Raw genomic sequence first — 288,358 nt, 5'->3', positions numbered from 1 at the left:
TTGGGTACAGCCGGGACCAGCTGCTTCGAAAGCATCACCAAACCAGGGATTCAAGCTTCAGGAGGCTAATTTGCATATTCCAGGTGCCTTCTGGGAGAAGCGAAGTCTCCCTAAGCTAGAAGATCGTTGGGTACAGCCGGGACCAGCTGCTTCGAAAGCATCACCAAACCAGGGATTCAAGCTTCAGGAGGCTAATTTGCATATTCCAGGTGCCTTCTGGGAGAAGCGAAGTCTCCCTAAGCTAGAAGATCGTTGGGTACAGCCGGGACCAGCTGCTTCGAAAGCATCACCAAACCAGGGATTCAAGCTTCAGGAGGCTAATTTGCATATTCCAGGTGCCTTCTGGGAGAAGCGAAGTCTCCCTAAGCTAGAAGATCGTTGGGTACAGCCGGGACCAGCTGCTTCGAAAGCATCACCAAACCAGGGATTCAAGCTTCAGGAGGCTAATTTGCATATTCCAGGTGCCTTCTGGGAGAAGCGAAGTCTCCCTAAGCTAGAAGATCGTTGGGTACAGCCGGGACCAGCTGCTTCGAAAGCATCACCAAACCAGGGATTCAAGCTTCAGGAGGCTAATTTGCATATTCCAGGTGCCTTCTGGGAGAAGCGAAGTCTCCCTAAGCTAGAAGATCGTTGGGTACAGCCGGGACCAGCTGCTTCGAAAGCATCACCAAACCAGGGATTCAAGCTTCAGGAGGCTAATTTGCATATTCCAGGTGCCTTCTGGGAGAAGCGAAGTCTCCCTAAGCTAGAAGATCGTTGGGTACAGCCGGGACCAGCTGCTTCGAAAGCATCACCAAACCAGGGATTCAAGCTTCAGGAGGCTAATTTGCATATTCCAGGTGCCTTCTGGGAGAAGCGAAGTCTCCCTAAGCTAGAAGATCGTTGGGTACAGCCGGGACCAGCTGCTTCGAAAGCATCACCAAACCAGGGATTCAAGCTTCAGGAGGCTAATTTGCATATTCCAGGTGCCTTCTGGGAGAAGCGAAGTCTCCCTAAGTTAGAAGATCGTTGGGTACAGCCGGGACCAGCTGCTTCGAAAGCATCACCAAACCAGGGATTCAAGCTTCAGGAGGCTAATTTGCATATTCCAGGTGCCTTCTGGGAGAAGCGAAGTCTCCCTAAGCTAGAAGATCGTTGGGTACAGCCGGGACCAGCTGCTTCGAAAGCATCACCAAACCAGGGATTCAAGCTTCAGGAGGCTAATTTGCATATTCCAGGTGCCTTCTGGGAGAAGCGAAGTCTCCCTAAGCTAGAAGATCGTTGGGTACAGCCGGGACCAGCTGCTTCGAAAGCATCACCAAACCAGGGATTCAAGCTTCAGGAGGCTAATTTGCATATTCCAGGTGCCTTCTGGGAGAAGCGAAGTCTCCCTAAGCTAGAAGATCGTTGGGTACAGCCGGGACCAGCTGCTTCGAAAGCATCACCAAACCAGGGATTCAAGCTTCAGGAGGCTAATTTGCATATTCCAGGTGCCTTCTGGGAGAAGCGAAGTCTCCCTAAGCTAGAAGATCGTTGGGTACAGCCGGGACCAGCTGCTTCGAAAGCATCACCAAACCAGGGATTCAAGCTTCAGGAGGCTAATTTGCATATTCCAGGTGCCTTCTGGGAGAAGCGAAGTCTCCCTAAGCTAGAAGATCGTTGGGTACAGCCGGGACCAGCTGCTTCGAAAGCATCACCAAACCAGGGATTCAAGCTTCAGGAGGCTAATTTGCATATTCCAGGTGCCTTCTGGGAGAAGCGAAGTCTCCCTAAGCTAGAAGATCGTTGGGTACAGCCGGGACCAGCTGCTTCGAAAGCATCACCAAACCAGGGATTCAAGCTTCAGGAGGCTAATTTGCATATTCCAGGTGCCTTCTGGGAGAAGCGAAGTCTCCCTAAGCTAGAAGATCGTTGGGTACAGCCGGGACCAGCTGCTTCGAAAGCATCACCAAACAAACAAAATTTTTGCCTGTAGGACATTATTGCAAGAGAGCTTGGCTGAGTAGATTACACAAGAAGGAAAACACACAGCAAGTCAGCAGGATCTAGGAGCAACATGGCAGATGTGACAACCTACATGGTGAGCTGCAGCATGTGCTACATGTTCACAGATCGACCAGAAGAAGAATCCAATTTCACCTGTCAGAAGTGTAGACTAGTGGCCCTTTTAGAAGAAAAGGTGCGGGGTCTGGAAGAAAGAATAGCAACTTTGAAACTCATCAAAGAGAATGAAGACTTTCTAGACAGAACAGAAGCATCTCTACTGGTCACAGAAGGTGCAAAAAGTGTCAGAGAACCTCCAAAAGCAGATGAGTGGAAGCATGTGACCAAAAGAAGCAAGAAGACCATGGAGAAATCACCAACCACACAACTGAAGAACCGATATCAAATCTTTGTAGAGGATAAAGATGGCACACCTAAGAATGAAGCAATACCAGCAAGCAAAAAAGAAAAGGGCACACAGCAACAAGTGACAGCAAAAAGTACAGCCAAGAAGCAACGAAGAGTGGTGGTGGTGGGAGACTCACTACTGAGAGGCACAGAAGCAGCCATCTGCAGACCGGACATAACTGCAAGAGAAGTATGCTGCCTTCCAGGTGCGATGATCAAGGATGTGACCGATAGGATACCAAAGCTCTTCAGCTCCAAGGACGTCCACCCATTTCTTCTGATACATGTTGGCACCAATGACACGGCAAGGAAGGACCTACCGACAATCTGCAAGGACTTTGAAGAGTTGGGGAAGAAAGTAAAGGAACTGGATGCACAGGTAGTTTTTTCTTCTATCCTTCCAGTAGATGGGCATGGCACCAGGAGATGGAACAGGATCCTTGATGCAAACAACTGGCTAAGACGATGGTGCAGACAACAAGGATTTGGATTCCTGGACCACGGTGTGAATTACTGGTATGATGGACTCCTCGCCAGAGACGGACTACACCTCAACAAACCTGGGAAACACACATTCGCCAGAAGACTCGCTACACTCATCAGGAGGGCGTTAAACTAGAAGAAGAGGGGACGGGAAGAAAAACATTAGACTCGTACAAAGACGACCCAGGAAAACATACTCAGAAGGGAGGTAAGAACATTTCTAAAACAATCCACAGTGAGGAGATTGGAACAAAACAAAATCCTCTAAACTGCATGCTCGCAAACGCCAGAAGCCTGACAAACAAGATGGAAGAGCTAGAAGCAGAAATATCTACAGGTAACTTTGACATAGTGGGAATAACCGAGACATGGTTAGATGAAAGCTATGACTGGGCAGTTAACTTACAGGGTTACAGTCTGTTTAGAAAGGATCGTAAAAATCGGAGAGGAGGAGGGGTTTGTCTCTATGTAAAGTCTTGTCTAAAGTCCACTTTAAGGGAGGATATTAGCGAAGGGAATGAAGATGTCGAGTCCATATGGGTTGAAATTCATGGAGGGAAAAATGGTAACAAAATTCTCATTGGGGTCTGTTACAAACCCCCAAATATAACAGAAAGCATGGAAAGTCTACTTCTAAAGCAGATAGATGAAGCTGCAACCCATAATGAGGTCCTGGTTATGGGGGACTTTAACTACCCGGATATTAACTGGGAAACAGAAACCTGTGAAACCCATAAAGGCAACAGGTTTCTGCTAATAACCAAGAAAAATTATCTTTCACAATTGGTGCAGAATCCAACCAGAGGAGCAGCACTTTTAGACCTAATACTATCTAATAGACCTGACAGAATAACAAATCTGCAGGTGGTTGGGCATCTAGGAAATAGCGACCACAATATTGTACAGTTTCACCTGTCTTTCACTAGGGGGACTTGTCAGGGAGTCACAAAAACACTGAACTTTAGGAAGGCAAAGTTTGACCAGCTTAGAGATGCCCTTAATCTGGTAGACTGGGACAATATCCTCAGAAATGAGAATACAGATAATAAATGGGAAATGTTTAAGAACATCCTAAATAGGCAGTGTAAGCGGTTTATACCTTGTGGGAATAAAAGGACTAGAAATAGGAAAAACCCAATGTGGCTAAACAAAGAAGTAAGACAGGCAATTAACAGTAAAAAGAAAGCATTTGCACTACTAAAGCAGGATGGCACCATTGAAGCTCTAAAAAACTATAGGGAGAAAAATACTTTATCTAAAAAACTAATTAAAGCTGCCAAAAAGGAAACAGAGAAGCACATTGCTAAGGAGAGTAAAACTAATCCCAAACTGTTCTTCAACTATATCAATAGTAAAAGAATAAAAACTGAAAATGTAGGCCCCTTAAAAAATAGTGAGGAAAGAATGGTTGTAGATGACGAGGAAAAAGCTAACATATTAAACACCTTCTTCTCCACGGTATTCACGGTGGAAAATGAAATGCTAGGTGAAATCCCAAGAAACAATGAAAACCCTATATTAAGGGTCACCAATCTAACCCAAGAAGAGGTGCGAAACCGGCTAAATAAGATTAAAATAGATAAATCTCCGGGTCCGGATGGCATACACCCACGAGTACTAAGGGAACTAAGTAATGTAATAGATAAACCATTATTTCTTATTTTTAGGGACTCTATAGCGACAGGGTCTGTTCCGCAGGACTGGCGCATAGCAAATGTGGTGCCAATATTCAAAAAGGGCTCTAAAAGTGAACCTGGAAATTATAGGCCAGTAAGTCTAACCTCTATTGTTGGTAAAATATTTGAAGGGTTTCTGAGGGATGTTATTCTGGATTATCTCAATGAGAATAACTGTTTAACTCCATATCAGCATGGGTTTATGAGAAATCGCTCCTGTCAAACCAATCTAATCAATTTTTATGAAGAGGTAAGCTATAGGCTGGACCACGGTGAGTCATTGGACGTGGTATATCTCGATTTTTCCAAAGCGTTTGATACCGTGCCGCACAAGAGGTTGGTACACAAAATGAGAATGCTTGGTCTGGGGGAAAATGTGTGTAAATGGGTTAGTAACTGGCTTAGTGATAGAAAGCAGAGGGTGGTTATAAATGGTATAGTCTCTAACTGGGTCGCTGTGACCAGTGGGGTACCGCAGGGGTCAGTATTGGGACCTGTTCTCTTCAACATATTCATTAATGATCTGGTAGAAGGTTTACACAGTAAAATATCGATATTTGCAGATGATACAAAACTATGTAAAGCAGTTAATACAAGAGAAGATAGTATTCTGCTACAGATGGATCTGGATAAGTTGGAAACTTGGGCTGAAAGGTGGCAGATGAGGTTTAACAATGATAAATGTAAGGTTATACACATGGGAAGAAGGAATCAATATCACCATTACACACTGAACGGGAAACCACTGGGTAAATCTGACAGGGAGAAGGACTTGGGGATCCTAGTTAATGATAAACTTACCTGGAGCAGCCAGTGCCAGGCAGCAGCTGCCAAGGCAAACAGGATCATGGGGTGCATTAAAAGAGGTCTGGATACACATGATGAGAGCATTATACTGCCTCTGTACAAATCCCTAGTTAGACCGCACATGGAGTACTGTGTCCAGTTTTGGGCACCGGTGCTCAGGAAGGATATAATGGAACTAGAGAGAGTACAAAGGAGGGCAACAAAATTAATAAAGGGGATGGGAGAACTACAATACCCAGATAGATTAGCGAAATTAGGATTATTTAGTCTAGAAAAAAGACGACTGAGGGGCGATCTAATAACCATGTATAAGTATATAAGGGGACAATACAAATATCTCGCTGAGGATCTGTTTATACCAAGGAAGGTGACGGGCACAAGGGGGCATTCTTTGCGTCTGGAGGAGAGAAGGTTTTTCCACCAACATAGAAGAGGATTCTTTACTGTTAGGGCAGTGAGAATCTGGAATTGCTTGCCTGAGGAGGTGGTGATGGCGAACTCAGTCGAGGGGTTCAAGAGAGGCCTGGATGTCTTCCTGGAGCAGAACAATATTGTATCATACAATTATTAGGTTCTGTAAAAGGACGTAGATCTGGGGATTTATTATGACGGAATATAGGCTGAACTGGATGGACAAATGTCTTTTTTCGGCCTTACTAACTATGATATGGGGCAATATGAACGGTGCAGAGCATATAGGGCACAGATATGGGGCAATATGAACGGTGCAGAGCACTATATGGGGCACAGATATGGGGCAATATGAACGGTGCAGAGCACTATATGGCACAGCTATGGGGAAATAATGAACAGTGCAGAGCACTATATGGCACAGCTATGGGGAAATAATGATCTATTTTTATTTTTGAAATTCACCGGTAAATGCTGCATTTCCACCCTAGGCTTATACTCGAGTCAATAAGTTTTCCCAGTTTTTTGTGGCAAAATTAGGGGGGTCGGCTTATACTCGAGTATATACGGTAAGTCATGCATTTGAAATAAAGTGCCACAGTGCATATTAGTGCATATTACTTAAACAGAGTATCCATAAAATAAAAAAAATGTTAAATTATGTTACAGATAATTTTACCCTGGAATGCAATATATACGCACAGTGAGTTAGTGTATGTGTGTGAAGGCTACAGGCATCAAACTATATTGGGACGCAAAATTTAACCTCCCACATAGTCCTCCATACAGTATTATCGGCACCACATAGTCCTCCATACAGTATAACGGGCCCCATATAGCTCTCCTTACAGTATAATGGGCCCCATATAGTTCTCTATACAGTATTGTTAGGAGTCGAGTTTCCTCTGCTGCACAGGGGGAATCTCGATCTGTGTCTGCTGCGGTCTCCCATTCTGCATCGGCCGCAGTGGAGCCTGCTCGGCGGAGACGTCGGTCCCAACGTCTCACTGAGACTGATACTGTGCAAAGGGTTACTGCTGCCTCTCCAGGCTCTGCTATTGTACCCTGCACTGATCTGCGGCGAGCAGGCTTTTTTTTTACATTTACACTGGTAACCAGGGTAAACATCGGGTTACTAAGCGCGGCCCTGCGCTTAGTAACCCGATGTTTACCCTGGTTACTCGGGGACTTCGCATAGTTGGTCGCTGGAGAGCTGTCTGTGTGACAGCTCTCCAGCGACCACACAGCGACGCTGCAGCGATCGGCATCGTTGTCTAGATCGCTGCAGCGTCGCTAAATGTGACAGTACCTTAAGCTCCTAGAATGCTGGCACCTCCGGCGAGGAGTTTTGTGTGCATGCATGACCACTGACTGCTCTCATTTGGGTAGTTAGCCTGTGCCTCTGTGAAAGTCTAACAGGGCACAGAGCTTTGCTTTATTGGCTGCTCTGTGAAGCTAACAGAGCTGGTTCATATAGTGCCACCATTTACTTAGCAGCAGGTTCTTTCCTGCACGGTGGATCCCGGGTTGCGAATGCACCAATCCCATCTAATAAATATATTCGGTGCGTTCCGCCAACCCTAACACAGTATAATGGTCACCATATAGTGCTCCATACAATATAATGGGCCTCACATAGTGCTCCATACAGTATAACGCATCCCATATAGTGCTCAATTCAGTATAATGGACCCCATATATTGTTTCATTCCGTATAGTGAGCCTACCATAGTGCTCCATACAGTCTAATGGGCCTCATATGTTGCTCATTTCAATATAATGAACCCCTTATATTGCTCCATTCAGTAGAATGGGCCCCACATAGCGCTCCATACAGTATTAATGGTCCCATATAGTGCTGCATAAGTATAATTGGCCTTGGCCCTATATAGTCCTCCATACAATATATTATGGGCCATATGTAGTCCACCATACAGTATAATGGGCACTATATAGTGCTCCATACATAAAATATAAAATACCTCTCCCCTTTCCCTGCTGTTCCAATTTCTGCAGTCCCGGTCTCATGGGCTCCATAGCGGCCACCACTAGGGGAACGCCACTGGTTTATGGTTGTTTTGATGCTTAATGGTGAAATTCCTCTGCAGCTTTGTAGCAGAGGCCTGAAGCTTTTGTTGTAAAATTTACTAATATTTGAAACTATTACTAATTCCTTTCACCTTGTTTAAAGCCCCAGTTCCAGCTGCCAAAAATCAGCTCCACAGCATAATGCTGCCTCCACCATGCTTCACTGTGGGTATGTTGATCTTTTGGAGATGTGCAGCATTGGCATTGCGCCAAACATAACTTTAGGAACTATGGCAAAAAGTTCCAACCTTGATCTCATCAGACCATAACACATTTTCCCACATGCTTTTTCAAACTTGAAGTAAGTTTTATACCTACCCTACCCCAAAGGACAGACTTATGAAGAATATGAAAGATTGCTGTCATATATGGAACGCAACCAGTACTTGCCAGAAATTACTGCAGCTCCTTTCATGTTGCTGTAGGTCTCTGGGCAACCTCGCAGATCAATTTTCTTATTGCCTTTCATCAATTAAGGGATGTTCGGTTCTATGGATGTACTCACTAAAAACTCATGGCAGGAAAGATATTTTTTGCATTTTAACGGGGAGTCTCTAGACTTTTTATATCCATTGTACATTCACAGATTTCCCGAAGGTAAATAATTAGCCCCCTTTCACCTATCAATTAAAACGTCTTCATTCTGACTGGTTTCACAAATTAGAACCTATACACTCCTACACCAACAAAATAAATGTTGAAAATAATTGGTATTGCTCCCTATATTCATATATTATTAACTTGTCTCAAATAGAGTAGTGTATTGGAGACAAGAAAGGTTAGTGACGGAGCCAAATTTTTAAAATCTGACCAGTGTCACTTTATGTGGTAATAACTCTGCAACGCTTCAACAAATCCCAGTGATTTTGAGATTGTTTTTTCGTGACACATTATACTTTATGATAATGGTAAATTTAGGTCAATATGTTTTGTGTTTATTTATAAAAAATATAAAATATTTGAGAAAAATGTTAAAAAATTAGCAATTTTCAAACTTTGAATGATTATCCCTTTAATCCAGATGGCCATACCTCAGCAAACCATTAATAAATAACATTTCCCACATGTCTGCTTTACATCAGCACCATTTGTAAAATGTTATTTTATTTTGTTAGCATTATAGGAGAATTAAAAATGTAGCAGCAATTTTTCATTTTTTCAAGGAAATTTACAAAATTTATTTTTTTAGGGACTTATCCATGTTTGAAGTGACTTTAGGGGTCTTATATATTGGGAAACCCCCAAACGTGATACCATTTTAAAAACAGCACCTCCTGACATATTGAAAACTGCAGTCAGGTAGTTTATTAACTCTTCAGGTGCTTTACAGGAATTAATGCAAAGTGGCATGATAGGAATGAAAATATGCATTTTTACCACCTAAATGTCTCTATCTTCTGAACAAATTACTACAGCAATCGGACTCTAAGGCCGCGATTTGGTCATGAATTGCCATGGCAAACATCAGGACCACAAAATCAAGATCTGAGGGCACCAATTTGGTTAAATAGGAAGCCCCCACACTTTGTTAACCATTTATAATGATGTAGTCACTATTGACAGCAGCATCTAAGGGGTTAAACAGAGTTGGATGGTGCAAACACTGATCGTGGCTGATGCAGCAAGTTGTCAGTTATAGTGGACAGCCAACAGCTACTGGATTGTCACCTGTATGGGGATGCTATTCTCTTATATGTAAGGTCAGTTAAAAGACGTATTGGCTGTCATTAAGGGGTTAAAGCATCTGAAAAAGTAAGAGAGCGACTATGCAAGTTTGTGTTTCAAGTTTGACTTAAAATTCAGTATGGATGTATTTGTGAATCCTTTAAGAAACACCTCTGTTCATTGCTCGGTGCCTCATTAACTATCCTTTTAATTGTACTTTTTTTCTTTTCAGGTCACAGCAGAGTTTTACCCTACTTACTATAGTTACATGTTTTTATTCAATGGTTAACCACATTGTGTTAAAGGTATATAATCTGAAATATCAGAATAATCACAAAGGTTTACTAGAGTGATTATCTACAGGGGTGTTAGACACAGCTAATTAATCAGTGTTGAGCACCTAAAGGTACCTTCACACATAACGATATCGTTAACGATATCGTTGCTATTTGTGACGTAGCAACGATATCGTTAATGAAATCGTTATGTGTGACAGCGACCAACGATCAGGCCCCTGCTGGGAGATCGTTGGTCGCTGAATAAAGTCCAGAACTTTATTTCGTCGCTGGACTCCTGCTGACATCGCTGGATCGGCGTGTGTGACACCGATCCAGCGATGTCTTCACTGGTAACCAGGGTAAACATCGGGTAACTAAGCGCAGGGCCGCGCTTAGTAACCCGATGTTTACCCTGGTTACCATGCTAAAAGTAAAAAAAAACAAACACTACATACTTACCTACCGCTGTCTGTCCTCCAGCGCTGTGCTCTGCTCTCCTCCTGTACTGTCTGTGAGCCGGAAAGCAGAGCGGTGACGTCACCGCTCTGCTTTCCGGCTCCCAGACAGTACAGGAGGAGAGCAGAGAAGCAGAGCGCAGCGCTGGAGGACAGACGGCTGTAGGTAAGTATGTAGGTATGTAGTGTTTGTTTTTTTTTACTTTTAGCATGGTAACCAGGGTAAACATCGGGTTACTAAGCGCGGCCCTGCGCTTAGTTACCCGATGTTTACCCTGGTTACCGGCATCGTTGGTCGCTGGAGAGCGGTCTGTGTGACAGCTCTCCAGCGACCAAACAGTGACGCCGATCGTTGTCGGTATCGCTGCAGCGTCGCTTAATGTGAAGGGGCCTTAAGTAAGAGGCTTTAAATAGCAGCTGTTGAGCTCTACATCCCATTGCAAACAGAGCAGTAAGTTGCAGATTGTATTACAACAAAGGACAGGGAAGCATTCTTAAAAGATACTAAATAAAAGAAAGTGAATGAAATAACTTCTCACAGACAAATGGTGAAGCAGAGAAGTCGAGCAGTTTGAGGTCAAATGCCAAGAGGGTATGTCATAGATAGGGATGGGTGAACCCGAATGTTAAAGTTTGGGGTCTGTACAGAATACCGCATTCATGCACGGACCCCAAACATGGACTTCTCCTTAAGGTCTCTTATAGACGCCTCTCCGTTACTAACCTGTGGGCTTGATGTCAGCTGACATTACAAAGCTAACATCAACCCCACAAATATTGGGTATCGGGCAAAGTGCCAGACTTGCTGCATCTATTTTTAGGCTTGAGAGGTGGCCCTTTAAAGTCTGAGAATACCAGCTGTTTGGCAAAAAGTGGGCAGACCCCACCTCTTTTTTAAAAATTATTTATTAAATAATTAAAAAATACGGCGTGGGGACCCATCTATTTTTGATAACCAGTCAAGATAACCTTGACAGCTGAAAGTTTTGCCTGCGCTGGTTAGCAAAAATAACATGTCCCCTATAAAAAAACAAATGTAAACAACCATAGTCCTCAGCTATGCTACCAGAAGATGATCCATACTGTGCCACGCCATAATCCATCTATGCTCCACCTGGATTTCAAACTGAATGGTGGCATGATGCAACCATTCAGGCTGAAATCCAGGAGACAATGAGCTGCTGAGAGCGCAAAAGGTTACCGCCAGTCACAGGCATCGGCTGGTGAGAACTACTACTCCTGTTATGATCCGGTGACCTTGGAGCAGCATGAGAACATTCACTGGAGAAAGTGGTCACTATACTGACCGCAATCCTGAACTTAACACTGCAACTAGAAGTAGCCATGGAGTGTACTTAACAATCCTAGACACCTCGTCACAGCCGGAGGACTAAATAACCCTAAAGATGGAAATAGGAATACTATCTTGTCTCAGAGCAGATCCCCAATGGATAGACAGCCCCCACAAATATTGGCAGTGAGTCGGAGAGGAAAAAACATACACAGGCAGAAAAACAAGATTTAGCACAGGAGGCCACTCTAGCTAAATAGGACAGGATAGGACAGAGTTCTGTGCGGTCAGTATTAAAACCCTTCAAAAATATCCACAGCAGAATATACAAAAACTTCCTACATCTAACTAAAGATGTAGGAGCGTAAATCTGCAACTCCAGCGAATCCTACAATCAGAGCAGGAATACAATCAAAAACAAGCGCACAGCAGTGTGCCACAGACACAAAAAACCAAACACTTATCTTTGCTGAATTTGGCAGCTAAGCAGGAGAAGCCAGAAAGTGATCCAACACTTCACAAGGAACATTGACAACTGGCAAGGGCTAATTAATTCTGCACACCTAAATATCCCAGTCAGCATTGCAATCAGCAGATACACCTGGCCATGACTGCAACTCAGACAACTGAATTCCCACCTACAACCACTGGAGGGAGCCCAAGAGCAGAATTCACAACATACTCCTATCATCATAGGTCCGGTCTCCTTGATAGCAGTGAGAGCAGGCGTACAATGTTGAGAGTATTCAGGGGCGGATTATAAGAGGGTCAATATGGGCGGTAGCCTAGGGCCCAGTGGTGTGGGGGGGCCCTGGGCTACCGCACAGATTGACCCTCTGATAATCCACCCCTGAGTGTGGTGGTGAATGCCCGCTGCCATTTATGTGTCCCTGGACCCGGTGGGCAGAGAGAGGGGGCCCGCATCGGGCTCCGTCTCGTCTGCTCACCGGGCCCCTTCCGGCGCTGCGGCGGTTTCCTGTTGACGTGCGGCCACGCGACCGCACGATAATAGTTAACAACAATAGCCGCCAGCCAATTGGAGGCTGGCGGCTGATGTCGGCCACAGCGCACATTTCGCCGGCGTCTGACGTCATTGTCAGTCACCGGCGAGTGTGCGCTGCTGGAGGGACCTCGCCGCTGGAGCGCCAGGTCAGGTGAGGAGACTCGGTTTTTTTTTTTTTTTTTTGGTAAGCTAACGGTGGACACACTGGGGGCAATGCTGAAGGACACACTGGGGGCAATGCTGGAGGACACCCTGGGGCAATGCTAGAGACACTGGGGCAGATTGCTGGACACACTGGGGGCAATGCTGGAGGACACACTGGGGCAGATTGCTGGACACACTGGGGCAGATGATTGCTGGACACACTGGGGCAATGCTGGAGACACTGGGGCAATGCTGGAGACACTGAGGCAGATTGCTGGACACACTGATGGCAATGCTGGACATACTGGGGCAGATTGCTGAACACACTGGGGGCAGATGATTGCTTGAGACACTGGGGCAATGCTGGAGACACTGGGGCAATGCTGGAGACACTGGGGCAATGCTGGAGACACTGGGGCAGATTGCTGGGCACACTGACGGCAATGCTGGACATACTGGGGCAGATTGCTGGACACACTGGGGCAGATGATTGCTTGAGACACTGGGGCAATGCTGGAGACACTGGGGCAATGCTGGAGACACTGGAGCAATGCTGGAGACACTGGGGCAGATTGCTGGACACACTGACGGCAATGCTGGACATACTGGGGCAGATTGCTGGACACACTGAGGTAGATTGCTGGACACACTGGGGGTAATATGCTGGACACACTGAAGCAGATTGCTGGACACACTGGGGGTAATATGCTGGACACACTGTCTGGGGGCAATGCTGGACACACTGGGGCAATGCTGGAGACACTGGGGCAATGCTAGAGACACTGGGGCAGATTGCTGGACACACTGGGGCAGATGTTGTGTTAGGCAATTCAGTAACACAATGTACATAGCGATCAGAGCATATACAGTAATCTGACAATAACCCAAAATAATAGAACGAGCTCTGAGACGTGGAAACTCTGTAGACCGCAATTCCTGATCCTCTCCAAACACAACTAGAGGCAGCTGTGGATTGCGCCTAACGCTCCCTATGCAACTCGGCACAGCCTGAGAAACTAACTAGCCTGAAGATAGAAAAATAAGCCTACCTTGCCTCAGAGAAATACCCCAAAGTAAAAGGCAGCCCCCCACATATAATGACTGTGAGTAAGATGAAAAGACAAACGTAGGGATGAAATAGATTCAGCAAAGTGAGGCCCGATATTCTAGACAGAACGAGGATAGGAAAGATAACTTTGCGGTCTACACAAAACCCTAAAGAAAACCACGCAAAGGGGGCAAAAAGACCCTCCGTACCGAACTAACGGCACGGAGGTACACCCTTTGCGTCCCAGAGCTTCCAGCAAAACAAATAGACAAGCTGGACAGAAAAAATAGCAACAAATAGCAAAGAAACACTTAGCTATGCAGAGCAGCAGGCCACAGGCATGATCCAGAGAAACACAAGTACAACACTGGAACATTGACAGGAAGCATGGATCAAAGCATCAGGTGGAGTTAAGTAGAGAAGCAGCTAACGACCTCACCAGATCACCTGAGGGAGGAAACTCAGAAGCTGCAGTACCACTTTCCTCCACAAATGGAAGCTCCCAGAGAGAATCAGCCGAAGTACCACTTGTGACCACAGGAGTGAACTCTGCCACAGAATTCACAACAGTACCCCCCCCTTGAGGAGGGGTCACCGAACCCTCACCAGAGCCCCCAGGCCGACCAGGATGAGCCACATGAAAGGCACGAACAAGATCGGGAGCATGGACATCAGAGGCAAAAACCCAGGAATTATCTTCCTGATCATAACCCTTCCATTTAACCAGATACTGGAGTTTCCGTCTTGAAACACGAGAATCCAAAATCTTCTCCACAATATACTCCAATTCCCCCTCCACCAAAACCGGGGCAGGAGGCTCAACAGATGGGACCATAGGTGCCACGTATCTCCGCAACAATGACCTATGGAATACGTTATGTATGGAAAAAGAATCTGGAAGGGTCAGACGAAAAGACACAGGATTAAGAACCTCAGAAATCCTATACGGACCAATAAAACGAGGTTTAAACTTAGGAGAGGAAACCTTCATAGGAATATGACGAGAAGATAACCAAACCAGATCCCCAACACGAAGTCGGGGACCCACACGGCGTCTGCGATTAGCGAAAAGTTGAGCCTTCTCCTGGGACAAGGTCAAATTGTCCACTACCTGAGTCCAAATCTGCTGCAACCTGTCCACCACAGTATCCACACCAGGACAGTCCGAAGACTCAACCTGTCCTGAAGAGAAACGAGGATGGAACCCAGAATTGCAGAAAAACGTCGAAACCAAGGTAGTCGAGCTGGCCCGATTATTAAGGGCGAACTCAGCCAAAGGCAAAAAGGACACCCAGTCATCCTCATCAGCAGAAACAAAGCATCTCAGATATGTTTCCAAGGTCTGATTGGTTCGTTCGGTCTGGCCATTAGTCTGAGGATGGAAAGCCGAGAAAAAAGACAAGTCAATGCCCATCCTACCACAAAAGGCTCGCCAAAACCTCGAAACAAACTGGGAACCTCTGTCAGAAACAATATTCTCTGGAATGCCATGCAAACGAACCACATGCTGTAAGAACAATGGCACCAAATCAGAAGAGGAAGGTCATTTAGACAAGGGTACCAAATGGACCATCTTAGAGAAGCGATCACAGACCACCCAAATGACTGACATCTTTTGAGAAACGGGAAGGTCAGAAATAAAATCCATAGAGATATGTGTCCAAGGCCTCTTCGGGACCGGCAAGGGCAAAAGCAACCCACTGGCACGAGAACAGCAGGGCTTAGCCCGAGCACAAATCCCACAGGACTGCACAAAAGTGCGCACATCCCGCGACAGAGAGGGCCACCAAAAGAATCTAGCCACTAACTCTCTGGTACCAAAGATTCCAGGATGACCAGCCAACACCGAACAATGAAGTTCAGAGATAACTCTATTCGTCCACCTATCAGGGACAAACAGTTTCTCCGCTGGGCAACGATCAGGTTTATTAGCCTGAAATTTTTGCAGCACCCGCCGCAAATCAGGGGAGATGGCAGACACAATTACTCCTTCCTTGAGGATACCCGCCGGCTCAGATAAACCCGGAGAGTCGGGCACAAAACTCCTAGACAGAGCATCCGCCTTCACATTTTTAGAGCCCGGAAGGTACGAAATCACAAAGTCAAAACGGGCAAAAAACAACGACCAACGAGCTTGTCTAGGATTCAAGCGCTTGGCAGACTCGAGATAAGTCAAGTTCTTATGATCAGTCAATACCACCACGCGATGCTTAGCTCCTTCAAGCCAATGACGCCACTCCTCGAATGCCCACTTCATGGCCAGCAACTCTCGGTTGCCCACATCATAATTTCGCTCAGCAGGCGAAAACTTCCTGGAAAAGAAAGCGCATGGTTTCATCACTAAGCAACCAGAACCTCTCTGTGACAAAACAGCCCCTGCTCCAATCTCAGAAGCATCAACCTCGACCTGGAACGGAAGAGAAACATCTGGATGACACAACACAGGGGCAGAAGAAAAACGACGCTTCAACTCTTGAAAAGCTTCCACAGCAGCAGAAGACCAATTGACCAAATCAGCACCCTTCTTGGTCAAATCGGTCAATGGTTTGGCAACACTAGAAAAATTGCAGATGAAGCGACGATAAAAATTAGCAAAGCCCAGGAACTTTTGCAGACTTTTCAGAGATGTCGGCTGAGTCCAATCATGGATGGCTTGGACCTTAACCGGATCCATCTCGATAGTAGAAGGGGAAAAGATGAACCCCAAAAATGAAACCTTCTGCACACCGAAGAGACACTTTGATCTCTTCACAAACAAAGAATTAGCACGCAGGACCTGAAAAACCGTTCTGACCTGCTTCACATGAGACTCCCAATCATCCGAGAAGATCAAAATGTCATCCAAGTACACAATCAGGAATTTATCCAGGTACTCACGGAAGATGTCATGCATAAAGGATTGAAACACTGATGGAGCATTGGCAAGTCCGAACGGCATCACTAGATACTCAAAATGACCCTCGGGCGTATTAAATGCAGTTTTCCATTCATCGCCTTGCCTGATTCTCACCAGATTATACGCACCACGAAGATCTATCTTAGTGAACCAACTAGCCCCCTTAATCCGAGCAAACAAATCAGATAACAATGGCAAGGGGTACTGAAATTTAACAGTGATCTCATTAAGAAGGCGGTAATCTATACACGGTCTCAGCGAACCATCCTTCTTCGCTACAAAAAAGAACCCTGCTCCTAATGGCGACGATGAAGGGCGAATATGCCCCTTCTCCAGGGATTCCTTCACATAACTGCGCATAGCGGTGTGCTCAGGCACGGATAAATTAAGCAGTCGACCTTTTGGGAATTTACTACCAGGAATCAAATTGATAGCACAATCACAATCCCTATGCGGAGGCAGGGCATCGGACTTGGGCTCATCAAATACATCCCGGTAATCAGACAAGAACTCTGGAACCTCAGAAGGGGTGGATGACAAAATTGACAGAAATGGAACATCACCATGTACCCCCTGACAACCCCAGCTGGACACCAACATGGAATTCCAATCCAATACTGGATTATGGGCTTGTAGCCATGGCAACCCCAACACGACCACATCATGCAGATTATGCAAAACCAGAAAGCGAATAACCTCCTGATGTGCAGGAGCCATGCACATGGTCAGCTGGGTCCAGTATTGAGGCTTATTCTTGGCCAAAGGTGTAGCATCAATTCCTCTCAATGGAATAGGACACTGCAAGGGCTCCAATAAAAACCCACAACGTTTAGCATAATCCAAGTCCATCAAATTCAGGGCAGCGCCTGAATCCACAAACGCCATGACAGAATACGACGACAAGGAGCATATCAAGGTAACGGACAGAAGAAATTTTGACTGTACAGTACCAATGGCGGCAGACCTAGCGAACCGCTTAGTGCGCTTAGGACAATCAGAGATAGCATGAGTGGAATCACCACAGTAGAAACACAGCCCATTCAGACGTCTGTGTTCTTGCCGTTCAACTCTGGTCATAGTCCTATCGCACTGCATAGGCTCAGGTTTAATCTCAGGTAATACCGCCAAATGGTACACAGATTTACGCTCACGCAAGCGTCGACCGATCTGAATGGCCAAAGACATAGACTCACTCAAACCAGCGGGCATAGGAAATCCCACCATGACATCCTTAATGGCTTCAGAGAGACCCTTTCTGAAAATGGCTGCAAGTGCAGATTCATTCCATTGAGTGAGCACGGACCATTTTCTAAATTTCTGGCAATATAATGTGGCACCCCTAGGGGTATTTGCCACAAAAATAGTTACTGACACTAAACACAAATATTAAGATAGCAAAACTGCACTACCACCTCTGGCCAGAAGGGGGAGCTCCAGAGACTCCCCTTAATCCATTCTCTTCTGGGAGAAGAAATGGCAGTTGGGCTAAGGAGTTGAAAGTGAGAGGTCATACAGCTGAATTTCTAACAGCCCTATGACGGTTTCCAGGCCCAAATCACCGGCCTGAGGAGAAGAGGGACAGAGAAAAGGGACATTGTGAGAACCGGGTAGCATTAATCACTACCCAGAACAGGCGCAAAGACGGATACCGGATCCGTGGCTGTATTCATTACATATAATACAGCAACCGGAAAAACGTGAGGTGATATCAGCTTCACTAGGGTCGGACGCAGCAACAGACACAGAGTTCAGCGGTACTCCTGGAGGGGGTAAGCCGATAAAAGGACTCGGGTTGTCCGTCGAACCAGGACCCGGAGGGAACAGATTGGGCCGGCAGCCAGTTCACATACAGCAGCAGGGCCACACAGATATTGCGTACAATAAGAGGCGAAGACCCCGGCAGGGTCAAAGTAACTCAGAGTTCCCATACAGACTCCAGTGACAGGACTGGTTGTAAATCCTTTTTTTGTTAAAGTAAACTGGTTAAACGTTTCAGTGCCTCAGTCTTTCATTTGGACAATAGCCATCTATCCAGGATTGGGATCATCACCGCTGGGAGAACCTGCTGCTGATCAAGTAAGTGCCTGTTCCCTCACGATACCCTTTACACTGTGCATTGCCTGAGGCCACAGCACCGGGTCAAGCCACCCGTGACATCCCCCTCAAGAGACAGACCCCATTGGTCCGGTGCTGGGTACCCCGGTCTCTTGGGCGTCACAATAGCTCTATCTCATCCTGAGCCTGACAAAGAGCCAGCAAATTTTTTTCTGCCTGATCTACTGAATTAGGCTCATCGTACAGCAATCCAAGCGCCAGGAAAAACGCATCGATATCACTCAATGCAGGATCTCCAGACGCAAGAGAAAACGCCCAGTCCTGAGGGTCGCCACGCAAAAAAGAAATGACGATCCTAACCTGTTGCGCTGGGTCACCAGAGGAGCGAGGTTTCAAAGCCAGAAACAGTTTACAATTATTCTTGAAACTCAGAAATTTAGTTCTATCTCCAAAAAACAAATCTGGAATAGGAATTCTCGGTTCTAACAAAGAATTCTGAACCACAAAATTTTGAATATCTTGAACTCTTGCCGTGAGCTGATCTACACATGAAGACAGACCTTTAATGTCCATTGTAACACCTGTGTCCTGAACCACCCAAATGTCTAGGGGAAAAAAAAGGCAAATCACAGTGCAAAGGAAAAAAAATGGTCTCAGAACTTCTCTTTTCCCTCTATTGAGAATCATTAGTACTTTTGGCTTCCTGTACTGTTGTGTTAGGCAATTCAGTAACACAATGTACATAGCGATCAAAGCACATACAGTAATCTGACAATAACCCAAAATAATAGAACGAGCTCTGAGACGTGGAAACTCTGTAGACAGCAATTCCTGATCCTCTCCAAACACAACTAGAGGCAGCTGTGGATTGCGCCTAACGCTCCCTATGCAACTCGGCACAGCCTGAGAAACTAACTAGCCTGAAGATAGAAAAATAAGCCTACCTTGCCTCAGAGAAATACCCCAAAGGAAAAGCCAGCCTGTTGTGAATTCTGTGGCTGAATTCACTCCTGTGGTCACAAGTGGTACTGCAGCTTCTGAGCTTCCTCCCTCAGGTGTTCTGGTGAGCTCGTTAACTGCTTCATTACTTAACTCCGCCTGATGCTGCTATCCTTGCTCCTTGTCAATGTTTCAGTGTTGGATCTGAGCTTCTCCTGATTGTTCCTGTGACCTGCTGCTCTGTATAGCTAAGTGCTTTTTGCTTTTTTGTTGCTTTTTTCTGTCCAGCTTGTCTTTGTTTTGCTGGAAGCTCTGAGACGCAAAGGGTGTACCGCCGTGCCGTTAGTTCGGCACGGTGGGTTTTTTTTTGCCCCCTTTGCGTGGTTTTGCTTTAGGATTTTTTGTAGACTGCAAAGTTCGCTTTACTGTCCTCGCTCTGTCCTAGAATATCGGGCCCCACTTTGCTGAATCTATTTCATCCCTACGTTTTGTCTTTTCATCTTACTCACAGTCATTATATGTGGGGGGCTGCCTTTTCCTTTGGGGAATTTCTCTGGGGCAAGTCAGGCCTATTTTTCTATCTTCAGGCTAGCTAGTTTCTTAGGCTGTGCCGAGTTGCCTAGGTAGTTGTTAGGCGCAATCCACAGCCGCTTTTAGTTGTGTTTAGGATAGGATCAGGTGTGCAGTCTACAGAGTTTCCACGTCTCAGAGCTCGTTCTTGTATTTTTGGGTATTTGTCAGATCACTGTGTGCGCTCTGATCGCTAAGCACACTGTGTTTCTGGATTGCCTTCATAACACCTGTCATTAGCAAACATAACAGTACAAGGAGCCAAACTAATGATTCTCAATAGAGGGAAAGAAAAAGTTCTGACATCATTTTTTTTTTTTTTCTGCTCTGTGTTCATTTTTTTTTTTTCTCCCCTAGACATTTGGGTGATTCTGGACACAGGTGTGGACATGGATATTCAGGGTCTGTGCTCTTCAATGGATAATCTCGTTATAAATGTACAAAAAATTCAAGATACTATTGATCAGAAATCTATGTTAGAACCAAGAATTCCTATTCCTGATTTGTTTTTTGGAGATAGAACTAAGTTTCTAAGTTTCAAAAATAATTGTAAGCTATTTCTGGCCTTGAAACCTCATTCTTCTGGTAATCCTATTCAACAGGTTTTGATTATTATTTCTTTTTTGCGCGGCGACCCTCAAGACTAGGCATTTTCTCTTGCGCCAGGAGACCCTGCATTGAGTAGTGTCGATGCGTTTTTCCTGGCACTCGGATTGCTGTACGATGAGCCTAATTCAGTGGATCAGGCTGAGAAAAATTTGCTGGCTTTGTGCCAGGGTCAGGATGATATAGAAGTATATTGTCAGAAATTTAGGAAATGGTCAGTACTCACTCAGTGGAATGAATCTGCGCTGGCAGCTTTGTTCAGAAAGGGTCTCTCTGAGGCTCTTAAGGATGTCATGGTGGGATTTCCTATGCCTGCTGGTTTGAATGAGTCTTTGTCTTTGGCCATTCAGATCGGTCGACGCTTGCGCGAGCGTAAATCTGTGCACCATTTGGCGGTACTGCCTGAGGTTAAACCTGAGCCTATGCAGTGCGATAGGACTATGACTAGAGTTGAACGGCAGGAATACAGACGTCTGAATGGTCTGTGTTTCTACTGTGGTGATTCCACTCATGCTATTTCTGATTGTCCTAAGCGCACTAAGCGGTCCGCTAGGTCTGCCGTCATTGGTACTGTACAGTCCAAATTCCTTCTGTCCATTACCTTGATATGCTCTTTGTCGTCGTTTTCTGTCATGGCGTTTGTGGATTCGGGCGCTGCCCTGAATCTGATGGATTTGGATTATGCTAAACGTTGTGGGTTTTTCTTGGAGCCTTTGCGGTGTCCTATTCCATTGAGAGGAATTGATGCTACACCTTTGGCCAAGAATAAACCTCAATACTGGGCCCAGCTGACCATGTGCATGGCTCCTGCACATCAGGAAGTTATTCGCTTTCTGGTGTTGCATAATCTGCATGATGTGGTCGTGTTGGGGTTGCCATGGCTACAAACCCATAATCCAGTATTGGATTGGAATTCCATGTCGGTATCCAGCTGGGGTTGTCAGGGGGTACATGGTGATGTTCCATTTTTGTCGATTTCGTCATCCACCCCTTCTGAGGTCCCAGAGTTCTTGTCTGATTATCAGGATGTATTTGAAGAGCCCAAGTCCGATGCTCTACCTCCGCATAGGGATTGTGATTGTGCTATCAATTTGATTCCTGGTAGTAAATTCCCTAAAGGTCGATTATTTAATTTATCCGTGCCCGAACACGCCGCTATGCGCAGTTATGTGAAGGAATCCCTGGAGAAGGGACATATTCGCCCATCGTCATCACCACTGGGAGCAGGGTTCTTCTTTGTAGCCAAGAAGGATGGTTCGCTGAGACCGTGTATTGATTACCGCCTTCTTAATAAGATCACTGTTAAATTTCAGTATCCCTTGCCATTGTTATCTGACTTGTTTGCTCGGATTAAGGGGGCTAGTTGGTTCACTAAGATAGATCTTCGTGGTGCGTATAATCTGGTGAGAATCAGGCAAGGAGATGAATAGAAAACTGCATTCAATACGCCCGAGGGTCATTTTGAGTATCTAGTGATGCCGTTCGGACTTGCCAATGCTCCATCTGTGTTTCAGTCTTTTATGCATGACATCTTCCGTGAGTATCTGGATAAATTCCTGATTGTTTACTTGGATGACATTTTGATCTTCTCAGATGATTGGGAGTCTCATGTGAAGCAGGTCAGAATGGTTTTTCAGGTCCTGCGTGCTAACTCTTTGTTTGTGAAGGGATCAAAGTGTCTCTTCGGTGTGCAGAAAGTTTCATTTTTGGGGTTCATCTTTACCCCTTCTACTATCGAGATGGATCCAGTTAAGGTCAAAGCCATCCAGGATTGGATTCAGCCGACATCTCTGAAAAGTCTGCAAAAGTTCCTGGGCTTTGCTAATTTTTATCGTCGCTTCATCTGTAATTTTTCTAGCATTGCCAAACCATTGACCGATTTGACCAAGAAGGGTGCTGATTTGGTTAATTGGTCTTCTGCTGCTGTGGAAGCTTTTCAGGAGTTGAAGCGTCGTTTTTGTTCTGCCCCTGTGTTGTGTCAGCCAGATGTTTCTCTTCCGTTCCAGGTCGAGGTTGATGCTTCTGAGATTGGAGCAGGGGCGGTTTTGTCACAGAGAGGTTCTGATTGCTCAGTGATGAAACCATGTGCTTTCTTTTCCAGGAAGTTTTCGCCCGCTGAGCGTAATTATGATGTGGGCAATCGAGAGTTGCTGGCCATGAAGTGGGCATTCGAGGAGTGGCGTCATTGGCTTGAAGGAGCTAAGCATCGCGTGGTGGTATTGACTGATCATAAGAACTTGACTTATCTCGAGTCTGCCAAGCGCTTGAATCCTAGACAGGCCCGTTGGTCGTTATTTTTTGCCCGCTTCGACTTTGTGATTTCGTACCTTCCGGGCTCTAAAAATGTGAAGGCGGATGCTCTGTCTAGGAGTTTTGTGCCCGACTCTCCGGGTTTATCTGAGCCAGCGGGTATCCTCAAGGAAGGAGTCATTGTGTCTGCCATCTCCCCTGATTTGCGGCGGGTGCTGCAAAAATTTCAGGCGAATAAACCTGATCGTTGTCCAGCAGAGAAACTGTTCGTCCCTGATAGGTGGACTAATAAACTTATCTCTGAACTTCATTGTTCGGTGTTGGCTGGTCATCCTGGAATCTTTGGTACCAGAGAGTTAGTGGCTAGATCCTTCTGGTGGCCATCTCTGTCACGGGATGTACGTACTTTTGTGCAGTCCTGTGGGATTTGTGCTAGGGCTAAGCCCTGCTGTTCTCGTGCCAGTGGGTTGCTTTTGCCCTTGCCGGTCCCAAAAAGGCCTTGGACACATATTTCGATGGATTTCATTTCTGACCTTCCCGTTTCTCAAAAGATGTCAGTCATTTGGGTGGTCTGTGATCGCTTTTCTAAAATGGTCCATCTGGTGCCCTTGGCTAAATTGCCTTCCTCCTCTGATTTGGTACCTTTGTTCTTTCAGCATGTGGTTCGGTTGCATGGCATTCCTGAGAATATTGTTTCTGACAGAGGTTCCCAGTTTGTTTCAAGGTTTTGGCGAGCCTTTTGTGGTAGGATGGGCATTGACCTATCCTTTTCCTCGGCTTTCCATCCTCAGACTAATGGCCAGACCGAACGAACCAATCAGACCTTGGAAACATATCTGAGATGTTTTGTTTCTGCAGACCAGGATGATTGGGTGTCCTTTTTGCCGTTGGCTGAGTTCGCCCTTAATAATCGGGCCAGCTCGGCTACCTTGGTTTCTCCATTTTTTTGCAATTCTGGGTTCCATCCTCGTTTCTCTTCAGGACAGGTTGAGTCTTCGGACTGTCCTGGTGTGGATTCTGTGGTGGATAGGTTGCAGCAGATCTGGACTCAGGTAGTGGACAATTTGATCTTGTCCCAGGAGAAAGCTCAACTTTTCGCTAATCGCAGACGCCGTGTGGGTCCCCGACTTCGTGTTGGGGATCTGGTTTGGTTATCTTCTCGTCATATTCCTATGAAGGTTTCCTCTCCTAAATTTAAACCTCGTTTTATTGGTCCGTATAGGATTTCTGAGGTTCTCAATCCTGTGTCTTTTCGTTTGACCCTCCCAGACTCCTTTTCCATACATAATGTATTCCATAGGTCGTTGTTGCGGAGATACGTGGCACCTATGGTTCCATCTGTTGAGCCTCCTGCCCCGGTTTTGGTGGAGGAGGAATTGGAGTATATTGTGGAGAAGATTTTGGATTCTCGTGTTTCTAGACGGAAACTCCAGTATCTGGTTAAATGGAAGGGTTATGCTCAGGAAGATAATTCCTGGGTTTTTGCCTCTGATGTTCATGCTTCCGATCTTGTTCGTGCCTTTCATGCGGCTCATCCTGGTCGGCCTGGGGGCTCTGGTGAGGGTTCGGTGACCCCTCCTCAAGGGGGGGTACTGTTGTGAATTCTGTGGCTGAATTCACTCCTGTGGTCACAAGTGGTACTGCAGCTTCTGAGCTTCCTCCCTCAGGTGTTCTGGTGAGCTCGTTAACTGCTTCATTACTTAACTCTGCCTGATGCTGCTATCCTTGCTCCTTGTCAATGTTTCAGTGTTGGATCTGAGCTTCTCCTGATTGTTCCTGTGACCTGCTGCTCTGTATAGCTAAGTGCTTTTTGCTTTTTTGTTGCTTTTTTTCTGTCCAGCTTGTCTTTGTTTTGCTGGAAGCTCTGAGACGCAAAGGGTGTACCGCCGTGCCGTTAGTTCGGCACGGTGGGTTTTTTTTTGCCCCCTTTGCGTGGTTTTGCTTTAGGGTTTTTTGTAGATTGCAAAGTTCGCTTTACTGTCCTCGCTCTGTCCTAGAATATCGGGCCCCACTTTGCTGAATCTATTTCATCCCTACGTTTTGTCTTTTCATCTTACTCACAGTCATTATATGTGGGGGGCTGCCTTTTCCTTTGGGGAATTTCTCTGGGGCAAGTCAGGCCTATTTTTCTATCTTCAGGCTAGCTAGTTTCTTAGGCTGTGCCGAGTTGCCTAGGTAGTTGTTAGGCGCAATCCACAGCCGCTTTTAGTTGTGTTTAGGATAGGATCAGGTGTGCAGTCTACAGAGTTTCCACGTCTCAGAGCTCGTTCTTGTATTTTTGGGTATTTGTCAGATCACTGTGTGCGCTCTGATCACTAAGCACACTGTGTTTCTGGATTGCCTTCATAACACCTGTCATTAGCAAACATAACAGCAGCCCCCCACATATAATGACTGTGAGTAAGATGAAAAGACAAACGTAGGGATGAAATAGATTCAGCAAAGTGAGGCCCGATATTCTAGACAGAACGAGAATAGGAAAGATAACTTTGCGGTCTACACAAAACCCTAAAGAAAACCACGCAAAGGGGGCAAAAAGACCCTCCGTACCGAACTAACGGCACAGAGGTACACCCTTTGCGTCCCAGAGCTTCCAGCAAAACAAATAGACAAGCTGGACAGAAAAAATAGCAACAAATAGCAAAGAAACACTTAGCTATGCAGAGCAGCAGGCCACAGGAATGATCCAGAGAAACACAAGTACAACACTGGAACATTGACAGGAAGCATGGATCAAAGCATCAGGTGGAGTTAAGTAGAGAAGCAGCTAACGACCTCACCAGATCACCTGAGGGAGGAAACTCAGAAGCTGCAGTACCACTTTCCTCCACAAACGGAAGCTCCCAGAGAGAATCAGCCGAAGTACCACTTGTGACCACAGGAGTGAACTCTGCCACAGAATTCACAACAGGCAGATTGCTGGACACACTGTGGGCAATGCTGGACAATTGGACATACTGGGGCAGATTGCTGGACACACTGGTGGTAATATGCTGGACACACTGGGGCAGATTGCTGGACACACTGGTGGTAATATGCTGGACACACTGGGGCAGATTGCTGGACACACTGGGAGTAATATGCTGGACACACTGAGTTAGATTGCTGGACACACTGTCTGGGGGCAATGCTGGACACACTGGGGCAATGCTGGAGACACTGGGGCAATGCTAGAGACACTGGGGCAATGCTGGACACACTGGGGCAGATTGCTGGACACACTGTGGGCAATGCCGGACAATTGGACATACTGGGGCAGATTGCTGGACACACTGGTGGTAATATGCTGGACACACTGGGGCAGATTGCTGGACACACTGGTGGTAATATGCTGGACACACTGGGGCAGATTGCTGGACACACTGTCTGGGGGCAATGCTGGACACACTGGGGCAATATGCTTGACATACTGGGGAAGATTGCTGGACACACTGTCTGGGGTGTTGTGAATTCTGTGGCTGAATTCACTTCTGTGGTCACAAGTGGTATTGCAGTCTCTGGGCTTCCTCCCTCAGGTGTTTTGGTGAGCTCGTTGGCTGCCTTGCTATTTAGCTCCACCTGAGTCTGTCTTCCTTGCTCCTTGTCAATGTTCCAGTGTTGGATCTGAGCTACTGCATCTTTCCTTGGGCCTGCTGCTCTGCTAGATAAGTGTTTCTAGTTTGTTTTCTGTTTTTTCTGTCCAGCTTGCTATTAACTTTTGCTGGAAGCTCTGAGAAGCAAAGGGGTGCACCGCCGTGCTGTTAGTTCGGCATGGTGGGTCTTTTTGCCCCTTTGCGTGGTTTTCGTTTTAGGGTTTTTTGTAGACTGCATAGTTCTCTTTGCTATCCTCGCTCTGTCTAGAATATCGGGCCTCACTTTGCTGAATCTATTTCATTCCTACGTTTGTCTTTTCATCTTGCTAACAGTCATTATATGTGGGGGGCTGCCTATTCCTTTGGGGTATTTCTCTGAGGTAAGTCAGGCTTGTATTTCTATCTTCAGGCTAGTCAGCTCCTCAGGCAGTGCCGAGTTGCATAGGTAGTGATAGGCGCAATCCACTGCTGCTTATAGTTGTGTGAGGATAGATCAGGTACTGCAGTCTACAGAGATTCCACGTCTCAGAGCTCGTCCTATTGTTTTTGGTTATTGCCAGATCTCTGTATGTGCGCTGATTACTGCACGCTGTGTTGCCTGATTGCCATCCATAACAGTACAAGGAGCCACCCAATGATTCCCAATAGAGGGAAAAAAGAGATCCTGACATCATTTTTTTTTCTTAGCTCTGTCTTCAGTCTTTTTTTTCCCCTAGACATTAGAGTGCTTCAGGACACAGCTGTGGACATGGATATTCAGGCTCTGTGCTCCTCAATGGATAATCTCGTTGTAAATGTACAAAAGATTCAAGATACTATTGATCAGAAATCGATGCTAGAACCAAGAATTCCGATTCCTGATTTGTTTTTTGGTGACAGAACTAAGTTCCTGAGCTTCAGAAATAATTGTAAGCTATTTTTGGCCTTGAAACCTCATTCTTCTGGTAATCCTATTCAACAGGTTTTGATTATTATTTCTTTTTTGCGCGGCGACCCACAGGACTGGGCGTTTTCTCTTGCACCAGGAGATTCTGCATTGAGTAATGTTGATGCATTTTTCCAGGCGCTGGGATTGCTTTACGATGAGCCTAATTCAGTGGATCAGGCTGAGAAAAATCTGCTGGCTTTATGCCAGGGTCAGGATGATGTAGAAGTATATTGTCAGAAATTTAGGAAGTGGTCAGTACTCACTCTGTGGAATGAATCTGCACTAGCGGCTTTGTTCAGAAAGGGTCTCTCTGAAGCTCTTAAGGATGTAATGGTGGGATTTCCTATGCCTGCTGGTTTGAATGAGTCTATGTCCTTGGCCATTCAGATCGGTCGTCGCTTGCGCGAGCGTAAATCTGTGCACCATCTGGCGGTATTGTCTGAGAGTAAACCTGAGCCTATGCAGTGCGACAGGACTATGACTAAAGTAGAACGGCAAGAGCACAGACGTCTGAACAGACTGTGTTTCTATTGTGGTGATTCTACTCATGCTATTTCTAATTGTCCTAAACGCACTAGGCGGTTCGATAGCTCTGCCGTTATTGGTACTGTACAGTCAAAATTCCTTTTGTCCATTACCTTAATGTGCTCTTTGTCATCGTATTCTGTCATGGCGTTTGTGGATTCAGGCGCTGCCCTGAATCTGATGGATTTGGATTATGCTAAACGTTGTGGATTTTTCTTGGAGCCTTTGCGGTGTCCTATTCCGTTGAGAGGAATTGATGCTACACCTTTGGCCAAGAATAAACCTCAGTACTGGGCCCAGCTGACCATGTGCATGGCTCCTGCACATCAGGAAGTTATTCGCTTTCTGGTACTGCATAATTTGCATGATGTGGTCGTGTTGGGGTTGCCATGGCTACAAACCCATAATCCAGTATTGGATTGGAACTCTATGTCGGTGACCAGCTGGGGTTGTCAGGGAGTACATGGTGATGTTCCATTTTTGTCTATTTCGTCATCCATTCCTTCTGACATCCCAGAGTTCTTGTCGGACTTTCAGGATGTATTTGAAGAGTCCAAGTCTGATGCCCTACCTCCGCATAGGAATTGTGATTGTGCTATCGATTTGATTCCTGGTAGTAAATTCCCTAAGGGTCGTTTATTTAATTTGTCCGTACCTGAACACACCGCTATGCGCAGTTATGTGAAGGAGTCCCTGGAGAAGGGACATATTCGCCAATCGTCGTCACCATTGGGAGCAGGGTTCTTTTTTGTAGCCAAGAAGGATGGTTCGCTAAGACCGTGTATTGATTACCGCCTTCTTAATAAGATCACTGTTAAGTTTCAGTATCCCTTGCCATTGATTTCTGACTTGTTTGCTCGGATTAAGGGGGCTAGTTGGTTTACTAAGATTGATCTTCGTGGTGCGTATAATCTGGTGAGAATCAGGCAGGGAGATGAATGGAAAACGGCATTTAATACGCCCGAGGGTCATTTTGAGTATCTGGTGATGCCGTTCGGACTTGCCAATGCTCCATCTGTTTTTCAGTCTTTTATGCATGACATTTTCCGTGAGTATCTGGATAAATTCTTGATTGTTTACTTGGATGACATTTTGATCTTCTCAGATGATTGGGAGTCTCATGTGAAGCAAGTCAGAATGGTTTTCCAGGTACTGCGTGCTAATTCCTTGTTCGTGAAGGGATCAAAGTGTCTCTTCGGTGTGCAGAAAGTTTCATTTTTGGGGTTCATCTTTTCCCCTTCTACTATCGAGATGGATCCGGTTAAGGTTCAGGCCATCCAGGATTGGACCCAGCCGACATCTCTAAAAAGTCTGCAGAAATTCCTGGGCTTTGCTAATTTTTATCGTCGCTTCATCTGTAATTTTTCTAGCATTGCCAGACCATTGACCGATTTGACCAAGAAGGGTGCTGATTTGGTTAATTGGTCTTCTGCTGCCGTGGAAGCTTTTCAGGAGTTGAAGCGTCGTTTTTGCTGTGCCCCTGTGTTGTGTCAACCTGATGTTTCTCTTCCGTTCCAGGTCGAGGTTGATGCTTCTGAGATTGGTGCAGGGGCGGTTTTGTCACAGAGAGGTTCTGGTTGCTCAGTGTTGAAACCATGTGCTTTCTTTTCCAGGAAATTTTCTGCTGCTGAGCGTAATTATGATGTGGGCAACCGAGAGTTGCTGGCCATGAAGTGGGCATTCGAGGAGTGGCGTCATTGGCTTGAGGGTGCTAAGCATCGCGTGGTGGTTTTGACTGATCATAAGAACCTTACTTATCTTGAGTCTGCCAAGCGCTTGAATCCTAGACAGGCCCGTTGGTCGTTGTTTTTTGCTCGTTTTGATTTTGTGATTTCATACCTTCCGGGCTCTAAAAATGTGAAGGCGGATGCTCTGTCTAGGAGTTTTGTGCCCGACTCTCCGGGGTTATCTGAGCCGGCGAGTATCCTCAAGGAAGGAGTCATTGTGTCTGCCATCTCTCCTGATTTGCGGAGAGTGTTGCAGAAATTTCAGGCTAATAAACCTGATCGTTGTCCGGCCGAGAAACTGTTCGTCCCTGATAGGTGGACTAGTAAAGTTATCTCTGAACTTCATTGTTCGGTGCTGGCCGGTCATCCAGGAATCTTTGGTACCAGGGAGTTGGTTGCTAGATCCTTCTGGTGGCCGTCTCTGTCGCGGGATGTGCGTGCTTTTGTGCAGTCCTGTGGAATTTGTGCTAGGGCTAAGCCCTGCTGTTCACGTGCCAGTGGGTTGCTTTTGCCCTTGCCAGTCCCGAAGAGGCCTTGGACACATATTTCGATGGATTTCATTTCTGACCTTCCCGTTTCTCAAAAGATGTCGGTCATTTGGGTGGTCTGTGATCGCTTTTCTAAAATGGTCCATCTGGTGCCCTTGGTTAAATTGCCTTCCTCCTCTGATTTGGTGCCTTTGTTCTTCCAGCATGTGGTTCGTTTACATGGCATTCCTGAGAATATTGTTTCTGACAGAGGTTCCCAGTTTGTTTCGAGGTTCTGGCGAGCCTTTTGTGGTAGGATGAGCATTGACCTATCTTTCTCCTCGGCCTTCCATCCTCAGACTAATGGCCAGACCGAACGAACCAATCAGACCTTGGAAACATATCTGAGATGTTTTGTTTCCGCTGACCAGGATGATTGGGTGTCATTTTTGCCGTTGGCTGAGTTCGCCCTTAATAATCGGGCCAGCTCGGCTACCTTGGTCTTTCCATTTTTCTGCAATTCTGGGTTCCATCCTCGTTTCTCTTCAGGACAGGTTGAGTCTTCAGACTGTCCTGGTGTGGATTCTGTGGTGGACAGGTTGCAGCAGATCTGGACTCAGGTAGTGGACAATTTGACCTTGTCCCAGGAGAAGGCTCAGCTTTTCGCTAATCGCAGACGCCGTGTGGGACCCCGACTTCGTGTTGGGGATCTGGTTTGGTTATCTTCTCGTCATATTCCTATGAAGGTTTCCTCTCCTAAATTTAAACCTCGTTTTATTGGTCCGTATAGGATTTCTGAGATTCTCAATCCGGTGTCTTTTCGTTTGACCCTCCCAGACTCCTTTTCCATACATAATGTATTCCATAGGTCGTTGTTGAGGAGATACGTGGCACCTACAGTATGGTTCCATCTGTGGAGCCTCCTGCCCCTGTTTTGGTGGAGGGGGAATTGGAGTATATTGTGGAGAAGATTTTGGATTCTCGTGTCTCTAGACGGAAACTCCAGTATCTGGTCAAATGGAAGGGTTATGCTCAGGAAGATAATTCCTGGGTTTTTGCCTCTGATGTCCATGCCCCAGATCTTGTTCGTGCCTTTCATGTGGCTCATCCTGGTCGGCCTGGGGGTTCTGGTGAGGGTTCGGTGACCCCTCCTCAAGGGGGGGGTACTGTTGTGAATTGTGTGGCTGAATTCACTTCTGTGGTCACAAGTGGTATTGCAGTCTCTGGGCTTCCTCCCTCAGGTGTTTTGGTGAGCTCGTTGGCTGCCTTGCTATTTAGCTCCACCTGAGTCTGTCTTCCTTGCTCCTTGTCAATGTTCCAGTGTTGGATCTGAGCTACTGCATCTTTCCTTGGGCCTGCTGCTCTGCTAGATAAGTGTTTCTAGTTTGTTTTCTGTTTTTTCTGTCCAGCTTGCTATTAACTTTTGCTGGAAGCTCTGAGAAGCAAAGGGGTGCACCGCCGTGCTGTTAGTTCGGCACGGTGGGTCTTTTTGCCCCTTTGCGTGGTTTTCGTTTTAGGGTTTTTTGTAGACTGCATAGTTCTCTTTGCTATCCTCGCTCTGTCTAGAATATCGGGCCTCACTTTGCTGAATCTATTTCATTCCTACGTTTGTCTTTTCATCTTGCTAACAGTCATTATATGTGGGGGGCTGCCTATTCCTTTGGGGTATTTCTCTGAGGTAAGTCAGGCTTGTATTTCTATCTTCAGGCTAGTCAGCTCCTCAGGCCGTGCCGAGTTGCATAGGTAGTGATAGGCGCAATCCACTGCTGCTTATAGTTGTGTGAGGATAGATCAGGTACTGCAGTCTACAGAGATTCCACGTCTCAGAGCTCGTCCTATTGTTTTTGGTTATTGCCAGATCTCTGTATGTGCGCTGATTACTGCACGCTGTGTTGCCTGATTGCCAGCCATAACACTGGGGGCAATGCTGGACACACTGGGGCAATATGTTGGAGTTGGATACACTGGGGGCAATGCTGGACACACTGGGACAGATTGCTGGACACACTGGGGCAGATTGCTGGACACACTGGGGGCAGGACTGGAGGCATGGGAAGAATGTAGATGCGGGGTATGATTGGAGACACGGAGCAAAATGAAAGACATGGGTCAGGATTGTATCATGGGGCAGGATGGATACGATGGAGACAGATGGGGCAGGATGGGGAGATCATATGGGGTAGAAATGTAGAATGGATACTCATGAGTGCAGGATGCGAGAACATATGGCTGGAGCCAGGAATGAGATAAACGGGGCCAGGATGGGGAATATTATTACCATAGGGGCTAATTAAGGGATATTATTACTGCAGTGATGTATTTATTTTATTTTTTGAGGACACTGTTTTAAATCGGGGGGCGGTCCTGTTACTGTGCAGAGTGACACTATATCGCCTTTTTTTCTTAATGTGGTGTAATGTAGAAGTTGTGAAAAATTAAGTAATGTGTTCTGCAAACAGAGCTCGAGATAATTGTGTTATTTCCTGCAGAAACGAGTCCTGGCTGGAAGAAATGATGGCGGTCTGTGCTGGATGAAAAATGAAGGACTTCATCTAGGGACGTCACTGGTGAGTCAGTGTTACCTATATACTGACACTATACACTGTATACTATATACAGAGGTCCTGTGTACAATGTCACCAGTGATCTCTGTATTACCTCTACACAGACACTGCATACTAAGTACAGATCTCCTGTGAATACTGGCACTTATGGTAATAGTATTGTGTTTTTTTTTTTTTTTTATTACTGATGGGTATTGTAGTATTCAGTCACTATGTGGTGGTAATATGTGGTCTGGAAATGGTGTTGTGGTATTTATCCCTTGTATGTGCTATTTGGTCACCAAATGGTGGTAATATGTGGTCTTGACATAGTGCGGTGGTATTTGTTCTTTGCATGTGATATTATTTGATCACTGTGGTTGTAATTTGTGGTCTGGTCATGGTGCGGTGGTATTTGTTCCTTGTATGTGATATTATTGGTCAAAATATACCTAAATTGTATTGCTGATTTTAATAAATAGTTAATAGGTTACAGTAGAGTAGGGCCCGGCCATTTTTCTGGAATAATCTGGTTCGGGTATATCATGACCCCCGTCACATGACCGGGGGAGGGGGGGCCCACAATGTCTGAACAGCCCGGGGCCCTGGCTACCCTTAATCCATCCCTGAGAGTATTCATCAGCTGGTGCCTGTGCAATAAATAAATTAACAAAGTGCCAGAATTGGTGCATCTAATAGATGTGCCTTTTCTGGACAGCTGCTAGCTGCTATTTTTAGGCTGGGGTGCAATATCCATGGCCCCTTACTTGCCTGAGATTACAGCTGCCTGCTTTAGCAAGGCTAGTTGTCAAACATGGGGGGACCCGATGCTCTTTTTTTAAATTATTTATTTAAATAGTTAAATAAACAGCGTGGGGACCCCTCTATTCTTGATAACCCACCTTGCTAATGCTGACAGCTGGAGACTGGTATTCTCAGGCTGGTAAGGGGCCATTGATATTGGTCTCCCCAGCCTAAAAAAAGCAGGTTTGCCTGACTGGTTAGCAAAAATACAGGGGAACCCATTCCATTTTTTTAAATTATTTATTTACAGTACAGCTGCCGGCTGATGAATACTCCCATCAGTCGCTCCTGTTCTCACTGGTATTAGAGTCAACAGGCGTCGGCTGATGGGAGCAGTAGTCCCTTCAGCCAACACCAGTGACTGGAGGTAAACTTTATACCTCCGATCACAGCTGCGGGGTCACGCTGTCATTTCACAGCGTGAGAACAGAGGCCATCTGATTGGCAGTAATGATTTTGCAGCCAATCACAAACAGTGTTTTCCGTGCTGTCATGCATATGAACGTGTGACAAACACCCGATGTTCGGGGGGCCGAACTTCAAACAGTAACACAGACTTCCTGGTGAAATCCATGTTTGGTGTCTGTGCCCGAACAGTAGGTGTTCTGTACGGACGGTGAACTTTACTGTTTGGGTTCGCTCATCTCTACCAATGACCTGTTCTCAGGAACCTCCTCTCCTTGAAGATGTATTTCCTTGAACACCAGGTTAAAGATGTACCCAAAGAAGGTATCTTCAGTTTTCTGATGGACAGATGATGAGAACGTCAAGGCGGAGGCATCTTCCAAGTCTCTACTGTCCACCGACCAGGAGGAAGAACTTCAGTTTGTCTTTGTATTTTCCAAGGTGGTAGCTGGACTTGCCTGGCAGAGAAAGACTTCACCATTTAAGGTTCTTGGTGCTATGCCCACTTTGTCCTACTCTGAAGATGTCTTGTTGGTGAGAAGTATTCTAATCATGAACAAGGTGACAGAATTAACATTTTTTCTTGTGACTGGAGTGAACCTGGTCCTGAAGAGAATTCGTGGGAGTCTATGAAAAAAAGTCTGGCTTCACTTTTTCTACAGAGTACTCGCAGGCTTGAGAACGATGGGGCATAAGGGGGGTACTGTAATGCTAATGACGACACCCATTGATGGTTCCCCTTCATCCTTCATGCAGGACATTGACAAACTCCCCGCCTGGTCGCATGGTCACCTCCCCATCTCTCAGCATTTCTCCTTGCTGTCTGTGCACGCTGCACATATTTTCCAGCAGCGTGCCTTAAAGGGGCAGCAGACATGGTTTAAAAATAGCTTCGATGCATCTTATACAACCCCTGGCAAAAATTATAGAATCACCGGCCTTGGAGGATGTTCATTCAGTTGTTTAATTTTGTAGAGAAAAAGCAGATCACAGACATGGCACAAAACTAAAGTCATTTCAAATGGCAACTTTCTGGCTTTAAGGAACACTAAAAGAAATCATAAACAAAAAATGTGGTAGTCAGTAATGGTTACTTTTTTTTAACCAAGCAGAGGGGAAAAATTATGGAATCACTCAATTCTGAGGAAAAAATTATGGAATCATGGAAAACAAATAAACAAAAAAACACTCCAAAACATCACTAGTATTTTGTTGCACCACCTCTGGCTTTTAAAACAGCTTGCAGTCTCTGAGGAATGGACTTAATGAGTGTCAAACAGTACTCTTCATCAATCTGGCTCCAACTTTCCCTGATTGCTGTTGCCAGATCAGCTTTGCAGGTTGGAGCCTTGTCATGGACCCAGGGGTGGATTAAGGGTAGCCAGGGCCCCGGGCTGTTCAGACACTGTGGGCCCCCTGTTGTGAATTCTGTGGCTGAATTCACTCCTGTGGTCACAAGTGGTATTGCAGCCTCTGGGCTTCCTCCCTCAGGTGTTTTGGTGAGCTCGTTGGCTGCCTTGCTATTTAACTCCACCTGAGTCTGTCTTCCTTGCTCCTTGTCAATGTTCCAGTGTTGGATCTGAGCTACTGCATCTTTCCTGTGGCCTGCTGCTCTGCTAGATAAGTGTTACTTTGTTTTTGTTTCCGTTTTTTCTGTCCAGCTGTGCTATTCTCTTTTGCTGGAAGCTCTGAGACGCAAAGGGTGCACCGCCGTGCCGTTAGTTCGGCACGGTGGGTCTTTTTGCCCCCCTTTGCGTGGTTCTGCTTTAGGGTTTTTTGTAGACTGCATAGTTCTCTTTGCTATCCTCGCTCTGTCTAGAATATCGGGCCTCACTTTGCTGAATCTATTTCATTCCTACGTTTTGTCTTTTCATCTTGCTAACAGTCATTATATGTGGGGGGCTGCCTATTCCTTTGGGGTATTTCTCTGAGGCAAGTCAGGCTTGTATTTCTATCTTCAGGCTAGTCAGCTCCTCAGGCAGTGCCGAGTTGCATAGGTAGTGTTAGGCGCAATCCACTGCTGCTTTTAGTTGTGTGAGGATAGGTTCAGGTATTGCAGTCTGCAGAGATTCCACGTCTCAGAGCTTGTTCTATTGTTTTTGGGTTATTGCCATATCACTGTATGTGCGCTGATTACTGCACACTGTGTTGCCTGATAGCACAGCATAACAGTACAAGGAGCCATACCAATGATTCTCAATAGAGGGAAAAAAGAAGTCCTGACATCATTTTTTTTTTCCTCAGCTCTGTCTTCAGTTTTTTTTTTTTTTTTTTCCCCTAGACATTAGAGTGCTTCAGGACACAGCTGTGGACATGGATATTCAGGCTCTGTGCTCCTCAATGGATAATCTCGTTATAAATGTACAAAAGATTCAAGATACAATTGATCAGAAATCTATGCTAGAACCAAGAATTCCTATTCCTGATTTGTTTTTTGGTGACAGAACTAAGTTCCTGAGCTTCAAAAATAATTGTAAGCTATTTCTGGCCTTGAAACCTCATTGTTCTGGTAATCCTATTCAACAGGTTTTGATTATTATTTCTTTTTTGCGCGGCGACCCACAGGACTGGGCGTTTTCTCTTGCGCCAGGAGACCCTGCATTGAGTAATGTTGATGCGTTTTTCCAGGCGCTTGGATTGCTTTACGATGAGCCTAATTCAGTGGATCAGGCTGAGAAAAATTTGCTGGCTTTATGCCAGGGTCAGGATGATGTAGAAGTATATTGTCAGAAATTTAGGAAGTGGTCAGTACTCACTCTGTGGAATGAATCTGCACTGGCGGCTTGGTTCAGAAAGGGTCTCTCTGAAGCTCTTAAGGATGTCATGGTGGGATTTCCTATGCCTGCTGGTTTGAATGAGTCTATGTCCTTGGCCATTCAGATCGGTCGTCGCTTGCGCGAGCGTAAATCTGTGCACCATCTGGCGGTATTGTCTGAGAGTAAACCTGAGCCTATGCAGTGCGACAGGACTATGACTAAAGTTGAACGGCAAGAACACAGACGTCTGAACAGGCTGTGTTTCTACTGTGGTGATTCCACTCATGCTATTTCTAATTGTCCTAAGCGCACTAGGCGGTTCGATAGCTCTGCCGTCATTGGTACTGTACAGTCCAAATTCCTTCTGTCCATTACCTTGATATGCTCTTTGTCATCGTATTCTGTCATGGCGTTTGTGGATTCAGGCGCTGCCCTGAATCTGATGGATTTGGATTATGCTAAACGTTGTGGATTTTTCTTGGAGCCTTTGCGGTATCCTATTCCGTTGAGAGGAATTGATGCTACACCTTTGGCCAAGAATAAGCCTCAGTACTGGGCCCAGCTGACCATGTGCATGGCCCCTGCACATCAGGAAGTTATTCGCTTTCTGGTACTGCATAATCTGCATGATGTGGTCGTGTTGGGGTTGCCATGGCTACAAACCCATAATCCAGTATTAGATTGGAACTCTGTGTCGGTAACCAGCTGGGGTTGTCAGGGAGTACATGGTGATGTTCCATTTTTGTCTATTTCGTCATCCATTCCTTCTGACATCCCAGAGTTCTTGTCTGACTTTCAGGATGTATTTGAAGAGCCCAAGTCTGATGCCCTACCTCCGCATAGGAATTGTGATTGTGCTATCAATTTGATTCCTGGTAGTAAATTCCCTAAGGGTCGTTTATTTAATTTGTCCGTGCCTGAACACACCGCTATGCGCAGTTATGTGAAAGAATCCCTGGAGAAGGGACATATTCGCCCATCGTCATCACCATTGGGAGCAGGGTTCTTCTTTGTAGCCAAAAAGGATGGTTCGCTAAGACCGTGTATTGATTACCGCCTTCTTAATAAGATCACTGTTAAATTTCAGTATCCCTTGCCATTGATATCTGACTTGTTTGCTCGGATTAAGGGGGCTAGTTAGTTTACTAAGATTGATCTTCGTGGTGCGTATAATCTGGTGAGAATCAGGCAGGGAGATGAATGGAAAACGGCATTTAATACGCCCGAGGGTCATTTTGAGTATCTGGTGATGCCGTTCGGACTTGCCAATGCTCCATCTGTTTTTCAGTCTTTTATGCATGACATTTTCCGTGAGTATCTGGATAAATTCCTGATTGTTTACTTGGATGACATTTTGATCTTCTCTGATGATTGGGAGTCGCATGTGAAGCAAGTCAGAATGGTTTTCCAGGTACTGCGTGCTAATTCCTTGTTCGTGAAGGGATCAAAGTGTCTCTTCGGTGTGCAGAAAGTTTCATTTTTGGGATTCATCTTTTCCCCTTCTACTATCGAGATGGATCCGGTTAAGGTCCAGGCCATCCAGGATTGGACTCAGCCGACATCTCTGAAAAGTCTGCAGAAATTCCTGGGCTTTGCTAATTTTTATCGTCGCTTCATCTGTAATTTTTCTAGCATTGCCAGACCATTGACCGATTTGACCAAGAAGGGTGCTGATTTGGTTAATTGGTCTTCTGCTGCCGTGGAAGCTTTTCAGGAGTTGAAGCGTCGTTTTTGCTGTGCCCCTGTGTTGTGTCAACCAGATGTTTCTCTTCCATTCCAGGTCGAGGTTGATGCTTCTGAGATTGGAGCAGGGGCGGTTTTGTCACAGAGAGGTTCTGGTTGCTCAGTGTTGAAACCATGTGCTTTCTTTTCCAGGAAATTTTCTGCTGCTGAGCGTAATTATGATGTGGGCAACCGAGAGTTGCTGGCCATGAAGTGGGCATTCGAGGAGTGGCGTCATTGGCTTGAGGGACCTAAGCATCGCGTGGTGGTATTGACTGATCATAAGAATCTTACTTATCTCGAGTCTGCCAAGCGCTTGAATCCTAGACAGGCCCGTTGGTCGTTATTTTTTGCTCGTTTTGATTTTGTGATTTCGTACCTTCCGGGCTCTAAAAATGTGAAGGCGGATGCTCTGTCTAGGAGTTTTGTGCCCGACTCTCCGGGGTTATCTGAGCCGGCGAGTATCCTCAAGGAAGGAGTCATTGTGTCTGCCATCTCTCCTGATTTGCGGAGAGTGTTGCAGAAATTTCAGGCTAATAAACCTGATCGTTGTCCGGCCGAGAAACTGTTCGTCCCTGATAGGTGGACTAGTAAAGTTATCTCTGAACTTCATTGTTCGGTGCTGGCTGGTCATCCAGGAATCTTTGGTACCAGAGAGTTAGTGGCTAGATCCTTCTGGTGGCCATCTCTGTCACGGGATGTGCGTGCTTTTGTGCAGTCCTGTGGGATTTGTGCTAGGGCTAAGCCCTGCTGTTCACGTGCCAGTGGGTTGCTTTTGCCCTTGCCGGTCCCGAAGAGGCCTTGGACACATATTTCGATGGATTTCATTTCTGACCTTCCCGTTTCTCAAAAGATGTCGGTCATTTGGGTGGTCTGTGATCGCTTTTCTAAAATGGTCCATCTGGTGCCCTTGGTTAAATTGCCTTCCTCCTCTGATTTGGTGCCTTTGTTCTTCCAGCATGTGGTTCGTTTGCATGGCATTCCTGAGAATATTGTTTCTGACAGAGGTTCCCAGTTTGTCTCGAGGTTCTGGCGAGCCTTTTGTGGTAGGATGGGCATTGACCTATCTTTTTCCTCGGCCTTCCATCCTCAGACTAATGGCCAGACCGAACGAACCAATCAGACCTTGGAAACATATCTGAGATGTTTTGTTTCTGCTGACCAGGATGATTGGGTGTCATTTTTGCCGTTGGCTGAGTTCGCCCTTAATAATCGGGCCAGCTCGGCTACCTTGGTCTCTCCATTTTTCTGCAATTCTGGGTTCCATCCTCATTTCTCTTCAGGACAGGTTGAGTCTTCGGACTGTCCTGGTGTGGATTCTGTGGTGGACAGGTTGCAGCAGATCTGGACTCAGGTAGTGGACAATTTGACCTTGTCCCAGGAGAAGGCTCAGCTTTTCGCTAATCGTAGACGCCGTGTGGGTCCCCGAATTCGTGTTGGGGATCTGGTTTGGTTATCTTCTCGTCATATTCCTATGAAGGTTTCCTCTCCTAAATTTAAACCTCGTTTTATTGGTCCGTATAGGATTTCTGAGATTCTCAATCCGGTGTCTTTTCGTCTGACCCTCCCAGACTCCTTTTCCATACATAATGTATTCCATAGGTCGTTGTTGAGAAGATACGTGGCGCCTATGGTTCCATCTGTGGAGCCTCCTGCCCCTGTTTTGGTGGAGGGGGAATTGGAGTATATTGTGGAGAAAATTTTGGATTCTCGTGTCTCTAGACGGAAACTCCAGTATCTGGTCAAATGGAAGGGTTATGCTCAGGAGGATAATTCCTGGGTTTTTGCCTCTGATGTCCATGCCCCAGATCTTGTTCGTGCCTTTCATGTGGCTCATCCTGGTCGGCCTGGGGGTTCTGGTGAGGGTTCAGTGACCCCTCCTCAAGGGGGGGGTACTGTTGTGAATTCTGTGGCTGAATTCACTCCTGTGGTCACAAGTGGTATTGCAGCCTCTGGGCTTCCTCCCTCAGGTGTTTTGGTGAGCTCGTTGGCTGCCTTGCTATTTAACTCCACCTGAGTCTGTCTTCCTTGCTCCTTGTCAATGTTCCAGTGTTGGATCTGAGCTACTGCATCTTTCCTGTGGCCTGCTGCTCTGCTAGATAAGTGTTACTTTGTTTTTGTTTCCGTTTTTTCTGTCCAGCTGTGCTATTCTCTTTTGCTGGAAGCTCTGAGACGCAAAGGGTGCACCGCCGTGCCGTTAGTTCGGCACGGTGGGTCTTTTTGCCCCCCTTTGCGTGGTTCTGCTTTAGGCTTTTTTGTAGACTGCATAGTTCTCTTTGCTATCCTCGCTCTGTCTAGAATATCGGGCCTCACTTTGCTGAATCTATTTCATTCCTACGTTTTGTCTTTTCATCTTGCTAACAGTCATTATATGTGGGGGGCTGCCTATTCCTTTGGGGTATTTCTCTGAGGCAAGTCAGGCTTGTATTTCTATCTTCAGGCTAGTCAGCTCCTCAGGCAGTGCCGAGTTGCATAGGTAGTGTTAGGCGCAATCCACTGCTGCTTTTAGTTGTGTGAGGATAGGTTCAGGTATTGCAGTCTGCAGAGATTCCACGTCTCAGAGCTTGTTCTATTGTTTTTGGGTTATTGCCATATCACTGTATGTGCGCTGATTACTGCACACTGTGTTGCCTGATAGCACAGCATAACAGCCCCCCCTCGGTCATGTGACGGGGGTCATGTGATGGGGGTCATGTGACAGGGGTCATGTGACGGGGGTCATGATATACCCAAACCAGATTATTCCAGAAAAATGGCCGGGCCCTACTCTACTGTAACCTATTAAATATTTGTTAAAATCAGCAATACAATTTAGGTATATTTTGACCAATAATATCACATACAAGGAACAAATACCACCGCACCATGACCAGACCACAAATTACAACCACAGTGATCAAATAATATCACATACAAGGAACAAATACCACCGCACCATGTCAAGACCACATATTACCACCACTTGGTGACCAAATGGCGCATACAAGGGATAAATACCACAACACCATTTCCAGACCACATATTAACACCACATAGTGACTGAATACTACAATACCGATCAGTAATAAAAAACAAAAACACAATACTATTACCATAAGTACCAGTATTCACAGGAGATCTGTACTTAGTATGCAGTGTCTGTGTAGAGGTAATACAGAGATCACTGGTGGTATTATACACAGGAGCTCTGTATATAATGTATAGGTAATACAGTGATCACTGGTGACATTGTACACAGGACCTCTGTATATAGTATACAGTGTATAGTGTCAGTGTATAGGTAACACTGACTCACCAGTGACGTCTCTAGGTGAAGTCCTTCATCTTTCATCCAGCACAGACCGCCATCATTTCTTCCAGCCAGGATTCGTTTCTGCAGGAAATAACAGTTATCTCGAGCTCCGCTTGCAGAACACATTACTTATTTTTTCACAACTTCTACATTACACTAGGGTTGAGCGACCTTGACCTTTTTAGAGTCGAGTCGTGTTTCGCGAAACCCGACTATCTTAGAAGTCGAGTCGAGTGGAATCGGCCGATTATCGCGAAAAGTCGGGTATCGCCCGAAACACGAAACCCAATGCATGTCAATGGGGGAGCATAGTCGGCAGTGAGTGGAGGCCAGGAAAACACCTACACTGCCCATTTTAATGGCAAAAACATCCATTCTTTTTACTGAAGCTTGTCAATTGTAATTTAACTTATAATAATTGGAAGGCATTTGAAATTGGGGGTCATTTGGCTAAAGTTGTGGGGGGTAGGGCTGGTTCAAGTAATTAGTGGGCCCAGGAAATCTGGAACGCGTCACGGCAGTGGAGCAGGGAGAGGAAAGTATTTCAACTTTGCAAGTGCTGTGATCCTGAGCAAGCAGGGGGGGCCCACTCGTTGGCACTGGCACTGGCACAGGGCCCCTCAAAGTACAGCGGTGTGTTTGCACGGCGGGGGCGCCTCCCACCGGCAGCAACACTTTTGCATACTATGAGAGGCCCTGTGCCAGTGACGTCGCCAACTAGTATTCCTCGCCCCACCTGATGAAGGAACCTGCACTTTCATCTGCACCTTCCTCTTTGTCCCCGTGTAAGGTGGTATGGTATGCGGGAAGAGGAACCTGACTTTCAGCAGGGTCACAATCTTGCTGTGTAGCGTGCACGGGGAATTTAGCATTATGGGTCAATGTACCAGCAGACTCATCTATCACTGGCTGGGCAATGGGCAGGATGAGGAGGAAACACAGATATAGGCCCAAAGAATAAAGTGGGCTAAATGCAGTTCAAAATTGGTAACACAGGACTAACCAGGGGGCATTGCAGTGGAGGACAACTGGAATGAGAGGCTGACACAGAGAGTAGGCCCAAATCAGTAAGTAGTCGAAATGCAGTTCAAAATTGGCAACCGTAGTAAACAGGCGGCACAGCTTTGTTCAGTGGAGGAGAACAGCAAGGAGTGGCAGACACCGATAGTAGGCCCCAACCCAACTAGTAGGCCAAATGCAGTCTAACATTAACAACTACTTAACGAGAGCCTGAAAATGGAATTTCAGGACAGGAAACCAGGAGATCAGCAAGGAGTGGCAGACACCGATAGTAGGCCCCAACCCAACTAGTACGCCAAATGCAGTTGTTCCATTTAACCACAATTTAATGAGAGCCTGAACATAGAAGCTCAGGAAAGGCAACTTGGAGAACACCTTGTAGTGTAACACACCATTTCTCTACACCCCATACCCAATTTGTAGGCCTAATGCAGTGTAGTTTCCAACAACTACTAAACGAGAGCATTAAGATCGCAGCAATGGCGAGGAAACCTGGGGAACACCTTGGAGTGGAACACACCATCTCTCTACACCCCATACCCAATTTGTAGGCCTAATGCAGTGTAGTTTCCAACAACTACTAAACGAGAGTCGGAAGACCGAAGCAATGTGGATGAAACCTGGGGAACACCTTGGAGTGTAACACACCATCTCTCTACACCCCATACCCAATTTGTAGGCCTAATGCACTGTAGTTTCCAACAACTACTAAACGAGAGCAGGAAGATCGAAGCAATAGAGAGTAAACCTGGGGAACACCTTGGAGTGTAACACACCATCTCTCTACACCCCATACCCAATTTGTAGGCCTAATGCACTGTAGTTTCCAACAACTACTAAACGAGAGCATTAAGATCGCAGCAATGGAGAGGAAACCTGGGGAACACCTTGGAGTGGAACACACCATCTCTCTACACCCCATACCCAATTTGTAGGCCTAATGCACTGTAGTTTCCAACAACTACTAAACGAGAGTCGGAAGACCGAAGCAATGTGGATGAAACCTGGGGAACACCTTGGAGTGTAACACACCATCTCTCTACACCCCATACCCAATTTGTAGGCCTAATGCAGCGTAGTTTCCAACAACTACTAAACGAGAGCATTAAGATTGAAGCAATGGCGAGGAAACCTGGGGAACACCTTGGAGTGGAACACACCGTCTCTACACCCCATACCCAATTTGTAGGCCTAATGCACTGTAGTTTCCAACAACTACTAAACGAGAGCAGGAAGATCGAAGCAATGGAGAGGAAACCTGGGGAACACCTTGGAGTGTAACACACCGTCTCTCTACACCCCATACCCAATTTGTAGGCCTAATGCAGTGTAGTTTCCAACAACTACTAAACGAGAGCATTAAGATCGCAGCAATGGCGAGGAAACCTGGGGAACACCTTGGAGTGGAACACACCATCTCTCTACACCCCATACCCAATTTGTAGGCCTAATGCACTGTAGTTTCCAACAACTACTAAACGAGAGCAGGAAGATCGAAGCAATGGAGAGGAAACCTGGGGAACACCTTGGAGTGTAACACACCGTCTCTCTACACCCCATACCCAATTTGTAGGCCTAATGCAGTGTAGTTTCCAACAACTACTAAACGAGAGCAGGAAGATCGAAGCAATGGCGAGGAAACCTGGGGAACACCTTGGAGTGGAACACACCATCTCTCTACACCCCATACCCAATTTGTAGGCCTAATGCACTGTAGTTTCCAACAACTACTAAACGAGAGCAGGAAGATCGAAGCAATGGAGAGGAAACCTGGTGAACACCTTGGAGTGTAACACACCGTCTCTCTACACCCCATACCCAATTTGTAGGCCTAATGCAGTGTAGTTTTCAACAACTACTAAACGAGAGCATTAAGATCGCAGCAATGGCGAGGAAACCTGGGGAACACCTTGGAGTGGAACACACCATCTCTCTACACCCCATACCCAATTTGTAGGCCTAATGCACTGTAGTTTCCAACAACTACTAAACGAGAGCAGGAAGATCGAAGCAATGGAGAGGAAACCTGGGGAACACCTTGGAGTGTAACACACCGTCTCTCTACACCCCATACCCAATTTGTAGGCCTAATGCAGTGTAGTTTCCAACAACTACTAAACGAGAGCATTAAGATCGCAGCAATGGCGAGGAAACCTGGGGAACACCTTGGAGTGGAACACACCCAACTTGTAGGCCGAATGCAGTGTTGTTTTCAACAACTACTTAATAAGAGCCTGAAGATCAAAGCTCAGAAAAGGCAACCCGGGGAACACCTTGGAGCGGCAGACACTGGTAGTAGACTGTAAACCCCAAATTTTGGTCAATGGAGTTTATGAAATGTTCCAGGGGTACACAGGCAGCATTGGTGTGGTAAGCGGAGGACAATTTATATTTGGGACTGCAGACAGACTTTGTAGGCTGTCCCCTGTGGACCATGCATCCACAACATTAACCCAGTGCGCCGTAATGGACATCTAACCTTTCATGGACATGCCTACTGGTCCATGCACCTGTTGTCAGGTGCACCTTTCTACTATTAGATAGCCAGAGAGCATGGACAATGCAGATTTTTACATGATGCTGTAGTGCTGGGATGGCTTTTCTCGCAAAAGAAGTGACGACTGGGTAGCTCTTACCGTGGTACAGCGTAGTCCATCTGGGCTTTATAATTGTAAAATAGAGAATAAAAATTGGCTGTATGCACTTTAAAATAGGTTACAGGGGTACACGGGCGGCAGTGGTCTGGTCAGTGTAGTTGTAGTAGAAAGAAGGGACCGCAGACAGGCTTCGAAGGCCTAACATAACAAATTGGACAGGCTGTAGGCACTTTTACATTGGTTCCAGGGGTACACGGGCAGCAGTACAATGGTCAGTGGAGGCCAAGTGGAAGGAGGGACCGCAGACTGGCTTCGAAGGCCTAACATAAAAAAATAGGGCTGTTGGCAATTTAATATTGGTTCCAGGGGTACACGGGCAGCAGTGGTCTGGTCAGTGTAGTAGTAGTAGAAAGAAGGGACTGCAGACAGGCTTCGAAGGCCTAACATAACAAAATTGGGCTGTTGGCAATTTAAAATTGGTTCCAGGGGTACACGGGCAGCAGTACAATGGTCAGTGGAGGACTAGTGGAAGGAGGGACCGCAGACAGGCTTCGAAGGCCTAACATAACAAAAATAGGGGTGCAGGCAATTTAACATTGGTTCCAGGGGTACACGGGCAGCAGTGGTCTGGTCAGTGTAGTAGTAGTAGAAAGAAGGGACTGCAGACAGGCTTCGAAGGCCTAACATAACAAAATTGGGCTGTTGGCAATTTAAAATTGGTTCCAGGGGTACACGGGCAGCAGTACAATGGTCAGTGGAGGCCTAGTGGGAGGAGGGACCGCAGACAGGCTTCGAAGGCCTAACATAACAAAAATAGGGGTGCAGGCAATTTAATATTGGTTCCAGGGGTACACGGGCAGCAGTGGTCTGGTCAGTGTAGTAGCAGTAGAAAGAAGGGACTGCAGACAGGCTTCGAAGGCCTAACATAACAAAATTGGGCTGTTGGCAATTTAAAATTGGTTCCAGGGGTACACGGGCAGCAGTACAATGGTCAGTGGAGGCCTAGTGGAAGGAGGGACCGCAGACAGGCTTCGAAGGCCTAACGTAACAAAAATAGGGGTGCAGGCAATTTAACATTGGTTCCAGGGGTACACGGGCAGCAGTGGTCTGGTCAGTGTAGTAGTAGTAGTAGAAAGAAGGGACTGCAGACAGGCTTCGAAGGCCTAACATAACAAAATTGGGCAGTTGGCAATTTAAAATTGGTTCCAGGGGTACACGGGCAGCAGTACAATGGTCAGTGGAGGACTAGTGGAAGGAGGGACCGCAGACAGGCTTCGAAGGCCTAACATAACAAAAATAGGGGTGCAGGCAATTTAACATTGGTTCCAGGGGTACACGGGCAGCAGTGGTCTGGTCAGTGTAGTAGTAGTAGAAAGAAGGGACTGCAGACAGGCTTCGAAGGCCTAACATAACAAAATTGGGCTGTTGGCAATTTAAAATTGGTTCCAGGGGTACACGGGCAGCAGTACAATGGTCAGTAGAGGACTAGTGGAAGGAGGGACCGCAGACGGGCTTCGAAGGCCTAACATAACAAAAATAGGGGTGCAGGCAATTTAACATTGGTTCCAGGGGTACACGGGCAGCAGTGGTCTGGTCAGTGTAGTAGTAGTAGAAAGAAGGGACTGCAGACAGGCCTCGAAGGCCTAACATAACAAAATTGGGCTGTTGGCAATTTAAAATTGGTTCCAGGGGTACACGGGCAACAGTACAATGGTCAGTGGAGGCCTAGTGGAAGGAGGGACTGCAGACAGGCTTCGAAGGCCTAACATAACAAAAATGTCAATACAATGGTATTGTCAGTGCCAGGCATTGAAGGATGTCAGCGCATAGACTAAACATTGGTGGAGCTGTGAGAGATAATTTTGCAAGTGGTAGAGCACTGTTTGAGCTGGGGGGGGAACTGTCTTGTGGCCGGCGGTACAGGCCCAGGGCCCCTCATATTACAACGGTGTGTCTGACGTTGGGTGCGCACCACCACCGCCAGAGACACTTTATTGTACTATGAGGGACCCAGTGGCAGAGCCGTCGACCAAAAGCGGGCACACCCACCTCTTCAGAAAAAAAACAGCACTCTCACGGGTGCTGGCGCCAAGTGGCGATACCACGGCCCCGTGTGGGGAGTTTGGCCATTTAGGGAGGTGTAAACATGTCGTATGCTGGACAATCAGGTGCAGCAAATTACGATATTGGAAAAGTCATTCATAATAGTCCACAGGCAAGACCTTTTCATAGGAAAGCTAGGTGTCAGCCGGGCAAGGTGGGGCAAAAGATTTTGAAATCCAGTTGTGGTTCATTTTAATGAAGGTTAGATCATCTACATTTTGGGTAGCCAGACGAGTCCTTTTTTCTGTTAGTATTGAACCTGCAGCACTGAATACTCTTTCTGATAGGACACTAGCTGCCGGGCAAGCAAGCTCCTGCAATGCATATTCTGCCAATTCTGGCCAGGTGTCTAATTTGGATGCCCAGTAATCAAATGGGAATGACGGTTGAGGGAGAACGTCGATAAGGGATGAAAAATAGTTTGTAACCATACTGGACAAATGTTGTCTCCTGTCACTTTGAATTGATGCTGCAGTACCTGTCCTGTCTGCGGTCATAGCAAAATCACTCCACATCCTGGTCAGAAAACCCCTCTGGCCAACGCCACTTCTGATTTCTGCCCCTCTAACACCTCTGGTCTGCTGGCCCCTGCAGCTCGTGTGAGAACGATCACGGGCGCTGTGTGCAGGGAATGCCAGAAGCAAACGGTCAACAAGAGTTGATTGTTTGGTTGCTAATATTAGTTCCAAGTTCTCATGTGGCATTATATTTTGCAATTTGCCTTTATAGCGAGGATCAAGGAGGCAGGCCAACCAGTAATCGTCATCGTTCATCATTTTAGTAATGCGTGTGTCCCTTTTGAGGATACGTAAGGCATAATCCGCCATGTGGGCCAAAGTTCCAGTTCTCAAATCTGCGGTTGTGCTTGGTTGAGGGGCAGTTTCAGGCAAATCCACGTCACTTGTGTCCCTCAAAAAACCAGAACCCGGCCTTGCCGCGCCAACAATTTCCAGTGGCCCCGGAAAAGCTTCCTCATTAAAAATATAATCATCCCCATCATCCTCCTCGTCCTCCTCCTCCTCTTCGTCCTGTACACTGCCCTGGCCAGACAATGGCTGACTGTCATCAAGGCTTTCCTCTTCCTCAGATGCAGACGCCTGATCCTTTATGTGCGTCAAACTTTGCATCAGCAGACGCATTAGGGGGATGCTCATGCTTATTATGGCGTTGTCTGCACTAACCAGCCATGTGCATTCCTCAAAACACTGAAGGACTTGACACATGTCTTGAATCTTTGACCACTGCACACCTGACAACTCCATGTCTGCCATCCTACTGCCTGCCCGTGTATGTGTATCCTCCCACAAAAACATAACAGCCCGCCTCTGTTCGCACAGTCTCTGAAGCATGTGCAGTGTTGAGTTCCACCTTGTTGCAACGTCTATGATTAGGCGATGCTGGGGAAGGTTCAAAGAACGCTGATAGGTCTGCATACGGCTGGAGTGTATATGTGAGCAAAGTCCACGCACTTTGAGGAGCAGGTCGGATAACCCCGGATAACTTTTCAGGAAGCACTGCACCACCAGGTTTAAGGTGTGAGCCAGGCAAGGAATGTGTTTCAGTTGGGAAAGGGAGATGGCAGCCATGAAATTCCTTCCGTTATCACTTACTACCTTGCCTGCCTCAAGATCTACAGTGCCCAGCCACGACTGCGTTTCTTTCTGCAAGAACTCGGACAGAACTTCCGCGGTGTGTCTGTTGTTGCCCAAACACTTCATAGCCAATACAGCCTGCTGACGTTTGCCAGTAGCTGCCCCATAATGGGAGACCTGGTGTGCAACAGTGGCAGCTGCGGATGGAGTGGTTGTGCGACTGCGGTCTGTGGACGAGCTCTCGCTTCTGCAGGAGGACGAGGAGGAGGGGGTGCGAACGGCTACAGCCAACTGTTTCCTAGACCGTGGGCTAGGCAGAACTGTCCCAAAATTGCTATCCCCTGTGGACCCTGCATCCACAACATTCACCCAGTGTGCCGTGATGGACACGTAACGTCCCTGGCCATGCCTACTGGTCCATGCATCTGTTGTCAGGTGCACCTTTGTGCTCACAGATTGCCTGAGTGCATGGACGATGCGCTCTTTAACATGCTGGTGGAGGGCTGGGATGGCTTTTCTGGAAAAAAAGTGTCAACTGGGTAGCTCGTAGCGTGGTACAGCGTAGTCCATCAGGGCTTTGAAAGCTTTGCTTTCAACTAACCGGTAGGGCATCATCTCTAACGAGATTAGTCTAGCTATGTGGGCGTTCAAACCCTGTGTACGCGGATGCGAGGCTAAGTACTTCCTTTTTCTAACCATAGTCTCATGTAGGGTGAGCTGGACTGGAGAGCTGGAGATCGTGGAACTAGCGGGGGTGCCGGTGGACATGGCAGACTGAGAGACGGTGGGAGATGGTATTGTTGCCGCCGGTGCCCTAGATGCAGTGTTTCCTACTACGAAACTGGTGATTCCCTGACCCTGACTGCTTTGGCCTGGCAAAGAAACCTGCACAGATACTGCAGGTGGTGCGGAAAATGGTGGCCCTACACTGCCGGAAGGGATGTTGCGTTGATGACTAGCTTCATTGGCCGAGGGTGCTACAACCTTAAGGGACGTTTGGTAGTTAGTCCAAGCTTGCAAATGCATGGTGGTTAAATGTCTATGCATGCAACTTGTATTGAGACTTTTCAGATTCTGCCCTCTGCTTAAGGTAGTTGAACATTTTTGACAGATGACTTTGCGCTGATCAATTGGATGTTGTTTAAAAAAATGCCAGACTGCACTCTTTCTAGCATCGGATACCTTTTCAGGCATTGCAGACTGAGCTTTAACCGGATGGCCACGCTGTCCTCCAACAGGTTTTGGCTTTGCCACGCGTTTTGGGCAAGATACGGGCCCGGCAGATGGAACCTGTTGCGATGTTGATGCCTGCTGCGGCCCCTCCTCCTCCGCTTCAGAACTGCTGCCGCCTGCACCCTGTTCCCCCAATGGCTGCCAATCGGGGTCAAGAACTGGGTCATCTATTACCTCTTCTTGTAGCTCCTGTGCAACTTCGTCTGTGTCACCGTGTCGGTCGGTGGTATAGCGTTCGTGATGGGGCAACATAGTCTCATCAGGGTCTGATTCTTGATCATAACCCTGCGAGGGCAATGTTGTGGTCTGAGTCAAAGGACCAGCATAGTAGTCTGGCTGTGGCTGTGCATCAGTGCACTCCATGTCAGATTCAACTTGTAATGGGCACGGACTGTTAATTGCTTCACTTTCTAAGCCAGGGACGGTATGTGTAAAGAGCTCCATGGAGTAACCCGTTGTGTCGCCTGCTGCATTCTTCTCTGTTGTTGTTTTTGCTGAAGAGGACAAGGAAGCGACTTGTCCCTGACCGTGAACATCCACTAATGACGCGCTGCTTTTACATTTACCAGTTTCACGAGAGGAGGCAAAAGAGCTAGAGGCTGAGTCAGCAAGATAAGCCAAAACTTGCTCTTGCTGTTCCGGCTTTAAAAGCGGTTTTCCTACTCCCAGAAAAGGGAGCGTTCGAGGCCTTGTGTAGCCAGACGACGAACCTGGCTCCACAGCTCCAGACTTAGGTGCAATATTTTTTTTCCCACGACCACCTGATGCTCCACCACTACCACTACCCTCATTACCAGCTGACAATGAACGCCCCCGGCCACGACCTCTTCCACCAGACTTCCTCATTGTTTTAAAAACGTAACCAAACTAACGGTATTTGTTGCTGTCACACAACTTACACGGTGAGCTATAACTTCAGTATGATTTAGCTACCCCTTTACAGGTGGGTGAGACCACAACGAAAATCAGGCACAATGTTACACACTCTGTTTTTGGTGGCACCAAATGAGAGAGATGCCACACACGCAGGACTGTCACTGAAGCACAAATGTAAATATTAATCTCCCACTGTTTTTTTTTATTTTTTATTTTTTTTTTTCAGGGAGACTTTAGAAACAAAATAAAATAAAATGATTTTTTCAGGAAGAATTTAGAAACCAAATAAAATAAAATGATTTCTTCAGGGAGAATTTAGAAAACAAATAAAACAAAAAATAGGCTTTCTATGGCCCACTGAGTGAGAGATGACGCACACAGGAGTCAGGAGTGGCACACAAGCCCAGAGGCCAATATTTTTCTCCCAATGATTGATGTAGTGATTTTTTCAGGTAGATTTTGGAACCCAAATCAAGCAAAAAAAATAATAGGCTTTCTATGGCCCACAATTGGAGAGAGAGAGAGATGGCACACCCAGGAGTCAAGACTGGCACACAAGCAGAAAGGGCAATATTAATCTCCCACTGATTTTTTTTTTTTTTCAGGGAGACTTTAGAAAAAAAAAATAATAGAATAAAATGATTTTTTCAGGAAGAATTTAGAAACCAAATAAAATAAAATGATTTCTTCAGGGAGAATTTAGAAAACAAATAAAACAAAAAATAGGCTTTCTATGGCCCACTGAGTGAGAGATGACGCGCACAGGAGTCAGGAGTGGCACACAAGCCCAGAGGCCAATATTTTTCTCCCAATGATTGATGTAGTGATTTTTTCAGGTTGATTTTGGAACCCAAATCAAGCTAAAAAAATAATAGGCTTTCTATGGCCCACAATTGGAGAGAGAGAGAGAGATGGCACACCCAGGAGTCAAGACTGGCACACAAGCAGAAAGGGCAATATTAATCTCCCACTGATTTTTTTTTTTTTTCAGGGAGACTTTAGAAAAAAAAAATAATAGAATAAAATGATTTTTTCAGGAAGAATTTAGAAACCAAATAAAATAAAATGATTTTTTCAGGGAGAATTTAGAAAACAAATAAAACAAAAAATAGGCTTTCTATGGCCCACTGAGTGAGAGATGACGCACACAGGAGTCAGGAGTGGCACACAAGCCCAGAGGCCAATATTTATCTCCCACTGATTGATTTATTGATTTTTTCAGGTACAATTTAGAACCCAAATAAAGCAAAAAAAAAAATAGGCTTTCTATGGCCCACTGAGTGAGTGATGATGCACACAGGAGTCAGGAGTGGCACACAAGCCCTGAGGCCAATATTTTTCTCCCACTGATTGATGTAGTGATTTTTTCAGGTAGATTTTGGAACCCAAATCAAGCAAAAAAATAAATAGGCTTTTTATGGCCCACTGACTGAGAGATGGCACACACAGGAGTCAGGAGTGGCACACAAGCCCTGAGGCCAATATTTTTCTCCCACTGATTGATGTAGTGATTTTTTCAGGTAGATTTTAGAACCCAAATCAAGCAAAAAAATAAATAGGCTTTCTATGGCCCACTGAGTGAGAGATGGCACAGACAGGGATGGCACTCTAGCAGAAATGCCAAACTTAATCTCCCACAAAAAAAAGAAAAAAAAAAAGGAACTGTCCTTCAATTACTATCTCCCTGCAGTAATCTCAGCCAGGTATGGCAGGCAGCAATAAGGAGTGGACTGATGCACAAATTAAATAAAAAATGTGGACAAACAAACAAGATAGCTGTGCAGAAAGGAAGGAACAAGAGGATTTGTGCTTTGAAAAAAGCAGTTGGTTTGCACAGCGGCGTACACACAGCAATGCAGCTATCAGGGAGCCTTCTAGGGCAGCCCAATGAGCTACAGCGCTGAGAAAAAAAAAAAATGTAGCTTCCACTATCCCTGCACACCGAAGGTGGTGTTGGACAGTGCAAATCGCTACAGCACAAGCGGTTTGGTGGTTAATGGACCCTGCCTAACGCTATCCCTGCTTCTGACGAAGCGGCAGCAACCTCTCCCTAAGCTCAGATCAGCAGCAGTAAGATGGCGGTCGGCGGGAACGCCCCTTTATAGCCCCTGTGACGCCGCAGACAGCAAGCCAATCATTGCAATGCCCTTCTCTAAGATGGTGGGGACCAGGATCTATGTCATCACGCTGCCCACACTCTGCGTTTACCTTCATTGGCTGAGAAATGGCGCTTTTCGCGTCATTGAAACGCGACTTTGGCGCGAAAGTCGCGTACCGCATGGCCGACCCCGCACAGGGGTCGGATCGGGTTTCATGAAACCCGACTTTGCCAAAAGTCGGCGACTTTTTAAAATGAACGACCCATTTCGCTCAACCCTACATTACACCACATGAAGAAAAAAAGGCGATATAGTGTCACTCTGCACAGTAACAGGACCGCCCCCCCATTTAAAACCGTGTCCTCAAAAAATAAAATAAATACATCACTGCAGTAATAATATCCCTTAATTAGCCCCTATGGTAATAATATTCCCCGTCCTGGCCCCGTTTATCTCATTCCTGGCTCCAGCCATATGTTCTCGCATCCTGCACTCATGAGGATCCATTCTACATTTCTACCCCATATGATCTCCCCATCCTGCCCCATCTGTCTCCATCGTATCCATCCTGCCCCATGATCCAATCCTGCCCCATGCCTTTCATTTTGCCCCATGCCTCCAGTCCTGCCCCCAGTGTGTCCAGCAATCTGCCCCAGTGTGTCCAGCAATCTGCCCCAGTGTGTCCAGCATTGCCCCAGTGTGTCCGACTCCAGCATATTGCCCCAGTGTGTCCAGCATTGCCCCCAGACAGTGTGTCTAGCAATCTTCCCCAGTATGTCAAGCATATTGCCCCAGTGTGTCCAGCATTGCCCCCAGACAGTGTGTCCAGCAATCTGCCCCAGTGTGTCCAGCATTGCCCCCAGTGTGTCCAGCAATCTGCCCCAGTGTGTACAGCAAGTTACCACCAGTGTGTCCAGCAATCTGCCCGTGTGTCCAGCATATTACCACCAGTGTGTCCAGCAATCTGCCCCAGTATGTCCAGCAATTTGCCCCAGTATGTCCAATTGTCCAGCATTGCCCACAGTGTGTCCAGCAATCTGCCCCAGTGTGTCCAGCATTGCCCCAGTGTCTCTAGCATTGACCCAGTGTCTCGAGCATTGCCGCAGTGTGTCCAGCATTGCCCCCAGACAGTGTGTCCAGCAATCTACCTCAGTGTGTCCAGCATATTACCCCCAGTGTGTCCAGCAATCTGCCCCAGTGTGTCCAGCATATTACCACCAGTGTGTCCAGCAATCTGCCCCAGTGTGTCCAGCATATTACCACCAGTGTGTCCAGCAATCTGCCCCAGTATGTCCAGCAATCTGCCCCAGTATGTCCAGCATTGCCGTCAGTGTGTCCAGCAATCTGCCCCAGTGTCTCCAGCATTGCCCCAGTGTCTCCAGCATTGCCCCAGTGTCTCCAGCATTGTCCCAGTGTCTCAAGCAATCATCTGCCCCAGTGTGTCCAGCAATCTGCCCCAGTATGTCCAGCAATGCCGTCAGTGTGTCCAGCAATCTGCCCCAGTGTCTCCAGCATTGCCCCAGTGTCTCCAGCATTGCCCCAGTGTCTCCAGCATTGCCCCAGTGTCTCAAGCAATCATCTGCCCCCAGTGTGTCCAGCAATCTGCCCCAGTATGTCCAGCATTGCCGTCAGTGTGTCCAGCAATCTACCCCAGTGTCTCCAGCATTGCCCCAGTGTCTCCAGCATTGCCCCAGTGTGTCCAGCAATCATCTGCCCCAGTGTGTCCAGCAATCTGCCCCAGTGTGTCCTCCAGCATTGCCCCCAGTGTGTCCAGCAATCTGCCCCAGTGTCTCAAGCATTGCCCCAGTGTGTCCTCCAGCATTGCCCCCAGTATGTCCTCCAGCATTGCCCCCAGTGTGTCCACGGTTAGCTTACCAAAAAAAAAACAAGTTTCCTCACCTGACCTGGCACTCCAGCGGCGAGGTCCCTCCAGCAGCGCACACTCGCCGGCGACTGACAATGACGTCAGATGCCGGCGATGTGCGGCCGACATCAGCCGCCAGTCTCCAATTGGCTGGCAGCTGTTGTTGTTAACTACTGATGTGCGGGTGCGCGGCCGCACGTCAACAGGAAACCGCCGCAGCGCCGGAAGGGGCCCGGTGAGCAGACGAGACGGAGCCCGATGCGGGCCCCTTCTCTCTGCCCACCTGGTCCGGGGACACATAAATGGCAGCGGGCAGCGGGCATTCACCACCACATTCAGGGGCAGATTATCAGAGGGTCAATCTGTGCGGTAGCCCAGGGCCCCCCACACCACTGGGCCCTGGGCTACCGCCCATATTGACCCTCTTATAATCCGCCCCTGCATAGACCATTTTCTTCAACTTCCGCCAAAGATTTTCAATTGGATTGAGATCCGGACTATTTGTAGGCCATGACATTGACATTATGTGTCTTTTTTCAAGGAATGTTTTCAAAGTTCTTGCTCTATGACAGGATGCATTATCATCTTGAAAAATGATTTCTTCATCCCCAAACATCCTTTCAATTGATGGGATAAGAAAAGTGTCCAAAATATCAACATAAACTTGTGCATTTATTGAAGATGTAATGACAGTGCCTTTACCTGACATGCAGCCCCATATCATCAATGACTGTGGAAATTTACATGTTCTCTTCAGGCAGTGATCTTTATAAATCTCATTGGACCGGTACCAAACAAAAGTTCCAGCATCATCACCTTGCCCAATGCAGATTCGTGATTTATCACTGAATATGACTTTCATCCAGTCATCCACAGTCCACGATTGCTTTTCCTTAGCCCATTGTAACTTTGTTTTTTCATGTTTAAGTGTTAATGATGGTTTTCGTTTAGCTTTTCTGTATGTAAATCCCATTTCCTTTAGGCGATTTCTTACAGTTTGGTCACAGACATTGACTCCAGTTTCCACCCATTCATTCATTTGTTTTGTTGTGCATTTCCTGTTTTGGAGACATATTGCTTTAAGTTTCTGGTCTTCCTTGGTCTACCAGTATGTTTGCCTTTAACAACCTTCCCATGTTGTTTGTATTTGGTACAGATTTTAGACACAGGTGACTGTGAACAACCAACATCTTTTGCAACATTGCATGATGATGTACCCTTTTTTAAGAGTTTGATAATCCTCTCCTTTGTTTCAATTGACATCTCTCCTGTTGGAGCCATGATTCATGTCAGTCAACATGGTGCAACAGCTCTCCAAGGTATGATCACTCCTTTTTAGATGCAAACTAACGAGCAGATCTAATTTGATGCAGGTATTCATTTTGGGTATGAAAATTTACAGGGTGATTCTATAATTTTTTCCTCAGAATTGATTGATTCCATAATTTTTTCCTATGCTTGGTTAAAAGTAAAAGTTAAGCCATTACTGACTACCACATTTTTTGTTCTTGATTTCTTTTAGTATTTCTTAAAGCCAGAAAGTTGCCATTTGAAATAACTTTAGTTTTGTGCCATGTCTGTGATCTGTTTTTTTTCTGCAAAATTAAACAACTGAATGAATATCCTCCAAGGCCGGTGATTCCATAATTTTTGCCAGGGGTTGTACACTCCCTGACAGAAGTTATGTCGCTTATCCATGTTATGTAAATAAAAGCTTATAACTTGACGTCAAATTCATCCATTGGTTGTATAAATTATTCTTTTGAAAGATGAAACTCTCCAAAATCTTTTTTTAATTCTTTGCACTTGACGCTGAGACACATTAAAGGTGCCACCCACCTCTGCAATGGATCTGGTCTTCAGCCTCTTGATAATCCAGGCTTTGGTCACAGGGTGGATTTTTGACATCTTGTCAGAGCTTAAGTTGCAGTTCAAGTGAAGGTCTGGGGTGCTGGGTTTCTTTTTATACACACACACTAATTAACTGAACATTTACTGAGCACAGGCGAGGATGTAAACTAGGATTGGGTGCATTATATCATTAGGCGACAAAACTTTTGTCTTGCCAAAATCTGACCATTCTGTGTCCATTAACTGATCAATATTTCTGCATTGATGCCAATTTAATTTCTTAATCTAAACCACATTTCGGAGGGTTTCACCTTTCAAAAGAATAATTTATACAACCAATGGATGAATTTAATGTCAGGTTATAAGTGTTTATTTACATAACATGGATAAGTGACATAACTTCTGTCAGGGAGTGTAATAGGAAACTCCCCCAATAGGTAGGTGACTGAGCAATGTTTTCCCATTATTGTTTTTGCAACTAGTGAGTTGCCAGGTCCAGTGGCGCCGCTACCATGAGGCGAGTTGAGCTCTTTGGCTCAGGCAGCAGTGCCGTCCCTGAAGGGAGGGGGCGGTGTTGTGAATTCTGTGATCAAGCTCCCTCCTGTGGTCACGAGTGGTACTGCGGCTTCTGAGTTTCCTTCCTCAGGTGATGAGGTTAAGTCGTTAGGTGCTGCTCTATTTAACTCCACCTAGTGGAGGGGGTTCAAGAGAGGCCTGGATGTCTTCCTGGAGCAGAACAATATTGTATCATACAATTATTAGGTTCTGTAGAAGGACGTAGATCTGGGTATTTATTTATTATGATGGAATATAGGCTGAACTGGATGGACAAATGTCTTTTTTCGGCCTTACTAACTATGTTACTATGTTACTAGTGCTTTGATCCTGGCCTCCAGTCTTGCTTCCTCCTGGATCGTTCCTGTGGCCTGTCTGCTCAGCATAAGCTAAGTTCTGCTTGTGTTACTTTTGTTGCTATTTTTTCTGTCCAGCTTGCTTTATTGGTTTTTCTTGCTTGCTGGAAGCTCTGAGACGCAGAGGGAGCACCTCCGTACCGTTACTCGGTGCGGAGGGTCTTTTTGCCCCTCTGCGTGGTTGTTTGTAGGTTTTTGTGTTGACCGCAAAGCTATCTTTCCTATCCTCGGTCTATTCAGTAAGTCGGGCCTCACTTTGCTAAATCTATTTCATCTCTGTGTTTGTGTTTTCATCTTACTCACAGTCATTATATGTGGGGGGCTGCCTTTTCCTTTGGGGAATTTCTCTGAGGCAAGGTAGGCTTATTTTTCTGTCTTCAGGCCTAGCTAGTTTCTCAGGCTGTGCCGAGTTGCATAGGGAGCGTTAGGCACAATCCACGGCTACCTCTAGTGTGGTGTGATAGGATTAGGGATTGCGGTCAGCAGAGTTCCCACGTCTCAGAGCTCGTCCTATGTTTTTTGGTTATTGTCAGGTCACTTTGTGTGCTCTGAACTTCAAGGTCCATTGTGGTTCTGAATTACCTATTCATAACAGTACTGGAGGCCCAAAGTACTATGCTTCTCAATAGAGGGAAAAAAGAAGTTCTGAGACCATTTTTTTTTCTTTGCACTGTGTTTTGCCTTTTTTTTCCCCTAGACATTTGGGTGCTTCAGGACACAGGTGTGGTGATGGACATTAAAGGTCTGTCTTCATGTGTGGATCTTCTCACTGCAAGAGTACAAAATATTCAAGACTTTGTGGCTCAGAATTCTATGTTAGAACCAAGAATTCCTATTCCTGATTTGTTTTCTGGAGATAGAGCTAAATTTCTGAGTTTCAAAAATAATTGCAAACTGTTTCTGGCGTTGAAACCTCGCTCCTCTGGTGACCCAGTTCAACAAGTTAAGATCATTATTTCTTTATTACGTGGCGACCCTCAAGACTGGGCATTTTCCCTTGCACCAGGAGATCCTGCATTATGTAATATTGATGCGTTTTTTCTGGCGCTCGGATTACTGTACGATGAACCTAATTCAGTGGATCAGGCAGAGAAAAATTTGCTGGCTCTGTGTCAGGGTCAGGATGAGATAGAGATTTATTGTCAGAAGTTTAGAAAGTGGTCTGTGCTCACTCATTGGAATGAATGTGCTTTGGCAGCAATCTTCAGAAAGGGTCTCTCTGAAGCACTTAAGGATGTCATGGTGGGATTTCCTATGCCTGCTGGTCTGAATGAGTCTATCACTTTGGCCATTCAGATCGGTCGACACTTGCGTGAGCGTAAATCTGTGCACCATTTGGCGGTATTATCTGAGCATAAACCTGAGCCTATGCAGTGCGATAGGACTTTGACCAGAGCTGAAAGGCAGGAACACAGACGTCAGAATGGGCTGTGTTTCTACTGTGGTGATTCCACTCATGCTATCTCCGATTGTCCTAAGCGCACTAAGCGGTTTGCTAAGTCTGCCACCATTGGTACGGTACAGTCGAAATTTCTTTTGTCCATTACTTTGATCTGCTCTTTGTCTTCCTATTCTGTCATGGCATTTGTGGATTCAGGCGCTGCCCTGAATTTGATGGACTTGGAGTTTGCTAGGCGCTGTGGGTTTGTCTTGGAGCCCTTGCAGTGTCTTATTCCATTGAGAGGAATTGATGCTACGCCTTTGGCCAAGAATAAGCCTCAGTGTTGGACCCAGCTGACCATGTGCATGGCTCCTGCGCACCAGGAGGATATTCGCTTTCTGGTGTTGCAAAATCTGCATGATGTGGTCGTGTTGGGGTTGCCATGGCTACAAGTCCATAACCCAGTATTAGATTGGAAATCTATGTCTGTGTCCAGCTGGGGTTGTCAGGGGGTACATGGTGTTGTTCCATTTCTGTCTATCTCATCATCCACCCCTTCTGAGGTCCCAGAGTTCTTGTCTGATTACCGGGATGTATTCGATGAGTCCAAGTCCAATGCCCTACCTCCGCATAGGGATTGTGATTGTGCTATCGAGTTGATTCCTGGTAGTAAGTTTCCTATGGGTCGACTGTTTAATTTATCTGTACCTGAGCACGCCGCTATGCGGAGTTACGTAAAAGAATCCTTGGAGAAGGGTCATATTCGGCCGTCGTCATCGCCATTGGGAGCAGGGTTCTTTTTTGTGGCCAAGAAGGATGGTTCGCTGAGACCTTGTATTGATTACCGCCTTCTAAATAAAATCACGGTCAAATTTCAGTACCCCTTGCCGCTGCTATCTGATTTGTTTGCTCGGATTAAGGGGGCTAGTTGGTTCACCAAGATAGATCTTCGTGGTGCATATAATCTTGTGCGTATTAAACGGGGCGATGAATGGAAAACTGCATTTAATACGCCCGAGGGCCATTTTGAGTACCTAGTTATGCCATTCGGACTTGCCAATGCTCCATCAGTATTTCAGTCCTTTATGCATGACATCTTCCGAGAGTACCTGGATACATTCCTGATTGTATACTTGGATGATATTTTGGTCTTCTCGGATGATTGGGAGTCTCATGTGAAGCAGGTCAGAATGGTGTTCCAGGTCCTGCGTGCTAATTCTTTGTTTGTGAAGGGATCAAAGTGTCTCTTTGGTGTTCAGAAGGTTTCATTTTTGGGGTTCATTTTTTCCCCTTCTACCATCGAGTTGGACCCTGTTAAGGTCCAGGCCATTTATGATTGGACTCAGCCGACATCTCTGAAGAGTCTGCAAAAGTTCCTTGGCTTTGCTAATTTTTATCGTCGCTTCATCTGTAATTTTTCTAGTATTACTAAACCATTGACCGATCTTTTTTCTTTCTCTCTCTGTTCTTTCTTTCTCTGTGTTCTTTATTTACCTCTCTTTTTTTTCTCTTTCCTTTCTTTTTTCTTTCTTTCTTTCTTTCTTTCTTTCTTTCTTTCTTTCTTTCTTTCTGTTTTCTTTCTTTCTTTCTTTCTCTCAGTTCTTTCTTTCCCCTCTTTCTTTCTCTCTCTGTTCTTCCCCTTTCTTTCTCTCTCTTTGTTATTTCTTTGTTTACCCTCTTTCTTTCACTCTCTGTTCTTTCTTTCTTTACCCTCTTTCATTCTCTCTCCTTTCTTTCCCCTCTTTCTTTCTCTCTCTGTTCTTTCTTTCATTCCCCTTTCTTTCTCTTTCTCTCTGTTCTTTCTTTCCTTTCTTTCTCTCTCTGTTCTTTCTTTCCCTTCTTTCTTTTTCTCTCTCTTTCTTTCTCTCTGTTCTTTCTTTCCCCTCCTTCTTTCTCTCTCTGTTCTTTCTCTCTCCTTTCTTTCTCTCTCTGTTCTTTCTTTCCTTTCTTTCTCTCTCTGTTCTTTCTCTCCCTCCTTTCTTTCTTTCTTTCTTTCTTTCTTTCTTTCTTTCTTTCTTTCTTTCTCTCTGTTCTTCCTTTCCCTATAACCAACGAACAGAAAAAGGGGGCGGGGGTGTTCAAAAGGTACTACTGGCCTCTCAGATCCTCAATATTAATCTGACCTGATAGCAAAATGACTATATTTGCCCATATGATGAATAGTATATACATGATCTCATTTATATGGTACAAATAAGTGGTGCTTATAAGAAAAGGATGTTATACCCATACATGTTATTGTGACTTACTTGGGCAAGTGGAGGACATATCCTATGGATAACTATAGTCATTTTGCTATCAGGTCAGATTAATATTGAGGATCTGAGAGGTCAGTAGTACCTTTTTAAAGGGCGTCTGTAACCCCAAAAATCGTATATGAGCTGCGGCCACCGGCTTCAGGGGCTTATCTATGGCATTCTGTAACGCATTCTGTAATGCTGTAGATAAGCCCCCGATGTAACCTGAAAGATGAGAAATAAAGGTTATATTATACTCACCCAGGGGCGGTCCCTGTCCGTTACGGGTTAGATGGGCGTCGCGGTCCGCTCCAGCTCCAGCTGTTTGCGGGAAGTCAGAAGTAACACAAACACGCTATCAGGCCACGTTCACATGTTGAGTATGTTACCTCAGTATTTGTAAGCCAAAACCAGGAGAGTAACAATCAGGAAAAGTATAAAGAAACACGTCACCACTAGGGTTGAGCGACTTTTACTTTTTTAGGGTCGAGTCGGGTTTCGCGAAACCCGACTATCTCAAAAGTCGAGTCGAGTGAAATCAGCCGATTATGGCGAAAAGTCGGGGATCGACTGAAACACGAAACCCAATGCAAAGTCAATGGGAAATCTATCTTTTTGTTTTCTTTATCTCTCTCTCTCTCATACGAAACGCGACTTTGGCGCGAAGATCGCCGACTGCATGGCCGATCCCACACTAGGATCGGGTCGGGTTTCATGAAACCCGACTTTGCCAAAAGTCGGCGACTTTTGAATTTGTCCGATCCGTTTCGCTCAAGCCTAGTCATCTCTTCTGGATCTCTCTCCCACTCCCGATTTGGCTTGCAAATACTGAGGTAAAATTCTGACCAAATACTGAACGTGTGAATGTGGCTTTAGGCTGGTTTCACACATCCTGATAATTCCGGTACCGGAAAAAACGGTACTGGAGATATTCGTGTCTGTATGTGTGTAATACGTGTGGCAACCGTGTGCCGCATCTGTAAGACACGGACGCCTGCCGGGGAAGAAGCGCTACAGTAAGTACTGTTCCCCGGCCAAGGGCGCACTTAAAATGAAGCAAGTTGATCACTTCACCTCAGGCGGCATTTAGACCCTGAAGAAGTGTAAAGATCGATGTTTCAAATATATTCCTATTTAAAAGTGTATGTATTTTCCATGTGCGTCAGGTTAGGCTAGGCTGAAACCACATCCAGTAGTACCTGAAACCTGAAGCCGCTCCGGCATTACCTGAATCCTGAAGCTGCACCGGTGGTATTCGAATCCATAACTGCTCCATAAGAACTAGGACCTGCATCTGTGTCAGTCCTGGTTAGACTTCCACAGCCTGTTCTGTCGGAGCCTGTTCCAAGCTCTGAATCCAGCCCTGTCTGTGCCTCCATGTCAGTATCCTTTCTGCCCAAGGATCCAGAACTTGTGCAATCTGAACAGAGTCTATATTCTGTCTTGCCAATTTAGGCCACATTCACATGTTCAGTATTTAATCTGTACTCTACATCAGTATTTGTAAGCCAAAACCAGGAGTGGGTGAAAAATGCAGAAGTAGTGCATGTGCTTTTATTATAGTTTTCCTCTGATTGTTCCACTCCTAGTTTTGGCTTACAAATATTGATGTAATATAGTGACCAAATACTGAATTTGTGAACATGGCCTTACTCTGAGCCCAGTCCAGGTTCGCATACCTGACCCTTGGGGTCAGCAGCTGCAGTACCGTGGACAGCCTAGAAGTGGTACCTGTCAGCCACCTTCAGCTCAAATCTGACTCCACCATCAGAAGCTCCAGTGAACACCAGGTAGCCACTTAGCTATGCCCCTCTTAGATAAGCCTCTCCTTGTGGCAAAGTGGGTCCACAAAACACGTGCGCCGCCTGTGTGCGTGACAATAGGGTACATTATAATTGGGGAGGAGGTGGAACTTGTATGTATTTATAGGATTTAATTTAGAACGCTACAAGAGCCCATACATTGGACCAACAGGTGGGGGGGTGAGGCAGGTTCAAATCTTGCAGTGGGGCCCATCCAACATTAGTCATGCCACCGCATATGTATCATGTGTCATAGTACCTGAGATGTATTTGATTAGTTGCATAGTGTGTATAGAGGGTAAGCAATATCCACTGATACATATTCACCAATTAAGGTATGTTACCTTTATGACATGGACATGATCATATTGATCACGGACACTCCCAAATACATATATCCTACAAAGACTCATGGAGTGCTGTCCAAATTTTATAAGTGGTAGAAATACATTTTATTGTTCAATACATTAACAAAATCAAAAATACACATAAGTGACACAAAAATTTAACATATTAAAAACAGAACAGCTTATCATGGACAAAGTACACACAAAGGGGGTCTTCATGCGTTAAACCACAAGAACAAGCAGACACTGAATTGTTTAAGGCTAGCAAGCAGAAGAAAGATTGATTCAGTAGTAACGCTAAGGTGCCTAGTGCATTAAGAGTAAAGTGCATGAACAGGAATTTGATATCAATAACTACTACCTAGCATGTTAAATTTTTGTGTCACTTATGTGTATTTTTTACTTTGTTGATGTATTGAACAATAAAATGTATTTCTACCACTTATAAAATTTGGACAGTACTTCATGAGTCTTTGTAGGATATATATAGTGTGTATAGAGGGGTAGTGTGCATAAGGGCAGTTGCCTTTGGTGCAAAATTCTTAGGGGGACTGAATTTCAAGGGGAAAAAAGTAGCAGTGGTCCCGTTAGTGCCGAAAATCTTTGGTAATGCACATTTCTGGCCTAGTGCCCTGAACCTCTGGGTGAAGACCAATTTGCTCTTTATCAGCTGCGACATGACGGTAATGAAGCTTAATCATGTGGTACAGGCCCAGAGCCTACAAGATGTCAGCGTTCCGATGTGGACGGTGCTATGATGTACTGCATGTGCCGTCCTGCTCTGTGGGTAAGGTTCACACATCAGTGTCTATTTTTATATCACTCTAAGACGGATCTGTCACGGAGTTACCGTGACAGAGCAGTACCAGAAGACCACGGCGTCTGAAGGCTTCTGCTTCATCGCTGAGAAGAAGCACTTCTCCTGTGTATTAAAAGTGTTTTGTTTTCTTTCAGCAGGACAGGGGTTAATAGGCCATGTGGAAATTCCTGCTTTCAGCTGTGCTTGGTTAGCCACTCCTCTCTCCTTTAAAAGTTAGGCCTTCTGGTCAGATCCTTGTCTGAGATAGCACTTGGTTGATAGACCTGGAGTAGTGAGGAGCTGGTGTTTGGAGAGCTGGAGGAATTTTATTGTACAACAGTTGTATGGTTTGTACGCTTGGAAAATTCCTCATCCTTACCTGCTTTATTTACCCTCCCCGTCCTTCACACCCTGGTGGATACCTCTGTTATTTGTGAGAGCATATTTTGTGTGAGTGGAGTTTTCTTTTTACCCTTGTCTTTGTTCCCGTTAGTCGGGTTGGTGTACTGTTGTCTCTTCCCCAGGTGGGGGAGGGGGACAGACGCAGGGCGGCAGTCAGGAGACAGGGTGAGGGCGGAGGCCCGGCATCCTCGCCATCTGAGGTATCCCAGGGAACAGGGCGAGTTAGGGCGCCCCCTAGAGCTAGGGCCAGGAAAGGTACCCCTGGTCCCAGTTTACTCACCAGTCCAATCATGACTTTATCTCAGACCCGAAAGCATTTTTCTGATCCGTTATGGATCCTATTAGGCTTGGTTCCCATTGCGTTAAAGGGAAAGCGCTAACGGACAGCGTTGCACGGCGAAATTAACGCCGTGCAACGCGTCCGTTAGCGCGCCCATTCACGGCAATGGGAACGCGCAGCACTAGCGCGTGCCATGTTCGGCACGCGCTAGCGACGCGCCGGTGTTTCCTGGTGCGCCGCGGACGCTGCTTGCAGTGTCCGAGGCGCGCCCGCGGTCCATTCCCCGCTCTCGCAGATCGGAGATCTGCGAGAGCGGGGACGTTACTGTGACCCCGGGACGCGGCCCCATTAAAAACATTGCGTTAGCGCAACGCGCTAGCGCTAAACGGATTGCACTAACGCAATGTGACCCTAGCCTTACAGCGCTGACAGGGCAGTTGCAGCAGCTCAGTCTGGAAGTGGCAGATTTACGCACGGTGGTTTCACAGCACTCTTACGTCTGGTTTGGGGATCTCGCTTTCCAAACAAAACATTGTGGAGCCCAAGGTCGCGCTGCCAGACAGGTTCTCCGGAGGGCGGGATAAGTTTGTTGTGTTCCGGGAGGCCTGCAAACTTTATTTCCAGCTGCGTCCGGTATCCTCGGGTATGGAGGAGCAACGGGTGGGGATTGTTATCTCGCTCCTACAGGGGGACCCGCAAGTATGGGCATTCTCTCTTCCATCTGACTCACAGTCACTTCAGTCAGTAGAGGGCTTCTTCCAGGCTTTGGGCTTAGCGTATGATGACCCTGATCGTGTCTCCTTGGCTGAGTCGTCTCTGCGCCAACTTCAGCAAGGAAACCGTCAGGCGGAGGAATATTGCTTTGAGTTCCGGCGGTGGGCCACTGACACTAGATGGAATGACCCGGCCCTCCGTAGTCAGTTCTGCGAGGGTCTTTCCATAAGGGTAAGGGATGTTTTAGCTCTCTATGAGACTCCGGATTCCCTTGAGACGGCCATGTCTCTGGCGATCCGGGTTGATCGCCGTCTTCGCCAGAGGCATAGGGAGACACCTCTGGGGGCAGGACATCCAAGTTTGAGCGTGACCAGTACTGATTCTACTGTGGAACCCGTGCAAGTGGGTGCAACGTCCCAACCTAGCAAACTTACTTTAATTCGACGTAAGGGGGGAGTGTGCTTTTGTTGTGGCAAGAAAGGTCATTTTGTGAGGACATGTCCTACCCGTCACTTGTTTAAACAACCGCCGGAAAACTAGAGAGCCCGGGTTGCGGGGAGGTAGATAACTCGGGTGTACTCATAACCTCTGTGGGAAAGACTCGTTTTTTCCTTCCAGCTATGTTATATGTGGGTGAAAATAAGGTTGACGTGTCCACCTTCTTGGACAGTGGGGTGGGGTTTAATTTTGGTAGACGCAGGGTTCGTCCGGGACCAAGGCCTTGTCTCACAAACCTTGTCCAGACCTATACCCATAATAGCTATTGATTCCGGTCCTCTAAGACAGGGGCACTTCACGCAGGTAGACCATGACTTACGGCTACAGGTAGGGGCCATACACTCTGAGGTGTTAAAATGTTATGTGCTTGAGGGCCTGCCCTCACCTGTGGTACTGGGACATTCTTGTCTCGCTCTGCACAATCCAGTAATTGATTGGCAGACACAGGAAATGGTAACATGGAGTACATACTGTCAAGGACACTGTTTGGGTACCCGGTTGGCAAGGGTGGATACCCAGTCTGTGCCCCATTAACTGTCAGACTTCGTGGATGTGTTTTCTGAGCAGGGGAGCCAAGAGCTTCCCCCACATCGTCCTTATGATTGTCCCATCAATCTGGCTCCTGGTGCCAAGCTGCCCAAGAGCAGACTCTATAACATCTCAGGTCCAGAAAGGCAGGCCATGAAGGACTATATTACAGAAAGTCTGGCTAAGGGTCATATCCGACCTTCCTCTTCACCCTTTGCTGCAGGGTTCTTTTTCGTAAAGAAGAAGGATGGCGGGTTACAGGATTTCTGTGAACTTAATGTTATCACGGTCCGTGATCCGTATCCGCTACCTCTTATGCCTGACCTTTTTAATCAAATTGTAGGGGTAAACTGGTTCTCTAAAATGGACCTCAGGGGGGCGTACAATCTCATCCGCATTAAGGAGGGAGATGAGTGGAAGACTGCGTTCAATATGCCAGAAGGACACTACGAAAATCTAGTGATGCCTTTTGGGTTGACGAACGCGCCCGCCATCTTCCAGCACTTTATTAATGACATCTTTAGTCACCTTGTAGGCAGGTTTGTTGTTATCTACCTGGATGACATTCTTGTGTACTCACCTGACCTTGAGACACACCAGCAACACATCAGACAAGTCCTACAGATACTTTGTGACAATAAATTGTATGTCAAACCTGAAAAGTGCATGTTCTCGGTGGAGGAGATCCCTTTCCTTGGATATGTAATATCTGCCACTGGTTTTCGCATGGATCCGGCAAAAGTCCGGGCGGTATTGGAATGGGATTGTCCTAAGGATTTGAAGGCCTTACAAAGGTTTTTGGGTTTTGCCAAATACTACCGTAAATTCATAAAGAACTTTTCAGTAGTAGCTAAACCACTTACTGATATGACTAAAAAAGGGACGGACTTCTCCAAGTGGTCCAGTCCTGCCAGTGAGGCATTTGACACTTTGAAAGGGTGTTTTGCTTCTGCGCCGATTCTTATTCAGCCTGATGTCACTCAGCCATTCATTGTGGAGGTGGATGCATCCGAGGTGGGAGTGGGGGCTGTATTATCGCAAGGTGCGTCTCCTGGTAAATGGCAACCATGCGCTTACTTCTCTAAAAAACTGTCGCCAGCTGAGAGAAACTATGATATTAGTAATAGGGAACTCTTAGCTATCAAATGGGCATTTGAGGAGTGGCGTCATTTCTTGGAAGGAGCGGTTCACCCTGTGACGGTGATCACTGACCATAAGAATCTGGTTTACTTGGAGTCGGCAAAACGTCTTACACCTCGTCAGGCAAGATGGGCTTTGTTCTTTACCAGATTTAACTTTTTTGTTACTTTTAGGCCGGGAAGCAAAAATGTTAAGGCAGATGCTTTGTCCCGTTGCTTTCCTGGGGGAGGCGATAAGTGTAAACCGGTACCTATTCTACAAAAAGGGGTAGTAATGGCATCCATATGCTCCAATCTTGAAAGAGAGGTTGCGGACACTCAGGGGGACGCCCTTGCTACCTGTCCTTTTGGTAAACTATTTGTACCAGTCAATCTCCATCTTAGAATCCTTAGTGAACATCATGATACGGTGCTGGTTGAACATCCAGGGATTAAGGCTACCGCAGGTCTACTTACTCGGCGTTTTTGGTGGCCAGGTGCTTTTAAGGATGTTCAGGAGTATGTCGCCGCCTGCAATATCTGTGCGCGTTCTAAGACTTCACATACTCGTCCGTCAGGGGCTCTCCTACCTTTGGAGATTCCCAGCAGACCTTGGACTCATTTATCGGTCGATTTTATTACGGATCTACCTGTGTCTGCAAGGAACACTGTAATTCTGAAATAATAAGACTGCATGGGATTCCTACGGATATTGTTTCTGATTGGATGGTGCAGTTTATCTCCAAATTTTGGAGGGCGTTTTGCAACCGTTTGGGGATCCATTTGTCTTTTTCTTCAGCGTTTCACCCTCAGTCTAACGGGCAGACTGAATGGGTTAATCAAAATTTAGAGACATAGCTTAGATGTTTTGTATCTGAGAATCAGGAGGACTGGGTGACCTACTTACCGTTGGCTGAATTTGCAATTAATAATCGCTGTCAGGAATCAACTGGTAAGTCCCCATTTTTTGGGGCATATGGGTTTCATCCGCAGTTTAGTTCGTTCAATGGTGATTGCCTTTCTGGTTTACCGGTGGAGGAACGGATCTCTTCTTCTATTTCTACGATTTGACAGGGGGTGATTAATAATTTTCAAAAGATGGGCTCCAAATATGAGTGTGGCTGATCGGAGACGTTTGATGGGTCCGGACCTGAGTGTTGGTGACTTGGTGTGGCTGTCCTCAAGGAATATTAAGCTAAAGGTTCCATCTTGGAAATTGGGTCCCAGGTTTATTGGTCCCTATAAGATCCTAGCCGTCGTCAATCCGGTAGTATTCCGCCTTGCTCTGCCACCTACGTTTAAAATCCACAATGTGTTTCACCGTTCTCTTCTCAAGAAGTACGTGGCATCTGCAGGATCTTCACCTCTGCCATCTTCTCCTGTCATTGTCGATGGTAATCTGGAGTTTCAGATAGCCAAGGTCATAGATTCTCGTCTGGTTCAGCGGTCACTTCAATATATGGTACATTGGAAGGGGTACGGTCCTGAGAGGATGTGGGTTCCAGCTTCCGACGTTCATGCGACCAGACTAGTTCGGGCCTTTCATGCAGCCCACCCAGATAAACTAGGTCCTGAGGTTCCGAAGGTCCCTCATAGAAGGGGGGGGTACTGTCACAGAGTTACCGCGACAGAGCAGTACCTGAAGACCACGGCTGATATGACCTGGTGGTCAGGACAAATGACCTGATAGTTACTGATAATATAGGACGAGCTCTGGGACGTGGGAACTCTGCTGACCGCAATCCCTAATCCTATCACACACACTAGAAATAGCCGTGGATTGCTCCTAACGCTCCCTATGCAACTCGGCACAGCCTAAGGAACTAGGTAGCCCTGAAGATAGAAAAATAAAGCCTACCTTGCCTCAGAGAAATTCCCCAAAGGAAAAGGCAGCCCCCCACATATAATGACTGTGAGTAAAGATGAAAATACAAACACAGAGATGAAATAGATTTAGCAAAGTGAGGCCCGGCTTACTGAACAGACCGAGGATAGGAAAGGTAGCTTTGCGATCAGCACAAAAACCTACAAAAAGACCACGCAGAGGGCGCAAAAAGACCCTCCACACTGACTCACGGTGCGGAGGCGCTCCCTCTGCGTCCCAGAGCTTCCAGCAAGCAAGACAACAAACAAAATAGCAAGCTGGACAGAAAAATAGCAAACCAGAGAAAAACAAGCAGGCACTTAGCTTTTGCTGGGAAGACAGGTCACAAGAACGATCCAGGAGTGAACAAGACCAATACTGGAACATTGACAGGTGGCATGGAGCAATGATCTAAGTGGAGTTAAATAGAGCAGCCAGCTAACGAATTAACCTCGTCACCTGTGGAAGGAAACTCAGAAACACCCACAGCCATCAGAGGAATTCCATGGATAGAACCAGCCGAAGTACCATTCATGACCACAGGAGGGAGCCCGACAACAGAATTCACAACAGTACCCCCCCTTGAGGAGGGGTCACCGAACCCTCACCAGAGCCCCCAGGCCGACCAGGATGAGCCAAATGAAAGGCACGAACCAGATCAGCAGCATGAACATCAGAGGCAAAAACCCAGGAATTATCTTCCTGACCATAACCCTTCCACTTGACCAGGTACTGGAGTTTCCGTCTCGAAATACGAGAATCCAAAATCTTCTCCACCACATACTCCAACTCCCCCTCAACCAACACCGGGACAGGAGGATTAACGGATGGGACCACAGGCGCCACGTATCTCCGCAATAACGACCTATGGAACACATTATGGATGGCAAAAGAAGCAGGAAGGGCCAAACGAAATGACACAGGATTGATAACCTCAGAAATCTTATACGGACCAATGAAACGAGGCTTAAACTTAGGAGAGGAAACCTTCATAGGAACATAACGAGATGACAACCAAACCAAATCCCCAACACGAAGTCGGGGACCCACCCAGTGCCGGCGGTTAGCGAAACGTTGAGCCTTCTCCTGGGACAATGTCAAATTGTCCACCACATGAGTCCAAATCTGCTGCAACCTATCCACCACAGTATCTACACCAGGACAGTCCGAAGACTCAACCTGCCCTGAAGAGAAACGCGGATGGAAACCAGAATTGCAGAAAAACGGCGAAACCAAAGTAGCCGAGCTGGCCCGATTATTAAGGGCGAACTCAGCCAACGGCAAAAAGGACACCCAATCATCCTGATCAGCAGAAACAAAGCATCTCAGATATGTTTCCAAAGTCTGATTGGTTCGTTCGGTTTGGCCATTTGTCTGAGGATGGAAAGCCGAGGAAAAAGACAAATCAATGCCCATCATAGCACAAAAAGATCGCCAAAACCTCGAAACAAACTGGGAACCTCTGTCGGAAACGATGTTCTCCGGGATACCATGTAAACGAACCACATGCTGGAAAAATAATGGCACCAAATCAGAGGAGGAAGGCAATTTAGACAAAGGTACCAAATGGACCATCTTAGAAAAGCGATCACAAACCACCCAAATGACCGACATCTTTTGAGAGACGGGGAGATCCGAAATAGAAATATGCGTCCAGGGCCTCTTCGGGACCGGCAAGGGCAAAAGCAACCCACTGGCACGAGAACAGCAGGGCTTAGCCCGAGCACAAGTCCCACAGGACTGCACAAAAGAACGCACATCCCGTGACAAAGACGGCCACCAAAAGGATCTAGCCACCAAATCTCTGGTACCAAAGATTCCAGGATGCCCAGCCAACACTGAACAATGAATCTGAGATAACTCTACTAGTCCATCTATCAGGGACAAACAGTTTCTCCGCTGGGCAACGGTCAGGTCTATCAGCCTGAAATTTTTGCAGCACCCGCCGCACATCAGGGGAGATGGCAGACAAAATTACCCCCTCTTTGAGAATACCCGCCGGCTCAGGAACACCCGGAGAGTCAGGCACAAAACTCCTTGACAGGGCATCAGCCTTCACATTCTTAGAGCCCGGAAGGTACGAAACCACAAAATCAAAACGGGAGAAAAATAACGACCATCGAGCCTGTCTTGGATTCAACGGTTTGGCAGACTCAAGATAAGTCAAATTCTTGTGATCTGTCAAGACCACCACGCGATGCTTGGCTCCTTCAAGCCAATGACGCCACTCCTCGAATGCCCACTTCATGGCCAACAACTCTCGATTACCAACATCATAATTGCGCTCAGCAGGCGAAAACTTTCTAGAAAAGAAAGCACATGGCTTCATCACCGAGCCATCAGAACTTCTTTGCGACAAAACAGCCCCAGCTCCAATCTCAGAAGCATCAACCTCAACCTGAAACGGGAGCGAAACATCTGGCTGGCACAACACAGGGGCAGAAGAAAAACGATGCTTCAATTCTTGAAAAGCCTCTACAGCTGCAGAAGACCAATTGACCACATCAGCACCCTTCTTGGTCAAATCAGTCAACTGTTTAGCAACACTAGAAAAATTATCGATGAAGCGCCGATAAAAATTAGCAAAGCCCAGGAACTTTTGCAGGCTCTTCACAGATGTCGGCTGAGTCCAATCGTAAATGGACTGGACTTTAACAGGGTCCATCTCGATAGTAGAAGGTGAAAAAATGAACCCCAAAAATGAAACCTTCTGAACTCCAAAGAGACACTTTGACCCCTTCACAAACAAGGAATTCGCACGAAGGACCTGGAACACCATTCTGACCTGCTTCACATGAGACTCCCAATCATCCGAAAAGACCAAAATATCATCCAAATACACAATCAGGAATTTATCCAGGTACTCTCGAAAGATGTCATGCAGAAAGGACTGAAATACTGATGGAGCATTGGAAAGCCCGAATGGCATCACCAGGTACTCAAAATGGCCCTCGGGCGTATTAAATGCTGTTTTCCATTCATCGCCTTGTTTAATACGCACAAGATTATACGCACCACGAAGATCTATCTTGGTGAACCAACTAGCCCCTTTAATACGAGCAAACAAATCAGACAGCAACTGCAAAGGATACTGAAATTTGACTGTAATTTTATTGAGAAGGCGGTAATCAATACAAGGTCTCAAAGAACCATCCTTCTTGGCCACAAAAAAGAACCCTGCTCCTAAAGGCCCCTTCACATTAAGCGACGCTGCAGCGATACCGACAACGATTCGGATCGCTGCAGCGTCGCTGTTTGGTCGCTGGAGAGCTGTCACACAGACCGCTCTCCAGCGACCAACGATGCCGGTAACCAGGGTAAACATCGGGTAACTAAGCGCAGGGCCGCGCTTAGTAACCCGATGTTTACCCTGGATACCATGCTAAAAGTAAAAAAAAACAAACACTAGATACTTACCTACAGCTGTCTGTCCTCCAGCGCTGCGCTCTGCTTCTCTGCACTCCTCCTGTACTGGCTGTGAGCCGGAAAGCAGAGCGGTGACGTCACCGCTCTGCTTTCCGGCTCACAGCCAGTACAGGAGGAGAGCAGAGCACAGCGCTGGAGGACAGACGGCTGTAGGCAAGTATCTAGTGTTTGTTTTTTTTTACTTTTAGCATGGTAACCAGGGTAAACATCGGGTTACTAAGCGCGGCCCTGCGCTTAGTTACCCGATGTTTACCCTGGTTACCAGTGAAGACATCGCTGGATCGGTGTCACACACGCCGATCCAGCGATGTCTCCAGGGAGTCCAGCGACAAAATAAAGTTCTGGACTTTGTTCAGCGACCAACGATCTCCCAGCAGGGGCCTGATCGTTGGTCGCTGTCACACAGAACGATTTCATTAACGATATCGTTGCTACGTCACAAATAGCAACGATATCGTTAACAATATCGTTATGTGTGAAGGTACCTTTACGGTGATGACGACGGGCGAATATGGCCTTTCTCCAAGGATTCCTTTATATAACTCCGCATAGCGGCGTGTTCTGGCACAGATAAATTGAACAATCGGCCCTTAGGAAACTTACTACCAGGAATCAAATTAATTGCACAATCGCAATCCCTATGAGGAGGTAGGGCACTGGCTTTGGGCTCATCAAATACATCCCGATAATCCGACAAAAACTCTGGAACTTCAGAAGGAGTGGAAGACGAAATAGACAAAAATGGAACATCACCATGTACCCCCTGGCAACCCCAGCTGGACACAGACATAGATTTCCAATCCAATACTGGATTATGGACCTGTAGCCTTGGCAACCCCAAAACGACCACATCATGCAGATTATGCAACACCAGAAAGCGGATATCCTCCTGATGTGCAGGAGCCATGCACATGGTCAATTGGGTCCAGTACTGAGGCTTATTCTTGGCCAAAGGCGTAGCATCAATTCCCCTCAATGGAATGGGATACTGCAAGGGCTCCAAGAAAAAACCACAGCGCCTAGCATACTTTATTTTCACATGTGTAAAAACAGAAATGTAACCAAAAATTTTGTTATGCAATTTCTCCTGAATACGCCACTTTTTGGGCGCACAGCAGAACTTGGTCACTCGCACTTAGTAAGTATAAACTTTAAAGGAATTGGCTGCTTTCAGGAAAGTGGGCTCCAAACTGTGTAAAATACATTAAAATAAACTCAGCAGGTACTCGCCATCACTGGGTCCAGCATCGCCCCCCCGCCATTGCTCCATGTATTTTGTCTGCAGTGATGATGTCGTGTCACTGCACAGAGCTCAGTAGTATATAGTGGGGAAAAAAAGTATTTAGTCAGCCACCAATTGTGCAAGTTTTCCCACTTAAAAAGATGTGCGAGGCCTGTAATTGACATCATAGGTAGACCACAACTATGAGAGTCAAAATGAGAAAACAAATCCAGAAAATCACCTTGTCTGATTTGGCAAGATTTATTTTGCAAAATATGGTGGAAAATAAGTATTTGGTCACCTAAAACATGCAAGATTTCTGGCTCTCACAGACCTGTAACTTCTTTAAAGGGACACTGTCACCTGAATTTGGAGGGAACAATCTTCAGCCATGGAGGCGTGGTTTTTGGGTGTTTGATTCACCCTTTCCTTACCCGCTGGCTGCAATATTGGATTGAAGTTCATTCTCTGTCCTCCGTAGTACACGCCTGCACAAGGTGCAATCTTGCCTTGCGCAGGTGTGTACTATGGAGGACAGAGAATGAACTTCAATCCAATATTGCAGCTAGCGGGTAAGGAAAGGGTGAATCAAACACACAAAAACCCTGCCTCCATGGCTGAAGATTGTTCCCTCCAAATTCAGGTGACAGTGTCCCTTTAAGAGACTCCTCTGTCCTCCACTCATTACCTGTAGTAATGGCACCTGTTTGAACTTGTTATCAGTAAAAAAGACAACTGTCCACAACCTCAATCAGTCACACTCCGAACTCCACTATGGTGAAGAACAAAGAGCTGTCGAAGGACACCAGAAACAAAATTGTAGCCCTGCACCTGAGTCGCCCAGTCACGGTAGCTGCGACCCGATGCGTGGCCCTGGAGCTCAACATTAAAGGGGAATGGTCTTTAACCCCTTAGTGACAGAGCCAATTTGGTACTTAATCACCGAGCCAATTTTTACAATTCTGACCACTGTCACTTTATGAGGTTATAACTCTGGAACGCTTCAACGGATCCCGCTGATTCTGAGATTGTTTTTTCGTAACATATTGTACTTCATGTTAGTGGTAACATTTCTTTGATATTACTTGCGATTATTTATGAAAAAAACAGAAATATGGCGAAAATTTTTAACATTTTGCAATTTTCAGAGTGATATGTCACGAAAAATAGTTAATAAATAACATTTCCCACATGTCCACTTTACATCAGCACAATTTTGGAAACAAAATTTTTTTTTTGTTAGGGAGTTATAAGGGTTAAAAGTTGACCAGCAATTTCTTATTTTTACACCATTTTTTTTTTAAGGGACCACATCACATTTGAAGTCATTTTGAGGGGTCTATATGATAGAAAATAACGAAGTGTGACACCATTCTAAAAACTGCACCCCTCAAAGTTCTCAAAACCACATTCAAGAAGTTTATTAACCCTTTACGTGCTTCACAGGAACTGAAACAATGTGGAAGGAAAAAATGAACATTTAACTTTTTTTTGCAAACATTTTAATTCAGAACCATTTTTTTTTATTTTCACATGTGTAAAAACAGAAATGTAACCAAAAATTTTGTTATGCAATTTCTCCTGAATACGCCACTTTTTGGACGCACAGCAGAACTTGGAAGTGAAGGAGCGCCGTTTGACTTTTTCAATGCAGAATTGGCTGGAATTGAGATCAGTCGCCATGTCACGTTTAGAGAGCCTCTGATGTGCCTTAACAGTGGAAACTCCCCACAAGTGACACCATTTTGGAAACTAGACCCCTTAAGGAACTTATCTAGATGTGTGGTGAGCACTTTGAACCCCCAAGAGCTTCACAGAAGTTTATAACGTAGAGCCGTGAAAATAAAAAAACGCATTTGTTTACACAAAAATGATATTTTGCCCACAAATTCTTATTTTCACAAGGGTAACAGGAGAAATTAGACCACAAAAGTTGTTGTGCAATTTCTCCTGAGTACGTCAATACCCCATATGTGGGGGTAAACCCCTGTTTGGGCGCACGGCAGAGCTTGGAAGGAAGGAGTGCCGTTTTACTTTTTTCAATGTAGAATTGGCTGGAATTGAGATCAGACGCCATGTCGCGTTTGGAGAGCCCCAAACCCCCCACAAGTGACCCCATTTTGGAAACTAGACCCCCCATGGAACTTATCTAGATGTGTGATGAGAACTTTGAATGCCCAAGTGCTTCACAGAAGTTTATAATGCAGAGTCGTGAAAATAAAAAATATTTTTTTTTCCACAAAAAAGATTTTTTAGCCCCCAAGATTTTATTTTCACAAGGGTAACAAGATAAATCAGACCAAAAAAGTTGTTGTACAATTTGTCCTGAGTATGCTGGTACCCCATATGTGGGGGTAAACCACTGTTTTGGCGCACGGCAGAGCTCGGAAGGGAGGGAGCGCCGTTTTGGAATGCAGACTTTGATAGAATGGTCTGTGGGCGTTATGTTGCGATTGCAGATCCACTGATGTACCTAAACAGTAGTAACCCCCACACGTGACCCAGTTTTGGAAACTAGACCCCCCAAGGAACTTATCTAGATGTGTGGTGAGAACTTTGAATGCCCAAGTGCTTCACAGAAGTTTATAATGCAGAGTCATGAAAATAAAAAATATTTTTTTTTCCACAAAAAAGATTTTGTAGCCCCCAAGTTTTTATTTTCACAAGGGTAACAGGAGAAATTGGACCCCAAAAGTTGTTGAGCAAAAAAGGGGAGAAGCCAGCGCAGCCTAAGGTTAAGACCCAATACATAAAGTGCAAATGCACATATTAATTTCTAACCCTTGGGGGTGACTCAGTAATGCTCCAGGTACAGCATGCTTTTAATGTGGTCTTGCTTTTAGTTCATTTAGGAGGCCTTTATGGCACAGCGAATATAAAAAACGTAGTGTAGGACTGCCCCAATATGAGATTGCCGTGAAGAGGCGGGGTGGCTCAAAGAAGTGATCAATTGAATGCTAAATGTCTCATTTTGAAAATACAGTTAGAAATTAATATGTGCATTTGCACTTTATGTATTGCGTCTTATTGCGCTGGCTTCTCCCCTTTTTTGCTCCCAAAAGTTGTTGTCCAATTTATCCCGAGTACGCTGATGCCCCATATGTGGGGGTAACCCACTGTTTGGGCGCACAGCAGAGCTCAGAAGGGAGGGAGCACCATTTGACTTTTTGAGCGCAAAATTGGCTGTCGTGTTTGGAGACCCCCTGATGTACCTAAACAGTGGAAACCCCCCAATTCTAGCTCCAACCCTAACCCCAACACACCCCTAACCCTAATTGCAACCTGATCCATAATCCTAATCACTAACCCTAACGATAATCACAACCCTTACCCCAAAACAACCCTAATGTCAACCCTAACCATAACCCTAATCAAAACCCTAAATCCAACACACCCCTAATTCTAATCTCAACCCTAACCTCAAACCTAACCCTAATCCCAATACACCCCTAATCACAACCCTAACCTTAACCCTAATCCCAAACCTAACCCTAATCCCAAGCGTAACCCTAATGCCAACCCTAACCCTAATACCAACCCTAATCCAAACCCTAATCCCAACTCTAACCCTAAATTTAGCCCCAACCCTAGCCCTAACTTTAGCCCCAACCCTAACCCTAAGGCTACTTTCACACTTGCGTTTGGCATCTGTCGCTATCTGTCATTTTGGACAAAAAACGGATCCTGCAAATGTGCCCGCAGGATGCGTTTTTTGCCCATAAACTTGTATTGCCGATGGATCGCGACGGATGGCCACATGTCGCGTCCGTCGTGCACTGGATCAGTTGTGTTTTGGCGGACCGTCGGCACAAAAAAAGTTCAATGTAACGTTTTTTTGTATGTCGCGTCCGCCATTTCTGACCGTGCATGCGTGGCCGTAACTCCGCCCCCTTCTCCCCAGGACATAGATTGGGCAGCGGATGCGTTGAAAAACTACATCCGCTGCCCACGTTGTGCACAATTTTCATAACGTGCGTCGGTATGTCGGGCCGACGCATCGCGACGGCCCCGTACCGACGTAAGTGTGAAAGAACCCTAACCCTAAATTTAGCCCCAACCCTAGCCCTCATTTTAGCCCCAACTGCTCTTCTCCTGCCGGCCGGCAGATGGCGATAGATGGTGGGCGCACTGCGCATGCACCCGCCATTTTCTTTTCCCCGGCGGCCAGGAGGAGCAGCAGGAGGACCCAGGGACACCGGTGAGTATGATAGGGTCCCCGAATCCCCTATTTCTCTGTCTCTGTGCGATCACATCAGAGGACAGAGAATTACACTTTGCTTTTTTTTTTTGCGGTCGCCGGTAAACAGTTAATTACCGGCGATCGCAAAACCTGATCATGTTCTTTGGGGTCTCGGCTACCCCCAGCAGCCGAGACCCCAAAGATCCTCCCGGTGCCGGCCGGCGGGCGCACTGCGCATGCGCCCGCCATTTTTTTGCCGGAAGAAGATGGCGGCGCCCATCGGGAGCCATGAGGTGCACCGGGGGAGACAGGTGAGTATCGGGGGGCTATTGGGGACCCCATTTCTCTGTCCTCTGATGTGCGATCACATCGGAGGACAGAGAAATTGTTTTTTTTTTGCGACCCCCGGTAAACGGTTAATTACCGGCGATCGCAAAAGCGGCGTCGGTAAAAAAACCCCCGAATCATGTTCTCCGGGGTCTCGGCTACCCCCGGCAGCCGAGACCCCGGAGAAAATCCGACTCTGGGGGGCGCTATTTACTTTTTCCACAGCGCCGTTAATTAACGTCGCTGTGGTTTAAGTACCCTTAGCGGCCGCCGTTAAAAGGCGTATCGGCGGTCGTTAATGGGTTTAAGGGGAAAATGTTCAAAGTCTGTCGTCTGCCGGTATCACGGGTGGTACACTTCCCACAGGTGAGGCGAGGTCCCCAGGGGTCCTCTGGTGTAAGGCGTGGATAGTATGTGCCGGTGAATAAATGGAGGAGACACGTTGTCTTTACCTGGTTTACTGCAGATGGTAGGCCACAGTCCAGGGCATCGGCAACAGTTACCTTAGGAGTCCAGGCAGTCCAGAGACAAGTGGAATCCCCTGGGCAGGTACGGTTGGGGGCCTTCCACTCTGCGCTTGCTGTGTCTGAGGTCCCTGCTGCCACTAAGTGCTCCACACAAGGTCCTAGTAGTTTCCCCTGTCCTGGTACCTGTATGGTGGGCAGCTTGAGCCGCCTTTTCTGGGGGTCTCCGCACTGTGACTCCAGGTTCCAGGGTGCTGCTGTACCACAGGTGCAAATGGGCCTATTCTCAGCCTCCTTGAGTCCTGTATCTCCTCTCTGCTCCCTTCCTGTCTGTGCTCGCTCACAGACTCTCTGTAAAGACTGAACTGCACTCACTGGTCTCCTGGGACCAACTGTCTAGCTCCTCCTCCAAACCAGGATCTTTATCCAGGGCAGCTGCCCTAAAACAGGGTTTTGAGCTCCCCCTCCTGGCCTGGATTTGGAAGGTGTTGTGTGTGTGATAACCTGCCAAAGGGAATCTCACTTGTCTCCAGGAATAGCACTACCCTCCCCGAGAGGAAGGCAGCACTACTGTGGTACCCAAACTCCTGGGGTGCCACACTCCAGGCTGGGAAGACTGAATCTGCAATAGGCAAGCAGCTTGGTGTGATGAAATCAACTGTGAGAGCAATAATAAGAAAATGGAAGACATACAAGACCACTGATAATCTCCCTTGATCTGAGGCCCCACGCAAGATCTCAAATCTCAAAATGATCACAAGAATGGTGACCAAAAATCCCAGAACCACATGAGGGACTCAGTGAATGACCTGCATAAAGCTGGGACCATCGTAACAAAGGTGTTGTGAGTTCTGTTTTTGGGCTCCCTCTGGTGGTTACTGATGGTACTGGGTGATTTGTGTTCTGCTGTCTTTGGTGTCCACCTGTTCTATTAGGATTTGGGAGTTTCCTGTTTAACCGGGCTTTCTTGTCATTTCCCCGCCGGCTATCAAGGTTATCAGAGTGTTTTGTTACCTCAGCTTCTGGCTTCAGTAATCTTCAGGACAAGCTAAGTTTTGATTTTCTTGTTCCACGTTTTGCTTTATTTTTGTCTTGTCCAGCTTGCATATAATTGTCTCTTTGCTGCTGGTTGCTTTAGTGGGCTGTAATTGCTCCTCATGTTCCATGAGTTGGAACATGAGTTCAAGTAATTACAGGATGGTTTTTTGAAGGGTTTTTCGCTGACCGCGCAGTTTACTTTTGTATCCTCTGCTATCTAGTTTTAGCGGGCCTCATTTTGCTGAATCTGTTTTCATACTGTGTATGTGCCTTCCTCTCATTTCACCGTCATTATATGTGGGGGGCTGCTATTTCTGTGGGGTATTTCTCTGGAGGCAAGAGAGGTCTGTGTTTCTTCTAATAGGGGAAGTTAGATCTTCGGCTGGTGCGAGACGTCTAGGATCAACGTAGGCACGTTCCCCGGCTATTGTTATTTGTGTGTTCAGGTTTAGGGTCGCGGTCAGCTCAGGTTCCATCACCCTAGAGCTCGTTGGTGCTTGTCCTTTTGTGATTCCCTGCCATTGGAATCATGACAGTATAGCCGGCCAAAATGTTTGGGCTGAAGTAGGAGGAAAAGTAGTCTGAGGAAGTTTTTTTTTTTTTTCTCTCCTCTGAGGTTGCTGCCTAGCCTTAATTGCAGCCAGGCTGATTTTTTATTTTTTTTTCCTCCTCTTAATCCTTGAATGGCTCTGACCTTAGCTGTTTATCATGGACGTCCAGAGTTTAGCTTCCAGCTTGAATAATCTTGCTGCTAAGGTTCAAAATATACAAGATTTTGTTGTACATGCTCCTATGTCTGAACCTAGAATTCCTATTCCAGAGTTCTTTGCTGGAGATAGATCTAGTTTTCTGAATTTTAGGAACAATTGCAAGCTGTTCCTTTCTTTGAAATCTCGCTCTTCTGGAGACCCTGCTCAGCAGGTTAAGATTATTATATCTTTCCTGCGGGGTGACCCTCAAAATTGGGCATTGGCACCAGGGGATCCTGCGTTGCTTAATGTGGATGAGTTTTTTCTGGCATTGGGTTTGCTCTATGAGGAACCTAACCAGGAGATTCAGGCTGAAAAATCTTTATTAGCTCTCTCTCAGGGGCAAGATGAAGCAGAAATATATTGTCAAAAATTTCGGAAATGGTCAGTGCTTACTCAGTGGAATGAGTGCGCCCTGGCTGCAAAGTTCAGAGATGGCCTTTCTGAGGCCATTAAAGATGTTATGGTGGGGTTCCCTGCGCCTACGGGTCTGAATGAGTCTATGACTATGGCTATTCAGATTGATCGGCGTTTACGGGAGCGCAAACCTGTGCACCATTTGGCGGTGTCTTCTGAACAGGCACTTGAGACAATGCAATGTGATAGAGTTCAGTCTAGAAGTGAACGGCAAAACTATAGGCGGAAAAATGGGTTGTGCTTTTATTGTGGTGATTCAGCTCATGTTATATCAGCATGCTCTAAACGCACAAAAAAGGTTGATAAGTCTGTTGCCATTAGTACGTTACAGTCTAAGTTCATTCTGTCTGTGACTCTGATTTGCTCATTATCATCCATTTCCGTCGATGCCTATGTAGATTCAGACGCTGCCCTGAGTCTTATGGATTGGTCATTTGCCAAGCGATGTGGGTTTAGTCTTGAGCCTCTGGAAGTCCCTATTCCTTTGAAGGGAATTGACTCTACACCTTTAGCTATGAATAAACCTCAGTACTGGACACAAGTGACCATGCGTATGACTCCCGTTCATCAGGAGGTGATTCGCTTCCTGGTATTGTATAATTTACATGATGTTCTAGTACTTGGTCTGCCATGGTTACAAACTCATAATCCAGTCCTTGACTGGAAAACAATGTCTGTGTTAAGCTGGGGATGTCAGGGGGTTCATGATGATGCACCTCCGATTTCTATCGCTTCATCTACTCCTTCTGAGGTTCCTGTATTTTTGTCTGATTATCGGGATGTTTTTGAGGAGCCTAAGCTCAGTTCGCTTCCTCCTCACAGGGATTGCGATTGTGCTATAGATTTAATTCCTGGTAGTAAATTTCCTAAAGGTCGTTTGTTCAATCTGTCAGTGCCAGAGCATACTGCTATGCGGGATTATGTTAAGGAGTCCTTGGAAAAGGGACATATCCGTCCATCTTCGTCCCCTTTGGGAGCAGGTTTTTTTTTTCGTGGCCAAAAAAGATGGGTCCTTGAGGCCTTGTATAGATTATCATCTTTTGAATAAGATTACCGTAAAATATCAGTATCCTTTGCCTTTGTTGACTGATTTGTTTGCTCGCATTAAGGGGGCTAAATGGTTCACTAAGATTGATCTTCGGGGTGCGTATAATCTTATACGAATAAAGCAAGGTGATGAGTGGAAAACCGCATTTAATACGCCTGAGGGCCATTTTGAGTATTTGGTAATGCCTTTCGGACTTTCTAATGCTCCTTCAGTCTTCCAGTCCTTTATGCACGATATTTTCCGTGAATATCTGGATAAATTTATGATTGTGTATTTGGATGATATTTTGTTTTTTTCTGATGACTGGGAGTCTCATGTTCAGCAGGTCAGGAAGGTGTTTCAGGTCCTGCGGGCTAATTCCTTGTTTGTAAAGGGCTCAAAGTGTCTCTTTGGAGTCCAGAAGATTTCTTTCTTGGGGTATATTTTTTCCCCTTCTACTATTGAGATGGATCCAGTCAAGGTTCGGGCTATTTGTGACTGGACGCAGCCTGCATCTCTTAAGAGTCTGCAGAAGTTCTTAGGCTTTACTAATTTCTATTGTCGTTTTATAACTAATTTTTATAGTGTTGTTAAGCCTTTGACGGATTTGACTAAGAAGGGTGCTGATGTTGCTGATTGGTCTCCTGCGGCTGTGGAGGCCTTTCGGGAACTTAAACGCCGGTTTTCTTCTGCTCCTGTGTTGCGTCAGCCTGATGTTTCGCTTCCTTTCCAAGTTGAGGTTGATGCTTCCGAGATTGGAGCGGGGGCGGTTTTGTCACAGAGAAGCTCCGATTGCTCGGTGATGAAGCCATGTGCGTTCTTTTCTAGAAAATTTTCGCCCGCTGAGCGGAATTATGATGTGGGTAATCGGGAACTTTTGGCCATGAAGTGGGCATTTGAGGAGTGGCGTCATTGGCTGGAGGGTGCTAGACATCGTGTGGTGGTCTTGACTGATCACAAAAATCTGATTTACCTTGAGTCGGCCAGGCGTCTGAATCCTAGACAGGCTCGTTGGTCACTGTTTTTCTCTCGTTTCAATTTTGTGGTTTCATACCTGCCAGGTTCAAAGAATGTGAAGGCGGATGCTCTTTCTAGGAGTTTTGTGCCTGACTCCCCTGGAAATTCTGAGCCCACTGGTATCCTTAGGGATGGGGTGATTTTGTCGGCCGTCTTCCCAGACTTGCGACGTGCTTTGCAGGAGTTTCAGGCGGGTAAACCTGATCGTTGTCCGCCTGAGAGACTGTTTGTTCCGGATAGTTGGACCAGTAGAGTCATCTCCGAGGTCCATTCTTCTGCGTTGGCAGGTCATCCTGGAATATTTGGTACTAGAGACTTGGTGGCCAGGTCTTTTTGGTGGCCTTCCTTGTCGAGGGATGTGCGTTCTTTTGTGCAGTCTTGTGAGGTTTGTGCTCGGGCTTAGCCTTGCTGTTCTCGAGCCAGTGGATTGTTGTCACCTTTGCCTATCCCGAAGAGGCCTTGGACGCACATTTCCATGGACTTTATTTCGGATCTCCCTGTCTCTCAAAAAATGTCTGTCATCTGGGTTGTGTGTGACCGCTTTTCTAAAATGGTTCATCTTGTACCCTTGCCTAAGTTGCCTTCCTTCTCTGAGTTGGTCCCTCTGTTTTTCCAGAACGTGGTTCGTTTGCATGGGATTCCGGAGAACATCGTTTCTGACAGGGGATCCCAGTTTGTGTCTAGATTTTGGCGGACGTTCTGTGCTAAGATGGGCATTGATTTGTCCTTTTCGTCTGCATTCCATCCTCAGACGAATGGCCAGACGGAGCGAACTAATCAGACCTTGGAAACTTATTTGAGGTGTTTTGTTTCTGCTGATCAGGATGACTGGGTTACCTTTTTGCCGCTGGTCGAGTTTGCCCTTAATAATCGGGCTAGTTCTGCTACCTTGGTTTCTTTCTTTTGTAATTCGGGGTTTCATCCTCGTTTTTCCTCTGGTCAGGTGGAGCCTTCTGATTATCCTGGAGTGGACATGGTGGTGGATGGGTTGCATCGGATTTGGAGTCATGTGGTGGACAATTTGAAGTTGTCCCAGGAGAAGGCTCAGCAGTTTGCTAATCGCCGTCGCCGCGTGGGTCCTCGACTTCGTGTTGGGGACTTGGTGTGGTTGTCTTCTCGTTTTGTTCCTATGAAGGTCTCTTCTTCTAAGTGCAAGCCTCGGTTCATCGGTCCTTATAGGATCTTGGAAATTCTTAACCCTGTGTCGTTTCGTTTGGATCTCCCGGCATCGTTTGCTATTCATAATGTGTTCCATCGGTCGTTGTTGCGGAGGTATGAGGTACCTGTTGTTCCTTCGCTTGAGCCTCCTGCTCCGGTGCTGGTGGAGGGAGAATTGGAGTATGTTGTGGAGAAGATCTTGGATTCTCGTGTTTCCAGACGGAAACTCCAATATTTGGTCAAGTGGAAGGGTTATGGTCAGGAGGATAATTCTTGGGTGGTTGCCTCTGATGTTCATGCTGATGATTTGGTCCGCGCTTTTCATAGGGCTCATCCTGGTCGCCCTGGTGGTTCTCGTGAGGGTTCGGTGACCCCTCCTCAAGGGGGGGGTACTGTTGTGAGTTCTGTTTTTGGGCTCCCTCTGGTGGTTACTGATGGTACTGGTTGATTTGTGTTCTGCTGTCTTTGGTGTCCACCTGTTCTATTAGGATTTGGGAGTTTCCTATTTAACCGGGCTTTCTTGTCATTTCCCCGCCGGCTATCAAGGTTATCAGAGTGTTTTGTTACCTCAGCTTCTGGCTTCAGTAATCTTCAGGACAAGCTAAGTTTTGATTTTCTTGTTCCACGTTTTGCTTTATTTTTGTCTTGTCCAGCTTGCATATAATTGTCTCTTTGCTGCTGGTTGCTTTAGTGGGCTGTAATTGCTCCTCATGTTCCATGAGTTGGAACATGAGTTCAAGTAATTACAGGATGGTTTTTTGAAGGGTTTTTCGCTGACCGCGCAGTTTACTTTTGTATCCTCTGCTATCTAGTTTTAGCGGGCCTCATTTTGCTGAATCTGTTTTCATACTGTGTATGTGCCTTCCTCTCATTTCACCGTCATTATATGTGGGGGGCTGCTATTTCTGTGGGGTATTTCTCTGGAGGCAAGAGAGGTCTGTGTTTCTTCTAATAGGGGAAGTTAGATCTTCGGCTGGTGCGAGACGTCTAGGATCAACGTAGGCACGTTCCCCGGCTATTGTTATTTGTGTGTTCAGGTTTAGGGTCGCAGTCAGCTCAGGTTCCATCACCCTAGAGCTCGTTGGTGCTTGTCCTTTTGTGATTCCCTGCCATTGGAATCATGACACAAAGGCTACCATCAATAACACACTACGCCGCCAGGGTCTCAGGTTCTGCAGTGTCAGATGTGTCCCCCTGCTTAAGCCAGTACATGTCCAGGCCCATCTGAAGTTTGCCAGAGAGCATTTGAATTGTTCAGAAGAGTATTGCAAGAATGTCATATGGCCTGATGAAACCAAAGTAGAACTGTTTGGTAGAAACAAAACTCGTTGTGTTTGGAGGAGACAGAATGCTGAGTTGCATCCAAAGAACATCATACCTACTGTGAAGCATGGGGGGTGGCAACATTATGCTTTGGGGCTGTTTCTCTGCAAAGGGACTAGGACGACTGATCCGTGTACATGAAAGAATGAATGGGGCCATGTATCATGAGATTTTGAGTGCAAACCTCCTTCCATCAGCAAGGGCATTGAAGATGAAACGTGGATAAGTCTTTCAGCATGATAATGATCCCAAGCACACTGCCAAGGCAACGAAAGAGTGGCTTCGTAAAAAGCATATGAAGGTCCTGGAGTGGCCTAACCAGTCTCCAGATCTCAACCCCATAGAAAACCTTTGGAGGGAGTTGAAAGTCTGTGTTGCCCAGCGACAGGCCCAAAACATCACTGCTCTAGAGGAGAACTGCATGGAGGAATGGGCCAACATGCCACCAACAGTGTGTGCCAACTTTGTGAAGACTTACAGAAAACGTTTGACCACTGTCATTGCTAACAAAGGATATATAACAAAATATTGAGATGAACTTTTGTTAATGACCAAATACTTATTTTCCACCATAATTTGCAAAATAAATCTTGCCAAATCAGACAAGGTGATTTTCTGGTTTGTTTTATCATTTTGACTCTCATAGCTCTACCAATGATGTCAATGTTACGTGTTACGGAACCACTCAGCACCCATAATATGTTGTGCAGTTATATGTATGTATAATAGGTTCCATGTGAAATGCTTCAGCCCACAGGCTGCTCCCCTGGGCAGAGGGGACAAGATATTCCCCTTCTGTCCTCCCCCCACCTTTGTAATTCCCACAGTAAATATCGTCAGGCTCCGGCCCCCTGCGCCTATTGTAATGTATGTCTGGCCTGCCCCTTTTCAATTGGCCCGCTTTCTGTAACTGTGTGATATATTCTGTGTCCTGTGAATAAAGTGTTGTCAGACTGGAAATATGTGGAGAAGCAGTGAGATTTTATATGCGCCCATGAAATCAAGGAATTCCAGCCGGCGTCCTTCATTCAGACTCCAGCCAAAGAAGAGTGGTCCTCCTAAAACACGGGGTGGTACTGAAAAAGGTACCCAAGCTTGGTAGACCCCGTTACAGTCAATTACAAGCCTCGCTCACACTTTTAATTGGGAGAACTTGCACAATTGGTGGCTGACTAAATACTTTATTTGCCCACTGTATGCCGTCTAAATCGACACAGCCATTGGACTCATTACACCAGGTGCTGACCACAGGGGCCTACTAGTGTGGTGACACATGATGGTGACATGACATCACCCCTGCAGCCAAAACACCGAAACCGGAGTAGTGGAAGTCGGCCCTGGACCCATGGAGGATGGGCACCAGCTGAGTTTGTTACTGAGCTGAGTTTGTCACTTTCCTGAAAGAGGACAACCCCTTTAAATTTTTGAATGGCTGTGACACAAAGTTGCCATTATTACGTTTTGGGGGCACTACCATTTTCTAAAGTGGCTCTTACTGAGTTTGGGGGTACAATACCTACCTTTACCCGGACACTACACCATGATCAGTCAGTGGGCTTATTTCCACAAGTGTTTAGAGCACAAGCTGTGATTTCTGACCCCAGCTCTCCAGCTGCAGTCTATGTGCCGGGACACACAAGTCCTGTGGGGCAGAAGAGCCCCTACTGCTGCAGCCTGTACTCGCAGCACTGCTGGCTCACTAGCCCACTGAGTCTCAAATGCAACAGCCTGTACTCTCAGCACTGCTGGCTCATTAGCCCACTGAGCCCCTCCCTTTCTGCATTCTAAAGACACAAAAGAGAATGGTAAAACCAAAAACACTCAGTTTGAAAAAATGTTTGCAGTAATCCGCAAGTGCTAGTAAAAGATGTAAATAACAGGGTATTTGGTTGATACGTTTTTTGCAAAAAATGTATACTAAGCTGCTCTACCAATCTTCACGGTATACCCATATCAGAGCAGTCCTAACTAATGTATGCAATCCCTATCTGATGTATTTAAAAACCTGATCATCTGTATATTACCTGTGTGAACAGGGTTCAGAGAGGAAAAATCCATGTGTGCATACAGGGCAGAACAGCTTCTATTCTGACAGCACTGCTTGCTCACTAGCCCACTGAGCCTCCCCTACTGCAGCCTGTACTCGCAGCACTGCTGGCTCACTAGCCCACTGAGCCTCCCCTACTGCAGCCTGTACTTGCAGCACTGCTGGCTCACTAGCCCACTGAGTCTCCCCTACTGCAGCCTGTACTCGCAGCACTGCTGGCTCACTAGCCCACTGAGCCTCCCCTGCTGCAGCCTGTACTCACAGCACTGCTGGCTCACTAGCCCACTGAGCCCCCCCTGATGCAGCCTGTACTCGCAGCACTGCTCGCTCACTAGCCCACTGAGCCTCCCCTGATGCAACCTGTACTAACAGCACTGCTGGCTCACTAGCCCACTGAGCCTCCCCTGATGGAGCCTGTACTCAGAGCACTGCTGGCTCACTAGCCCACTGAGCCTCCCCTGCTGTGGCTCTACCCATTCCTGGCGGCGGTGGTCCTTCCATGCCCGTACAGATGAGCAGAGCCTCTCCTCCCCTGGCAGTGCCGGACTGAGGCTGGTGGGCTCCTATCAGTCCCCCGAGCCCGGCTGCTCTTTGTTCCCATTGTGTCCCCCCTCTCTCAGCATTAGTGGGAGGGAGCCGGCGCTCGCATCAATATTCCCAGCGCTGACAGGAGGCGCATCCACTCCGAGCAGAGGAGGATGCAGCCTGAGCACAAGTGCAGCAGCCATCAGCGTCCCTGACTGAGAGCCCGGCGTCTGCGGACTGTGCCATGGCGGAGGTGAAGTGCGGCACCACGGCGGGCACTAACGGCATGGTGGTGAACGCGGAGCTGGAGGTGAAGAAGCTGCAGGAGCTGGTGAGGAAGCTGGAGAAGCAGAACGAGCAGCTGAGGAACCGGGCGAGCGCTGTGAGCACCTGCACTGCCAGCCCGCACCTGCTGCTGCCGCCGGCGATGCATCAGCCCGGGACATGCCTGCTGCCTGCTCCTGCCCTGGCACGGCCCGCCGCACTGTGCCTGCCCAGCCCGGTGCCCACTCTGCTCTGCACCTCCTCCATCGGGGGCAGCCTGTACCCTCCGGACAATCTCGGCTACTACAGACCCCAGCTGTCCTGCCTGAGTGCCACCGAGGGGCCACTGCCCGCCAGCTGCAGTCCCGGGGCCAGCATCCTGGACGAGGTGGACATATTGGACCTGGAGGATGGGTATTGTAGTGAAGAGGAAGACACCTGGTAATCCTGGCATGGGGGCACTGGGTGGGCATGACTGCAGATTAGGTGGCAGTGATGTGGCTGTGTGTTCTGGGACTGCAGCCAGCTCCAGATGTAGCAGCCTGTGCTTTTACATGGGGCTGCCTGCCTCTGCTCCATCTGCAGTTGGGGGCTGCCTGCTCTGGGGAATGGCCATTATTAGCCCAAGAGGATTCCCTGTGACTGCTCAGCCAGGACACAATCTGTTCCAGGCAATAGGATTTGGGTTTATCACAAATCTCCCAGAGCGGCTTCACAGGATTTGCTTTCTAGAACTGGTTTTCTGCTGCTGTCGGAATATTGCAGCCTACATTGCATTGCATGCAGCGCCCATTTATTTATTCTGAATGCCAAAGCGTCATCTGTTTTTTGTACTATGCTGCATGGGATTGGTGGGCAAGGACGGGGGCGTTTTGTTTTGTATCACACCATCTCCTTAGTCCTATGCAGTGCAGCAAGCTGGTATTTATAGGGTGCCTTTCTGGATCGCCCCCTAATCTGTATTCAAGGCCTGGCATGAGTTATTTTCTCCGATATCAGTCAGAAAATGACCATTCTCTTATTAAATGGTCTTTAGGTAGCAGCTGCATTTAAGGTGTGTCCTCCTTCAATAACACATTACCTTCATCAGACACCTGCAGAGCCGATCACCCTAACACCCTTTACGTGCCTGCGGCATGCGCTGAGGATTGGCCCATTGTGGCCCATCTCTTCTGCCATGCTTTTTAACCACACAGATGCATACGAGTGAAAACCCAAGTCTGTGTAGGTAATGGGATATGGCAACTGGATCAATTCATTACTAAGGGACATCTGTACATGTGAAATGCACACCGGGCCGTATTGGAGGCATTCTGAGTTTTTGTGTGGAATTTTTGCTCTTGGAATAAAGAGTAGTGAGGGTATGTTTTAGAATTGATTCAAAAGAATTTGGAGGACATGGTTCATTGGTCAGGTTAGTAATTTTTGGCCTCTGGGTAGGAGCCCTGAGAATTGCCCCTTACTTCATGACATCTATGGTTCTTTGGATTAAACAGCTTGGCGTGATGCACATGTTATATATGACATGGGCGGCTACTCAAAGGAGAGCTGCAGATGCCAGGAGGTTGGAGATGGTCCTCAGGGCTTCCGTTCAGTGGCTACAGACTAGACAATCTGTGAGTTAGGCATCATCCAGACATCAGTTTTTCTGTTGCGACCTTCTAATGACTCTGGACGAAAATCAGAAGTGTTAGATTCACCAGTTTGAATCCTTGAGAGAAGCAGAGAAGTCAAGTCAGCAATGACCACAACCATGCAAATTGCTTAGGTGCAGTCACGTGGCTGCCCACGCAGGGTATACAGGGGAATTGTAACCATGTGCGCGTCGGACATGATTTGGCACCCACATAGAGCAACTTCAGACGTCTTCTTGGAAAACCCCTTTAAATATAGAGTTGCTATTTATTTTACCCTGCTCATTGTGGTGAGTGAAATGCTGTATGAAAATGTGCAGCTTACACCACTCCATCGCTGAAAACACAAACAAACCCGCTGGAGTGTCGCTTTAAGGCCATGTTCACACATTCAGTATTTGGTCATTTTTTTAAAATCAGTATTTGTAAGCCAAAACCAGGAGTGAGTGAAGAATGCCGAAGTGGTGACGTGTTTCTAATATACTCTTCTCCTGATTGTTGAACTCCTGATTTTGGCTTAAAAATACTGAGGTAAAATACTGACCAAATACTGAAGGTGTGAACATGACCTAAATGTAAGCCCCCTGCCTTCTTTCTTATACACCCCGGCGGCTTCACCTTTTACCGACGCTGCTCCTGTCCCGCGGCGCCATCTTGTGATGTAGCTGCTGACTGGTCGGAGGTCAGAAGCTACTTCACAAGCTCTCAGTGCAAGTCTACGGGGCCAGAACGAGACTCTCATAGACTTGTATTGAAAAGTGACCTACTATGTGGTCCAGCAGGTCACTTTTCTCCAGAGACGGACCCGAGCGACGCTGGAAAAAAATGAAGGAAACGATAGGTGAGTATGAGATGGGGCAGGGGACTTGCATTGAGGCTGTTTTCACATTAGCATATGGCAATGGATGTGAGATGCTATTGACCCTCAGCTCCAGCTCTGCTGCGAGTGTGATCCGTGGGTCAGTGCTCTGTGCGCCCATCCTCTTACATTCGAGACTCACAGCACAGCTGCGTAGGAGACGGAGAAATTAATTTCTCCATCTCCTCCATTTCCAGCGTCCACCGGAATCGCACTTCACTCTGATAATATGCGAGTGCAGTGTGTTGTTTCACTCTCACCCATAGATTTATATGAGTGCATGATATAATAACCGCAGATGTGAGCCTCCCCATAGTTTAATATTGGGCCAATTTTTTTTTTTATCGGATTGCACTCATCCGATTACATCTGAAGTGTGAACGAGCCCTTGAAGCACTGGAGTGGTGCTTTAAATTCACATGCTACAGAGTTAAAATGTGCACCTTAGGTTAGTTTTCCTTTACCCAACATGTGGATGATGTTTGGTAAAACCTCATACACAATCCTTCTACTATAACATATGCTGTGGATTTTTAGCCCTAATAATTCATATAGAAAATAAGCGGTATTTCCGCCCCTTGTGAACGCTCTACAGTTGTTGATTTGCTGGATGAGACCGCGAGACTGATAATAATGACACATGTGAAGCAGATCTAGGTTTGCATCTGCAGGGTAACTTCTTTATTACCAGTTTAGGATTGTAGCAGGAGAAATCCTCTTAATTTAGTGAATAGACCTGGAGTGGCTGGGACTTGCTTGGAATTTTGTATTTGATCCATGCAATTTCTTGCAAATCCCCACACACATGGCAGAGCTGTGCAAAGGATGGATAGTTCCTTGAAGTGGAGCCGTGGGCCTCGTAGTGCTGCTGTACAGATGCCGCATGGACACATAATCCTATATCCCTGTACACACACTCCCATGCACCAGAAGACTTTTTTTATATTTGTGTTGACTCTAACAGAATCATCCCCAGATGAAATGGAAGGTATGCGGAAGTCCAAAAAGCCCAATACACTAGAATGAGAGCCATAGCCTCACATCTCCTACCTTGGAAAACTAGTTGCTCTCAGGTTCCTTCTAATAGACTTATTTCCCATCTTAGGCTAGTTTTACACATCAAGTTTTTGCCGTCAGGCACAATCCGCCGAATGTAAAAAAAAAAAACGGATCCGTCGCAGATTGTGAAAAACTGATGCGATGGATCCGTTTTTTCGATGGATCCAACTAGCATATCCAGATAATTGCATTGAAAAAAAATTGGAGCATGTGCAGTTTAAAAAAACGGAATCCGGCTCCGGAATCCGTCAATTTCCGTCAATTTCCGGATCCAGCACCTTCCGGCTCCCATAGGCTTCCATTGTACCAAAAAGCCGGAAGCACCGGCGACATTTTTGCTGGATTCGGTGAAAACCGGAAGAAACATAAGGTCCTCCGGCGCTAATACAAGTCTATGGGGAAAAAAACGGATCCGGTGGCATCTTTCGCCAGATCCAGTTTTTCCAAAATTTGACGGATTGAGCCTGATGGCGAAAGACTGATGTGTGAAAGTAGCCTTAAGGTACCGTCACACTAAGCGACGCTGCAGCGATACTGACAACGATGTCGATCGCTGCAGCGTCGCTGTGTGGTCGCTGGAGAGCTGTCACACAGACAGCTCTCCAGCGACCAACGATCCCGAACTCCCCGGGTAACCAGGGTAAACATCGGGTTACTAAGCGCAGGGCCGCGCTTAGTAACCCGATGTTTACCCTGGTTACCGTTGTAAATGTAAAAAAACAAACACTACATACTTACATTCCCGGTGTCTGGTCATGTCCCTCGCCTTCAGCTTCCCGCACTGACTGAGCGCCGGCCGTAAAGTACAGCGGTGACGTCACCGCTGTGCGGTGCTTTACGGCTGGCCGGCGCTCACCACTCAGTGCGGGAAGCTGACATTTACAACGGTAACCAGGGTAAATATCGGGTTACTAAGCGCGGCCCTGCGCTTAGTAACCCGATATTTACCCTGGTTACCAGTGAAGACATCGCTGAATCGGCGTCACACACGCCGATCCAGTGATGTCAGCGGGTGATCCAGCGACAAAATAAAGTGCTGGACTTTCCCCAGCGACCAACGATCTCCCAGCAGGGGCCTGATCGTTGGTCGCTGTCACACACTACGATTTCGTTAACGATATCGTTGCTACGTCACAAAAAGCAAAGATATCGTTAACGATATCGTTATGTTTGACGGTACCTTTACAATGCTAGATATAGTACATAAGTTGTCACTTTCCCGCTTGTATAAAGCATCCATTGTTCTAGGAAGATTGCAGCGTTGTACAGTCTCTGACCTTGTCTAGATTTGAACATGAAGTGATGAAACATTTACAATATTGTTAGTTTGTCTTAATAACACAAAACACATCACTAACAAGAAAAAGAGATGATCCCGTTAATTCATTATTGATGCAAGTTGGATTCATACATTCACATCTGTTATCTGTTAAAGGGGTTAGCGGCAGCCACTACTTTTTAAGGTACCGTTACACTTAGCGATTTACCAACGATCATGACCAGCGATACGACCTGGCCGTGATCGTTGGTAAGTGGTTGTGTGGTCGCTGGAGAGCTGTCACACAGACAGCTCTCCAGCGACCAACGATGCCGAAGTTCCCGGGTAACCAGGGTAAACATCGGGTTACTAAGCGCAGGGCCGCGCTTAGTAATAGTAACCCGATATTTACCCTGGTTACCATTGTAAATGTAAAAAAAAAACCCACTACATACTCACATTCCAGTGTCTGTCACGTCCCTCGCCGTCAGCTTCCCGCACTGACTGTGAGGGCCGGCCGTAAAGCAGAGCACAGCGGTGATGTCACCGCTGTGCTTTACGGCCGGCGCTCACAGTCCGTGCGGGAAGCTGACGGCGAGGGACGTGACAGACACCGGAATGTGAGTATGTAGTGGGTTTTTTTTTTTTTTTACATTTACAATGGTAACCAGGGTAAATATCGGGTTACTAAGCGCGGCCCTGCGCTTAGTAACCCGATATTTACCCTGGTTACCAGTGAACACATCGCTGGATCGGCGTCAGACACGCCGATTCAGCGATGACAGCGGGTGATCAGCGACCTAAAAAAAGGTCCTGATCATTCCCAGCGACCAACGATCTCCCAGCAGGGGCCTGATCGTTGGTCGCTGTCACACATAACGATTTCGTTAACGATATCGTTGCTACGTCACAAAAAGCAACAATATCGTTAAAGAAATCGTTATGTGTGACGGTACCTTTATTGATAGCCTACCCTTATCTAATCTAAATGGTTTGTGTAGGAAGAATGTTTTCCTTAGACTACTTTCACACTAGCATTTTTTTTAATACGTCGCAATGCATCGTTTAGGGGAAAAAACGCATCCTGCAAAGTTGTTTGCAGGATGCGTTTTTGCCCCATAGAGTAACCTTACCGACGCATTGCGACGTATTGACACACGTCGCAACCGTCGTGCGACGGTTGCGCCGTGTTGTGGCGGACCGCCGGGAGCAAAAAACATTGAATGTAACGTTTTTTGCTGCCGACGGACCGCTTTTTCCGCCCGCGCATGCGCGGCCGGAACTCCGCACCCACCTCCCCGCACCTCACAATGGGGCAGCGGATGCACCGGAGAAATGCATCCGCTGCACCCGTTGTGCGGCGCATCAAACGCTAGCGTCGGAATCTCGGCCCGACGCAATGCGACGGGCCGAATCCGACGCTAGTGTGAAACTAGCCTTAAACTCTTGACCCAATTCCAGAGATCTTTTCTGAAGAAAAGCATCAATAATCTAAAATTGTTCAGCAATGGTAAAGAACACAAGTAACAGTAGGTTACACTGTAGAGAACCTCCTAGGCTCTGTTCACATGTCTGTTTAAAGAAGCTGACCACTAAATATCTGATCGGTAGTTAGAACAGCTATTGGCAGCGGCGGCGGCTGGAAATTCTCGGATCCTGACTTAACACATCAGTTCCATCATTTCTGAAGTGACCCCAACCGGGTACTGCAGATCCATCCCCTATACAAATGAAAGGGAGCATATCTCCAGTACCTGGCTGTAGCTACTACAGTTTTGACGAAGCTGTTGTGTTCCGGAAGCATCTGAAAACTTGCAGACGGTGTTGTTGCTGGTATCAGCTGATCGGCCAGGCTGCCATTTGTCGCACCCGCATTGGTCAGAAAAAAGTACTGGCCAAACAGACAGACATGTGAACAGAGCTTTGGAAGTTCTCTATAACCTACTTTTACTTGCTTTCTGCTCTTTTCAGGCTATTGTTTTTCTTCCGAAAAGACCTCTGTAAGTGGGTCAAGACTTGAGTAAAACATTCTTTGCAGGCTGAACCTAGATTAACATTCAGGAGGTGTAACAAGCTGATCTTGTGATGGGGCAGGAAGGTAACCAATATTGTGTTTTGTAGGGGAAATAGGATCTTACACACACACATATATATGTTATAAAGTATCTGTCCCATCATGGCAGTGCTTCAGGCCAGTTGTGAAAGTGACCTGCCCTGTCTTGTATTCCCATGATATCTTAGATGGTATTTAATTCAGGTTGCGTTTCCGATGTAGGCGTGCTGAACGTGGGATTTAACAGTAAGTGCTCAGTTATCTGGAACCTGTCAAAAGGTGTTATCCCCACTCCCTCCCCTAAGATCCATCCCCACAGAGGTTTTCCCACAAGGTTTAATTTTAATCAATAGATCTTGGACTAACAATAACTTCCACAACTGGGTGTGTTACCATTTTTTTCCCTTGTGCTGAGATAATCTTATAAATGCCCCTGCTGTGTAATGGCTGTTCGTACAGGGACATGGTCTGATCATACCACCGCTCCTGGGCGGGGGGTGTAGGGGGCGGAAAAGAGTATACAGACATTACAGCATGGAAGCACAAATTATTGTTGTCCTCCTGGGCAGGGGAGGACACAAGAGTATACAGACAGGGCAGCAGGGGGTCACAGATGATTCTTTGAAGTAAAACATCGCTTATAAACAGGCAGTGGAATGTTTTACCTCACAAAAACAATGATTTGTGTTTCCATGCTGTAATGTCTGTATACTCAGGAGTAGGGTTGAGCGACCTTGACTTTTTTAGGGTCGAGCCGGGTTTCGCGAAACCCGACTATCTCAAAAGTCGAGTCGAGTGAAATCGGCCGATTATGGCGAAAAGTCTCTCTCTCCCTCTCTCCCTCTCTCCCTCTCTCCCTCTCTCCCTCTCTCCCTCTCTCCCTCTCTCCCTCTCTCCCTCTCTCCCTCCTTCCCTCCTTCCCTCCTTCCCTCTCTCCCTCTCTCCCTCTCTCCCTCTCTCCCTCTCTCCCTCTCTCCCTCTCTCCCTCTCTCCCTCTCTCCCTCTCTCCCTCTCTCCCTCTCTCCCTCTCTCCCTTGACTTTTTTAGGGTCGAGCCGGGTTTCGCGAAACCCGACTATCTCAAAAGTCGAGTCGAGTGAAATCGGCCGATTATGGCGAAAAGTCTCTCTCTCTCTCTCTCTCTCTCTCTCAACTGAAAAGCTGGTGTTACACAGTGCAAATCGCTACAGCGCACAAGCGACAACATGGCGATAGGCGTCCACGCCCCTAAGACCTATGTCATCACTCTGCCCACGCCCCTTCATTGGCTGAAAAAAAATGGCGCCAAGCGCGTCATACGAAACGCGACTGTGGCGCGAAAGTCGCGTACCGCATGGCCGACCCCACACAGGGATCGGGTCGGGTTTCATGAAACCCGACTTTGCCAAAAGTCGGCGACTTTTGAAAATGAACGATCCGTTTCGCTCAACCCTACTCAGGAGCTGTGGTGTGATCAGACCATGTTCCTGCACCGTCAGACACAGCCATTACACAGCAGGGACACATTTATAAGATTATCTCCGCACAGGAACATTTTATTTAACACATCCAATTGTGGAACTTATTATTCCTAGACCTATTGATTACAATGTACTTTGTTGTGGGGAAAACCCCTTTACTTTATTTTCAGCCAATATCCTATGGAATGGGATTGTGGGAAGGCATCAGGTAGTGGTGAACAGTGATGCTTTGGGGTAAAGACTGTCTGACTAATTCCCTTTAAATACATTGCATTTACTTTTGGTATTGTCAGTGAACACCTCTATTTAAAAGTGGTTTTCAGTAGTTAGTATTCATTGCTCTATGCATCTGTCACATAAATTAAAATACAAGACTCATGGGTCTTGCCTAATACACTATTACTAATATACGAGTGCTAGGATTGGCCAAACACCCATGTGTTTTCCAAGGTAGAGGAGCAAGTTGCTGCCATACATCTCTTATCCTTCCTGAAAACTAAAGGATTGGGCAGTGAAATTCCATCTGCCATTTCCTTGTCTTCCCTGATATCTGTTGAGGGGGAGTCCAGAGACCCCCACATATCGGATGGTCAGTCAGTAGCACTGAAATAGCTTACTGTGTATAAGACTTAATTGTGTGCCATGTTGGCTTCATCATGTCATTGATCAGGTTAGGCTTTATATGCATAAATGTTGTGTCTCCATCATCCTTTACAAATAATAGGTTACTTGGTTAGAGACATAGGGGGAACTAAGACAACCGTTTCATACACCAGAATGAGGGCAAAATCAGACAACCGTATAATCGGAGTGATCCCATAACGCAGTGCGCGGAGGTGCCGGAGGTTCTCCAGAGAGATGCATGTATTTCTTGATGAGGAGGCATGCTGGAGTAAGACGCTGCTGATTCATGAAGAGACATCCCTCCATGTGCTCCTCGCCACAAGTCCTAATCCAGTCGGGGACTAGAGTAAGATTTGTGGCGTAATGAAGAAAATGCTGAATTTGATGAGCGGAGGTTACCACGCCCCTGTATTGCCTCTCCTGCCCTCACTTTATCGGAGCTGGGCGAAAATGGCGTAAGCATTCCAAAAGTCACCAAATTTTAACGCAGCCTTGAGTTGTTCCAACTTTTTGTGACTTTTCAAAGCTTTTTACTCCGGAATACTCGCAAAAATGCTTTGATGAATTGGGCCCTAACTGTTGAACTTCTTTAACAAAATTGTATGTTATTATTATTATTACTAGATGGCAGCCCGATTCTAAAGAATCGGGAGTCTAGAATCCATATATACTTTATTTATTCAAATGTAAGAATAATACAATTAATAAATAATAGTAAGAAAGAACAAAAATAATAGGCAGTATATGGAGAAAACACCAAACAAAAGTTCAAAATTGGTGTGAAAATGTCACTGAACCACTTCACAACTAAATATATATAGTTTTGGTAAATGGTATTATCATTTTTTTGACGAAATTCGGCAGGAGCTTGAAGAGCAACGTCACTGGGCCCGCCTCCACGCAGTAGAAACTTGCTGTGAGGTAAAAATTCAAAAATCACACCAAAATGGCGGGCGGAGTGTGTCACAGTACGGCACGTTTCTGATTGGTCGCTCGCAGCAGGCGGCAACCAATCAGACACTGGACACTGTTGACGTCACTTATCTCCGGACATTAGCTCCGGACATTAGCTCCGGACAAAGCCACGGAAGTTGGCACAAATTGCAGGAAGTAGTATTCTAGGCAATTATATATTAGATTATTATTATTTTTTTTTTTTTTTTTTTTTAGATTAAAACTACATTTTCATAATTTTAGTTGAAGGGTTTTTCCCAGAATTGTAAGTGATCCCCTGTTTATAGGATTGCGTGCTCATAAATTACAGCCGGCTTTCATTTTGTCTCTTCCAGGCTTTATGTGTCCCCCACTAAGAGGCATAAATCCTTTGAGTCTGCTGTCAGCCCATTGGAATGGTGTAGGCAAGTTCTGGATCATCCAAGTCCTGAAATCGAGGCAGCAAAGAGATCACTTTGCTTCCGGCTTGAGCAAGGTAATCAATATAATATTGATGGTTGCTATTTTTGACACTGAGCACTTCTACAAATTGCGTTATGCATTGTGTGCATCTGTTTCTCACATGATCCACTGCTGACTGGCATCTGTGCAGCACTATTGATGGGAAATGTCTGTGATGGAACTTCTACCATGGACCTCAGAATGTTGGGAGCTTCTTAGCACATCAATACCTCAGTCTGTGTGTTTATTGTCCTCTACATACTTGCATACTGTTATGGAAACCATGGGAGGGCTTTACTGTAAGAGTGGGCAAGTGAGGTCATCTTTAATGGTAAGGGTATGTGCACGTCAGGATTTTCTAGCAGAAATTTCCTGACAAAAACCAGACATTTCTGCCAGAAATCCGCATGCGTTTTTGATGCGTTTTTTGGTGCGTTTTTTGTGCGTTTTTTCCCAATGCATAGAATAGCGGGAAAAATGCAGAAAATCTGCAAAATTAATGAACATGCTGCTTTTTTTACTTTTTTTACCGCAATGCGTTTTTTTGCGGAAAAAAAACGCATCATGTGCACAAAAATCACAGAATCCATTCTAAATGATAGGATGCATATGTCTGCAGTTTGTAATGCGTTTTTATCGTGAAAAAAAAACTGAACGTGTGCACATACCCTCAAGGATCTTAAAGGGAACCTGTCACCCCGAAAATCGCGGGTGAGGTAATCCCACCGGCATCAGGGGCTTATCTGCAGCATTCTGTAATGCTGTAGATAAGCCCCCGATGTTACCTGAAAAAGGAGAAAAAGAATTTAGATTATACTCACCCAGGGGCGGTCCCGCTGCTGGTCAGGTCTGATGGGCGTCTCTGGTCCGCTGCGGCGCCTCCTATCTTCTTTCCATGACGTCCTCTTCTGATCTTCAGCCACGGCTCCGGCGCAGGCGTACTTTGCTCTGCCCTGTTGAGGGCAGACAATGTACTGCAGTGCGCAGGCGCCGGGCCTCTGACCTTTCCGGCGCCTGCGCACTGCAGTACTATCCTCTGCCCTCAAGAGGGCAGAGCAAAGTACGCCTGCGCCGGAGCCGTGGCTGAAGATCAGAAGAGGACGTCATGGAAAGAAGATAGGAGGCGCCGCAGCGGACCAGAGACGCCCATCAGACCTGACCAGCAGCGGGACCGCCCCTGGGTGAGTATAATCTAAATTCTTTTTCTCCTTTTTCAGGTAACATCGGGGGCTTATCTACAGCATTACAGAATGCTGCAGATAAGCCCCTGATGCCGGTGGGATTACCTCACCCGCGATTTTCGGGGTGACAGGTTCCCTTTAAGACCTTGAACTCACACGGCAAAATGATACATTGTGGCATTGGGTGTGCCCGAAAAACTAAGGCAAATACTTTGACACTTTTTAAATGGTATCTGTTAGCAGTTTTTTGCTACTTGTATGAGAGCAGCATGATGCATAGCAAGAGACCCTGATTCCAAAGATGTATCACTTAGTTTACAAGGTGCACTTTTTTTAATTTAAGTTATTTATATAAACATACACACAAAGAAGTTGTTAAAGGAACTTTTTTTTTTTGGGGGGGGGGGGGCATAAGGTACTATGTTATTTAATTATTCTCTTTACTTTACCATTAAAGGGTCTTATACTACAGGACAGTTCCTTTCTAAATGCTACAGTGCCGCATATAAAATAAAAAAAAAAAATCCATATACTCACCTCCTGGCCGGCGCCTTTCCAGCAAAGTTGGTGCTGTCTCCAGGCGTGACATTGTGTCATTATGAATGGCTGACACAAGAGCATAATATTGAGAGGCTACAGTGAGCCATTTGTGCATGGGGACAATGGGGCGCACAAGTGTTCTGTTGTAATATCTTGTGCTGTTGTGTCGGTCATTTAATTGTAGACTTGCCTGATGAAGAGGCCTCTGTGCCCCAAAAGCTTCAGCCTGCAAATAGAAATTAGCCAATAAAGGTATCACTCCTAGAATACGTTAGTCTTTTTTTGAGCATAAAAGTATTTACATCAATTTTTTTTTTCTGGCTAATACAGTACCACAATATATATATATTTTTTTATTGTGTATACAGTCACAATCCAATCCCGGCGATGCATCTGTTAAAGGAAATGACATGCTGATATGCATTCAGTGAGTTTTATGGGAGACTATTGTCTGAAAATGCATGCTTTTTTTTTTTTTTTTTTTTTTTTTTTTTATATAAATCTCCTATGAACAATCTGTCCATGTCCATCTGAATTAACATATTCGCTTACTTTAGTTTGTCTGAAAAATGGTAATTTGAACCAAATTTAAGGCTTTTTTATGTATGTGGCCAATTCACCAACATTGGTTCTGAAATCTCCATAGGCGTGGGTCAGATGACTTTCTTTATGACCGATGTTGAATTATTTGGCGGCACAGAGAACAATCGACAGTAGATTTTCTCCATTACTCTTACCTCAGTTTACTTAATTACAATTTTCATGCGTTGTTTTTAGTAATACATGTTAGAGCAAGATCCTTTATTTATTTCGATACAATGACTTTTCAGCCTCCTCTTTAATATTTTCCATTGTATCCCGGTATACCATCCAAAAATCTAGCACAGTGAAGTCTACATTTAAAGGGAATCTGTAATCACATTTTTGCTGTATAGTCTGACAGCATTATGATGTAGGAACAGAGACCCTGACTTCAGTGATGTATCACTTAGTTTGCCTGATATAGCAGTTGTAATAAAACTACAGTTTTATCTTGTGCAGGTCTATTAGAGCTCTTAGAGTGGTTTCACACTTGCGTTTTTGTCTGCAGCATTTTTTGCACAAAAAAAGCATGCGTTTTTTTTCCTATATTTAACATTGAAAACGCATGCGTTTTTTGTTGTACGTGTTTGGTCGCGTTTTGAAACGCATGTGTTTTTTTGCTGCATGCGTTCTTTTTCAGAAATGCAACTTGTGGTATTTTTGAGAGGCGTTTTTTAGACACATAAAAACGCATGCGTTTTTTTGTGTCAAAAAATACATTGGAGTCAATGGAAACGCATGCGTTTTTAAGCACATGCGTTTGTTTGCTTTAAAAACGCATGCGTTTTTATTAAAAAAAAAACAGAAAACACACTGATATGCCACCCCCCACCATAAAGGTGATAAAGGGATCCTAACCCTAACCCTAAAGGGATCCTAACCCTAACCCTAAAGGGATCCTAACCCTATCCCTAACCCTATCCATAACCCTAACCCTACCCCTAACCCTAAAGGGATCCTAACCCTACCCCTAACCCTAACCCTAATCCCTTTAGGGTTAGGATCCCTTTAGGGTAGGGGTAGGGTTAGGGTTAGGATCCCTTTAGGGTTAGGGGTAGGGTTATGATCCCTACCCCTAACCCTAACTATTTCTGTTTATAGTGGGTTTTTTACTTTATTTTGATGATTGGCAGCTGTCACACATTTCTCAGCATGTGTTTAAAAAACGCAAACGCATGAAAAAAACACATGTAAACGCGTCAAAACGCTGCGTTTTTTTCACCACATGCAAAAACGCATGCGTCAAAAAAACTCAGCGTTTGCACGCGTTTACCTGCATTTTTTCACCATGCGTTTTTTTTTTTTTAAAACGCATGCGTTTTGAAAGACAAGTGTGAAACCAGCCTTAATGCTGAGCCCTGTGTAGCACGGCCCACATCACTGATTAGCAGCTTTCTGTGTACACTGTATATTGACAGCTGCTAATCAGTAGTCGGAGGCGTGGCTGGACTAGCAGGCACAAGATGCATAGTCATTTAGTGATGATTTCCTGCTGATAAACCACTGATTTGATTGGAATAGCACAGCCTAGTAAGTGACACATCCCTGGATCAGAGCATCTGCCCAAACATCATGCTGCTCTCAGATGATATAGCAAAAACCAGCTGCCAGATTTCCTTTAACTGCTGCACTACATACTTAAAGTTGAACGTTGCGTACAAATATGGAGGCTGATATTGTTTGTATGTACCAGCACAACTTTACTGCACATAATAATGGTGGTGATTTATTAAACAGGAGCATGAGTGAATGCTGTAAGTTCCATTTGGTAGGAAGCTGTGATGTAGTACATTCATGTATCAGGAGGAGGATGGGATGTTCTCTGATCGCTTCACTGGTTTGTGTGAGAAATTGCTTTCCTTTCTCGATTCACCTGAGTAGTTTGGCGCTTCCTTAATCACTGTAATCTTGTTTCTGTCTCACTTGAGACTCTGTGAACTTTATAACAATTTTCTGGAGTCATGGTTGATTTCTTCCTTGAATTCTGGATGATGGGCTATAGGCAGTCCAGCTGTTATTCGTTTCAGATTTTGTCAAATTAAGTAACTTACCCCTTGTTATAATACACTAGATGGTGGCCCGATTCTAACACATCGGGTATTCTAGAATATGTATGTATATATGTACGTCGCACTTAGCACAGCCACGTAGTATTAGGCACAGCCACGTAGTATATAGCACAGACAGCCACATAGTATATAGCACAGACAGCCACGTGGTATATAGCACAGCCCACGCGGTATATAGCACAGGCCACGCAATATATAGCACAGCCCACGCAGTATATAACACAGCCCACGTAGTACAGTTAGGTCCATATATATTTGGACAGAGACATTTTTCTAATTTTGGTTATAGACATTACCACAATTCATTTTAAACAAAATAATTCAGATGCAGTTGAAGTTCAGACTTTTAGCTTTCATTTGAGGGTATCCACATTAAAATTGGATGAAGGGTTTAGGAGTTTCAGCTCCTTAACATGTGCCACCGTGTTTTTTAAAGGGACCAAAAGTAATTGGACAGATTAAATAATTTTAAATAAAATGTTCATTTCTAGTACTTGGTTGAAAACCCTTCGTTGGCAATGACTGTCAAACCTCAAAACAAAAACAACAATATACCTATACCTGTCCGGTGTTCAGTCGGTCCCATGCCGTAATCCATATCTAGGGGAATGTACAGTTTACAACCGAGAGCGGTGCTAATGCGACCGGCCCGGCTGTAAACCACTGAGGAATGAATGATACGCAGTGGGCGCAGTATCAGTAACTAGTGGTGACGTTACTGAGTCTGTGCTCGCTGCCGGCATGAACTCCTGTGACCTCAGGACCGTGGGAGAATGCAAGTGATGAGGTCATGGCAGTTCAAGCTCTGTCACAGTGACCTCATCACTTGCATTCTCCCACGGTCCTGAGGTCACAGGAGTTCATGCCGGCAGCGAGCATAGACTCAACGCTAGGTACTGAGCTTGTGCCCGCTGCTTCTCATTCATTCAATCTCTCCTGCTCGCCAGCCGAGCAGGGGAGAACGCATGACAGCCGCGTTCAGCACCACACGCAGGGGAACAGCGCTTACAGTAGCTCTACTTCCCTGCGGCCGTCCGTGTGGTACTGATGCGGCACACGGGCAGCACACTGTTGCCGCACGTGTGCCGCATGTAGTACACACACAGAATTTCTCCGGTACCGGCCTTAGGCTGGTTCCAATGACTTTGTGCAGACTGAATAAATTAACTTACTTTCAATTTTCCTAGTTGGCCGAATGGAAATGACAGCATGCTGTAGTCTCTTCCATTTTGCAGATGAGGCAGTGCTTGTTTTTTTGTCACGCAGCTCTTGCACCAGTCCGCGATTCCAACCAATGCAAGGAGCTGAACATGGAACCATTCATATTCACAATTTGGGAGAATGCTAGTGTTCCTGTCAACCTGGCCTGAGGCAGGCACTGGCCTATAGTTGAGGGAGAGAGTCAGGGTGTAAAGCTAGGGAAAATAGTAGATACATATATTAATATTGAGCCTCTTGAAGGGAGTTTCTCAGCAGGTTTTTGAGATGTAATCTGAGAGCCACATGATTTAGGGGCAGATACCCTGATTCCAGCGATGTGTCACTTACTTGACTGCTTGATGCAGTTTTGATAGAACCCCCTGTATTGTCTGCTGCATGTTTGGCAGTGGTCAGGATGCTGAGCTGTGTGTAACTTCGCCGACGACACTGATTGGCAGCTTCATGTGTACACTGTGGCAACCTTCTGCCTATACAATCATTAGTGGCAGTGGGGTTACACAGATTAGCTGGCCTGGCTTGCACTTGCCGGATCTGTTAAAATAAACGAGAACAGATGGCACATTAACGGATCCGTTGTCTGTTGACTCCAATGATAAAAAACGGATACGACAGAGGTCAGTTAGTGAATAATGGACTGAAAATTGTCTCAGCATAACTTTACCTAACGGATTTCTACTGGATCAGTCCTAACGGATCACTACTGGACATGTGAACTTATCCTTAGTCAGGCAGTGATAATGTCCTTTATATAAAACAAAAGGATCTACAGCATGCAATCTAGTAAGTGACACATCCCTGGAATAACGCTATCTGCCCCTACATCATGCTGCTCTGATACGTAGCAAGAACCAACTGACAGATTTCCTTAAGGCCTCCTTCGCATGTCCATATAAAACAAGTACGTGAAAAACTGGTACCACACCCATCCATGTGTCTGTTTTTACCATCTTAAATCACAAATTGCCAAAAGGCAAATAATCCCTAGCTGAGGACTCTAAAAATACCTTTTATTAGTACTACTAAAAAGGAATTAATATTTAAAAACTTGCACTTGTCAGTGTATAACAATAGGACCGAAGCATGCTGTTTTAATGACTAACATCTTTTTGAATTGCTGGTGAAACATGTTGGGGAGGCTTAGGATCAAGTTTTAACAGCACCTGCCAGATATACAGTATGTAGTGGGAATTGAGGGAGATATAGGTAGCGGCTGCACCTTACCCCATACCCTAAATACTGTCACTTAATGGGAATAGGACTGTGAGCAATACAAAAAGATGTTATTAGTCCTTAAAACAGTATACTTCGGTCCTATTGTTATACACTGACAAGTGCAAGTTTTTAAATATTAATTCCTTTTTGGTAGCACTAATAAAAGGTATGTTTTAGAGTCCTCAGTTAGGCATGATTTGCCTTTTGGCAATTTGTGATTTATGTTAGTATTACCTTACGCTGACTTTGGTTTGGACAGCAGTTGTTGTTGGGTGTTTTCACCATCAGTGTGTCACCCATGTATCCATTTTTACCATCACTGTCATCCATGTGTCATCTTTACCGTCAGTGTGTCATCCGTGTGCCGTTTTTACCATCGGTCAGTGTATCATCCCTGTCATCTTTTGTGTGTCGTTTTTACCATCAGTGTGTTACCCGTGTGTCGGTTTTACCATCAGTGTGTTACCCGTGTGTCGGTTTTACCATCAGTGTGTTACCCGTGTGTCGGTTTTACCATCAGTGTGTTACCCGTGTGTCGGTTTTACCATCAGTGTGTTACCCGTGTGTCGGTTTTACCATCAGTGTGTTACCCGTGTGTCGGTTTTACCATCAGTGTGTTACCCGTGTGTCGGTTTTACCATCAGTGTGTTACCCGTATGTCGGTTTTACCATCAGTGTGTCATCCGTGTGTCCGTCGTTACCATCAGTGTGTCATCCGTGTGTCGTTTTTACCATCAATCTGTGTCATCCGTGTATCATCTGTGTGTTGTTTTTACCATCAGTGTGTCATCTGTGTGTTGTTTTTACCATTAGTGTGTCGTTTTTACCATCAGTGTTATTTTTACCATCAGTGTTATTTTTACCATCAGTGGGTCATATGAGTGTCGTGTAGTTTTTACCATCAGTGTGTCACTCGTGTGTCCGTTTTTACCATCACTGTGTCACTCGTGTTAGTTTTTACCATCAGTTTGTGTCATCCATGTTTCTGTTTTTACCATCAGTATGTCACTCGTGTGTCCGTTTTTACTATCAGTGTGTCATCCGTGTGTCTGTTTTACCATCAATCAGTGTTTCATCCGTGTGTCATCTTTACTATTAGTAACATAGTAACATAGTAACATAGTTAGTAAGGCCGAAAAAAGACATTTGTCCATCCAGTTCAGCCTATATTCCATGATAATAAATCCCCAGATCTACGTCCTTCTACAGAACCTAATAATTGTATGATACAATATTGTTCTGCTCCAGGAAGACATCCAGGCCTCTCTTGAACCCCTCGACTGAGTTCGCCATCACCACCTCCTCAGGCAAGCAATTCCAGATTCTCACTGCCCTAACAGTAAAGAATCCTCTTCTATGTTGGTGGAAAAACCTTCTTTCCTCCAGACGCAAAGAATGCCCCCTTGTGCCCGTCACCTTCCTTGGTATAAACAGATCCTCAGCGAGATATTTGTATTGTCCCCCTACATACTTATACATGGTTATTAGATCGCCCCTCAGTCGTCTTTTTTCTAGACTAAATAATCCTAATTTCGCTAATCTATCTGGGTATTGCAGTTCTCCCATCCCCTTTATTAATTTTGTTGCCCTCCTTTGTACTCTCTCTAGTTCCATTATATCCTTCCTGAGCACCGGTGCCCAAAACTGGACACAGTACTCCATGTGCGGTCTAACTAGGGATTTGTACAGAGGCAGTATAATGCTCTCATCATGTGTATCCAGACCTCTTTTAATGCACCCCATGATCCTGTTTGCCTTGGCAGCTGCTGCCTGGCACTGGCTGCTCCAGGTAAGTTTATCATTAACTAGGATCCCCAAGTCCTTCTCCCTGTCAGATTTACCCAGTGGTTTCCCATTCAGTGTGTAATGGTGATATTGATTCCTTCTTCCCATGTGTATAACCTTACATTTATCATTGTTAAACCTCATCTGCCACCTTTCAGCCCAAGTTCCCAACTTATCCAGATCCATCTGTAGCAGAATACTATCTTCTCTTGTATTAACTGCTTTACATAGTTTTGTATCATCTGCAAATATCGATATTTTACTGTGTAAACCTTCTACCAGATCATTAATGAATATGTTGAAGAGAACAGGTCCCAATACTGACCCCTGCGGTACCCCACTGGTCACAGCGACCCAGTTAGAGACTATACCATTTATAACCACCCTCTGCTTTCTATCACTAAGCCAGTTACTAACCCATTTACACACATTTTCCCCCAGACCAAGCATTCTCATTTTGTGTACCAACCTCTTGTGCGGCACGGTATCAAACGCTTTGGAAAAATCGAGATATACCACGTCCAATGACTCACCGTGGTCCAGCCTATAGCTTACCTCTTCATAAAAACTGATTAGATTGGTTTGACAGGAGCGATTTCTCATAAACCCATGCTGATATGGAGTTAAACAGTTATTCTCATTGAGATAATCCAGAATAACATCCCTCAGAAACCCTTCAAATATTTTACCAACAATAGAGGTTAGACTTACTGGCCTATAATTTCCAGGTTCACTTTTAGAGCCCTTTTTGAATATTGGCACCACATTTGCTATGCGCCAGTCCTGCGGAACAGATCCTGTCGCTATAGAGTCCCTAAAAATAAGAAATAATGGTTTATCTATTACATTACTTAGTTCCCTTAGTACTCGTGGGTGTATGCCATCCGGACCCGGAGATTTATCTATTTTAATCTTATTTAGCCGATTTCGCACCTCTTCTTGGGTTAGATTGGTGACCCTTAATATAGGGTTTTCATTGTTTCTTGGGATTTCACCTAGCATTTCATTTTCCACCGTGAATACCGTGGAGAAGAAGGTGTTTAATATGTTAGCTTTTTCCTCGTCATCTACAACCATTCTTTCCTCACTATTTTTTAAGGGGCCTACATTTTCAGTTTTTATTCTTTTACTATTGATATAGTTGAAGAACAGTTTGGGATTAGTTTTACTCTCCTTAGCAATGTGCTTCTCTGTTTCCTTTTTGGCAGCTTTAATTAGTTTTTTAGATAAAGTATTTTTCTCCCTATAGTTTTTTAGAGCTTCAATGGTGCCATCCTGCTTTAGTAGTGCAAATGCTTTCTTTTTACTGTTAATTGCCTGTCTTACTTCTTTGTTTAGCCACATTGGGTTTTTCCTATTTCTAGTCCTTTTATTCCCACAAGGTATAAACCGCTTACAGTGCCTATTTAGGATGTTCTTAAACATTTCCCATTTATTATCTGTATTCTTATTTCTGAGGATATTGTCCCAGTCTACCAGATTAAGGGCATCTCTAAGCTGGTCAAACTTTGCCTTCCTAAAGTTCAGTGTTTTTGTGACTCCCTGACAAGTCCCCCTAGTGAAAGACAGGTGAAACTGTACAATATTGTGGTCGCTATTTCCTAGATGCCCGACCACCTGCAGATTTGTTATTCTGTCAGGTCTATTAGATAGTATTAGGTCTAAAAGTGCTGCTCCTCTGGTTGGATTCTGCACCAATTGTGAAAGATAATTTTTCTTGGTTATTAGCAGAAGCCTGTTGCCTTTATGGGTTTCACAGGTTTCTGTTTCCCAGTTAATATCCGGGTAGTTAAAGTCCCCCATAACCAGGACCTCATTATGGGTTGCACTCATTAGTGTTTCACCTGTGTGTGTCGTTTTTACCATCAGTGTGTCATCCGTGTCTCGGTTTTACGATCAGTATATCATCCGTGTGTCCGTCGTTACCATCAGTGTGTCTTCCGAGTGTCGTTTTTACCATCAGTGTGTCACTCGTGTGCCCGTTTTTACCATCAGTGTTATCCGAGTGTCGTTTTTACCATGAGTGTGTCATCTTTACCATCAGTGTCTCATTCATGTGTCGTTTTTACCATCAGTCATCAGTGTTTTTCCAGGATGGATGAAGTAAGAAATAGCTAAGAAAACTTCTCCTCTACTTTGCGGGGATAACAAGAGCAGGACACAGGTGCCATCCATGAGCTGTACGTGTTTTTCACAGAGACAAAGACTTGTATTGGTCCTTGTCATCTGTGCTGATGGAATGTAACGGACAGGTCTCCGTGGGTTTTCCATGAACACACAGTTTGTGTTAGAATATGAACATGTGAATAGCACCACAGATTATAATGGGCACATTGGGAATTCATGAAAAAATGGATATCATATGTACTGAAAAGACGGACGTGTGAATGAGACCTAAGACATGTACACAGAAAAATAACACATTGTAGTTCCTACACCTGAATAGACCAAAATGCTATCTAGGTTTCAGCCTTAATTTAGTTCCTATTTACATATTGCAATTTTGAGTTTTTGTAAAACTGCAGCCCACCCTATTGATTGTGGTTTTGTGACCTTTTTTTATGAAAAAGGGGAAAAATCTTCAGTGAGGAAAACTCAAGCTTTGAAAACTGCACTTTAAAATTGTCATAATTCCTAGAAATGTGCCCTTTCTAGAACTGAGAAAAAGTTTCCGCTGTCTGTTCAATATACACTGCTCAGAAAACTAAAGGGAATACTAAAATATCACATCCAGTTGCAAATCTTCATTCATTACATATTGGAATGCATTGAGAACAATAAAACATAAAAATGATCACTGTAAATAAAAATTTCTCATATAGGTCTGGATTTGGAATGATACTCAAAATCAAAGTGAAAAATGAAATTACAGGCTGCTCCTACTTCAGTGGAAATGTCTCAAGACAAGGAATTGATGCCCAGTAGTCTGTGTGGCCTTCACATGTCTGTATGACCTCACTACAATGCCTGAGCATAGTTCTGATGAGGTGGCGGATGTTCTTCTTAGGAATCTCCTTCCAGACCTGGATTAAAGCCTCAGTCAACTCCTGGACAGTCTATGGTGCAATGTGGCATTGGTGGGTGGAACGAGACATGATGCTGCAGATGTGCTTGATTTGGATTCAGGTTTGGGGAATGGACAGGCCGGTCCATAGCATCAGTGCCTTCATCATGCGGGAACTGCTGACACATTTCAGCCACATGACACCAGCATTGTCATGCATCAGAAGAAACCCAGGGCCCAGTGCACCTGCATATGGCCCACAGTGGGTCTGAGACTCTCATCCCGGTACTCAAGGGTAGTCAGCATTCCTCTTGCTAGCACATGGATGGCTTTGCGGCCCTCCAAAGAATTGCCTCCCCACACCATTACTGACAGACTGCCAAACCAGTCATGCTGGAGTGTGTTGCAGGAAGCAGAAAATTATTCATGGTGTCTCCAGTCTCTGTCGTATCTGTTATATGTCCTCAGTGTTAACCTGCTTTCATCCATGAAGAGCACAGGGCGCTAATATCAAATCTGCCAATCACCCTGCACGGTGTTCGTCTGTAAGCAGAACTCCTATTTGTGGACGTCGGACCCTCATACCACCCTCATGGAGTCGGTTTCTGATAGTTAGAGCAGCCAAAAGGATGTTAGTGGTGTGCTGGAGGTAATTTTCCATGGCTCTAGCACTGCTCCTTCTGTTCCTCCTTGCACAAAGGAGGGTGACGCGGTCCTGCTGTTGGGTTGTTGCCCTCCTACGGCTTCCTCAACGTCTCCTGTCGTACTGGACGGTCTCCTGGTATGTGCTCCATGCTCTGGACACTGTTCTGACCGGTACAGCTACCCTTACTGCCACAGCTCGTATTGATGTGCCATCCTGGATGAGCTGCACTACCTGAGCAACGTTTGTGGGTTGCTACTGTACCTCTAGGGGTGAGAGGTTACATTGTGTTGTTTAAGTGTTCCCTTTATTTTCTAGAGCAGTGTATATCCGGAACATGGAAATCTGTGGGTGAAAGATGCCACTGTCATCGGTCACAGCCTCCATTTATCCTTTATGCTCCTTGTGTTTACAAAAAGTATCGTGAAAAACTGACGTGAACAGTCCTCTACTGTAACGCAGGGTTGCCAACTTGACTGTTTACTACATTCACTGAAAATTCTAAAATAAAATGAATTTGTATAAATTGCTTCAGCTTCAAGAAAATCATGGACGCCTTAAACATTTTTTACAGACAGGACAAAAAAAGTTCCCTGTATTCCGCTGCAAAGATTCATGAATGATGTTCGGTCAGGGCTGTGCTGTGTGGATTCATCTGTTGGTAGAAGGATACAGATATGGCTTTTTTACTTCTGGAAGTGGTGTTCTTTTGTTATTGAGAGTGGGGGCAATGACTAGTATCAATTTCAATAATTGGAGTTGATATTCTTGGCATCTTCCAAGGTCATACGTCTGTCCTTTCAGCATTAGAAACCTCCAAGGGATGAAATCTGAGAACTTCTCATAAGCCACTTAGTGATCTGTATTGATTCCTTGCATTAATTCGTACAACACATGCCTATTATGTTAATCTGTATTCCATATGGCAAATAACCGTCATCAGAGTACACTTAATTGGCTATAATTGTAACCGATGCTGGGAGATGTTACATTTTGCATGTTCTTCTTGGAGTTGAAGATTGATGTGGAAGGTTGAAGTTGATCTGTCAGTTTAAGATGCTGCCCTATGTAAGAACAGCATATTACAGCTACAGTCTGTATTCCTAGAAGCTAAAGCCGCACAAGCTTTGCCATTTCTACAAGGGTCTCTGAAAGTATACATGGGGCGCATAGTTATAAGTCTTCTGTATTCATGAGCAGAGCCCTCTCCTGGACTCCCTTGTCCCATAGATCTGCCTTGTAATAAGATCTTGTAGATTGGCCTGATTTATTTTTTGATATTTTTCTAGAGAAAATCGATTGTATATCAGTTAGTGCTTAGCATAAATGAGTACATCCCCTTTTGAAAAGTAAGATTTTAATCAATATCGCATTGAACACAAGAAACATTTCCAATATTTTGACAGGACTGCATTTCATACATTTTTTTTTTCAACCCAGTACATGAAAATGGGGTTAATAATATAACTTTCATTACAAAATCTTCAGTTTTACTCAAACTGATCGATGCAAAAATGAATACACCCCACAAGAGAAACTAGCATTTAATATGACCTGCATGATTTTTAAGGACAGCACTAAACCTTCTGGGCATGGGAGAACAAGTTGGTGACATATTGCAATATCTATCTTTTTCCATCCTTGAAGAATCTCTTTCAGAGCCTAGATTCTGGAAGGAGAGTGATGCATTTTCCCCATAGTTTGTAAGCTTGCGAGCAGGGCCCTCACTCCTCCTGGTATCTGTTTTGAACTGTATTTCTGTTATGATGTAATGTTTATTGTCTGTACAAGTCCCCTCTATAATTTGTAAAGCGCTGCGGAATATGTTGGCGCTATATAAATAAAATTATTATTATTATATTATTATTAGTGGATTATTGATACCATCATTGAAATGTAGCTCCCTGACACCTGCAGCACTCATGCAGACCCACATAAGGACACTGCCACCTCCATGTTTCACTGCAGGCACAATCCTTTTTTCTTTGTACTCTTTCTACCTGTGATTCCATATAATAAAGCCATTAGTTTCAAAAACATTTATTTTGGTCACCTCACTCCAGAGTATAGAGTTCCAATAGTTTTTGTATTTTTCAGGTTGGCCCTGGCATATTGGCAGCGGACTTTTTTGTGCAAAGCTTTAGGAGCGGCTTCCTTCATGTATAACTGTGAACTTGCTTGTTGATTTTCTATAACCCTTCTCATCAGAAGGTGCTACTTGTAAAGGTGTTAACTTCCGTGATCGTCCTGGATGTCTCTGAGATGATTGCAGTTCCATCTTTGTTGCATTTTTGCTATTATTCTGACAAGTAATTCTTTGCTGATATTCTTGTAGCCTTCATCTTTCTTATGTAAATAAATTTTGCTTCTCAGGTCTTATGACATTTCTCTTCCATGTGGTGCCATGGCTGACAGCATGAAATGGGAAGGGGTTTTCTTTGATAAGTAACACCTTTTATAGTCAACTGTCTGCTGGAACTTCTATCTGTTTAATGTGGTTGATATTCTTGTAGGATTCTGTATTCTAAATTGTATTTCTGCTCCTAAGACTTACATAGGGGTGTATTAATTTTTGCTGCAATATCTTTAATGCATTTGTTAGGAAAATTGCTTTTTTTGGGTGTGCAAAATGACAAATCTTGTTTGAAAGAACTTGCCCACATTTGTGTGAGTATTTTGTAGTATGGATTCCCATAGATAATGTTTCTACTATTTTTACAAACACAGTTGCTAAACCTATTGCTAAGATATGGGACATTTGATAGGGTCACAGAGTAATGATGGCCACACACATTAGATAGCCGACCTGTAATGTAACCATTCACTTTAGATAACGATGCTCCTCATAGATGTGTATGCTCACGTCTATGTCAGAAGTCCTCATGCATATTAGAGTCTTTTCTTTTTTAACTGAAATTGCCTTTGATATAAAGACAACCGCAAGCTAATCTCAATGTGGGCAGCGAGTCTTTTTGTATAAAAGTGTTGCTTTCTACCTGAGGGGATAAAATGATGGAATACAGTTAACAGGATATAGTTTTATTTGAGCACAGTTTTTATAAAATACAGTTTACAACTCTTTGGTACATTTGTGACTATCTGTTTTTTTTTTCAAAGTGATCCATATCGTATTTTAGGCTTCATATCACAATAATTACTAATTGGTGATTTTTGTTCTTTTTTATATCTAGCTGGTCGCTGGAGGAGTCTCTTTTCTACTCCTGTATCCTCTTTTCCATATAGTCCAGTTGCGAGACTCACTCCATTTTGCAACGGCTTAAATTCTCCCAGCATCCTTAAAACCCCAACTAAAGCAATACTAACACCAGAAAAGACAGGTAAACCTACAACTTTTTTTGAAATTTTGTATTAAAAATGTTGTGGGTTTTTGTTATCCTTACTAAAACATCTCTGCTTATTATTTTTAAATTTGTGATTGTTTTTGTGATTTATCTTTTTAACATAATTTTTTTTTTTTTTTTGTTTTCTCGTTGTAATTTTTTGTTGTGATTTTTTTACATCATAGCTTGTCATAAATTGCTGATATTTGCTGCTGATTAAAAGTTAAAGCGTACGTGCCCTTCTTAGGTGCCCTTCTAGAGTACGTTGTCTTGTATTTATGTGAAACAACACTATTTTGGCCATAATATGATGTATGTGCATTTTTTTTTTTTTTTTTTTTCCTTTAACAGTTCTCCCCTCTTTGGGATCTAGTCACTAGTGTTGAGCCACCTTCCCTAGTGTTCGGTTCGTCAAACGGGGACGAACACCGTCGAACCCCATTGAAACCAATGGCAGGCAAACACAAACACGTGGAAAACACGTGGAAAACACCTTAAAAGGTGTCCAAAAGCTGACAAACTGCTCAAAAGACACAACAAACACATGGAAAAGTCACAACTACATATAGTCATGCAAAAAGAAAAGATGTGGAGGAGTAAAAGGAGGAGGAGACACAGATATAGGCATGTCATGCCTTTCTAAAATCAAGAAAGGCTGGAGTAAAAATCTAAAATCACTCTACCAACACCCAGACGTCTTGACAAAAAAAATAAAAAATAAATATCTTTATGTTGAATGGCGGCGGGTCCATTCAGAACACTTTCCTTAGAAGACGTAGTGGTACCCCAGTTGGGAGCTGTGCCAAAAAATGAACCCAATACATTCAGACTAATCCACCATTTGTCATATCCAAGGGGCAGGTCAGTAAACGACAACATTGACGCTGAACCAAGTACAGTACTATGTACTGTACGTCCTTTGACGAGGCATTCAGGCGGGTCAAGAAGTTGGTAAGGGGCACCCTAATGGCCAAAACAGACATTGAGGGGGCGTTCCGGTTATTACCTGTGCCTCCGAATAGTGTCCTCCCATTGGGCTGCTTCTGTGAAGGAGCATAATACATAGATCGCTGTTTGCCCATGGGGTGCTCCATATCCTGCTCACTATTTGAGGCGTTCAGTTGCTTCCTTGAATGTGTCGTCATGGACGTTTGTACGGCGGCACATATTCATTACCTCGACGACTTCTTAGCGTATGTGCACACGATGCGGATTTTGCTGCGGATCCGCAGCTGCGGATCCACAGCAGTTTCCCATGAGTTTACAGTACAATGTAAACCTATGGGAAACGAAATCCGCAGTGCACATGCTGTGGAAAAAAACGAGCGGAAACGCAGCGTTTTATTTTTCGCAGCATGTAAATTCTTTGTACGGAATCCGCAGTATTTTTACACCTGCTCCAATAGAAAACTGCAGATGTGAAATTGCAGTGGAATCCGCAATAGAAAGTGCGATAAATCCGCAGGAAAAACCACAGCGGTTTTGCACTGTGGATTTATCAAATCCGCTGCGGAAAAATCCGCAGAGGAGCTTTCTACGTGTGCACATACCCTTATGCCTGGGCCCAAAAGATTCGCCACAGTGTGAAAACACGCGGTAGTCCACCTGTAAGAAGGAGAGAGCTGGAGGGAGAGTGGACACCCCAGAGCCGAGGGGTTAGATTGAGAAAGAAAGAAGGCGGTGTAGCTTGCTTCATGGGTGGGGTACTCTGCTGAGTAGCAGAAATTGTTACTAGGCCCAAAAGGATTCCCTGGGCCAAATGCCGTTAAAAAATAGTACTTGGGTAAACAGGCGGTGTAGCTTGCTTCATGGGTGAAGTACGCTGCTGGGTAGCACCAAATTCTATTAGGCCCAAAAGGATTTCCTGGGCTAGATGCCGTTACAAAATAGTACTTAGGTAAACAGGCGGTGTAGCTTGCTTCATGGGTGGGGTACGCTGCTGAGTAGCACCAAATTCTACTAGGCCCTAAAGGATTTCCTGGGCCAGATGGCGTTAAAAATAGTACTTAGGTAAACAGGCGGTGGGTGGCTGGGCTACTCTGCTGAGTAGCAGACACTGAAGCTTTGGAGCAGACCTCTGAATCCCAGGCCATAGTATGAGGAAACAACTCTGCAGACGACCCCACCCACCTGGAATTGATGATGGCAATGTCATGTAAAACTCAGCAAGGGGACTAAATAGGAGTCTCCATTTTTTCAAAAAATTCGGCCACAGACACCACTTAAGTGGCATCAATTTCGCCAGAGTTTTTTAAAACAGTTGGTGAGGTGATTTTCAAAAATCATCAAGCTTTTAGTCTCCCCAAGATGACACAGGGGTAGAAAAGTCCTTGCGGATCCAGGATTTGTTCATCTTGATGAACGTTAGTCTGTGTACATTGTCACTGGACAGCCGCGTGCGCTTATCTGTCAGCACACCACCAGCAGCGCTGAACACGCGTTCAGAGAGAACACTGGCTGCGGGGCATGACAAGATCTCCAAGGCGTGAGTGGCGAGTTCAGGCCATTTTTGAAGATTGGAAGCCCAAAATGAGCAAGGGTCCAGTTCCACAGTCATGGCATCGATGTTAACTTGGAGATAGTCTTGTACCATCCTCTCTAGGTGTTGGCTGTGCGTCAGACTTCTTGCCTCCTGTGGCCTTGCAAAGGATGGTCTAAGAAAATCTTGAAACGATTGGAAAAAATTGCTGTTACCACCAGATACGATGTTACTGTTATGGTTTGAGTGATGATTTGATAGTCCCACGATTGGCAAGTTAGAACTCAGAGATTCACTACGTGCACCACTGGTGTTTTGTGGAAAAGCAGATGTTAGATTCTGTAACAGTCTCTGCTGATACTCCTGCATGCGTGAATGCCTTTCTATGGCAGGAATTATTTCGCCAAATTTGCTTTTGTACCGGGGATCTAAGAGTGTGGCAACCCAGTAGTCGGCATTATTTCGGATTCTGACAATCCAAGGGTCATGTTGCAGGTAGTGCAGCAAGAAGGCACTCATGTGTCTTGCGCATCCAGAAGGACCAAGTATTTGTTGTCTTGGTGGTGGCGAGGTGAGAATCATGCTTCCTTCATCAGCCCTCTCCCCCCAACCTCGCACAACAGAAATTTGATCAAGGTCTCCCTCATCTGATGAGTCTTCCATGCCCAGCGCCAGTACGTCCGTCACTTCTTCCTCACCTCCTGCACCTTCCTCAACAGTTTGGCTGCTACCATGCACCCTCGGTAATCCCTCTCCCCCAGCCTCCAATGCCAGCCCCCTTGGTGCTGCCAACTTTCTTGACCTTGGAGATATGATCCCTTCTGCATACAACTCCTCCTGTTCCTCCTCCTCCTCCCTCCTCCTCCTCCTCTTGTTTCACCACCTGACTCCGAACACTGTGTAAGGTGTACTCCAGCATGTAAATCACCGGAATGGTCATGCTGATAATGGCATCGTCAGCACTAAACATCTTCGTCGCTATTTCAAAACTGTGCAGAAGGTTGCATAGGACCCTGATCTGAGACCACTCCTGCAGCCTGATTTGCTTCACCTCTTTATCTCGTTGGCCCAGGCTATACGTCATAGCGTATTGCACCAGGGCTCGTCAGTGCTGCCACAGTCACTGCGACATGTGCAGAGTTGAATTCCACCATGTGGGCACATCGCATTTCAGCCGGTGAACTGGAAGACCCAACGACTTCTGTAGAGATGCAAGTCGTCGAGCTGCGGGATGCGAACGGCGGAAGTGAGCACACAGCGACCGTGCCCTCTGCAGAAGCCCATCTAGTCTGGGATAGTGGGATAAAAATTGCTGGACAACCAGGTTCAAAACGTGAGCCATACAAGGCACGTGTGTGACATTGCCCCGGCGAAGGGCCGCACCCAAGTTTGCAGCATTGTCGCACACAGCCTTCCCTGGCTGCAGGTTGAGTGGAGATAACCATTGATGGAACTCGGTCTCCAGTGCTGACCACAACTCCTCAGCTGTGTGACTCACATTTCCCAGACATTTCAATGTAAACACTGCCTGATGCCGTTGATCCCTGGTGACAGCATAGTGAGGAGGTGTGCAGGATTCCTTCTGCGCAGTTACAACGCGGGTGGCATTACCAGACAGGATTTGGGTGCAGGTGGAGGACCAAGAGGAGGTTGAGGAGGCAGAAGCAGTGGAGGAACTTCTAGATACAGAGGATCGACGAGCAACTCGTGGCGACGGCAAGACTTGGACAGCAGCCCCTTCTCCTGATGTCCCCGTAGTTACCCAGTGCCAAGTCACCGACATGTAACGCCCCTGTTCATGTCTACTCGTCCAAGTGTCTGTGGTGAAATGCACCCTCTCACACACAGAGTTTCTCAAGGAAGCGGTGATGATGTGTGTGACATGCTGGTATAGTGCAGGCACAGCTTTCTTTGAGAAGTAGTGGCAACTGGGCATCTGGTACTGGGGCACTGCGACGGATGTAAGGTCTCAAAAATCCTCTGTGTCCACAAGGCGGAAAGGCAGCATTTCTGTAGCCAACAGCTTGCAGATGGAGAAATTCAACCTCTTAGCTTTGTCATGGCTAGGAGGAAATGGTCTTTTACTTGTCCACATCTGAGGGACAGAGAGTTGAGTAGGGTGTCCCCGGCAAACTGCTGGTCTGTGAGGAAGGTGCAGGCGGAGATGTTATGTTGATCAAAATGTGGTGTCGATGTCGGAGAGCGCTCAACACCAGCAGGTGTTTCCACGTGCAAATGTCCTGACGACCTGCCAATCACACTGGCTGTTGCGGGTAAAGAGGTGGAAGGTCTGCATCCAAAACCATGTGCGACTGCTTTCCCCACAGTCACAGAGGATGAAGAGGACGCGGATGCAGTTGATGGGGCAGACGGTGGTTGACCCAGCCCACAAGGCCGCATTGTAGCACAGTGAGCTTCCCACTGCAACTTATGCCTCATATCCATGTGACGGTTCATGCATGAAGTACTCAAGCTAGGGATTTTTTGGCCTCTACTGAGATTTTGTTGACAAATCTTACAGACAACATGAGTTGGGTCATCCTTTGCGATGTCAAAAAATGCCCAGGCTATGCAAGGCTTGGAGCCCGCGCAACCTGAAGAGCCACCATGACTTCTGGTCTGAGTCACAGTTGGGGTTGAGGATGCAGTTGTTGAGGTGCTTCCAGTACTCCGTCTCTGTCCAGGAAGGCGCACCATTACCTCGTCATCAGACTCGTCTCTAGCATCCTCCTCCACCTCCTCTGCTGACCTCATGGACTGGTGGACTGGGGGTTGACAGTAAGTGGGATCTACAACCTCGTCATCATCATCCTGTGTGTTCTCACACCCGTCGTCATCAGAGCCAACCTCTTCCTGTCCTGACCGAAAAGTCAAGTTTTTGTTCCAATCAGGTATCTGTCTCCTCCTCATCTTCCACATTGTCTCCACCAACAGGAGTTACAGTTTGAGAACGAGGGTCTACATTATGCTCAGAACCTTCTTCTTCATCTGGGCCTGGATCCGACTCACAAAGATTCTGGGCATCAGTGCAGATCATTTCCTCATCTGGATTCACAGAAGCTCTGGAGCAGACCTCTGATTCCCAAGCTATAGTATGCGTCAACAGCTCTACAGATTCAACCATGTGTGTTACCCCATGCTCAGACGGGCAGCTGGAGACTTGGGAGCTGTGAGGAAGCTAGTGCGATTGGGGTGACAACTCTGAGGACTAGAGTAGTTTTGATGTTGAAGTTGACATGGAGGAGAGCCCACTTGAACAAGCACTTAATATCCATTCAAGCACCTGCTGTTTTTGTGCCTCATCTGGAATTTTTGGCGATGCTTGTAGCGATGGTCGTAAGAAAGGGATCATATCAGATTGTCCACGAAAAGAAGTAGACATCTTACTTTGGCTGGAAGATGGTCTTCTGCAGATGTTACTGTTGCTTTACCACCTACCCCACGGACACAACCTTTTTTCCCTTTCCAACACGCATATTCCCCTTTCCACCAGCAGGTGGCCTTTTGCCACTCATTTTAGTGCTTAACTAATTGGCAACTCTGTATCTGTAGTTGTTGGCACAACAACCGATGGATGAAAACCGAGCCGAACTGAGTGGCCAAACTGTAGTACTAGGCCCAAAACTAATAACTGGATTAGATGCAGTGAAAATTGAGATACACAGGCAGTATAGTTATTTTCACAGGCGGGCTACTCAGATGATTATCAGACAATGCTACTAGCCCAAAAGGATTGGCTGAGCTAGACTACACCAAATCCTGTGACAAACACTTGCACAGCACTGGCACAGACCTACCTGCCAAACAGTGCTATGAACTGCTGTAACCTACCCTGAAAAGGGCTGATATTACAACTAGTCCCGACTCCTCCTGACTCCCTAAACCTATCTCTCTGACAATTCGCTCCCAAAAAAACACTTAGTCTGTGTAGCGCCCACAGCAGCAGCGGTGCCGTCTAACACTAAGCTGCAGCAGTGAGGAAATGGTGGCGACGGGGCAGGTGGCTGGTTCTTATAGGGCAAGGAGGACATGTGACATACACAGCCAATGACACATGCCATTGCTGTGTGTGTGCGCACTGCTGATAGGCTGAGAGACTGCACCGCCCCACTCTAAATGCGGGAAAGAAAAAAAAAATGGAGATCGGCGTTATTTGAGCAGAGATCTATCCCCCGCCTCCCCCCACCCACTATACACTGAAACAGTCCATTAATAATGATAAACAGTTTTAATGTGCAAATCAAGCTAGGCTTTTGGTGAACGAACAGTTATCGAACAGAAACTCGAACAGCCGAATTTTAAGCAAATTGTTCAGGTTCGACAAACGACTCAAACACCGCCCAAAACAGCTCGAATTTGAAATTGGCGAATTTCAAACCGCTCATCTCTACTAGTCACTAGAAGCTGAAGCAGCTTTTCTGTATGTCTCTCTGCCTCTGTCTCCATACAGCTCCTTCCTCCTTTTTTCCACAGGCAACACCTGTAATTAGATCTATCCATAAAGACAGATTTGAGCAGTTGCGACTGACTAATCAGTACACAGGATTGGAGGTGCGGCATGTTGGAAAATAAGTGACTGAGTGGAGAGTTATGAAAAAAAAAGCTATAGCGATGCATTAAAGGGTTAGGACACTACTTTTTTTATTACTGTTCTATCATTAGGATGAACCGTCAATATCTGATCGGTGGGGGTGCAACACTTGGCAGCCCCACTGATCTTCAGTTACCAGCAACGAACGGAATTCTTGTATGCTGCCGAAAGACAGCAGCTCTATCAAAACTACAGGCTGTGGTCGGGACTACAGGTCGATGCCCAATTCATATAAATTAATCAACAGCTTAAAAATGGAGCGATGCTTTGAGTAGATAGTGAACTACTTACACATTAGTTCCTCTCTGAATATAGGCTCTTTATAGAAACCTGATGAGAACGTTGAATGGCTGACCCAGGGTCAAGCAAGCATTTACTATGGTGGTAGCGTATCTGTGAAATTATCGCTGCTTAAGCAATAGACATTTTTCATAATTAAAGTAACTACCAAGTGTGGTTTGAACTAACCAGCCATTGTGTTATTTGGAAAACTTGGTTTCTGATATTTTTATTAATAATATTTCAATAGTGTGTTAATGCAATATTCTTCTGTTAACTACCGTATATACTCGAGTATAAGCCGACCCGAGTATAAGCTGACCCCCCTAATTTTGCCACAAAAAACTGGGAAAACCTATTGACTCGAGTATAAGCCTAGGGTGGAAATGCAGCATTTACCGGTGAATTTCAAAAACAAAAATAGATCATTATTTCCCCATAGCTGTGCCATATAGTGCTCTGCACTGTTCATATTGCCCCATAGCTGTGCCATACTGTGCTCTGCAGCGTTCATGTCTCCCATAGCTCTGCCCCATACTGTGCTCTGCAGCGTTCATGTCTCCCATAGCTCTGCCCCATATAGTGCTCTGCTGCGTTCATGTCTCCCATAGCTCTGCCCCATACTGTGCTCTGCACCGTTCATGTCTCCCATAGCTCTGCCCCATACTGTGCTCTGCACCGTTCATGTCTCCCATAGCTCTGCCCCATACTGTGCTCTGCACCGTTCATGTCTCCCATAGCTCTGCCCCATATAGTGCTCTGCAGCGTTCATGTCTCCCATAGCTCTGCCCCATACTGTGCTCTGCAGCGTTCATGTCTCCCATAGCTGTGCCCCATACTGTGCTCTGCAGCGTTCATGTCTCCCATAGCTGTGCCATACTGTGCTCTGCAGCGTTCATGTCTCCCATAGCTCTGCCCCATACTGTGCTCTGCTGCGTTCATGTCTCCCATAGCTCTGCCCAATACTGTGCTCTGCAGCGTTCATGTCTCCCATAGCTCTGCCCCATATAGTGCTCTGCAGCGTTCATGTCTCCCATAGCTCTGCCCCATACTGTGCTCTGCACCGTTCATGTCTCCCCATAGAGCTCCACATAAATCTGTGCCATGGCCGCTGCTGCTGCAATAAAAAAAAAAACACACATACTCACCTCTCTTGATTGCAGCTCCCAGCGTCCGGTCCCGGCGTCTCTCCGCTCTGACTGATCAGGCAGAGGGCGCCGCGCACACTATATGCGTCATCGCGCCCTCTGACCTGAACAGTCAGAGCGCAGACGCCGGGAAGATGGAGCGGCGCCCGGCGGCTGGAACGTGGACAGGTGAATATAACATACTCACCTAGTCCTGGCGATCCTCGCGCTGTCCCCTCCTGTCACAGCTGGTCTTCGGTGCCGCAGATTCTTTCTCTATCAGCGGTCACCGGCACCGCTGATTATAGAAATGAATAGGCGGCTCCGCCCCTATGGGAGGTGGAGCCGCCTATTCATGACCGCTGAAGAGGGGAAGAAGCTGCAGCACAGAAGCCCGTGGGACGGCAGGGACAGCGCGAGGATCGCTGGGACTAGGTAAGTATTCCTCAGCGCCCTCTCCCCCTCACCCGCCGACCACATCGCTACCGTGACTCGAGTATAAGCCGAGAGGGGCACTTTCAGCCCAAAAATTTGGGCTGAAAATCTCGGCTTATACTTGAGTATATACGGTATTAGGCTATGTGCACACGTTCAGGATTTCTTGCAGAAATTTCCTGAGCAAAACCGGACATTTTCTGCAAGAAATCTGCATGTGTTTTTTTTGCGCGTTTTTGAAGCTTTTTTTGCGCGTTTTTTTCCGGAGCTTCCCAATGCATTAAATAGCGGGAAAAATGCGAAAAATCCGCAAAATTTATGAACATTCTGCTTTTTTTACCACAAAAAAGCCTCATGTGCACAAAAATTGCAGAGTGCATTCTAAATGATGGGATGCATAATGTATGCGTTTTTATAGCGAAAAAACACAAAAAAATCAGCTACATGTGCACACAGCCTTACACTAGTTAGAATTTACTTTAAGCTTCTGGTAATTGAGGACTTGTATTAACAAGAAAAGACTAATGGCTGGACATGAATTCCCAGAAAGTGCCTAAGACCTTGTCTAATACTGTATATCATGAGTAAAACCTAAAAGCCATGAGGTATCTAAATGTTGAGATAAACTTTTCTGTCCTTTTTCTGTGGATGTAGTTTTTGGGATAATTTTTTTTATTGATTTGTGTAAATCTGTTAATTTCTGCAGGTTAGCCTAAAATGTACTTTGATGATGAAAAGAGCACATAAAGGCTCCCATAATACCCCCATAAGCATTAGTAGAAAAAAAAACATGCCGATATTCCACTTAAATCTGGGGCTGACCCATTCATGAGAGCTTTGATAGGACACTTTCAGTATTTGGTCAGTATTTTACATCAGTATTTTTAAGCTAAAACCAGGAGTAGGTGAAGATTACAGACATGTTTCTATTTCCTCTGATTGTTCCACTCCTGATTTTGTTACAAATACTGATGTTAAATACTGACCAAATATTGAACGTGTGACTGTGGTCTGAATAAGGCTACTTTCACACTAGCGTTTTTATCAATACGTCGCAATGCGTCGTTTAGGGGAAAAAATGCATCCTGCGAAGTTGTCTGCAGGATGCGTTTTTGCCCCATAGACTAACATTGGCGACGCATTGGCACACGTCACAACCGTCATGTGACGGTTGCGCCGTGTTGTGGCGGTCCGCCGGGAGCAAAAAACGTTACATTTAACGTTTTTTTGCTGCCGACGGACTGCTTTTTCCGACCGCGCATTCCAGAACTCCGCACCCACCTCCCCGCACCTCACAATGGGGCAGCGGATGCGCTGGAAAAATGCATCCGCTGCCTCCGTTGTGCGGCGCATTCACTGCTAGCGTCGGAACCTCGGCCCGACGAACTGCGACGGGCCGAGTCCGACGCTAGTGTGAAAGTAGCCTTAGATTCACAAGAGTCAGAACTATACTACTGCATCCCACTGGATCATCATGCAGAGTTATATCAGTGGTTGATCTAAGTCACATTACATTAATGCTCCTGTTGGTGGGGCTGCTTTGTCTACAAGAGGGTCACTCTCCACGGTGGATGCCCCTAGTCGTGGGGACCAGGGACAATTGGGAAAAGACGACGCCAGCAGCAGGCGAGAGGCAACGAGAGGTGCGGACTTTAGTTAGGTCTGTGGTTGTGGTGCCAGATAAGAGCGCTGCAGCTGGTCAGGGGGACTCGGGCCAAGCTGGTGAGGGCCCCTTCTCCAGGAGTCAAGATGAGGACCTACAGGACCCAAGACCTTCGACTGGTGGATCTCCAATGCAGAACGGTGAGTATGCCTCTATGTATTGTCCGTCTGTTTCAATCACTGCTTCTCTGAGGTCAGGTTATAGTCAGGCTCCGCTATTCAGTGGGGGCACTTCTGTTAGAGGGCCGGTTACTAGGATTCAGGGTGATAAAAGGGAAAATTTGGCTAGTTTACTGGGCAGCGTTTGTGAGTTGCTGGAGAGGGCTAATAGCGGGGTAGCTGGGTTCCCACATGGACGGTTGAGCACAACCCTTTAGGGCAAGTGGATTCTCGGTCGGAAGGTGTAGATTTTAGTTGATTTAATGTTTTGATGTCAGTACTAACTGAAAAAGATAAAGAAGGGGATAGCATTGCGTTGGATGATAGGGCTAAGGGAGAGGTATATGTCTGTTTTGAGGGTACTTTAGGGGCTCAGAAAAAAAAAAAAGAGATGAAGAAGAAAATCTGGAAGGATGAATATGTATAACCTTTATAAAGGAGAAAGGAATGAGAGCAAGAAGAAGGAAGAGGAGAAGCATAGCTGGCTGCTTATTCATCAAACCTTTTGTTAATTGGTTACAGGCTTTCATCATTTTAGCTAGCGTCATAGGTGAGAAGACACTGGAGCATTGTTCTGGGCTGTTCTGCTATATGAACACCATAGGCATACTTCCATCAGAGGATTTTACTGCGGTTTAGTATTTGATGGGATCAAAAAGATATTGGGCTTTGGTTAAAAGTAATAGCACCATGTCGTTTTGGGCAGTCCTTTCAAGGTGGGGCTGGAGGATTCAGCTAATATAAGGTTTCAAGGGCTGCAGCTCAAGCTTGTGGTTCAGGAACAAAGTCAGGTCTATGTTGGAAGTTCAATGAGGGACAGTGCAAGTTTGGTGGGAACTGTAAATGTAAACACCATTGTTTGTCCTGTGGTGTGAGAAAACACAGAGCAGTCCCTGCTTTAAAGGGAATCTGTCACCTCATTTTCCGCATATAAGCTGCGGCCACCTCTATTAGGGGCTTATCTACAGCATTCTGAAATGCTGTATATAAGCCCCCCCCCCCCGATGTAACCTGAAAGATAAGAAAAACAAGTTAAGGTACCGTCACACTCAGCGACGCTGCAGCGATATAGACAACGAGCCGATCGCTGCAGCGTCGCTGTTTAGGTCGCTGTAGAGACGTCAAACACAGTAACTCCAGAACGATGCAGTGACGTACTTATCGTTCTCGCTGGTTGTTAGCTCCATGTAAAAACATTGCTGGCATCGTTGCTTTTGCTGTCAAACATGACGAATCACACCGACCTGACGACCAAATAAAGTTCCGGACTTCTAGCTACGACCAGCGATGTCACAGCGGGATCCTGATCGCTGCTGCGTGTCAAACACAATGAGATCGCTATCCAGGACGCTGCAACGTCACGGATCGTTGTCGTTCTCGTTGTAAAGTTGCTCAGTGTGAAGGTACTTTTAGATTATACTCACCCAGGGGCGGTCCGGATCCGATGGGCGTCGTAGGTCCGGGTCTGGCGCCTTCCATCTTCATTCGATGACGTGCTCTTCCTTGCATCTGTTGCGGCTCATGCGCAGGCTTAATTCTCTGCCCTGTTGAGGGCAGATCGAAGTATTGCAGTGCGCAGGCGCTGGGAAAGCTCAGAGAGGCCCTGCGCACTGCAGTACTGTGCTCTGCCCTCAAAAGGGCAAATCAGTACACCTGTGCAGGAGCCGCTACACGAAGCAAGGAGGATGACATCGTATGTAGATGGAAGACACCAGACCCGGACCTGTGATGCCCATCGGACCCGGACCTCCCCTGGGTGAGTATAATCTAACTTGTTTTTCTTATCTTTCAGCTTACATCAGGGGTTTATCTACAGCATTACAGAATGCTGTAGATAAGCCCCTTATGGCGGTGGCCGCAGCTCATATGCGAAAAATGAGGTGACAGATTCCCTTTAAGAAAGGAAAAAATAGGAATGGAGGGGACATTACAAAACAGGGAGAGTTCAGTGAGACTTCTTGTGATTGCCCCTTATCTAAGTAGGTACCCGAAGAGGGATAAGGCAGTGTTATTAGAGGAAAATAGAGGAAGGTTTTCGTGACTGTTTCAAGATTTCATCACCAGCACACAAGGTCCCATTTTCTTTAAAAAAAAAAAAATTGAAGTCTGCTTATCTGCATCCATTGGTTGTAAATAAGAACATTTTGCATTAGGTTAACTGTGAATGGATGATGGGTCTTTTTCATGCTCTGCCTTTGGATAATATGTTGGGCTCACAACTGGGGGTGGTACCCAAGAAGGAGCTGAATACTTTTATGCTCATTCGACATTTGTTGGCCCCTAAGGGTCGTTCAGTAAATGACCGGAGCTTTCTTCTGTGGTCTATACCTCACTTGATACAGCGGTACATTGGGTGAGGAAACATGGAAAGAGGGCACTGTTAGTGAAGACTGATATTGAGTCCGCTTTCCTTTTATCTGTGCATTCTGATAGTTTACTTTTGGGAAGGGTCCTATTTTGTAGATAGGTTCCTCCTAATGGGCTTCTGCATTTCAATCTCCCTCTTTGAGGTTTTTAACATGTTCTTGGAATGGGTGATGTGTGATGTTACTGGGATACCGTTAGTCATCCATTATATAGATGATTTCTTGTACATTGGTCCTCCCGATTCTCTGGTTTGCTATTCATTTATTAAAATCAAGCTAATCATTATTAAAATCAGTGGAATAGGTGGCTAGTAGTTTGGGGGTTTTTTTTGGCGCAGAAAAAAAGAGAAGGGCCTAACAATTGTCTTAGCTTTTTAGGTATTGCCATTGACACTGAAAAGATGGAGTGCAGATTGCCTGAGGAAAAAATTGTCTCTGTGCACGGACATTCAACATGTGACGTTGTTTAAAAAGATACAGTTGAGGTACATTCAGTTGTTGCTCTGGAGGGTAAATTTTTCTTGCCGCATTATTCCCATGGGTTGGGTCGCCCTGTGCTTTCTGGCTGCGGCTACTGCAGGGATTTCGTCCCCTGCACATTACATTAGTTTGACAAAGGAACCCGGGGATTATCTGCTAGTTTGGAAGGGCTTCCTGGACAGGTAAAATTGACTTTACGAACAGGTAAAATGCTCTTTACTAACGCAGCAGGCAGTGTGGTGTTCGGGGTTTACTGCAGGGGTCATGGGTGCGTGGGCCAATGGCCAGAGTCATGGAGTGAGGCGGGTGTCACGGGAAACCTTACATTTGGAGTTTTTTTCCAATAGTGGTTGTGTTGTTAGCATGTTTTTGTTCCTTTTTTCACCATAGGCGGAGCACAGCTAGTGTGAATGTTAGGACACTTACTCGTTTATTGGGGGCCAACGTTAGAAACAAACAGGCATTAATTGGGGATTTCCAAGGGTAACTTAGTAATTAGGTGGATAGAAGTTTGTGGCATGAGTTGGTGTCAGGTACCGCTGGAACTTCACCAGGTTAGATTTCCCTCCCAGAATTGCTGGTGTTACATGTCCTGTTATATTTGCCCTTGCAGAGATTTAGTAAGGGTTATCCACCATGATTTGTTGCATTTCTGAGTATCATACCCGACCATGAAGATACGGTAGTTTGGTCAGATACTGTGCCCAGAAAGGTATGGCAGGCTGCTCGATCGGTGGGAAAAAGGAACAAAACCATGATAAAAGTGAATAGAGCTGTGGGGAATTTTTGTAGTTAGGAATCGGCTGAGTTGTAGTTGGGCATGAAGACTTGGAGTACAGGAAAGAGAATTTGTGGTGGAGCGATGGGGTTTACTTGAACTCAATAGGTACTGATCTGTGGGCTCTCAAGATTCCAGAACGGATGGAAAGGGCATGTTTCTTGTTGCAGCAACTTGCATTATGAGGTGTTCAATTAATGTTCACTGTGGCGGGAGGGAGAGGATTCTTGGAGTAGGTGTTAAAATATTAGTAGGGGTTGTAAATCTTGGAGATGGGAACCTCCTATTGGTTTTGCAATTATGGTAATTGCCTGGTGGATTTAGGGGCTCTCAGGTGGGGGTCCCTAGGAGTCGGTGGATGAAAAATGTTTTCCGGCTGTGAGGTGAACCCGAGCCTGATGTTGCACCTGGGGGGTAAGGCTGGATGATCTTATAGCTATATTTTATATGAACTTTTGGAGCTCCAAGAACCTCCTCACCCCAAGTTACTGTTATGTTTGTAATAAAGCCCGATTTGACCAATTTAATCCAAATTGGTGCTTTGTCTGTTTATTTGGGAGAGTCTGGGAATATTTGGTCTGGTAATGAAGGGGAACTTCTTGAAAGGGAATCCTTTAAAATACTGCAGTCATGTGTCACCGCTCTCAAAATGGAGCATTTCCGAGAATTCTAGAACAATTAGGCAACCCTACAAGGAGTTTGGTTGCTGCTTCTGTTCTTTTTAAGATTACTACTTGGATGAGCCTTAAATCTATCTTTTGTTTGTTCCCATTTTTTTTTTAGACCCGTCATTTTTTTTATTTATTTAAAGCTGAAATTTTTATTGGTACTTACAGTATTTTAATCATTATTTGGTGCATTTTTGTCATTTTTTAAATTTTACCTTTTTTTGCTTTACCGCTTTTAATATATAGGATAAATAATTTTTCCTTTTATAGATTGACTTTTACATAGTCGGCAAAACCGAATGTGTGTTTTTTATTTTTTAATGTTTATTTTTAAAGGGGGAAGAGTGGGGTGATTTAATTTATTTTTTTTAATAATATTTGTAATTTTTTAATTCCCCTATATTCTATATACTACAATAACTGTGGTATAAAGCCAGAAGCCCAGCTTGTTGTTGGGCCTGACAGGAATAGCAACATAACAGGTATAGTGCCTTTAAACAGGCCATAGCTGCCATTCACACCCCGCAATCATACTGAGGTTTAATGCTTCTGTTAGAGATTGACAGGGGCATTTTAATAGATTTTCCACTTTTTTTGAAAGTGGAACTCAACTCTGTGTTGTAAAATAACAAAATCTGACATTATTCACTATCCCCAGGTTTAGCTCTTAGACACCCATACACATTAGACTTTCAGCTGATCTTACCGTTACAGAGTTTGGCTGACTTCAATCCAATGTGTGGGACGGCCTTTAGTCTCTCTTTTTTGACAAAGCTTCTCAATTTTTGTTTTGGCAAGTCATTGTGCAATGTACAATTTGCTGTACTCGAGCTCATCTTAGTTTTTGGGTTACCGGTGTTCTGTTATTATGAAATGATGTGTAGGATAGTGTATGTCCTGCTATAAATTATTAGAATGTTAGAAGTTAATGACGAACAGGCTTACAGCCTGAGTCCACTGCTTATAGATGTCAAAATGACATTTTTGTAATTTTGTGTTAATTTTTATCGTCTCTTCCAAGGGGGCGTTGTTTACAGGATTCTCAGGTGGTGATTGGCCATTTATTTAAGTTGCTACTCATAATTACCCACGCTGCCTTCGTAAAGACTATAAAAATTAACACCAAGTAAAAAGACCTATCTCTGGAACTGTATGCAGAGTTTAAAGAAAGAAAAAAAAAACAACAATCTTATAACTCAGGGCAGCAGAAATAAATGTAGAGCAAAAACTGATCACTTTTCACCTGGTGACAGGTCCTCTTTCGAGGTCAGATCTGCCGTGAGCTAGTGATGAGTTGGCTTCACCTATCTTTGTGATTGCATGGCTTTGATGGCAAAGTCCATTCTCGACTTACTGTACTTTTTACCTGGAGGCGTAGAAAGCCCTGCCTTTCTTTACCACAATATATTTTATTGCAGCTTGATGTATTTTGCTTCCTAAAACATTAAAATATAGTGAAATGTTCTTAAAAAAATTTAAAAAAGCATGTATTGCAACCACAAAGTTGTGTTCTATATTTTGAAGGCCCAAGTCAGATGTAACTAATAGTGCTGGTGGTTGCCCTGAGATTTTAGCTTTATTATTACTAAACCCTTTTCAGGAGAGGTTAATTTGGAGATCACATGATAAATTAAAAATCTGCTTCTTTTACCAATGTCCATTTTGAATGAGTGCAGAAAATGTGAGGCGATGACTGAATAACTTAAAGGTAATCTGTCACCACAAAATTGGCCTATAAGCTAAGGCTACCGGCATCAGGGGCTTATCTACAGCATTCTGTAATGCTGTAGATAAGCCCCCGATGTTACCTGAAAGATAAGAAAAACAAGTTGGATTATACTCACCCAGGGGCGGTCCGGTCCGATGGGCATCGCGGTCCGTGTCCAGCGCTTCTCCATTTTCATACGATGATGTCCTCTTCTCTGCTGCCTGCCTTTTGAGGGCAGAGCAAAGTGCTGCAGTGCGCAGGCGTCGGGAAAGGTCAGAGAGGCCCAGCACCTGCGCACTGCAGTACTTTACGCTGCCTTCAACAGGGCAGACAAAGTACGCCTGCGCAGGAGCCACGGAGGCAGCAAAGAAGAGGACATCATCGTATGAAGATGGCAGGCGCTGGACCCGGACCGTGATGCCCATCGGACCGGACCGCACGGGACCGCCCCTGGGTGTGAATAATCTAGTTTTTTTTTCTTATCTTGCAGGTTACATCGGTGGCTGATCTACAGCATTACAGAATGCTGTAGATCAGCCCCTGATGCCGGTGGCCGCAGCTTATAGGCCAATTTTGGGGTAACAGATTCCCTTTAATCTCTGATGCTTTGAATGAATGTTATAAAATGTCCTGTTGGTTTTTGGCTGCTGTGATCTTCCTGTCCTGACTTAGTTGGAGGCCTTTAAGGATGGTAATAAAAACTGGGACAAGTACAGTTTTCAGTCCATTTATCTTTTTTGCCATTTTCCTATCATTTTTGTTGCAGTCTAGTATGGTGGTAATGTGTTAATTTTTATTGCATGAATGGAATAATTTTCTTGTTTTTCAGGTTACAATATGAAGACTTCCCCCTTGAGCCCCCAATCTTCAATTGATAGTGAACTCAGCACATCCGAGCTAGAAGATGATTCAATTAGTATGGGTTACAAACTACAGGATCTCACTGATGTACAGATCATGGCTCGCTTACAAGAAGAAAGTAAGGCAGTTCAGCTTTGTGGTCTACTTGCAGATATTTAGTATTTTCTTTCATACATATCAAAGTCAGTAAAAGACTAATAGTATTTTGGTTGGTGGTATTAAAATGTAATGTTTTGCAGTGTAAGTATAATTCATATAAATTATAACTTGTACATATATTCAGGCTTCCTATCTTAATGGGGCTTACTTTTGTTGCAGGCCTTAGGCAAGATTTTGCATCTACCTCCACTTGTAGTTCAGTGTCAAGACATCGCTCTAGCCTTTCTTTGTTTTCTGGAAAGAAAATGTCATGTGCCAGTAGTGATCAAGAATCTGACCGTTACAGCGTTGATGACGATGATGAAGAGTTTGATCTATTACCACCTCCTCAACCAAGACTGAGTCGATGTTCTCCTCTCCAACGAGGCATTTCTCACTCGCAGACTTTCTCTAGTATTCGGGAATGCAGGAGAAGTCCCAGTTCCCAGTTCCTGAATTCTAACGGTTATCAGCAATATAGTTTTTCTTCTCAAGTTCAGACCCCAGAGCAACCACAAATTAGAATGAGTGCAGGTAAAGATTGTCACAGTATATATACATCCATCTATATATTTTCTATTTTAATCCTCAAATCCAAATATTGAGCCTATGTTGCAGTGTCATTGGGTCATTCAGTTACTCAATTTAAAGGGTTGTCAAGACTTGGCAGGAAAATTTGCAGTCACTCTGTGACTGCAGACTGCTGAATCTGCTATTGCATACTTGCGGTCACGTTCTAGATGTGTCCAGCTTCTTTCAATTCACTTATGTGAAGACGGGTCAGCGGGTGCTGGAGTCCGCTAGCCTGAAACCGCATGGGTCAGGACTCATCCCACCAAACGCCCGCACTAGTTTTACCATGGCCATAATACTTCTCAGACAACACAGGGTGAGGGTAAAACACTGTGGCAATACTTTATTAAATCGCAAAACAGGCAAAAAACACATAGAACAGTCCCAGCAAAATACCCAAGGTGGTGCAAATTACAGAGTCTCACCCTTCCGCTGACTCGCATAAGAGCAGCTGTGACTTCATAGCTTCCAGGGCCGACTACCTCCAGCTGTGGCACGCACAGAGAGGAGGTACAGACAATCTGACAGTTCATTGAGGTACAAGGCCAGGTCAGCGGAGGGTCACAACCTGGCTTCTCTGAATATCTCCATGAAGCCAAGTGACTCGGGGGCGGGGGTCGCAATCCTGGCTTTCCCAAAAGCAACCATGGGGCTCAGGTGACCGGTGGGTCCAAATTCTGACTACTTCTAATGTATTCATGGGTTCAGGGATGGTCAGTAGAGCAGATCTGTAGTCTTTCAGCCCATGCCATGGTCCCCTAAGCTGACATCCTGTAGAATGTCAAATCTGTGTCCCTCGTGATGGAGCCATGATCTGGCAGCTATCCTGTAGAGTGTTCTTGTCTGTGGTTTTGTAAAGAGTCTCTGGTTCTTTGGATCTCTTGGATGTCTTAGCTGTCTTGTTACAGAGGCATATCCCCTTTTTATAGTTCACAACTAACAAGCCATCATTCCAAATATTAATTCAACCTATAAGAAGAGTCAACATAAAGATAAATCTATGCCTCCTGGCTTACTGAAAATGGATGTCTGGATAATTAAGATTAAATGCTGTATCGTTACAACTTATATTTTGAGAAGCTGAAAGAGTAAAGTTGGCACATGACCCGCCTGCTCCCACTGGGAATATAGGGGAAATCATGACAGCATGTGCACCATTGGGAGTCACAATTTAGCAGTTTGCTGCATATTTTGTCTTAAGCCTGGACAACCCCTTTAAGGGTTCAAGGTAGGGTTCTCTGCATACTTGTGCTTCCTGGCCTAAGCAGACATTTAGATCATTTAGATTTGATCAAAAACTTTTTTCTTTTATTTATTTTACACATTTTACCCCCCTCCCCCCCACCCCATAAGGTTATACAAACCTTTTGGGGTTGTATTTCAAAATGTAATATGATCTCCTTTGTAACTGGGAATGATATGTTGACCCCAGTTCTAGTGGACATATAGTCTCCTGTCTACATAGCAGAGCCCTCCCTACATCTACTCCTCACATGACTGCTGGGTCTGGAGGAGGAAACATCGTTAACTCTTCCTATCACTGCATATACAGCACTTGTTCTCTACAATGTACTTGGCAATTGTGACGGTAATAAAATGGTATAAAATTAATAATGCTCTTCATATTTCTATTTTTAGGTACTGCCAAGTCTACACTTTTGTTCTGATTACCCAACCCCAGCAATCTTCTAACATTTTAACATTTGACCATTGCAGCCAATAACTGGTTGCAGTTATGACGTCCCTGGTTCTAATATATCACAGTGAATACTTTTATGAATTAGTTATTTTTGTTGTATGTTAATTATCTTCTAATTTTTTTTCTGTTTGCTGCTAGACAAATTGCGTAGAAGTATGCCCAATCTGGCTCGAATGTCCAGCACCACCACAACAACCACTGTGGTATCTCCAGTTACTGTACGCAATAGCCAAAGTTTTGATTCTAATCTGCATGGGGCTGCAAATGGATTATCGAGATTGCAGTCAAGTAGTAAGTATCTTCTCCTGTGTATCCTATATGTAATTAATATTGAAGTGGTATCCCCATTTCAGCCATTCTTTTCTGAAATTCGTCCACATGTGGTCACAAACTGAGTTAGAAGTACTCATTTAACATTTTACTCCAGTGATACCTAAAAAAAGTAATATACAGTATGCACTGGCCATTAGAGTAGAAACGGCAATCAAGTGTTTTTGGACCTCTGTTGGTCTTCAGAAACACATCAATTCTTCATGGCATTGATTTTACTAATTGATTTTTTTTTAAATTGTTCTGCAAGAATATTGGTCAAAGTAGACATTATTGCTTCTAGGAGATGCCGCAGATTATAAGGAGGTACTGACATGCTCTGGACAGCCCAATAACCTTGCCCAAGATGTTCTGTAGAAATAGGATTTGGGGACTACAAGGCTACGTTCCCACAATGAGCTTTTGGTGCAATTTTGATGCTCCATATTCTTGCTGCGTCAAAAAAGCAGCGAATTACAATTCCTGCAAATTGGACGAGAGTTATAGAAAGCACAGTAGGCATTAGATTTCTAACGCAGCATAAATTCACCTGTTGTGCATGTTTCAAATCCTCACTATGCCAGTTTCTCTTAAATACGCATGTAATCCGCACCTAATTACATAGATTAAGGTTTGTCAAAGCCAAATACGAGGAAGTTTAGAAAAAGCAGCTTTATTTAAAGCAGGACACACCAACAAGAGACAAAACCGCAGCATCAAAAGTATGATTAAAAAAGGTTTGTTTAAAAAATGCACTCATAAACACAGTAAGAAAACGCAATTAACCTAATTCAAATAGGTGCAGAAATGTTTCAGAAAATCTGCAGCATCAAAAAAATGCACCAAAAGCTCTTCATCTTATGTTCCAAGATCTAATCCATTACTATATGACCTTTGTTGCATGGTGCATGTCCTGCTGAAAGTGTCCTTCTAGAATAAACAGTTGCTATGAAGAGGTGAACAAGGCTAGCTAAGTCCTATTTCCAAATTCCCATCCAAAGGTATCATGAGGACCCAGGGTCTGTTAAGGCTTCTTTCACACTTCAGTTGTTTGGCGTCAGTCTGTTCCGACATCGTGATGGATCCGTCACAATTGTTGAGAAAACGGTTCTAACGGATCCGTTCTTTTGACGCATCCGTGTATCTGGGAAAAGTATCAACTTTTTGGAGCATGCTCAATTGAAAAAGCGGATTGGGGTGATGGATCCGCCAAATGACGGTCACGATGGATCCGTTGCCCATAGACAGCCATTCTAGGAAATGGCGGACGCGACGGATCCGTCATGAACCGCCATTTCGGCGCAGACAAAAAACGTTGCAATGTCCGTCAATGTCTAGATGACATCCGCCAAATTTCAAAGGATCCGTCACATGGCGGATGGAACGGACGACCATCCGCCACAATCCGTCGCTAATGCAAGTCTATGGGAAAATAGCGGATCTGCCAAAAAAAAAGGCGGATCCTCTATTTGATAAAACAGCGGATTCAAACTGACGCCAAAAGACTGAAGTGTGAAAGAGGCCTTAGAAAACATTTTACTGCACTTTTAACAGCCTTGTCAACATCTGGCAGGTTTCATTGATTCACGCTGCTTGTGCCAATGTCTGACCCTCCCATCAGCAACAAAAATCTGGATTAATTTTACTATGCAATGTTTTCCACTGCTGATAGGTCCAATTTATACTTTCAGTTGCTCAATGAAGTCTTGCTTTTATTGTTGAAGAGTACAATTGGGTAAATTAGTTGGCGCGTGTGAGGGACGAGGAAGACTCCATTTTAGACTAATTAATTCAGGCCCAATATATTATCCAGAGATATCCTTCTGCCCCTGGAACTGTAGCCCCACACCCATGGGATAAGTACACAAATTGCCAAAAGAACAGAAACATGCCATATGTCCAGAGAATTAGAGGCCACGTGTTAATTAAGGCGAGGAGGAGCAGAGCTGTGACCCCCTACTGTCTTTTGTGCAAGGCGGGCAATATCAATCATTTATCAATGGAAGGTGTAGACATTTGGGCACCGGCACATGGAGATGAATTTTGAGAGTACCATGCATCTCAGGGTTGAGTCCAATATACTGCCAGAATCCTGGGACCACTCCACACACACCTGGGTCTCATCATTCTCTAGCTGTCCCAGATATCGAGCTATCGAGACTGTCTCTCCTGAACCACCTAGCCAACCCAAGTTTGGACTCCCCATATCGGTCCAGCCCCAGCGAACCTGTTGAGAAGTCAGTCATCACATTTGGACCTACCACTAGGAAGTTATGACCCATCCTAAATATTGGGAATTATTTCAGCTAGGAGGTCAAAGGAGGAGATTTCAGTCCAACCCAGAGGGGCGGTGAGAAATATGGGAGGGGGCGAACTAGGGGTTAAAAGCTAGCCACCCACCTTTAGCCAGTGTCATTGTTCTGCCATGGAAGCCGCATCACGTCACGTATAGAGACGGACCAGAAACTAAAAAAGTACCTATACACTCGAGAGCTTCCCTGGGTCCCACATGCTATAAGGAACAGTAATTTGACACATACAGCTATCTGCAATTCCATACCTGTACCCTACCTTTATACTTCTGGCTGTAATTTCTGTATATTACTCTGTATATGTTTGTATTATCTAGTGTGCCTTTCGGCAATTACAATATCAAGTAATTTTGGGCTGCTCTTTTACCTCGAATCCCGATTTCCCAGTTCCATGAATCCGGCTAGTACTTAAACGCTACCTGGGGTTGTTTTCTGACCCGATATAAGCTTGTTAACGGACCGAGCTTATAGCTAACGGGGAGCTGGCAGCATACCGTTCTGGTGTTATTGGGGGATCCTGGCAGTGACGGACCTGAGGTATATACAGTCATGGTCAAAAGTATTGACACCCCTGCAATTCTATCAGATAATACTCATTTTCTTCCTGAAAATGATTGCAAACACAAATTATTTGGTATTATCTAAATTTAATTTGTCTTAAATGAAAAAACACAAAAGAGAATGAAGCAAAACATTGATCATTTCACACAAAACTCCAAAAATGGGCCAGACAAAAGTATTGGCACCCTCAGCCTAATACTTGGTTGCACAACCTTTAGCCAAAATAACTGTGACCAACCGCTTCCGGTAACAATCAATGAGTTTTTTACAATGCTCTGCTGGAATTTTAGACCATTCTTCTTTGGCAAACTGCTCCAGGTCCCTGATATTTGAAGGGTGCCTTCTCCAAACTGCCATTTTTAGATCTCTCCACAGGTGTTCTATGGGATTCAGGTCTGAACTCATTGCTGGCCACCTTAGAAGTCTCCAGTGCTTTCTCTCAAACCATTTTCTAGTGCTTTTTGAAGTGTTTTGGGTCATTGTCCTGCTGGAAGACCCATGACCTCTGAGGGAGACCCAGCTTTCTCACACTGGGCCCTACATTATGCTGCAATATTTGATGGTAGTCTTCAAACTTCATATTGCCATGCACACGGTCAAGCAGTCCAGTGCCAGAGGCAGCAAAGCAACCAAAAAACATCAGGGAACCTCCGCCATGTTTGACTGCAGGGACCGTGTTCTTTTCTTTGAATGCCTCTTTTTTTCTCCTGTAAACTCTACATTGATGCCTTTGCCCAAAAAGCTCTACTTTTGTCTCATCTGACCAGAGAACATTCTTCCAAAACGTTTTAGGCTTTTTCAGGTAAGTTTTGGCAAACTCCAGCCTAGCTTTTTTATTTCTCGGGGTAAGAAGTGGGGTCTTCCTGGGTCTCCTACCATACAGTCCCTTTTCATTCAGATACCGACGGACAGTACGGGTTGGCACTGTTGTACCCTCGGACTGCAGGGCAGCTTGAACTTGTTTGGATGTTAGTCGAGGTTCTTTATCCAACATCCACACAATCTTGCGTTGAAATCTCTTGTCAATTTTTCTTTTCAGTCCACATCTAGGGAGGTTAACCACAGTGCCATGGGCTTTAAACTTCTTGATGACACTGCACACGGTATACACAGGAACATTCAGGTCTTTGGAGATGGACTTGTAGCCTTGAGATTGCTCATGCTTCCTCACAATTTGGTTTCTCAAGTCCTCAGACAGTTCTTTGGTCTTCTTTCTTTTCTCCATGCTCAATGTGGTGCACACAAGGACACAGGACAGAGGTTGAGTCAACTTTAATCCATGTCAACTGGCTGCAAGTGTGATTTAGTTATTGCCAACACTTGTTAGGTGCCACAGGTAAGTTACAGGTGTTGTTAATTACACAAATTAGAGAAGCATCACATGATTTTTCGAACAGTGCCAATGCTTTTGTCCACCCCCTTTTTTATGTTTGGTGTGGAATTATATCCAATTTGGCTTTAGGACAATTCTTTTTGTTTTTTTTCATTTAAGACAAATTAAATGAAGGTAATAATGGCAAATAATTTGTGTTTGCAATCATTTTCAGGAAAAAAATGAGTATTATCTGACAGAATTGCAGCGGTGTCAATACTTTTGGCCATGACTGTATATATTTATATTATACCAATAAGTGGGTGCATAAGCCTCCTCAGCACAGCATCCAGCACATGCCCAAAAAGGAAGGCAGTACTCCATAGGTTTTCAGATGAAAAAAATGTGGTTTTATTCAGACCCACATGGCATGGCATAATTTTTGCTTTCTTGGGGCCTTTTTTCAGAGAATAGTAATCAGCCGCACTCATAAGATTTTTGTTTGTTTTTATTACATATATTCTTTCACCACAGTGAATAGTAATCTGCTCGATGATTCTGAATATTATGATAGCTTAGGTTTAGGTAACATTTATACCTGCCCTGGGTCTTTCTCAAACCTTGCTAAGACCAGCTGTGATGATAGGGTGGGGAAGCTGCTTGGTTGAAGGAAAGGTCTCAAAATTTCCCAATAGGGCATAGCCATGAGTATCCGGGTGGTCTGGTATAAAGCTCACATGCGCTATCTGCAGTGATCTGTGGTTTTAAACTACAGCAGAATGGCTGAACATCCAAATAATGTAAAACCTCGAATCCCCGCCCTGCATTTTTGGCATCTGTTACACAGCCAATAAGCATGCGGGGATTGCCTATGCATCACTGTAATGCTGTAGCCATCTTGGTTGTAGCATTAACTGTGATTGGCTGGCCATGTGACCTCAACAGGGATTATAAAAGGAAAGGCGCCACCTCGGCTTGGCACACTGATGCCATTGCACAGCTCTGTGACAGTTTGTATTGGATACATTTCTTACCCATACACAATTCTGTGTACGGGGGTACATTTTTATTTACAGTTGTGCTCAAAAGTTTACAAACCCCGCCAGAATGTTTGCTTTCTTGGCCTTTTTTCAGAGAATATGAAAGATAACCCCAAAACTTTTTCTCAACTCATGGTTAGTAGTTGGGTGAAGCCATTTATTGTCAAACTACTGTGTTTTCTCTTTTTATATCCTAATGACAACCCAAAACATCCAAATGACTCTTTTCAAAAGTTCACATACCCCATTTCTTAATACCGTGTTTTGCCCCCTCTAACCTCAATGACAGCTTGAAGTCTTTTGTGGTAGTTGTGGATGAGGTTCTTTATTTTCTCAGATTGTAAAGCTGCCCACTCTTCTTGGCAAAAAGCCTCCAGTTACTGTAAATTCCTGGGCTGTCTAGCATGAACTGCTCACTTGAGATCTCCCCAGAGTGGCTCAATGATATTGAGGTCAGAAGACTGAGATGGCCACTCGAGAACCTTCACTTTGTTCTGCTGTAGTCAATGACAGGTCGACTTGGCCTTGTGTTTTGGATCATTGTCATGTTGGAACATTCAAGTACGTCCCATGCACAGCTTCCAGGCTAATTAGTGCAAATTTTCCTCCAGTCTTTGCTGATAACTTGCAGGATTCATCTTTCCTTCAACTTTATCCAAGTGTCCTGTGCCTTTATAGTTCACACATCCCCATAACATCAGCGATCCACCTCTGTGCTTTACAGTAAGAATGGTGTTCCTTTCATCATAGGCCTTGTTGACCTCTCTTCAAATGTAATGTGTATGGTTGTGGTCAAAAAGTTCAATTTTGGTCTCACTCCAAATTACCTTGTTTCAGAAGTTTTTAGGCTTGTCCCTGTGCTGTTTTGCGTATTGTAGGAGAATCACTTTGTGGCATTTGCTCAGTAATAGCTTTCTTCTGGCGACTCGACCATGCAGCCCATTTTTCTTCAAGTGCCTCCTTATTGTGTATCTTGAATCCGCCAAACCGCTAGTTTTCAGTGAGTCCAGTATTTCAGCTGATGTTATTTGTGGGTTTTTCTTATCATCCTGAACAATTTTCCTGGCAGTTGTGGAAAACATTTTTGTTGGTCTACCTGACCATGGTTTTGTTTTTAGAGCCCCTGATTTTCCATTTGTTAATCACAGTTTGAACACTGCTAATTGGCATTATCAGTTCCTTGGATATCTTTTTGCATCCCTTTGCTGTTTTATATAGTTCAACTACCTTTTCCCATAGATCCTTTGACAGTTCTTTTGCTTTCCCATGACTCACAATCCAGAAACGTCAGTGGCTGGATGAAAGATGCAAGAGTCTGTCTTGATCCCAGAAACTCGCTTATGTTTTATGCACACACCCTGATTACAAGCAAACAGGTCACAGGTGAGGATGTTACCTTTAGTAGCCATTCAAACCCATTTGTGTCAACTTATGTGCATGATATCAGGCCAAAGTCACCAGGGTATGTAAACTTTTTATCAGGGTCATTTGGATGTTTTGGGTTGTCATTATGAATTAAAAAGAGAAAACACAGTATTTTCACAATAAATGGCTTAACCCAACCACTAACCATGAGAGGAGAAAAAGTTTTGGGGTCATCATTCATATTCTCAGAAAAAAAGGCCAAAAAAGCAAAAATTATGCCAAAAAAGCAAAAACTTTTGAGCACAACAGTATTATTTGTTCACTAACATTCCTCTAAAACCCTAAGTGTCTACAAAACCCTTTAGGGATAAAAATTCATCCTAACAGATTGTCTAAAGGCTAAATACACCCAATTTAAGGGATTTGTGAATAAACCTTGACTTTTATTGAAATGTGTGTGTGTATATATATATGTGTATATATATATATATATATATATATATATATATATATATATATATATATATATATATATATATATATATATGTATATATATATATGTATATATATATATATATATGTATATGTGTATATATATATATATATATATATATATATATATATATATATATATGTATATGTATATATATATATATATATATATATATATATATATATATATATATGCATCGTGATTACTCGCTAATCCCACCCCCTGCAGAGTAGCTCCGCCCCACCACATCACCACACATAATCCCGCCCCCACCCCATTACCACACACAATCCTGCCCCCCACCCCATTACCACACACAATCCCGCCCCCCCACATCACCACACATAATCTTGCCCCCCCACCACATCACCACAGATTATCCCGCCCCCACCACATTACCACACACAATCCCGCCCGCCCACATCACCACACATAATCTTGCCCCCCCACCACATCACCACAGATTATCCTGCCCCCACCACATTACCACACACAATCCCACCCTCACCACATCACCACACACAATACCGCCCATTACCTCACATAATCCCGCCCCCCACCACATCACCACACATAGTCGCTCTTTTGTCATGCCTTGGGCAGGCGCAGTGAGCGCTGCCCGTCCTCTGTCCTCGTATGCAGTCTAGCTGACTGCGCCTGTGCGGCCGTCCTGCCTGTGAATCCCAGCCCCGCATTGTGAATAAATCAGAAGACACTGCGGGTCTGGGATTCACAGGCAGGGCGGCCGCACAGGCGCAGTCAGCTAGACTGCATATGAGGACAAAGGACGGGCAGCGCTCACTGCGTCTGCCCAAGGCATGACAAAAGAGCGCAGGTGCCGGCTGATTTCAAAACAGCGCTGAGGAGGCGGCGCCTGGCACCAAGAAGACTTGAGTGATTGCTGTGTAGCGTCTGCAGCAGGGGGGGGAAGGACTGCCTCCAGGACTGAAGAAAGGTATTTAGGACAAATTACAAAATGGATTATTTCTGCAGTTACAGCACCAATAGCTAAGAGCCACCTTGTCTGAATGCAGCATTACTGCTGCACAAGGTGGCTCTTTTAGTTTCAAACGCCTGGGGAGGGGGTGACAGGTTCCCTTTAAGGTTATGGTTGGGACTACTGTTATGATGCGGTGACCTTGGAGCCGCATGGAACTTTCTCTGGAGTTGGTGGAAACTATACTGACCGCAAATCCTGAACTTATCACCGCAACTAGAAGTAGCCGTGGGGTGTGCCTAACAAATCCTAGACACCTCGACACAGTCGGAGGACTAAATACCCCTATAGATGAAAATAGGAATACTGCTTTGCAAAAAAAAAAAAAAAAAGACCATGAACCGCACATCCCAAAATCATACGTTGATCTAAAGCCGCTAGGCAACAATTAATATAACTGAATATGAGGTTTTCAGTTTAACATTCTGATCAGACTGTATGAAGCCCTCTGCCCCTTCACGGCAAACCTCGTAGTGGGTCCTATCGCTATCGCCTTAGCAGGAGACTGCAAAGTAAGGGGTCTAGCCCATTTTGGCTCTCACTGAAGAGCTGGAGGAAGGTGAGTTTAAGTTCTCCTTTCATTTTGTTGTTGGTGCTGTGTGGCGGCCATTGTTGCCGTGGCTTTGTGCTGGTGGGGCGGCGCGGTCTGGAGTCTTGGGGACTCAGTCTTGCAGCATGGGTGCCGTGGGGCAACAGGCCGTCCGCCCTGCTGGTGCATGGCCGCTGTGGCGGTGGGCGCCGCACGGCTCCGCTCCGTTAGGGCGATAGGACCCACTACGAGGTTTGCCGTGAAGGGGCAGTGGGCTTCATACAGTCTGATCAGAATGTTAAACTGAAAACCTCATATTCAGTTATATTAATTTTTGCCTAGCGGCTTTAGATCAACGTATGATTTTGGGATGTGCGGTTCATGCTCTTTTTTTTCTTTTTTGCAAAGCATGAAAATAGGAATACTACCTTGCCTCAGAGCAGAACCCCAAAGGATAGGCAGCCCCCCACAAATATTGACTGTGAGTAGTAGAGGAAAAGACACACGCAGGCAGGAAACAGGATTTAGCAAAAGAGGCCACTCTAGCTAAAATAGGAAAGGATAGGATAGAATACTAAGTGGTCAGTATTAAAACCCTTCCAGAAATATCCACAGCAGAAAATACAAAAAACTCCACCATCTAACTAAAGATGTGGAGCGTATATCTGCAACTCCAGAGAATCCAGCAAGACAGAGAAAAACACTAACTCAATCTAAGCTGGACAAGAGAAAACAAATGAATAGCACAGAATTAATTAAGCACACAGCATGTGTGCCACAGAATCAAAAAACCAGACACTTATCTTTGCTGAAATGGCAGCAAGGCTGGAGGAACCAGACAAAGATCCAAAACCTCCCAGAACCATGGACAACTGGCAAGGACTAATGAAACCTGCACACCTAAATATCCCAGTCAGAACTACAATCAGCAGATACACCTGGCCAGGACTGCGACTCAAAGACAACTGTATTCCCACCTACAACCACTGGAGGGAACCCAAAAGCAGAATTCACAACAGATTACCATATTTTTCTGACTACAAGAAACATTTTTGTTCCCCCAAAGTTTTGGGGAAAGTGGGGGGGGTGTCTTATAATCTGAATCTGTGTGCTGTGCTGTAGAGGAGGGGGAGCAGCTCTGGAGTGGTGTCATGGGGCTGGAGTGGGCTGGCTGCCTGCTGCAGAGACAGCAGGAGGTCCTGTGCTCACGCTCATTAGCCTCATGTAATATTCACTGCACCTGCTGTCCATCACCTCCGGTGCTGAAGCTGCCGGAGTTGAGTCACAGGGGAGCAGTGAATATTACATGTGCCTGCATCTCCCCCCCTCCCATCATGGATATGGCCCCGTCACTGTTATATACCCCCCTGTGCTGCTGGCAGGCACATGCCCCCCTGTGCTGCTGGCAGGCACATGATAAAATAACAAACACTTAACTCACCTTCTGATGATGGCTCCGTGCTCACAGCTCCTTTGTTGTGCTTCCTGTGTCTGTGCTGACATCTGATCATGTGATTGGCACAGCACAGTGATGACATCACTGTGTGCCCAGGTCACATGATCCGATCCCTGGGAAACAGGAAGCACAACCAAGGAGCTGTGAGCCATCATCTGAAGGTGAGTTAAGTGTTTGCTATTTTATCACTTGTCTTCCAGCAGCACAGGGAGGCATGTGTCTTCCAGCAGCACAGGGGGGCATGTGCCTGCCAGCAGCACAGGGGGAGCATGTGTCTGCCAGCAGCACAGGGGGGCATGTGTCTGCCAGCAGCACTGGGGGGCATATTGTGACTGGGGGGGCATGTCCCTGCCAGCAGCGCAAGGGGACATATTGTGACCAGGGGGGCATGTGCTTGCCAGCAGCACAGGGGGGCATGTGCCTGACAGCAGCACAGGGGGGCATGTGCCAGCACAAGGATGGGGGTTATATAGATACCAGGATGAGGGACATATGATTTGTAAGACGGACACTGGTATTATAAGACAGACCCCCATTTAACATAAAAAATATTTTTTTCTCTTTTTCTTCACTAAATTTGTGGGTGTGTCTTATGGTCCGGTGCGTCTTACAGTCCGAAAAATATGGTAGGTTTAAGGGTGTGTTCAGGTTAGGGGCGTGTTCACGTTAGGGGTGTGGTTAGGGTTATACTTAGGGTTGGGATTATGGGTTAGGGGTGTGTTTGGGTTAGGATTGGAGTTATAATTGGGGGGTTTCCACTGTTAAGGCACATCAGGGGCTCTCCAAACGCGACATGGCGTCCGATCTCAATTCCAGCCAATTCTGCGTTGAAAAAGTAAAACGATGCTCCTTCCCTTCCAAGCTCTGCCATGCACCCAAACAGTGGTTTACCCCCACATATGGGGTATCAGTGTACTCAGGACAAATTGGGCAACAACTTTTGCGGTACAATTTCTCCTTTACCCTTGGAAAAATACAAAACTTGGGGCTAGAATTCATTTTTGTGGAAATAAAAAGATTTACTTTCATGGCTCTGAGTTACAAACTGTAGTGAAACACTTGGGGGTTCAAAGTTCTCATAACACATCTAGATAAGTTCCTTGGGGGGTCTAGTTTCCAATATGGGGTCACTTGTGGGGGGTTTCTACTGTTTAGGTACATCAGGGGCTCTGCAAACGCAACGTGACACCCGCAGACCATTCCATCTAAGTCTGCATTCCAAACGCCGCTCCTTCCCTTTTGAGCTCTGCCATGCGCACAAACGGTCGTCCCCCCCCCCCCAAATATGGGGTATCAGCGAACTCAGGATAAATTGTACAACAACTTTTGTGGAGCAATTGCTCCTGCTACCCTTGGGAAAATAAAAAATTAGGGGCGAAAATATCATTTTTATGAAAAAATATGATTTTTTATTTTTATGGCTCTACATTATTAACTTCTGTGAAGCAATTGTGTGGTGAGCACTTTGAACCCCCATCTAGATAAGTTCATTAGGGAGTCTACTTTCCAAAATGGTGTCATTTGTGGGGGGTTTCCACTGTTTAGGCACATCAGGGGCTCTCCAATCGCGACATGGCGTCCTGTCTCAACTGCAGCCAATTTTGTATTGAAAAGTCAAATGGCGCTCCTTCCCTTCCAAGCTCTGCCATGCGCCCAGTGGTTCCCCCCACGTATGGGGTATCTACGTAGTTTGAATCTCGGCTTCAGGAAAATGGAAGCCGCGATGTCCATCTGCGCACGCGCGGCATCCCGCGGCCATTTTCCTGAAGCCCCGGGAAGCAGGAGACTCCATCTGCGCACGCGCGGCCTCAGGAAGATGGCCGCGCCCACCGAGAAACCGCTGAATACCGGCGAGCGCGCTCTTTTTCTACAGCTGCGCAGTGCATTCGGCACTTGCGCATGCGAGAAGCACTACGCCACCAACGGGAACATAAGCAAGATGTGGGGGAGAAACAGCGCTGTGACCATGCCCATCCGACCTGACCAGCCTGATTGACAGGCGAAAAAGGCCACTTTTGTAAGGTATTTCGGCAGCATAGGTGAGGAATCAGGGGACAAAAAATACCCTATTGTAAAGCACAGCTCAGGCCCTATTTAACGGTATTTTTATCTCCTACTGAAAAAGCGGGGTGATAGGTTCCCTTTAAATGTTCATTTTCTTTTTTTAAACATTCCAAAAATTCCTGTGAAGCACCTGAAGGGTTAATAAACTTCTTGAATGTGGCTTTGAGCACCTTGAGGGATGCAGTTTTTAGAATGGTGTCACACTTGGGTATTTTCTATCATATAGACCCCTCAAAGTGACTTCAAATGTGATGTGGTCCCTAAAAAAAATGGTGTTGTAAAAATGAAAAATTGCTAGTCAACTTTTAACCCTTATAACTTCCTTAAAAAAAAAAAAAATTGGGTTACAAAATTGTGCTGATGTAAAGAAAACATGTGGAAAATGATATTTTTTAAGTATTTTCTGTGGCATAGCTCTGTGATTTATGGACATGAAAATTCAAAGTTGGAAAATTGCAAAATTTTCGCCAAATTTCCATTTTTTTCACAAATAAACACAAGTAATATCGAGGAAATTTTACCACTAACGTGAAGTACAATATGTCACGAGAAAACAATGGCATAATCATTGGATCATTCGTTGAAGCGTTCCAGAGTTATAACCTCATAAAGGGACAGTGGTCAGAATTGTAAAAATTGGCCTGGTCATTAAAGGGAACCTGTCACCCCCAAAATCAAAGATGAGCTAAGCCCACCAGCATCAGGGGCTTATCTACAGAATTCTGGAATGCTGTAGATAAGCCCCCGATGTATCCTGAAAGTTGAGAAAAAGACAGCGGCTGACAGCGGCATTTAACCGGCGCTTCTGGCCATCCGGGCTGGAAATGAGCGCATCGCTGACCCCCGTTACATGATCGGGGGTCAGCGATGCATCAGAATGGTAACCATAGAGGTCCTTGAGACTAGGGTTGAGCGAAACGGGTCGTTCATTTTCAAAAGTCGCCGACTTTTGGCAAAGTCGGGTTTCATGAAACCCGATCCGACCCTTGTGCGGGGTCGGCCATGCGGTACGCGACTTTCGCGCCAAAGTCGCGTTTCAATGACGCGAAAAGCGCCATTTCTCAGCCAATGAAGGTAAACGCAGAGTGTGGGCAGCGTGATGACATAGGTCCTGGTCCCCACCATCTTAGAGATGGGCATTGCAGTGATTGGCTTGCTGTCTGCGGCGTCACAGGGGCTATAAAGGGGCGTTCCCGCCGACCGCCATCTTACTGCTGCTGATCTGAGCTTAGGGAGAGGTTGCTGCCGCTTCGTCAGAAGCAGGGATAGCGTTAGGCAGGGTCCATTAACCACCAAACCGCTTGTGCTGTAGCGATTTCCACTGTCCAACACCACCTTCGGTGTGCAGGGACAGTGGAAGCTACATTTTTTTTTTCTCAGCGCTGTAGCTCATTGGGCTGCCCTAGAAGGCTCCCTGATAGGTGCATTGCTGTGTGTACGCCGCTGTGCAAACCAACTGCTTTTTTCAAAGCACAAATCCTCTTGTTCCTTCCTTTCTGCACAGCTATCTTTTTGTTTGTCCACACTTTTTATTTAATTTGTGCATCAGTCCACTCCTTATTGCTCCCTGCCATACCTGGCTGAGATTAGTGCAGGGAGATAGTAATTGTAGGACAGTCCCTGTTTTTTTTTTTTTTTGTGGGAGATTAAGATTGGCATTTCTGCTAGAGTGCCATCCCTGTGTGTGCCATCTCTCACTCAGTGGGCCATAGAAAGCCTTTTGTTTTTGTTTTTTTAATTTGGTTTCTAAATTCTCCCTGAAAAAATCATTTTATTTTATTTTGTTTCTAAAGTCTCCCTGAAAAAAAACAAAAAAAACAGTGGGAGATTAATATTGCCCTTTCTGCTTGTGTGCCAGTCTCGACTCCTGGGTGTGCCATCTCTCTCTCTCTCAAATTGTGGGCCATAGAAAGCCTTTTTATTTTTGTGCTTGATTTAGGTTCTAAATTCTACCTGAAAAAATCAATAAATCAATCAGTGGGAGATAAATATTGGCCTCTGGGCTTGTGTGCCACTCCTGACTCCTGTGTGTGCCATCTCTCACTCAGTGGGCCATAGAAAGCCTATTTTTTTTTTTTATTTGGTTTCTAAATTCTTCCTGAAAAAATCATTTTATTTTATTTTGTTTCTAAAGTCTCCCTGAAAAAAAAAAAAAAAAAAAAAATCAGTGGGAGATTAATATTGACATTTGTGCTTGAGTGACAGTCCTGCGTGTGTGGCATCTCTGTGATTTGGTGCCACAGAAAACAGAGTGTGTAACATTGTGCCTGATTTTCCTTGTGGTCTCACCAACCTGTAAAGGGATATTGAAATCATACTGAAGTTATAGCTCACCGTGTAAGTTGTTTGACAGCAACAAATAAAGTTACTTTGGTTAAGTTTTTAAAACAATGAGGAAGTCTGGTGCAAGAGGTCGTGGCCGTGGGCGTTCATAGTCAGCTGGTAATGATGGTAGTGGAGCATCAGGTGGTCGTGGGAAAAAAAATATTCCACCTAAGTCTGGAGCTGTGGAGCCAGGTTCGTCGTCTGGCTACACAAGGCCTCGAACGCTCTCTTTTCTGGGAGTAGGAAAACCGCTTTTAAAGCCGGAGCAGCAACAGTAAGTTTTGGCTTACCTTGCAGACTCAGCCTCTAGCTCTTTTGCCTCCTCTTCTGAAACTGGTAAATGTAAAAGCAGCGCGTCGCTTGTGGATGTTCACGGTCAGGGACAAGTCGCTTCCTTGTCCTCTTCAGCAAAAACAACAACAAGAGAGAAGGATGCAGCAGGCGACACAACGAGTTACTCCATGGAGCTCTTTACACATACCGTCCCTGGCTTAGAAAGTGAAACAGTTAACAGGCCATGCCCATTACAAGTAGATTCTGACATGGAGTGCACTGATGCACAGCCACAGCCAGACTACTATGCTGGTCCTTTGACTCAGACCACAACATTGCCCTCTCAGGGTACTGATCCACAATCAGACCCTGATGAGACTATGTTGCCCCGTCACGAACGCTATACCACCGACCGACACGGTGACACAGACGAAGTTGCACACGAGCTAGAAGAGGAGGTAATAGATAACCCAGTTGTTGACCCCGATTGGCAGCCATTAAGGAAACAGGGTGCAGGCGGCAGTAGTTCAGAAGCGGAGGTGGAGGAGGGGCCGCAGCAGGCATCAACATCGCAACAGGTTCCATCTGCCGGGCCCGTATCTGGCCCAAAACGCGTGGCAAAGCCAAAACCTGTTGGAGGACAGCGTGGCCATCCGGTTAAAGCTCAGTCTGCAATCCCTGAAAAGGGATCCGATGCTAGGAAGAGTGCAGTCTGGCATTTTTTAAAACAACATCCAATTGATCAGCGCAAAGTCATCTGTCAAAAATGTTCAACTAGCTTAAGCAGAGGTCAGAATCTGAAAAGTCTCAATACAAGTTGCATGCATAGACATTTAACCACCATGCATTTTCAAGCCTGGACTAACTACCAAACATCCCTTAAGGTTGTAGCACCCTCGGCCAATGAAGCTAGTCAGCAACGCAACATACCTTCCGTCACTGTAAGGCCACCATTTTCCGCACTACCGGCAGTATCTGTGCAGGTTTCTTTGCCAGCCAAAAGCAGTCAGGGTCAGGGAATCACCAGTTTTGTAGGAGGAAATATTGCATCTAGGGCACCGGCGGAAACAATACCGTCTCCAACCGTCTCTCAGTCTGCCATGTCCACCGGCACACCCGCTAGTTCCACGATCTCCAGCTCTCCAGTCCAGCTCACCCTACATGAGACTCTGGTTAGAAAAAGGAAGTACTTATCCTCGCATCCGCGTACACAGGGTTTTAACGCCCACATAGCTAGACTAATCTCGTTAGAGATGATGCCCTACCGGTTAGTTGAAAGCGAAGCTTTCAAAGCCCTGATGGAGTACGCTGAACCACGCTACGAGCTACCCAGTCGACACTTTTTTTCCAGAAAAGCCATCCCAGCCCTGCACCAGCATGTTAAACAGTGCATCGTCCATGCACTCAGGCAATCTGTGAGTACAAAGGTGCACCTGACTACAGATGCATGGACCAGTAGGCATGGCCAGGGACGTTACGTGTCCATCACGGCACACTGGGTGAATGTGGTATATGCAGGGTCCACAGGGGACATCAATTTCGGGACAGTTGTGCCTAGCCCACGGTCTAGGAAACAGTTGGCTGTAGGCGATCGCACCCCCTCCTCCTCCTCCTCCTCGTCCTCCAGCAGAAGCGAGAGCTCTTCCACAGACCGCAGTCGGCCAACCACTCCATCGGCAGCTGACACTGTTGCACACCAGTTGTCCCATTGTGGGCCAGCTACTGGCAAGCGTCAGCAGGCTGTATTGGCTATGAAGTGTTTGGGCGACAACAGACACACCGCGGAAGTTCTGTCCGAGTTCTTGCAGCAAGAAATGCAGTCGTGGCTGGGCACAGTAGATCTTGAGGCAGGCAAGGTAGTGAGTGATAACGGAAGGAATTTCATGGCTGCCATCTCCCTTTCCCAACTGAAACACATTCCTTGCTGGCTCACACCTTAAACCTGGTGGTGCAGTGCTTATTGAAAACTTATCCTGGGTTCTCCGACCTGCTCCTCAAAGTGCGTGGACTTTGCTCACATATCCGCCGTTCACCTGTACACTCCAGCCGTATGCAGACCTATCAGCGGTCTTTGAACCTTCCCCAGCATCGCCTAATCATAGACGTTGCAACAAGGTGGAACTCAACACTGCACATGCTTCAGAGACTGTGCCAACAGAGGTGGGCTGTTATGTTTTTGTGGGAGGATACACATACACGGGCAGGCAGTAGGATGGCAGACATGGAGTTGTCAGGTGTGCAGTGGTCGAAGATACAAGACATGTGTCAAGTCCTTCAGTGTTTTGAGGAATGCACACGGCTGGTTAGTGCAGACAACACCATAATAAGCATGAGCATCCCCCTAATGTGTCTGCTGATGCAAAGTTTGACGCACATAAAGGATCAGGCGTCTGCACCAGAGGAAGAGGAAAGCCTTGATGACAGTCAGCCATTGTCTGGTCAGGGCAGTGTACAGGACGAGGTAGCGGGCGAAGAGGAGGTGGAGGACGAGGAGGATGATGGGGATGAGTATATTTTTAATGAGGAAGCTTTCCCGGGGGCACTGGAAATTGGTTGCGTGGCAAGGCCGGGTTCTGGTTTTTTGAGGGACACAAGTGACGTAGATTTGCCTGAAACTGCCCCTCAACCAATCACAACCGCAGATTTGACAACTGGAACTTTGGCCCACATGGCGGATTATGCCTTGCGTATCCTCAAAAGGGACACACACATTACTAAAATGATGAACGATGACGATTACTGGTTGGCCTGCCTCCTTGATCCTCGCTATAAAGGCAAATTGCAAAATATTATGCCACATGAGAACTTGGAACTAATATTAGCAACAAAACAATCAACTCTTGTTGACCGTTTGCTTCAGGCATTCCCAGCGTACAGCGCACGTGATCGTTCTCACACGAGCTCCAGGGGGCAGCAGACCAGGAGTGTTAGGGGTGCACACATCAGAAGTGGCGTTGGACAGAGGGGTTTTCTGACCAGGTTGTGGAGTGATTTTGCTATGACCGCAGACAGGACAGGTACTGCTGCATCAATTGAAAGTGACAGGAGACAACATTTGTCCAGTATGGTTACAAACTATTTTTCATCCCTTATCGATGTTCTCCCTCAACCGTCATTCCCATTTGATTACTGGGCATCAAAATTAGACACCTGGCCAGAATTGGCAGAATATGCATTGCAGGAGCTTGCTTGCCCGGCAGCTAGTGTCCTATCAGAAAGAGTATTCAGTGCTGCAGGTTCAATATTAACCAAAAAAAGGACTCGTCTGGCTACCCAAAATGTTGATGATCTAACATTCATTAAAATGAACCACAACTGGATTTCGAACTCTTTTGCCCCACCTTGCCCGGCCGACACCTAGCTTTCCTCTTGCCTGTGGACTACTGTGAATTACTTTTCTAATGTCTAATTTGCTGCAGCTGATTGTCCAGCATACGACATGTTTACACCTCCCTAAATGGCCAAACTCCCCACACGGGGCCGTGGTATCGCGACATGGCGCAAGCACCCATGAGAGTGCTGTTTGTCTGAAGAGGTGGGTGTGCCCGCTTTTGGTCGACGGCACTGCCACTGGGTCCCTCATAGTACAATAAAGTGTCTCTGGCGGTGGTGGTGCGCACCCAACGTCAGACACACTGTTGTAACATGAGGGGCCCTGGGTCTGTACCGCCGGCCACAAGAGAGTTCACCCACCCCCAGGTCAAACATTGCTCTACCACTTCCACAGTTATCTCTCACACTTCCACCAATGTTTAGTCTATGCGCTGACATCCTTCCATTCCTGCCACTGACAATACCATTGTGTTGACATGTATGATGGTACTTAACATAGTCAGGGGCAGTGTCCTCTATTTACCACAGTAAATACTTTGCGCTAAATTAGTAGGTCTGAAACTACGCAGAGGATCTCACCCCTGTACCTAATGATTGCACCCTTTAGTGTTTTCGTTTTGTTTTAATGCGAGACATTCACATTTATTTATTGTTTTGGACTACTAACTGGCAGACACTCATTACAATCGGCCTCCGCTGACCAGACCACTGCTGCCCGTGTACCCCTGGAATCAATTTTAAATTGCCTACAGCCAGCCCAATTTATTATGTTAGGCCTTCGAAGCCTGTCTGCGGTCCCTCCTTCCACTAGACCTCCACTGACCTGTCTACTGCTGCCCGTGTACTCCTGGAACCAATTATAAAGTGCCTACAGCCTGTCCAATTTAATTATGTTAGGCCTTCGAAGCCTGTCTGCGGTCCCTCCTTCCACTAGGCCTCCACTGACCTGTCTACTGCTGCCCGTGTACCCCTGGAACCAATTATAAAGTGCCTACAGCCTGTCCAATTTTATTATGTTAGGCCTTCGAAGCCTGTCTGCGGTCCCTCCTTCCACTAGGCCTCCACTGACCTGTCTACTGCTGCCCGTGTACCCCTGGAACCAATTATAAAGTGCCTACAGCCTGTCCAATTTTATTATGTTAGGCCTTCGAAGCCTGTCTGCGGTCCCTCCTTCCACTAGGCCTCCACTGACCTGTCTACTGCTGCCCGTGTACTCCTGGAACCAATTATAAAGTGCCTACAGCCTGTCCAATTTTATTATGTTAGGCCTTCGAAGCCTGTCTGCGGTCCCTCCTTCCACTAGGCCTCCACTGACCTGTGTACTGCTGCCCGTGTACCCCTGGAACCAATTTTAAATTGCCTGTGTACCCCTGGAACCAATTTTAAATTGCCTACAGCCAGCCCAATTTATTATGTTAGGCCTTCGAAGCTTGTCTGCGGTCCCTCCTTCCACTAGGCCTCCACTGACCTTTCTACTGCTGCCCGTGTACTCCTGGAACCAATTATAAAGTGCCTACAGCCTGTCCAATTTAATTATGTTAGGCCTTCGAAGCCTGTCTGCGGCCCGTTCTTTCAACTACTACTACACTGACCTGTCTACTGCTGCCCGTGTACCCCTGGAACCAATTATAAAGTGCCTACAGCCCGTCCAATTTTATTATGTTAGGCCTTCGAAGCCCGTCTGCGGTCCCTCCTTCCACTAGGCCTCCACTGACCAGACCACTGCTGCCCGTGTACCCCTGGAACCAATCATAAAGTGCCTACAGCCTGTCCAATTTTATTATGTTAGGCCTTCGAAGCCTGTCTGCGGTCCCTCCTTCCACTAGGCCTCCACTGACCAGAGCACTGCTGCCCGTGTACCCCTGGAACCAATTTTAAATTGCCTACAGCCAGCCCAATTTTATTATGTTAGGCCTTCGAAGCCTGTCTGCGGCCCGTTCTTTCTACTACTCCTACACTGACCAGACCACTGCTGCCCGTGTACCCCTGGAACCAATGTTAAAGTGCCTACAGCCCAATATCTTTTTATGTTAGGCCTTCGAAGCCTGTCTGCGGCCCGTTCTTTCTACTACTCCTCCACTGACCAGACCACAGCTGCCCGTGTACCCCTGGAACTTATTTTTAATTGCATAGAGCATCCTTTTTTTAATAGTAGGCGTACAAAGTCTGTCTGCAGTCCACTATTGAAATTGTCCTCCACTGCCCAGAGCAATGCTGCCTGTGTACCCCTGTAACCTTTTTTAAGCTGCATTGAGCCACATTTCTGGTTTAAGGCCTACTACCTGTGTCTGTCTGCGCCACTCAATTCAGCTGTGTTCCTTTGAAAAAAGCTGAGCGTCAATAGTCTTGTTTTCAGCCTCTAGGAATTTTAAAACTGCATTGGGGCTACAACTTTGGTAGGGCCTACTAACGGTGTCTGCCGCAACAAGGTGTGCCCCAGGTTTCGTCCACATTGCTTCGATCTTCCTACTCTCGTTTAGTAGTTGGTGAAAACTACACTGCATAAGGCCTACAAATTGGGTATGGGGTGTAGAGACGGTGTGTTCCACTCCAAGGTGTTCCCCAGGTTTCCTCTCCATTGCTTCAATCTTAATGCTCTCGTTTAGTAGTTGTTGGAAACTACACTGCATTAGGCCTACAAGTTGGGTCAGGGTTGTAGAGAGACGGTGTGTTCCACTCCAAGGTGTTCCCCAGGTTTCCTCTCCATTGCTTCGGTCTTCCGACTCTCGTTTAGTAGTTGTAGAAAACTACACTGCATTAGGCCTACAAATTAGGTATGGTGTGTAGAGAGACGGTGTGTTACACTCCAAGGTGTTCCCCAGGTTTCGTCCACATTGCTTCGGTCTTCCGACTCTCGTTTAGTAGTTGTAGAAAACTACACTGCATTAGGCCTACAAATTGGGTATGGGGTGTAGAGACGGTGTGTTCCACTCCAAGGTGTTCCCCAGGTTTCCTCTCCATTGCTTCAATCTTAATGCTCTCGTTTAGTAGTTGTTGGAAACTACACTGCATTAGGCCTACAAATTGGGTATGGGGTGTAGAGACGGTGTGTTCCACTCCAAGGTGTTCCCCAGGTTTCCTCTCCATTGCTTCAATCTTAATGCTCTCGTTTAGTAGTTGTTGGAAACTACACTGCATTAGGCCTACAAATTGGGTATGGGGTGTAGAGACGGTGTGTTCCACTCCAAGGTGTTCCCCAGGTTTCCTCTCCATTGCTTCAATCTTAATGCTCTCGTTTAGTAGTTGTTGGAAACTAAACTGCATTAGGCCTACAAATTGGGTATGGGGTGTAGAGAGACGGTGTGTTACACTCCAAGGTGTTCCCCAGGTTTCGTCCACATTGCTTCGATCTTAATGCTCTTGTTTAGTAGTTGTTGGAAACTACACAGCATTAGGCCTACAAATTGGGTATGGGGTGTAGAGACGGTGTGTTCCACTCCAAGGTGTTCCCCAGGTTTCCTCTCCATTGCTTCAATCTTAATGCTCTCGTTTAGTAGTTGTTGGAAACTACACTGCATTAGGCCTACAAATTGGGTCAGGGTTGTAGAGAGACGGTGTGTTCCACTCCAAGGTGTTCCCCAGGTTTCCTCTCCATTGCTTCGGTCTTCCGACTCTCGTTTAGTAGTTGTAGAAAACTACACTGCATTAGGCCTACAAATTAGGTATGGTGTGTAGAGAGACGGTGTGTTACACTCCAAGGTGTTCCCCAGGTTTCGTCCACATTGCTTCGGTCTTCCGACTCTCGTTTAGTAGTTGTAGAAAACTACACTGCATTAGGCCTACAAATTGGGTATGGGGTGTAGAGACGGTGTGTTCCACTCCAAGGTGTTCCCCAGGTTTCCTCTCCATTGCTTCAATCTTAATGCTCTCGTTTAGTAGTTGTTGGAAACTACACTGCATTAGGCCTACAAATTGGGTATGGGGTGTAGAGAGACGGTGTGTTACACTCCAAGGTGTTCCCCAGGTTTCGTCCACATTGCTTCGATCTTAATGCTCTCGTTTAGTAGTTGTTGGAAACTACACTGCATTAGGCCTACAAATTGGGTATGGGGTGTAGAGACGGTGTGTTCCACTCCAAGGTGTTCCCCAGGTTTCCTCGCCATTGCTTCAATCTTAATGCTCTCGTTTTAGTAGTTGTTGGAAACTACACTGCATTAGGCCTACAAATTGGGTATGGGGTGTAGAGAGACGGTGTGTTACACTCCAAGGTGTTCCCCAGGTTTCCTCTCCATTGCTTCAATCTTAATGCTCTCGTTTAGTAGTTGTTGGAAACTACACTGCATTAGGCCTACAAATTGGGTATGGGGTGTAGAGACTGTGTCTTCCACTCCAAGGTGTTCTCCAGGTTGCCTTTCCTGAGCTTCTATCTTCAGGCTCTTGTTAAATAGTGGTTAAATGGAACAACTGCATTTGGCGTACTAGTTGGTTTGGGGCCTACTAACAGTGTCTGCTAGTGTTGAGCGATACCGTCCGATACTTGAAAGTATCGGTATCTGATAGTATCGGCCGATACCCGAAAAATATCGGATATCGCCGATACCGATATCCGATACCAATACAAGTCAATGGGACATCAAGTATCGGAAGGTATTCTCATGGTTCCCAGGGTCTGAAGGAGAGGAAACTCTCCTTCAGGCCCTGGGATCCATAGGGATGTGTAAAATAAAGAATTAAAATAAAAAATATTGATATATTTACCTCTCCGGCGGCCCCTGAACTCAGCGCGGGTAACCGGCAGGCTTCTTTGTTCAAAATCAGCGCTTTTAGGACCTGAGAATCACGTCCCGGCTTCTGATTGGTCGCGGGCCGCCCATGTGACCGCCACGCGACCAATCACAAGCCGCGACGTCACCGCAAGCTATTAACGCGCTCATTTTTAAAAATGAGCGCGTTAATAGCTTGCGGTGACGTCGCGGCTTGTGATTGGTCGCGGCCACGCGACCAATCACAAGCCGCTACGTCTTTGAAAGCCATTAACGCGCTCATTTTTAAAAATGAGCGCGTTAATAGCTTGCGGTGACGTCGCGGCTTGTGATTGGCCGTGACCAATCACAACCCGCTACGTCTTTGAAAGCCATTAACGCGCTCATTTTTAAAAATGAGCGCGTTAATAGCTTGCGGTGACGTCGCGGCTTGTGATTGGTCGCGGCCACGCGACCAATCACAAGCCGCTACGTCTTTGAAAGCCATTAACGCGCTCATTTTTAAAAATGAGCGCGTTAATAGCTTGCGGTGACGTCCCGGCTTGTGATTGGTCGCGGCCGCGACCAATCACAACCCGCTACGTCTTTGAAAGCCATTAACGCGCTCATTTTTAGAAATGAGCGCGCTAATAGCTTGCGGTGACGTCGCGGCTTGTGATTGGTCGCGGCCGCGACCAATCACAACCCGCTACGTCTTTGAAAGCCATTAACGCGCTCATTTTTAAAAATGAGCGCGTTAATAGCTTGCGGTGACATCGCGGCTTGTGATTGGTCGCGGCCACGCGACCAATCACAAGCCGCTACGTCTTTGAAAGCCATTAACGCGCTCATTTTTAAAAATGAGCGCGTTAATAGCTTGCGGTGACGTCGCGGCTTGTGATTGGTCGCGTGGCGGTCACATGGGCGGCCCGCGACCAATCAGAAGCCGGGACGTGATTCTCAGGTCCTAAAAGCGCTGATTTTGAACAACGAAGCCTGCCGGTTACCCGCGCTGAGTCCAGGGGCCGCCGGAGAGGTAAATATATCAATATTTTTTATTTTAATTTTTTATTTTACACATCTCTATGTATCCGATACCGATACCCGATACCACAAAAGTATCGGATCTCGGTATCGGAATTCCGATACCGCAAGTATCGGCCGATACCCGATACTTGCGGTATCGGAATGCTCAACACTAGTGTCTGCCGCTCCTTGCTGTTCTCCTGGTTTCCTGTCCTGAAATTCCATTTTCAGGCTCTCGTTAAGTAGTTGTTAATGTTAGACTGCATTTGGCCTACTAGTTGGGTTGGGGCCTACTATCGGTGTCTGCCACTCCTTGCTGTTCTCCTCCACTGAACAAAGCTGTGCCGCCTGTTTACTACGGTTGCCAATTTTGAACTGCATTTCGACTACTTACTGATTTGGGCCTACTCACTGTGTCAGCCTCTCATTCCAGTTGTCCTCCACTGCAATGCCCCCTGGTTAGTCCTGTGTTACCAATTTTGAACTGCATTTAGCCAACTTTATTCTTTGGGCCTATATCTGTGTTTCCTCCTCATCCTGCCCATTGCCCAGCCAGTGATAGATGAGTCTGCTGGTACATTGACCCATAACGCAACATTCCCCGTGCACGCTACACAGCAAGATTGTGACCCTGCTGAAAGTCAGGTTCCTCTTCCCGCATACCATACCACCTTACACGGGGACAAAGAGGAAGGTGCAGATGAAAGTGCAGGTTCCTTCATCAGGTGGGGGGAGGAATACTAGTTGGCGACGTCACTGGCACAGGGCCTCTCATAGTACGCAAAAGTGTTGCTGCCGGTGGGAGGCGCCCCCGCCGTGCAAACACACCGCTGTACTTTGAGGGGCCCTGTGCCAGTGCCCCCCCTGCTTGCTCAGGATCACAGCACTTGCAAAGTTTAAATACTTGCCTCTCCCTGCTCCACTGCCGTGACGTGTTCCAGATTTCCTGGGCCCACTATTTACTTGAACCAGCCCTACCCCCCACAACTTTAGCCAAATGACCCCCAATTTCAAATGCCTTCCAATTATTATAAGGTAAATTACGATTGACAAGCTTCTGTAACAAGAATGGATGTTTTTGCCATTAAAATGGGCAGTGTAGGTGTTTTCCTGGCCTCCACTCACTGCCGACTATGCTCCCCCATTGACTTGCATTGGGTTTCGTGTTTCGGGCGATACCCGACTTTTCGCGATAATCGGCCGATTCCACTCGACTCGACTTCTAAGATAGTCGGGTTTCGCGAAACACGGCTCGACTCTAAAAAGGTCAAGGTCGCTCAACCCTACTTGAGACCTTTATGGTTACTGATCTCGGCTAGCTGTGAGCGCCACCCTGTGGTCGGCGCTCATAGCACACCTGCAATTCAGCTACATAGCAGCGATCTGATGATCGAGTTGTGCCAGCTTCTAGCCTCCCATGGAGGCTATTGAAGCATGGCAAAAGTAAAGAAAAAAAAAAAAGTTAAAAAATAAATAAAATATAAAAGTTTAAATCACCCTCCTTTCGCCCTATCCAAAATAAATCAATAAAAAAAAATCAAACCTACACATATTTGGTATCGCCGCGTTCAGAATCGCCCGAAATATCAATAAAAAACTATTAACCTGATCGCTAAACGGAGTAACGAGAAAAAAAATTGAAACGCCAGAATTACGTTTTTTTGGTCGCTGTGACATTGCATTAAAATGCAATAATGGGCGATCAAAAGAACGTATCTGCACCAAAAAGGTATCAATTAAAATGCCAGCTAGGTATGCAAAAATTAAGCCCACAACCGACCCCAGATCATGAAAAATAGAGACGCTACGGGTATCGGAAAATGGCACAATTTTTTTTAAATTTTTTTTTTTAGCAAAGTTTGGAATTTTTTTCACCACTTGGATAAAAGAGGTCCTAGACATGTTTGGTGTCTATGAACTCGTAATGAGCTGGACAATCATAGTGGTAGGTCAGTTTTATCATTTAATGAAGCTAGCAAAAAAGCCAAACAAAAAACAAGTGTGGGATTGCACTTTTTTTGCAATTTCACCACACTTGGAATTTTTTTCCCGTTTTCTAGTACACAACATGCTAAAACCAATGATATCGTTCAAAAGTACAACTTGTTTCTCAAAAAATAAGCCCTCACATGGCCATATTGACGGAAAAATAAAAAAGTTATGGCTCTGGGAAGGAGGGGAGCGAAAAACGAACACGGAAAAATGGAAAATCCCAAGGTCATGAAAAGGTTAACATGCAAATCACCCTTGGGGGTAAAGGGGTTAATGAGTTGTAATTTTGTTTTTTTTTGTGCTTTCTCTATGTATGTTTTTTTTTTTTTACTTAAACATTCAAGATTGAGGATATCGGTGTTGGCACAAAGAAAAAGCTCGGCGAACCAGATGTGTAGAGCAGACTGTCAGTCATTACATATCACACTGGTAACTCCCCCTTTCATTTAAAATAAGTGCTGGAGGCAGATTTTCAGGAAGATCAATGTCCTCGCATAGATCTTAACAGCGCTTTTATATATTAAGAAAATGTGGATTTCTCTGGAATAAAACATTGGGTCACACCTATCAAGGTATCATTTTTCATTCAACTTCCTTTGACCTACATGCCCATATAGACGGCTTAGGCCTCTTTCACACTAACATCGGTAAGGGTCCGTCGCAATGCGTCGGGCTGACGGACGTTGTGAATTTTTTTGCACGACGTGGGCAGCGGATGCAGTTTTTCGATGCATCCGCTGCCAATTCTGCAGTCCGGGGAGGAGGGGGCAGAGTTTGGGCCGCGCATGCGCGGTCGAAAATGGCGAACGCGACAAACAAAAAAACGTTACATTGAACTTTTTTTGTGACGACGGTCTGCCAAAACTCGACGGACGCGATGTGTGGCAATCCGTCGCGATCCGTTGCTAATACAAGTTTATGGGCAAAAAACGCATCCTGGGAGCACATTTGCAGAATCCATTTTTTGCCCTAAACGATGGATTGCAAAAAACGCTAGTGTGAAAGTAGCCTTAGAAGGGTTGATCCTACTGACAGTTTCTTTTTTCTTAAGAGGAATTTATCCCACAACTATTACCTGAAAGTAGATGGCCTATAAAAGTCAAATTCCAACCCTCTCTCAAGCCTTGAAACATGCTGAAGACTGTTGGCCGATTAAGACACCCACTTAGAAATATCAAAGACTGACCATCACTTCCAAACAGAAAAGCAGATGTGAACCGGTGAAAGCAAAGGGAGCAACGCACACGAGCTAATTAAATTTTGTACTTTAGTTAAATTTATGCTCCAAGTATCTTCATTTAAATTTTTTTCTAGTGCAGCAATGTAATTCCAATTTCATATATTTCATGTTTGCATAGTATAGCATTACAGAGTGCAGTTACATATAGTAACAAAGTTATTAAGGTTGAAGGAAGTTCGTTGACCACCAGAACAAAATAACAAGAAAGAAGGGAGAGAGGATCCATATAGCTAATTTTGATTAAAAAAAAATCTGATTTTTATATCACATGGATTAAAAAAAAAAGTTCAGACAATTACAAGATATTGCAAATTCTTATGCGTTTCTGGCCAAAGCCCTTAGCATGTTAAATGCACTGGCTTAAAGTGAACCTTTCAGCTGATTCATGCTGTCCAATCTGTGGGTAACGTGTCAGGCACTGGTTATATTATCTCAGTCAGGTATGTTTAACTCTGAAACACTGCGGTGTGTCAGCAAAAAACAAAGTCTAAAAGCACCCGGGATTCTTCCTGTCTGCTGCCCTGTGCACATAGGCAGTGACCTGTCAATCCCGGGCCGTGATTGAGGAAATAATGACTGGGACCCACCTGTCCGGATAGTCTATAGTGCGGTTTCGGTCTCCAGCATTTCAGGGTCAAAAATACCTGGCTGAGATAATTCAGCCAATGCCTGATACATGCTGCCCTCAGATTGGGCAGCATATATCAGCTGTCAGATTCCCTCCAACAAACCACTGCCTTCCATGTTTGTTTCCCTTTTTCTATCAGCCTCTATAGCTTCATCTGATTTCCTTGCCTTGCGCACAATGTCACCCAGTGAGTCAGGAATCAAGCTAAAGAGACTACATAGTAACATAGTAACATAGTTATTAAGGTTGAAGTTAGACTTTAAGTCCATCTAGTTCAACCCATAGCCTAACCTAACATTTCCTAACATGTTGATCCAGTGGAAGGCAAAAAAAAGCTCATGTGGCAAATAGTAAGCTCCACATTGGGGAAAAAAATTCCTTCCTGATTCCACATACGGCAATCAGACTAGTTCCCTGGAAATCATCCTGTAATATAAAATTGTCCTCCTCTGTATTGAATACCCTGCAGAGTTTAGTGTCATCTGCAAATATTGAAATTCTGCTCTGAATGCCCCCTACAAGGTCATTAATAAATATGTTAAAAAGAAAAGGGCCCAATACTGACCCCTGTGGTACCCCACTGCTAACCGCGACCCAGTCCGAGTGTGCTCCATTAATAACCACCCTTTGTTTCCTATCCCTGAGCCAGCTCTTAACCCACTTACACATATTTTCCCCTATCCCCATTATTCTCATTTTATGTATCAACCTTTTGTGTGGCACTGTATCAAAAGCTTTTGAAAAGTCCATATACACTATGTCCGCTGCGTTCCCTTGGTCCAGTCCGGAACTTACCTCTTCATAGAAATTGATCAGATTAGTCTGACATGAACGGTCCCTAGTAAACCCGTGCTGATACTGGGTCATGAGGTTATTCCTCTTCAGATACTCCAGTATAGCATCCCTTAGAATACCCTCCAGGATTTTACCCACAGTAGAGGTTAAGCTTACTGGCCTATAATTTCCGAGTTCAGTTTTTGTCCCCTTTTTGACTATTGGCACCACATTTACTATACGCCAGTCCTGTGGTACAGACCCTGTTATTATGGACTCTTTAAAGATTAAAAATAATGGTCTATAAATGACTGTCCTTAATTCCTGCAGTAATCGGGGGTGTTTCCCATCCGGGCCTGGAGATTTGTCAATTTTAGTGATTTTTAGATGCCGCCGTACTTCCTGCTGGGATAAGCAGGTGACACTTAATGTGGAATTTTTGTTATCACTGATCATATTGTCTGCCATGGAATTTTCTTGTGTAAATACTGATGAAAAAAAGTAATTTAGCATATTGCCTTTTTCCTCATCCTCATCCACCATTTCACCCAGACTATTTTTAAGGGGACCAACACTATCATTTTTTAGTTTCTTACTATTTATAATGAGGTGACTACTTTTCGTTTGCACCTTTTCACACCTGTTTTTCTGTTTGGAAGTGACAGTCAGTCTTTGATATATATATATATTTTTTTTATACGTAGGCTTTCTAGACTGAGCACTCCACCCATAAGTGTATGGCGGTTTTAATCACAGCCCCATCCTACCTACCCATATAAATGCAGGCTGTCAGCCCAGGACAGGTATTATATTAGGTTAGGTTCCGAGCAAAGAAGGTTGCCTTATCGTTGGATGTTGGGCACACATGAATTGGCCAATTTATGCTCAAGAAGCTCCTTTTAACTTTTTTCCAATTTCATATATTCCATGTTTGCATACTATAGCTTACAGAGTGCAGCCTTAATTTGTTAGACGCACATTTACAGGCGAGTGCTTCAGATTCCTCCGTGTTGAGCAGGTTTTGATTGTAAAGTAAGATAAATATCACTTGGGGATTCTATCTTCTGGAGAGTTTCATTTCAATCTGAGGATAAGGCATAAGTAAAGTCAGATGAGAATAGGAATATAGTATTGGAGCACAAGATGCAAAATGCACTAAAATTTGTTGCAATGGTGCACACAAAAAGCAGTTTATTTGGTAAATTGTTTTTCAGTTAGACTTGGCATGGAATTTCTCCTTTCGCCTCATTGGGGGACACAGACCGTGGGTGTTTATGCTGCTGCCACCAGGAGGCTGACACTAAGTAATACAAAGAAAGTTAGCTCCTCCTCTGCAGTATACACCACCCACTGGCTCTCAGAGAACCAGTTCACGCTTAGTGTCTGTAGGAGGCACATAGGGGCCTGCTATTCAGACCATACTTTTTAATTTTATTTTTATTTTTTTGTCACCTCCATGTACCCCCTTCTAAGCCAAACTACAGCCGGACATACCCCTATGAAATCCTAGGGGAGTGAACCCTTAGATTACACAGAGGCCCCCAATGGCATCCGTGCTGCTCCCACTGCACCACCACTGGTTGAACAGTGGTGCTGCAAGGAGCCCTCTCTACCTCACCTGCAAAAGGTTGATGGTGGATTGAGGGTTCCCGCACCGTCCACATTGGAGCCCTGAGCTGCTCCTGCAAGCAGAGTGCCAGTTCTGCCTTCCTTCCACCAGCTCCCGCGGTGAGTTCGGGATCCAAGGGGGAGGGGGCTCCTGCAGCATGTTGCGGCCCTCGTGTCGGGGGGTTCCCACAGCGTCCCTTCCACTTTCTGGCGGTGATGTTCGGGGTCCGGTGGCCCCCACAGCGTGTCGTGGCCCTTGGTCCCTTTCCTGCCGGGCATTGGTAATTTATCTCCATGCCTGGGCTGTTTTTTTTTTTTAGAGGCGATGAGTCCCTTAAAGGGCACCGATCTCCTCACACCTTAAACAGACGAGCACATGGAGTGTCACCTCCATGTATCCTCTTCTGCAGCCATACCTAATGCCGGACAGCTAGCTGCGTCCACCCTGAGGCCTGAACTCAGTGTATATACAGAGGCACTCCTTTTGGTGTCCGAGCAGCCCCCACTGCATCACCAATGCTTATCAAATGGTAAAAGGAAGCGGACGGTCCCTCTCCACTTCCCTGTTAAGGGGATGGTGGATCGAGGGTTCATCACTTTAGCCCTACACTGTTCAAAGACAGCAGCAACAGGAAGAGATAATACAGCTGTGCATTCTACTGCCTGGCAGTTTTCTCCTCTACCCTTTAAGGATTCCTAAAGTAATGGGCTCCTGATCGGAGACCTTAACTACTTCGATTCAGCAGAGGCAGTACAGCTGGCCAATCAAATCTCTCGAGCAGAAGACTGTCATCCAGTCACCTTTGGACGTGGCTAGTTGTGCGGCGCTGTCAGCAGCAAATGCCATTACATTCAGAAGGGCATTGTGACTCAGAGATTTGAAAGTGGACTCTGCGTCCAAAATGCCGCGGACATCACCCTCTTACCAGAGTGGTCGGTTACATTCCCCACGCAGGAACTAGTTTCACAAGTGTCCTATAGACCCAACCAGCAGGTTGTCCTAGACAGGCTGGGTCTCTGGGATCTAGGATACAAGTAAAAGGACGGGAAAAGTTTGACCGATCCTGAACTTCAAACTTCTAACAAGTTTGTCAAGGCCTGCCATTTTCAGATTGAGTCCATCCGTTCAGTCATTACCTCAATAGGAAAAGGTGGAGTTACTGGCATCCATTGTCATTCGGGCTGTTTACTTCCACTTTCTGATTTTTATTTTTGTTTTTTCCCTTGCTAAAAAAAATAAAAAAAATTCCTGTGCTTCGACATTCAGGAACAGTATTTCAGTTCACGGCTTTGTCTAGGTTTTGCTTCCGCTCCCTGAGTATTTTCAAGGGTCATGATGGCTGTCATGTCCATCTCACACTCTTGGGGAATGGTAATCCTGCCCTATCTAGATGACTTTCTAGTTAAGGGACCATCCTTCCAGTACTGCGCTGAGTCCGTCTGTATAATTTCCGATACCCTTTCTTGCCTGGGCTGGCGGATGAACTTAAACAAGTATTCCCCATTTCCAGCTCAACAGATATCCTTTTTTGAGGATGATCTTGGACCTCGTCCCCTCATTCCATCCAATTTGCTATGAAGATTCGATGGAAAATGGTGGCATCAATGGAAGTAGTCCCCTTCGCTCAGCTTGTCTCTGCGGGTCAGACAAGTTTCAGATGGTGAACTCTGAGGTCCAGGGGAGATTCTTTCTTCCAGTTTAATGGCTAGTAGTGACTACCGATTCCAGTCTTTTGGGCTGTGGAGTGTCACCACACTGTTCTAAGCTTCTGGTCAACTCGGGAATTCCCCAAGTTTTTTGGACATCCGAGAGATACGGTTAGCCTTACAGCAGTCTGTAACTGTCTCCTGGCGATCACCCCACTTGAAGTCTATCGGAAAACGCCACGGCCGTGGTGTACATCAATCATCAAGGGGTACCCGCAGCCGGGCGGCCATAGCTTAGGCCGCTCACAGAGGGCCGAGGTCTATCACTCGGTGATCTTGGCGGTGCAAGAAAACTGGGCGGCAGGCTTCCTCAGCTGCCTGGGTCTCGCCTCAGGTAAGTGGGAACTCGCTGCAGAAGTCCTTCAACAGATCTGCCTTCGCTGGCGATTTCCGGAGGTAGATCATATGGCGTCCAGACTGAATGCCAAAGTTCTCGAGATCATAGTTTGATCATGAGACCCAAAAGCCATTGCAGCGCATGCTCTAGTTCTGCGTGGTGCTGGTTCCGTTTCCCTCTTCCGCTGCTTCCAAGAGCCTTTGGGTACGGAAAGGATCCCAGTGATTCTGGGCGATCCAGCTGACCACGTCAGGCATTGTTTGCGGAGCTAGTACAATTCGTCGCCATCATTTTCTGGCGATTGTCGGATCGTCCAGATCCACTCTCCAGGGACTGATTTGTCACCAGATCCCAGGGGACCTGTATTTCTCAACTTGGCCGTTGAATCCTGGTTTCTGACCCAGGTGTGACTCTCATAAATAATTGTCAGAGACTTGTGCTTGTAAGTCCGCCTCAGTATGCTTTTTGCTTGGGGCAGGGATCCCGGACGCCTTCCCCTTTTTTCTTTTTTTTTTCTTCAAAGCAATCTGGATTCAAGCCGGACGCTCTGCTGGCTGAAAGTCCAGATTTTGGCTTTATCGGTCTTATTGCAACAAAATGGCAACTGGCAACTAAGGATTTCACGCAGGGAGTTTCACATGTGGTCCTTCCCTATCACATACCGCTAGATGTTTGGGACCTTAACTGTTCCTGGGAGTCTTACAGAAGACTCCTTTTGATCCCTTTTATGATGACGTTTACTGGCATGGAAGGTCGCCTATTTTGCGGCGGTCACATCATTCAGGCCAGTTTTCAGAGCTGGCCACTCTGTCCTTTCAGATGTGTTTTTTTTTATTTTTTATCTCTGTTTAGGCAAGGTTGTCTTCAGGCCGTACCTGTCCTTTGTTGCCAAGGTGGTTTCGCCTTCCACTGTTACGAGGACATTGTTCTTTCCTCGTCTTGTTCAGCTCCAATTCACAAGGTGGAGATGCTCTGGATGAGGTGAGAGCTTTGAGAAGGTACGTATCGAGGATGGCATCCTTCCGAAGGTCAGATGCTTTATTCGGGCCTTCTGATGGTCACAGGAAGGGTTTATCCGCTTTGTCAGCCAGGTGGATTCATTCCACCATCCAGGAGTCCTGTGTCAGCCTATCCCACCCACACTCCACTCGGTTGATTGGGGTATCTTGGGCCATTAGGCTCCAGACGTCGGCAGAGCACACATGCAGGGCTGTGGTTTTGCCCAGTCCACACGCATTCTTGAAGCAATATAATTTTCACACTCAGACTTCTGCAGATGTCGAGGCAGGCACTCCGCAGGCCGCAGTAGCGCAATTTTAGGTAGCTCTTACGCAGGGCCTGATCTGTTATGTTGTCCCCACCCAGGGACTGCTTTGGGACATCCCACGGTCTGTGTCCCTCATTGAGGCGAAGGAGAAATATTGATTTTTGTGTACTCACCATAAAATCCTTTTCTCCAAGCCATTCATTGGGGGACACAGCACCCACCCTGTTAATAGCTTTGTGCTTGTTCTGTAATTTTGACATGTTATACTCTAAAATGTTGTTATTGATCTCCTACTGCTTTTGCACTGAACTGGTTCTCTGAGAGCCAGCAGAAAGGTCTATACTGCAGAGGAGGAGCTAACTTTCTTTGTATTACTTAGTGTCAGCCTCCTAGTGGCAGCAGCATGCACCCACGGTCTGTGTCCCCCAGTGAATGGCTCTGAGAAAATGATTTTACAGTGAGTACACAGAAATCCCTATTTTCATTCAAAATAAATAAACCTCCTTTAATACAATTCAATACTTTTTTTTTAAATAAGCATGTAGCTTTTGCCTAACACAAAGTACATTTTTAATATTCTTTTCAAGTGTATGTATTATTAGTGATATTTTATAAGCAGTTAATTCTGGTTAAAACAAAGTTTGACTTCTTGAGTAGTAATATCACACTGCCTCATCCTCGGTACCATAAATCAAGAAATAGGACAACCGTAACATTGATCTCCTACATCAGGATGTAATTTTGTTTGTAACTTTCTTACCCTGATCCAAGTAAAAGAAGTTGGAATATTTCTGACCTGCTCATGCTCAGCCTTTGAATTTGTGTAGAATAGGTCATCAAAGTCTCAGCTCTGGTCCTGAGAATTGAATAGTGCCAGCATCTGGAAATCTTCTTTTCAGGAAGTGTACATATTGATTTCTTCACCTATTTGTGAAGTAGCTTCTAGATGATGAGAAATCTGCATAACTTGCAGATGGGATGTGCAGCTTACCATGTATAAAGTTGTTAAAAAGTTTACTTTTACTGAGATTATTCATACAAGCCAGGATTGTGACCCTTTTATTAGATTTCATGTATTACTCACGGTGTGTGATAATTGAACACAGTATCTATAATATAACGCTGGGAGCGTCACTCTGTCCGAAGCCTTTATAGACTGTGCAAGCGCCGGCGCAGTCTGGGCCTCACAGAGTGACGCTCCCAGGAGATCGCGGTATGCGTAAGCACTGAACGCACACCGCGATCTCCAACAGAGAGGTAGGGACCGCCAGGAGGGTAAGTATGAGCTATATTCACCTGTCCCCCGTTCCACCGCTGCGCGCCGCCATCTTCCCGGTCCTCGGTCTGTGACCTTCAGTTCAGAGGGCGCGATGACGCGCTTAATGCACGCCGGCGTCACCCTCTGACTGACCAGTCACAGCCAGAGGACCTGGAAGATGGCGGCGCGCAGCGGTGGAACGGGGGACAGGTGAATATAGTAAGTGCTGGGGGACCTGAGCTGGCGGCGATACCGGCACCTGACCCCCACAGCGCCGGTGTCCCCACCTGCTCAGGCCCCCAGCACTCGGCGCCCAGCGACGATAGGTGAGTATGGTATTTTTTTTTTTTATATATTGCAGCAGCATACGGGGCATATACAATGGAGCATCTTATGGGGCCATAAACCATGATGGAGCATCTTATGGGGCCATAAACCATAATGGAGCAGTGTACGGGGGCATATAGTATGGAGCATCTTATGGGGGCCATAAACCTTTATGGAACAGCGTACGGGGCATACACTATGGAGCATCTTATGGGGGCCATAAACCATAATGGAGCAGTGTACGGGGCATATACTATGGAGCATTTTATGGGGGCCATAAACCTTTATGGAGCAGCGTATGGGTCATATGGATGGGAGCAGCAAATTAAAGAACGGTGGCGCAGGATGGGAGCAGCACATGACAGAACGGGGGCGCAGGATGGGAGCAGCAGATGACAGAATAGGGCAGCACATGACAGAACGGGGGCGCAGGATGGGAGCAGCACATGTCAGAATGGTGGCGCAGGATGGGAGCAGCACATGACAGGATGGGGACGCAAGATGGGTGAAGCACATGTCAGAATGGAGGCGCAGGATGGGAGCAGCGCATGTCACAATGGGGGCGCAGGATGGGAGCAGCGCATGTCAGAATGGGGGCGCAGGATGGGAGCAGCACATGACAGGATGGGGACGCAGGATGGGAGCAGCACATGACAGGATGGGGGCGCAGGATGGAGCAGCACATACCAGGATGGAGACCATATACCAATATAAGTGCTCGCCACCTGGGCGTAGAACGGGTTCAATAGCTAGTTTAATTATAAAGCGTAAAGCAAGTGTGGGGAACCACTAGCCCTGGGCTGATTCCCGATTACTTGGGCCAGACACTGTGAGTATGTTCGCACTGCATTCACTACTGAACACTGTGGCTCCTGCCATGAAGAATTATGTCCTGACTCTGGCTTTTTTCAAAATCAGGACGTACTTTGTTGGTGAAGTCAGCACAATATGCTCTCCAGTTCACCGATGACATCAGCGGCAGCCCCAGCTCAGCCTTTTATGTATATTCCCCATCCCCTCCTGCGATGTATATGCTCCAGCTGTGATGTGTGTGCCCCAGGCGCCTTCTTGTGATGTGTGTGCCCCAACCCCAGTGTATCCTATGTGATGTGTATATACTCCAGCCCTAGCGTCTCCAGTGATGTATATAGAGCAGTCTGTGTTTACTATATCATGTATGCATAAGGTCCCCCACTTTGAGTTCTATAAATGTAACGTGAGCAATGATGAATTTGCCATTATGAGGAAACATGCAGTGTAATCTACATCTGTGTTCAGAACTTACTGCTGCAAATTATTTCACAATTCATTTACTATAGACTGACGCAAATCTGGAAAAGCAGTTTAGAGTAGGGGCGAGTTAATTAAATGTTTGACCAAATAAAGCTGGATTATTTTCAAGTTGATAATTTTGTACAGCCCTCGAATGATGGTTTACATACTCAAATGGCTCCTTGTTAGAAGAAAGGTTCCCCACCCCTAGCGTAAAGGATTAGAAAAATATTATGCTAACTTTTGCGCAATTTTTTTGTGGGGTGGGATTCAAATCTTATACAATTCATTTTATTAACCTTTTTACCAAATCATCGTATTTGTAATTCTCTCCCGAGTTCTAAAATACACCTTGAGCTTTTAGCTGCTAATTGGTATTAATAATTTTTTCCTTTTAGTTCCTTCACCTGGTCAACTCCAGCAAAGAGTCCACAGTGTGGGGAATTTCCCAGTGTCTGTGAGGCCTCCTCTGAAGGCTACAGCGTATGTCAGCCCAACTGTACAAGGCAATGGTGGCATTCCGCAGTCAACGAGTCTGCAATCTATATCCAGTTCTGGGATCCCTATGCCCAACAAGACTGCAAGTTCATTACCTATATCCAGAAGTGGTCTACCAAGGCCGGCTTTGTCCAGTGTCGGTGCAAGTAGTATACCACGCAGTAAGATTGCTACTCCACCTCGCAGGTAATTTGGGTTTTACTGAAATTTAACCATGCTACCAGTTTTCACTGTACATGGATAGAAGCTGAGTCATAAATGAAAAAATCCTAGTAGTTGGTCTATAAGGAAACTTATAACAAGGATTTTCTAGGGTTATGCACTGAAAAAATAAACACCTCCATGTATAGAATGTGACTATTCCCTATCAATTTAACTTTGGGCATTGGCTGTAAAACTATGTTGACACCATATTTTTGCATCCTGTTGAAAGGAAGTAGGTTTTTTTTGTAGATACATGATTACAAAAGAATGTAACAGAGTGTTTGCCCTTTTAAAGAACAAGATGTAGACCTAGCTATATTTTTGCACAATGAAAGTCAATGACTGTAGAATCTTGCATGTTGCCTGGCTTTCTAATCTAAAGAAACAGTACCTGACAGCAGGAAGAAAAAAGATTTGATCTATGAAAATAAAAAAATGTTATTTGAACATGGCCTTATTGTGAATGTGTCCCAAACTCCTTTCGATAAATGTAAAATGTCTAGGTGATCATTTTTCAAAATCTCATTGTCCCTTAGAGGAATTCATGCTACAGAAAGGAATGAGCATAGTAGGTAGAGCACATACTGTGCCATTTAAAGGTCTTTAAATAATTTAATTATAAAAAGGATTGAAGTAACAAATTTAGAAATGCGATTACATATTTTGTCATCCCACAGTTGTAGGTATGTCACAAACTTTAATATACTGTCTCTTGAATTTTACCTACATCACTGCCTGATTCAAACTTGATTTTGCCTACATAGCATCATAATTCCATCGGCGTTTTTGCATTGGATGATTAAAGTTTGGGACAAATTAACTACAATATTTATGGGAGCAATCATAGGAGCACCTTCTTTCTTACCTGATTTATCCTATATATTAATATTCTAGGAAATAAAAATATTGTTGATGTAATATGTTAAGGATGCTACGTTGAAAGTGTTTTTTAGGCCAGAGACTGAAATATACCATAATTGCTGTACCGTACATCAGTATCATTAAATGCCTGTCTGAGAGAATTGCAAACATACAGTTGATGAAAATTATCTGTTCACCTATTCTTCTCTTATACTTTAGATTAAAAAATGTAATCTATATTAATCTCATATTTTAATCTATCTATCTCCTGTATGTCTTGTATAGATTTAAAAACGTGCCAGAAGATACCCTAAAAATTTTTTTGTTCCCACCCTTTTCCTCTTAACATATGATGTGGTGACCTCAGCGATCTCTGGAGGAATCTAGCTGTACAGCTCAGAGCAGCCACCAGCACAGGGATCTTAGAAAACACTTTAAAAAAAGCAAAAAAAAAAAACAACAAACCAAAAAAACAGCAGTCGAACTTTTGTCTCAAGGCCTGTGCAGATGCATTGCATTAAAATTGTATCATTTAGTGTAATTTAATGTAGTGGAAAATAAATATATTGCAGGTTTATTTTTTTTTATTTATTTATTTTTTAAAACAAAAACTAACAAAAAAACCCTTTTTATACTGGGTTGCACTTAGAGGACCTATTGGCTTTCTTGAATTATGTTTCATTAGATATCTGTATTCCTGGTAGATTAATGCGATAAAGGTCATATACAGACTTTGGAATATTGATTATACGTGAATATATACAATGCCTTAAAAAAACTGTTTAAGGGATTATATATTCACGTATCTGGGCATGCGCTCAGATTCACTGAATCTGAGCATGCGCCGACCCCAGCGGCCGTTTTCCCGGAGGCCACCGCATCGCACCAATGGAGCTGTCTGGGCCTCAGGTCTTTGAGGAAATGCCAGCAGAACCCTTACGCTGCACAAAGATATGCCGCAGCCGCCCCCCAGCACAGAGCCCCCACGCTGCACAAAGAGGAGCCGCCGCCCCCCAGCACAGAGAGCATTGCTGCCACAATGAGGTATTAGGGGGATACTCCACTTGCTCCTTCCCTGTGAGACGCACCCTCTCTTCGTCATCGGGACCACTCCCCCCCCCCCCCCACCCACCATATGCACATTGGTCCGCACCCGTCCTATAAAGCGACACCCGGCGTATAAGACGATCCCCGACATTTAAGCTTTTCAGGGGTTAAAAGGTCGTCTTATACACTAGAAAATACGGTATGTCTTATATTCTAGGTTCTTCAAAGTAGCCACCTTTTGCTTTGATGACTGCTTTGCACACTCTTGGTATTCTCTTGATGAGCTTCAAGAGGTAGTCACCAGGAATGGTTTTCAATTCACAGGTGTGCCCTGTCAGGTTTAATAAGTGGGATTTCTTGCCTTATAAATGGGGTTGGGACCATCAGTTGTGTTGTGCAGAAGTCTGGTGGATACACAGCTGATAGTACTACTGAATAGACTGTTAGAATTTGTATTATGACAAGAAAAAAACAGCTAAGTAAAGAAAAAGGAGTGGCCATCATTATTATAAGAAATGAAGGTCAGTCAGTCCGTAAAATTGGGCAAACTTTGAAAGTGTCCCCAAGTGCAGTGGGAAACACCATCAAGCGCTACAAAGAAACTGGCTCACATGAGGACCGCCGCAGGAAAGAAAGACCAAAAGTCACCTCTGCTTCTGAGGATAGGTTTATTCGCGTCACCAGCCTCAGAAATCTCAGGTTAACAGCAGCTCAGATTAGAGACCAGGTCAATGCCACACAGAGTTCTAGCAGCAGACACATCTCTACAACAACTGATAAGAGGAGACTTTGTGCAGCAGGCCTTCTGTTGTGAATTCTGTGGCTGAATTCACTCCTGTGGTCACAAGTGGTACTGCAGCTTCTGAGCTTCCTCCCTCAGGTGTTCTGGTGAGCTCGTTAACTGCTTCATTACTTAACTCCGCCTGATGCTGCTATCCTTGCTCCTTGTCAATGTTTCAGTGTTGGATCTGAGCTTCTCCTGATTGTTCCTGTGACCTGCTGCTCTGTATAGCTAAGTGCTTTTTGCTTTTTTGTTGCTTTTTTTCTGTCCAGCTTGTCTTTTGTTTTGCTGGAAGCTCTGAGACGCAAAGGGTGTACCGCCGTGCCGTTAGTTCGGCACGGTGGTTTTTTTTTGCCCCCTTTGCGTGGTTTTGCTTTAGGGTTTTCTGTAGACTGCAAAGTTCGCTTTACTGTCCTCGCTCTGTCCTAGAATATCGGGCCCCACTTTGCTGAATCTATTTCATCCCTACGTTTTGTCTTTTCATCTTACTCACAGTCATTATATGTGGGGGGCTGCCTTTTCCTTTGGGGAATTTCTCTGGGGCAAGTCAGGCCTATTTTTCTATCTTCAGGCTAGCTAGTTTCTTAGGCTGTGCCGAGTTGCCTAGGTAGTTGTTAGGCGCAATCCACAGCCGCTTTTAGTTGTGTTTAGGATAGGATCAGGTGTGCAGTCTACAGAGTTTCCACGTCTCAGAGCTCGTTCTTGTATTTTTGGGTATTTGTCAGATCACTGTGTGCGCTCTGATCGCTAAGCACACTGTGTTTCTGGATTGCCTTCATAACACCTGTCATTAGCAAACATAACAGTACAAGGAGCCAAACTAATGATTCTCAATAGAGGGAAAGAAAAAGTTCTGACATCATTTTTTTTTTTTTTCTGCTCTGTGTTCACTTTTTTTTTTCCCCCTAGACATTTGGGTGATTCTGGACACAGGTGTGGACATGGATATTCAGGGTCTGTGCTCTTCAATGGATAATCTCGTTATAAATGTACAAAAAATTCAAGATACTATTGATCAGAAATCTATGTTAGAACCAAGAATTCCTATTCCTGATTTGTTTTTTGGAGATAGAACTAAGTTTCTAAGTTTCAAAAATAATTGTAAGCTATTTCTGGCCTTGAAACCTCATTCTTCTGGTAATCCTATTCAACAGGTTTTGATTATTATTTCTTTTTTGCGCGGCGACCCTCAAGACTGGGCATTTTCTCTTGCGCCAGGAGACCCTGCATTGAGTAGTGTCGATGCGTTTTTCCTGGCGCTCGGATTGCTGTACGATGAGCCTAATTCAGTGGATCAGGCTGAGAAAAATTTGCTGGCTTTGTGCCAGGGTCAGGATGATATAGAAGTATATTGTCAGAAATTTAGGAAATGGTCAGTACTCACTCAGTGGAATGAATCTGCGCTGGCAGCTTTGTTCAGAAAGGGTCTCTCTGAGGCTCTTAAGGATGTCATGGTGGGATTTCCTATGCCTGCTGGTTTGAATGAGTCTTTGTCTTTGGCCATTCAGATCGGTCGACGCTTGCGCGAGCGTAAATCTGTGCACCATTTGGCGGTACTGCCTGAGGTTAAACCTGAGCCTATGCAGTGCGATAGGACTATGACTAGAGTTGAACGGCAGGAATACAGACGTCTGAATGGTCTGTGTTTCTACTGTGGTGATTCCACTCATGCTATTTCTGATTGTCCTAAGCGCACTAAGCGGTCCGCTAGGTCTGCCGTCATTGGTACTGTACAGTCCAAATTCCTTCTGTCCATTACCTTGATATGCTCTTTGTCGTCGTTTTCTGTCATGGCGTTTGTGGATTCGGGCGCTGCCCTGAATCTGATGGATTTGGATTATGCTAAACGTTGTGGGTTTTTCTTGGAGCCTTTGCGGTGTCCTATTCCATTGAGAGGAATTGATGCTACACCTTTGGCCAAGAATAAACCTCAATACTGGGCCCAGCTGACCATGTGCATGGCTCCTGCACATCAGGAAGTTATTCGCTTTCTGGTGTTGCATAATCTGCATGATGTGGTCGTGTTGGGGTTGCCATGGCTACAAAAATCGAGTATTGGATTGGAATTCCATGTCGGTATCCAGCTGGGGTTGTCAGGGGGTACATGGTGATGTTCCATTTTTGTCGATTTCGTCATCCACCCCTTCTGAGGTCCCAGAGTTCTTGTCTGATTATCAGGATGTATTTGAAGAGCCCAAGTCCGATGCTCTACCTCCGCATAGGGATTGTGATTGTGCTATCAATTTGATTCCTGGTAGTAAATTCCCTAAAGGTCGATTATTTAATTTATCCGTGCCCGAACACGCCGCTATGCGCAGTTATGTGAAGGAATCCCTGGAGAAGGGACATATTCGCCCGTCGTCATCACCACTGGGAGCAGGGTTCTTCTTTGTAGCCAAGAAGGATGGTTCGCTGAGACCGTGTATTGATTACCGCCTTCTTAATAAGATCACTGTTAAATTTCAGTATCCCTTGCCATTGTTATCTGACTTGTTTGCTCGGATTAAGGGGGCTAGTTGGTTCACTAAGATAGATCTTCGTGGTGCGTATAATCTGGTGAGAATCAGGCAAGGAGATGAATGGAAAACTGCATTCAATACGCCCGAGGGTCATTTTGAGTATCTAGTGATGCCGTTCGGACTTGCCAATGCTCCATCTGTGTTTCAGTCTTTTATGCATGACATCTTCCGTGAGTATCTGGATAAATTCCTGATTGTTTACTTGGATGACATTTTGATCTTCTCAGATGATTGGGAGTCTCATGTGAAGCAGGTCAGAATGGTTTTTCAGGTCCTGCGTGCTAACTCTTTGTTTGTGAAGGGATCAAAGTGTCTCTTCGGTGTGCAGAAAGTTTCATTTTTGGGGTTCATCTTTACCCCTTCTACTATCGAGATGGATCCAGTTAAGGTCCAAGCCATCCAGGATTGGATTCAGCCGACATCTCTGAAAAGTCTGCAAAAGTTCCTGGGCTTTGCTAATTTTTATCGTCGCTTCATCTGTAATTTTTCTAGCATTGCCAAACCATTGACCGATTTGACCAAGAAGGGTGCTGATTTGGTTAATTGGTCTTCTGCTGCTGTGGAAGCTTTTCAGGAGTTGAAGCGTCGTTTTTGTTCTGCCCCTGTGTTGTGTCAGCCAGATGTTTCTCTTCCGTTCCAGGTCGAGGTTGATGCTTCTGAGATTGGAGCAGGGGCGGTTTTGTCACAGAGAGGTTCTGATTGCTCAGTGATGAAACCATGTGCTTTCTTTTCCAGGAAGTTTTCGCCCGCTGAGCGTAATTATGATGTGGGCAATCGAGAGTTGCTGGCCATGAAGTGGGCATTCGAGGAGTGGCGTCATTGGCTTGAAGGAGCTAAGCATCGCGTGGTGGTATTGACTGATCATAAGAACTTGACTTATCTCGAGTCTGCCAAGCGCTTGAATCCTAGACAGGCCCGTTGGTCGTTATTTTTTGCCCGCTTCGACTTTGTGATTTCGTACCTTCCGGGCTCTAAAAATGTGAAGACGGATGCTCTGTCTAGGAGTTTTGTGCCCGACTCTCCGGGTTTATCTGAGCCAGCGGGTATCCTCAAGGAAGGAGTCATTGTGTCTGCCATCTCCCCTGATTTGCGGCGGGTGCTGCAAAAATTTCAGGCGAATAAACCTGATCGTTGTCCAGCAGAGAAACTGTTCGTCCCTGATAGGTGGACTAATAAACTTATCTCTGAACTTCATTGTTCGGTGTTGGCTGGTCATCCTGGAATCTTTGGTACCAGAGAGTTAGTGGCTAGATCCTTCTGGTGGCCATCTCTGTCACGGGATGTACGTACTTTTGTGCAGTCCTGTGGGATTTGTGCTAGGGCTAAGCCCTGCTGTTCTCGTGCCAGTGGGTTGCTTTTGCCCTTGCCGGTCCCAAAGAGGCCTTGGACACATATTTCGATGGATTTCATTTCTGACCTTCCCGTTTCTCAAAAGATATCAGTCATTTGGGTGGTCTGTGATCGCTTTTCTAAAATGGTCCATCTGGTGCCCTTGGCTAAATTGCCTTCCTCCTCTGATTTGGTACCTTTGTTCTTTCAGCATGTGGTTCGGTTGCATGGCATTCCTGAGAATATTGTTTCTGACAGAGGTTCCCAGTTTGTTTCAAGGTTCTGGCGAGCCTTTTGTGGTAGGATGGGCATTGACCTATCCTTTTCCTCGGCTTTCCATCCTCAGACTAATGGCCAGACCGAACGAACCAATCAGACCTTGGAAACATATCTGAGATGTTTTGTTTCTGCAGACCAGGATGATTGGGTGTCCTTTTTGCCGTTGGCTGAGTTCGCCCTTAATAATCGGGCCAGCTCGGCTACCTTGGTTTCTCCATTTTTTTTGCAATTCTGGGTTCCATCCTCGTTTCTCTTCAGGACAGGTTGAGTCTTCAGACTGTCCTGGTGTGGATTCTGTGGTGGATAGGTTGCAGCAGATCTGGACTCAGGTAGTGGACAATTTGATCTTGTCCCAGGAGAAAGCTCAACTTTTCGCTAATCGCAGACGCCGTGTGGGTCCCCGACTTCGTGTTGGGGATCTGGTTTGGTTATCTTCTCGTCATATTCCTATGAAGGTTTCCTCTCCTAAATTTAAACCTCGTTTTATTGGTCCGTATAGGATTTCTGAGGATCTCAATCCTGTGTCTTTTCGTTTGACCCTCCCAGACTCCTTTTCCATACATAATGTATTCCATAGGTCGTTGTTGCGGAGATACGTGGCACCTATGGTTCCATCTGTTGAGCCTCCTGCCCCGGTTTTGGTGGAGGGGGAATTGGAGTATATTGTGGAGAAGATTTTGGATTCTCGTGTTTCTAGACGGAAACTCCAGTATCTGGTTAAATGGAAGGGTTATGCTCAGGAAGATAATTCCTGGGTTTTTGCCTCTGATGTTCATGCTTCCAATCTTGTTCGTGCCTTTCATGCGGCTCATCCTGGTCGGCCTGGGGGCTCTGGTGAGGGTTCGGTGACCCCTCCTCAAGGGGGGGGTACTGTTGTGAATTCTGTGGCTGAATTCACTCCTGTGGTCACAAGTGGTACTGCAGCTTCTGAGCTTCCTCCCTCAGGTGTTCTGGTGAGCTCGTTAACTGCTTCATTACTTAACTCCGCCTGATGCTGCTATCCTTGCTCCTTGTCAATGTTTCAGTGTTGGATCTGAGCTTCTCCTGATTGTTCCTGTGACCTGCTGCTCTGTATAGCTAAGTGCTTTTTGCTTTTTTGTTGCTTTTTTTCTGTCCAGCTTGTCTTTTGTTTTGCTGGAAGCTCTGAGACGCAAAGGGTGTACCGCCGTGCCGTTAGTTCGGCACGGTGGTTTTTTTTTGCCCCCTTTGCGTGGTTTTGCTTTAGGGTTTTTTGTAGACTGCAAAGTTCGCTTTACTGTCCTCACTCTGTCCTAGAATATCGGGCCCCACTTTGCTGAATCTATTTCATCCCTACGTTTTGTCTTTTCATCTTACTCACAGTCATTATATGTGGGGGGCTGCCTTTTCCTTTGGGGAATTTCTCTGGGGCAAGTCAGGCCTATTTTTCTATCTTCAGGCTAGCTAGTTTCTTAGGCTGTGCCGAGTTGTCTAGGTAGTTGTTGGGCGCAATCCACAGCCGCTTTTAGTTGTGTTTAGGATAGGATCAGGTGTGCAGTCTACAGAGTTTCCACGTCTCAGAGCTCGTTCTTGTATTTTTGGGTATTTGTCAGATCACTGTGTGCGCTCTGATCGCTAAGCACACTGTGTTTCTGGATTGCCTTCATAACACCTGTCATTAGCAAACATAACAGCCTTCATGATAAAATAGCTGCTCGGAAACCACTGCTAAGGACAGGCATCAAGCAGAAGAGACTTGTTTGGGCTAAAGAAAACAAGGAAATGACATTAGACCAGTGGAAATCTGTGCTTTGGTCTGATGAGTCCAAATTTGAGATCTTTGGTTCCAACCACCGTGTCTTTGTGCGATGCAGAAAAGGTGAACGGATGGACTCTACATGCCTGGTTCCCACCGTGAAGCATGGAGGAGGAGGTGTGATGGTGTGGGGGAGTGCTTTGCTGGTGACACTGTTGGGGATTTATTCAAAATTGAGGGCATACTGAACCAGAATGGCTACCACAGCATCTTGCAGCGCCATGCTATTCCATCCAGTTTGCATTTAGTTGGACCATCATTTATTTTTCAACAGGACAATGACCCCAAACACACCTCCAGGCTGTGTAAGGGCTATTTGACCAAGAAGGAGAGTGATGGGGTGCTACGCCAGATGACCTGGCCTCCACAGTCACAAGACCTGAACTCAATCGAGATGGTTTGGGGTGAGCTGGGCCGCAGAGTTAAGGCAAAAGGGCCAACAAGTGCTAAGCATCTCTGGGAACTCCTTCAAGATTGTTGGAAGACCATTCCCGGTGACTACCTTTTGAAGCTCATCAAGAGAATGCCAAGAGTGTGCAAATCAGTCATCAAAGCAAAAGGTGGCTACTTGAAGAACCTAGAATATAAGACATAATTTCAGTTGTTTCACACTTTTTTGTTAGTAAATAATTCCACATGTGTTAATTCATAGTTTTGATGCCTACAGTGTGAATGTACAATTTTCATAGTCCTGAAAATACAGAAAAATCTTTAAATGAGGTGTCCAAACTTTTGGTCTGTACTGTAGATAGTTACAATATGGTGCAAAGTCATATAACCATATAGGAGACTTATAGAGAGGTCTCCCCGTTGTCACAATTCATCAGGAGGCCCAGTTGATAGTGGCAATGCCAAAGATGTAAGGTGCTATGATAAAAAATTAGAAAATGGAAGAATGTCCGTTATAATATACTATTAGCAATTGTTTATATAAAGCAAGTAAAATAGAGTGATTCATTCAGGCCCTTAGGGGAGAGGGATTGCATTCTGAAAATCCGCTCCGCTTCATGTCTTAACATTATCTTATAAAGATTTCCTCCTCTAGTCTTTGGCATGATTAATTCTATCATGGAGAAGGAGAGCTCCCCCAGGCGTCCGCCATGTACACTGCTTAAAAAAATAAAGGGAACACTTAAACAACAGAATATAACTCTAAGTAAATCAAAGTTCTGTGAAATCAAACTGTCCACTTAGGAAGCAACACTGTTTGACAATCAATTTTCACATGCTGTTGTGCAAATGGAATAGACAACAGATGGAAAGACACACTCAATAAAGGAGTGGTTTTGCAGGTGGGCACTACAGACCACATCTCAGTACCATTGCTTTCTGGCTGATGTTTTGGTCACTTTTGAATGTTGGTTGTGCTTTCACACTCATGGTAGCATAAGACGGACTCTACAACCCACACAAGTGGAAAAGGTAGTGCAGCTTATCCAGGATGCGAGCTGTTGCAAGAAGGTTTCCTGTGTCTATCAGCGTAGTGTCCAGAGGCTGGAGGTGCTACCAGGAGACGTGGAGGGGGCCGTAGGAGGGCAGAAACCCAGCAGCAGGAATGCTACCTCAGCCTTTGTGCAAGGAGGAACAGGAGGACTGCCAGAGCCCTGCAAAATGACGTCCAGCTGGCCACAAATGTGCATCTGTCTGCACAAATGGTTAGAAACCGACTCCATGAGGATGATCTGAGTGCCCGACGTCAACAGATGGGGGTTGTGCTCACAACCCAACACCGTGCAGGACGCTTGGCATTTGCCACAGAACACCAGGATTGGCAAATTTACCACTGGCTCCCTGTGCTCTTCACAGATGAAAGCAGTTTCACACTGAGCACATGTGACAGAGTTTGAAGACGCTGTGGAGAGCGATCTGCTGCCTGCAACATCTTTCAGCACGACCGGTCTGGCAGTGGCTCAGTAATGGTGTGCGGTGGCATTTCTTTGGAGGGCCACACAGCCCTCCATGTTCTCGCTAGAGGTAGCCTGACTGCCACTAGGTACCGAGATGAGATCCTCAGACCCCTTTTGAGACCATATGCTGGTGCGGTTGGCCTGTGTTCCTCCTAATGCAGGACAATGCCAGACCCCATGTGGCTGGAGTGTGTCAGCAGTTCCTGCAAGACGAAGGCATTGAAACTATGGACTGGCCTGCCCATTTCCCAGACCTGAATCCGATTGAACACATCTGGGACATCATGTCTCGCCCCATCCACCAACGTACCATTGCACCACAGACTGTTTAGGAGTTGGCAGAGGCTTTAGTCCAGGTCTGGGAGGAGATCCCTCAGGAGACCATCCGCCGCCTCATTAGGCGCATGGCCAGGCGTTATATGGATGTCAAACAGGCACGTGGAGGCCACACACACTACTGAGCATCATTTCCTTGTCTTGAGGCATTTCCACTGAAGTTGGATCAGCCTGTAACTTCATTTTCCACTTTGATTTTGAGCATAATTCCAAATCCAGACCTTCATGGGATATTAGTTATTTACATTGATAATTTTTAGGTTTTATTGTTCTCGACACATTCCACTATGTAATGAATAAAGATTTACAACTGGAATATTTCATTCAGTGATATCTAGGATGTGGTATTTGTGTTCCCTTTATTTTTTGGAGCAGGGTATATTATTCATATGGTGAGGAACTGGTGTATCCCGCTTGTTCCTGACATCATCCAGATGCTCACCCACCCTCACCCTTAACTCTCTTGTGGTCTTACCATTGTAGTCCATGGGGCATTTGCATGTTGCATTGTATACAAGCCCCATGGAATCTACAGTTGCCAAAATTTCTAATATAGTAAGTCCTCCCATTTGATGCATTACAGAAGGTTTTGCATTGAGACCCCATTCTGCACCTTGAATAACTATCACACCTAAAGAAGCCACAGGGTTTTCTATCAAGCCAGGTGCATTGTATTAAAATATTTTCATTGAGTGTAATTCAGTGTAGTAGAGAATATATTGCAGGTTGTATAAAAAAAATATATAGATTTTTACACTGGGTTACACTGACAGAAGACCTATTGGCTTTCTTGACTTCTGATTAATTGAATATCTGTATTCCCGGTAGAATAGCCATTCTTGGGCATCCTTTTATAAAACTGTGCTGTGTCATTCTTCTCTTTTTCTTAGAAATTTTTTATTAAAATGTTGTGGGTTATAGTTAACTTGGTGGCAAATTATATAATTGGTGGAGGAAGGTTAAACTTGATGGACCTTGGGCCTTTCACCTTATAGTAGAAGATAGAAGTTTACATACAATATAAAAAGACACATATGCATGTTTTTCTCAATATCTGACATGAAATCAGATTAAACCTTTCCCGTTTTAGGTCAATTAGGATTACCATAATTATTACCGTATATACAGTACAGACCAAAAGTTTGGACACACCTTCTCATTTAAATACTTTTTTGTATTTTCATGACTATGAAAATTGTACATTCACACTGAAGGCATTAAAACTATGAATTAACACATGTGGAATTATATACTTAACAAAAAATTGTGAAACAACTGCAATTATGTCTTATATTCTAGGTTCTTCAAAGTAGCAACCTTTGTTTTGATGACTGCTTTCCACACTCTTGGCATTCTCTTGATGAGCTTCAAGAGGTAGTCACCGGGAAAGATTTTCACTTCACAGGTTAGCTCTGTCTGGTTTAATAAGTGGGATTTCTTGCCTTATAAATGGTGTTGGGACCGTCAGTTGTTTTGTGCAGAAGTCTGGTGGATACACAGCTGATAGTCCTACTGAATGGACTGTTAGCTGTTTTTTTCTTGCCATAATGCAAATTCTAAGTAAAGAAAAACTAGTAGCTATCATTACTTTAAGAAATGAAGGTCAGTCAGTCTGAAAAATTGGGAAAACTTTGAAAGCGACCCAAGGGCAGTTGCAAAAACCATCAAGCGCTACAAAGAAACTGGCTCACATAAGGACCGCCCCAGGAAAGGAAGACCAAGAGGCACCTCTGCTTCTGAGGATAAGTTTATCCGAGTCACCAGCCTCAGAAATCGCAGGTCAACAGCAGCTCAGATTAGAGACCAGGTCAATGCCACACAGAGTTCAAGCAGCAGACACATCTTTACAACAACTGTTAAGAGGAGACTTTGTGCAGCAGGCCTTCATGGTAAAATAGCTGCTAGGAAACCACTGCTAAGGACAGGCAACAAGCAGAAGAGAATTGTTTGGGCTATATAACACAAGGAATGGACATTAGACCAGTGGAAATCTGTGCTTTGGTCTGATGAGTCCAAATTTGAGATCTTTGGTTCCAACCACCGTGTCTTTGTGCGACGCAGAAAAGGTAAACGGATGGACTCTACATCCCTGGTTCCCACTATGAAGCATGGAAGAGGAGGTGTGATGGTGTGGGGGTGCTTTGCTGGTGACACTGTTGGGGATTTATTCAAAATTGAAGGCATACTGAACCAGCATGGTTACCACAGCATCTTGCAGCGGAATGCTTTTCCATACGGTTTGTGTTTTAGTTGGACCATCATTTATTTTTCAACAGGACAATGAACCCAAACACACCTCCAGGCTGTGTAAGGGCTATTTGACTAAGAAGGAGAGTGATGGGGTGCTACGCCAGATGACCTGGCCTCCACAGTCACCAAACTTGAACCCAATCGAGAGGGTTTGGGGTGAGCTGGACCGCAGAGTGAAGGCAAAAGGGCCAACAAATGCTAAGCATCTCTGGGAACTCCTTCAAGATTGTTGGAAGACCATTCCCGGTGACTACCTCTTGAAGCTCATGAAGAGAATGCCAAGAGTGTGCAAAGCAATCATCAAAGCAAAAGGTGGCTACTTTGAAGAACCTAGAATATAAGACATATTTTCAGTTGTTTCACACTTTTTGTTAAGTAAATGATTCCACATGTGTTAATTCATTGTTTTGATGCCTTCAGTGTAAATGTAACATTTTCATAGTCATGAAAATACAGAAAAATCTTTAAATGAGAAGTTGTGTCCAAACTTTTGGTCTGTACTGTATGCTGTGGTCTGATGAAACTAAAATAGAACTTTTTGGGCATCATGACCATCGTTTCATTTGGAAGAAAAAGGGAGAAGCTTGGAAGCCTAAGAACGCCATAGCAAGTGTGAAACATGGGGGTGGCAGCATCATGCTGTGGGGTTGTTTTGCTGCAGGAGGGACTGTTGCACTTCACAAAATAGATGGCATCATGAGAAAAGAAGATTATGTGGCAATACTGAAGCAACATCCCAAGACATCAGCCAGGAAGTTAAAGCTTGGGTGGAAATGGGTCTTCCAAATGAACAATGACCTGAAGCATACTTCCAAAATGGTAGCAAAGTGGCTTGAGGATAACAAAGTCTATGTTTTGGAGTGGCCATCACAAAGTCCTTATCTCAATCCTTTTGAAATTGTATGGTTAAAGCTGAAAAGGCAGGTGCGAGCAAGGCATCCTACGAACCTGGATCAGTTAAACCATTTTTGGCAGGAGGAATGGGTCCAAATTCCGACTGTGGGGAAACGGGTTGGCCGGCGCCCAAGTACGCTAGCTGGAACCGCATGGACGAGAGATTGTCCCGGGCATAACACTACTCAGACAACACAGGGTGAGGGCAAAACAGTGTGGCAATGCTTTATTGTACCACAAGACAGGCAGATAACAACACATAGAACAGTCCCAGCAAAATTCCCCAAGATGGTGCACATTAGAGTCTCATTCTTCCGCCGACCCACCAGGATACTGGTAGATGTTGCGTCAGAGCTCCCAGGGATGGCTACCCCACCTGTGGTACAAACACAAAGAGGAAGTAACGACAAGCATAGGAAGATGACAATCCATTGAGTCCATACAAGGTCCAAAGCCAGGTGATACAAGAGTCACAACCTGGTTTATCTGACAATCTCCATGGACCTAAGGCGACCAGCGGGTCCCAATCCTGGCTTTCTCCTAACATATCCATGGTTCAGTGATAGTCCATGGAGCAGATCTGTATCCTTCCAACTGGAGCCGAAAACAGCTAGGTTGTTTCCTGTAGCATAATAGATCTGTGTCTCGTGATGGAGCCATGATGTAAAATAGCTGCTGTCCTGTCTCTGGTCCTTTGAATGTTTCCCAGAATCTCCGGCTGTCTCTCTCTCTCCATCTCATTCTCTTTATACAGAGGCATGTAACCTATTTTTAGATTTACCCAGTGTCCTTCAGTCCATCCTCACAGATAAGGGGAAGAATGGTGACAATGGTTGCCTTTATGTAATTTTTGTATAAATTTTCCTCCACTGTTTTAAAAATCAACACACTATCTTTGCTAGACAATGTATAATTTCCTTATCAGTGACCTTACTATTCATCAAGGATAAGAGCACACTATTATATCAAATATCAGCTTACAAGTCAATATTCCAGGCTTACACAAACACAAGTCTGTTTTCTTGACAACCAGAAATAAACACTTAAATCCAAAAGCCAACATACAGATAAAAAGTCAATTCTTGGTTTGCTAAACAAAGTCGTCTGGGTAATCTTAATATATACTTACCTTGTAATGTCTTCACATCCTGTTCCATCAAGATGTGTCTGGATCTCAGAATTCCGAGCTGCGGAAGTTCATCGTCCTTCATATTGGGACACCCACCAGTGGAACACCGTCGCAACACACACAAACACTGTATACGCCATACGCAGCCTCTTGCGAGGTACCACCAGTGGAACACCGTCACAAACACGCCGCTGCCGGGATCAGCCGAATGATTCACTGACCGCCGTCATCTTTGTACTGGAGGAGCGCATGCACAGATTTAGTGTGACCGCCGCTATCTGCACAAAAATGGTGGTGGTCTGATTCACTGTGCCTGCATGAATTCTGTGCAGGCGCAGTGAATCATTCGGCTGATCCCGGCAGCAGATGTGCGTTGCGTCTACACGCAGAGGAAGCCGGTCACATTAAAGGGGTTTTCCCACAAACTAAATTTCATTTTAAAAATTGTCTGACTATGTACGGAGCATACCACATCTCCTGGGCAGGGGAGGAAGCAAAAGACAATACTGACATTACAGCAGGGGATCACAGAGGATTTTTGTCAGGTAAAATATTTCACTGACTGTTTTTAAACAATATTTTACCTCACAAAATGTATCCTTTGGGATCTCCTGCTGTAATGTCAGTATTGTCTTTTGCTTCCTCCCCTACCCAGAAGCTGTGGTATGTAATGTACACGGTCAGACACAGACAATTTTTAAAATGAACGTTCGTTCATGGGGAAAACCCCTTTAAAAAGCAAATATCAATGCCAACATGGCTTCTCCTAACAAGTATATCAAGGGGGAGAGCACATGGGGTGCACAGGTCAAAGAAGAGATGACAGCAGATGGAGGAGAGAGAGAGCACACAGGGGTGAGAGACAGGCCACAAGGGGGAGACAGCTCAAACAGGACAGCACTTGAGGGGAGAACACAGCACAGGAAGGAAAGAGACAGCAGATAAGGGGGATAGCACATGGGGGTATACAGGTCAAAGAAGAGAGCACAGACGGGAGAAATCAGCACATAGGGAAAGAGAGAGTGGATAGGTGGGTGAGCACATGGGGGGGGAGAGATTCTCAACGCTGCAAAGCCTGCCCCCATTATGACATTACCGCCCTCCCGATGTGATGGCATCGGGCCTCAATCTAGTTAACTTAAGATATAATATGGTTGCTTAACACCGACCAACTATTGTGGGAAGCTATATCAAAAAAAGCACTAGGCCTAGGTATATGGCACTTCCAATATCAATATAACCAAAAAAGAACATATAAGGAAGTCACACGCCCAATATAAAAATACAGACAAATTTTATTAATATACTCTAACATTAACATACATGTAAATATAATTGTAAAAAGGAACACAGACAAAGACACTGCCAACACGGGCATGTACCAAGAATTAGCACCATACAGTATAAACAAATGTTCATTATACGTAGAGAAAAGCCACTGTCATAAATAAATTCACCATTAATATATCCAATAAGAGTAAGATAAATCAGCGTGCATAAATACTACTAAATTATACCATCATATTCAAATATAAATATACGAGCAAAGAATGCTTCATAAACAATAAGTCTAAATGAATGTAATAACTCAGTAGGGATACACAAGTAGATAGGTATAATTAATGATGCATAATATATGAATCAGAATTTTGTTAAGACGCGTATACCCAATATAGGATTATCCTGGCTACGTCTACAAAAAGTGCTAGGTGTTCAAAGTGCTTAATGCCTCTATCAATATTATCCGCTAACCTCAAGAGATGTCTAGTGCATATATGTTGGTAGCTTCATAGCAGTAAAAAAGTGCTACAGTGCAATACATAGAAGGGAGCCAGTATAAGTGTAATGGCAAGCACTGACCTACAAAGTGTCTAGTGCATATGTGCTAATAGCCTCATAGCGGTATAGCAGTGCTACAATGCAACACATACTAAGAAGCAGGTATAAGCGTAATGACCTGACATAACATGACTAATAGAGCAGAGAGCTTAAGGTGCTGAATGATACATGACCTGTGCGTGCAGCTGGTCCCCGACGCGCGTTTTGCGACTTGCTTCTTCCTGGGGGGTTGTCGTATCAATATACGACAACCCCCCAGGAAGAAGCAAGCTTGCCATTACACTTATACTGGCTCCCTTCTATGTATTGCACTGTAGCACTTTTTTACCGCTATGAAGCTACTAACATATATGCACTAGACATCTCTTGAGGTTAGCGGATAATATTGATAGAGGCACTAAGCACTTTGAACACCTAGCACTTTTTGTAGACGTAGCCAGGATAATCCTATATTGGGTATACGCGTCTTAACAAAATTCTGATTCATATATTACGCATCATTAATTATACCTATCTACTTGTGTATCCCTACTGAGTTATTACACTCATTTAGACTTATTGTTTATGAAGCATTCTTAGCTCGCATATTTAGTAACATAGTAACATAGTTAGTAAGGCCGAAAAAAACATTTGTCCATCCAGTTCAGCCTATATTCAATCATAATAAATCCCCAGATTTACGTCCTTCTACAGAACCTAATAATTGTATGATACAATATTGTTCTGCTCCAGGAAGACATCCAGGCCTCTCTTGAACCCCTCGACTGAGTTCGCCATCACCACCTCCTCAGGCAAGGAATTCCAGATTCTCACTGCCTAACAGTAAAGAATCCTCTTCTATGTTGGTGGAAAAACCTTCTCTCCTCCAGACGCAAAGAACGCCCCCTTGTGCCCGTCACCTTCCTTATATTTGAATATAATGGTATAATTTAGTAGTATTTATTTATGCACGCTGATTTATCTTACTCTTATTGGATATATTAATGGTGAATTTATTTATTACAGTGGCTTTTCTCTACGTATACTGAACATTTGTTTATACTGTATGGTGCTAATTCTTGGTACATGCCCGTGTTAGCAGTGTCTTTGTCTGTGTTCCTTTTTACAATTATATTTACATGTATGTTAATGTTAGAGTATATTAATAAAATTTGTCTGTATTTTTATATTGGGCGTGTGACTTCCTTATATGTTCTTTTTTGGTTATATTGTGGGAAGCTTTTGGAAGGATATCCCAAACGTTTGACCCAAGTAATTCAGTTTAAGGGCAATGGTACGAAATACTAATGAAATGTATGTAAACCTTTGACTTTGTAGTAAGTAATAAAAATGCCTTAAATAAAATATTCTTTCTCTCTCTCTGTCTCTCTCTCTCTCTCTCTCATTATTCTGGCAATTGAAACATTTAATAATTATTGTAATCTTAACTGACCTAAAATGGCAAAGGTTTATTCTGATTTCATGTCGGATATTGAGAAAAACATGCATATGTGTCTATTTTATATAGTTTATGTAAACTTCTGGTTTCAGCTGTATGTAACTATGTAATATATTGACAACTCGACACTTGCCTTATTAAAGAAGTGTCTTGTACTGCCAGCTTTCATTGAACAGTATCACAGACTCTGTAGGGGCACACCTCTAGTGACTAGTAATGCCCAATTAGTTACCAATTTATTCATACACTTCCTGGAGGAAAAACATGCATATCTCTAATAACTATAATAGTATTATGAGAAAAGGAAACCTTTAGTAAAAAAGACATGTCAGGAGAGATGACTCGCTCTCTTTAGGGTAAACTCTCGCTCTCCTTCAGTGTATCGTTCGCTGGCTCCACTATGTTTCCTCTTCTCACTGTTGGGGGACCCTCAGGGCTCATTCCTTGGCCCACTTCTCTTCTCTCTCTACATGGCCCCAATTGGACAGACCATCAGCAGATTTGGCTATCAGTACCATCTTTATGCCGATGACACACATTACACATCATCCCCTGACCTTATCCCTGCTGTACAACAGAACACCAGTGACTGTCGGTCTGCAGTTTCCAACATCATGTCCGTTCTCTATCTGAAATGCAACCTTTCTAAAACTTCTTCTGCTCCCACCGTCTACTAACCTCCGTAATTTTCTGACATCTCCCTCTTCGTGGGTAGCACCATAATAACGCCCCGGCAGCAGACGTGCTGTCTGGATTTCATGTTTGACACCAATCTTTCTTTCACCTCCCATATACAATGTCTTGCACACTCTTGTCGCTTACACCGAATCCCCCCTTTCTCACCATGGAAACAACAAAAACCCTCACTGTTGCCCTGATCCACCCCAGCCTGGACAACTGTAATGCTCTATTAATTGGCCTCCCCCTCACTAAATTTTCCCCTCTCCAGCCCATCCTTAATGCAGTAGCTAGGGTCGTCCATCTGGCTAATCGGTACTCGGACTCAATTTAAAATAAACTCTGGAGGCCGACTCTCGAGGACATCTATGTTCTGCCCATAGATCGTAACAGCACATTTATATATTTAGAAAACCATACATTTCTCTGGAATAAGGCATCGGATCACAGATTTCAAGGTATCATTTTATTTAGCTTCCCATGACCTGCATGCCTATATAAACAAACAGCTTGAGAGAGTTGATCTTACTGACTGATTTCTTTTAAGAGATTAAAGTTGGAAACAATTAAAACTTTTGAAACCATCAATAGAAAATAACCCAGAAATGTAAGAGCCGGCAATGGGGAACACATTTTTACATACCATGAACACCTGGCTCTTGGGGGTTTCCAGCAATGCTGGAGACATATTATCAGATAATTATTCTAACTGGAAAGAATAAAAAGGTGTTAATTGTCCTTTATTTGATCTGATATTTATTTTGCTGAGGCTGCCTGATGGAACACCCAAAACCACAAGAGCCATGGCAAGAATATTCTCTCAGTAATTGGAACTAGTCAGACATGTTCTAGAGTCCTGTATATGTTTGTATACTTCATATATTTGAAAGCAATACCACTGGCTTGCCTTGTCCTTTAAAGGGAACCTGTCACCCCGTTTTTTGAGATTGAGCTATAAATACTGTTAAATAGGGCCTGCGCTGTGTGTTCCTATAGTGTATGTAGTGTACCCCAATTCCCCATGTATGCTGAGAAATAACTTACCAAAGTCGCCGTTTTCGCCTGTCAATCAGGCTGGTCAGGTCGGGAGGGCGTGGTGACATCGGTGGTTCTTCCTCAGCTTTACGTTGGTGGCGTAGTGGCGTAGTGGTGAACAAGCAGCGCGCGATCTGCGCTGTAATCCCTTGCATCGGTGGGGGCGGCCATCTTCCTGGGGCCGCGCGTGCGCAGATCGAGTGCTCTGCTGCACGGGGCTTCAGGAAAATGGCCGCGGGATGCCGCGCGTGCGCATTAGAGATCGCGGCGGCCATTTTCCCAAAGCCGAGATGCAAACTCGGCTTTGGGAAAATGGCCGCCGCGATCTCTAATGCGCACGCGCGGCATCTCGCGGCCATTTTCCTGAAGCCCCTTGCAGCAGAGCACTCGATCTGCGCACGCGCGGCCCCAGGAAGATAACCGCCCCCACCGATGCAAGGGATTACAGCGCAGATCGCGCGCTGCTTGTTCACCACTACGCCACCAACGTAAAGCTGAGGAAGAACCAGCGATGTCACCACGCCCTCCCGACCTGACCAGCCTGATTGACAGGCGAAAACGGCGACTTTGGTAAGTTATTTCTCAGCATACATAGGGAATCGGGGTACACTACATACACTATAGGAACACACAGCGCAGGCCCTATTTAACAGTATTTATAGCTCAATCTCAAAAAACGGGGTGACAGGTTCCCTTTAACCACACGAGACTGTTGCAAGATTGAGATGACAAAGGTTCTAATTAGTGATGGGTGAGAACTAAAATGCTCGTGTGTTCATTGCTCGGGTCAAACATATTGGAATACTCGGGGACTCTATGGGAAACCCGAGTACTTTTACCGCGATTACCCCCCCCCCCCCCCCCCCGGGATCCTTTTAAGGTCTAAAAACGTCTGAAAATGATGGAAACACTGCTCAAATGGCAGAGGAACATAATGTGCATCACCCCTGGAAGCATTTCTGACTCCTAGGTCACAGCTATAAGCAATGTTATCAGAATTTCACCCCATTTTTACAGGTGCACCAAAAAACATACAAAAACAAAACCAAATTCGATTTTGCTGGGAAATATGCGAAGGTACATCCTTTCCAGGGTAAAGACTTGTATATAAGGCAAAACAATTAACCCCAGACCAAAATGTTCCTTCACCACTTGTGCTATGTTCACACGCAGAGTTTTTGATGCGTTTTTCAATTTTAACATTGCTTTCAACCAATACAAATGCATTCACTGGGAAATGTCATTGTAACATTTAACAACACTAGCTGGCCATGTGTTGTGTGACACATAAGCAAACACATCTTGTTTCATTTATGAAGGAGGGACTCTTAAAGTCACAGAGCCTATTTTTAGAGGGGCATCAGGCGGCATTAATATTCTTAAAAGGCCATTATTAAACAGTGGGTCTCCTATACTGTTATTGCCTATGCAGTGAGTGGCTGGATAGCCAAGAATTACAAAGCACCCCAATACCCCTTTCACGAGAGGTACAGGAGGGCTTCCTGAAAAAATGATGCATTGAATGCAAGGCCTTCCCTGCTATCTAGTCATATGCACCCCAAGAATCCTTTGAACCCAGGTAGTGGATGGCCACAGGAAAATCCACTTCACATTTGTCATTTTGTAATCCCATACTGTTTTCATATGTATTGACTGCAAGGCCTGCCGTGCTACCATTTCATATGCACCTCAATAAGCCTTTGAACCCAGCTACTGGATGGCCACAGGAAAATACACTTCACATTCTTCAGTTGGTCCTGCCAACTGTTTCCTTATCCATTGAATGCAAGGGTCGCCTTGACCAAAATTTGCACGCACCCCAATCCCCGCATGGAAGAAACATAGAGGAGGGCCTCATAAAAAAAAAAAAAAAAACATTTCCCCCTGGGGGAGTAAAATTTTGGGGGGTTTCAAATTATCAACAGGCATCATAAAAACACCCTTGCACAAAAATGTAGTGACTTTTGTATCACAGAATATGTTCACCCTGGTGTTCTAGTGATTGTGGATGATAAGGAGGAGGATAACACCAAACAACCAAATCATGAAGCGTATACCCATGTGTGGTTGTGAAGAGGTGCATGAGAATACACCTCCACAAAAAAAGACATTTATTTAAGGTTATGTTTCACGGTTTTCATTCGGTGGTGTACAGAAGTCTTGCCCAGTCCTTGTTCATTTTTATAAGAGTCAGCCTGTCAGCATTTTCAGTTGACAGGCGGATGTGCTTATCTGTTATAATTCCACCAGCGGCACTAAAAACCCGCTCTGACAGAATGCTAGCAGCAGGGCAGGCCTGGACCTCCAAGGCTTAGACAGCCAGTTCATGCCACGTGTGCAGCTTGGATACCCAATAATTAAAAGGCACAGAGGAATCACGGAGGATTTTTGTACGATCAGCAAGGTACTCCCTCAGCATCTTCCCAAACATTGCACTTCTTGTGACAGCACCCCTTGCCTCTGTGCCGGCACGATGCAAGGGTCTGAGAAAGCTGTCCCAGAACTTTGCAATTGTTCCCCTGCCTGAGTTGTATTGTACTTCTATCTCTCTCACTTGGACACCTTGGTTGTACAACAAACTCTGACGTCTGCTGCCAGCGCTCTCAGATGGGAATTATTTTAGTAATTCTGCTACAAGGGCCCTCTGGTACTGCAACATTTTAGTACACCTGTCTGCCTCTGGAAGAAGAGATTGAAAAGTTCTCCTTGTAGCGTGGGTCTAGAAGTGTCACCAACCAGTAGTGAGTGTCACCGAAAATTTTTAATAATGCGAGGGTCACGGAAAAACGCAACGCAACATAGTCAGCCATGCATGCGAGAATGCTAACAAGCAAGACTTCCGTGTCCTCACCAACAGGATGACTGACCCTGTTGTCCTCCTCATCCTCCTCCTCCCTGTCCTCACAACAAACACGCTGAACAAAGGGTATGACAGCGGTGCTTGTAGTACCGTCTATAGCGCATGAAAGTAGCTCCTGTTCTTCCTCCTCCTCTTCCTCATTGTCCACATTGGGACAACATGAGGCTGGGCTGAGTGTAATCACCCTGTATGGTTCCTTGATCCATGTTCTCGTGCTCCGCCTGCAATGCATCCTCTTTAATTGTGAGCATAGAGATTTTCAGAATGCAGAGACGCGGGATGGTGACGCTAATAATGGCATCATCGCCGCTCACCATCTTGGTGAAGTCCTCAAAGTTTTTGAGGATGATGCATATGTCTGACATTCATGCCCACTCCCGAGGTCTTGTGTGGAGTCTGAACTGAATAACGACGGCCTTGTTTATGCTGGTAGTCAAAAACTGCCCTCTTCTGCTCAAAAATCCTTTCCAACATATGCAATGTAGAGTTCCAACGCGTGGGGACATCACACCAGTTGGTGAGGCGGAAGATTCAAGCGCTGCTGAAGCACGGCAAGGGCGGCTGAAGCGGTAGCTGACTTTCTAAAATGGGCAGACAGACGGCGTACTTTCACTAGCAGATCCGGAAGATCCGGGTAGCTTTTGAGAAAATGTTGAATGACGAGGTTAAGCACATGGGCCAGGCAAGGTACGTGTGTGAGCTCACCTTGCCTCAGAGCTGCCACCAGGTTCTGGCCATTGTCACACATGACCATGCCTGGCTGTAGGTTCAGCGGTGTCATCTAAAAATCTGACTGCTCTTTCAGCGCTGTCCAAAACTCTTCACGATTGTGCGGTTTGTCACCTAAGCAGATTAGCTTCAGCACAGCCTGTTGCCACTTGGCTGAGGCAGTGCTGCAGTGCTTCCAGCTTCTGACTGATGTGCTCATTTCAGAGATGGAGGCTGAAGAGGAGGAGGAGAAGGTGCAGGAGCTGTAGACTGTGGGGGCAACTCTGATTGACGTAGGGTCCGCAATCTTCGGCATCAGGAGGATGTGTTCCATCCCAAAGTCCGACTATGTTAACCCAGTGTGCCGTCAGTGAGATGCACCATCCCTGCCCACAAGCACTTGTCCACGTGTCCGTCGTTAGGTGGACTTTCCCAGAACAGCATTGTTGAGTGCAGGGGTAATGTTGTGGGACACGTGCTGGTGTAATGCCGGTATGGCACACAGGGAGAAATAGCGGCGACTGGGGACCGAGTACCTTGGGACGGCCGCTGCCATCAGGTTGTGGAAAGCTTCATTCTCAATGAGCCTAAAAGGCAACATTTTGAGCACAAGCAGACGAGAAATCTTAAAATTTAGTACTGTGGCCTGTGGGACATTGGCTGGGTATTTCCGCTTGCGTTTCAATGACTGGGGTATAGACCACTAAAGTCTGCTCTGGGACAGGGACATGGACGGGCTTGATGATGATGCTGTTTGACTGTGGGCAACAACAGGTGCAGGGCAAGAGGCACCTTCGCATGCATTGTGGACTTGAGATTGGCTTCTACGTGAAACAGTGGAAGAAGCAGTGATGTCACCTGGAGGCACTGTCCCTGGAGCCTGGAATTCGGCCCACAAAGTTGGGTGCTTTGCTGCCATGTGCCTGATCATGCTGGTGATGGTCAGGCTGGTAGTTTTGCTACCCCTGCTGATGCAGGCATGGGAGGTGCTGCAAATGGTCTGTTTGGGGTTATCGGTAGTGATGAGCGAATATCCTCGTTACTCGAGATTTCTCGAGCATGCTCGGGGGTCTGTTATGATCCGGTGACCTTGGAGCTGCATAAAACTTTCTCTGAGTTGGTGGAAACTGTACTGACCGCAAATCCTGAACTTAACACCGCAACTAGACGTAGCCCTGGGGTGTGCCTAACAAATCCTAGACACCTCGACACAGCCGGAGGACTAAATACCCCTATAGATGGAAATAGGAATTCTACCTTGCCTCAGAGCAGAACCCCAAAGGATAGGCAGCCCCCCACAAATATTGACTGTGAGTAGTAGAGGAAAAGACACACGCAGGCAGGAAACAGGATTTAGCAAAAGAGGCCACTCAAGCTAAAATAGGAAAGGATAGGACAGAATACTAAGCGGTCAGTATTAAAACCCTTCCAAAAATATCCACAGCAGAAAATACAAAAAATTCCACCATCTAACTAAAGATGTGGAGCGTATATCTGCAACTCCAGAGAATCCAACAAGACTGCGAAAACACTGACACAATCTAAGCTGGACAAGAGAAAATAAATGAATAGCACAGAATTATTAAGCACTCCGCATGTGTGCCACAGAAACAAAAACCAGACACTTTGCTGAATTGGCAGCAAGGCAGGAGGAACCAGACAAAGATCCAAAACCTCCCAGAACCATGGACAACTGGCAAGGACTAATGAATTCTGCACACCTAAATACCCCAGTCAGAACTGCAATCAGCAGATACACCTGGCCAGGACTGCAACTCAGGGACAACTGCATTACCACCTACAACCACTGGAGGGAACCCAAAAGAATTCACAACAGGGGTCTTCCGAGTATTTTTTAGTGCTCAGAGATTTCGTTTTTCTTGCCGCAGCTGAATGATTTACGTCTGTTAGCCATCATAAGTACATTTAGGGATTCCCTAGCAACCAGGCAGCCCCCATATGTACTTATGCTGGCTAACAGATGTAAATCATTCAGCTGCGGAAAGAAAAACTAAATCTCCGAGCACTAAAAAATACTCGGAGGACCCCTGAGCATGCTTGAGAAATCTTGAGTAACGAGTATATTCGTTCATCACTAGTTATCGGCAGTCTTTAAAATGTAACCAGACTCGAGAAGATCTAACAGTTGAAATGGCAACTTCCGTCATGTTGGTGTTATGGGGAACGGATGCATGCCTTCTGTCTGCAGCCACCAGACTGCTTCTGCCTGTTGGGGTGCTATGCCTCCTTCCCCTTGTTGCTGCTGTCTCGCTCTGCATGTCCTTCTGCCAAGTTGGGTCAGTTACTATGTCATCCACCACCTGGGCTTCCAGTCCCGCACCCCTGCTCCTCCTTCTGACTTACGGGCAATTGTGTCTAATCATTGTCCACCTCTTGTGACACTTTCCCACCATCGCCTTTTTGTGACCGTGGCTGTTCAAATCTTTTGGCATTGCTACATGCGATCTCATCTGGACCCACTTAAAGGTGACCGGCTGAGAGTCCGGAATCCTTGAAGGGAAAACTGAACAGCTCTTCGGAGTGTCCAAGTGTGGGATCAGTTGTCTCAGGGCACTCTGCATGGTTGGAGGAAGGAGGATCAGGGTGAGGAATATGCGGTCCACACTCATGGCTACTCAGACTTGACCGTGTGGAAGACGTGGTGGTTGCTAAGTGACTGGAAGCATTATCCGCTATCCAACCAACAACCGTTTCACACTGCTCTGGCTTCAATAGTGGTGTGCTGCGGTCCCCTAGGAATTGGGGCAGGAAGGTCGAGCGAGATGTTGGATTTTGTTGTGGCCCACTTTCAGCTTGGCCAATTCCTCGTCCTCTGCATGCTCCATCAGTATCACGTCCACTTCCCGGTCCCTTGACTTGTCCATTTTAAATGGACTACTAAAATATTTGAAAAGTTCAATACAAATGAGTTAATTTTGAGAAAACTTATATGTGATCAGTATACCCGAAAAGCAAATATTTGGAAACCACAGATACACCGAGTGTCTGAGGGAGATGACTGTTTCAAGATGTGTTTCTTTTTGTTTGTTTACATTTTTAACCATGAAATACTGTATAGACCAAGGCGACCAGACAAAAAAAAGGCACTATAAGCCTACAAAGCAAGGATTTGGACACCACAGATACACCAGGCATCTGACGGAGATAACAGACTGTTTCAATATGTGGCCTGTTTTGTTAGTTTTACATTTTTTCCTTTTATTTTTTTGAGCAACGCACACTGTGCAGAATTATTAGGCAAGTTGTATTTTGATCACATGATACTTTTTATACATGTTGTCCTACTCCAAGCTGTTCAGGCTTGAGAGCCAACTACCAATTAAGTAAATCAGGTGATGTGCTTCTCTGTAATGAGGAGGGATGTTGTCTAATGACATAAAAACCCTATATAAGGTGTGCTTAATTATTAGGCAACTTCCTTTCCTTTGGCAAAATGGGCCAGAGGAGAGATTTGACGGGTTCTGAAAAGTCCAAAATTGTGAGATGTCTTGCAGAGGGATGCAGCAGTCTTGAAATTGCCAAATTTTTGAAGCGTGATCATCAAACAATCAAGCGTTTCATGGCAAATAGCCAACAGGGTCACAAGAAGCGTGTTGGGCAAAATAACTGCCCATGAATTGAGGAAAATCAAGTGTGAAGCTGCCAAGATGCCATTTGCCACCAGTTTTGCCATATTTCAGAGCTGCAACGTTACTGGAGTAACAAAAAGCACAAGCGATACTCAGGGACATGGCCAAAGTAAGGAAGGCTGAAAAACGACCACCTTTGAATAAGAAACATAAGATAAAACGTCATGACTGGGCCAAGAATTATCTTAAGACTGACTTTTCAAAGGTTTTATGGACTGATGAAATGAGTGACTCTTGATGGGCCAGAGGCTGGATCAGCAAAGGGCAGAGAGCTCCATTCCGACTCAGACGCCAGCAAGATGGAGGTGGGTTACTGGTATGGGCTGGTATCATCAAAGATTAACTTGTGAGACCTTTTCGGGTTGAGGATGGAGTGAAACTCAACTCCCAGACCTGCTGACAGTTTCTGGAAGACAACGTCTTCAAGCAGTGGTACAGGAAGAAGTCAGTATCATTCAAGAAAAACATGATTTTCATGCAGGACAATGCTCCATCACATGACTCTAACTACTCCAAAGCGTGGCTGGCAGTTAAGGTCTCAAAGAAGAAAAAATGACATGGCCCCATTTTTCACCTGATCTGAACCCCATAGAGAACCTGTGGTCTTTCATAAAATGTGAGATCTACAGGGAGTAAAAACAGTACACCTCTTGGAACAGTGTCTGGGAGGCTGTGGTGGGTGCTGCACGCAATGTTGATCGTAAACCGATTAAGCAACTGACAGAATCTATGGATGGAAGGCTGTTAGTGTCATCATAAAGAAAGGTGGCTACATCGGTCACTAATTTTTTGGGGTTTTGTTTTTGCATGTCAGAAATGTTTTCTAAATTTTGAGCAGTAATATTGAAAATAAACAAGTGAGATGCAAATATAATTTGTTTTTATTAAGTTGCCTAATAATTCTGCACAGTGATAGTTACCTGCACAAACAGATATCCTCCTAAGATAACCAAATCTAAAAAAAAAAAAAACCACTCCAACTTCCAAAAATATTAAGCTTTGATATTTGTGAGTCCTTTGGGTTGATTGAGAACATAGTTGTTGATCAATAATAAAAATAATCCTCTAAAATACAACTTGCCTAATAATTCTGCACACAGTGTATTTACAAGCTTAAAATAAAAGCTGGCTGCTAAAGAAATCACAAAAAATACTGAAAAGATGCTATAAAAAAACTCTTCAAGACAAGAGAATTTTGCATATCCTGAAACCTTTTCATCCTGAAAAACCTGCCGTGTTCGCACCTATCTCAAAGATGTCATATACACATACCATTAGGCCTCCTCCACCAGCAAGTATTTACAAAAACAGGCATATTATGAGTTGAGAAGGCCTTCTTCAAACAGAATTTGCCAGTAAAATCACTCCTCACCCAAACTGCATATATGGTCAAGTCTTTGAAGTATAAACCTATTGTCACTTTATAGCTCCTATCTGTAGCTGTATTTTCGATTCATATGCAAATGAGTTGTTGAATGAAAAGGGAAAAAAGTGGAAATAAACCTTATGGCGTGATACATGGGCGGTTGCTCCCCACTGATGCAGCCTGGTTCCAAGTTCGTTGACCACCAGAAAAAAATAACAAGAAAGAAGGAAGAGAGGATCCATATAGCTAATTTTGATTAAAAAAAATCTGATTTTTATATCACATGGATTAAAAAAAAAGTTCAGACAATTACAAGATATTGCAAATTCTTATGCGTTTCTGGCCAAAGCCCTTAGCATGTTAAATGCACTTGCTTAAAGTGAACCTTTCAGCTGATTCATGCTGTCCAATCTGTGGGTAACGTGTCAGGCACTGGTTATATTATCTCAGTCAGGTATGTTTAATAATAATAATAATAATAATAATTTTTATTTATATAGCGCCAACATATTCCGCAGCGCTTTACAAATTATAGAGGGGACTTGTACAGACAATAGACATTACAGCATAACAGACATACAGTTCAAAACAGATACCAGGAGGAGTGAGGGCCCTGTTCGCAAGCTTACAAACTATGGGGAAAAGGGGAGACACGACATGTTTAACTCTGAAACACTGCGGTGTGTCAGCAAAAAACAAAGTCTAAAAGCACCTGGGATTCTTCCCGTCTGCTGCCCTGTGAACATAGGCAGTGACCTGTCAATCCCGGGCCGTGATTGAGGAAATAATTACTGGGACCCACCTGTCCGGATAGTCTATAGTGTGGTTTCGGTCTCCAGCATTTCAGGGTCAAAAATACCTGGCTAAGATAATTTAGCCAATGCCTGATACATGCTGCCCTCAGATTGGGCAGCATATATCAGCTGTCAGATTCCCTCCAACAAACCACTGCCTCCCATGTTTGTTTCCCTTTTTCTATCAGCCTCTATAGCTTCATCTGATTTCCTTGCCTTGCGCACAATGTCACCCAGTGAGTCAGGAATCAAGCTAAAGAGACTACATAGTAACATAGTTATTAAGGTTGAAGGAAGACTTTAAGTCCATCTAGTTCAACCCATAGCCTAACCTAACATGCCCTAACATGTTGATCCAGAGGAAGGCAAAAAAAAAGCTCATGTGGCAAATAGTAAGCTCCACCTTGGGGAAAAAATTCCTTCCCGACTCCACATACGGCAATCAGATTAGTTCCCTGGATCAACGTCCTATCAAGGAATCTAGTATATATACCCTGCAAGATTATACTTTTCAAAAAAAGTATCCAATCCCCTCTTAAATTTAAGTAATGAATCACTCATTACAACATCATACGGCAGAGAGTTCCATAGTCTCACTGCTCTTACAGTGAAGAACCCGCGTCTGTTATTATGCCTAAACTTTCTTTCCTCCAGACGTAGAGGATGCCCCCTTGTCCCTGTCTCAGGTCTATGATTAAAAAGATCATTGTACTGTCCCCTCATATATTTATACATTAAAATAAGATCACCCCTTAGTCTTCGTTTTTCCAAACTAATTAGCCCCAAGTGTAATAACCTATCTTGGTATTGCAGACCCCCCAGTCCTCTAATAACCTTGGTCGCTCTTCTCTGCACCCGCTCTAGTTCAGCTATGTCTTTCTTATACCTCGGAGACCAGAACTGTGCACAGTATTTTAAGTGTGGTCGAACTAGTGACTTGTATAGAGGTAAAATTATGTTCTCCTCATGAGCATCTATGCCTTTTTAATGCATCCCATTATTTTATTTGCCTTTGTAGCAGCTGCCTGACACTGGCCACTGAACATGAGTTTGTCATCCACCCATACACCCAGGTCTTTTTCATTGACGGTTTTGCCCAGAGATTTAGATTTACGCGCATAGTTATACACGATTTCTCTCGTGCATCCCCCTTACTCTGGAACTCTCTACCACAACATATCAGACTCTCGCCTACCATCGAAACCTTCAAAAAGAACCTGAAGACCCACCTCTTCCAACAAGCCTACAACCTGCAGTAACCACCGATTGACCAAACCGCTGCACGACCAGCTCTACCCTCACCTACTGCATCCTCACTCATCCCTTGCAGATTGTGAGCCTTCGCGGGCAGGGTCCTCTCTCCTCCTGTACCAGTTGTGACTTGTATTGTTCAAGATTATTGTACTTGTTTTTATTATGTACACCCCTCCTCACATGTAAAGCGCCATGGAAAAAATGGCGCTATCATAATAAATAATAATAATCTTATTACTTCTACCCAAGTGCATGACTTTACATTTATCCCCATTAAAGCTCATTTGCCATTTATCAGCCCAAGCTTCTAGTTTACATAAATCATCCTGTGATATAAAATTGTCCTCTGTATTGATTACCCTACAGAGTTTAGTGTAATCTGCAAATATTGAAATTCTTCTCTGAATGCCCCCTACAAGGCCATTAATAAATATGTTAAAAAGAAGAGGGCCCAATACTGACCCCTGTGGTACTCCACTGCTAACCGTGACCCAGTCCGAGCCTGCTCCATTAATAACCTCCCTTTGTTTCCTATCCCTGAGCCAGCTCTTAACCCATTTACACATATTTTCCCCTATCTCCATTATTCCCATTTTATGTATCAACCTTTTGTGTGGCACTGTATCAAAAGCTTTTGAAAAGTCCATACACACTACGTCCGCTGCGATCCCTTGGTCCAGTCCGAAACTTACCTCTTCATAGAAATTGATCAGATTTGTCTCACCGGAACGGTCCCTAGTAAACCCATGTTGATATCGGGTCATGAGGTTATTCCTCTTCAGATACTCCAGCATAGCATCCCTTAGAATGCCCTCCAGGGTTTTACCCACAGTAGAGGTTAAGCTTACTGGCCTATAATTACAGAGTTCAGTTATTGTCCCCTTTTTGAATATTGGCACCACATTTGCTATACGCCAGTCCTGTGGTACAGACCCTGTTATTATGGAGTCTTTAAAGATTAAAAATAATGGTCTATCAATGACTGTACTTAATTCCTGCAGTACTCGGGGGTATATCCCATCCGGGCCCGGAGATTTGTCAATTTTAGTGATTTTTAGACGCCGATGTACTTCCTGCTGGGTTAAGCAGTTGACATTTAATGGGGAATTTTTATCACTAGTCATTTTGTCTGCCATGGGGTTTTCTTGTGTAAATACTGATGAAAAAAGTCATTTAGCATATTAGCTTTTTCCTCATCCTCATCCACCATTTCACCCAGACTATTTTTAAGGGGGCCAACACTATCATTTTTTGCTGCCTTGATTTGCTTTTTACAGAATTTATTTAATTTTCTGTATTTATTTAATGCCTCATCACTGCCTATTTCCTTTTAATTCTCTAAATGCTTTCTTTTTGTCACGTATTGCGCCCCTTACAGCTCTATTTAGCCATATTGGTTTCCTCCTATTTGTAGTATGTTTATTCCCATACGGTATATACTGTGCACAGGTCCTATCCAGGATGCTAATAAACGTCTCCCATTTTCTTTGTGTATTTTTGTGTCTCAGGATATTGTCCCAGTTAATTGAACCAAGATCCTCTCTCATCCGTTGGAAATTTGCCCTCCTGAAGTTTAGTGTCCTTGTAACCCCTCTACTACACATCTTATTAAAGGATACATGAAAACTTATTATTTTGTGATCACTATTCCCCAAGTGACCCTCAACCCTTATATTTGATATGCGGTCTGGCCTGTTGGTTAATATTAGGTCTAGCAGTGCCCCCCTTCGTGTTGGGTCCTGAACCAGTTGTGAAAGGTACCGTAATTGTCTCTCATAGTTGTCAAAAACCGATTACCTTTGCTGCAACTGCAGGTTTTTGTTCCCCAATCTATTTCAGGGTAGTTGAAGTCCCCCATAATAATGACTTCCCCTTAAGTCGCAGCTTCATCTATTTGCTTTACGAGGATATTCTCCATTGCTTCCATTATTTTTGGAGATTTATTACAAACCCCCCTAGTACCAGGCAATGAAATAACTTTGGAAAACTGAGGCTCCTTAAGTACTGTTTTAAGGTACCGTCACACTAAACGATATCACTAGCGATCCGTGACGTTGCAGCGTCCTGGCTAGCGATATCGTTCAGTTTGACACACAGCAGCGATCAGAATCCTGCTGTGATGTCGTTGGTCGCTGCAGAAAGTCCAGCACTTTATTTCGTCGCTGGACTTCCTGCTGACATCGCTGAATCGGCGTGTGTGACGCCGATTCAGCGATGTCTTCGCTGGTAACCAGGGTAAACATCGGGTTACTAAGCGCAGGGCCGCGCTTAGTAACCCGATGTTTACCCTGGTTACCAGCGTAAAAGTAAAAAAAAAAAAAAAACACTACATACTTACCTTCCGCTGTCTGTCCCTCGGCGCTCTGCTTCTCTGCCCTGTGTAAGCACAGCGGCCGGAAAGCAGAGCGGTGACGTCACCGCTGTGCTTTCCGGCCGCTGTGCTTACACAGGGCAGAGAAGCAGAGCGCCGAGGGACAGACAGTGGAAGGTAAGTATGTAGTGTGTTTTTTTTTTTTTACTTTTACTGGTAACCAGGGTAAACATCGGGTTACTAAGCGCGGCCCTGCGCTTAGTAACCCGATGTTTACCCTGGTTACCGGCATAGTTGGTCGCTGGAGAGCTGTCTGTGTGACAGCTCTCCAGCGACCAAACAGCGACGCTGCAGCGATCCTGATCGTTGTCGGTATCGCTGCAGCGTCGCTTAGTGTGACGGTACCTTTACACCCAGAGCTCTTAACACCTCCTTTGCATATGAATGAAAATGATAAATACTCAGGAATGCAGCCACAGATTGAGATGAAAATCCCAAAACACCTTTAGATCTTCAAAGATCTGCATGCAGATTGTGGGGGAGTTGAATTTGCTGACAGATCCCCTTAAACCACAATTAGGCTATTGTCTAAAGAATAGATATTGCAGCTGTTGGATACTCTGAGATTACCCTCATTACTTGGGATCTGATACCCAACTTTTTAATATCTTTCCTATTGACATATCCATATTTTGAAAGTCTGTGTTAATATTATTGATATTTACCCCCTAACACCACCTCCAATTTTGTTTTCATTATTCCCCCCCTTCCGCCCCCTCTTTCACAAGTTCGTTTTTTTTTTTTTTTTCTACTGACGTAGCCGCTTGTGTATAGTTTTGAGTTCCTGCATTCATTTTTCTAAACCATGTACTGGATAACAAGAAAAAAAAATCTGAGTTAAAAGAATATAATTCTGCTGTTGCTTTTTGGTTTATGCTTTTGTGCTGTTCATAAAATTAGTTGCCAGTGTGATTTTTTTTTTTTTTTTCTTCCAGGTCAGTACAAATATGGCCATCCCAAACTTAGTTTTTTGTTATATAGTTTTAGTTTTTTTTTCGTTTTGTTTAGTGGTTAGAGCAGAAAGAAGAAATATGAAAAAAAGAAATGGTTTGTGTGTGCCCGTAACTTTTAGGCAACATGCACACATTGAGTACGCTATTTGGTGAGTTTTTACCCCAGTATTTGTAAGCCAAAACCAGGTAAAAAATCCAGAAGTGGTGACGTATTTCTATTCTACTTTTCCTTTGATTGTTTCACTCCTGGTTTTGAATTACAAATACTGAGGTGAAAAGCTGACAAAATACTGACTTCATAGGACACCAAGATGGCTGAGGCAGGGGTCTTCAGTAGTCCTCTGGGTGCCATAAAAACCTATCTGCACCTCGCAAACACACTAGGCAGGAGTAATATAAGAGTAGGCACACGTTCCATTTAAATTAACTCACTTCGATCTCTGCTGTTACAGGAATATGTCGGCTGTATAACACAGCTGGCATCCTACGCGCATGGTGTCTGCTCCGTGCAACTAAACCCGACAAAGGTCGTATTATGTCCGAATTCCCGAAGTGGTTAATAATAGACATCAGATTTATAGTATCAGTGCGAGTGTGTTTTATTGATTGTTTAAGTTTAACTGTTTTCTTCCCTTTCACGCTTTTTTTTTTCCCTTCAGCTTCATTCAACCTCCGAAGACCCTTTCATCACTGAGCACTCTACGTGATGGAAACTGGAGGGATGGATGCTACTGACCAGTTGTGAATAATGGTTTTATGAGTAATGTATATCCCAGCTGGCTGGGAATAAGACATGTACTACAACAATGTTCTTGAAATTTTAATATTTGTAATATATGTGTTTTGTGAGCGTGCTATCAAAGACAACGTAGCTCCTTAATGTTTGCTGTGGACTCATATATACTTTTCACTATAACTGTATTGTTTAACAAAATGTATAATGTATGAAATGTATGCAAAATGCATCAGCAAATAATGATTCACACTGAGGTTTTTTTTATTTACAATTTTTTTTGTATTTTTTTAACTTCCAAATGCACTTAACCTGTTTTTGTACACTGAAGTAAGCACTGCAATACTGGTTACTACAGACTTTGTGGATTTTGTGTATTTAATGCAAAAATGATCGTAACACATTGAATGATTGCACACGTCTCAAGACGCTGCTTCACTTTTGTGCCATAAAATATTGTTAAATACATTGCTTTTTACCACATTGTATAGTATGGTTGGAATCTATTTATTAACATCCATAACACATTTTTGTTGCTAAGCACAAAGGCCAGGAAGAAGAGTCACTGTAATGTTCTACAAATCACCATAACTGTCTCGTTCCTTTTTTTATGTTTTATGTTAATTTATTATTATTTAAGGATTTTGATTAATATTGTAATTACTCTACAGCTCACGCTGCAATGGGGAGTGGGCTATTCTTATGTACACAACGGTTTTACTTACGGTCAAAATACTGAAAAATCAAAGGTCTCAATGAACATAAAACTTTTTGATAGGCGTTTTACAAGATTAAATTGCACTAATGCTTTAATAAGACAGTATATGATTTCATAATGATGACATCTGTATACTGCAGTTTTGGAATGTTTCAGTAATAAAGAATATTTTTCAGTATTTGTATTCTTTTCTCCTTTCTTCCATAAATGTACACAGAAGGGTGCGACCACCGTGGCACAGGTTGGAACTAGATCTAATTACACCAGTTTAATATCTTAGATGCTGCAAAATAATGACCACTGTATCTAAAGAATTTGGAAAGAGCAAGGCTTCTTCTGTCAGTCCTTCAGCGTCCCTTCTACATATTTGCGATATGTCCATGGTTTGTAATGGCATTCTATAAATCTCAATAATGACTTACAGTTGTAGCCAAAAGTATTGACACCCCTGCAATTCTGCCAGATTATACTCAGTTTCTTCCTGAAAATGATTGCAATCACAAATTCTTTGGTATTATTATCTTCATTTAATTTGTCTTAAATGAAAAAACACAAAAGAGAATGAAGCAAAAAGCAAAACATTGATCATGTCACACAAAACTCCAAAAATGGGCCAGACAAAAGTATTGGCACCCTCAGCCTAATACTTGGTTGCACAACCTTTAACCAAAATGACTGCGACCAACCGCTACCGGTAACCATCAATGAGTTTCTTACAATGCTCTGCTGGAATTTTAGACCATTCTTCTTTGGCAAACTGCTCCAGATCCCTGATATTTTAAGGCTGCCTTCTCCAAACTGCCATTTTTAGATCTCTTCACAGGTGTTCTATGGGATTCAGGTCTGGTACTTTCTCTCAAACCATTTTCTAGTGCTTTTTCAAGTGTGTTTTGGGTCATTGTCCTGCTGGAAGACCCATGACCTTTGAGGGAGACCCAGCTTTCTCACACTGGGCCCTACATTATGCTGCAAAATTTGTTGGTAGTCTTCAGACTTCATAATGCCATGCACACGGTCAAGCAGTCCAGTGCCAGAGGCAGCAAAGCAACCCCAAAACATCAGGGAACCTCCGCCATATTTGACTGTAGGGACCGTGCTCTTTTCTTTGCCTCTACTTTTGTCTCATCTGACCACAGAACATTCTTCCAAAACATTTTAGGCTTTTTCAGGTAAGTTTTGGCAAACTCCAGCCTGGCTTTTTTTTGTCTCGGGTTAAGAAGTGGGGTCTTCCTGGGTCTCCTACCATACAGTCCCTTTTCATTTAGACGCCGACGGATAGTACGGGTTGACACTGTTGTACCCTCGGACTGCAGGCCAGCTTGAACTTGTTTGGATGTTAGTCGAGGTTCTTTATCCAACATCCGCACAATCTTGCGTTGAAATCTCTTGTCAATTTTTCTTTTCCGTCCACATCTAGGGAGGTTAGCCACAGTGCCATGGGCTTTAAACTTCTTGATGATACTGCGCACGGTAGACACAGGAACATTCAGGTCTTTGGAGATGGACTTGTAGCCTTTTCTCCATGCTCAATGTGGTACACACAAGGACAAAGGGCAGAGGCTGAGTCAACTTTAATCCATGTCAACTGGCTGCAAGTGTGATTTAGTTATTGCCAACACCTGCTGGGTGCCACAGGTAAGTTACATGTGCTGTTAATTACACAAATTAGAGAAGCATCACATGACAAGTGTGATTTAGTTATTGCCAACACCTGCTGGGTGCCACAGGTAAGTTACATGTGCTGTTAATTACACAAATTAGAGAAGCATCACATGATTTTTCGAACAGTGCTAATACTTTTGTCCACCCCCTTTTTTATGTTTGGTGTGGAATTATGTCCAATTAGGCTTTAGGACAATTCTTTTTGTGTTTTTTCATTTAAGACAAATTAAATGAAGATAATAATAGAGTTTGTGTTTGCAATAATTTTCAGGAAGAAACTGAGTATTATCTGACAGAATTGCAGGGGTGTCAATACTTTTGGCCACAACTGTAGGTCTTCCAGGTATTGAATCCCTTAGCCCCAATAATACACTGTACAGCATGGTAGGACATCTTCTTACGTAGGTGGAAGATTAGAAACGTGCATCCCTCCAACTGCTGTGAAACACTGGCTGTAATGACATATTGGGAGTTGTATTTTTCACAGCAGCTGGAGTAATACAGGTTGCTGACTCATGATGTAGGCAATCCTGTTTAAATTCAGCTTCTGAAGCCAACTTTTTATATTTATTTTTTTGTATAATATTTATTGAAGGGTAAATAATAAACTTTATTATGGGAAAAAGAAAAAAACAAGCCAAAAAACTAGGTAAAAAAATATAAAGTGATTTGCTTATTTTGTTCATACCTGCCCTCCAAAAACAAGATCTAAAATGTTAAATGTACTCCAAATAAGTACTAATGAAAACAAAAGATCTTTCCACAATAACTAAGTCCTCATGCAGCTCTGTCTTTTTAAAGATGGTTTTGGGGTTCTATCAGTTTTATTGCATCTCATAGCAAGAATAGAGCAGCGTGCAGAGCTATTTTGTCAGCATAAAGATGAAAACCACAATTGATACTATAATAAACTAATGGTTGCTAGTAGGCATGGCTCAGATAAGTTGTATAATGTGCTCTCTACACATCTCTGTTATGAACAGATGCAAAAAGAGCCTCAATTTGGAACATTGTGCAACATCAAGATTAATTTTTGGTTGAGAAGGTCGATGGAGCACTTTAGACAAAAATCAATACACATTGTTACATCTAATACCAAGTCTGCAAGGAAAGTGTAAGTACGGTGTTACCCACGTATCCTGGCACTGAGCTCTGATTTTTTTTTTTTTCTTTCCGTTATGGCCGGCTTCCTCTGTGCTAGTTAATGCCAAGCTTGTTTGGGTAATCCAGCATGCACCTTTTGATCTCATCATCCAAGGTCTTTTAAGGCTGGCTCAGTCAGCTACACACCGTCTGAGTATTCAGGTTGTAGTGCACACTGCTATCATGTTTTTTCATGAAGTAAACCAATACTTCCCACTTGGCTCTGGTCCAGCCAAGTGTATAGTTATGTGCTCTGATGCTCCGGAGTACAGATGAATGAACCAAAACTGTAAAGTTCACGGTTTGTACCAGATACCTACTGTCCTGTACTGAACACTGACTTCTCTTCAAAGTCCATGTCCGGTGCTGAACTCAGAACATGAACTTCTCTTGGAAGTCAGTTTTACAATTCAGTAGTTCGGGGAAGGAGAGGGAGAATGAGAGGGAGAGATTGCTTTTCTTGTTCTAAAGTTCAAGTCCCCATTGATTTCAATGGGGTGCGGGTACAGTTCTGGTACCCGAAGCGAACTTTGGACTAAAGTTTGGTCGGATACCAGAATTTCCATGGGTCCTAGCTCTTACTAGCAATTCTGCCTGGACATTCCTGGTGCTGCACTGTCAGCTCTGTAGACTCAAGGTACCTGCCAATCTTTTAATATTCCTGGTGCTGTTCATACCCTCGACTGTCTCATCAAGATACCCCTCAACCTATTCATCTGTTATAAATGCATGTTATATGTACTCATGTAACAAAGTGCCTTATAGCCTACATAAGGGGAGTCTGTTAGCATAGAATGACTGTTCAAAGCAAGTACACCATGTTCCAAATTATTATGCAAATGCTATTTTTCTCTAATTTTCTTAATAGGTCAATGCAAATGAGTCAGTATATTGATGAAATCATCAACCGTTAGAGTATAAATCAAAATTTTATCGTAAATCAAATTTTTATTGTACAAACCTCCTAATGATAACGGCATTTCTATTAAAAAAAACATGATGCACTATTCCAAATTATGAACCGTAGCGTTTCCAAACACTTTATAGGTTGTAAAGAACTGAAAATGGTCATTTGCTGAATTTGCAGCTAGGGTTGAGCGAAACAGATCGGTCATTTTCATAAGTCGCCGACTTTTGGCAAAGTCGGGTTTCGTGAAACCCGATCCGATTCCTGTGTGGGGTCGGCCACGCGGTCGGCGACCTTCGCGCCAAAGTCACGTTTCCTATGACTCGTTCAGCGCCATTTCTCAGCCAATGAAGGTGGACGCAGAGTGTGGGCAGCGTGATGACATAGGTCCTGGTCTCTACCATCTTAGAGAAGGGCATGGCAGAAATTGGCTTGCTTTCTGCGGCGTCACAGGGGCTATAAAGAGGAGTGCATGCCGACCACCATCTTACTGCTGCCTGAGTACAGGGAGAGGTTGCTGCCGCTTCGTCAGAAGCAGGGATAGCGTTAGGCAGGGTACATTAACCCCCAAACCGCTTGTGCTGTAGCGATTTCCACTGTCCAACGCCACCTTTTGTTTGCAGGGACAGTGGAGGCTAGATTTTTGTTCCTCAGCTCTGTAGCTCATTGGGCTGCCCTAGAAGGCTCCCTGATAGCTGCATTGCTGCTTGTACGCCGCTGTGCAAACCAACTGCTTTTTTCAAAGCACAAATCCTTTTGCTCCTTCCTTTCTGAACAGCTATCTTGTTTGTTTGTCCACACTTTTGACTTTTGTGTGCAGAGGTCCTTTTTATTGTTGCCTGCCATACTTTTCTGAGATTACTGTAGGGAGATAGTAATTGTAGTACAGCCCCCCCTTTTTTTGTTTTGTTATATACAAGCCACTTTCTGCCACAGGAAATATACTCTAATACAGTGGCCCAGATTTATTCACTAGTCTCCCTGAAAAAAATTCAAAAGGGGCAGATTAAAATAGGAAAATCTGCATATGTGCCATTCCTGTCTGTGGTATCTGTCACTCATTTTCTGCCACAGAAAATATACTGTATTACAGTGGGCCAGATTTCTTCACTATTCTCCCAGAAAAAATAAAAAAGTGGGAGATTAAGACTGGCAAATCTGCATCTGTGCCAGTCCTGTCTGTGGCATCTGTCTGTCATTTTCTGCCACAGAAAATATACTGTATTGCAGTGGGCCTGATTTCTTCACTATTCTCCCATAACAAATAAAAAAGTGGGAGATTAAGATTGGCAAATCTGCATCTGTGCCAGTCTCCCAGAAAAAATAAAAAGGGGGAGATTTTTATTGGCAGTGTGTGCATCTGCGTCAGTCCTGTTAGTGGCATATCTGTCTGCCACTTAAGCTGTGTACTGTTATACAGTGGGCCTGATTTTCCCTGCAGTCTCACCCACTTATAAAGGGAGATTTAAATACACCACAAGTTTGAGTACACCTTGTAACTGGTTTTACAGTACCAAATACCGTTTGTTTGTTTGGTTACATTTTTCAAACAATGAGGAAGTCTGGTGGAAGAGGTCGTGGCCGTGGGCGATCATTGACAGCTGGTAATGATGGTAGTGTTGGTGGAGCATCAGGTGGTCATGGGAAAAGCAATATAGCACCTAAGTCTCGAGTTGTTGAGCCAGCATCATCGTCTGGCTACACAAGGCCTCGAACGCTCCCTTTTCTGGGAGTAGGAAAACCGCTTTTAAAGCTGGAGCAGCAGGAACAAGTTTTGGCTTTCCTTGCTGACTCTGCCTCTAGCTCTTTCGCCTCCTCTTTGGAACGTGCAAAATGTAAAAGCAGCACGTCGTCAGTGGATGTTCCCGGTCAGGGACAAGTCGCTTCCTTGTCTTCTTCACCCAGAACAACAGAGAAGGATGCGTCAGGCAACACAATGGGTTACTCCATGGAGCTCTTTACACATACCGTGCCTGGGTTAGAAAGGGAAATTGTTAACAGGCCATGCCCATTACAAGATGAATAGGACATGGAGTGCACAGATGCACAGCCACAGCCAGATTACTATGCTGTTCCTTTGACTCGGATCAGAACATTGCCCTTGCAGTGTACTGATCCAGAATCTGACCATGATGAGACTATGGAGCCCCGTCACGAACGCTATAGCACCGGCTTACACGGTGACACAGAGGAAGGTGCACAGGACATAGAATAAGAGGTCATAGATGACCCAGTTGTTGTCCCCAATTGGCAGCCATTGGGGGAACAGGGTGCAGGCAGCAGTAGCTCTGAAGTGGAGGAGGAGCCGCAGCAGGCATCAACCAAAGTGCAAACTTTATTGAGCCATGTAGCAGCAACGTTTCGACCCAGAGGTCTTTGTCAAGCATACCTAAACCTGCAGCGGAGAGGCCTTAAATAGCGTGGATGTTACACAAAACACCAATCACCACCAGGTCCGCCCCCTGTCACATAATATCACATTTAAATAACAAAACACACATCAATTACATATCAACTAAAAATCCACCACCGCAGATATAAACACCATAGAGGAAGCATGGAAAAGATACACACACAATATACTATGTATGTTGTTTATCTTTACATCCACCAATACAATCGATGCATCTAACGTTACTATGGAGATATAAACCAATCGTAGATAAAGCAAACTCCACCAATACCTAACTGTTGTGAACGGCGCCTAAAAATACACATAGCCTATCAGATAGTCCCAATCATACAAGCGTATATTCAACCAACCGGCCACCCTGTTGTAAGCTAAACCGCTCACGTCATATCCTGTCCTGGTCTCCACACCGATCACCGGACCCGGCAATATCAGCGTCATCAGAGTCACACGCATGCGCACACCACACCGCAAGGGCACCTCCCAAGGACCAGGGAGACCAATCGGCAGATGTAACCGCCCACCTCTACAGTCACATGACATGAAGGGAGCTTGTATCCAAGGCAATATAAACAAAAGCAACGCTCCCAGGCTGCCTAATCCAGCGCAGCCCAAATACGAGTCCTTTATGCAGCCCCCGCATACGGGAGTATACCCGCAGCCGACACTATACGTGCACCGCCACCCGACAATGCAACCCACAGATCGGCGCGCGTACCCCCACATATAACCGAGGCGCAACAAGATCACAGTCAGGAGCCTAAATTCAAAGATATTACTATACTAAAGGGCCAAATGTCAAATATAAAGGACAAAGACGCCCATCCACCCATATATGCTATAAAGCCCCACCCCAAAATACACAATCAAGTGGAATTAAATAATATAAAATATAGCGGAATCTGATCATCTAAGCCATAGCTTCAATCCCGTCCTCCATTATTCAAACTGCATCCACTCTCCAATGCCTATACTTAGATAACCACCTATGGGAAAATGAAAAAGAAAAAAGAAAAAAAAAAAACATAAAATATAAAAACCACGGAGTGGAACATGTAAAAGAGACTAATATAAAATTACACCGACGCGAGCTGCCCGCATCTCATCAATACCGTAAAACTATACCACACAGTTATGTAAGTTGTAATCCAGGTTCAAACCACCCGGTTGTAAAGATCCCAGCAAGAATATCCACTTCAACTCTTTCTGCTTTAATAACTGCAGTCTGTCCCCACCCCTCCTCAGGGTCGGCACACTATCAATAACCCTGAAACGCAGTTGATTGACAGAATGTTTATGTTCCAAGAAGTGTTTCGGGACAGGTAACTCAGTCAAGCCAGTTCTCACAGTGCTCTTGTGTTTGATTATTCGAGCTCTGACCTCCATGGTTGTCTCACCAACATAGGTGAGCCCACACGGACAAACAATCATGTATACCACCCAACTGGACGTACAAGTGTACCTCTCTTTCAAGAAAATCCTTCTGCCAGTATGGGGATGGCAGAAGAATTCACCTTTTAAAATGTTGTTGCAACACGAGCAACCCAAACATGGAAAATTACCATGCTTGGCCACCCTGAGGGTACTCTGAATCGAGGATTTAGAAGTCCCCACATCAGAGCGAACCAACCTGTCCTTGAGATTGCGCCCCCTTCTATAGGACATCAGAGGATACGTCATAAAGCTAGGGATCGATGGAAGACCCCGTTGTAGAAGTGACCAGTGTTTTCTAATCACTCTACCAATCTGATTACTTGCTGGATTATAGGTGGTCACAAATGGGATTCGATCACATACCCGTTTTTCCCGTGTCTTTTTATGAACACTTTCACGAGAGCAATTCAGGGTTCTCTCCTTGAACCTCACAATCTCCTTACCAGGATACCCCCTCTGTAAAAACTTCGAGCACATCTCATCAAGACGTAGATTGACCCTATCCTCATCTGACACAATCCTCCGGACCCGCAACAACTGACTCCACGGCAATGAATTAACCATCCGTCTCGGGTGGTTGCTATCGAACATCAACAAACTATTCCTGTCAGTTTCTTTAACAAAAATATCAGTTCGCAACCTACCCATATCCTTATATACCAAAGTATCCAGGAATTGAATCTGAGTCATAGAATGTGTAAGGGTAAATTGCAGCTCAGAGTGTATCTGATTCAGATAAATCTGGAACTCCAGCAGTTCTTGTACACTACCTTCCCAAATGACAAAAATATCGTCAATGTAACGCCACCAGGCTCTGACGTGACGCCAGAGGATGGAACCGTACACAAACCTGTCCTCAAGCACCGCCATAAAGATGTTAGCATACGTGGGGGCCACATTAGACCCCATGAGGACAGGTTTGTGTACGGTTCCATCCTCTGGCGTCACGTCAGAGCCTGGTGGCGTTACATTGACGATATTTTTGTCATTTGGGAAGGTAGTGTACAAGAACTGCTGGAGTTCCAGATTTATCTGAATCAGATACACTCTGAGCTGCAATTTACCCTTACACATTCTATGACTCAGATTCAATTCCTGGATACTTTGGTATATAAGGATATGGGTAGGTTGCGAACTGATATTTTTGTTAAAGAAACTGACAGGAATAGTTTGTTGATGTTCGATAGCAACCACCCGAGACGGATGGTTAATTCATTGCCGTGGAGTCAGTTGTTGCGGGTCCGGAGGATTGTGTCAGATGAGGATAGGGTCAATCTACGTCTTGATGAGATGTGCTCGAAGTTTTTACAGAGGGGGTATCCTGGTAAGGAGATTGTGAGGTTCAAGGAGAGAACCCTGAATTGCTCTCGTGAAAGTGTTCGTAAAAAGACACGGGAAAAACGGGTATGTGATCGAATCCCATTTGTGACCACCTATAATCCAGCAAGTAATCAGATTGGTAGAGTGATTAGAAAACACTGGTCACTTCTACAACGGGGTCTTCCATCGATCCCTAGCTTTATGACGTATCCTCTGATGTCCTATAGAAGGGGGCGCAATCTCAAGGACAGGTTGGTTCGCTCTGATGTGGGGACTTCTAAATCCTCGATTCAGAGTACCCTCAGGGTGGCCAAGCATGGTAATTTTCCATGTTTGGGTTGCTCGTGTTGCAACAACATTTTAAAAGGTGAATTCTTCTGCCATCCCCATACTGGCAGAAGGATTTTCTTGAAAGAGAGGTACACTTGTACGTCCAGTTGGGTGGTATACATGATTGTTTGTCCGTGTGGGCTCACCTATGTTGGTGAGACAACCATGGAGGTCAGAGCTCGAATAATCAAACACAAGAGCACTGTGAGAACTGGCTTGACTGAGTTACCTGTCCCGAAACACTTCTTGGAACATAAACATTCTGTCAATCAACTGCGTTTCAGGGTTATTGATAGTGTGCCGACCCTGAGGAGGGGTGGGGACAGACTGCAGTTATTAAAGCAGAAAGAGTTGAAGTGGATATTCTTGCTGGGATCTTTACAACCGGGTGGTTTGAACCTGGATTACAACTTACATAACTGTGTGGTATAGTTTTACGGTATTGATGAGATGCGGGCAGCTCGCGTCGGTGTAATTTTATATTAGTCTCTTTTACATGTTCCACTCCGTGGTTTTTATATTTTATGTTTTTTTTTTTCTTTTTTCTTTTTCATTTTCCCATAGGTGGTTATCTAAGTATAGGCATTGGAGAGTGGATGCAGTTTGAATAATGGAGGACGGGATTGAAGCTATGGCTTAGATGATCAGATTCCGCTATATTTTATATTATTTAATTCCACTTGATTGTGTATTTTGCGGTGGGGCTTTATAGCATATATGGGTGGATGGGCGTCTTTGTCCTTTATATTTGACATTTGGCCCTTTAGTATAGTAATATCTTTGAATTTAGGCTCCTGACTGTGATCTTGTTGCGCCTCGGTTATATGTGGGGGTACGCGCGCCGATCTGTGGGTTGCATTGTCGGGTGGCGGTGCACGTATAGTGTCGGCTGCGGGTATACTCCCGTATGCGGGGGCTGCATAAAGGACTCGTATTTGGGCTGCGCTGGATTAGGCAGCCTGGGAGCGTTGCTTTTGTTTATATTGCCTTGGATACAAGCTCCCTTCATGTCATGTGACTGTAGAGGTGGGCGGTTACATCTGCCGATTGGTCTCCCTGGTCCTTGGGAGGTGCCCTTGCGGTGTGGTGTGCGCATGCGTGTGACTCTGATGACGCTGATATTGCCGGGTCCGGTGATCGGTGTGGAGACCAGGACAGGATATGACGTGAGCGGTTTAGCTTACAACAGGGTGGCCGGTTGGTTGAATATACGCTTGTATGATTGGGACTATCTGATAGGCTATGTGTATTTTTAGGCGCCGTTCACAACAGTTAGGTATTGGTGGAGTTTGCTTTATCTACGATTGGTTTATATCTCCATAGTAACGTTAGATGCATCGATTGTATTGGTGGATGTAAAGATAAACAACATACATAGTATATTGTGTGTGTATCTTTTCCATGCTTCCTCTATGGTGTTTATATCTGCGGTGGTGGATTTTTAGTTGATATGTAATTGATGTGTGTTTTGTTATTTAAATGTGATATTATGTGACAGGGGGCGGACCTGGTGGTGATTGGTGTTTTGTGTAACATCCACGCTATTTAAGGCCTCTCCGCTGCAGGTTTAGGTATGCTTGACAAAGACCTCTGGGTCGAAACGTTGCTGCTACATGGCTCAATAAAGTTTGCACTTTGGAACAATACATCCGGATGGAGCGCTGGTCTTCTGTTTTTCTTTGGACTATGTGGACAATCCAGGAAGGTTCCCTGGATGTGGACCTGGCGCCCCAATAAGTGAGTGCTGTCAGTCTTCTTTTTCCTTGTTGCAGCAGGCATCAACATCGCAACAGATTCCATCTGGCAGGCCCGTATCTGGCCAAAAACGTGTGGCAAAACCAAAACCAGTTGTAGGACAGCGTGGCCATCCGGTTAAAGAAGCTCAGTCTGCAATGCCAGAAAAGGTATCCAATAGTAGGAAGAGTGCACTTGCAAGCCTGGACTAACTACCAAACGCCCCTTAACGTAGCACCCTCTCACAATGAAGCTAGTCAGCAACGCTACATCCCTTCCCTCACTGTAAGCCCACCGTTTACCACACCACCTGCAGTAAATGTGGAGGTTTCGTCGCAAGGCCAAAGCAGTCAGGGAATCACCAGGTTCGTGGTAGGAAAGACTATATGTAGGGCACCAGCAAGAATACCATCACCAACCCTCTCTCAGTCTGCCATGTCCACCGGCACCCTCGCTAGTTCCACCATATGCAGCTCTCCAGTCCAGCTCACCCTACATGAGACTCTCGTTAGGAAAAGGAAGTACTCATCCTCGCTTCCGCGTACACAGGGTTTGAATGCCCACATTGCTAGACTAATCTCGTTAGAGATGATGCCCTACCGGTTAGTTGAAAGCAAAGCTTTCAAAGCACTGATGGACTACGCTGTACCATGCTACCAGCTACCCAGTCGACACTTCTTTTTGAGGAAAAGCCATTCCAGCCCTCCACCAGCATGTTAAAGACTGCATTGTCCATGCACTCAGGTAATCTGTGAGTACAAAGGTGCACCTGACAACAGATGCATGGACCAGTAGGCATGGCCAGAGGCGTTACGTCTCCATCACGGCACACTGGATTAATGTGGTGGATGCAGGGTCCACAGGGGACAGCAATATTGGGACAGTTCTGCTGCTGTAGGCGTTTGCCCCCCCTCCTCCTCGTCCTCCAGCAGAAGCGAGAGCTCATCCACAGACCGCAGTCGCACGATCACTCCATCCGCAGCTGCCACTGTTGCACACGAGGTGTCCCATTATGGAACAGCTAGTAGCAAGCGTCAGTAGGCTGTATTGGCAATGAAGTGTTTGGGCGACAACAGACACACCGTGGAAGTTCTGTCAGAGTTCTTGCAGCAAGAAACTCAGTCATGGCTGGGCACTGTACATCTTGAGGCAGGCAAAGTAGTGAGTGATAACGGAAGGAATTTTATGGCTGCCATAGCGCTTTCACAACTGAAACACATTCCTTGCCTGGCTCACACCTTAAACCTGGTGGTGCAGTGCTTCCTGAAAGGTTATCCGGGGTTACCCGACCTGCTCCTCAAAGTGCACAGACTTTGCTTGCACATCCACCGTTCGACCGTACACTCCAGCCGTATGCAGAACTATCAGTGGTCTTTGAACCTTCCCCAGCATCGCCTAATCATCGATGTTGCAACAAGGTGGAACTCCACACTGCACATGCTTCAGAGACTGTGCAAACAGAGGCGTGCTGTTATGTATTTGTGGGAGGATACACATACACGAGCAGGCAGTTGGATGGCAGACATGGAGTTGTCAGGTGTGCAGTGGTCGAAGCTACAAGACCTGTGTCAAGTTCTTCAGTGTTTTGAGGAATGCACATGGCTGGTTAGTGCAGACAACGCCATAATAAGCATGAGCATCCCCCTAATGCGTCTGCTGATGCAAAGTTTGACGCACATAAAGGAGCAGGCGTCTGCAGCCGAGGACGAGGGATACCTTGATGACAGTCAGCCATTGTCTGGTCAGGGAAGTCTACAGGACGAGGTGGTGGGCGAAGAGGAGGAGGATGATGGGGATGAGTATTTTTTGGATGAGGAAGCTTCTCAGGGGGCAATAGAAACTGGTGGCGTTGCAAGGCTGGGTTCAGGGTTTTTGAGGGAGACAAGTGACGTTGATTTGCCAGAAAGTGCTCCTCAACCCAGTACAAGCACAGATTTGACAACTGGAACATTAGCCCACATGGCGGATTATGCCTTGCGTCTCCTCAAAAGGGACCCACGCATTATAAAAATGATGACCGATGACGATTACTGGTTGGCCTGCCTCCTTGATCCTCGCTATAAAGGCAAATTGCAAAATATCATGCCACATGAGAACCTTGAACAAATATTGGCAACCAAACAAGCAACTCTTGTAGACCGTTTGATTCAGGCATTCCCAGCACACAGCACCGGTGATGGTTTTCACACGAGCAGCAGGGGGCAACAGGGCAGAGGTGTTAGAGGTGCACAAATCAGAAGTGGCGTTGGGCAGAGGGGTTTTCTGACCAGGTTGTGGAGTGATTTTGCAATGACCGCAGACAGGACAGGTACTGCAGCATCAATTTAAAGTGACAGGAGACAACATTTGTCCAGTATGGTTACTAACTATTTTTCAACCCTTATCGATGTTCTCCCTCAACCGTCATTCCCATTTGATTACTGGGCATCCAAAATAGACACCTGGCCTGAATCGGCTGAATATGCACTGCAGGAGATTGCTTGCCCAGCAGCTAGTGTGCTATCAGAAAGAGTATTCAGTGCTGTTGGTTCAATACTGACCGAAAAAAGGACTCGTCTGGCTACCCAAAATGTTGATGAACTAACCTTCATTAAAATGAACCACTCATGGATTTCTAACTATTTTGACCCACCTTTCCCAGCTGACACCTAGCTTTCCTGTAAAAAGGTCTTGCTTTTGGACTGGTCTTACTGACGGTTCCAATCTCTTAATTTGCAGCTGCTGTTTGTCCAACATATGACATGTTTATACATCCCTAAATTGGCTAACTCCCCCCACGGGCCCATGGTCTCGCCACTTGGCGCAAGCACCCGTGAGAGTGCCATTTGTCCGAAGAGGTGGGTGTGCCCACTTTTGGTCGACGGCACTGCCACTGGGTCCCTCATAGTTCAATGAAGTGTCTCTGGTGGTGGTGGCGCGCACCCAACGTCAGACACACCATTGTAACATGAGGGGCCCTGGGCCTGTACCGTCGGCCACGAGAGAGTGTCCCCCCCAGCTCAAACAGTGCTCTACGACGTGCAAAATTATTTCTCACAGCTCCACCACTGTTTAGTCTATGCGCTGAAATCCTTCAATGCCTGGCACTGACAATACCAATTTGTTGACATGTATAATGCTAGTTAAAATATTCAGGGGTCCTGTAATACATTTACACCAGTAAATACTTTGCACCAAATTACTATGTCTGAAAGGCAGTATAGGAGCCCATCCCCATGCCACCCTTTTTTTTTTGTTTTGTTGTTTTGTGAGACATTAACATCTATTTATTTTTTGGGAGTACTAACTGTGTCAGACACTCCTTCCAATTGTCCTCCGCTGACCACACCAATGCTGCCTGTGTACCCCTGCAATATAATTCTAACTGCATTGAGCCTAATTTTTTTTATTTTAGGCCTATTAATTTTGTCTGTGGTCCCTCCTTCCTATTGTCCTCCGCTGAACACACCAATGCTGCCTGTGTACCCCTACCACATAATCGAAGCTGCATTGAGCCTATTTTGTTGTTTTAGGCCTACTAAGTCTGTCTGCGGTCCCTCCTTCCAATTGTCCTCCGCTGACCTCACCAATGCTGCCTGTGTACCCCTGCAACATTATTCTAACTGCATTGAGCCTAATTTTTTTATATTAGTCCTACTAAGTCTGTCTGCGGTCCCTCCTTCCAATTGTCCTCTGCTGACCACACCAATGCTGCCTGTGTACCCCTGTGTTGTGAATTCTGTGGCCAAGCTCCCTCCTGTGGTCGAGAGTGGTACTTCGGCTGGTTCTGTCTATGAGCTTCCTTTGGTGGATGAGAGTGGTACTGCGGCTTCTGAGTTTCCTTCCTCAGGTGATGAGGTTAAGTCGTTAGGTGCTGCTCTATTTAACTCCACCTGGTGCTTTGATCCTGGCCTCCAGTCAATGTTCTAGTATTGGTCTTGCTTCCTCCTGGATCGTTCCTGTGGCCTGTCTATCCTGCATAAGCTAAGTTTTGCTTGTGTTACTTTTGTTTGCTATTTTTTCTGTCCAGCTTGCTATATTGGTTTTTCTTGCTTGCTGGAAGCTCTGAGACGCAGAGGGAGCACCTCCGTACCGTTAGTCGGTGCGGAGGGTCTTTTTGCTCCTCTGCGTGGTTGTTTGTAGGTTTTTGTGTTGACCACAAAGCTATCTTTCCTATCCTCGGTCTATTCAGTAAGTCGGGCCTCACTTTGCTAAATCTATTTCATCTCTGTGTTTGCATTTTCATCTTACTCACAGTCATTATATGTGGGGGGCTGCCTTTTCCTTTGGGGAATTTCTCTGAGGCAAGGTAGGCTTATTTTTCTATCTTCAGGGCTAGTTAGTTTCTCAGGCTGTGCCGAGTTGCATAGGGAGCGTTAGGCGCAATCCACGGCTACCTCTAGTGTGGTGTGTTAGGATTAGGGATTGCGGTCAGCAGAGTTCCCACGTCTCAGAGCTCGTCCTTTGTTTTTGGTAATTGTCAGGTCACTTTGTGTGCTCTGAACTTCAGTGTCCATTGTGGTTCTGAATTACCTGTTCATAACAGTACTGGAGGCCCAAAGTACTAATGCTTCTCAATATAGGGAAAAGAGAAGTTCTGAGACCATTTTTTTTTCTTTGCACTGTGTTCTGTCTTTCTTTTCCCCTTTACATCAGGGTGGTTCAGAACACAGGTGTGGACATGGACATTCAAGGTCTGTTCTCTTTGATGGATAATCTCGCTATAAATGTACAGAATATTCAAGATTTAGTGGTTCAGAATCCTATGTTAGAACCTAAAATTCCTATTCCTGAGTTATTTTCTGGAGATAGAGCTAAGTTTTTGAATTTTAAAAATAATTGTAAACTATTTCTGGCTTTGAAACCCCGCTCCTCTGGTGACCCAGTTCAACAAGTTAAGATCATTATTTCTTTATTACGTGGCGACCCTCAAGACTGGGCATTTTCCCTTGAGCCAGGAGATCCTGCATTATGTAATATTGATGCATTTTTTCTGGCGCTCGGATTGCTGTACGACGAACCAAATTCAGTGGATCAGGCAGAGAAAAATTTGCTGGCTCTGTGTCAGGGTCAGGATGAGCTAGAGATTTATTTTCAGAAGTTTAGAAAGTGGTCCGTGCTCACTCAATGGAATGAATGTGCGCTGGCAGCTATTTTCAGAAAGGGTCTCTCTGAAGCCCTTAAGGATGTCATGGTGGGATTTTTTATGCCTTCTGGTCTGAATGAGTCTATGTCTTTGGCCATTCAGATCGGTCGACGCTTGCGCGAGCGTAAATCTGTGCACCATTTGGCGGTATTATCTGAGCATGAACCTGAGCCTATGCACTGCGATAGGACTTTGACCAGAGCTGAAAGGCAAGAACACAGACGTCAGAATGGGCTGTGTTTCTACTGTGGTGATTCCACTCATGCTATCTCCGATTGTCCTAAGCACACTAAGCGGTTCGCTAGGTCTGCCACCATTGGTACGGTACAGTCGAAATTTCTTTTGTCCGTTACTTTGATCTGCTCTTTGTCTTCCTATTCTGTCATGGCATTTGTGGATTCAGGCGCTGCCCTGAATTTGATGGACTTGGAGTTTGCTAGGCGCTGTGGGTTTGTCTTGGAGCCCTTGCAGTGTCCTATTCCATTGAGAGGAATTGATGCTACGCCTTTGGCCAAGAATAAGCCTCAGTTTTGGACCCAGCTGACCATGTGCATGGCTCCTGCGCACCAGGAGGATATTCGCTTTCTGGTGTTGCATAATCTGCATGATGTGGTCGTGTTGGGGTTGCCATGGCTACAAGTCCATAACCCAGTATTAGATTGGAAATCAATGTCTGTGTCCAGCTGGGGTTGTCAGGGGGTACATGGTGATGTTCCATTTCTGTCTATCTCATCATCCACCCCTTCTGAGGTCCCAGAGTTCTTGCCTGATTACCGGGATGTATTCGATGAGCCCAAGTCCAATGCCCTACCTCCGCATAGGGATTGTGATTGTGCTATCGATTTGATTCCTGGTAGTAAGTTTCCTAAGGGTCGACTGTTTAATTTATCTGTACCTGAGCACGCCGCTATGCGGAGTTACGTGAAGGAGTCTTTGGAGAAGGGTCATATTCGCCCGTCATCGTCGCCATTGGGAGCGGGGTTCTTTTTTGTGGCCAAGAAGGATGGTTCGCTGAGACCTTGTATTGATTACCGCCTTCTAAATAAAATTACGGTCAAATTTCAGTACCCCTTGCCGCTGCTGTCTGATTTGTTTGCTCGGATTAAGAGGGCTAGTTGGTTCACCAAGATAGATCTTCGTGGTGCGTATAATCTTGTGCGTATTAAACGGGGCGATGAATGGAAAACAGCATTTAATACGCCTGAAGGCCATTTTGAGTACCTGGTTATGCCATTCAGACTTTCTAATGCTCCATCAGTGTTTCAGTCCTTTATGCATGACATCTTCCGAGAGTACCTGGATAAATTCCTGATTGTATACTTGGATGATATTTTGGTCTTCTCGGATGATTGGGAGTCTCATGTGAAGCAGGTCAGAATGGTGTTCCAGGTCCTGCGTGCTAATTCTTTGTTTGTGAAGGGGTCAAAGTGTCTCTTTGGTGTTCAGAAGATTTCATTTTTGGGGTTCATTTTTTCTCCTTCTACTATCGAGATGGACCCTGTTAAAGTTCAGGCCATTTATGATTGGACTCAGCCAACATCTCTGAAGAGTCTGCAGAAGTTCCTGGGCTTTGCTAATTTTTATCGTCGCTTCATCGCTAATTTTTCTAGCATTGCTAAACCGTTGACTGATTTAACCAAGAAGGGTGCTGATGTGGTCAATTGGTCTTCTGCTGCTGTGGAAGCTTTTCAGGAGTTGAAGCATCGTTTTTCTTCTGCCCCTGTGTTGTGCCAACCAGATGTTTCGCTTTTTGGTAATTGTCAGGTCACTTTGTGTGCTCTGAACATCAATGTCCATTGTGGTTCTGAATTACCTGTTCATAACACCCCTACAACATTATTCTAACTGCATTGAGCCTAATTTTTTTATTTTAGGCCTACTAAGTCTGTCTGCGGTCCCTCCTTCCAATTGTCCTCCGGTGACCACACCAATGCTGCCTGTGTACTCCTACCACATAATCGAAGCTGCATTGAGCCTATTTCGTTGTTTTAGGCCTACTAAGTCTGTCTGCGGTCCCTCCTTCCAATTGTCCTCCGCTGAGCACACCAATGCTGCCTGTGTACCCCTGCAACATAATTCTAACTGCATTGAGCATAATTTTTTATTTTAGGCCTACTGTCTGTCTGCGGTCCCTCCTACCAATTGTCCTCCGGTGACCACACCATTGCTGCCTGTGTACCCCTGCAACATAATTTTAACTGAATTGAACTTAATTTTTTTATTTTAGGCCTACTAAGTCTGTCTGCGGTCCCTCCTTCCAATTGTCCTCCGCTGACCACACCAATGCTGCCTGTGTACCCCTGCAACATTATTCTAACTGCATTGAGCCTAATTTTTTTATTTTAGGCCTACTTTGTCTGCGGTCCCTCCTTCCAATTGTCCTCCGCTGACCACACCAATGCTGCCTGTGTACCCCTGCAACATTATTCTAACTGCATTGAGCCTAATTTTTTTATTTTAGGCCTACTAAGTCTGTCTGCAGTCCCTCCTTCCAATTGTCCTCCGCTGACCTCACCAATGCTGCCTGTGTACCCCTGCAACTTTATTCTAACTGCATTGAGCCTAACTTTTTTATTTTAGGCCTACTAAGTCTGTCTGCAGTCCCTCCTTCCAATTGTCCTCCGGTGACGACACCAATGCTGCCTGTGTACCCCTACCACATAATCGAAGCTGCATTGAGCCTATTTTGTTGTATTAGGCCCACTAAGTCTGTCTGCGGTCCCTCCTTCCAATTGTCCTCCTCTGACCACACCAATGCTGCCTGTGTACCCCTGCAACATTATTCTAACTGCATTGAGCCTATTTTTTTATTTTAGGCCTACTAAGTCTGTCTGCGGTCCCTCCTTCCAATTGTCCTCCAGTGACCACACCAATGCTGCCTGTGTACCCCTGCAACATTATTCTAACTGCATTGAGCCTAATTTTTTTATTTTAGGCCTACTAAGTCTGTCTGCAGTCCCTCCTTCCAATTGTCCTCCACTGACCACACCAATGCTGCCCGTGTACCCATGTAACCTTTTTTAAACACGCAACCAGCCAACTTTGTGGTGTATGTCCTACTAGCAGTGTCTGTCTGTGCCACTCAATGCAGCTGTCCTCCTCTAAAAAAAAAAAAAGAGCTGCAATTGTCTGGTTTTCAGCCTGTCGGAATTTTAAATCTGCATTGGGGCCACAAGTTTCGTTGGGGTCTACAAACTGTGTCTTCCGCTCCAAGGTGTTCTCCATGTTGCCTATCCATAGCTTCTATCTTGAAGCTCTCGTTAAGTAGTTGTTGATACAACACTGCATTAGGCCTACAAGTTGGGTCTGGGTTGTAGAGACGCTGTCTGCCACTCCAAGGTGTTCTCCAGGTTGCCTCTCCCTAGCTTCTATCTTGAAGCTCTCGTTAAGTAGTTGTTGATACAACACTGCATTAGGCCTACAAGTTGGGTCTGGGTTGTAGAGACAGTGTCTGCCGCTCCAAGGTGTTCTCCAGGTTGCCTCTGCCTAGCTTCTATGTTCAAGCTCTCGTTAAGTAGTTGTTGATGCAACACTGCATTAGGCCTACAAGTTGGGTCTGGGTTGTAGAGACGGTGTCTGCCGCTCCAAGGTGTTCTCCAGGTTGCCTCTCCCTAGCTTCTATCTTGAAGCTCTCGTTAAGTAGTTGTTGATACAACACTGCATTAGGCCTACAAGTTGGGTCTGGGTTGTAGAGACGGTGTCTGCCGCTCCAAGGTGTTCTCCAGGTTGCCTCTGCCTAGCTTCTATCTTCAAGCTCTCGTTAAGTAGTTGTTGATGCAACACTGCATTAGGCCTACAAGTTGGGTCTGGGTTGTAGAGACGGTGTCTGCCGCTCCAAGGTATTCTCCAGGTTGCCTCTCCCTAGCTTCTATCTTGAAGCTCTCGTTAAGTAGTTGTTGATGCAACACTGCATTAGGCCTACAAGTTGGGTCGGGGTTGTAGAGACGGTGTCTGCCGCTCCAAGGTGTTCTCCAGGTTGCCTCTGCCTAGCTTCTATCTTGAAGCTCTAGTTAAGTAGTTGTTGATACAACACTGCATTAGGCATACAAGTTGGGTCTGGGTTGTAGAGACGGGGTCTGCGGCTCCAAGGAGTTCTCCAGGTTGCCTTTCCCTAGCTTCTATCTTCAGGCTCTCGTTAAATTGTTTTTAATATTACACTACATTTGGCCTACTTGTTTTGTTGGCCCTACTAACGGTGTCTGCTGCTCCTTGCTGTTCTCCACTGAACAAACCAGTGCCGCCTGTTTACTTCTGTTACCAATTTTGAACTGCATTTAGCCTACTTACTGATTTGGGCCTACTCACTGTGTCAGCCTCTCATTACAGTTGTCCTCCACTGAATAAAGCAATGCCACCTGGTTAGTCCTGTTACCAATTTTGAACTGCATTTAGCCCACTTTATTATTTGGGCCTATATCTGTGTTTCCTCCTCATCCTGCCCATTGCCCAGCCAGTGATAGATGAGTCTGCTGGTACATTGACCCAGAATGCTACATTCCCTGTGCACGCTACACAGCCAGAATGTGACCCTGCTGAAAGTCAGGCTCCCCTTCCCGCATACCATACCACCTTACACGGTGGAAGGTGCAGATGAAAGTGCAGGTTCCTTCATCAGGTGGGGGGGTTTACTCGTTGGCGACGCCACTGGCACAGGGCCCTTCATAGTACGCAAAAGTGTCTCTGCTGGTGGGAGGCGCCCCCCCCCCCCCCGCCGTGCAAACACACCGCCGTACTTTGAGGGGCCCTGTGCCAGTGCCAATGCCAACGAGTGCCCCCCCCTGCTTGGTCAGGATCACAGCACTTACAAAGTTGAAATACTTAACTCTCCCTGCTCCACTGCCGTGACATGGTCCACATTTCCTGGGCCCACTAAATACTTGAACCAGCCCTACCCCCCACAACTTTAGCCAAATGACCCCCAATTTTCAATGCCTAACTATTATTAGAAGGTAAATTAAGATTGACAAGCTTCAGTAACAAGAATGGATGTTTTTGCCATTAAAATGGGCACTGTAGGTGTTTTCCTGGCCCCCACTCACTGCCGACTATGCTTCCCCATTGACTTGCATTGGGTTTCGTGTTTCGGTTGATCACCGACTTTTCCAGATAATCGGCCGATTTCACTCGACTCGACTTTTGAGATAGTCGGGTTTCGCGAAACCCGACTCGACCCAAAAAAAGGAAAAGTCGCTCAACCCTATTTGCAGCATTAAGAGGTCACATTTACTGAAATCAAAATGTTTTTCATCAAAAAACACCTTAACACATCAAGTTACATGTTAACATAGTACCCTTTCTTTTATATCACCTTCACAATTCTTGCATCCACTGAACTTGTGAGTTTCTGGTTAGTTTCTGCTTCAATTTGTTTGCAGAATGTTAGAATAGTCTCCCAGAGCTGCTGTTGTGATCTGAATTGCCTCCCGTCCGCATGAATCTTTTGCTTGAGGATACTCCAAAGGTTCTGAATTGTGTTGCAACACCATGGAAGGATGGTTGCCACACCATGCGTTTCTCTCCTTTTATGCCCAAAGCAGCCAATGACTACGTGGTCTTCTTTTCATCATGAGATGGTGCATTGTCATACATGAAGATGATTTTGCTACGGATGGCATGGTTCTTTTTGTACCATGGAAGGAAGTTGTCAGTTAGAAACTCTATATACCTTAAGCCCTCAATGGCAGGGCCCTTTTCCCTCTGTACCAATCTGTCATTGTTAGTTTATTCACTGTAATTTATATTTGTATTTTCATGTACAGCTCTATGCAATCAATGGTGCTCTAAAAATGCATGATAATACTTTGCGCTCACCCAATGACTCTGCCACCAAGGCTGACCACGCAGCCTTGTTGGGAAATGAGGCCATCTACTACTCAATCCATCTGGACCATCCAGGGTTGCATGGCATTCATCAGTAAACAAGACTGTTTTAAAATTAGTCGTCTTGTACACTACTCAAAAAAATAAAGAACACTAAAATCCCACATGCTAGATATCACTGAATGAAATGTTTCAGTTGTAAATCTTTATTCATTACATAGTGGAAAGTGTTGAGAACAATAAAACCTAAAAATGATCAACGGAAATCACAACTAATATCCCACGGAGGTCTGGAGTTGGAATGATGCTCAAAATCAAAGTGGAAAATGAAGTTACAGGCTTATCCAACTTCAGTGGAAATGCCTCAAGACAAGGAAATAATGCTCAGTAGTGTGTGTGGCCTCCACGTGTCTGTATGATCTCCCTACAACACCTGGGCATGCTCCTGATGAGGCGGCAGATGTTCTGAGGGATCTCCTCCCAGACCTAGACTAAAGCCGTTAACTCCTGGACAGTCTGTGGTGCAACGTGACTTTGGTGGATGGTGCGAGACATGATGTCCCAGATGTGTTCAATCGGATTCAGGTCTGAGGAACGGGCAGGCCAGTCCATAGCTTCAATGCCTTCATCTTGCAGGAACTGCTGACACACTCCAGTCACATGAGGTCTGGCATTGTCCTGCATTAGGAGGAATCCAGGGCTAACCGCAACAGCATTTGGTCTCACAAGGGGTCTGATGGTCTCACAAGGGGTCTGAGGATCTCATCTCGGTACCTAATGGCAGTCAGGCTACCTCTGGCGAGCACATTGAGGGCTGTGTGGCCCTCCAAAGAAATGCCACCCCACACCATTACTGACCCACTGCCAAACCGGTCATGCTGAAGGATGTTGCAGGCAGCAGATCGCTCTCCACGGCCTCTCCAGACTCAGTCACGTCTGTCACATGTGCTCAGTGTGAACCTGCTTTCATCTGTGAAGAGCACAGGGCGCCAGTGGTGAAATTGCCAATCCTGGTGTTCTGTGGCAAATGCCAAGCGTCCTGCACGGTGTTGGGCTGTGAGCACAACCCCCATCTTTGGACGTCAGGCACTCATCTTCCTCATGGAGGTGGTTTCTAACCGTTTGATGTACATTTGTGGCCTGCTGGAGGTCATTTTGCAGGGCTCTGGCAGTGCTCCTCCTGTTCTTCCTTGCACAATGGCTGAGGTAGCAGTCCTGCTGCTGGGTTGTTGCCCTCCTACGGCCCCCTCCACATCTCCTGGTGTACTGGCCTGTCTCCTGGTAGTGCCTCCAGCCTCTAGACACTGCGCTGACAGACACAGTAAACCTTCTTGCCACAGCTTGCATTTATGTGGCATCCTGGATGAGCTGCACTACCTGAGCCACTTGCGTGGGTTGTAGAGTCCGTCTCATGCTACCACTAGTGTGAAAGCACAACCAACATTCAAAAGTGTCCAAAACATCAGGAAGAAAGCATTGGTGCTGAGATGTGGTCTGTGGTCCCCACCTGCAGAACCACTCCTTTATTGAGTGTGTCTTGATAATTGGCAATAATTTACATATGTTGTCTATTCCATTTGCACAACAGCATGTGAAATTGATTGTAAAACAGTGTCGCTTCCTAAGTGGACAGTTTGATTTCACAGAAGTTTGATTTACTTGGAGTTATATTCTGTTGTTTAAGTGTTCCCTTAATTTTTTTGAGCAGTGTATTTCTGGACTCACTGCAACTGTTTGTGTGATCACTGTTTAGGGGTGGTTGAATAGCAGGTTTTTGCATAACTGCAAGCCTCCAGGGAATCCTAAACCTTGAGGTTCGCGAGACTCTAGAGACTACCACAATAATGTGGAATGTTCTTCTTAAGTAGTTTTCCTTTAATTGGGCTCACCTGGCAAACTAATTATCACAAGAGATTGATTTCAATGATCCAAAAAGCCTTGAGAACCAGTACCATCCATGAGTTTTTATAAAAACTAAAAATTGCATCTTTAGTACAGTATGGTGGCTCAGTGATTAGCACTGCAGCTTTGCAGCACTGTGGTTCTGGTTTCAAATAACACTAAGGGTAACCTCTACAAGGAGTTTGCATGTTCTCCCTGTGCTTGTGTGAGTTTCCTCTGAGTACTCTGGTTTCCTCTCACATTCCAAAGACATATGGATGGGCAATCAAGATTGTGAGCCTCAATGAGGACAGAACTGATAATGTTTGTAAAGTGCTGTGGAATTAATGGTGCTATAGAAGTGAGTAAAATAAATCTTTGACACTTAAATCCAATTTGCATAATAATTTGGAACATGGTATATAGGTGTCTGTTCCACCCTTGGTGTCACCAAACATTTAAAGGTACTGACTGTTCAAAACCTGACTGACTGTTCAAAACCAAGTGCAGGCTCTCGGTGCATCATGGCTTAGCCATACATTTAAGTACACATTATTATTTATTTATATAGCACCATTGATTCCATGGGGCTGTACATGAGAAGGGGTTACATACAAATTACAGAAAACAGACTAAGGCTACTTTCACACTAGCGTCAGAATCTCCCCGTCGCAATGCGTCGGGCAGAGATTCCGACACTAGCGTTTAACGCACTGCACAACGGAGGCAGCGGATGCATTTCTCCGGCGCATCCGCTGCCCCATTGTAAGGTGCGGGGAGGTGGGGGTGGAGTTCCGTCCGCGCATGCGCGGTCGGAAAAAGCGGTCCGTCAGGAGCAAAAAACGTTACATGTAGTGTTTTTTGCTCCCGACGGTCCGCCAAAGCACGACGCATCCGTCGCACGACGGATGCGACGTGTGGCAATCCGACGCAATGCGTCGTCAATACAAGTCTATGGGGAAAAAACGCATCCTGCAAGCACTTTTGCAGGATGTGTTTTTTCTGCAAAACGACGCATTGTGACGGATTGCAGAAAACGCTAATGTGAAAGTAGCCTTACAATGACAGACTGATACAGAGGGGAGAGTACTCTGCCCCTGCAGGCTTACATTCTACAGGATGGTGGGGAAGGAGACAGTAGGTTGGAAGGTTGCAGCACCTCCGGTGTTGGTGAGGCGGTAGCTTCGGTAGTAGTGAAGAGGCAGCGTGGTCATTGCAGGCTGTATGCTTTCTTGAAGAGGTGGATTTTCAGGTTCCATCTGAAGTTTTCAGATGCGGTTGATAGTCGGATGTGTTGAGGCACAGAATTCCAGAGGATAGGAGATATTCGGGAGAAGTCTTGGAGGCGATTAGGTGGGAGCGAATAAGTGTAGAGGAGAGAAGGAGGTCTTGGGAGGACCGGAGATTATGTGAGGGAAGATATCAGGAGATTAGTCCAGAGATATATGAAGGAGACTGATTATGAATAGCTTTGTAGGTCAGTATTAGTAATTTGAACTGGATATGCTGAGGGAATGGAAGCCAGTGAAGAGATTTGCAGAGGGGGGAAGCAGAGGAATAGCGAGGACAGAGATGAATTAGTCGGGTAGCTGAGTTAAGGATGGACTGGAGAGGTGCAAGAGTGTTAGCAGGAGGCCCCAGAAAAGGATGTTGCAGTAGTTGAGGTGGAAGATGAGGGCATGCACAAGCATTTTAGTAGATTGAGGGTTGAGGAAAGGATGGATTCTGGAAATATTTTTAAGCTGGAGGTGACAGGAGGTGGAAATAGCTTGGATGTGTGGTTTGAAGGACAGGGCAGAGTCGAGGGCTACTCTGAGGAAGTGGACTTCCAGTACGGGGGAAAGTGGTATGTCATTTATTGTGATAGAAAGATCAGGTAAGGAAGATCTGTGAGATGGAGGAAAGATGGTGAGTTCAGATTTGTCCACATTGAGTTTGAGGAAGCGAGAGGAGAAGGAGGATATGGCTGATAGACACTCCGGGATTCTGGACAGCAGAGAGGTGACGTCTGGGTCAGAGAGGTAGATCTGAGTGTCATCAGCATACAGGTGGTTACCAGAATCCATGGGACTTCATGAGTTAGCCCAGGCCAAGTGTATAGACTGAGAAGAGTAAGGCTCCTAGAACAGAGACTTGGGGGACTCCACCTGAGAGAAGGTGGGGTTAGGAGGTAGTGTGGGAGTGGGAGACACTGAATGTGCGGTTGGAAAGGTATGAGGAGATCCCGGATAGGGTGAGATCTTTGATGCCAAAGGAGGAGAGGATCTGTAGCAGGAGGCAGTGCTTAACTGTGTCAAAACCAGAGGACAGGTCTAGAAGGAGAAGTATATAGTATTGACCGTTAACTTTGGCTGTAAGTAGGTCATTAGTAATTTTGGTCAGGGCAGTCTAGGTGGAATGATGGGGACGGAAACCAGATTGTAGATTGTCAAAGAGCAAGTTAGATGAGAGGCGGTTGGAAAGTTCAGCGTAGACATGCTACTTCAGGAGTTTGGAAGCGAATGGGAGCAGCGATATTGGGCGATAGCTGGACGTAGTGGTTGGGTTGAGGGTTGGCTTTTTAAGGATAGGCGTGATTGTGGCATGTTTGAAAACAGAAGGGAAGGTACCAGAAGTTAGTGATAGGTTGAAGAGATGGGTTAGGGATGGCATAAGTGTGGTGGTGAGGTTGGGGAGGAGATGGGATGGGGTCTAGTGCACAAGTGGTTAGTTGTGATTTGAAGAGGAGACAATTAAACTCCCCTTCAGTGATGTTGGAGAGGGAGTTTATGGGGTTTGGGCATTGGTCTGGGATGCAAAGGAGTTGTGGTGGTTGAACAATAAAGACTTGCCTTGTTTGGTCAATATTATTTTTGAACTGTGTGGCAAAGTCCTCAGCAAAGATGTGGGAGGTTGGAGGGGGCAGTGGTGGGTGGAGGAGGGAGTTAAAAATTTTGACTGTTTGGAGCTGTAGGATAGGGAAGATACAAGGGTTGTGAAGTAGGCCTGTTTAGCAGAGGTGAGGGCAGATTTGAAAGTGAGCGTTGCCTGTTTGAATGCAGTGAAATCATCTTGCGAATTTGCAAATTCGCAAGATGATTTCACTGCATTCAAACAGGCAACGCTCACTTCTTGTGAATCCAATACTGCTCTGTAATCAGGGACACTTGCCAGAGCTTTTTAGTGATGTTATTGTCCCAGGGTTGTCTATTGATACATCGCACTCTGCCATGAATGAAAGGGACGACCGTGTCAATAGCAGATGCGAGAGTTGCATTGTAGAAAGCAGAAGGCACTGTCTGTGTCGTGGAGTAAGGATATGGATGCCAGTGGTAGAATAGAGTTAGAGAGTGTGTGGGTGTCTAGGTGTGCGAGGTTTCTGCGGGGATGCGCATGTTGCTGGACATGGGTGACAGGTGAGGACAGGGATGAGAAAGTGAGTAGATGGTGGTCGGATAGAGGGAGAGGGGAGGTAGTGAAGTTAGATAAAGAGTAGAGCCGGGTGAGGACCAGGTCTAATGTATGTGTGGGTGGCTGTGGAGGACCGTTGAGTAAGCACACATTTCCACCTGCTCGTTTTCCATCTATCTCTACCCTGCTCTGGCTCTATAAAGGCAGAGCTATCAATTAAAAAAAATGGTGGATAAGGTGCAGTTAAATGATTGGCCCCACCATGTGAAAGAGAGAACAAGAGGGTCTACAATCTTGAACCTAATTCTTCACAAGGCGGAAATGGTTGAGGGAGTAAAGGTCCAATTGATGGATGTTCTAAAGGACAGAAATGTCCAAGAAGGATGAAAGATTTTGCCAAATGAAAGTATCACTGCACAATCAGTAACAATCCCAAAAAGAAAAGGAAGAATTGGAAGCATTTAAAGTCCAGGATGGATGAACACAGAACTTAATTGCTTGTTAAAAAAGGAAAAAATAAATGTATATTAAATATAAAGGGGACATATCTATAGAAGAATATAATACTGTATGCAGGGCAAGCGTTAGAAGTAGTGATGAGCGAGTTTGCTTGTTACTCGGGTTTCTCTGAGTATACTTGGGTGGTCTCTGAGTATTTTGGCGTGCTCAGAGATTTAGTTTATGTTGACGCAGCTGCATGATTTGCGGCTGCTAGACAGCTTGAATACATGTGGAGGTTGCTTAACAAACAGGCAATCCCTACATGTATTCAAGCTGTCTAGCAGCCACAAATCATGCAGCTGCGTCGATATAAACTAAATCTCCGAGCATGCAAAAATACTCGTAGAACACCCGAGCATGCTCTGAGAAACCCGAGTAATGAGCACACTCGCTCATGGCTAGTTAGAAGAGCTAAAGCCAGTAATGAAGTGAGGTTTGCAAACGAGACCAAAAGCAATAAAAAATAATTGTGGGGGTACCGTATTTTTCGGATTATAAGACACACTCCAAATTTTGAGGAGAAAAATAGGATTTTTTTTAATAAAATGGTGGTGCTTCTTATAATCCATGCATCTTATTACTTACTGGGGGTGGTGGTTGCGGTGAAGCAGGGTCCCAGACTCGCTGCTGGAGGAGGCAGGAGTGGGGTGATGCTACAGACTGGGATGAGGGGGAGTTCCGATGTGCGGTGCGCCTCTGCGGGTTTCAGGTGCTGTAGGGCTGTCCGGCGCTGCTGCGGGTGCCCAGTGGTGCTGTGGGTGTCTCGGGTGCTGCAGGGAGCCCCTCACACATCCATTACTGTAATACGGTGGCCTCTGGGAAAATGGCTGCCCGGGGTGGCACATGCTCAGTTTGAGATCTAGGCAACAAGATCTCATTGCCAATATCTCAATCTGAGCATGTGCCGCCCCCAGTGGCCATTGTCCCGGAGCCCCCCGCACATCCCTTACTGCGACGCTGTGGCCTCCCGGAAAATGGCTGCCGGAGGCGGCGCATGCTCAGATTGAGATCTCGGCAACAAGATCTCGTCCTGAGATCTCAATCTGAGCATGCGCTGCCCCAGTGGCCATTTTCCCAGAGGCCACCGCATCACAGCAATGGATGTGCGGGGGCTCCAGGCTTTCAGAAAATGTCGGCGGAGCCCCCACATCTGAGATGGGAGTCATATCACCGGACCACCAAACACCCCCTGTGACCACGCTTCACCAACACTGCCGAACCCCCCCAGTAAGCTGAATTCGGACTATAAGACGGACCCCCATTTGACACATTATTATTTTTTCCCTATAATCCTTCTGAAAATTTAGGGTGCGTCTTATGGTTTGGTGCATCTTATAGTCCGAAAAATACTGTAATTAATAGCATTGCCATCCAATCTTCACCTGATTTATACGGCCATCTGACTCTGCCCTAGGAGTGACCTTCCATCTCATGTAATAATTAAATTACCTGCCTTTGAACTGATCCAAAGTTGCCAATATCCTTTTTAGAATGTGAAGCCCAAAACTGGATGCAATATTCTAAATGTGGCCTTACAACTGATTTATTGAGGGGTAAAATTACATTAAGATCATGGAATTTTATCTCTTTTTATACATCCTAAAGTCATATTTGCTTTTGCAGCTGCTGCTTGACATGAAGTACCGCTGCTTAACTTACAATTAGCCAGAATCCCCAAGTCCTCCTCATCTGTAAACCATAGTATATTTCTATGTAATATATGTAGAAATGTTGACTACTACAACCTACAGTAGGTACATTATGTTTATCAATTTTAAATCTGCTATGATTATGTCTATGCAGGCATCTTATCTAGATCATTCTGTAATATTATAGGGAAACTAATTTTTTATTATCCTACAAAGTTTTGTGTCATCTGCAAAGCCTCATACCTTACTTTCAATCCCATTCATAAAAACATTTAAAGGGAACCTGTCTTCAGGATTGTGCACAGTAACCTACACACAGTGTCAATCGGCGCTATTATACTGATTAAAATGATACCTTGGTTAATTAAATCCATCTTATGGTTCTTTAATCTTTATTTTCAGTTTGTAGATAATGAGATTCTCGTGCCCTAAGGCGGGGTTGGTGTATGTGATGCTCTGATTAGGTATTCATAATGCAGACTGCTGACAGGACACTGATCCCTCAGTCACCTGCCCCCTAGTTTGCATAATGAATACCTAACATACTGAAGAAAGAGACAAAAAATGCTTCTGCAGGCAAGTGCTGGCCGTGGCACCTTCTCTGCAGCATAATTGCATGGTTAGCATGCCAATAATACATTTTGTTGTTGCTAGGGTAAAAAAAATTGAAAATGGCACCGCTTGTGCCTGCGTAGTAGAAGCTATCGGTGACTAGATGTGATTCAATAGCTGCTACTGCGCATGCGCCGGCGGAGCCATCTTACTGAAAAATTCCTCCAAGATGGCACCACCCGTGCCGACACAGTAGCAGCTATCGGTGTCTATAGCTGTGATCCGAGAGCTGCTACTGTGCAGGCGCGGTCCTTGGGACTTGAACATATGATCATCCAATGTGCTTGTATATACAAACCACAGTATTACTACATATGGCAATAATCACTATTTCCTATGAACACCAGTCAGAAGCTGACAATCACAGGAGTACCGTTATGAGAGGCACGTTGGGCTTAACAGCTAATCAGCGACGGGCTCTGCTCATTGCTCGGTTGTTAGGCTCATGAACTGAGTCAGGGAGTGGGCATATGACATAACTGTATACCATATGTTGGTAAGGTGATAAGTCCTTTTTAGCATTAAGAAAAACGAGTGCTAACAGTGACGATATCCCCCCATAGCTTTGATCTCAACATCATGGAGTGTTTTCAGGATTACATGAAGAGGCAGTAGGATTTGCACAAGCTTACAGTATATACACAGTAGATAAGTAGTTCTCCAAGATGTATGGAACCGCCTCCCTTTCAAAAACTGTGATGGAGTGCCTAAAAGAATTGGTGCTTTGATGCTGTTTTGAAGGAAAAGGGCAGTCACACCAAACATTGATGTGATTTAGATTTTTCTTTTGGTCCTTAGCTTTTCATTTTCTTAATTGATACAAATATACTACAACCCTTATATTTTTTAAATCATTTGTACTTTTCAACATTTTTTTAATTAATAAGAATCCAGTTAGGAAAAATCTTTAAAATGGTTCTTTATAGGGTATATTCACGTATTCTAACAAATATCTAGTGTGGGCGCTTTGTTTTTTCAAAAGAAAGGTTATTCCTTACATTTAAAGTTATCTAGCCAAATGTAATAATTTGCAGATTGATGTTGGTCCTATTACTTGGAGCCCCATCAGTCCATAGAAGGGTGTTATGAAATGCCCTATCAAAATAAAGCAGTGGTCTCGCATGTGCACAACAATTTTATGTTTCTGCTATGAGACTGCCTGAGACAGCAGAGTGCAGCTTTTGAAGCCCAACCTATCCACACGTTCTCACCAATCACCTTCTTGTGGTATGGAGATAACTTTAAATGTTGAGATGATCTAGAAATAATACTTGGCTTAGTGCTTAGTTTGCTCACACGTTCCTCACATGGAGAATTGGTTACAGCTGTTGATTACATTTCTATCAATATAATGTTATGGCTGATTTGATGAATCGTGTGATCTATCTGCTGCCGTCAGTATTATCCAGGTCACTATTCCAAATACCATTTGCTTCTATCAATGTCGCTCGCACACGTTCTACATAGTCTTACCTTTCTCATTTTCTTCAATTAACCCTAATTCTCTCGTTAGACACCTCCATTTGGGAACACGATCTTCAGTACTTCCAAGTTTTGTTTCCAGCATGTTCCGTGTACATTTCAATGATATAGCTCTCTTTCGTAACATCCTTCTTCTAGTTAAACTAATTGTTATTTGATGTACTTGTTTATTTTCTGTTTATTGCTAATGATTACTTTGGGTTCAATGAGCCTGTGGCTTAGCCTTAAGCTTCCTGAGTTTGGACTCCTCATTAGACTGAAAAAGCCCAAGGCTATGTCTTGGACTTGCAGCCAAAGCAATACTTTCACAAAGAATGCTCCACAGCACACATTGATGAGAGCAAGAAAAGGCAACCAACCGATGGAAAAAATGAAAATAAATATGAGACTGGCCTGCAATGAGGAATTGCTTTGTTTTATTCCTAAGACAGTATTCTGAGCAGTGAAAGTATGTTTTTAATCTTCTTCGTTTTGAAGCTTACCATGTGTTTGAAAGCCCCAAATACCAACTTACAGATTTTCAAAAAAAGTCAAGGCACTCGGGAGACACTGCTTTACTGCTTGGCAGATATGATGTTTAAACCATCACTTTCTGAAAGCAAATGAGATAAAAAGAGACAAACATCCAAAGTTGATTCAATATGGGGTACATGAAAGGCAAAGCTGTGATGTCATCTAGACTTTCTAAAGTGTTCATGTTGTGATACACAACTACACAGCTCTAGGAACCTTCTTTTGTACAAAGTTTGCAATAGGCACATAAAACATTTTTTTTTAAAGTTTAACTTTATTTAATCACTTAAGCTATCTATATTCCTGATTTTCATTTTTATATTACTACAAAGTTCAGATTTATAGGGACTATCTTGTTCCAACAACCAACCAAAGAGTGGTCCATTAACGCAGTTCAAGGTTTGGAAAAAAAACATGAATCACCTTCAATTAGTCACAGGCTGCTGCTAGAATAAAATATTACCCACAAGCCATTTAAATGTAAAACATGAACTGGGCAGACTGAGGGCAGCTTTTTGCTCCTGGTCCTCTACAATGGCCCTAAAAAAGTCAGGTTTTGTTGATTACATGATCTAAAAGGGGGAAAGGAAATGGGTTGCTGAGATTAAACAAGCTCTTTAAAGATATACTCCCATCACAATTTTTATCCATTTTATATATTGCAATTATCATATTGTATAACACTGTGTACTTACAAAAGCTAATTTTGCCTTTCTACTCAGCTAATTACTCTGTTTTCCGTCAGGTCTCTGACATCACATAATTAAAAACTGACTGAATCCTTCTAATCTCTTTGCAGAAACGGGAAGTCAGGAGGGCAAAAACGGGAGCAGCTGGGTCAGGAGGTGAAGAGGGGAATGATAAATACCGGGGCAAAAGACTTCCTGTTTCTACATAGAAACAAGAACATTTAGCTGGGTAGAAGGGCAAAATGAGCAGTTGTAAGTTGTACATAGTGCTATATAATATGATGATTGCAATAAATTGATCACCTTTCACAGTGAGGGTGATTGATTAGTGGAACAGGCTGCCATGAGAGGTGGTGAGTTCTCCTTCAATAGAAGTCTTCAAACAGAGGCTGGACAGTCATCTGTCTGAGATGGTTTAGTGAATCTTCCATTGAGCAGGGGGTGGGACATGATGACCCTGGGGTACTACAAGAAAGAACCTGGCACTCAACTTAATGCTTGTGAGATTTTAATCGTAGTGGCTACTACGATTAAAATCTCACAAGCATTAAGTTGTGTGCCAGGTTCTTTCTTGTAGTATCATATGGTATGGGAACCTACCTGGGCACCACTAGCAGTAGTGCACACGGCTTTATCTTTGATGATGACCCTGGGGGTCCCTTCTAACATTCTATTATTTTATGATTCTATATTAAGAGGATAAAACTTTGATGGGAGTGCTTCTTTAAGGATTTCTACTTTCTACAACTACAGACATGGGATTTCTAAAGATCAAAATGTATGCAAGAACTCATATTTTTATAATTCTTGCCATTTTTTTTTAGTTTCGCAAATATTCATACAATATTACATAGATTGTGGGAGACACCATTCCAGAAATTCTAGTGGCAGAAGAACAACTAAATTATTACGAAGACTTTCCAAGAAAATACAACACAATCTCTATGCGATGAACATTAAAAAATACATTACAATTTGTCTTTTAGGAGACATTAAGAATGCATAACATATGGTGGAACTGAAAATCTGGAACTGGAAATCATTTCTAAATAAAAAGGTAGTGATCTTTTTCAGGAGTTTTGCTGTACATACATAAAAAGCTTCCTGTTATTACCTTGCCAATTCTTTACTATTCTCACACAATGATAATGTAATTTGATGATGCATCTAAGATCTATTTCACACATACAGCACTCATATAAGGAGATTGCACCCTGAGTTCCTTATAGACATGTGTGAAGATGTTGAGTTCAGTTCAGGAGACCCATGGTCAGTCCAGGCATCATGGCTCATACTTGGATTGTGAATGTTGGATGTGCAAAAACAAGAAAACGTTACATTAATCACAGAAGATCCTGGTGTTTTTTGCTGTGTATTATGTTTTTGGAACGCCTCCATTATAGACATATTATTGAAGTACATTGATTATATTAATTCTGATGAAGCATGGTGTGAAGTATTCACAGAGAGTCCTACAGACAACAAAATCAGTGTGCCTCTGTGTTAAGAGGTGCTGCCAGGCCCCATATACTGTGCAATACTGTAGAATTTTGAAATTTAGCAAAATGTTAAATCAGTTTCAGTACTGAAGTGGTGCTTCTAATGTATGGTCCTTGCCCCTACTCACTCACCTCCAGCATCTCCACCTTTTTTAGTGCTTCTCCCGTCCTGCGGCACCATCTTGTTCCTGCAACTTCTAACTGGCCGGAAGTCAGAAGTTACATCACAAGCTCTCAATTCAAGTCTCTGAGAGCCAGAACGTGGCTCTTATAGACAGACATTGAAGAATGACATTGAGCTAGCTCCAGCAAACACTGGAGTAATCCCGCAGGTCACAAACTGCCATAGATCGACATGAGCTGCATTGATAGAAGGGGAAGATGCTGGTGGTTGAGTGTAAAACTAGGGGCAGGGACCTTAGATTTAAAGCACCACTCAAGCGGTAAAATAATAAAAAAAGAGCTGGACTGGTATTTTACCAAGACCAGGTTAATAAGGTCTTGGGCATCATGGTTTTATCTGTGTATTGTGTGTGTTTTCCTGCACATGGACATAAAGGAACCACATATAGCCCAACATTGTTTTCGATGGGACTGTTTTTGTGGGCTGGTGGCCTGCATAAAAGAGATGAAGAAATCTATTTATATAATTGTCTATGGGTCACTTCCATCTGTCTGTCCTTCTGTCACGGTTATTCGTTTGCTGATTGGTCTCGGCAGCTGCCTGTCATGGCTGCCGCAACCAATCAGCGACGGGCACAGTCCGATTAGTCCCTCCCCTACTCCCCTGCAGGCTCTGCCTGGCGCCCACTCCAGAATCCCCTCCACTCACCGCTCACACAGGGTTAATGGCAGTGGTAACGGCCCGCGGTGTAACGCATTCCGTTACCGCTGCTATTAACCCTGTGTCTCCCCAACTATTTACTATTGATGCTGCTATGCAGCATCAATAGTAAAAATATGTCATGTTAAAAATAATAAAAAAGCAAAACACCTGCTATACTCACCCTCCGCCGCCTTTCCCGCTCCTCGCCATGCTCCCGGGACCGCTCCATTGCAAGCGGCAGCTTCCGGTCTCAGGGCTGGTGTGCGACAAGGACCTGCCGTGACGTCATGGTCATGTGACCGCGACGTCATCATAGGTCTTGCTCACACCAGCCCTGGGACCGGAAGCTGCCGCTTGCAATGGAACGATCCCGGGAGCGTGGCGAGGAGCGGCAAAGGCTGCGGATGGTGAGTATAGCAGGACTTCCAACAGACCTTCGGAAGGTGAGTATATGTTTATTTTTTTTTAAGTCTCTATACTACGTGGCTCTGTGCTGGGCAATATACTACGTGGCTCTGCTATATACTATGTAGCTGGGCAATATACTACGTGGCTGGGCAATATACTATATGACTGGGCAACATACTATGTGACTGGGCAATATACTACGTGACGGCAATATACTACGTGACTGGGCAATATACTGTACTACGTGGCTCTGCTATACACTACGTGGCTGGGCAATATACTATGTCACTGGGCAATATACTACATGACTGGGCAATATACTATGTCACTGGGCAATATACTACGTGGCTGGGCAATATACTACGTTGCTGGGCAATATACTACGTGGCTGGGCAATATACTACGTTGCTGGGCAATATACTACGTGGCTGGGCAATATACTACGTGGCTGGGCAATATACTACGTGACTGGGCAATATATTACGTAGCTGGCCAATATCCTACGTTACTGGGCAATATACTACGTCACTGGGCAATATACTACGTGACTGGGCAATATACTACGTGACTGGGCAATATACTACGTGTCTGGGCAATATACTACGTGACTGGGCAATATACTACGTGGACATGCATATTCTAGAATACCCGATGCGTTAGAATCGGGCCACCATCTAGTGTTCTTATAAAGTCCAATTTGCAGACAAAATATCCAGTTACAGTGAATGGATTGGTAACCACCCCCTCCCCTCAAAAAAAAAAATGAAAACACCACCACAGGCATGTAATCTTTGTGCTATAAATACTTCATAGATTGATTTCAGGAGGATGCGCTTGGACAAGTTCATACATAAAGAAGGTACGACACAAGTATGACACAAGTATAAAAAGAAACAAACAGATACACAAAGAGTAAATAGAGTAAAAGTAGACTGTCATAAGGATGAAAAAAACAGTTTGTTTTTGAGGATGCAAAATGTGTATGCCTGTGGAAATAAAGCTAGGTTGTGGTACATGAAGATCTGAAAAGAAGTAAAAACAGACAAAATAATTGTACTAGTGTCAGTGCCAGTATTGTGCAGTAGAGGGCAGCAACAGGTTGTGTAATAATTTTTTCTGGCATCTATGGTACAGTATGGTTCAGTACTGTTATGAGGAGCTATGGTTACTCTCAGACACTTGTAAAATACACATCAACCCTACACATCATTTCATAGTCTTATTTTATTAAGTGATATGTTATTAAGTGAATATTATATAGATGTAATAGAACATATAGTGCAGGGTTTAAAACATTTATATGTTCATGTTTGCATAATAATACTGTACAACAGGGCTGTATTTATTCTGCATGCATCTATGGGAGGGAATGTGATCCAGTAGCACTTTTCTCTCGTATTGCACCCTATCTTCAGACAAATACTGTATATATGTAGAGGAGAGAACCAGGCTGCAAGTGCTGCTGAAGCGCCAGGTCCGGAACTGTTGTGGCCGAGCCTCCTGTTGCAGGGGGTAAGGAAATTGAGGATGCAGGAGACCCATGACCTGCAGAGAGGGGGCGTGGTGAGTCAGGAGAGTGTAAGGAGGTTTGAGCGGGAAAAGAGAAGGGCTTCCCGCCGGAGGGAAGCCTGAGGCGCTGGCCGAGAAGTGAGGGAGAAGGCGTCGTTTGCATGCAGCGGGATGTCTGCATTACTCAGGAGCATGGAAGTAAATTGGGTGGAGCTGGTGTGTGCCAAGGAAATTGAAGATGACAGTAGCCAGTGAAGAGGTGGAGGTACGGCTCACACCTAGTGCGCAGTTGGGTAACTTAGTGGAGGAGGACATTAAATGCCATGGAGGAGAGCCAGATGTCGAAATTCTGCATGAGGTACCTGATGTTCCAACTACTCCTGACAAGAAAATTCAAGAGATGCCTCAAAGTACTCAGTGTGTACACGCTGGTGTCCCGCCCATGCGATATGCGCAGAATAATTTTCTTTGGCAAAATGTAGTGCAAGAGAGGCAGAAATAGGTGCGAAAACTGTGGCCATCTGGCCCACCTCCGAAGAACATAAAGGGGCACAAAGACTCTTCTCGCCCGAGGACTGGCAAGTTCAAAGAAGGGAGTGGGGCGAGATGGATGGGAGAGACTGAGATCTGTGAATGAACACCGCCATCCACTGGACCAAAGTAGCTCCCCACTTCCCATTAGTCAGCCCAGTTTGTGGAGATCAGAGTGAGTGACGGCTGGAGTTCCTCCTGCCTGTTATGAGCAGGATCAATTTATTTGGCAACAAATCATCCAAGAAGTTAAGAAATGTGGACTCACCCTTGGAATGGCGAGCTAAAGGAGAGTGGGGGTGTAGAGGAGACAACCAGGCTGCAAGTGCTGCTGAAGCGCCGGGTCCGGAACTGCTGGGGCCAAGCCTCCTGTTGCACGGGGGAAGGAAATTGAGTACGGAAGAGACCCATGACCAGCAGAGAGGGGGCGTGGTGAGTTAGGAAAGTATAAGGAGGTTTGAGCGGGAAAAGAGAAGGGCTTCCCGCCGGAGGGCTGAGTGGCAGAGGACCTGGGCCACGAGCAGCGATAGGCCGCACGGCAGTGATAAGGGTCGGGTGCAGTAAGGACTTGGGGAGCATCGCCGAGCGTGCAGGTCAGAGCATGCCAAGCGGGAGTTTGCTGGGAAAGGCTCCTGGCCACAGAGCACAGATCCAGGATGGGTGCAGTAAAGACTCACAAGTACCTGCAGGCGTGCAGGGAGACATGCGCTGGGCAGAGCGTTGCAGTTCGGACATCCAGGTGACAGCGGCTGCTCAGAGGCACATACGCCATCTGGAAAATTGTGGAGAGCTTCACTCTTCAGCCCTGCAGTTATATGGACTAGGGGCTCAGCCAGCAAAACCAATGACCGCCTGCTGCTGCCAGAAGTAGAACCATTTGTTAGGCGGGGAAGCCTGAAGACTCAGCACCGGCCTCAGCTGGCAACCAAACAGCCATCTGGCTCTGAGAGAGAAACGGACGACCAAGTGAAACTGATAGACTGCTACTCTGAATAACTGTTACACTGTTTAACCTTCAACCCATTAACTGTATATCTCCTTGTTTTCTCCCTGCGAGGAGGTTATTCCTGTTTCGATAAAGTGAATAATTGTTTAACCCTGGCTCTGTGTGTCTGTGTCAGCGCATCCGTGTACCTGTGTTACATGTAAGGAGGGGCAGAGGCGGATATAGCATTGCTACAACTTGTGCAGCCACACAGGGATGCAAGAGGTCAGGCCCCCATTCACCAAAACAGAACATACATGGGTGAACTCCGATGTGCTCACATAATGTTCTTGCACAGAGACCCTCTTCTATCTCTAGTCATCCTTGAAGAGGGGAGTTCACAACCTAGACACGGGGATTTTCAGTGACATTCTGATATTGTATTGTGACAGGGAGGGCTATTAGGATAAATACAAAACCTTTGGCAGAGATAGCTGAGGCAAATATACTGCATTTGGCATTACTATGGATATTAGGAGGGCTAACTCAGGAGATAAGGCAAGGGCGGAGGCCCCGGCATCTTCGCCATCTGAAGTATCCCGGGAAGTAGGGCTAGCTATGGTGCCCCCTAGTGTTAGGGACAGGGAAGGAGCCCTTGGTCCCGGGTCAGCTGTGCCATGACACTTGGTGTGGCTTCCTTCGACCTGGCTGGTGTACGTTGTAATTCACCTTGCCGAGTTTTTCCACCACCTCGACAGATCCTTGCCACTTGGCTAGGAACTTGCTCTCCACCGTGGGGATAGCACTAGCACGCAGTCCCTGGGCTGAAAGTGCCTCACTCTCGCTGAATGGTTATACACCCTTGCCTGTGCCTCCTGTGCCTGGAGAAGATGCTCCTTCACGATAGGCATTACTTTCACCATCCTCTCCTGCAACTAGTCAACAAGCTCTATGATGTCCTCAGCTTCCCAGGTTTCCTTGACGATGTTGAAGAGCCCTCGCAGGTATCGACTATACAGGAGCTTGAATGACGAGAAGCCTGTAGAGGCTTGAGGAACCTCTCTGATGGAGAAGAGCAGAAACAGAAGCAGATAGTCCCAGACTCAACCGTCCTACTCAATGACCTTTTTGAGCATGGACTTTAAGATTTTATTGAAGCGCTCTTTCATTACCTTGCTCATAAAGGGGTTCCCTGGTCTGTCAATATCTCCTTCGGTAGGCTGGTCCTCGAAAAAATATGGACAATTTCCCAGGTGATATTTTTGACCAAAGAGTTCCTTAGTGGTTCTGCCAAGAGAGCACACAGACAGAAAAAAAAACTCTGGCTGGACATTTAACTCCCTCCAACTACACCCTTGAGGTGGAGATATGGTGAGTTGGTGTCCGGCCCATCTTTTACCTACTCACCGAAACCCAGACCCTGGAGACGAATGATTACTGTCAGCACATATGCTGGAGGGAAACTTATGGGTTTCGCATCACACAGGATTACAACCTTTGCAACACATATTTCTGCTCACATATGGCACCAGTGACCCTGTCACAGCTGTCACCTGTATGTTACACTGTACATGCTGTCGTCTTTGTGTTAGGCTAGGTTCACATTGCGTTTAGGGGCAACGGTAAACGGAGTACATTACACTGCGGCATAACGTGGTGTAACGTACTCCGTTAACGCTGCCATTGAATGCAATGTCGGATGCATCGCCTAGCGCACGCCCAGAATGGGCGTGCGCTAGTGATGCGCCGTCATTGAGTGATGGACCCGAGACGCTGGCTGCAGCGTTTCCGGGTCCATCACTGCTAGCGCAGATGGAGCTAGCAGAAGCTCCATCTGCGCTAGCATGATGTAGCGCAGGCACTTGCGCTAGCAGCAGCCCGTCAGCGTATGTGCTGAACGGGCTGCTGCTAACGCAATGTGACCCTAGCCTTACCCTGTATATGCTGTCACCTGTATGTTACACCGTGCATGCTGTCACCTGTGTACTACACTGTATATGCTGTCACTTGTATGTTACACTGCACAGGCTGTCACTTGTATGTTACACTATATACAATGGCAATTGTGTGCATGTGTGTATATATATATATATATATATATATACTGTATATATATATATATATATATATATATATATATATATATATATTGTGGCAGTTCAACTCACGTGGTGGTATACGAAGGTAGGAAAATAGGAACACCGACTTTTTAAATCCTAGCCTTTCCCGTTAAAACAGGAAAACAACAAAGGAAAAAAAAACGCTGCCACACAGTCCATACTTATGGGTAGCACACCGCTCTGGAGCAACACAGGTTCAGTCTATCCTCGACAAGACACAAAGCCACTGGAGACTCCTCTCTCCAGTCTTGCAGAATCCCAACTGCCTGTAGAGCCCATTTATTTAAACGTCAGACCATATGACTCTTTCCATCATGTGACTGACCACATGATCATGACATAACACAGGTCCTGGCAGCTCTGCAGGTGGAAATAAAGTGGACCTCCTCCCACCCGCTCTATGCAGGTCCACGTGAAACCAGCCCATTATGCAACTTTAACTTAACCCTCATAACACGTAGTGTGCTGGAGGAACATACTGTGGTTTCATATCACTGACTCTCCCCTCTATTACCTTACCAGTGACTTTGTTACATGTGCCCCCTCTGCCCAAAGCCGGGGCTTTGGCACCTTCACTCGCTAAGCAGGGGAGTCTGGACAGGGCATCTGCATTCCCGTGCAATTTTCCTGGTCTATTCTCTACATGAAAAGTGAAATCTTGGAGGAACCAAGTAGTCACCCAAGCATTTTTACCCTTCTTTTCCTTGAACCACCTCAGAGGGACATGGTCAGATACCAGCTTAAACCTTGGAAAGTGGCTGTGGCCATTCCTGGATCGCCTCAATCTTGTTTATTAGGGCTTGATTTTTGCCCTTCTCAACAACATAGCCTAGGTATTTGGCCTCTTCTTTTCCTATGGAAAATTTTTGGGGGTTTATGGTGAACCCCACATTCCTCAACGCATCCAGAACTGCCTGTACCTTTGGTAGATGAGTCAGGGCTGAAGACCACAATGTTATCTAGGTATGCAGCGGCATTCTTATGCGGAGCCAGGACCCGATCCATAGCCCTCTGGAAGGTTGCTGGAGCCCCCTGTAGTCCGACGGGCATTCTGGTGTATTGGAAACACCCTTCAGGCATCGAGAAGGCCGTCTTCCCCTTGGCACTCTGGGACATGTATCTGTCAGTAGCCCTTCGTCGGGTTGAGGGTTGTAATGTACCTCGCGGTTCCCAGTCTCTCATTGAGTTCATCCACCCGGGGCATCGGATATGCATCACATTTGGAGACCTCATTCAGTTTACGATAATCATTGCAAAACTATCACTCACCATCGGGCTTCGGTACAAGGACGATGGGACCATCCACTTTTACAACTCCTCAGTCACCACAAGGTCTAACATCCTCTTCACCTCATTGGCTATTACCTCCCGATGTGCTTTGGGAATTCTATATGGCCTTAGGTTTATCCTTACATGTGACTCTGTCAACACATCATGCTTGACCACCTGCGTATGCCCTGGCAACTCAGAGAACAGGTCACGGTTCTACTGCAACAGTTCCCGACACTGTTGTCTCTGGACTGGCGTGAAAGTCTCTGCAACGGTGACATCAACCACTGTGGCTTTGCGATTAGCTCCCAGGCAAGGGTTTCCAGCGACTTCCGATCTTGCCATGGCTTTAGCAAGTTCATATGGTATATTTGGCATGGCTTCCTTTGGCCTGCCTGCTGTACCTTGTAATTCACCTTGCTCAGTTTTTCCACCACCTCGTATGGGCCATGCCACTTGGCTAGGAACTTGTTCTCCACCGTGGGGATAAGCACTAGCACGCAGTCCCCGGGCTGGAACTGCTTCACTCTCGTTGAACGGTTATACACCCTTGCCTGTGCCTCCTGCGCCTGGAGAAGATGCTCCTTCACGATTGGCATAACTTTCGCCATCCTCTCCTGTAACTGGGTGACATGCTCTATAATCCTCTGGTGTGGCGTGACCTTGGCTTCCCAGGTTTACTTGGCAATGTCCAACTCGGCCTTTCTAGCTAAAACAGGAAAACAACAAAGGAAAAAACAAAAACGCTGCAGCACAGTCCATACGTTGTGGGTGGCACCCCTCTCCAGAGCAACACAGGTTTATCCTCGAGAAGAGAATGTTCTCTGTCAGGCAAAGAAAGGTTATCCTCGGGTTTCAGTCCAAACTTGCTCCTCCACCGCAGACCACTGATCAGCGTCTGTGCTCCCTTTTGTCCATCCTACAGCCGTTGAGCGCTGTTCAGTGATTAACATCACTGATTGGCATCCTGTTTTTTTGTGTGTGAAAATAGAATCGAAAAAAAAATTTAAATTAATTAATAGGACTAGATTAGGGACAGTAAAGTATGCTGTAATAAATGGCATCTACTACAGTATTTTTTTTACTGAATATAGTCAGGGTTAGTGTCAGATAATTGTGGGCGCTCAGTTATTTTATTTTACTGATGCCTATTTAGTAAGTTTGTTTTTCATTTTACCATATTTTTATATTCTTTTTATTTTATTTTTATCCTTTTTTTAAAGATTCTTTTCTTCATATTTTTCCTCTTCTAAATAAAAAAATGTTTACAGCAAATACTCGCACACCTGAATAAAATTTGGTACCCACACAAACATCACATGCGTGAAAAAATGCTCTGCTTGTCCCAATCATGGTATTCAGTGGAGGAGGCATACGCCTTCCTTGCCTCCGACACTGAAAATGTAGAAGAGTATCCTTTATTTTTCATCCTCCTCCTCAAGTGATACCAAACCGATATGCAGAATGCAGATGACCAAGAACAGAAAATGTACCAACGTCAACCATTACTGACCCCACAGATTCCTGATTTTGTGGCACAGTCAGGAATCAACTCATCATAGTAACATAGTAACATAGTAACATAGTTAGTAAGGCCGAAAAAAGACATTTGTCCATCCAGTTCAGCCTATATTCCATCATAATAAATACCCAGATCTACGTCCTTCTACAGAACCTAATAATTGTATGATACAATATTGTTCTGCTCCAGGAAGACATCCAGGCCTCTCTTGAACCCCTCGACTGAGTTCGCCATCACCACCTCCTCAGGCAAGCAATTCCAGATTCTCACTGCCCTAACAGTAAAGAATCCTCTTCTATGTTGGTGGAAAAACCTTCTCTCCTCCAAACGCAAAGAATGCCCCCTTGTGCCCGTCACCTTCCTTGGTATAAACAGATCCTCAGCGAGATATTTGTATTGTCCCCTTATATACTTATACATGGTTATTAGATCGCCCCTCATTCGTCTTTTTTCTAGACTAAATAATCCTAATTTCGCTAATCTATCTGGGTATTGTAGTTCTCCCATCCCCTTTATTAATTTTGTTGCCCTCCTTTGTACTCTCTCTAGTTCCATTATATCCTTCCTGAGCACCGGTGCCCAAAACTGGACACAGTACTCCATGTGCGGTCTAACTAGGGATTTGTACAGAGGCAGTATAATGCTCTCATCATGTGTATCCAGACCTCTTTTAATGCACCCCATGATCCTGTTTGCCTTGGCAGCTGCTGCCTGGCACTGGCTGCTCCAGGTAAGTTTATCATTAACTAGGATCCCCAAGTCCTTCTCCCTGTCAGATTTACCCAGTGGTTTCCCGTTCAGTGTGTAATGGTGATATTGATTCCCTCTTCCCATGTGTATAACCTTACATTTATCATTGTTAAACCTCATCTGCCACCTTTCAGCCCAAGTTTCCAACTTATCCAGATCCATCTGTAGCAGAATACTATCTTCTCTTGTATTAACTGCTTTACATAGTTTTGTATCATCTGCAAATATCGATATTTTACTGTGTAAACCTTCTACCAGATCATTAATGAATATGTTGAAGAGAACAGGTCCCAATACTGACCCCTGCGGTACCCCACTGGTCACAGCGACCCAGTTAGAGACTATACCATTTATAACCACCCTCTGCTTTCTATCACTAAGCCAGTTACTAACCCATTTACACACATTTTCCCCCAGACCAAGCATTCTCATTTTGTGTACCAACCTCTTGTGCGGCACGGTATCAAACGCTTTGGAAAAATCGAGATATACCACGTCCAATGACTCACCGTGGTCCAGCCTATAGCTTACCTCTTCATAAAAACTGATTAGATTGGTTTGACAGGAGCGATTTCTCATAAACCCATGCTGATATGGAGTTAAACAGTTATTCTCATTGAGATAATCCAGAATAACATCCCTCAGAAACCCTTCAAATATTTTACCAACAATAGAGGTTAGACTTACTGGCCTATAATTTCCAGGTTCACTTTTAGAGCCCTTTTTGAATATTGGCACCACATTTGCTATGCGCCAGTCCTGCGGAACAGACCCTGTCGCTATAGAGTCACTAAAAATAAGAAATAATGGTTTATCTATTACATTACTTAGTTCTCTTAGTACTCGTGGGTGTATGCCATCCGGACCCGGAGATTTATCTATTTTAATCTTATTTAGCCGGTTTCGCACCTCTTCTTGGGTTAGATTGGTGACCCTTAATATAGGGTTTTCATTGTTTCTTGGGATTTCACCTAGCATTTCATTTTCCACCGTGAATACCGTGGAGAAGAAGGTGTTTAATATGTTAGCTTTTTCCTCGTCATCTACAACCATTCTTTCCTCACTATTTTTTAAGGGGCCTACATTTTCAGTTTTTATTCTTTTACTATTGATATAGTTGAAGAACAGTTTGGGATTAGTTTTACTCTCCTTAGCAATGTGCTTCTCTGTTTCCTTTTTGGCAGCTTTAATTAGTTTTTTAGATAAAGTATTTTTCTCCCTATAGTTTTTTAGAGCTTCAATAGTGCCATCCTGCTTTAGTAGTGCAAATGCTTTCTTTTTACTGTTAATTGCCTGTCTTACTTCTTTGTTTAGCCACATTGGGTTTTTCCTATTTCTAGTCCTTTTATTCCCACAAGGTATAAACCGCTTACACTGCCTATTTAGGATGTTCTTAAACATTTCCCATTTATTATCTGTATTCTTATTTCTGAGGATATTGTCCCAGTCTACCAGATTAAGGGCATCTCTAAGCTGTTCAAACTTTGCCTTCCTAAAGTTCAATGTTTTTGTGACTCCCTGACAAGTCCCCCTAGTGAAAGACAGGTGAAACTGTACAATATTGTGGTCGCTATTTCCTAGATGCCCGACCACCTGCAGATTTGTTATTCTGTCAGGTCTATTAGATAGTATTAGGTCTAAAAGTGCTGCTCCTCTGGTTGGATTCTGCACCAATTGTGAAAGATAATTTTTCTTGGTTATTAGCAGAAACCTGTTGCCTTTATGGGTTTCACAGGTTTCTGTTTCCCAGTTAATATCCGGGTAGTTAAAGTCCCCCATAACCAGGACCTCATTATGGGTTGCAGCTTCATCTATCTGCTTTAGAAGTAGACTTTCCATGCTTTCTGTTATATTTGGGGGTTTGTAACAGACCCCAATGAGAATTTTGTTACCATTTTTCCCTCCATGAATTTCAACCCATATGGACTCGACATCCTCATTCCCTTCGCTAATATCCTCCCTTAAAGTGGACTTTAGACAAGACTTTACATAGAGACAAACCCCTCCTCCTCTCCGATTTTTACGATCCTTTCTAAACAGACTGTAACCCTGTAAGTTAACTGCCCAGTCATAGCTTTCATCTAACCATGTCTCGGTTATTCCCACTATGTCAAAGTTACCTGTAGATATTTCTGCTTCTAGTTCTTCCATCTTGTTTGTCAGGCTTCTGGCGTTTGCGAGCATGCAGTTTAGAGGATTTTGTTTTGTTCCAATCTCCTCACTGTGGATTGTTTTAGAAATGTTCTTACCTCCCTTCAGAGTATGTTTTCCTGGGTCGTCTTTGTTCGAGTCTAATGTTTTTCTTCCCGTCCCCTCTTCTTCTAGTTTAACGCCCTCCTGATGAGTGTAGCGAGTCTTCTGGCGAATGTGTGTTTCCCAGGTTTGTTGAGGTGTAGTCCGTCTCTGGCGAGGAGTCCATCATACCAATAATTCACACCGTGGTCCATCAAGTCATGGACACCGCGTTCATTGACGCCACTACACACTGCCTCCTATCTGGACTAGGAATATTTCCCTATTGGACACTGTGTCCTCTCCCTTTTCTTCTCTTCCCCTTACTTGTGCAATCAGAGTATACTGATGAAGGTCATTTGAGACCGAAATGTCTACCCTGTATTACTCATTCCTTTGACTGCCATGCTATTATAGATTTTTATATAATTTAATCCACTTTTGAGTGCAAAGTCTTTATATCATATATTACCACTTATCAATGCGACACCTGCCCTGACAAACCTGGCCTGTGTATAAAAGAATGCTTCAAACTGTACCTCACATTCATGGACTACTAAATTCATTCTGATTTACACAACTCATGTATGCCAACCTGATACAATTTACACAACTCTCGCATATCAACATGATGCTCTCTACACAATGTACGTATGCCACTTATAAAATTCACATACCAGGAAAACACTAGATAAATTTCAATATAGGGTCATGAGTGTTTTTTTTAACTATTTAGGCACATTATGGGCTTTCCAAATGCAATATTTTTGTGGGAAAAAGTTAATTTTTAATTCTCACGACTTTACGTTATAAAGTTTTTTGAAGCACCTGGGGTTTCAAGGTGCCCACCACACATCTCATCATGCCAGTGTTCAGCCTGCCAAGTAGATGTAGCAGCCTTAGACTCGTCTTTTGACAAACTATTATCTTTTCATTGGAGAGGTGAGGTATATGGTTGTTTATTTTTTTTACTCTTTTACAATGGACATGGGCATCAGATGATTATCTTCACGTTGGGGACAAGTGAGGGATATGGTTGTTTATTATTTTAGTTTTTTTTACAGGGGACATGGGCTTCAGTGGATAAATTGTCAAGGTGAGTATAACTTTGCGTTTTTATTTTTAAATAAGACAAATTTTTCAGTGACCTTGTTTCAAATAAAGAACTTTATTCAGGGTGTTTTTTTATTTACAATATGACTATGGGGTTAGTAATGGGGGTATCTAATAGACCCCTCTCCATTACTAACCCCTGGACTTGATGTCAGCTGCCAATACAAAGCTATCATTAACCCCTATACTATTACCCCGTCTCCCACTGCACTATGGCAAGTGGGAAGAGCGAGGCTAAGCATCAGAATTGGTGCATCTTATGAATGCGCATTCTGGGGAGGCTGAGGGATGATTTCTTTAGTCTAGGAGGGGGGCAATATCTCTGGTCACTTCCTATACTCTTAATATCAGCCTGCAGCTTTCTGCCTAGTGTTGAGGCAGTGACCCAGCTAAGTTCAAAACATGAGTCTCTTTAATGTGTTTACTTCACAGCATTAATGTTCAAGTGACAGCATTAAAGGGACTCTGTCACCTGAATTTGGAGGGAACAATTTTCAGGGAGAGGGGTGTGGTTTTGGGGTGTTTGATTCACCCTTTCCTTACCCGCTGGCTGCATGCTGGCTGCAATATTGGATTGAAGTTCATTCTCTGTCCTCCGTAGTACATGCCTGCACAAGGCAATCTTGCATGTCAAGCAGCTTACCCATAATATGTGGATATCTCTCCTAGTTCCACAAGCGGCCCCCTTTTGAAAAAGCAGACCGCGAAACGTGCGTCAGGGGGCCGCTTGTGGAACTTGGAGAGACATCCACATATTATGGGTAAGCTGCTTGACATGCATATATGTTGATAATAGACTAACCTGTTTTGCACTATGGCACTTTATCTAATGATGAAATCATGGAGGACTATGGTATTTGCCGTATGAGTCCTTAATCATGTATTTTGTGTAATGTCAGCAGCCCCAGGGATGCAATAAATTTCTTTCCTGTTCCTCAGCCTACCATTTGTTTCCTCCTCACCTTACTTGTGATATATGTATTTGTGTTATTGATGTAATTTTGATATTATTATCTACAATAAAAACGTACATTTTTTTTAAATATGAGTATTGGGATCTATATACTCTGTTCTCTTGTTCTATTTGGTGTATACCTGTATGGAAATTAATGTGTTTTTTGGCTGTTAGTTGCTAGTCGTTTTGATGAGGCATCCATTGTATACAATTTATGTGTTTTTATTGGATTTGAAATAAATTTGATTCATTTTTATACACTTCATGAGCTTCTTTTTGTGGTTCTGTGGAACAACTGTTATGTACGGAGTGTGACCTGAGGTTTAGGTCAATTGGACTAATATGTATATATGTTGTTTCACACTTTTTTGTTAAGTATATAATTCCACATGTGTTAATTCATAGTTTTGATGCCTTCAGTGTGAATTTACAATTTTCATAAATTTCCACTGGTCTAATGTCCATTCCTTGTGTACTTTAGTCCAAACAAGTCTCTTCTGCTTGTTGCCTGTCCTTAGCAGTGGTTTCCTAGCAGCTATTTTACCATTCAGGCCTGCTGCACAAAGTCTCCTCTTAACAGTTGTTGTAGAGATGTGTCTGCAGCTAGAACTCTGTGTGGCATTGACCTGGTCGCTAATTTGAGCTGCTGTTAACCTGCGATTTCTGAGGCTGGTGACTCGGATAAACTTATCCTCAGAAGCAGAGGTGACTCTTGGTCTTCCTTTCCAGGGGTGGTCCTCATGTGAGCCAATTTCTTTGTAGCGCTTGATGGTTTTTGCAACTGCACTTGGGGACACTTTCAAAGTTTTCCCAATTTTTCGGACTGACTAACCTTCATTTCTAAAAGTAATGATGGCCACTCGTTTTTCTTTACTTAACTGCTTTTTTCTTGCCATAATACTAATTCTAACAGTTTATTCAGTAGGACTATCAGCTGTGTATCCACCAGACTTCTGCTCAACATAACTGATGGTCCCAACCTCATTTATAAGGCAAGAAATCCCACTTATTAAACCTGACAGGGCACACCTGTGAAATGAAAACTATTTCCGGTGACTACCTCTTGAAGCTCATCAAGAGAATGCCAAGAGTGTGCAAGGCAGTCACCAAAGCAAAAGGTGGCTACTTTGAAGAACCTAGAATATAAGACATATTTTCAGTTGTTTCACACTTTTTTGTTAAGTATATAATTCCACATGTGTTAATTCATAGTTTTGATGCCTTCAGTGTGAATGTACAATTTTCATAGTCATGAAAATACAGAAAAATCTTTAAATGAGAAGGTGTGTCCAAACTTTTGGTCTGTACTGTATATATATATATATATATATATATATATATATATATATATATACAGTGGGGCAAAAAAGTATTTAGTCAGTCAGCAATAGTGCAAGTTCCACCACTTAAAAAGATGAGAGGCGTCTGTAATTTACATCATAGGTAGACCTCAACTATGGGAGACAAACTGAGAAAAAAAAATCCAGAAAATCACACTGTCTGTTTTTTTATCATTTTTTTTGCATATTATGGTGGAAAATAAGTATTTGGTCAGAAACAAACAATCAAGATTTCTGGCTCTCACAGACCTGTAACTTCTTCTTTAAGAGTCTCCTCTTTCCTCCACTCATTACCTGTAGTAATGGCACCTGTTTAAACTTGTTATCAGTATAAAAAGACACCTGTGCACACCCTCAAACAGTCTGACTCCAAACTCCACTATGGTGAAGACCAAAGAGCTGTCAAAGGACACCAGAAACAAAATTGTAGCCCTGCACCAGGCTGGGAAGACTGAATCTGCAATAGCCAACCAGATGGGGGTGAAGAAATCAACAGTGGGAGCAATAATTAGAAAATGGAAGACATACAAGACCACTGATAATCTCCCTCGATCTGGGGCTCCACGCAAAATCCCACCCCGTGGGGTCAGAATGATCACAAGAACGGTGAGCAAAAATCCCAGAACCATGCGGGGGGACCTAGTGAATGAACTGCAGAGAGCTGGGACCAATGTAACAAGGCCTACCATAAGTAACACACTACGCCACCATGGACTCAGATCCTGCAGTGCCAGACGTGTCCCACTGCTTAAGCCAGTACATGTCCGGGCCCGTCTGAAGTTTGCTAGAGAGCATTTGGATGATCCAGAGGAGTTTTGGGAGAATGTCCTATGGTCTGATGAAACCAAACTGGAACTGTTTGGTAGAAACACAACTTGTCGTGTTTGGAGGAAAAAGAATACTGAGTTGCATCCATCAAACACCATACCTACTGTAAAGCATGGTGGTGGAAACATCATGCTTTGGGGCTGTTTCTCTGCAAAGGGGCCAGGACGACTGATCCGGGTACATGAAAGAATGAATGGGGCCATGTATCGTGAGATTTTGAGTGCAAACCTTCTTCCATCAGCAAGGGCATTGAAGATGAAACGTGGCTGGGTCTTTCAACATGACAATGACCCAAAGCACACCGCCAGGGCAACGAAGGAGTGGCTTCGTAAGAAGCATTTCAAGGTCCTGGAGTGGCCTAGCCAGTCTCCAGATCTCAACCCTATAGAAAACCTTTGGAGGGAGTTGAAAGTCCGTGTTGCCAAGCGAAAAGCCAAAAACATCACTGCTCTAGAGGAGATCTGCATGGAGGAATGGGCCAACATACCAACAACAGTGTGTGGCAATCTTGTGAAGACTTAAAGAAAACGTTTGACCTCTGTCATTGCCAACAAAGGATATATTACAAAGTATTGAGATGAAACTTTGTTTCTGACCAAATACTTATTTTCCACCATAATATGCAAATAAAATGTTAAAAAAACAGACAATGTGATTTTCTGGATTTTTTTTTCTCAGTTTGTCTCCCATAGTTGAGGTCTACCTATGATGTAAATTACAGACGCCTCTCATCTTTTTAAGTGGTGAAACTTGAACTATTGATGACTGACTAAATACTTTTTTGCCCCACTGTATATATATATATATTTTTTTTGTGTTACTGACATCTACAGTGGGTAGAGAAAGTATTCATACCCCTTTAAATTTTTCACTCTTTGTTTAATTGCAGCCATTTGTCAAATTCAAAAAAGTTCATTTTTTTCTCATTAATGTACACTATTCACCCCATCTTGACTGAAAAAAAACATAAATGTAGAAATTTTTGCAAATTTACTAAAAAAGAAAAACTGGGAAATATCACATGGTCATAAATAAGTATTCAGACCCTTTGCTCAGTATTGAGTAGAAGCACCCTTTTGAGTTAGTACAGCCATGCGTCTTCTTGGGAATGATGCAACAAGTTTTTCACACCTGGATTTGGGGATCCTCTGCCATTCTTCCTTGCAGATCCTCTCCAGTTCCATCAGGTTGGATGGTGAACGTTGGTGGACAGCCATTTTCAGGTCACTCCAGAGATGCTCAATTAGGTTAGGTCAGGATTATGGCTGGGCCAGTCAAAAATGATCACAGAGTTGTTCTGTAGCCACTCCTTTGTTATTTTAGCTGTATGCTTAGGGTCATTGTCTTGTTGGAAGATAAACCTTCGTCCAAGGCTGAGGTCCAGAGCACTCTGGAAGAGGTTTTCATCCAGGATATCTCTGTACTTGGCCATATTCATGTTTCCTTCAATGACAACCAGTCATCCTATCCCTGCAGCGGAAAAACACCCTCATAGCATGATGCAGCCACCACTATGTTTCACTGTTGCGATTGTATTGGGCAGTTGATGAGCAGTGCCTGTTTTTCTCCACACATACCGCTTAGTATTATCACCAAAATGGTCTATCTTCATCTCAACAGACCAGAGAATCTTATTTCTCATAATCAGGGAGTCCTTCATGCACTCTATGATGGCTTTCATATGTCTTGCACTGAGGAGAGGCATCCATCAGGCCACTCTGCCATAAAGGCCTGACTGGTGGACGGCTGCAGTGATAGTTGACTTTGTGGAACTTTCTCCTATCTCCCTTCTGCATCTCTGGAGCTCAGCCACAGTGATCCTGGGGTTCTTCATTACCTTTCTCACCAAGGCTCTTTTCCCACGATTGTTCAGTTTGGCTGGACGGCCAGGTCTAGGAAGACTTCTGGCGGTCCCAAACTTCTTCCATTTAAGGAATATGGAGGCTACTGTGCTCTTAGGAACCTTGAGTACTGCAGAAATTCTTTTGTAACCTTGACCAGATCTGTGCCTTGTTACAATTCTGTCTCTGAGCTCCTTGGCCAGTTCCTTTGACCTCATGATTCACACTTGGTCTGACATGCACTGTGAGCTGTGAGGTCTTATATAGACAGGAGTGTGCCTTTCCAAATCAAGTCCTATCAGTTTAATTAAGCACAGCTGGACTCCAGTGATGGAGTAGAACCATCTCAAGGAGGATCACAAGGAAATCGACAGCATGTGACTTAAATATAAGTGTCTTAGCAAAGGGTCTGAATACTTATGACCATGTGATATTTCAGTTTTTCTTTTTTAATAAATTTGCCAAAATTTCTACATTTTGGGGTTTTTTTTTAGTCAAGATGGGGTGCAGAGTGTACATTAATGTGAAAAAATACACTTTTTTGAATTTACCAAATGGCTGCAATGAAACAAAGAGTGCAAAATTTAAAGGGGTCTGAATACTTTCCGTATCCACTGTATATATCTAAGTCTTCTATGTGTATATATCTATTCTATTCTATCCTGTCATGCTGTGATTTTACTGAATGCGGCACATGAATTGTCTGCTTTTATTCTATCTTTTGTGAACATATTCGCTCATCTCTACCTATAAGTAGTATTTTTACAAATGTTTAATCTTGACAATAACCTGGAGATCCTCCTATGCTCTGTAAACCAACTGATGCTAGGGAGAGGTACCACCCTTTTTTCTGTAGGTTTCCTGACTCTGTAGGGCGGATCCCCTTTCGGTGGTGTTGTCAAGGGCTCTGAGAAATCCCGTTACTGTCAAGACACTACATCTGTTTTTAAGTTTAGAAATAGAGCATGCTTTGTTTGTGATTTGTTTTTACTTTATTGGGTTGATTTACTAAACTACATAGGCCAGAATTCTGGCTCGATCTGTGCTAAAAAAAAAAACACCCAAAAACCTTTTACATGTTTTGCACCACATTACCTTTTTGTTGTAGTTTTAGATGTTTGTTTTACTCACATTTATACAAACCAAAATTTGGTAAATGTCAATATGATAAGAAAGGCTTAGAATGTCCCCAAGATTTGGTTGAGGGATCTTGTCTGAGCATGTAGAATACGATTTGTTCTATAATAATACTGATGATTGAATTTTGAGTTAGTGATTGCATAATAAATTAAAAGGCCCTGTTGGACCAATAAAAGAGTTCTGGGAGTTACTGTATACTTTTCGATGCTGTGTCTCTCTGTATTCCTGTTGAGTATTTTATTCAAGTGTTTTAAGCCAAAAGAACACACTGCACTGTTATTGTGGATAAATAAATTCTAATAAATTCACTCTATTTTTATTAACACATGTGGTTTCAATTTTCAGGAATGCAGTGTACTAATTTAATTTATCACACTACAGACTTTTTAAGTAAACAAATACAAATTGAGATTAAAAAAGGACTTAAAGCTGGTTACACAAATTTATTCATTCCTGTTTGGAATAATGCAAGGTTCAAGAAGGAGCTGTCATGATGCCTGACATTTCTGATTTACTAAATACTTGTATTTTTCATGTAATAGAATTCTGGATCTTCTTTTCTAAAAAAAATATTGCATTGTGCTTTTCCTCTATTATTTCTTCTAAACATTATGAATAAATTCACAACTGGGTGTTACCTTTCCCAATTATCAAAGTGTTGTGTCTTTACACTGTCTAACACTGGATCAACAAAATATACATAAAATATATAATTGTATTAAATCATGATGCTAAAATATGAAATACATCAAAAAGATGGGGGGTAAACCAAAAAACAAAATGCAGAAACCACAGCACAACAATATTAATAATGAGTACTGTATACTGACTACATAACATGGTCATGCACAACAAAAAAATCCCAAATAAATAGCCTGTTGAATAAATAAGTATAGCAAACATGCACATCTGAGAAAAGGCATAAAGAGGAAAGGGAATATAGTAAAATAGTGTATACCAATAGTCAGTATCCCGTGGCTTCTGTGGCTCCAATGTAGGTTTCACCTAGTGGCTTTCTCAAGGAGTATCACTTGATCACTTATCTTTCTTTGCAGATGGTCCCACCACTAATTAATAGACTGTTAACCATCTTTGAAAGACAAAGAGAAAGAATAACACTGGCATATTGTACATCAGTATTAATGAAGGGCACACTGGTGTAAAATGCGTCACATTCATTAAGAGGCATGCTCCACCTCAATCAATTTAGTACATCTTTCAACTCTTGTGCTCCATTATCAGAAATGATGTCAGTTAGGTGCTGGCTTACATTTCTGTCATAACTTATGCCACTTTTGTGACAAATAGATCATGCAGTGTTTTATGTTAATGCCACTGACTGACCCAAGAAAAATAGCAAAATCAATTTCCCTATTGACTCACAGCTAACATTTGTCCACATTTTTTTTGTTTAAAAAAAAGCTGGAAAAATCACCTGAAAAAAGTAATTATTTTTCTAAAATTCACTTGTGTAAAACCACCTTCATAAACACAAGAGTATTTTAGCTATTTTTAAAGTTCAGATGGGAGAACATCGGATGTAATATATAGGATATCTGTAACAAAAGAGCAATCAATGTCAACTTCCTCAAAGACAAAGTTCATTGTACTTTGACACAAATATTTAACATCATCTGATGTCTAAACAAAGTTCCATCATTTTGACGTATTACATTCCTAGCTTATTTACACAATTTTTTCCATTGCTGAAAGAACGTAATTGAATGATAATTGTGTCTAAAACATCAAGTAGGAAGAAAATTCTACAGTATTTGTAATACAGGGCTGTGAAAGGGTGCTTCTCCTTTTTGAATATACCCTACTTAAATGTGCATTTTTTTTAAAGCACCGCTCCAATGCTTTTTTCTATTTTACTGCTGGAGTGGGTCCACTAATCAAAGTTTCTGGCACCTAGTGTCATACTAACCAGCCACCGTCTTCTTCTATCAGCATCACTCCACTCAGCCATCAGCAGGTTGTGACCTACCGGATTGCTCTAGTGTTTGCTGGGCAAGCTGCAAGTCACAACTTAATGTAGGTCTATGAGAGCCAGAATGAGATAAGAATGAGGCTCATATAGTCTTGCATTGAGATCTTATGACCTTTATCTCTGACTGCTGGTCAGTCAGAAGTTGTGGTAACAAGATGGCTATGTGAGACAGGAACAGCATCGGGAAGAGCTGATGGCATCTTGTAAGTATGCTAAGGTCAGAGAACTTACATAAGTGGCACCATTCCAGCTCTGAAATAAAAAAAAATTGCTGAAGTGGTGATTTAAGATGTCATACAGGATTAGAAAAATAATGGCTGCTGTCACTATTCCACCCCTCAGTGTGTCTGTGATGCAGTTACTAATGGCTCAGTCATCCAATCTAGTAGAAGGGTGTGCTGCAGATATCAATATTTTGACTGCCATTTCAGTATCCAGTCTGGTGCAGGGGCATGCTGAGCTGTCAATGTTTTGATTGACAGCTCAGCCATCCAGTCTGAGACTGGGATGTGTTGGCTGTGTCACAGGTTCCTTCTCTGGTACCACACAATCAACAGAGCTAGAGTATAGTAAACAATTCCAAGACCTTTACTTATGCAAAAATACGAAAGGTACATATACGATCCACCACACAAAAGGATAAAATATTCTAGAACACAAATGCAGTTCAGTTACAGAATAAAAGTCCAACAATCCAGCAGACAGAAGATCACATAGTCCATATACTCTTCTTTCTCTCTGACTTGCTCTTCACACGTGTGAAGGGCAGATATAATCGGAGGGGGACGGGGCGCGGGAGAAGGCTGTGGTTCATTGTCCAGAAGCCTCCTCCATTGCGGTCGGATAGTAAGGGCTTCATCGGCCAGGGCTGCAGCTCTATCCACGGTGCACGGCATACACTTCCGGACCCATTCCCATACCTCTGCGGGGCACTTGGCAAGAAATTGTTCTGTAAGGAACACCTGTATAACATCTTCCACAGTAAAGGCATTTTCTGCTTCCAGCCATCTGCGACATGCATGGGACATCTTATGTGCATACATCCTAAACGATCTCCCCGTGGTGCATGGTAGATCTCGGAACTTAGCCCTATAGGAGTCTGGGGTGATAGCATGGTAATCCAGGATAGTCCGTTTTACAATGTTATAAGGTTCTGCTGGGAGTCAATGGTTTGGTAAGCCTCTGCCATGCTACCTTTCAGGAGTCCCACTAATAAACGCATCCAGCCAGAATGGGGCACCTCCATCACAGCACACTGCAGCTCAAAGTCCTTGAAGAACCCCTCCACTTCTCCGGAAGCCTCATCAAATGGCTTAAAGTCTGTCCGGGTGATCCGTACAGGCTCCCGGATCGTTGGGTTTACATTCCACATTGCGTTACTCCTCTTTCAAGCTCCGTTGCTTCTTGTCTCTGCTGTACCTGGCGGGCAGCCTCCTCCTTGTACTCCTGAGAGACACCTGGGCCCAAAACCGCCATCTCTTCTTCATACCACACCACCCACTGGCTTTTTGGGGTGGGGGTCCACATCTCCAGTGCTTGTCCTTCAGACATATGGGAGTAGGTGCTCTGGCTAGCACCCACCAGTAGATCAATTAAGGCCTCTTTAGTCAGTCCCTGGTAGTTCAGGCCCAAGTCTCTGGCTCTCTCCTGTAAACTGGATACAGTCCAATTTCTGTACTCACTCTGTGGGTGGTTCTCCATTAGGTTACGCTCTGTTGATCCGGCTGCACAGTTGTCATAGGTTCCTTCTCCGGTACCACATAATCAACAGAGCTAGAGTATAGTAAACAATTCCAAGATCTTTATTTAGGCAAAAATACGAAAGGTCCATATATACGATCCACCACACAAAGGATAAAATATTCCAGAACACGAATGCAGTACAGTTACAGAATAAAAGTCCAACAATCCAGCAGACAGAGGATCACATAGTCCGCATACTCTTCTTTCTCTCTGACTTGCTCTTTACATCATGGTTCCACACAGGACTGAGTTCCCCCCGACTCCTGTCCTCTCCTTACGTCCAGAAGTATTCAGACAGGTTGGGGTGGTTTTCAGGCCTCCTACACCTGACAAAGGTGCCTGGTGGATTAAGGCACTACAGGGGGTCATTGTTTCAACAAGCTGGTTCAATATGTCATTAGCATATTAGCAAACACGTTTATTCACTGACCCTGTGGAGAGATAACAGTACAGGAATGTGGGGGCTGATATCAGATGGCAAATAACTCGTACTACAAGAGAACACTATGATAATCAGTAAAATATAAATATACACAAAATAATACCCACATAGCATATCACACCATCACAGCTGTCTCCAGGTATTCATTGTCCCAGTCGATTGCTTGGCTACTTAGATGAGCTGTGAGTCACAATCCTTTGCTAGGTGTAGCTTCAGCTAAGTGTGGTTGGTTTTCTTTGTGTCAAGTGTTTCGCTTGATCTTTCATTGCCTGACCTTGTTCTAATCATCCATCTGTTTAACATAGTAACATAGTAACATAGTTAGTAAGGCCGAAAAAAGACATTTGTCCATCCAGTTCAGCCTATATTCCATCATAATAAATCCCCAGATCTACGTCCTTTTACAGAACCTAATAATTGTATGATACAATATTGTTCTGCTCCAGGAAGACATCCAGGCCTCTCTTGAACCCCTCGACTGAGTTCACCATCACCACCTCCTCAGGCAAGCAATTCCAGATTCTCACCGCCCTAACAGTAAAGAATCCTCTTCTATGTTGGTGGAAAAACCTTCTCTCCTCCAGACGCAAAGAACGCCCCCTTGTGCCCGTCACCTTCCTTGGTATAAACAAATCCTCAGCAAGATATTTGTATTGTCCCCTCATATACTTATACATGGTTATTAGATCGCCCCTCAGTCATCTTTTTTCTAGACTAAATAATCCTAATTTCGCTAATCTATCTAGGTATTGTAGTTCTCCCATCCCCTTTATTAATTTTGTTGCCCTCCTTTGTACTCTCTCTAGTTCCATTATATCCTTCCTGAGCACCGGTGCCCAAAACTGGACACAGTACTCCATGTGCGGTCTAACTAGGGATTTGTACAGAGGCAGTATAATGCTCTCATCATGTGTATCCAGACCTCTTTTAATGCACCCCATGATCCTGTTTGCCTTGGCAGCTGCTGCCTGGCACTGGCTGCTCCAGGTAAGTTTATCATTAACTAGGATCCCCAAGTCCTTCTCCCTGTCAGATTTACCCAGTGGTTTCCCGTTCAGTGTGTAATGGTGATATTGATTCCTTCTTCCCATGTGTATAACCTTACATTTATCATTGTTAAACCTCATCTGCCACCTTTCAGCCCAAGTTTCCAACCTATCCAGATCCATCTGTAGCAGAATACTATCTTCTCTTGTATTAACTGCTTTACATAGTTTTGTATCATCTGCAAATATCGAAATTTTACTGTGTAAACGTTCTACCAGATCATTAATGAATATGTTGAAGAGAACAGGTCCCAATACCGACCCCTGCGGTACCCCACTGGTCACAGCGACCCAGTTAGAGACTATACCATTTATAACCACCCTCTGCTTTCTATCATTAAGCCAGTTACTAACCCATTTACACAGATTTTCCCCCAGACCAAGCATTCTCATTTTGTGTACCAACCTCTTGTGCGGCACGGTATCAAACGCTTTGGAAAAATCGAGATATACCACGTCCAATGACTCACCGTTGTCCAGCCTATAGCTTACCTCTTCATAAAAACTGATTAGATTGGTTTGACAGGAGCGATTTCTCATAAACCCATGCTGATATGGAGTTAAACAGTTATTCTCATTGAGATAATCCAGAATAACATCCCTCAGAAACCCTTCAAATATTTTACCAACAATAGAGGTTAGACTTACTGGCCTATAATTTCCAGGTTCACTTTTAGAGCCCTTTTTGAATATTGGCACCACATTTGCTATGCGCCAGTCCTGCGGAACAGACCCCGTCGCTATAGAGTCCCTAAAAATAAGAAATAATGGTTTATCTATTACATTACTTAGTTCTCTTAGTACTCGTGGGTGTATGCCATCCGGACCCGGAGATTTATCTATTTTAATCTTATTTAGCCAGTTTCACACCTCTTCTTGGGTTAGATTGGTGACCCTTAATATATAGGGTTTTCATTGTTTCTTGGGATTTCACCTAGCATTTCATTTTCCACCGTGAATACCGTGGAGAAGAAGGTGTTTAATATGTTAGCTTTTTCCTCATCATCTACAACCATTCTTTCCTCACTATTTTTTAAGGGGCCTACATTTTCAGTTTTTATTCTTTTACTATTGATATAGTTGAAGAACAGTTTGGGATTAGTTTTACTCTCCTTAGCAATGTGCTTCTCTGTTTCCTTTTTGGCAGCTTTAATTAGTTTTTTAGATAAAGTATTTTTCTCCCTATAGTTTTTTAGAGCTTCTATGGTGCCATCCTGCTTTAGTAGTGCAAATGCTTTCTTTTTACTGTTAATTGCCTGTCTTACTTCTTTGTTTAGCCACATTGGGTTTTTCCTATTTCTAGTCCTTTTATTCCCACAAGGTATAAACCGCTTACAGTGCCTATTTAGGATGTTCTTAAACATTTTCCATTTAATATCTGTTTTCTTATTTCTGAGGATATTGTCCCAGTCTACCAGATTAAGGGCATCTCTAAGCTGGTCAAACTTTGCCTTCCTAAAGTTCAGTGTTTTTGTGACTCCCTGACAAGTCCCCCTAGTGAGCGACAGATGAAACTGTACAATATTGTGGTCGCTATTTCCTAGATGCCCGACCACCTGCAGATTTGTTATTCTGTCAGGTCTATTAGATAGTATTAGGTCTAAAAGTGCTGCTCCTCTGGTTGGATTCTGCACCAATTGTGAAAGATAATTTTTCTTGGTTATTAGCAGAAACCTGTTGCCTTTATGGGTTTCACAGGTTTCTGTTTCCCAGTTGATATCCGGGTAGTTAGGGTATGTGTCCACGTTCAGGATTGCATCAGGATTTGGTCAGGATTTTATGTCAGTATTTGTAAGCCAAAACCAGGAGTGGGTGATAAATACAGAAGTGGTGCATATGTTTCTATTATACTTTTCCTCTAATTGTTCCACTCCTGGTTTTGGCTTACAAATACTGACATAAAATCCTGACCAAATCCTGATGCAATCCTGAACATGGACACATACCCTTAAAGTCCCCCATAACCAGGACCTCATTATGGGTTGCAGCTTCATCTATCTGCTTTAAAAGTAGACTTTCCATGATTTCTGTTATATTTGGGGGTTTGTAACAGACCCCAATGAGAATTTTGTTACCATTTTTCCCTCCATGAATTTCGACCCATATGGACTCAACATCCTCATTCCCTTCGCTAATATCCTCCCTTAAAGTGGACTTTAGACAAGACTTTACATAGAGACAAACCCCTCCTCCTCTCCGATTTTTACGATCCTTTCTAAACAGACTGTAACCCTGTAAGTTAACTGCCCAGTCATAGCTTTCATCTAACCATGTCTCGGTTATTCCCACTATGTCAAAGTTACCTGTAGATATTTCTGCTTCTAGTTCTTCCATCTTGTTTGTCAGGCTTCTGGCGTTTGTAAGCATGCAGTTTAGAGGATTTTGTTTTGTTCCAATCTCCTCGCTGTGGATTGTTTTAGAAATGTTCTTACCTCCCTTCTGAGTATGTTTGCCTGGGTCTTCTTTGTTCGAGTCTAATGTTTTTCTTCCCGTCCCCTCTTCTTCTAGTTTAACGCCCTCCTGATGAGTGTAGCAAGTCTTCTGGCGAATGTGTGTTTCCCAGGTTTGTTAAGGTGTAGTCCGTCTCTGGCGAGGAGTCCATCGTACAAGTAATTCACACCATGGTCCAGGAATCCAAATCTTTGTTGCCTGCACCATCGTCTTAGCCAGTTGTTCGCATCAAGGATCCTGTTCCATCTCCTGGTGCCATGCCCGTCTACTGGAAGGATAGAAGAAAAAACTACCTGTGCATCCAGTTCCTTTACTTTCTTCCCCAACTCTTCAAAGTCCTTGCAGATTGTCGGTAGGTCCTTCCTTGCCGTGTCATTGGTGCCAACATGTATCAAAAGAAATGGGTGGACGTCCTTGGAGCTGAAGAGCTTTGGTATCCTATCGGTCACATCCTTGATCATCGCACCTGGAAGGCAGCATACTTCTCTTGCGGTTATGTCCGGTCTGCAGATGGCTGCTTCTGTGCCTCTCAGTAGTGAGTCTCCCACCACCACCACTCTTCGTTGCTTCTTGGCTGTACTTTTTGCTGTCACTTGTTGCTGTGTGCCCTTTACTTTTTTTGCTTGCTGGTATTGATTCATCCTTAGGTGTGCCATCTTCATCCTCTACAAAGATTTGATATCGGTTCTTCAGTTGTGTGGTTGGTGATTTCTCCATGGTCTTCTTGCTTCTTTTGGTCACATGCTTCCACTCATCTGCTTTTGGAAGTTCTCTGACACTTTTTTCACCTTCTGTGACCAGTAGAGATGCTTCTGTTCTGTCTAGGAAGTCTTCATTCTCTTTGATGAGTTTCAAAGTTGCTATTCTTTCTTCCAGACCCCGCACCTTTTCTTCTGAAAGGGCCACTAGTCTACACTTCTGACAGGTGAAATTGGATTCTTCTTCTGGTCGATCTGTGAACATGTAGCACATGCTGCAGGTCACCATGTAGGTTGTCACATCTGCCATGTTGCCTCTAGATCCTGCTGACTTGCTGTGTGTTTTCCTTCTTGTGTAATCTACTCAGCCTTCGTTCTTATCCGCTAGTGAGCAAATTCACAAGCTGCTGCAACCACTTGTGAGGGATGGTAGGAAGAGGGTTGTAACCAGCTCACCTAGGCGGATCAAGGCATGCAGGAGCAGGGAAAACCATGAAACCAGATGTATAATGTAAAAAAAAGTGGAAAACTTCCACCTAGCTCTGACAAAGAATGAGCATCTGAAATACGTGACCTTGATCAACATTATGAATTCACGGTTTTAATTTTTTTTTAATAAACTTAATACTGGAAAGATATATATCTTGGTATTGTGTTAGCCAGTAGATAGAAAAATATTTAGAATCTTTATCTTTCCTGTATCAAAATGCAGGATACCAGAATGTACCGCATCTTTATGGAACTAAAACCACTTCTGAGGAAACGTGCACAAATGGACAACAACATTTTTTTCTTATCAAAATGCAAAAAGGAGAATCTAATTCCTAAAGGACTCTGGATTACAACCCTATTCTTCATACCTACAATACCCATTATGTACTGACACACTCAGTGCAGGAATGAATGTGTCGCATGGATTTATGTCCTTTTACATCAACTAAGGAACTAAGGAATTTGCCCCTCAGACCATGTGGGGTAATCATAACAGAACCAGACCTGAATCAGAGGACAATAAAACATTCCTTATCTAGGAACTGGTCCAATATTTATGGACAAAACTGTTTATCACTCATGGTAATTCTGCTTCATGTCACCTGTTTCATCTATGGTGTTTTTTCTGTGCTGTGTTGTGCATAAATATGTGATTCTTCAGAATTTATTTTAGTCTATGCCTGATGAAGAGACCTGAGTAGTCTCGAAATCTTGCAATTTGTTACTATCTTTTCAGTTAGCCATTAAAAGGTATCAACCACTGAGGACTCTTAATTCTAAATATGTTTGAATAAACTTGGAGATTTGAAGGAGCTCTAATTTTTCCACTTTTTTTTACTTGTGAGGCATACTAGTCCACATAACATCATGCTGTTATTTCATAATTGTCCATTGTGCATCTGATGGGAACCATCACCTTAAAAATACAGTCCAATCTGTAAGTATGTCATTTTTGAGAAAAATGAAGTAAAATAAATTGATGCGTATCATTGTGATAATTAGAAAATCATCAATTTAATTCTCTGCTCTTTCTGGGTTTACGAGTCCAATAGGCAATTGTGCATACTGAGATTGCAGTATATCATACAGGGAATCAATGATTAGGGCTGCCCAAAGGTACTCAAGCACAGAAGCAGCAAAGATTTTTATTGCTAGTTTTAGTGAATATTTTCCCCATATACATGTATATCTGTCTTCTCAGCGCATTTGCCCTAAAACTTGTTCTTTAATTTCCTCTCACTTTTAAATGATACACTTTGTATGATAAATAACAATATTATTAAAATTGACATTAGTCACACAACGAGCAAGATAAAGCATTCTCTCATCAGTTCACGCAACTCCTTGTGGTGCAGATCACCAACTCATCTTATGCTACATAACATAGGGACCGAACCAGATCTCCATGATTGAGTACTAAGGAGACTCCAGACTAATATCTGGTACCTGGATGTGTGATAACTAGGGATCAGTGAACATGCTTGGTGATACTCGGTTATCACTCAAGTATCCTTGTGCTTGTTACTTGGTTAATTATTTGGAGGTGCTCAATGTAAAATTACACGGCCAATAAGCATGCAGGGATTGTGTCACGACTCCCGGGTATTACTGCTGCAGTGAGATCTGTGTGCCACAGGAAGGGAGCTGAGAGCAGAGTGGTGGAGAACTCACCGGGTAGCAACAGGACCTGAACCACATGACAGGGAAGGAGGTGGTCAGGGGTGGCGCCAGATGCCGGGGTGCAGAGGAGACGATATACACAGGAGAGTAGTTAAAGGTGCCAAAATCAGAACCAGGAGATAACGAGGTAACCAATGGGTGAGGTGGAGGGATAGTCAGAAAGGGAACCAAAGGTCAGAAAACCAGCCGAACAAACAAGCAGAGTAAAGCAAGGAGAGCAAAGCAAACAAATGCAACCGATCACACACACACTCAAGGAGTCACACAGACTATAGCTGACAGGGAATCCTACCCAAAGAGAGGCCAGCAATATTAACCCTGAGAGAACAGGACATGAACCATGTCCTATACCATGACAGATTGCCTGTGAGTCACTGTAATGCTGTAGCCATCTTGGTAGTGGCATTACTGTGATTTGCTGGTCATGCGACATCAGAAGTTATAAAAGGACAGGCGCCACTTGGCTTGGCACACTAACGCAATTGCACGGCTCTGTGAAACTTCATATTGGAGGGAGAGATTGTTTGTCCAGGCCTATGTGTGCACATAATAATGAATCAGAGGCCTGTAGTGTTAATAAAGGTGTGCCATCATATTACTAACAGTGCTTCTAAGGGCTAATCGTTTGCAGCACATACAATCTGCATTTAGACTAGGGAGGGAGAAAGTCAGAGGAGCAAGAAGAATGACAGAATCCAGTCTGTAGACAGAGATTAGGCCTGTGCAATCTGTTGGCAAATATACAGTGGGGCAAAAAAGTATTTAGTCAGTCAGCACTAGTGCAAGTTCCACCACTTAAAAAGATGAGCGGTGTCTGTAATTTACATCATAGGTAGACCTCAACTATGGGAGACAAACTGAGAAAAAAAATCCAGAAAATCACATTGTCTGTTTTTTTAACATTTTATTTGCATATTATGGTGGAAAATAAGTATTTGGTCAGAAACAAAATTTCATCTCAATACTTTGTTATATATCCTTTGTTGGCAATGACAGAGGTCACACGTTTTCTGTAAGTCTTCACAAGGTTGCCACACACTGTTGTTGGTATGTTGGCCCATTCCTCCATGCAGATCTCCTCTAGAGCAGCGATGTTTTTGGCTTTTCGCTTGGCAACATGGACTTTCAACTCCCTCCAAAGGTTTTCTATAGGGTTGAGATCTGGAGACTGGCTAGGCCACTCCAGGACCTTGAAATGCTTCTTACGAAGCCACTCCTTCGTTGCCCTGGCGGTGTGCTTTGGATCATTGTCATGTTTAAAGACCCAGCCACGTTTCATCTTCAATGCCCTTGCTGATGGAAGGAGGTTTGCACTCAAAATCTCACGATACATGGCCCCATTCATTCTTTCATGTACCCGGATCAGTCGTCCTGGCCCCTTTGCAGAGAAACAGCCCCAAAGCATGATGTTTCCACCACCATGCTTTACAGTAGGTATGGTGTTTGATGGATGCAACTCAGTATTCTTTTTCCTCCAAACACGACAAGTTGTGTTTCTACCAAACAGTTCCAGTTTGGTTTCATCAGACCATAGGACATTCTCCCAAAACTCCTCTGGATCATCCAAATGCTCTCTAGCAAACTTCAGACGGGCCCGGACATGTACTGGCTTAAGCAGTGGGACACGTCTGGCACTGCAGGATCTGAGTCCATGGTGGCGTAGTGTGTTACTTATGGTAGGCCTTGTTACATTGGTCCCAGCTCTCTGCAGTTCATTCACTAGGTCCCCCCGCGTGGTTCTGGGATTTTTGCTCACCGTTCTTGTGATCATTCTGACCCCACGGGGTGGGATTTTGCGTGGAGCCCCAGATCGAGGGAGATTATCAGTGGTCTTGTATGTCTTCCATTTTCTAATTATTGCTCCCACTGTTGATTTCTTCACTCCAAGCTGGTTGGCTATTGCAGATTCAGTCTTCCCAGCCTGGTGCAGGGCTACAATTTTGTTTCTGGTGTCCTTTGACAGCTCTTTGGTCTTCACCATAGTGGAGTTTGGAGTCAGACTGTTTGAGGGTGTGCACAGGTGTCTTTTTATACTGATAACAAGTTTAAACAGGTGCCATTCCTACAGGTAATGAGTGGAGGAAAGAGGAGACTCTTAAAGAAGAAGTTACAGGTCTGTGAGAGCCAGAAATCTTGATTGTTTGTTTCTGACCAAATACTTATTTTCCACCATAATATGCAAAAAAAATGATAAAAAAACAGACAATGTGAATTTCTGGATTTTTTTTTCTCAGTTTGTCTCCCATAGTTGAGGTCTACCTATGATGTAAATTACAGACGCCTCTCATCTTTTTAAGTGGTGGAACTTGCACTATTGCTGACTGACTAAATACTTTTTTGCCCCACTGTATAGCTGCATTTTTTTGTGGGTGATGGAAAGATTTAATATATTTTATTAATAATAATAATAATAATAATAATAATAATAATAATTTTATTTATAAAGCGCCAACATATTCTGCAGCGCTTTACAAATTATAAAGGGGATTTGTACAGACAATAGACATTACAGCATAACAAAAATCAGTTCAAAATAGATACCAAGAGGAATGAGGGCCCTACTCACAAGCTTATAAACTATGAGGAAAAAGGGAGACACGAGAGGTGGATGGTAACAATTGCTTTCGTTGTTCGGACCAGCCATAGTGTAAGGATCGGGTGTTTATGTAAAGCTGCATGAACCAGTTAACAGCCTAAGTATGTACACAGAGGGCTATTAACCGTATTAAGTGTATGAGAAAATGATGCGAGGAACCCGATTATGGTTTAAGCTTTTTGAATGGGCCACACAGGGATAGTTAGGTTATTGCTAACGTGTACTTAGTCTTGCCAATAAAGCTCATTTAAATTTGAATTTGAATTTAATGCATTGAGGCGGTAGGCTGAACAAATGCGTTTTTAGGGCACGCTTAAAACTGTGGGGATTGGGTATTAATCATATTAACCTGGGTAGTACATTGCACAGAATTGGCGAAGCACGTGAAAAGTCTATATTTTGATCCATAAAGTATTATGTGCTTTGAGGTTCTTTTTTGTGTTCTATAAGACACCCAAAAATCACTGAAACATTTTCCTGGCCTACATTTTTCAGCCACACATTATTCGATGATGTGTAGGATATTTCTATGATCTCTGCACTGTTCTGCAGTGTGGAGTAAATTTCTGTGATCTCAGTAAACAAAAGCTTTACATAAAAGTGTTACGTGGTCTGTGAACATTTTTGTGATCTCTAAAACTGCAGAAAAGCTTTCCAAAATTTTGTTGGACTCCATTTCTCAGACATACAGTGTTATGTGGTCTGTAAATATTTCTGTGATCTCTAAAACTAAGAAAAAGCATTGAAACATTTTTCTGGATTGAATTTGATTGTCATCCATAAACTTTAAGTTTCTTTCTGTTACATTATGGTGGAATGAACTCACAAAAACCACTTTAATTACTGCAGGTGACCAATTTTTTTCTTTTATTCAAAATAAACTTTGTTTCAACAGACCTAGCTATGACAAATTGCTGAAGGCGTGCATTAAGTGATGAGGAAGTGGAAGTGCTGATGATGGTGCCCGCAAATGTCGAGGACGTAGGGCAGAAGCAAATATGCCTGTTGCTGAAGCACAAGAAACACGTCCATCCATGACACATTGGATGCTGTCCTGCTTTGCTGGGAGGAATGGTAATCCAGAGCACTATGAAGAGGTGGTCAGCTGGATAGCAGATAATGCTTCCAGCAGGCTTGGCAGGACCACACAGTCTTCCACACGGTCCAGTATAACCAGCCTAAAGTCTGGATCACTTAATCCTCACCCTGATCCTCCTTCCTCCCACCAAGTTGAGTCTCAGGAGACAAGTGATCCATCACTAGAACATTCTAAGGGACTGTTTACCACAACATTTCTTGATTGTGGTCTCTCAACCTGCATGCTCCAAGAGTGACAGGATGACTTGCTGTTTAGTGATGCACAAAACTTAGAGCAGCCACGGCTACAAGAACATGACAGCGGGGAATGCCAAATTTGGGATAAGGAGGAGGAAGATGAGACAGCTGTCATTGTCTTGTTTTTTGTCAGGAGGACCATGTAACAATTATGTGGGTACTAAGGAATCTAATTGCATGGGATAAAACAGAATGGAGACCAAAGCTGAAGGCAAACAAGTGTATTTAACAAAATAAGAAATGGAACCAAAACTAACAGAGAACTTCCTGCAATAGTAACAAAGTGCAATGCACAATATAGAAATGAACAGCAAACAGAATAGCGGGGCAAGAACGCTAATACGCACAAATCCTGCAGTAATATGAAGTGAGAGTAAGTACGGAACTTAACGTAGAAGTCTAGCAATAATTTGAGCAAGAGTGCGCACAGTACTTAACGTAGAAGTCCAGCAATTCACAGGTGGAGCATTACAGGAGAAGGTTACTAAATGTACCTTTAGGGCTAAAAAGTCCCGCACAAGTCCAGCACAGCAGCCCACACAGAACACAGTCCAAGAAGTGATAACATTGTCAGAATCTCTTACAAACACAGCAGTTCTAGGGATAAGTAGCTCCACACTAGAAGTCCAGACAATAAGTAGCACCGGCCAGGATCAGGAAGCCGCACAGAAGACTGAAGGCAGCTGTAAGTGGAGGGGCAGAGCACAGAGTAACTAGAAGCAGCAGCAGGATCTCAAGAAGCAGACCGGGAGGTAGCTAACAAGCCAGCAGCAACAATATGCTCAAGCAAGGGGGAACTTCTGAGCTGGACTTCAATAGCAAGACAGACAGGAAGTTCCAGGACAGGGCGAGGCACAAGACTCCATCTTGGATAAGGGAAAACAGACTCAAAGGAAAATCCAGTATCCTTACAGACCAGGGTGCAGTAGTGGATGACGAAGCCACCGAGCCAACCTGGGAAGCTGGCATGCAGAGTGAGGCCAGCAGCACTGAGAGGGAGAAATCAGCAGCACCGAAATAGACAGGAAAAGGCAGTGGGTAATCAGAGGAAGAAGGTGAGCCACTGTTCCATAGAGAACCAACAGTCTTGAATTTCTCTATCATAGAGTTAGGTGTTCCCCAGTCTGGGACTTTTTTAAACAGATTTCTGAGACAAACAAAATACCCATTTGCAATCTGTGCCATGCAAAGATCTGCAGGGGCCTGACCACTTAGAACCTAACCACCACCACTAATTTTTTGTAGTGTCTTACAACATTTTTGGATACCATTTTGCTGCCCCAAAAATCTGTAGCTGGCCCAAAAATATTTAGCTACAGTTCTTATATTTATCACTGTGAGTTGTATTCCACACGCATTGCATATCATTGCGCTAAACATCTTCAAATTTTAGTTCACCAATTTTTTTTAGTATCATAGCCAACTTATTGACACAATTTTGGTGTGCCCAAAAAAATAAAGGCCACATTTTGATCAGTCTGTTATCTCTAGCTGACGCCTGGTGTATCTGTGGTGTCAAAATCCTTGCTTTGCAGGCATATGTTACATTGATCTGTCTGCTAGCCTTGGTCTACTCAGTATTTAGTGTTTTCAAAACTTAAAAAAAAATGTATACAGTCTGTTATCTCCCCGTCAGACCCCTGGTGTATCTGTGGTGTCCAAATATTCGCTTTGCAGGAATACATTGTATTTTTTTGTCTGCTAGCCTTGGTCTACTCATAATTTTTGTTTTAAAAAATATAAAAACAAAAAAACATATTTTAACTCTTTGGAATCTACCTTAGACGCCTGGTGTATCTGTGGTGTAAAAATCTTCGTCTCGCAGGCATACGTTGCATAGTTCTGTCTGCTAGCCTTGTTCTACTCAGTATTTTGTGTTTTCAAAAATTACAAAAAAATATTAAAAAATGTATACAGTCTTTTATCTACGTCAGACGCCTGGTGTATCTGTGGTGGAAAAATCTTCACTTCGCAGGCATTTGTTGCATAGTGCTGTCTGCTAGCCTTGTTCTACTCAGTATTTTGTGTTTTCAAAAATTACAAAAAAATATTAAAAAATTTATACAGTCTTTTATCTACGTCAGACGTCTGGTGTATCTGTGGTGGAAAAATCTTCACTTCGCAGGCATTCGTTGCATAATGCTGTCTGCTAGCCTTGTTCTACTCAGTATGTTGTGTTTTCAAAAGTTACAAAAAAATTAAAACATTTTTATTCAGTCTGTTATCTCCGTCAGATGCCTGGTGTATCTGTGGTGGAAAAATCTTCACTTCGCATGCATACGTTGCATAGTTCTGTCTGCTAGCCTTGTTCTACTCAGTATTTCGTGTTTTCAAAAATTACAAAAAAATTTTTTTTTAAATGTATACAGTCTGTTATCTCCGTCAGAAGCCTGTTTATCTGTGGTGGAAAAATTTTGGCTTCACAGGCATACCTTCGACCACTGCACACCTGACAACTCCATGTCTGCCATCCAACTGCCTGCCCGTGTATGTGTATCCTCCCACAAATACATAACAGCACGCCTCTGTTCGCACAGTCTCTGAAGCATGTGCAGTGTGGAGTTCCACCTTGTTGCAACGTCGATGATTAGGTGATGCTGGGGAAGGTTCAAAGACCGCTGATGGTTCTGCATACGGCTGGAGTGTACGGGCGAACGGCGGATATGTGAGCAAAGTCTGCGCATTTTGAAGAGCAGGTCGGGTAACCGCGGATAACTTTTCAGGAAGCACTGCACCACCAGGTTTAAGGTGTGAGCCAGGCAAGGAATGTGTTTCAGTTGTGAAAGGGCTATGGCAGCCATAAAATTCCTTCCGTTATCACTCACTACCTTGCCTGCCTCAAGATGTACACTGCCCAGCCATGACTGAGTTTCTTGCTGCAAGAACTCGGACAGAACTTCCGCGGTGTGTCTGTTGTCGCCCAAACACTTCATTGCCAATACAGCCTGCTGACGCTTGCCACTAGCTGTCCCATAATAGGACACCTCGTGTGCAACAGTGACAGCTGCGGATGGAGTGGTCGTGCGACCGGTCTGTGGACGAGCTCTCACTTCTGCAGGAGGATGAGGAGGAGGGGGGGCGAATGCCTACAGCCAACTATTTCCTAGACCGTGGGCTAGGCAGAACTGTCCCAATATTGCTGTCCCCTGTGGACCCTGCATGCACCACACTAACCCAGTGTGCCGTGATGGACATGTAACGTCCCTGGCCATGCCTCCTGGTCCATGCATCTGTAGTCAGGTGCACCTTTCTACTCACAGATTGCCTGAGTGCATGGACGATGCGGTCTTTTACATGCTGGTGGAGGGCTGGGATGGCTTTTCTCAAAAAGAAGTGTCGACTGGGTAGCTTGTAGCATGGTACAGCGTAGTCCATCAGGGCTTTAAAAGCTTTGCTTTCAACTAACTGGTAGGGCATCATCTCTAACGAGATTAGTCTAGCAATGTGGGCGTTCAAACCCTGTGTACGCGGATGCGAGGATGAGTACCTCCTTTTCCTAACGAGAGTCTCATGTAGGGTGAGCTGGACTGGAGAGCTGCATATGGTGGAACTAGCGGGGGTACCGGTGGACATGGCAGACTGAAAGAGGGTTGGAGATGGTATTCTTGCTGGTGCCCTACATGCAGTGTTTCCTACCACGAACCTGGTGATTCCCTGACTGCTTTGGCCTGGCGACGAAACCTGTTGTGAATTCTGCTTTTGGGCTCCCTCCGGTGGCCGTAGGTGGTAATGCAGTTGTCCCTGGCCTGCAGTTCTGGACAGGTGTATCTGCTAATTGCAAATCTGACTGGGGTATTTAGGTTTGCAGGACTCATTAGTCCTTTCCAGTTGTCAATGTTTCTTGTGAAGTGTTGGATCACTTTCTGGCTCTCCTGCTTAGCTGCCAATTCAGCAAAAGATAAGTGTATGTTTCTTTTTCTGAGGCACACATGCAGTGTGCTTGTATTCTGTGCTATTCATTTGTTTTCTCTTGTCCAGCTTAGACTGTGTCAGTGTTTTCTCAGTCTTGTTGGATTCTCTGGAGTTGCAGATATGCACTCCACATCTTTAGTTAGATGGTGGAGTTTTTGTATTTTCTGCTGTGGATTTTTAATACTGACCGCTTAGTATCCTATCCTGTTCTTTCCTATTTAGCTAGTGTGGCCTCATTTGCTAAATCCTGTTTCCTGCCTGCGTGTGTCTTTTCCTCTACTACTCACAGTCATTATTTGTGGGGGGCTGCCTATTCTTTGGGGTTCTGCTCTGAGGCAAGATAGTATTCCTATTTCCATCTATAAGGGGTATTTAGTCCTCCGGCTGTGTCGAGGTGTCTAGGTTTTGTTAGGCACACCCCACGGCTACTTCTAGTTGCGGTGTTAAGATCAGGGTTTGCGGTCTGTATAGTTACCACCTACTCCAGGGAAAGTTTTCATGCTGCTCCAAGGTCACCTGATCATAACAGAAACCTGCACATTTACTGCAGGTGGTGCGGGAAATGGTGGGCTTACAGTGAGGGAAGGGATGTAGCGTTGCTGACTAGCTTCATTGGCCGATGGTGCTACAACCTTAAGGGACGTTTGGTAGTTAATCCAGGCTTGCAAATGCATGGTGGTTAAATGTCTACGCATGCAACTTGTATTTAGACTTTTAAGATTCTGACCTCTGCTTAAGATAGTTGAACATTTTTGACAGATGACTTTGCGCTGATCATTTGGATGTTGTTTAAAAAAATGCCAGACTGCACTCTTTCTACTATCGGATACCTTTTCAGGCATTGCAGACTGAGTTTCTTTAACCAGATGGCCACGCTGTCCTACAACTGGTTTTGGTTTTGCCATGCGATTTTGGCCAGATACGGGCCTAGCAGATGGAACCTGTTGCGAGGTTGATGCCTGCTGTGGCTCCTCCTCTTCCACTTCAGAGCTACTGCTGCCTGCACCCCCAATGGCTGCCAATCGGGGTCAACAACTGGGTCATCTATGACCTCCTTTTCTATCTCGTGTGCAACTTCGTCTGTGTCACCGTGTAAGCCGGTGGTATAGCGTTCGTGACGGGGCACCATAGTCTCATCAGGGTCTGATTCTGGATCAGTACACTGCGAGGGTAATGTTCTGGTCTGAGTCAAAGGAACAGCATAGTAATCTGGCTGTGGCTGTGCATCTGTGCACTCCATGTCCGATTCAACTTGTAATGGGCATGGCCTGTTAACTATTTCACTTTCTAACCCAGGAACAGTATGTGTAAAGAGCTCCATGGAGTAACCCGCTGTGTTGCCTGACGCATCCTTCTCTGTTGTTCTTGGTGAAGAAGACAAGGAAGCGACTTGTCCCTGACGTGAACATCCACTAACGACACGCTGCTTTTACATTTAGCAGTTTCAGAAGAGGAGGCGAAAGAGCTAGAGGCTGAGTCAGCAAGGAAAGCCAAAACTTGTTCTTGCTGCTCCGGCTTTAAAAGCGGTTTTCCTACTCCCAGAAAAGGGAGCGTTCAGGGCCTTGTGTAGCCAGACGATGAACCTGGCTCAAGAACTTGAGACTTAGGTGCTATATTGCTTTTCCCACGACCATCTGATGCTCCACCACCACTACCATCATTACCAGCTGGCAATGACCCCCCACAGCCATGACCTCTTCCACCAGACTTCCTCATTGTTTGAAAAACGTAACCAAACTAACGGTATTTGTTACTGTAAAACCAGTTACAAGGTGAACTCAAACTTCTGTTGGATTTATATATCCCTTTATAGGTGGGTGAGACTGCAGGGAAAATCAGGCCCAATATATATAACAGTACACAGCTTCTGTGGCAGACAGATATGCCACTAACAGGTCTGACGCAGATGCAGACACTACCAATAAAAATCTCCCCCTTTTTATTTTTTCTGGGAGAATATTGAAGAAATGTGGCCCACTCTTATACAGTATATGTTCTGTGGCATAAAATGAAAGACAAAGGCCACACACACGACTGGCACTGAGGCAGAATTGCCAATCTTATTCTCCCACTATTTTTTTTTATTTATGGGAGAATTGGCAAGAAATCAGGCCCACTGTTAGACTGTATGTTTTCTGTGGCACAAAATTAGAGACAGATGTCACACACAGCACTGGCACTGAGGCAGAAATGCCAATCTTAATCTCCCACTTTTTTTTTTTCTGGGAGAATTGTCAAAAAATCTGGCACTGTGTTACACACTAAGTTTTATGTGGCACAAAATGAGAGACAGATGGCACACACTGGACTGGCACTGAGGCAGAAATGCCAATCTTAATCTCCCACAATTTTTTTTTTCCTGGGAGGATTGTCAAAAAATCTGGCCCAGTATTACACACTAGGTTTTCTGTGGCACAAAATTAAAGACAGATACCACACACACGACTGGCACTGAGGCAGAATTGCCAATCTTAATCTCCCACTATTTTTTTTTTATTTATGGGAGAATTGCCAAGAAATCAGGCCCACTGTTAGACTATCAACATAAAGCACCAACCCATTTCCTCAAATAAAGGGTGGGTCACACTCCAAATAAACTATAAACATATTGACCATAGAGTCATTAAACTCAGTCACGAAGTGTATTCAGTCTTAAAACCAAAACTTTATTAACATATAGACAATACAAACCGTTAAAATAGTGCCTCAAAATCAGAATACATATTCACTCAAGGTAAGCGACGGGAACTATTGATGTATTCTATCCAATAAGTATAAAGATTAAATAGTCCTAAAAAGGATGTTTCCTTATAAATTATATCACAGTCTTCGGGTGATCCTTAACCAAATTATCAACACATCTCTCCATGGGAAATGCCCAATTTTTCAAAGTGACAATGCACCGAGATTGATTATTAATGAATGTCCACACAGAGGAAGATGTGCTCAGGACCCAGGGCCAATCCCTAACCACACTTTATTCAAATCCAGGGGGGATTGTAATATATTGCACATATCCCATGTCCCATAGCAATGTACTTATACTAATAAGAACCAGGGCAAAAAAGCCCCTGTCATCAAAAGAGACGCCTCTGTGTAGCTCAATTGTTAGCACACCAGCCATACAGATGACCACCCTGTACTGTCAATACTTAAATATGCAGGATAATGGGCAATTTGCCCGATACATATTACCTTAGTGGGCTCACTGTTCCCCTGCCTCGTGGCACGCTATCCCTTGACAACCCCGACGCGCGTTTCGCATCCGCTTCCTCCTGGGGGCGTGTCTGGGATCAGGCAACATAAGTATTTAAAATCCGCACGTGCCAATCAGATAACTCGAATGGGGATATCCCCGACGCGTCATCCGGGGGCACTGACCGCTTTCAGCCAATCCCGCACGGGGAACTGTCCCCGCTGCGTCATCCGGATACACCCTCCGCCCGTCTACCAATAGAATACAGGGGCTGGCCCCGACACCTTTTCTGGGAAAGCCTTCCACCCATCCCTCGATAAAACATGAGGAGGCGGTCCCGGGTGCTCAACCAATCAGGCGCCAGGGGCCGCTCCCAGCAGACCGGCAGGAGACGCCCTCCACCCGGCAATCACCAGGGCATGGGGAGCCGTCCCCCGTCCATATCCCGGCCAGCCTGCGTCCACCCGCATTCACCATGCATCGCACCGGGCACACCGCCACACAGGATAAAAGTGTCTTACAGGTGGAAAGGCTAAATCAGATATCAAACCTCGGCGGCACCTCCCCCAGATCATATCTCCCAGGCAACAGGAGAATGGATATCCCGGAAACTAGACTGAACTAACAAACATAACCTGTGAAACCCATAAAGGCAACAGGTTTCTGCTAATAACCAAGAAAAATTATCTTTCACAATTGGTGCAGAATCCAACCAGAGGAGCAGCACTTTTAGACCTAATACTATCTAATAGACCTGACAGAATAACAAATCTGCAGGTGGTTGGGCATTTAGGAAATAGCGACCACAATATTGTGCAGTTTCACCTGTCTTTCACTAGGGGGACTTGTCAGGGAGTCACAAAAACATTGAACTTTAGGAAGGCAAAGTTTGAACAGCTTAGAGATGCCCTTAATCTGGTAGACTGGGACAATATCCTCAGAAATGAGAATACAGATAATAAATGGGAAATGTTTAAGAACATCCTAAATAGGCAGTGTAAGCGGTTTATACCTTGTGGGAATAAAAGGACTAGAAATAGGAAAAACCCAATGTGGCTAAACAAAGAAGTAAGACAGGCAATTAACAGTAAAAAGAAAGCATTTGCACTACTAAAGCAGGATGGCACCATTGAAGCTCTAAAAAACTATAGGGAGAAAAATACTTTATCTAAAAAACTAATTAAAGCTGCCAAAAAGGAAACAGAGAAGCACATTGCTAAGGAGAGTAAAACTAATCCCAAACTGTTCTTCAACTATATCAATAGTAAAAGAATAAAAACTGAAAATGTAGGCCCCTTAAAAAATAGTGAGGAAAGAATGGTTGTAGATGACGAGGAAAAAGCTAACATATTAAACACCTTCTTCTCCACGGTATTCACGGTGGAAAATGAAATGCTAGGTGAAATCCCAAGAAACAATGAAAACCCTATATTAAGGGTCACCAATCTAACCCAAGAAGAGGTGCGAAACCGGCTAAATAAGATTAAAATAGATAAATCTCCGGGTCCGGATGGCATACACCCACGAGTACTAAGAGAACTAAGTAATGTAATAGATAAACCATTATTTCTTATTTTTAGTGACTCTATAGCGACAGGGTCTGTTCCGCAGGACTGGCGCATAGCAAATGTGGTGCCAATATTCAAAAAGGGCTCTAAAAGTGAACCTGGAAATTATAGGCCAGTAAGTCTAACCTCTATTGTTGGTAAAATATTTGAAGGGTTTCTGAGGGATGTTATTCTGGATTATCTCAATGAGAATAACTGTTTAACTCCATATCAGCATGGGTTTATGAGAAATCGCTCCTGTCAAACCAATCTAATCAGTTTTTATGAAGAGGTAAGCTATAGACTGGACCACGGTGAGTCATTGGACGTGGTATATCTCGATTTTTCCAAAGCGTTTGATACCGTGCCGCACAAGAGGTTGGTACACAAAATGAGAATGCTTGGTCTGGGGGAAAATGTGTGTAAATGGGTTAGTAACTGGCTTAGTGATAGAAAGCAGAGGGTGGTTATAAATGGTATAGTCTCTAACTGGGTCGCTGTGACCAGTGGGGTACCGCAGGGGTCAGTATTGGGACCTGTTCTCTTCAACATATTCATTAATGATCTGGTAGAAGGTTTACACAGTAAAATATCGATATTTGCAGATGATACAAAACTATGTAAAGCAGTTAATACAATAGAAGATAGTATTCTGCTACAGATGGATCTGGATAAGTTGGAAACTTGGGCTGAAAGGTGGCAGATGAGGTTTAACAATGATAAATGTAAGGTTATACACATGGGAAGAAGGAATCAATGTCACCATTACACACTGAATGGGAAACCACTGGGTAAATCTGACAGGGAGAAGGACTTGGGGATCCTAGTTAATGATAAACTTACCTGGAGCAGCCAGTGCCAGGCAGCAGCTGCCAAGGCAAACAGGATCATGGGGTGCATTAAAAGAGGTCTGGATACACATGATGAGAGCATTATACTGCCTCTGTACAAATCCCTAGTTAGACCGCACATGGAGTACTGTGTCCAGTTTTGGGCACCGGTGCTCAGGAAGGATATAATGGAACTAGAGAGAGTACAAAGGAGGGCAACAAAATTAATAAAGGGGATGGGAGAACTACAATACCCAGATAGATTAGCGAAATTAGGATTATTTAGTCTAGAAAAAAGACGACTGAGGGGCGATCTAATAACCATGTATAAGTATATAAGGGGACAATACAAATATCTCGCTGAGGATCTGTTTATACCAAGGAAGGTGACGGGCACAAGGGGGCATTCTTTGCGTCTGGAGGAGAGAAGGTTTTTCCACCAACATAGAAGAGGATTCTTTACTGTTAGGGCAGTGAGAATCTGGAATTGCTTGCCTGAGGAGGTGGTGATGGCGAACTCAGTCGAGGGGTTCAAGAGAGGCCTGGATGTCTTCCTGGAGCAGAACAATATTGTATCATACAATTATTAGGTTCTGTAGAAGGACGTAGATCTGGGTATTTATTATGATGGAATATAGGCTGAACTGGATGGACAAATGTCTTTTTTCGGCCTTACTAACTATGTTACTATGTTACTATGTAACATAGTCCACCCTCCTTACCGACAAATAAATGGTATAACCAGCCAGTACACTGACGGCACCCTCCCGACGTTTTAGACGCACTAAGGCTACGTTCACATTAGCGTTACGCTAATGTGCGTCGCTGTTGCGTTGGCGACGCAGCGGCGACGCAGCGGCGACGCGCCCCTATGTTTAACATAGGGGACGCGTGCGTTGTTTTGGTGGCGTTTTTTGCCAAGTGCGTCGTTTCTGACGCTAGCGTCGGACGCAAGAAAACGCTACATGTAGCATTTTCTGTGCGTCCGATTTTCGTCAAAAACGACGCACGCGTCGCAAAACGCGCGCGTTTTTGCGCGCGTTTGCGCGCGTTTTTCCGTGCGTCGCCGCTGCGTCGCCGACGCAACGGCGACGCGACGCTAATGTGAACGTAGACTAAGCAGACACACCTAAAATAATCTCAGTAGCAAAACCCTTAGATGTTACAATACACCCAGCATTGGAGATAACACCACCCCACAAAGGAATATTAATATACTGTGGGTCCAAACTGTATATGAGCCACACCAAAACCCCAACCACACAGGAATGGCGAGGAGCATCGGCCACCCCACCTGCAGGACAGGGTACCAGACGACACCATCGCCTCCCACGTGACCGGGGGTAGTGTGCCCCACTATATCGTAAGTCCACATAAATCATTAACTAACGAGATAAAACCCCACCCTTATGGAGCTAGTAGACTGTAGGATTAATCAAATAGACCCCCCTCCTCATACCCCCGAAGCATTATACACAAGATGATGCCACCAAAACCATGATTGGATCAAGACATCACAAAAACGCTGACAATTATTTTATGACAGTCCGGCCAATTTCTGATCCGTATCCTTATAAATTTCGACCATAATTGCCAGTGCAGGCGACTCCAAGTCCCAGGTGGAATCGGTTTCACATAAATGTCCCATATGAATTCTCATTTGTACATAAATATCAGATGGAACCATCCTATGTCATACACTCGGGGATGGCATCCAAGGGTGGGGTTCATTGCGCTCCAAGTTAATGTCAGGAAAAAATCAACACACCAACGGTGACTTCACTATCCGAGATATAGCGGGGAGCATCACTGGAACCATAATGGACTCTCGATATTGTGTCCCGACCTTAGGCTTATAATAGCCTCCTGATATTTCTTCAAACTACTCGGCTATCCAAAAGCCCTTTTGTGTTGTCTCCTCAGCTCATGGTATCCTCTTTAGGCTCCAAATCCCATCATCCGGTTGATAAACCATCAAACCACAGAGAAGGTGCAAAATACGAGAACCTGAAAGGTAACGCGCAGAATTGAAACCGAACACTTACAATCTACACAAATACAACCTAAACCCAACACAAAATAAAACAAGTTAAAAAACGACTGACGACAACCCATATGTATATCTATATATATGTACACAAGTCGACAAAAGCAAGCAATCACAAAAAGGATCCAAATCCTAAGTTTTCGTTCAATCCTTGCGGAGCCAGGGTGCCTAGCCGGTAAATCCAGCGGCTTTCAACCTGGGCCAGCAGTTTCACTAGATCACCTCCTCTGGGACCCAAACTGACCAGATCTATACCCTTCACTTTCATCATCCGAGGATCACAACCGTGGAATTTTTTGTAATGTCTCGGAATAGTCTTGAGACTAGAAATATCCTCCGCCGTTCTTGCCTTTTCGATGTCCAGGAAATGTTCCCGGACACGAACCCTTAACTCTCTGGTGGTAAGGCCAATATATACCTTACCACAGGGGCAGGTCGAGTGATAAATCACCCCCTTCGATGTACACGAGATAAATTTCCTAATCTCAAAGACCTTGGACCCATCAAAATTTGTAAATTTCTTACTCTTAACACAATTAGCGCAGGCTTTGCAGCGACCGCACGGGAAGAAGCCTACCAAGTCCTTATTGGTGTCCTGTTTCTTACTTGGCTCATAGTGGCTATGCACCAAAATGTCACGAATGTTTCTTGACCTTTTGGCTACTATGGCCGGTTTAACCGGTAAAATCTGTTTTAGAACCGGGTCCGTGTGTAAAACCGCCCAATGCTTCTCCACAATCTGTCTGAACTCAAACCATTTGTTGTGGTAACCCGTAATCAGCCGCACCTGATCTTTACCCTCATTTTTTATTCTAGGGTTATTGTTATACAGTAGAGCATTTCTAGACGTGTTCCTTGCTCTCATCAGACCCCTCCTAATTGTTTTCTGGCCATAACCATGCTGTGAGAACCTCTCCACCAATTTTCCAGATTGAACCTCAAAATCTGCATCATTCGAACAAATGCGGCGGACCCGAAGGAATTGTCCAATTGGTATTCCTCTGATGGTGGGGGGCAAATGTGCAGATTGGGCATGCAGCAAAGAGTTTGTAGCGGTTTCCTTTAGGAAAACATTGGTAATGATTTCCCCCTCCGGGCGGGCACATATCTGCAAATCCAAAAAATCCACCGATCTTCCATATTTGAAGGTGAGCTTAATGTTAACCTCATTCTGATTCAACTTGGCCATGAGGGCATTAAGATCTGCAATGCTCCCCTCCCACACAAACCAGATGTCATCAATATATCTCAT

At 44.8% G+C, this 288,358-nt stretch overlaps 1 protein-coding gene across 2 annotated transcripts; it reads left to right on the top strand.

Moving 5' to 3' along the window:
• The first annotated feature begins 88,889 nt into the window (after positions 1-88,889).
• Positions 88,890-207,875, top strand: SLAIN1 (SLAIN motif family member 1). Of its 2 annotated transcripts, XM_069758071.1 has the most exons (8): positions 88,890-89,517; positions 99,312-99,451; positions 114,846-114,992; positions 132,557-132,706; positions 132,907-133,260; positions 135,137-135,289; positions 171,885-172,170; positions 206,900-207,875. In XM_069758071.1, the coding sequence occupies exons 1-8, from the start codon at positions 89,057-89,059 to the stop codon at positions 206,973-206,975; spliced, it is 1,767 nt and encodes a 588-aa protein (XP_069614172.1). In that variant the 5' UTR covers positions 88,890-89,056; the 3' UTR covers positions 206,976-207,875. The 2 variants fall into 2 exon arrangements, with proteins under 2 accessions (XP_069614172.1, XP_069614173.1); XM_069758072.1 differs by lacking the exon at positions 114,846-114,992 and having other exon boundaries at positions 88,944-89,517.
• The last annotated feature ends 80,483 nt before the right edge of the window (positions 207,876-288,358 follow it).

The sequence above is a fragment of the Ranitomeya imitator genome, chromosome 3 (assembly GCF_032444005.1).
Source record: "Ranitomeya imitator isolate aRanImi1 chromosome 3, aRanImi1.pri, whole genome shotgun sequence".
In the NCBI taxonomy this organism is placed as follows: domain Eukaryota; kingdom Metazoa; phylum Chordata; class Amphibia; order Anura; family Dendrobatidae; genus Ranitomeya; species Ranitomeya imitator.
This window is presented reverse-complemented; position numbering and strand designations above follow the sequence as displayed.

Bases quoted from the DNA above. Each gene is read 5' to 3' on its own strand.
- SLAIN1 (XM_069758071.1), top strand. From the start codon at position 89,057: ATGGCGGAGGTGAAGTGCGGCACCACGGCGGGCACTAACGGCATGGTG. The intron at 114,993-132,556 runs GTAAACCTACAA...CTTGTTTTTCAG, and splicing joins ACTAACACCAGAAAAGACAG to GTTACAATATGAAGACTTCC. The intron at 172,171-206,899 runs GTAATTTGGGTT...TTTTCCCTTCAG, and splicing joins ATTGCTACTCCACCTCGCAG to CTTCATTCAACCTCCGAAGA.